General features: G+C 37.3%; 2 protein-coding genes across 4 annotated transcripts in view; one reads left to right on the forward strand and one right to left on the reverse strand.

Annotated features, from left to right (window-relative positions):
- The first annotated feature begins 25307 nt into the window (after positions 1–25307).
- On the forward strand, positions 25308–180685 carry LOC131030387 (uncharacterized). 2 transcript variants are annotated; one of them, XM_057961184.2, is made up of 8 exons: positions 25308–25972; positions 50557–50720; positions 54789–55000; positions 89947–90201; positions 90335–90421; positions 139657–139829; positions 148550–148659; positions 180166–180685. In XM_057961184.2, the coding sequence occupies exons 1-7, from the start codon at positions 25707–25709 to the stop codon at positions 148656–148658; spliced, it is 1266 nt and encodes a 421-aa protein (XP_057817167.1). In that variant the 5' UTR covers positions 25308–25706; the 3' UTR covers position 148659; positions 180166–180685. The 2 variants fall into 2 exon arrangements, with proteins under 2 accessions (XP_057817167.1, XP_057817168.1); XM_057961185.2 differs by lacking the exon at positions 180166–180685 and adding an exon at positions 175127–175539.
- Positions 180686–278095: 97410 nt separating this feature from the next.
- The window catches only part of LOC131030414 (F-box/kelch-repeat protein At5g15710), an 11272-nt gene continuing 1009 nt past the window's right edge, over positions 278096–288358 (reverse strand). Inside the window, exons 1-2 of one of the 2 annotated variants that reach the window (XR_009102898.2) lie at positions 286658–288358; positions 278096–278844 (exon numbers count right to left, since the gene is read on the reverse strand). The exon at positions 286658–288358 is cut by the window's right edge and continues 1008 nt beyond it. Coding sequence is in view for 1 of the 2 variants with exons in the window: in XM_057961244.2 (XP_057817227.1) it covers positions 287012–288316 (1305 nt within the window). In the remaining variant the exon portion in view is untranslated. Of the gene's footprint in view, positions 278845–286434 lie in introns of those variants that run through there. The other variant, XM_057961244.2, reaches the window with a different exon arrangement.

Genomic DNA, 288358 nt, shown 5'->3' on the forward strand with positions numbered 1-288358 from the left:
GGACGATTGGGGGGTTAGGGATTAAGGGTTTGCCTTTAGGTCAAACCCCGGTTTTGGAATTAACCAAGAAATGAGAATGCTGTAAATGTAAATGTTTGTAATGTAAACAAGTATTGATACCTTGTTGTAAGAATGTTTGTATTCTTACATGCGAAGGTGTAATGTATGTTGTATGTTGTATGTTGTATGTTGTATGTGATCTCCTCTTCAATGGTTGAATCGTTGTCTTGAATGCAACACTTAGCCTTGAATGGAGACTTAGAATGCTCAATTGCTTGAAGGAATACTTGAATGCTTGAATGTTTGAATGTTTGAATATCGCTTCCGCCTTTTGCTCACATATGTCCTCCTCTTTTTTGAGAGGGGAAATGTAGTTTATATACTTGTCAATTAGGGCTGATAGACTGATTTTCCCGACCTTAGGCCGACCTAGAAACAATATTTTCCAATTTGCAAACTTAAAGACCCGATGTCCAAAAGGAGACCGGGCCCAAAATAGGGCCAGGGACCAGGGCGCTGGGCGCCATGGTCCCACCTCCCGGGATAGCAGGGTGCAAGGAGGGATCATGCCAAGGTGCAGAAAAATGCAGTTTTTGGTGTCACAAGCAGGTTTCGGGGTCTCCATTCAGGTTCAATGTTGCGTCGCCATCATGAAGACCCAAATGCAGTCGAAATTGCAAGTGTCGCAATTTTAGGACACTACAGCTGTCATTCCTACATCAGATTAATTTCGTGTGAAGTTGGGACATCCTTGGCTCTCTTCCATGAAAGTGATCCCTTCTACCATTCATAAGTGTTTGAAATTCTCTTTTAACGATAACATCGTAACAATTAATCATAGCATGTACAAACACATAGTGAGGCATGGAGATGTTAATATTAATTACTTTTGGTCTAAACAATTTGAACCTCTTAAGCCTCATAGTGATGCTCATTTTCAATGCTATCAAAAGTGGAACAATGATATTATTTTATCTTTGAGTAAGCCTAGAGATCCTAAACCCATTCCTCTTCCTTGGGATATACCTATTCCTCCTCCTCGTGATGGACTTTGTCTTCTTACTACATCTTCTATTCCTCCTCTATATGTTGTGGTTCTACCTCATACATCTTACAAAGGGAAGCACCTAACTTCCCCTATCTTTCAACCTAAAAAACCTTCTCCTAATCCCCCTTCTTTAAAAGAAGAGAATAAATCATCGCTACAATCTTGACAAATCATGAGCTACTTCTGGGAACATATCCGAATACATTTACATTTCTTAGATCCAAGTTTGTGGCTTGATCCAACGACTATAGCTTACTGTTTATGCATTTTTACATCAATTTCAACACATTTACCCTAATTTTGGTATTTTTACAATTTAGCATGAAAGAGGGGCAATCAATTTCAACTCCAGTAAATCCAATATAATTCTCAGCCCTTATCCTTTCTGGTTTGTAGCTAGATCCATTGGGTTTACCGCCTCTTTTAATGTAATGGTACCTAAGTCCAAAAATTAGCGGTTTTCATATATCTAACTATGAATTCCTAATTTTCCACCATTACATGTATACACACACACACATACATATATATATATATATATACATATATACATATATATATATATACATATATACATGTATATATATATGTATATATATATGTATATATGTGTATATATGTATATATATATATATGTAGATATGTATATATATATATGTAGATATCTATATATATATATATATACATATATATATATACATATGTATATAGATATGTATATATATACATATATATATACATATGTATATATATATATGTATATATATATGTATATATATACATATGTATATACATATGTATATATATACATATATACATATATACATATATACATATATACATATATATATATATACACATATATACATATATATATACACATATATACATATATATATATACATATATATGTACATATACATATATACATATACATATATATATACATATATACATATATATACATATATGTATATATATATGTATATATGTATATATACATATATGTATATATACATATATGTATATATACATATATACATATGTATATACATATATATATGTATGTATATATGTATGTATATATATGTGTGTGTGTGTGTGTGTGTGTGTGTGTGTGTATGTATGTGTGTGTGTGTGTGTGTATGTGTGTGTGTGTGTGTGTGTGTGTGTGTGTGTGTGTGTGTGTACTTTTATTTATGTGGTCAAATTTGTCATCTATAATGTGTTGAGATCAAGACCACTTTACTAATTTGGCAAGGGGTAGTTATAATTAAACTAAGTATAAAGTGATAATATCTTCTATTAGAGGTTGTCATATGTGAGTGCAGTGCTTTGGGTAGTTGAATGACTTATCGCCATAGAATCCCTTGGAGTGCTACTTTCACTACTATGATCTCAAGTTAGTGCTCTTAGTCTTGATTGATTTCCTTCTTCCTCCTTTTATTTTTTGATTGGTTTTGTATGATCAATCTATGTTGGTTTTGTTTGTGCCTTGGTGTGTTTGTTTTCTTTTAGTGCAAGTTGTTTGGATTTTACATATTACCTCAACTTTGTATTTATTTTCTCATACTCGCTAAGATTCAAGTGGTGTCTCCTGAGCCTTATGGCTCATGGGAGGAGTAAACATGATGGGAGGGGATGAAACAAGGAATAATGAATCAATTAATAAGGCCCCTAAAATGATAGTTTAGCAAACAAAAATTGGTGACCTTTCCTTGTAGATAATTTCTTTCAAAGAAGCCCTAACTACAGATTCAAGAGAAACCTTGTGCCCTCCCTTTGTGGCCTTTCATGGAGGACTACAACTGGCCATGGATTTATCACCAGGTAGAAAATTATTTTGGAGAATGGAGTAGTGGGAAGTGGAAGTAGAAGCGTCGTTGAAGGAGGAGACGACAAAGAGAGAAAAGATGGTGAGGATTCTTCCTCTACTTTGAAAATGCTTTCTATTTCTCCTAATGAAGGAATGATTAAAGCCTTGAAAGTAGAAGAGAGTGGTTGAGAAATGTGGTTTTTTTTGTGTGCCTTGATTGTAATTTGTTGCCTTCCCTTAAATTCTTTAATGAATGGATTACATATTGTTTGGGGTAAACATATGAGAATTCATGTTAACTTCTACATGATGGTCTAGAAAGGATTCTTTGTTGTCTTTTTTAGAAACCATAACATGCAATATGGGGTTATTAAAAAGGAATTTTAAATATTGGGTAGTCAATTTTTAGGGCCTTCCCATGGACTCCAGAAGGTATTATAAAGGAAGTGGTGGCTAGGTCGACCCCTAGTTGGCTTAAAATGAAAAAAGTTCCTTTACAGTGCTGGAGGTTTATCTCACAAATTTTGAAACCTATTGGAAATGTGATGTAGATAGAGTAACAAAGAGTGACATTACCTCATTATAATGATATGGTTTTAATTGCCTTAGACCCTGAGGCTATAATTTCGAACAAGGTTTTCATGAATAGTGATAATGAGAAAATCACTTGGGATGTAGAAATGTAGGGAACTTTAATATCTTGTTTCTTTTGTTAAAATAATTAGCGTCTTAGGAAAGATTTACATGTTATCAAACAAAGACCTATTGGGGATTTTAAACCTAATGAAAGCAAGAAAGCTACTAGCAATGAGAAAAACACTGAAAAAAACCCTTGGCTAAAGAGGGGCAAAAAATAGATGATTAAAACGAGGATAGATATACGTCTAACTCAGAGTTTCCTAGTGATGTTGCGATGATTGAGAAATCAAAACCTCGTATGGAAGAAAATCAAGATACATAAGCGTTAAAGGATAAAAAGCTCATAGTGCAAAAAGTTAGAAGTTATTAATGCTAAGGGACCAGTTGCTCCCATATCCCACTCTTGCCTTCAACCAAAACAGAATGTTGACTCCACATAAATCCAAAAGAATGCACAACAACTTACCTTGGGCTAGAGCTAAATTATTTTGATAAAGTTAATCGCTCTGCAACTATCACATGCAACCCTACACACGAGGTCGGGAGGCGGTGAGACCTGCAGGATCGACGGTGGGAGCTGGAGGGTGGGCGACAGTGGCTTTGCAACCATCAACAGGGAGGCGACGAGGTTGGTAGGGTGGGTGTAAGGAGATGCAACTTCATTGCATTGTAGGTGGAGGAAAATCCATGAACAATCAGCCGACAGTGGAACCCTAATGCACGCCCGATCTCTTTGTTTGCCCTAATCTCTTTGTTTGCCCCTGCTTCATCTTCTTCCCACTCACAACTATACTACACTTTTCCTTATAGTCTGTGAATGCTTCCACACTCAACATACAACATCTACCTAGATGTTGCATTGGAAACATTATCTTTAAAATCTTCCATTGAATTCTTATTGTTCATGTCCCATAACTATCGACACAACTGGGATTTGCAGAGTGGGTGGCGACAGTAACAAGCCAAACAGTGGCCAAACGGTGGGTGGGCGGCAGCGGCTGTCTACATCTAGAGCGATTGAGTAACCTTGAGTGATGTGGCAAGCCATGCAACCAGGGTTGCTAGGGCCTGGACCCATGGGAGTTAGGCGGGCTTTGTGGTAGCTACACGATGTTATATCAGAGGATAGGCATTCTTTTGGTGGAGTCCAACAGTTTCCAGGCAGGTTGCAGGATAAGGGGAGAGAAAGAAGATTTTTGCGACATCATTTTGAACACCAACTACATCAAAAACCACAACCCCCTTTTGACATTTGTGAGGGGACACCACCACTGTCACATCATTCTCTATTCGAGTCGCAGGCTAACCCTGTTAATCTTCCAACATATGTGACCTGGCCAAACAATACCCAGTTGATAAACCCAAAATTTCTTTCAACCCCAAACAATCTTCCAATAAACAACTTGCGCCAAGGAGCACCCTTAAAACCAAAAGAGGTTACACAAAATTGGAGAAAGAAAACCCCTTGCACATCTCTTCTTGATTTGCTAGCACAAAATTCGGATGCAAAAGGTAGTGGGCAACTCTCAAATGATACAACTAAAGATGGTAGTCGGGTTCTAGTCTCGCCAAAGGTGAAGAATGCTGCTAATACCTAAGAATCAGGCAAATCAGAGGGTGTGTATAAGATTGTTTTGCCGGACCACCTTATTCAGCCTCAAATAGATCTTTTACGTGCCACAACCCTCATTGGTAAACTACATTCTACTATTTCCTTTATGCAACTTTCTTTTTGGGCTAAACAAAATTGGTTGGGCTTGAAGAATATTTTTTTGATGGATAAGCAATCTCTCTTTTTTATTGCCATTTTTTATTCCAAAGAACATAGAAATTGTGTTCATAGATATAAGGGGTGGTTTTGTAAGGGTGTTGGTATTATCACTTTAGCATGGGTTCCAAATTAGTCTGGATTCAATTCCCTCCTTTTCATGCCTTTTTGGATTACTCTCCCAGGGCTCCCACTTGAGTATCATGATCCAGATATTGTGGAAATTTTGGCTAATCAAATGGGTATTTTTATCAAGCATGACCTTATCCCATATGAACTTTCCCACTTAACCATCAGGGTATGCCTATTGCTAAAACTCACAAAGCCACTTTCCAAGTCTATTTTAATGACTTCCTCCATAGGGAAATGGAATCAAGACATTTGCATACAGGGTACCAGAGATGTTAACGACCGTATAGATAAATTGGGCCATTTTAATTCGCAGTGTCAAGGATCGGGTATTGATGCAGTTAGGGTTTGCAAGGATTTTGTGATTGATTTACATAAATGCTCTTTTTATCAGTTTGTTGCATCTCCTTCCTCTACACCAAGTGGGACAACAAGTGTAGTTGACTTATCAGAGAGTCCTGTATCTCTGAATAATGTTGATAATATTGCAAGACCTTTCCAGGGTGTTCAGCTTCAAGCAGATCCTCCTCTTTCTCTGATTCCTTCTCAATTATTTTCGGGTTGTATGACAGACATGTTACTTCCAAAAGAAAAAAGAACAAGGCCATCCAATTGAAATAATTCTCCTCAATATCAGTTTTTTATCTCTGGTTCATGTTCTCTGCAAAAATTTGTGGGTAGATACAAGAAAATATCTTTTAAGATCCACTGCTCTCCAATCCTGGTTGATTGGTTGTACAAGAACATATTTGCTTCCTCTCTCTTTAGGCAGTTCACTTCTTTTTTTTTGAGTTTAACTTCTGTGGGGCCCTCAGATTCTCAAGTCTAGGAAATCTCTATTTCACAAAATGCAAAGGATAATCTGATTCATATCTTGATGTTTGATTGCCAACCTTTCCATGTGGTTGATTGCAATATTCTCACTGCTGGATCATCATCGAATGCTCCAAATGTCGAATTAATGGCACATGATATCCTTATCTCTATTGCATCGAACTTGATTGATGAATTTGCTCTTGAGGAATTCCTAGAAATTCAGGATGTCCCTTCTGTTGATGCTATGCCTCTCACTCTTAATACTTCACCACCCATTTTGGAGTTTAGTCATGTTGATCACCTTGTGGCTGAAAATAATTCATATCAGCCTTTTCAACCTCCCACACAGGTTGACTTTGATTTTTCTCAACATCTCTCTCTTGCTCAATCAGTCTCTTCATCTCCTTTGTTATCTAAAACACCTTAAAAAAGAGGTTGGAAGCCCAAGATTCTTAAAATCCAAGAAGAGATCGCAACTGGTCTCCAGTCTACAATTGTAGACAAGTTTTCACCCCCCTCAAGACCGAGAAGAACATGTTATTCTCAAGTGTAATGAGGATCATATATTGGAATGTCAGAGGTTTGAATGTCTCTGAAAAGAGGGGATAGATCAAGTAACAACTGGATTCCTCCCAAGCAGACATCATTTTATTACAAGAAACAAAGCTTTATGATGAAGCCTCTCAAAAGATTTTTAGACTTTATGGGATTTCATACATGTTCTTGCAGTAGGGGCTTTCGGTGGTATTTTGACATTGTGGAATCCTAGGACAATCAAAGCAAAAACCTTGAACCAAGGGACAAATTGGCATCTTATTCTTATTGAAAATTTTGATTTATCCTTTCTTCTCTTTAATATTTACGGTCCAACAACTCCTCATGAGAAACATGCTCTTTAGAATACCTTATCTTATCAAATCCATCAGCAGGGAGTTCAGAAAATCATCTTAGGAGGTGATTTTAATGCCATTTTGTCTCAGGATGAGAAATAGGGAGGCAACCCTACTGCTTCTAAGGTGATTGATACCTTTAGATCTTTTGTGTCTGATAACGCCCTTTCTAACATTTCACCTTCTAATGGTCAATTTACATGGACAAACCGAAGAACTTCCCTTCAAATAGCAAGTAGATTGGATAGGTTTTTCACTTCATATGAATGGATCCTTCAAAAATATACTTTTAGCTCTAATATTCTATCGTTCTCTAAATCTGACCATTTTCCTATCTCATTATGCTTGGATAAACATGAAGCTTCTCATCAGAGACCTTCTTTTAAATTTGAAAGAATGTGGTTTTGGCACCCACACTTTCATGCTCTGCTTCATCAATGGTGGGTAAGTGCCCCCTTCTGTAGAGGAAACAAAATGTTTCAACTTTATATGAAAATGCAGTTTGTAAAAACAAATATCAAAATCCAGAATAGGGAAGTATTCAAAAACATCTTTGCAGAGAAATCAAATGTAGAGAAGGAATTAAAGGACATCAACGAACTTATATTTTCTAATGGGATTAATCCTAAAACCTTCTCAAGGCAGAAGCATTTACAAAGATACCGGGAAGAATTGTGCTCTAGAGAGGAGTATTGGAGACAAAAATCAAGGGAGCTATGGCTAAAATATGGGGATACAAATACCAAGTTCTTTCAGGCATCTGCAAAGATTAAGCAAGCTGCATCTACTATCTTTTCTATAAATGCCTCTTCTTCGGGGATAAAATTAACTAATGAACAAGAAATTAGGGAAGAGGATGAACTCTTCTTTAAAAATCTTCTTGCTCCTTCTCCTCCTTTTGTTCCTGAGGAGTCCAGTGTCGAGGTGTTGCTAGATTCCATCCCTTGTTTGATTTCACAGCGTGATAATGATTATCTGATGCAACCTTTCTCTCTTGCTGAACTTCAAGAGGTGGTAGTTTCGATGGCTCCTGACAAGTCTCCAGGTCCTGACGGTTTCACCATGCTATTCTTTCAAAAGTCTTGGGACGTTTTAAGTTTTGATCTTTTAATGGCTTTGGAGGAGTCAAGACAAAAAGCTTTTATTCTCAAGAACTTAAATTTAACCCATCTTGCTCTTATCCCCAAATCCAACAACCCTCAATCTTTTGCAGACTTTAGGCCTATCTCCTTGTGTAATACAGTTTACAAGATCTTCACAAAAGTTATTTATCTCTGGTTAAAATCCTTGATACCTAAAGTAATATCTCCTCAACAAGGAGGTTTTGTTCCTGGTAGGGAAACATCGGAAGGTGCACTTGTGGCCCATGAAGCTTTGCACTCAATTAACTCTTCACAGTCCCTTGCTTTCATAGCTAAATTAGACATGTTGAAAGCATATGATAAATTATGTTGGTCTTTTCTTTTGAGAGTGCTTAAAAAGTTTGGATTTTCGGATAAGTGGTGCAAATAGATCAAAAATTGTCTCTCTGGTGCACATTTCTCAGTTATTATTAATGGTAATCCTTTTGGTTTTTTTCGAGCCACTCAAGGAGTTCGACAAGGTGACCCATTATCACCTTTTCTCTTCATTATCATGGCAGAAGCTTTTAGCAGATTGGTCAATAAATAGTTAACTCTGGGTCTTTGGAAGGGAGTATGCAATCCTAATAATTCATTTTCCATCACCCACACTTTATTTGTAGATGATACACTTTTATTTGGTTTTCTAATATTTGGTTGCTCTAATATTCAAGAAACAAGGCATATTAAGAAAATGTTGGACATATATACTTCCGGATCTGGGCAGAAAATCAGTGCTCAGAAATCTAAATTATTCATATTTAATACTTCTGAAATGGTGTCTAACAACATTATCCAGACATTGGGCTTTCTAGTGGATTCTCTTCCATCTTTGTACTTGGGCATCCCTTTCTTTATGGGAGCAAGGAAACATTCTTTTTGGGATTATGTGATTGGCAAATTAAAAAGAAGAATTTATGTGTGGAAAGCTAGATGGTTATCTCTATCAGGTAGAATCCTTCTTGTCAAAATTGTCTTGGCTACAATCCCAAACTACTACATTTCAGTCCTTCAAGCCCCCAAATCTATTGTTTCCCATATCGAGAAAATTATTCAAAATTTTATTTGGAAAGGTAATCTTTCAGAAGATAAAAAGATTCCACTTGTGTCTCTCAACAAAATGACTCCAAGTAAATCTATGGGTGGGGTTGGTCTACACGATCTTTCAAAAGGGAATAAGGCCTTTGGGGGAAAGTTGGTTTGGAATATTTATGTAAAACCACATGCTTTGTGGTGTCAAATTATGAAAGAAAAATATTTAGATACTCCTATCCCATCACGTATTTTTACTATCCTTGATCCTCCATCAGGGTCTGCAGTTTGGAACTTCATGATGGCTTCTAGGAATGTGATTACTAGATATTTATCTTGGCAAGTACATAATGGCAAAGATGTCAACTTCTGGCATGATTCATGGAGTGTTCTCCCCCCTCTTAATCTTGAGGAATCTCTAGTAGATGCGATACCTATATGTATTACTCAATGGGGATCTTACCCTTATGATTACATAGATGATCTTGAGAAGCCTTCAAATAGTATCATTTGGAAGAATCCAACTTCACTCCCAATCTCCCCAGCTCAAAAGGTAAAATTTTCTTTGATTCTCAAGAACCGGATTATTTTTATCTCTAATAGTTTGGACAAAATGATATGGTGCCCTGCAAAGAACAAAAAGTACTCTATCAAGGAAGGGTATAAGGTAATTCATCAGATGTCGGTTCAAACCTATTCACAAAGAGCTTATAACTTCTGTTGGAATAACAATATTCTTCCCAAGGTAGGGATGTTTGCTTGCCTTGCTCTACACAAGAGAATACTTACCAGTGAGAGACTTGATAAATTGAATATTGCACCTCCATTTGCCTATGTACTTTGTGGTGAACATAATGAAACGTTAGATCATGTCCTCCTCCAATGTGATTTTGCTCATCATTGTTGGATGTTTGTGCTTGCTAAAGTTTCCTTTAGCATCCCTCTTCCAAATAATGTATGGGATTTGTTCCAGTCCTGGCCAGTCTTATACTCATCCTCTCTTTTTGCATGTATTTGGAAAGTGATCCCATCCATAGTAGTATGGTCACTTTGGTGGGAAAGAAATAAGCATATTTTTAGAAAGAAGACATCTTCTCTTTCTGACGTTTTCAATTACATTGAAAAATCAGTATCGGAATTGGTTAATGCTCATGTTTAAAATCAATTCAATCCAAATAGGGAATTTACTTCTTGAGATGGTCAAGTTATTAATTGTTGGAAGGGCATCTCTATTCCCGTATCACCTTGCTTTTCGAGAGTGAAAATTAGTAAAATTGATAGAAATAACGTGAATGGTGTCCTCTGAATTCGACACATTTTAAATTGAATTTTGATGGCTCCTCTAAAGGGAACCCGGGTGATGCAGGAGTAGGAGTATGCATAAGGGACCACATAGGGTGTGTTTTTGCTTTGAAGTATGTTTCCATTCCACCAGGTACTAATAACTACGCAGAGGCATATGCTTTGCTTGAAGGCATTCTACTAGTTAAAAAATTGAACATCTCTTATTCACATCGAAGGCAACTCAGCTATTATCATCAACACTTGCATAAAAAGATATTGACAATTGGCAGATAAGATATTTGCTTGAACAAGCATGGGCACTCATTGATACATTTGTAAACTTTACTATTTCACATGTGTATAGAGAAGGAAACCGGGATGCAAATCATTTGGCAAATATGGGAAGTTCCAAGGTGGAACTTAATATGATGGGTCTGAATTGTGATCTTGATTCTTTTCCAATCCTTAGAAAAATAATTTTGGAGGACATGGGTACAGGATAATATTGCAGATGGTTATGCAGTTGTTTTCATAATGATAAAAATTTGGTATGTGAGGTATTATAATTGCAGGGTTTCGTGGTTGTGTTGTATCTGAATGATGTGAATGGATGTTGATTTGGGTATCTATGAAGCGAGGTAGACTGTGGATTGCTATGTAAATGTGTACAACTTTCATGATGTTTTGATTCAAACTTCATCTTGGTCAACATACTCCAGGAAGCATTCGATACTTGGGGGTGATTTGTGGCATTCGGTATTCTGGACATTACACAACCTTTCTATGTAATATTGAGCAAGGATCAAAGTTTTTCTTTCTGGTTCTCTTCTCCGAGAGCTCTTTGAATCAGTTTTTGTAAAGAAATATATAAATAAAATATATTAAGTGGCACTGCCACCTTTAAAAAAAATTTAAAAAAACTTATCCTGGGCTCAATTCAAGACAAGGATGCAAGGATTAGGAAAATAATGTGCCCTCCTCCACAAGTGAGGTTAGAAGCATTATGGGTCATAGATTCTAACCTTGAACCTGGAGATGAGGATTTTGGAAAAGAGATTGTAGTGGATAATATGGGCCCTTTTATGGATGAATCTTATCTTAAAATCCCCCTTGTGGGTCAAACTGACAATAAGAAGATGAAACATAAAGATAAAACTTCTATCTAAGACTTTGGGTTTGAGAAGAAACTTACTAAAAAAGGTAAGGAGATCCTAAAGTGTTTTGATAGACTTTATGAAAATTAGAAGAACCCTCCCCTCCCAATCCTTAATGGATATTAATATTTATAGCTAGAATGTTAGAGGGTTATAGTCTGGGGATAGAAAATATGTGGTTAGGGCCTTCTATACTTCTAGGCCTAATATGGATTTTCTATCTTTGCAAGAAGTCAAAGTGGTAGGTTTCCAAGCTGAGAATGTAATGAAAAGAATTTGGAAAAATTCTAATGTCAAAATTTCAAATCATGAAAAAGGAAAGGGTGGAATTTCTATTTGAATGCATCTTCAAATGAGAGATACGGTGGAGCAAAATGGTACCTCCCTATGTAACAAGCTAGTTTAGGTTATTCTAAATAATGTAGATGACAAATTTGGTATATGTTCCTTGGATGCCTCTAATGTCTATAGGGAGAGGTCTGAACTTTGGAAATAGATGGCTACCAATATTCCAAAGATCTGATGGATATGCATTAGGGACTTTAATATGGCCTAGAATAAAGAAGACGAGAAAGGTGGTGAGGTGACCTTGTGTAAAGGAGACGAGTTGTTCTTCTAGTTAAAACTAAAGAGAACTCCAAATTTGTTTGATCTCCTTGCTATCAAGAAAGAATATTCTTGCTCCATATGGTATACCTAGTGTAAAAATCAAGCACTGAATAATAAAATCTACTATGAGCTTGATAGAGTCTATGCCAATAGGATCTTCTACTCTTTTAAAGGTCCCAAGGGAAGTAATGTTGTCTATGTTGTCCCTGCCTCAATGTTAGACCACTCACCCATAGTCACCATTGTTACTTGGAATGCTACTTTCTCTCCTACTATTGTCCTTAGACATGGTCTCTTTAAACTTAATGCCTCCCTACTCAATGATAAGGAAACTATGGGCGTTATTAAAATAGTCATAATTATTACTAAAGCCCCTAATAAGAACAAGAATCATATACACATTTGGGATTCTCTAGTTGAGGTTTAGAGAGAGTGATTCTAAATTGTTGGCAAAAAGAAAGCTCTTGATAGAAATGAGATTGATAATTTGCTACATAAAAAACTTGTATTGCTTGAAATCCAAGTATAGGACAATAAGCAGGATCAACTTTTGGAAGCCAAATTGATTAGAACTAGGACTCTTCTCAAGAAAATCCGAAACTATAAATTTCAAGGGCAAATAGTCAAAGCTAAAATGAACTAGTTAAAGGAGGGGGATAGGGTTTCAAAGTACCTCTTTAGCCTAATCAAGTATAAACAAGATAGATAACTTATTGACCCTATATTTCATGATGGTTAAAGCTCCGACCTAGACTTTTTGAAGAAATCCTTCCATGCATTATTTTAGAATCTCATTGCCTCAGACCAAAATGGAAGAACCAAGAGGCTAAGGAATTTTTCTTGAGAATGATTCCCAAAAAGGTTACGAAGGAGGATGCTAAAGTCTTGAATAGGGACATCTTTGTTCTAGAGATTGTAAATACTCTTACATCCCTTGCCAGTGCGAAGTCCCCAGGATTTGATGGACTTTTTGTATCTAGTTTTATAAGAAAAACATAGATTGGATTGGTACAAAGTTCCTTGAGCTCTTGAATGTTGGATTCTTTAATAGATCCTTGGGAGATAGTATTAACATAGGGATCATTAAACTCATCCCCGAGGAAGGGGACAAGACTCAAATAAGAAATTGGAGGTCTATAACACTTTTGAATGTTTCCTATAAAATTATGGCTAAGACCCTAGTTAGAAGGCTTACTAAGGTATTGGAAAAAGTTGTCTCTATGACTCAAAGAAGATTAATCAAAGGGAGATACATTATTGAAAACTTGAAAACTAGTTGGAAAGGTATGCATTGGGCTAAACAAGATAAACTGAATGTAGCTATGATTCTTCTAGATTTGGAGAAAGCATATGATTGGATTTAATGGTCTTTTATGTTAGACATGTTGAGAGCCTCTGGATTCCATACAAATTTTTGCATGGGTTAGTATATTGTTTTAAGGATTCATACATAGTAATTGATGTTAATGGGGACTTGTCAGAGCTTATTATTAGGCAAGGGTGTCTTATTTCTCTTGCCTTATTGAACTTGCCTTGTTTATAATTGTTGCAGACACACTTCACTACATCCTTATAGTAGACCTTATCTCCCCACCATTAAAGAGAATCATGCTTCCCAATTAGGATCAGCTTCTAAATGCACAATTTGTAGACGATACTGCTCTTTTTATTGAGCTTTTTGAAAAAAAAAATTTATAACATTGTAAATAGGTTGCAAATATTATTTGAGGCTTCCGGGTCTAAGATTGCACCACACAAATCCACGATGATTAGGTAGTTAGATGATCCACCTAGATATTTTACTACTAAAGGTGGGGTGGTCTAACCCCTACAAGGTGGTTATATATCTTGGTATCTTATTTTCAATTTCTCCCTCTCTAAAAGACACGTGGGATAGTTATTTAAGAAAATCAAAAAGAAAACATTTGAAATGGCAGACACGTATTCTCTCACTAGTTGGGAGAGCAGAAGTGGTTAAAAAGGTGTTGGCATCCCATTCTATATACCATTCTTATACGTGATTTTTTTCTAATTTTCAATTGAACAAACTCCAAAAGATAACTAAGGGAATTCCTATGGTTAGGTGGAGAGGGCAACAAGACACAATGTCTCTTGGGCATGGTGTTGCCTTCTTAAAAGTCAAGGAGGGAAAGGTTTCAAAGATCTATGAATTCAAGACATGACTTTAGCCTCAAAGTGGATCTTTAATGCTATCTAAGGAAGGGAACCTTGGAAGATCCTGGTGAGGAATAATTTGAGATTGTCTAAGCCCCAAAAGGGCAATTTGTGGTGTCCTATAAATTTGCAGGATATTCTTTTTGGCTCATTTGAGGCTAGGACCTATGACTCTGTGGTCTTCGACTCATTGTGGAAATCTTGGTCATAGGTCAGGTATCTTGTCTCTAACGGGGCAATGATGAATTGTTCTCCTCCTACTATTGTTAAAATAAAATCAATATACTGGAGTCTTATTACAAATGAAAATCCCTTAGCCTTAAACTTAGATACTCTACTAAAATATGGGATTCATTGGGGGTTAGAATTTTGTAGGAAATCTTGGGGGATGGTAAGCTTCAAACATGGGAGCAATTGTGTGACAAATTTAGGCTGTCTTTAACTCGAAAAATGACATTTGCTATGATTTCAAGGCTTTGGAGGATTAGTTTCCAAGGAGAATGATGAGTGACTCAAAACTATTTGAGAGTATTAAATGGTAAGATGCCACCAAACTTAATGATGTTTCAGTTAACAAGATATACAATATGCTTGTTGGTTCAAGAGATATTTACTTTGGCTTAATAAATTTTAGAATTTAGATTGGTTAGACTCCAAATGACTTAAAATTTGGAATCATTTATGGCACAAGCTGGTTGAACCTAAAACCTATTTTTTGTTGGATTCTCAACAAATATTTGGAGGAAAGGCAGATCACCAAAATTGATATAAAAAAAAAAAAAAAAAGGAAAGAAGATACAAGAGGCTAAACTGGTTATTGCAACTGATCCAAATATTATGCCCTCATTAGGCACCTATGAATGTGACCAAGATGATTGTAGTAATAATGTGAGAGGTTCTTGGGACTGAGATTGATCAATAGTTAGCTATCTTTGGCCCAATTTGTTTGAACTTGTAACATAATGTTTTGATTTTTTGAAATCTCGGTGATTGTTTCAATACTTGGTTTGGGCAAGAGATCCTTAAAATACAATCTATTTTGGTACACTATCTTTAATATAAAAAATATCTTCTATTAGTGAGGGTTGTATGATTATTTGAATTTAGGGGTCAATATTGTGCTTTTGTTGGATGAATTTTATTTTTTGGTCTATCGTATGACTAAAATTTGAGGAGAATATAATTATTATTCATGAGAATTTTAGCTCATCCTTGTACCATTAACTTGGAAAGAGGTAAGAATAAGTCATGGTGAGATTGAATACTAAATCATTTCAAATGACTTAATCTCTTTCCCCATATTAATAAACTTGTCCCCAAAATAGGTACTTTGTATGAATGATTTGCATGAAAAGAAAAGATTGATAGTGTCCTTAGTCTTATGGTGGTAATGTTGATTATTACACAACCCTTGTCACAAAAGACATTGAGTTCTCTCATGCTCTTTGGATCAAAATATAGGAGATGTATGGAGATCCAATTGATCCTCTATTCCTAGAAGAGGTCACCTTGAACTATCTTGTTCCTTTAGATGATTATGATAATCCATTATATGACCATAAAACAACAATGGTTCATAACTATTAGGAAAGTCATGAATGTCATGATGACATAGTGACTTGTCTTGATACCACTCCTTGTCCTCCAAGGACCCAGGGTATTGATTCATTGAATTCTATGGCTCCCAATACATATTGAAAGGATTTATGTTATTTATCTATGATTCAACATGTGGAGGTTGGCTACTCTTATGTTCTAGCATGGCAAATACATCCAATGTTTACATAAGCATTTTGTATGGAGACATAATTTAGGGATGAATAGTGTAGTCAAAACACATGCATTGATATCCTATCTCTTATACCCTTTGATGTGAGTTCCTATAGAGTTTCATTGTTTTATTTAAATGTCATAAGGGGATTAAGTGCAAGCTAATGGGTAAACTTTTAGTGAATGTGTCAATCTTGAAAAAATCCCAACATAAATGGGGTACCCATTTTGTAAAAATGAGTACTTGTTAGAATCAAGGTCTTGAAACTAAATTCACACTCATACAAAATGAGTACCCATTTTGATTTTATAAAATTTGTACTTATTTCAGTTTATATTATATTCCCAGATCTTTTTAGAACAAGTACGTGTTTGGTAAAATTTAAAATTTGAAACCTATAGTTTTGCTTTTGTTTTAGGCTTGAAAACCCAACCCTCGACCTTGGATATGCAAGTACAATGCCATGAAAATAACAAGGTAAAAAATGACTTTAACAATAAGGTTGACGACTTTTTTCAAAAAAGTCGATGATATTAAAACTTATTATAGAAGACAATGTTTAGTTTACAAATATGTAATTTTTTGTATGATTGAACTTGTTTTTCTATTTACTAACTAATTTTTGAGAAAAGTAGTCCATGAACTTGAAATGCTAGGTATTAGTATTTTTTTTACTTTTTTTATTTTTTATTTTTTATTTATTTTTTATGTCATCAATCTAGACATCATTCTTTACACAATGAAAAAAGAACAATCATTTTATGAATAGTTTAACTCAAATTATGTTTGGCGTACATGAGGGGTTTCGAAAAATAACAATTAGGGCTAATAGAAATTGATTAAAAAATATATATTTGAAAACCCTATAAAAAGTATTCTCATCAAGCTTCACTATGACACACAACTTTTTCCAAAAATAATTAAAAAGTACTTATATTTAGGCCAAATTATGCTTGTCGTACATATGCATGTTATGACACTAAATAAGTGACTTTAACAAGTCATTTTGTACATCCTATAAATATTAACTTGTATCATCTAGGTATTAGAATAAATTACACATTTGAAAACTAGACTTCAAATCCTACATCTCATATATCTATACTTTCTTAAGATTTTAAGTGTAAGTGCTTCAATATTTTTAACTATGACAAACTTTGATTTCTAGGAAAAACACTTTCACTTTTTGGTCAAAAAGTGGACCCAACTTCTTGCACTTACTTGAGGGCACAGTTAGACTCTCTTTTGTTTCTCCACCTATTCACTTGTCACAATTTGGCATTGGGTTGGAAAGCCTTGAGCAACATTTGGAGGAGTCATCTTTGACTTTGGATCATGTTCTACATCTTTTTTCAGAAGGTTTTAGATTGTCACCTTCAACAAGGCTTGTGTCATGTCCCCCTACTTGACCATTATATATATATATATATATATATATATATATATATATATATATATATATATATATATATATATATATATATATATATATATATATATATATATATATATCCTAAATAAAACAATTATAAATTAATTACCAGAGAATGATTATTTGATATTTATTTATATAATAAATATTAGTATTTAATTAATATTTATTACTAATAAAATCCTAAAATATTCAAATAAAATAAATTAATATTACATCATAAACATATTTATATATTATAAATCATAAACATAGTTTACATATTCTTAATTGTAAACAACATTTATTTATTTAAAATAATACACATATAATTTACACAATCGATAATAAATAATAACAATACTATTTACAATAGAATAGACAATGACTAATAAGAAGCCTATTTAGGCATCATGTATATTGCGATCCAAATAAGACTCCCCTTAAGAAAGAAAAACCATATTATTAAACCCAAATCATTTTGTACAGGATGTGATTTGTTTATATTTTAGGGAGATGCGATCGGTTTGGAACGATGCAGTCGTTTCTCTAGCAAGATATAATAAGTTACTAAAATCGTCCACAGCGTGGGGGGAAAACTATGATGGGATAGCTGCTGATCAGATGAGAACTAATAAGTAACAGACAGTAACATCCTTGTTTGGTAGTATACATGGGAACATGCTTAATACGTAAGCTTAATATAGAGTCCGATAATGTTTTATGCAAAATTTAAGGGTAACGTTAATATAAACTACAATACACATGACAACCACTCTTAATTTAATATATAATGGCAGACCAGATCTGACGCATGTCAGATCTGTCTGTCCTTATAGTTATTAAATATAATCAATGTTGTTAAGAAGTGATGGTATTGATAATTTATATAATAGGTAATTAATAAATAGGTAACTAATAAATAATTAAATGATTTATAATGTAATATAACTATTTTTATTTGTTTATTTTTATTTATTTATAGTTATTAAATATATATATAACAATGAGGTAATATCAATAAGGTGACATATGTATATGTATACACATATACTAATACATATATATACATATCCATATATATAAATGTATACACAATGTCTTTAATCAGACAAGTACCAATATTAGATTGTAATTGTGAAAAGATCATAGGATAATAAATGGTAAGAAGAATACATATGTATGTAGGACTAATAATGGGAATGAAGATATATATAAAATGCAGACTTTATTTATGAAATTAATGACAATGTAACGATAGTAAGGCATACTTGATATATATATGTTAACGAATACATATTAACAAATAGTTAAGAATATATGTTAATAATGTAGATTATGAAATGGAAAATAATAATAAAATTGTCAAATGCAATATAAATATGATTAAATAATGGAGGCCATAGGGAGGAAACTCCCTTAGCCTAATGGAGGGATACACGAATCCCTGGTTGGTAGTATATATATATACACTGATGGTCTATATGCATATATGAATGGCTTGGTTGACAAGTTCATCCAAGAAGAGACGGATCTGGCCGGTCCCCTCTAATGGACTTGGGTGATGAGATACATCACCCAAGGCAAGGAATTGACTTATGGTCTTCCTTGGATGGCTTGGGTGTAAGAAATTACACTCAAGACAGGGATCGAATTAACCTTCGATTTCCTGGATGGCTTGGGTGTAAGAAATTACACTCAAGACAGGGATCGAATTAACCTTCGATTTCCTGGATGGCTTGGGTGTAAGAAATTACACTCAAGACAGGGATCGAATTAACCTTCGATTTCCTAGATGGCTTGGGTGTAAGAAATTACACTCAAGACAGGGATCGAATTAACCTTCGATTTCCTGGATGGCTTGGGTGTGAGAAATTACACTCAAGACAGGGATCAAATTAACCTTCGATTTCCTGGATGGCTTGGGTGTAAGAAATTACACTCAAGACAGGAATCGAATTAAACCTTGGTTTCCTGGATGGCTTGGAACCAAGAGGGGTTCCAAGAAGGTAAGCTTCACAACCGCCTAAGGACATACCTTTGTATGGCATTCGTATCCTTTTCATAGATGAGAATTGTGATTAGTGTTAATTAAGTATTTTAAAGTAAAATTGCAAGTTGATTTAGTTAGAAGTTGATATATATGTTATATTCTAACAATTTGTTTTGCAGGACGGTGATCCCTAACTAGTAGGGACATTACAGTGGTATCGGAGCATAATCCTGCCATCCTATGGGACAAAATTACAACATTACTCTTTAAATATGTGTGTACTTTTCAAATGAGAAACACCAAATTTATCCTGCATGTATGTTCCTTACCTAGTGGGTATTTATAGGCGTATGGCTCATGTCATAAAGGTTTCACATGCTTTGAGTTCTACGTACTTATGTACATGTTTCCTGCTTTTAAGTCTATTGGCATAAATTCTTATGTTTTCACCGAGTGCCTTACTTGTATATAGGTGCTTCACATGTATACTTCATACTACATGTGTATGCATTTGAAAACTTCTTGCCCTAAGTAAATAATTGACAATATAATGACAATAGTGTCGTATTAAAGTGAAGTCGTAACCTAATGATTTCAGTGTTCTAATTCTTCACCTTTCTCTAAATGCTTGCAAAGATAGGGAGTGTGTGGGGAAGGTAGAATAAATCGGTCCATGGCAAAACTATCCCAAGATGGGTAGCGAACCCTGAGGGAGCCGCATGTAGACTGGGTCATGCGCCCTTGGCACAATAAATCTACCATCTTGTAAAATAGAGGAGAATGAGGAAGAGGAGACTCGTGCAATCTATGAGAGCTAAGCATACAACAGATTAACGACTATTCACCATATTTGATAATATTTTAAACTTTCATTATGAGTGTCTCGTATGGTTGTTTATGAGAATGCTCAAAGTTGTCATGTTTTTAGCATGTATGCCATACATCCTGAAAATGCTTCGCATTTATGAAATGTTTCCAATATGTTACTCTATGTGTATTTTATATGCCTTTCTCAAATGCTTCATATCTTAAACACAGTTACTTCAAGACTGACATGTTCACGAAATACTTATCTCGTGTGCGTTCTCTAAGTGTATGTATCATGTATGCATTACATGAATTTCACTTGTATGTGCATGCCTTAATTGTATTCACTTGTATTACACGTCTACGTCACACCTTGTGTATATTCATGTGTATGCTTAATGTATTGAGAGTTCTTACTCCATGTATGCTTCATATATATGGTTTGCACCTCCATATGACGTGTACGCTTCATATCTTACTTGTATGTGTGAATATGGCTATAGGAATTACCTTTGTCTATGCTTCAAGGCTTCCACGAATGCTTCAAACTTTGTATGTGTTTAAATGACTTCGTGTGTATTACTTCATGTCATCCATGCCTTACATACTCTTAATGCCTCATGCTTCATGTGTAGTAAATGTATTCAGGCTTCAAGCCTCATTACATTGAATGTATTGGGTGTATACTTCATGTGTGATTCATGTCGATGTATATATATGTATACCTTGTGTTTTAGGAGATGACTCAGTTTGAGAAAATTGTCAATTGCTTGAGGACAAGCAATTTCGGGAAGGGCGGATTGTCATGTCCCCCCGCTTGACCGTTATATATATATATATATCCTAAATAAAACAATTATAAATTAATTACCAAAGAATGATTATTTGATATTTATTTATATATTAAATATTAGTATTTAATTAATATTTATTACTAATAAAATCCTAAAATATTCAAATAAAATAAATTAATATTACATCATAAACATATTTATATATTATAAATCATAAACATAGTTTACATATTCTTAATTGTAAACAACATTTATTTATTTAAAATAATACACATATAATTTACACAATCGATAATGAATAATAACAATACTATTTACAATAGAATAGACAATGACTAATAAGAAGCCTATTTAGGCATCACGTATATTGCGATCCAAATAAGAGTCCCCTTAAGAAAGAAAAACCATATTATTAAACCCAAATCTTTTTGTAGAGGATGTGATTTGTTTATATTTTAGGGAGATGCGATCGGTTTGGAACGATGCAACCGTTTCTCTAGCAAGATATAATAAGTTACTGAAATCGTCCACAGCGTGGGGGGAAAACTATGATGGGATAGCCGCTGATCAGATGAGAACTAATAAGTAACAGACAGTAACATCCTTGTTTGGTAGTATGCATGGGAACATGCTTAATACGTAAGCTTAATATAGAGTCTGATAATGTTTTATGCAAAATTTAAGGGTAACATTAATATAAACTGCAATACACATGACAATCACTCTTAATTTAATATATAATGGCAGACCATGTCAGATATGTCTGTCCTTATAGTTATTAAATATAATCAATGTTGTTAAGAAGTGATGGTATTGATAATTTATACCTATATTTTTATTTGTTAATTTATGTTCAAATAATAACAATACTATTTACAATAGAATAGACAATGACTAACAAGAAGCCTATTTAGGCATCACGTATATTGCGATCCAAATAAGACTCCCCTTAAGAAAGAAAAACTATATTATTAAACCCAAATCATTTTGTAGAGGATGTGATTTGTTTATATTTTAGGGAGATGCGATCGGTTTGGAACGATGCAATCGTTTCTCTAGCAAGATATAATAAGTTACTAAAATTGTCCACATCGTGGGGGGAAAACTATGATGGGATAGCCGCTGATCAGATGAGAACTAATAAGTAATAGGCAGTAACATCCTTGTTTGGTAGTATGCATGGGAACATGCTTAATACGTAAGCTTAATATAGAGTCCGATAATGTTTTATGCAAAATTTAAGGGTAACATCAATATAAACTGCAATACACATGACAACCACTCTTAATTTAATATATAATGGTAGACCAGATCTGACGCATGTCAGATCTGTCTGTCCTTATAGTTATTAAATATAATCAATGTTGTTAAGAAGTGATGGTATTGATAATTTATACCTATATTTTTATTTGTTTATTTATGTTCAAATTAGAATATATACATACATATATATATATATATATATATATATATATATATATATATATATATATATATATATATATATATATATATATATATATATATATATATATATATATATATATATAAAACAATGAGGTAATATCAATAAGGTGACATATGTATATGTATACACATATACTAATACATATATATACATATCCATATATATAAATGTATACATAATGTCTTTAATTAGACAAGTACCAATATTAGATTGTAATTGTGAAAAGCTCATAGGATAATAAATGGTAAGAATAATATGTTTACATGTATAATCCTTGTTACTGTTGTCTAAACCTAGTAGGGGACATTACACACACATATAGAGGTAATGTATTATTATGTTATGTATATTATGGAAATATAGCATGATTATGATGTTGTATGTATGAAGTATATTCATATGTATGTAGGACTAATAATGGGAATGAAGATATATATAAAATGTAGACTTAATTTATGAAATTAATGACAATGTAACGATAGTAAGGCATACTTGATATATATATATATGTTAACGAATACATATTAACGAATAGTTAAGAATATATGTTAATAATGTAGATTATGAAATGGAAAATAATAATAAAATTGTCAAATGCAATATAAATATGATTAAATAATGGAGGCCATAGGGAGGAAACTCCCTTAGCCTAATGGAGGGATACACGAATCCCTGGTTAGTAGTATATATATATACACCGATGGTCTATATGCATATATGAATGGCTTGGTTGACAAGTTCATCCAAGAAGAGACGGATCTGGCCGGTCCCCTCTAATGGACTTGGGTGATGAGATACATCACCCAAGGCAAGGAATTGACTTATGGTCTTCCTTGGATGGCTTGGGTGTAAGAAATTACACTCAAGACAGGGATCGAATTAACCTTCGATTTCCTGGATGGCTTGGGTGTAAGAAATTACACTCAAGACAGGGATCGAATTAACCTTCGATTTCCTGGATGGCTTGGGTGTAAGAAATTACACTCAAGATAGGAATCAAATAAAACCTTGGTTTCCTGGATGGCTTGGAACCATGAGGGGTTCCAAGAAGGCGAGCTTCACAGCCGCTTAAGGACATACCTTTGTATGGCATTCGTATCCTTTTCATAGTTGAGAATTGTGATTAATGTTAATTAAATATTTTAAAGTAAAATTGCAAGTTGATTTAGTTAGAAGTTGATATATATGTTATATTCTAACAATTTGTTTTGCAGGACGGTGATCCCTAACTAGTAGGGACATTACAGCTTGAGGTTCCTAATTTGACCGTGGCACATTTTACCATTTACTTGGTGACACGTGAGCAAATTTCAAATAAATCATACACATTGATATTTATTCCCTCATATTCCTTTAAAAAATGTGAAGACATCATGCATACCTTTGATTTATTTTTTCCTAAGGGGAGAAATGTTGTTTGATAGTTTCAAGGTTCATCTTCAACATTCATTGTCAAGCATCTACTATCAAGCAAGAGATTCTAAATCAAGGGAGCGATGCATGTTCTCTCTTCTTTTCTCCTATTGGGGGAATTTTTTCTCACATGTGGTTTTATCCTTCTCATATTTTTGGAGAGCATATTGTGTTTTCTCTCTTTAAAAGAGTTCTCTTTCTTATGATTTTTTCTCATTTTCTTTATCTTTGAGAGATTTATTTTTATATGGGTACCTAACATGGCTGTTCATATCCATCAGTGTATCTTTACGTATTTTTTCATTCTCCCTAATTTGCATTTAAGGGGGGTTGTTGATGTGAACAAGGTATATTACCTAATCAATTTGGACCTATTAGGCTTGTTACTCACACTTGTAATTTATGTCTCAATTTGTAAGACTAAGACACGTCGGGCTTTCTCATCTAAATATTAGATATGAATGGTACTCATTTTAATGTTCTAACCTCACATAAACACTTGGTTGTGTAAAACAGTTTGCTAGTTGCTAGTACTATATCTGTCTTTAGTGAAATCCCTCAGAATTTTTATGTAATGACTTCATGCAAAGTTGAAAACAATTAAGTAGTCATGTAGTATGTCCTAGAATGTTGATGCCACATGAAATGCATGAATGCTCCTTGATGTGTGTGAGATATGTTCTTTAATGTGCCTTAGTGTTTGATGTTCAAATGAATTAGGGTTGGTTCTTAAATACAACTTAAAGAGTGAATGTAATTTTTTTCATTCTTTAAGTTGACACACAACAACTCAATGAGCCTAACATATAGATTTGAAATTAAAAATTCTAAGATCGTTTCCAAATATCATAATTGATTCTTCTGAATGAATGCAAATGAAAATAAATATAATTTCATATTATATACTAACTCTTAACAAAATTATAATACTCACATATTTATCATTAGGTAAAAAGATAACCAAATAAAAATAGACCTAATGCAAGAAAAATATAAAATATATAAAATTTTCCATTATTAAACAATATTACCCTAACTTTGAAAAGTAATATATATTTTAAAAGCACCAAGATTTTGAAAACATGTAAATACAGCAATATCCAAACATAATTTTTCCTTTTTGGTACAAGATTGCCTTTATCACCCAAAAATATTAATGTGCATCACATTTAAAAAAATTGCGAGTATAAAAAAGTAAAGGTTCAATCGTGCTGGTCGCAGTGTCTTTAGAGTCTGTATGCACCAAAAGTGTTCATCCGGACCTAGCATAGCTTGTTTCAGTTTTACCACCATCAGTAGCACCAATAGCAGTAGATGACCCAAAACCAGGTGACCACCCGGCAAAAGAGTAGGATCCATAACTAGTTGATTCGATTGATTCAATTGCCCGAGCTGCAGTTCCAGATCCACCAGCCATTGAATCAACGCAGACAGGAGCAACGGGAAAGCCAGCAAGATCCCTTTTGAATCTGGCATTAGACAAAACAGTTTGTTAGTGAGAACTCGGGAAAACCCGTTGAGCAGTCGCAGGCATTCAATAAAACTTTGATGAAAGTATAAGACCGATTATGAGGGAAATCGTGAAAAATGCCATGCGAGCTCTCACTCCCACTCGATTCCTCAACACGTCTAAAATATATTGCTTCTTTTATGACAATGTTTTTATCAGGCATGGTACTGGGACAAGATGCATTTCAACAGCGAGTAATGAAGGGGAAGGAGACACTGCAACTACAACCCCAACTCCACTCACGAGAAATAAACCCCTATTCACTGAGGCTGCTTCCTTTTCTGAGCTCACACGAAAAGATGCAAATACTTACATAACTATCAGGTTATTTCTTGTTCCTGTCTTTCTAACGTTTGTCTCTTCCTCTGAGTGAAATGAAATGAATTGAAAGACTTCAGTAACGTCCGTGAGACCAAAATGTCTGTGGAATCAAGCAAGCAACCCTGGAAAACAAGTGTATACCATGTGCCCCATGCCGCTTGGGCGAAGTGTACAAGGTCTGTTATGAAAAACTTGAGGCTTGTTGCTTGTTTTATGAGATTTGGTCTCCTTTTATTGATATTGGTGACAAATTCCTCTATAAACAAACTCGGAACTCTATTTTTCTACAGATAATCCATGGTTCAAATGGAGAATCTTTCTTAGTTTCACATTTTCTTTAACTTTAATGCAAAACATTAATTCGATAAGTCCAGGTGATCTTAAGGATTGCATCAAACATCATGTAGGGCAAGATGGCGCCTTATTCTTGTGTGCAGGTAAGGTTGGACCTTACTTAAATGTGCTAACCCATTTAAATCTTGACCATCACTCAAATTCATACGCCCAACATGGGCCAACCTCAAAGATACGAGTTTTTTATGCCACGTTGGTCATGTGTAATGCAGTTCTGTACCACTAATTAATATGGACCTCAATTTCACACAACAAATTTATTGATGTATATGTTTGGTAAAGCTCGAGTGTTTTTTCTTACAAAGAATAGCTAGGGTTTCTATAGGGGCCCACCCTTGAAGCTTAACATAGATTCTTACAAATTACACATTGCCATTACAGGCCAAGATTACTATTATCTATAGCTAATAATCATACTCCTTACAATAGCATACTACCAAACTTAAAAAAGGAAGTAACAGCACAATACACAACTGCCAGAATATGCTTTCAAACTTCAAAGCAATACTGAAACAGCATAATGCTGCACCACCTTCACACACCTTCACACAACGCCCCACCTCTCTTGGCCATCTGCAGCCACTTCTCAACCAACCGCATATTCCTCCACCCAGACAAGTGCTCCTAGAGGACCACACATTGGCTTATTGCTCTGGAATATGCCCGATAAAAGCAGAAATCACAGTCCCTGGTAAAGGTAGAAATTACAGTCCAAAGCACATATCTTTACAGTGTCAAGCATGATGAATTGAACTACCACATAATAATGGAGAAGTTACTCTTTACTTTCGCACAACCATTTTGATGGGTGATAAGCAAAACCTGCCATCTATAAAATCTGAAAACTATTTCTTGTAGACAATACAAAACCAAGAATTTTCTCTGTGCTAGTTAATTAATAATTAAATGACAGCTATTAATAAATAAATTATTATGCTGTGCTACTTAGAAAATAAAGTGCTGCAACATAGCATACAATATTTGAGTTGGGAAAACCCCAATGTGCAGTTAAAAACCCAGTTGCCATAATATTACTCATAAAGTGGATGATGCAACATAAAATTGTTCTTCATTATTTCTAGATGGAAAAGATACAACACACGGTTGCCCTTATAGAGGCAACTGGTCTTCTACTTGAGTATATTACTCATAAAGTGAACAAATACAAAATACTTTTTTTCTCCATTTGTTTCTGGATGGATAATATACATCACATGACTGCCCTTCCTCCATTTTTATGTGGAAACCAGGCTTACATTCCAAATGTAGGTTTTCAAAGCCTTTTGGGAAAGTGAAAAGACATATGACCTTTCATCTCCCCTTTATAAACATACTGAAACTTTGTACAACAGAGGTTTCTAGAACCTGACACGAAGTTCTACAGTCATATAAACCAAAACAGCATCTATTAGTTTCATACTTTGAGTTTGGAGGTATTGCTGTACGCCATTTTTTTCCCCCTTAGGTATGGGTACTGGTATATCTGTGTGTGTGTGTGTTCAAACTTATAAATTATAAGAATAGCGATACTTGTAAATCTGTAATTACCAATAAGTAGAATATTTAAATACATCATAATACCATATTTATAATTTGCAAAAATGATAATACTCAAGTCTCAAAATGTCATTACACAATGAAAATTCAAATTACATTCGATATTTAATATTCATATTCTTCTTCATCAAAAGCATCGAGTTGAACATTTGGTTCAACTTCATTTGAACCACAATCCATCAGATTGCCACTCCCACTAGCTGTGTCAAGTGTAGAAGCTGCCTCGTCTATAGAGACTTGGGCAAGCTGTGCAACTATAGCATCTACATCAGCACACTCAGGGGCTAGATCCCTCTTTGTCACACCCTCATTGTAGTCAGGTTTCTTATGTGACAAGAGATGAAAGCTGGAGTGTATGTAGACCAAATCCTCTGCTTTTTTTTGCACCCAAATGGTTGTGCTTGATCGAGTAGATGAATGAGTATGTATTCCATTTCTGCTCACTTGAAGAAGAACTTGCAACTTGTTGAGTTTGCACACAACATATGGTGTTTAACTTTATAATTCAAAAACCAAAATTTAAAATTTATGTAATGTCCCCAAATTATAAATACCCAAAATTTTCCCTAATTCTTAATTGAAACAAGGTAGTGTTAGATATACCTTTCACTTTGATTGAGATTTTGCAACAAGTTAGGAATCACTCATAATCATAATTCATAAATAGATCTATTAATTAGAAAGCAGCAAGTATATATATATTAAAGTATAGATCTAATCACAAGATTGCTTAAATCATTTTGAGAAGGCTCAACCATAGAAGGGCTAAGATAGGGTGACTTGATAGGGTGCCCTAGAGATCCTCTACCCTAGGCCCAAGAGCGGATCTTATCCCCCTTGGCCTCATGTGGCCCATGCCATCCATATGTGGTGGAATACCTAGCAAGGTGTCCTATAACCATTTTCCTCAATCTTGTCATCCCTATCCTACTTCTCATGTTTGAGCATTCTTAATGCATTCATTTACCATGATAGAAAGCATGAGGGGAATTCACAATAGGGTGCCTTGGAAGTCTACCCTTTCTAATCGCAGTACCCTTTGTACCCCTTTGGCCTCATGGGACTCCCCGGTCATATACCATGAGGTGGCGTGCCTAGAAGATAACTCCAACACTGTTTTCCTACTTGTAATCCTCTCTCCCTCTATCATGGCTAGAAAAACACTCAAAATATACGAAGATATACATTTTATACAAAGTAACTGTAGAGTACACTAGTCTGATTTATATTTACTATGACATATATGAATAATCATATCAGCAGTATATGGTTAACCATAAATATGCAGAAATAGATATATAGGTATTGATATGCAGAAATAGATATATATAGATATTGATATGCAGAAATAGATATATAAACATTGTCACAGCATTAATGTGTTTGCACAGAAAATCCATACCACGCTGTAATAATCAGACGGACTGCCTGAGGATTAATTTCTTTAGAAATATTAGATTTTGGATGCCTTAGATGCCTTTCTTGGATGCCGGGAGGGTTATTTATATCTCTCTCTTGGTGATGAGAGATCGTGCCTCTTCCTTGGGTTCCAATCTTTCTGTAGGAGATACGACCCTTCCTTGATTAACTGCTGCCCTTCATAACTAATCATTCATCTTGATGACCCACCGTCTTGACTTATGCCAACCACTTGATTCTTATTAATATTATTTTGGCATTGACAAATCGTGGTTAAGTGTGTGACTGCTGTCCACAAAGGTAAAGGAATGATCCGTATAGCATTTGTAGTTCGATAACAGAAGCCTTCATTCATATGATCTGTTCACCCACGATCTTCTGCTCTTGCATTGGTTCAAGGTTAGGAACAGAAAATTGTGAAGTCTTGCTGTGGTAAGACGATTTCTTCGATTGGAACTGTTGATGTGAGTTGCCGATTTGGGGTGTCAATTTGGGGGTATGACAATTTAAAACATAGATTATAAAATAAAAATATTTTAATATAGTATATAGAATGATACCATCGAATGAAAAAAATAAAAAATAAATAAGAAGTTACATACTTGGGAGAGAATTTGAATTGCAAGAGGCTGCAAAAAAATGAAGCCTTGACCATGTAGATACCACCACTCATCAGCACTTGTCCTATATTTGTTACGAAGAGCGGAAACATCGTGATTTTTTGAAGCTATGAACTGGCTAAACTTGCTCATGACAATACTTTGGATTTCTTCATTTGTATATATCTTTCTAAATGCAACCTTATAGCCAGCAACAACCTTGACATCTATATATGGTCCCACCCTCCTTGGCAATGAAAGTACCTCGTTGTTATAATACTTTGGCGACAAAGCAAATGCTAAGAGATGTAAAGGGGTGGTCATCTTGTTCCAAAGATCAAAGATATTGTTTTGCACAATTTTGAAAAACGTTTCCATTGGGTTATGTTCCTTGACCTCTATTATTACTCTTATTTTCTCCACCATGGAGTCCATGCCATCCTTAATTTCACCCAAACATGGGCAATCAATATCAACATACCTAATCATGTTCATGATGGGCTTAGTGAAATTGAAAACATATTCCACACGAGTCCACCACTCATCATTTAGGATCAATGCTTTTACATTTTGGGCTCTTTATGTGCTTGACTGCCTCCATACTCTCCACAAGCTATTGATGACCATAGAACTCAAGGCCTTTCACACCTTCACAAGTCGTCTTAAGATGATTTTGTGAGATGCAAATCATGTTTCAACAACTTAACATGGTATTAAAAAATACACTTTGCATATCAATAATAAAATAATAAAACTTAAAAAGTTAAAAAATTATATTAAAAATAAAATTTAAATTAGCTTATACAACTTCAACCTGGAGAAGGTCCTGAGTATGGTTTGTGACATATGATGATTAGTCACAAACATTTGAATCTCCTTGGTCTCTGTGTAGACTTGTTTCACCCATTCAATTTGTGTGCCAATCTTTTGCAATATATAATTGAGTAAGTGGACTGCACATGGTGTTCGAAAAATGTGTCTATATGTAGCCTCCACTATAGACCTTACTGCCCTACAATTTTTAGTGTTGTTTGTTATGACTTGGACAATGAGGATATTGGCAATGACACTTGCATCTTTTACTTGCCCCTCACAATACATTGCCTTAAAAAACATCATCCTTTAGGTGACACTGCTATAACATTCATCAATGGTCTAATTTTGAAATCTTTCCATCCATCAGAAATGATGGACACACTTGTTTCGGGCCACGTACCCTTGATCACTCTCAACGATGTATCTATTGAAGCTTTCTCCTTCACCACTAAGGTGGTTCGCACCTTACCATACTTGAGACTAACATAGTCAGGAGGTGTATTGCAAAGTGTATTTATCATATCTCGCTGATAAGGTGATCTAACTATGTTGAAAGGAAGCCCCTACAATAATCTACCTCCAAGTTATTCTAGCTTAAAATAGCGGGCCCCATTAGAATAGTAGGGGAATTTACTGATTAATAAGGGGGGCTTGATTGGGCCGTAACCTGAACGATATTAAGGTTACGGGTGGGTGGGAACCCATTGCCATAAATGCAACGAGCAATGCTCTAATTTGCAACCTCTTTAATTTCATTTTGAAGGCCTTGTCCAAGGGGCCTCTTCTTCGTGAAACCAAAACATTCTCATCTTTAGAAGATGGTGGTGTTGACATGAAAAGATGTGGGTCAGCTGGTTGTGTGAAGCCAATAGGAGGTTTCTGCGAGCTTTTCTTGGCAAGAGATGTGCAAGACCCATTGATTTATTACTTCTCATGTTAGCATCCTCTTGTTCTTTAATTTAGGCCAATATTAGATCCTTTGGCAACCCTTTTTAATTTGGCCTTGGACAAGCTTTTATTCCTTGTGAAGGGATGGAACGTAATTGAGATTTCACTCAAAACTATGAGCTGTTATACTCTATGTTACAATGCTTACACTGCCAAAGAAAACTCCCACCACCAGAAATCAGTTTAATTGTTGTCGTATATCACCAAAGAGGTGACACTGCTTCAAATTTAAAAGGAATCTCTTCCTTTCAGCCTTGGGCAATTGAACTAGAACTACCAGCCATTCTGTATAAACATAGAATGAAAAACATTATTGAAAAAACTAAAAAAATAGTATTATAACCCCTTATTATGCATCTAAAATTAAAAAAAATTCAAAACTTACTAAAACAATTAAAACAATTGAAAAATCTTGAAAAAATTGTTCAAAATTTGAAAAAAATGAAAGATTTTTTCACCTTTGATGGCCAAGTCTTCCTTGTCCAATGACTCTTAATCTTTTGGTTTGTGTCTTACTCCTCTGTAGCCTTAACCTTCAAAAAAAACAAATGAAGCAACATTAAAAACCCAACATTGGCAGCTTGGAGGATAAAATGGTTTTCTTGATGCTTTGTGTTTGTGAAATGACTGCTAAGCACCAAATAGAAGAGTTTTAGGGTGAATTGCACCTTTGGGGGGAATGTAGCAATTAAAATATATATTTTTTTTGGCTAAAAAAATTTGCTTTTTTGGCATCTCGGGCAGTGGGTACGCATTGGTTCGCTCGGGTTCATCTAGGGTACTACATCGGCACCTGGGCAGTATCCTTGGCGAACAGCACCACACTTGGACTTGGACTGCATTAGAACCCGGATCAGGCCCTCAGGGGAAGGGCCCAATGACACAGTTAAATTGTGATGGAATAAGAAGATACATGCTTAGAACACTCAATCACATCGTCCTTCTCAAGAAGTGTACATGTTTTCACAACACCCAATAACTTGTAACAGTGCTGCTCATGTTACCAAAACTTGCTAATCTTGCAAGAAGCCTCCTTTTTCGTGCAACAATGGAGATTAAATGCTTACAACACCCAAATAAACTTCCTAGTGTTGTACATGTGCTCAATCAAATATTGTACATGTCATGCAACATCTTAGAACATGAAATAATGTTGTTCATGTTACCCCCACATGCTTCATTCCTTGCTCATGTAAATGGAACAAAGCTGCACTTTTTCTCTTCCCACGGATGGTTTACGACAAGTGAAAATAAATTGTTTCAAGTTGTCCATGTTGCTTTTACATGATTATTTTATTTTCCTAGAAGAATTATGCCTTCATGCAACTATCATCTACACTACCCATGCTTGCTACCAACAACAATGGATGTATTCTTTTTATTTTATCATCAAGAAATGTAAGGGCTGAAAACTTGTATTACCTTATACATTTTGCTATCTTGTCCTTGCTTACTCTTGAGCAGTTTTGCTTACTCATACTCAATCATTAGAGGTGAAATCTACTACTTTCTTGCACAACCAATTGGAGCAAGCTTTGACTCTAAAACCAATCTGCAAGAGAAACTTGAAACGCCACCACATGGCCATACACTTGACAACAAAAACTCTCTCATCTCCTATGAAAATTAAGCAAGTACTTTATCCAAGCATCATAAGACAACCCCTTACCATACATTGGTGGTGTAGACTCATGAAAAGGCTGCTCCTTTTGTTACTGGTCCTTTGTTATGCTTCTCTTGCCAATTTGGCTGCTCTTTCTTGTTTTGGCCATGCTTTGGGTGAAGTTTGGGATGAAGCTTCCAACACTTGTCATCCCAACATTCTTTTGCAATGGGAACAATAATTGTTAGCTTTCCACACGCTCAAATCATATTTCTCATTACTTTCCTTGAGTGTGCCTTTGCCCTTCTCTTTCCTTGACTTAGGCAAGTGGCTTGTCCTTTTTCCATGTATACTATGAGATTTGTGCTCCTTGGCAGTGATTTTTAATTGGCACGTTATACCACAATGTCTATTTCTTCCAAAAACCATGCATGGAACTTGTAATTTGTAATCTTATGCACTATGCTCATTCCTCCTGCAATTTGAGGAAAAGATTGGATTATTATCCACATTCTCAATTACCTTCTTAGGCTTGGCTAATGGTGTTGTAGATGGAGTGCAATCTCTCTCTATTTCTTCTTCTCTTCTTGAAGTGGAGCTTTGCTTTCCTCTTTTTCCTCAGATTGTTGCTCTTTGTTTTGAGACATTTTGGAAGCTGTATTGTCACTGGTCTGGTTAAGACTCCTAGTAATAGCCCATGTACTGTCTGTAGGCATTGCTGCAAATGCAGTATAGTCTAGATGTTGATGCATCTCTGGAATAGCCCCTGTGTTGTATAATCCTGTAGCACTGTTAACCACTTGTTCTATATATCCTGTTAGCTGTCCTTAATTCATGTATTGAAGAACCCTTTGAGCTTTCTCCAATCTCCATTCTGCCATGACCAAGTCCCTCAAATGGCGTTCTTTCCTTCACTATGATAGGCTGGAGTATTTCTTGCCCATTTTTACCAAGTTTACTTCCATCATATCCCAATCTTGCAAGCAATCTTTATTGGTTAACTTACATCCTTCATGTGCTCGTCAAACCTACAAGTGGAAATATTTGTTTCTGAATTATTGAATTAAAATGGTTCATGGATGCCCTTGCATACTTTTCCACAGTTTATTCTTCTTGAGAAGGGATTGCTTCACTTTTCTTTGTAGATTTCTTTTTCTCCTCTAGAAGCTTTGCTAGCAGTGCATCCGTCTCTTTCAACTATTGTTGCAACTCTTCAAGTTTCTCAGTCATATTTTGAATTTTTTTTTCAAAGAGAATTGTTTTCCCCCAAAACAACCTCATGGCTTTTTTGGAGATCTTCAAGCTTCTTCTTAATGGATTTAGTCACTGTTATTGCTAATATGTTTAGCTACACAACACAAACTTACCAAAATCCTCCACATGCCTCAACGAACATGTTGCTCTAATACCAATTGATATGTATAATCTTGAGGCCTATGCTTGTAGAAAAGACAAAACCAAGAATTTGTACTATGCCACTTAATTAATAATTAAATGACGGCCATTAGTGAAAAAAATATTATGCTTCACTAATTAGAAAATAAGGTGCTGCAACATAACACAATATTCGAGTTGGGAAACCCCAATGTGGGGTGAAAATCCCAGCTGGTAGAGGCAATTGTATTTTACTCATAAAGTGTATGATGCAACATACAATTATTCTCCTTTATTTCTATATGGAGAAGATACAACACATGTAATAACCACCCTAGTTTTTTATTTTATTTTTATTTTGGGGTATTTTTTACTGATATGAAAACATCAACATACACATGCCAAATGATGGTGCACTGCTGACATAAGCATTGTTATTGATGACAGAGTTTTTTTACAAAGTGCTGATTCCATATACTGATAAAGTCACCTTCCAAGCCCAAATACCACGGATGGTGGGGACGAGGAGACGGGGGGACGGGCTTCGGGGACGGGGGGACAAAGGCAAAAAGTTTCAGGGACGGGGGCACTTGGGCCTGGGAGGGGGAACCGCGTTTCCATGGAACACTGCAAATACATGTACCCATCCCCCTACTGGAAACAACATCAAAATACCTTGATATTATGAGCTGGGATGATCAAGACAAGCCTGGAAACCATTTTGCAAGCCGATAACTCAATGTGCAGGTCTGATATAACTTAACCGAGCACTGCTATAGGTCTGATTTAACTGGGAATGACTGCTACAGGTCTGAAACAGCAGGCTATTCACTTAGAAATCTCATTTGTCTTGACACCCAACTCAACAATAAGCAATTCTGGATCATCACTAACAACTCCATGTTCCACAACTTCACCCAGCACTCCCAAAACATTCATAAAGGCACTTGCAGGTCTGATTAGGGTCTGCAACATGCTGTTAAAGTCAAATCAGCAAGGATATTTGCCCAGCAATCTTCGAAACTTACTTTTCAACACACCCCCTAAGGTCACAAATGGAACCTGTTGTGACCTTTTTCACACATCACCCCATTGAGAATGGGGACCCTCTCCTTTCTTGCTTTCTAGGGTTTTTGTTAGTGTCCCGTGGCCTTCCGCTTCAGTTTTGCTCATTTCTGTCAAGTTTTGAATGGTTTGAGTCTTAAGGATTGAAATTTAGTTTTTGCGAGCCAAGTGATAAAAGATTCTAGACATTGTCAAAGTGCCTAGAAAGGCCAAAGGACGAAAAACACAATTGATTTGAACAAATTCAGACAACTTTATATTTTTTGAAAGTTTGCTCTTTTGCTTTTTCCTATTTTTTAGGAAGTTTCGTTTTTGACATTTTCAGCTCGATCCCCAAGATAGCTTTTTTTAGAAAGTTTTCCCTATTTTTTAGGGATGTTTGCTTTTTGCCTTTTCAGAGTGGGGACCTACCTAGGGTTTGCACTGGTACCACTGACCTGCATTGATCGCAATCGAAAATTTTCAAGTTTTGACCCTAAAAGCTAAAGTTCCTACATTTTAGGGGTCATGGCGCTTCGGATGGGTCACCTGAGTATGGATTTCAAATATCATATTAATCTGGCTAAGGAAAGTCCGCCCTCCTTGGTGCAAGGAAGTGAAAAAGTCTGCCCTCCATGGTTCTTAGATTTGGTAAAGTCTGCCCCGTGATGGAGAGGGAGATTCATAAAGTCTGCCATGGAGGAGAGATGGAAAAAGTCCGCCCAAGGTGCAAGTGCAATGGTGCCTCAAGCTTCACAAAGTCCGCCCTACTCTTGATAGCATTGGAGCATGAGTGATAAAGTCCGCCCAAGGTGAAGTATAAGTATCATGCACTCCAAAAAGTCCGCCCAAGCAATGTGGCACATCAAACAAAGTCCGCTCTCCAAGGTTTCTAAACCTTATCAAAGTCCGGCCTAGGGGTGAGTCCAAGGCAAAAGCATAATCATGTTCTTCTTAAAGTCCGCCCTAAGGTGAGATAAGAAGCAAGTAAATGGTGCAGAAGTCTAACCAAGTCTGCCTTGGGGGAGATTTGAAGACCAAGTGCATAAGGAAGTGATAAAGTCCGCCTAGGACTGGTTTGCATTGATGAATGAAAGGCATAAAGTCCGCCTTTATAATTGGGAAGAGAACAAGTAAAGTCTGCCCTACAACTTATGGAAGTAACACTCAAGGAAAGTCCGCCCTCATGGTGTGTGAGCATGGTCAAGGTAACAAGCAAGTCCGCCCTCATGGTGTGTGCCAAGGGTATCAGGTATTTCCAAGTCCGCCCTGCTGCAAATGAAAGGTCTTAAAGATGACAAAGTCCGCCCTTACCTTGGTCACATGAAGAGCAAAGTCTGCCCTAGAAAGAGAGGGTATGATATGCATAAGTTTGGTGAACCCTGCTCATGAAGAAGGTGCAAGGAAGTGATAAAGTCCGCCCAATCTGCAAGGTCTGTGGTGCCTAACTTCAAGTCCGCCCTATCATTGCACATGGTGCCTAAGTCAAGTGAAGTCCACCCTTGATCAACATGAATGGTGCCCAAGTCAGACAAAGTCTGCCCTGCTGCAAGTAAAGCTCATAATGATCAATGAAGTCCGCCTTCCTCTACTTGGGAAGAGAATCAACAAAGTCTGCCCTATCTATGATGGAGGATGAAGCAAGTCAAAGAAAGTCTGCCCTGTCTTTGATAAAAGTTGAAACAAACTCTTCAAAGTCTGCCCTGCTTGTGATTGAGGTCAAAACAAGTCAAACATTTGCAGACCAAGTTTGAAAATTAGAATATTCTAAGTGATGTCAGCAAGATCTTGAACTTAGAATTGAAAATAGAAAGTTTCTTGTGAGATGAATCTTGCAGATTGAGTCGATTTTGAGACTAGAATTCAAAATAGAAAGTTGCATTTGGAAGAATTCGAAGTCAAGGATGATGACTATGCAACTATAAATGAAAATAGAAACTTCTTCGGAAGCGGATAAGACTGAAATGAGAATGGAAACAGATTTTAGAAGATAATCGCGTGTTTCTAATTACAAATAGGCCATTCTTATTTTCATTTCAACACACAAGAAAGTTCGAACTTCTAAGTGTTAAGAGCAGGTTGAAGAAGTTATCTTGCAGGTTTGAGGACATTTTCAGAAGCTTTTTGCAGGTTGGACGTAATTCTGATGAAGTTCTGAATGCTGGCACGTATTTCCAACCTTCTCCTTCAACATCACGTGCAGATTTCAAAGAAATCAGATTGATAGGAAGCAAATTTATCTAATTTTCGGAGTATCTCAATCTGATTCTGAGTTCTTTCTATCTGTTTCTCTCATTCTTCTGAGTTGGTTGGAGGTGAAATTTCATTTTCGTTGGCAAATTCTAACATCTTCCATCTTTCGAAACAAGTTTGAGTGAAGTTTTTAAATCAAAATCTGGTTTTTAGAGGTGAAATCAGAATTCAAAATCTTCTAGTGAGATTTTCACAATTTTTGCAGAATATTTGAGTGTGGAAAACCCAAATTTATGACTAAGTGTGAGAATAAAGTGAAAACTACAAGCTACTTAGTCACCAAAGCTCCAAATTTTAATCGAAATCCTGATTCTAACTTAAGTTTCAATTGTCTGTTTGCAGATTTTGGAGACTTTATGGTCAAAATGAAATTCCAAGTTGACAAAGACCACCTCCTGAATCAAGGATGAACTCAAAATGGAAGAATATCAGTGATACCAACCTCGGACATATCAATCTGAGGGAGTTTAAGAAGAGGATGTTCGGCTTGGACAGCCTTGTGCCTATTGTGACCGCACGTAGGATGATGAGGAGTGGCATCGTGCATGCTGCTGCCTTTCTCCCTACTATGCAGTGCACAAAGTTGGTAGTTGAGCGTGCTAGGCACTATAACCCTGTCAGTAGAGATGTTATAGCACCAGACGAAAGAGTGCTGGCCAATATCAGTGATGTAGCCATAAGGGAAGCCTTTAGAATTCCGGAATACCACAATGCTGTGTATGTGACCAAGGATGAGGCCACTCAAATCTATCAAGACCACATGGAGGAGTACGAGGCCATCATCAATCACTCATGGCTGGACAAACCGAGAAAGGGTGCCTCTAAGTTGTCAAAGAAGAACTTGGTGAGGGCAAATTTCAAAGAGGATATTGGAGACGTGATTGTCCCATTGAACCGAATAATGGGTAATCCCCAAGGCGCTCCATTTGAGCTTTGGATGTATTACTTCATAAATGAGATAATGAATGGAGTCAAGATGATTGTCTGGGCTCAGATGATAAGCAACAACTTGGACAACCAGCTGAGAAATTTGGAGGGGGATAGAATCTTCTACATGAGTTCATATTTGTTCTATTCCCTTGCTAGAACTTATAGATACATAGGCCTCACTTGCAGAGGAGAGGGGGGAAACAAGGAAAATCAGTTTCCTGTTTACGATTGTTACCCCCAACTGCATATGGAAGAAAAATTACATTTCAAGAGGGTGAATGATGCATTTTTGATGCATATCACACGAACACTGCAAGGTGGATTACATCAGAGACTCTCTCAAGAGTCTAGGGACCTCATAAGCAGATTCGGGTATTGGTATATCCAATACCCAACATTCACCTATATCAAAATTCAGGGATTTTCGGGATCTCCCTTACAAACTCCCAATTTATCCCACCAACCGAATCGTGCTGCTGGAAGTTGTGAGGCAACTGGAGAGCTTCATGGCAGTTCAAAGAGAGAAGCAAAAGAAGGCAGGAACATCTGTTAATTTTAGCACTCAAATATAATAGAACTCAGAAATAAAGAATTCTGGCAATCAGATTTAACATAACTTAGAAATAAAGAGATGCAAGAACACATAACACAGTTTACCTTGGGAAAACCTCCCTCTTGGAGGAAAAACCCAGCTTTAATTCTCAGATCTTATTAAGCAAATATCAAGTGTATCTTTACAATCAGAAGCAATCAGCAAACTATGCACAGTAGTGTAATGTCTGCAATGATGAACTTATCTGCAATACATAGGATGTTGCTGCCACAAGGAGAGTTGCAGTCACTGAGATGAAGGTTGCTGATCCTAGGATGAGTTTCGCTGGCCAGAGTAGTTCGCTGTCACTTAAATGATGATCACTGTCCCTCCAATGATGTTCACTGTCCTTCCAATGAAGATCGCTGTCATTGGAAACCAGTTCGCTATCCTTAAGTTATTGTTTGCTGACTCAGTGAACAGTCTGCTGAATGAAGGAGATAATTCGCTGATTGTGTATGAATATGAATAATGCCCTACAATTTACTTGTTTATATACTTGACTTGAGGTGTCAAGTTAGCAAGTCGGCTTGCTTACATATTTTATATTTTACAATTAAACCAATCAATAGGTCCTGCCTCATTTTACGTTACATTATGTTTGCTTTAACCACCCAATCTGGGTCCTGCCTTAGATTACGTTGCATTATGCTTATACGCCCAAATAGGGCCAAACTTATATGAGTTTAAGTGTGTGAAATCAAACTTTAATTGCTTTTAGCAACATTAAAGTTTGATGATCTTGGGCTAGCATAATCCGAGCTAGCTACTAATTTCAACAACATCTTCTCTCAATATTGGAAATGGATTAGAGACATGTCCATCATCACAAGTTGCCGCCACTGTTGAAAAAGAGTTGGCATGGTACCCCTTCTACCAATACAAGGCAAGAAGGAACTTTGATCCATTCCGTAAAATGAAGAAGGTAGAAGGAATTGTATTTGAACACAAAACTAATTTGGAGGATTATTGGGCTAATGTAGCCGATAGTTTCGAAATCAGAAGGAGATTTTGGTCAAGAATTCCCCTAAGTATGGTGAGAGCAACAAAAGTATTTAGGGTCGCCGATCAAATAGAAGACAGTCCCGAACTTGAACAACTAGGTTTCGAGAAGATAAGAAATGAGCCACTTGCCTTGATTGATTGGGCAGACGGAGATAGGTCAGATTTGGCTGACCTCATGAGAACGGTAGTTGAATACTCTAGATGGTGGACATCTGAGAGAATAAAGGAGCTGAAGTCAAGAGGTGTTGCTCTTATGATCTCATGGGACCGGATGACTCTATGTCTCCCAACCATGGTATTTCTTTAGGTAATGTTCTGAATCCAGAAAGTGTTGGGTCTCGGAAGAGAAAAGAACCTCCTAGAAGTTCTAGAAAGGCCAAGGGAAAGAAAATTGTTGGAGATACAAGTAGGAGACGTGAATCAAATGAAGGTCATTCGACCCTGAGTGCTGCATCTGCTGTGCCTGACCGGAATACAATTGAAGAACATGAGATGGACACAGATATAGGGGATAATGAAGTAAGAGTGCCTTCTCCTTCGGTTGAAGAGATAATGAGAGAGGCTGTCCAAAATCCAGCCAAGGAACCATTTTCACTAGAGCTATAGAGGTTGAAGAACTTGAGCCTCCAGAGGTTTTTCTTGATGGTATAGTTATTGGGCCTGGAGAAATAGATGGTGGATTTGATAAAGATACTATGGAGCAATCAACCATTCCCAGAGTTACCCCGAGTTTCCGGGACGGGGACGACAGGGGACAGCGGGAGGCGTTTCCGGGACGGCAAATTTTTTTGCCAAATTTTGGGACGACAGGGGACGGCTATATAAAATATAGGAAAAATTTAAAATATATAGGAAAATTTCAAAATTCTAAATGTTCATATGAAAACATGGATAAAGCATGCATACATACATTATATTCATATGAAAACAATAAAACATGGATATAGCATGTGTATGATACTATGAAAAGTTGAAAACATTTTAGAATGTAAATTCTGAACATACAACATTGTTAATCCTCAATAGACAATATGCAATTATGCATTCATAAATCAGAATTTCAATTCATTCACATTGTCAATATGCATATCAATAGACTCGGAGGTTAAATTTTCCCTACTTCTATCGACACAGTTCCCCCCATATTTTTCAACGGGGGTTTGGGGGCAGCGCCCCCAAGGTGGGGTCAAGGGGCAGCGCCCCTTGCGCGCTCCCTGTCATGATACAGGGCGGGGTCGAGGGGCAGCGCCCCTCGAGGCCAAAAAAACTTATTCTTTAATAAAGGCGTCGGGTGTTATTTTTCTATTGACTCGTCGAGTTTGGCGATTTTCTAATCTCTGTGTCAAAATGCCCAAAGGCTATACTGCTGCCATATAGTTTCATTGTCAAAATTATGAATTAAATTAGTAAATTTAAAATTTAATTAATGTTATCTTTTAATTTTTAATAACAATTTGAATTAATAAGGGGCCTATATTAGAATATTTAAATAAAAAATTGAAAATACAACTTTTATAATTTTTTTAATATTTTTTAAGGGCCTTAGATATGGGGGACGTCTGGCCGTCCCCGGGACGGATTGGGGACGTCCCAGCCATCCCCAGTCGTCCCGGGACGTACGGACGTCCCCCAGAGCTAGGGCAGGCGTCCCCCCGTTTCGGGGACGTCCCCTCAAAATATAGGGCAATTTGGGGACGGGGGTAAACGTCCTCTGGCTGTCCCCAAGTCCTCGAAACGTCCCCGAGACGGGGACTGGGGTTTTCGCGTCCCCGGGTAACTTTGACCATTCCAGATTGGCTGAGGGAAAGAATGAAGGCTAAGGCTCCTAAGGAAGCTCTTTCGGAGGAGAACACAACAACATTCCTGGCTATGGTGAGTAAACGGGTTGAAATAAGACAACCTAAACTAGCCAATAGATTCTCTTTAATTCAAAGAGATAGCGCAAGATTTAGATCAGTGCAGGTAGCTGTACCCAAAGAAGGCAAAACTCGGGATAACATCACTCCTGAGGATTATAAAATCACCACTATGAATTTGGGTAAGCCTACTCAGACCCAAGAGATCCAAGATTTTGATGATTCTTGCAACGGTCTCAAAGCAAGACTAGCTAAGGAAAAAGAAAAAAGAAAGAAGTTTGAAGATGAAAATGAGCAATGGAAGAGATATGTTCAACTTTTGACAAGACCTATAGATCGGGAGGAGGTACTTGTTACTCTGCCCATACCTCTTCCGCAAGAGTCATTAAGAGATTATGAAGACAACCTTAAAAGAAGTAAAAGAATGGACTGCAGATGCCTCAAAACGTGTTGACTACTCGTTGAGAACCTGATAGCAGCACGACTCTACATCTTCCTTATTTAGCAGAATTCGAGACATGGCTGAAGCTTGGGAAGATATTGAGGATATTCGAAGGAGGATTATTCCACATCTAAAGGAAATCAGAGGACTTTCTCAGCAGGATCTTGTAAACAGAAAAGTCATCCATCCTGGTGACCTATACGATTTCAGTTCTTGGTACTTTGCCTTGGTTACGAAGACATGAAGACAACCTTCAAAGAAGTAAAAGAATGGACTGCAGATGCCTCAGAGTGTGTTGACATACTCGTTGAGAACCTAATAGCAGCACATGACTCTACATCTTCCTTATTTAGCAGAATTCAGGACATGGCTGAAGCTTGGGAAGATAGTGAGGATATTCGGAGGAGGATTATTCCACATCTAAAAGAAATCAAAGGACTTTCTCAGCAGGATCTTGTAAACAGAAAAGTCATCCAGCCCGGTGACCTATACGATTTCAGTTCTTGGTACTTTACCTTGGTTACAAGGGTCGAATCTTTGAGAAAATCTGAGACCAAGTGTTCAGAAATTGAAAAGACCATCAGAGATATTCAAGACAAGGTCTTCTTTGTGACAACTGAGATATTGCAACAGGATGAGGTGCGAGAGAAGCATCCGCGTCTAGAGAATTTAAGGGCCAAAGCTCAAGGAAACTTCTTCAAAGTTTCAGGGTCAATTCTCAGGGAAGATCTCTCCAGAGTTTTGAGTTTCATGCGCATAGATGAAGACTTCTTGACGCAAGCAATTGGCTGGGAAGACACTCTCACCACCTGTTCTGATGACTTGGATATGGTCGACTTCCAAACTAGCAATTTGCCTAGTGTCACCATAGAAGAGGTTCGGCTCATTGCATCCAGATACATTGAATCTGCAAAAAAACAAACTGGACACTCATCTCAGTGATAATAGCAGCTGTGCCACGTGTCACTCTTTTGCTTGTTCTAACTGTTAGAGTTTGGGGAAACCCTAATTAGGGTTTTGTAGCTTTCAATCTGGGCCCTTGATCATTGTTTGATCTCAGCCGTTCATTGTTTTCTGGAAAACTATATGAGGTTGCCTCCTCTCATTTGGAGAGTGTGAGGTTTTTGATATATTGTTGCGTGAAGGTCATTTTTCAAATAATACATTGCATGTGCGCTCTCTCTTAAGGCTTTGTAATCTCTGTTATTTGAGTGATTAACATGGTTTCAATTTCCTCAACATATTAGTTAGAAGTTAATTTAGATTTGCTTTCAAAGTTGTTAGAGTTGAATGAAGGATTTGATAAGTATTAATTACTGGTGAATCTCCGCTCATACTTTTGGTGAATGGATGATTTCCATTTCACTATGCAAAGTTAGTCTGAGCCTATCCCTTATGGATGCCAAAACTTCGATCATAAGCACAACCCATTGAAGATTGCACCCGCTTTGTGTAGTTGTCCTTAGTGTGGCGAAGCAAAGTGTGGTTTCTCGAGAACACCTAGTTAATACCATCTCCAGAATTCGTAGGTTTAGATCAGCTTTCTTAACCCTATTCCCTTTTCCCCTTTTTGAAAGCCTAAATCTCGGAAAATCCAAAAAAAAAGAGAGAGAGCCTGAAATTGACAAATTTATCTAAGTCCAAAAGCTTGAAAGACATTTTCAAACGTAAGTCCCCCTTGAGATTTTCAGCATACACTACCCAAGTAGCTATCCCACTAAAGTTGCTTGTTCGCACATATAGACCTTGGAATCGCCATATGATAAGCGGTGATTTTTCAAGAGATGATAGAATACCTTTGGGTATCTTATTCTAATGTTCGGTATATGATAAAATGTACACCAACAGAACCAACACCAAGTAAGTACACCAAATCCACTGGAAACATGAGACATCCAACTGAAAATGTGTATCAGACAGGTACAGATCTGAAACATCCTATTTGCAGCAGGTGCAATGGCTGTATAGCCCCTTATTGCACTCAAATTGTCATCAAAACCACTCAGAACTGCTACCAGCTGCCTAACAGCCCAGCACCACCAAACAGCAATATAAAGTCAGTGGAAAGTGGGTGAATCACTCCCAGCAACTCACACCAACTCCTAGATTGGTGCAGCTTGCAAGGTACAGAAGTATGGCTTCCCAAGAATCACTTTAAACCTCCTAAGTTAAATACCAAAACCACTGAAATGTCATTTCCAGGTCTATGTGCCACAAATCCAAGTGGAAATTACTCAAAAAATGCAGCGACTAGGATTCCAAGGTCCCATGCCATGCTCTAGGTTTTCTTGATAGTGGTATGACCTCCCCTGAAATTCGTGTAATCTGCAAATAGGTCCAAAATCCTCTTAAAAGAATTGCCCACCTATGGAAATCTTCAAACACACAACTTCTGTGGATTTTCAAATCCTATCATTAACACTTCAAACAAGAAATGTATGGCATGGCCTGATCCTGGAGGGAGTTACGGCCAGCAAAAGACCAACTGAAAGCACTTTCAAACACTTTAAATAAGCTCTGAAAATCAATACTAAACATGCCCCAAAATCTGCAATCAAAAACCATGAAGATCTTCATTCCCTTAAACCCAAATTCTGCAAAACATTGTGAAAACAATGGTGACCTTTGTGGAATCACTCCAACCAGCTAGGGATTATCTTTAGATTTGAAACTAGCAACCAAAAGAGGGTTTTCATCCTCAATCAATCTTGGAAGAACTTGCAAGTTCAATCCAGCAACATCTATTAGTGTATTCTTCAACATATCCAAAATGAGAGTCCAAACCTCCTTTAATAACTTTTTTGGAGGGAATTTGTAATTAAAAATTATAATGACTCTTTTTCCTTCAAAAATGACCTTTTTGAAATAATAATAATATTTCAAGTGTAAAGGCCACCTTCATTGGGCGTCTAACTTCTAAAACACTTCATTACCTTTCCAATGAGCTACTACATTAAGTTGTCTTTTTATTATTTCTCAACATTAGAAAACATTAGTGAAATAGTATTTAATTATTCAATAACTCAGCCAAGTTGCAGAAAGCACTGAAATTGAATTGGAATCAAACTCTAATCACACTGGGATGATATTGAATTGAAGGATGATAATTGGAGCCAATTAGGTGACTTACTAAAAATGAACATGCTCTCCAAGAAGTTTGGAGAACACACCAAATGACCAAAACGTCACAATAATCAATATCATCAACTGAGCTCAATGATGCTAATAAAAACTGAACTTGGATCCTCCAAGAAGTTTGGAGGTCTCCCCAACACACTTAGAGGCTTATGGGAAAACCCAGGAGTTGGCCAAAAGCTCACAGAATAATATTGCGTAAAATGGTGACATTACAATACATGATTTCCATCTTTTATTTTCCATTTGGAAAATAGGGTTACGTTCTGCATGTAAATCTCCAAAGCCTTTTTGGAAAGTGAAGAGACATATGACCTTTCATCTCCCCTTTACAAATAGATATTGAAACTAATGTACAATAAAGCTTTTTGGAACTTGAAAAGAAGTTTTATAGGCATAGGAAACCTAAATGACATTCATTTTCTAATTACAGCTACTTATAACCTGCTAGCTTCTAACTGTCTAACCATTTACAATGGGAGAGGCATTGGCCTTTTATAGATTTTACATTTTGAATCAAGGGCCAGGATTCAATCCATTCAATGGCCCAGATCTGCCTTCTAGAAACCCTAACACCTTTCAGTTAATGGTCTCAACGACGTCCAACCACCTTTCCAGCTATTTTCAAACAGTCTTTAATTAACCCCACTAGAAGACAAAAGTTCACGGGGCATGAGGCACAAAAAGGTAAACTTGGTAGCTGGGGAATTAACTAACTTTTGGCCTCCTTTTGAATTGCATTAAATTGGGCCAACAAAGTAGTTCTCTTACAATAGGTTACTTGTTATTACAATAAATTCATTTTTCTGTCATCGCTTGGTGTTCTTTTTCTATTTTTGCATACTCCTGTAGCATTCCGGGTGTCTTGTCACTGTTTTCTAGAGTTCTGGAAATGACATCACTTTGGTCTTCTGCACTGTGAGTGGTCTCCTATCCTCGTACTCTGTATTTGGCATTGCTCTGTGATCACACCTTCAATCCTGCACGCTGCATCCTTATCCCCACTTTGGCTCCATGGATGGTCCTTATCTCTTTGATCCTTCCATCCCTCACTACCTTACCCTGCATGGACAAACTAATTCGAGGATCAACCGCATTTTCATCTAGTCATTCATTCATTATTATCACATTCATTGGAGACTTGCCCTCTGTAACATTTAGCCCTATTGAACGTCATCTTGTCCCATGAACTAGGAGTTAGAAGGTCATTTTGACCTCGGCATTTGGAAGAGTTTTGGAAGTAAAGGGCTTAGTCCAACTTGGATTGCCATCACCACACAAAGTATCTCCCTTGAAACTTGGACTTAAGACTGCTGCAAACGGAAAATTTTCTGATTCAAACTCTTAGGCTGGGAGAGGGCTGCAAATTTGGTATGGTAAAACTTACTTTGGAATAAAGCACATTCTGATTTTCAGTGAAAATACCAAGTCCGCAGCAGGGATGGTGAAATTCTGCTTCATCTTCGGTACTAGGACACCCCGTAGGAATAAGTCCTAATCGCCCTTTATGTGTTACCACCGAACTTGGAGCATTTGTGCAAAGTTCGGTCTGAACTTAGGCAAAAGGAAACTTTTTAGGATTAAGGGCTAATCTGGTTTCAGTGAGAATGCCAAGTTTCCAGCAGGGATGGTGAAATTTAGAGCTAAGTTTGGAGGTTGGAAGGCCAGAGGGATTAAGGCTTAATCCTCTTTTCACTGCAAACACCGAACTTAGTAAAGATTAGATGAACTTCGGTCTTAGGATTGACAAAATAATTAAGGTTTAATTCAACATTTTATGCAAATACCGAGTTTGTGGGTGAAAAATTCTAACTTAGGTCTGAAACTCAGTAAGAGAAAGGCCTTAAGGAAAAAGCTCTGTCCCTTTGTGACTGCAAAATCAGAATCAGGTCTAAATCTCGGTGTTAGGAAGGACATGTAGAATAGGAGATAAGTCTGATTTTTCTTGCTGACACCAAACTTCAAAGGCAAGGTCAGAACTTCGGCTAAAACCTAGGGGTTTGGAAAATCCTGATCAGATTTTGTCCTCAATCACCGAACTTTGAAGTGAAAGGATGAACTTTGGCTTTTTCTTCGGCCTTTGGAAGAGGTTTGGGAAAAGACTTATTCCAAAACTTTATGCAAAAGCTGAACTTCGGCCTAAAGTTCGGCATTGGAACACTTCTAGGAATAAGACATAATCTGACTTTTGAGCTTAAAAAACACTGAATTATGAGTTGCTTTTGTTCCAATCCGGCTTGGGATTGCCTTGGATTGGGCCCAAAATGGAACCTATTGAATAATTTTCAACACATGGAATGTCTTTAGCAACAATGCTTATTCCTTTTCCAAAGCCAACCACTGAACTTTGCAGAGTGGAGGGCACATCCTTTTCTGCCTGATAAGAATCAGTCCTTGAGCAATTCTCGAGTGGGATCCTACCTCACTTGTTTAAGCTGAGTTTGTCATGAGTCTTATTGTTTTCATTATATGGCAATCTCTAGACTTGACCCTTTCAATAATCTTTATACTCATTTTCAACACTCCTCCCTGGGCCACATCAGGATCTTTTATCACATTCAGAGTCTTTGATTATTGGCTTGAACTTGAATTCTTGATTCCCTCTTCATGCCCTTATATTCCTTTGCATATGACCAATTTTGGGGATTGATACTCTTGGATTTGGGAAAGTGTGGCATTGGGTTCCTCTACAAGAGTTTGGGAGATTGGGTGCTTTGGAGCTAATTCAGTAAAACCCCTCTATCTAGCAAACAAGCATAGCAAGGCATTCCTAACTACAAACCTGTTTCATCTTATGAACCCATGAGTTTCAACTCTCTCTCTCATGCTAGCAAGGCAAGAAAAAGGAAGGGGGTCCTTGTTGAAGACGGGGAGCGTGTGCACAGCACAACAAATGGCAACTCGGCTGGGAAATGTTCTTGAACATTTCAAAGATGACTATCCAGATCGAACCTAGAATCTCTGGTTAACACCCCACAGACCAGGCCACTTCACAAAAAGACAGATTCAAGGTAAAAATGAGGTTACAAATTGAGTCAAGTCACCAACCTTAGAAATTAAGTGTGTGCAGTGAAGTTTATTCCAGCTTAAAAAAAGTTGAGACATCATTGTTTAGTAATGATAATCTTCATAGGATGACTCTTAACTCCAAAAGCAACCTGGATATTACCTCGCTGCCAATGAGCATCCATAGCCCTGGTGAGGTTAGTGCCTGTAATCTCATGGAGATTGCCCTACTAATGGTAATTTTTTTTTTTTTTTGTACTTGTAGAGATGTCTGCACTCCCAAAGCCAAGTAGATTTGATATTTTTTGCTTTTCTATTTCTCTTCTTGATTTTTTCTTTTCTGTCTCATCATCATTTTTTCTCTTTGGCTTGTAAGCAATGAAGCTCACATGGGTTTGAGCATTACAGTGGTCGCTAAAGCAGATCTTTAGAATCATCATCATTTTTTCTCTTTGGTGTGTAAGCAATGAAGCTCACATGGGTTTGAGCATTACAGTGGTCGCTAAAGCAGAGCTTTAGATTTTTCACTTGCAATGACTTCCCTTTGATGAAACAACAAGCAACTATTAAGCTTAAGATGTGCAATAATCTCAATGTTGGTGACAAGACACAAGAAGTAACAAATTTTTTAAAATGAATAAGCTTTAACCAAATGAGCTGACTGTAATGGTAATTGTCAATTAAGTGCTTTACTGGAGTGGTCATCAATGAAACAAACTGAAATATATATTCTGTCCTTATATACCAAAGCTGGGCAAAACACAAACTCCTGCAAAATGACAGAGAGGCAGCCCCTCCGAAAGCAAACCTACTCTAAAGCAACGAAAGCAAACTACTCTAAATTGGAAAGCAGGAAATCAATGCTAAGAACCGGAAGCAAACTTCCCTAAAATAGAAAAGAAAACTAAACCAACTATATATAAGGAGAGACTGACTATAAAAAATGTGGACTATTTGTGCAAACCCCTGACCCAAGATGTCTTCTTAGAGTGTGCAGCAGTAACAGGTGAAAGGGCATAGCCCTAAGTCTAGCTGATTTGTCTTCATACTCTGGAGAAATTTTTTCAATGGGCCACTCTCAGGCTCAACCGGGACATCGGACAATATTAACAATTGGGGCAATTCATTGGGTCCATGGTTGATCCATATACAGGTTGTTTTCTCTAAACATTCGAAATTATCAATGTCAAGGAGAGAGACAACCTGGGGTGTTTCTGAGTCACGTGATGAATCCTGTTTATCATCCAACAATGCGCCACGTGGTAGGAGATCCTCAACAGGTTCAGGAGGTCGCAATTGGTGGTGCAGCGTATTGCTTGCGTTTGGCATGTGCAAATCAGCATCATATTCAGCAGTGAGCTGTACAGGCTGGAAATCTTTCATAGTTCTTACGGACCATGCTGGCTTAAAGGAAGCATAATTTGATAAGTATTATGAACGAAATCTAAAGCAATCAGATATTCACTGGGGAAAAGTTGATGAAGTATTTCATTTTAAAAATAAATATACTGGTTATAGCTGTCTCATTGTCTTCTTCTTGATTGTTCTCTTCTTAATTATTGTTATCTTGAAGCATTTTGTGACTGATATATTTGGATTAATTATTGATATTTTGAAGCATTTTTTGATGGCCATATATTGTGTTCTCCAACAGTGAGGAAGATCTGAAACGCAGCATTGGAGAAGGTTTGCCTGCCGGATTGACTAAAGAGTATGAGGAGACTAAAGGCAGCTCATTGCTTGTTAGAGCGAGCTTCTTAGAGTTGCGTGATGAGTTGAAAGCTTGTGTTGAGAAAGCAAAAAATCCAAATGCTCAAGGTACATGTTGATTATTTTATATGTCTTGTGCTTTTTTCCAAGGGACATGTGCACAGGTAGGTTTCTTTTGCCTCCAGTCTGTTGTTATTGCATTGCAAATTCTTATTAATTTCTCTATTTCAATAATCATAAACATGAGATTTGATGTAGATTATACAATACTTGTGAAAGGAGTAATTGATAAACATGGTAGTTTGAGCAATCGAAAGAGTCTATATGAATTTAACTTTTAATAATTTGATATGAATAATCATGGCGAAAGCATAAGAAAATAAATAAACATCTTGATGTAAATGCTCTTATATGAGGGACTGCTGATAAGGTGGTCCCTTCTAGGATTACCTTATCCTCTAAATTGGGTAAATGGGTGCAGTGGACAGTCTTTGAGAACTTCTTGGTTCTTTGCCATCGTTTCCTTAAAGCTGGTCATGCAAAGGTGGACACCAAACAACACGAGAATGCATTCTTTTTGGAGGAAAAATGAATATTCCCAGCCTCTTGTGAGGCCCTTGGTGATCAATATTGAGGTGGAAGCACCCCTAGTGGTGGATCAATCTAGTGATGCTTGCAATCCTCTTCCTGAGGATATACTGGATGAGGGTTGTAGGGTGAAGGATAATGATATAGGCAAGATGGTGTCAGGAGAGAGGACATGTGGTCCTTCAGGGTCTTCTGGGTTAGGAGTTGCTTTAAAAAAAGGGAGTTAAGCCTGGAAAGGTTTTTGCACCAAGGAAAAGAAAGATGAGACGCCCAATGCTTCTCAGAGTGTTTTGCTTTCAAACTGCCTGATTAAGTTCTTCTCCTTTGGTCCATTTGTTGTGTTGTTAGCCCTGTGTTTTCTGCTTTCAGCTTCTTTGCTGATTGTTTTCTGGTGTGATGCATCCTTAGTTGGTCTTTGCTGTTTCGCTGGGATTTATCTTTTTATCTTTGCCCTTTTATGTAAAACGGTTTGGGCCCTTTCAAAAACCCACCTTTACCACTAAAATAAAAATAAAAGGACTTAAATAAAATTCCAGAATGGCCATTTTGCCTTGGCATGAGCTTTTCTGTCAGATATCTTGCACACTGAATTAAATATTTAGACTGTAGAAGTTGTTAAAAACTGCTTAAACTTCCACTCTTTTCTGTCTATGCACAAATGATTCATCATATTAAAAACTAATGTGAATGATTACAAGATATGGTAATGACTGCAATTTATTAAATAAAATTGCAATGATGTTCCTCACATGATCATTACTGAAATGAAGTTTGATTACATATCATTCCTGTGATATTTCAGAGGGAAAACATATATCTTTCACACCTGAACAACAAAGAAGTTGGTATAAAGCATATCCCCAAGACGTCATGATTTAGATTCCTAGAGCTCGGATTAATAAACATTGGAAGCATCAAATTCATTTGATCTGTTGCCATTGTTTTATTTTGGGTAGAAATATGCTGCTTGTTGGGAGGAATGACCAATTTCAGAGAATGGCTCCATATGAGCTTCATTGGATTCCTTTCTTGGTTGAGGGAAGAGATTGGAAATTCCTTGTTTCTCATGTGTATAGTTTATTTTCTTCTGCTGTTTGTGTTCCCATCAACGTGGCTTTTACCTATGTTCAAAATGATCACTAAGGGCCCTTTTATTTTTTCACTATATGTGATTTGATTTTCTGCTGAGACATGACCTGTACAGTTATTTCTGCTCTGTTTCCACTCATCCTCATGTTCCTGTTGTGCTTTAAACTGTTTTGTGGCATCCTCCTCATGGTGCTTGTAGTTGCTTCTGCTGGTCAAATCATGCATTAAGAGTTACTCTTGGAACATAGGGTAAGGATAAAGCATTAGTCAAATGACTCAAATCTAGCACAATTGGAAGATAATAAAGTGTAAGTTTATTCTACAAAATTAGAATAAAGCGAATAAACACATGCAAAGGCAGAGGATACTTTATAAGAACAAAGCAAATAAAGCCATTCAAAGGTTAAAAATTCCTTTAGTTGGATAAAACAAGGATATGGTAATCTTGAGAAAGTTCATCATTAGGAGAGCGTGTAAATATTCATTGTATGGAAAGCCTTAATGTAATAAACAAGATTGTTTTAAAGTAAAATTGTTTTAACTGGCTGAACCAAGTATTCAATACTTCAAAGATTTGTTTCTCTTCATGTTGGGAATGGTTCACTTGAGCTCTTTGGCTGTTCTGTGTATTGGTGGCATTAATTTTTATTTTTAAATTGTTTCCTAGGGCGGAAAGATCATTAATAATCAGGTGTTTTATTTTTTTCTGAAATTTAAGCATTAAATTTTCCATACGACTTCTTTTCCATTATATCCAAATCTCGGTTTGCTTCATTTCATGGTATCAGAGTTGTGATTGTGCTAGTATGTGAAACTTAAACAATGTGGTCTGATCACATTCAGAATAGAGAAAATTTGAAATTCTGATCGAGCCTAAGATAGGCTATGAAAAAAGGTACAAGCTCATCATCTTGTCTGTTCAGAATATGTAAGGTAAGAGCATACATTTGAGACAAATGCAGCAACTTATTGTCAACCTGAACAATTATTTCTATTCTTCCCAGCAATCTTCATGTAGAACAAAACCATAGTTATAAACTTGAACTTGGTACTGACTCTATGGACTGATTGGACTGACTCTAGGACTTGGACTTGCACAGATTGAGCAAATTGGAAAATCCATGAAATATAGAATTTTTTTAAAAGGTCTTTTGATGCATTTTTCTTAAATTAACTTTAAAGACATAAAAAAGTAATCGATTACAAGCTACTTTGATCACATATGCAAGTATACATCAAACAGATGAGTACAAAAGTAGATCTGAGCTGAACAAGCAAGATTTATAAATATGTAAATATTCTCAAGCATATTTGGAGTGCAAAACAAGTCAACTTGATTTGTTTCTGGATGAGGTGAGCCATATCTGCAAGTCTTGTCAAGTCTAGTGACCATTGATCAAATTAAGAAAAAATCCTGGCTGTTATGCTACTATTAATGTGTTATAAATGAAGTAGATTTGTATTAAATTTGTTCTGGCAAGCCTGCTCAATTTTGTCAACAATGGGCTATTGGGCTTTTTTATTAATATTCTCAATTTGACCTATATGAGTGCAAACTTGATACCTGGATTCTTTTTTCAATAGCAATTATATAATCATGTGTGGAACACTCATTGATTGAGATTTAAATGCATTTTTGAACATGATAAGAAATAATTGCGTACTTCTTAGAATGTTGCTAGAGATAAATATGAATGGGCCTTGCCGTTGTGGTCCATAAATTCTTGATTGAATTTGGTTCATTTGGGGAGTCCTAAAAGACAAGGCTGATGAAGCTTTATCAATGTTCTGTTCAGTTTTGAATGATCATTCCATCCCTATATAATTATTAATATCTGAAGATTCTGAAGACTTTCCATATTTAATGAGCTATTTATATTTTATGTGAATGTGTACTCTCATTGCGATACATGTTAACATGTCTTCCTGTAGTGTATAGAGATGATTTCTTCCATAGTCATAGTCTATCACTAGTTTGTGATTTTCTCTTTTGCATTATGAGATTATTTTGTGATCTCTTTGTGTAGAAAGTTCAGCCTGTCAAGTTTTGCAGGCTTTAAAATCCTTTATCTACAATTTTCTATGTACAATAGCAATGCTTTTGAAAGATTTAAAGCATATTATATATTTACAAGTGAGATTGTTCACCTTCAACTTTTCAAATGGTTTTAGATTTTCAAAATTTAGGAATGAATGCCATGTTACTAATTTGATTGTCGTTTGCACATGTCAATGAATTGTTGATACTTTTGTGCTTGCAATCTTTTGGCTGATAGGCAGTTTGTATCATCCAGTGTAAATATTCTGTGAGCAAGGAAACTTAGTTGAGAATACAAGAAAATATAATTTGCTCAGTTGAAGTCGTGAGTGTTACTATGTATGTTACTCAACTTGCTTTTCTCTATACTTGCTTTCACTGGTATTTTTCCACATGGCTAGATTGTCAAAGGGTGCAAGAAAAAACTGTGAGGATCTCTTTTGACCTGACTACTTTTGCAGTGAGGAACCCTCGGAAACAATTTATCTTGGATGGTCCTGTCAGCAGTGGAAAAAGCATTACTCTAGCTATGCTTGTTCACTGGGCTCGCTCTGAGGGCTGGTTTGTTTTTTATGTTCCCAATGGCAAAGAGTGGACTCATGGTGGCTTTTATTACAAGAACCCAGTTGCTCCTACATGGGATACTCCTAAACAGGCAATAACTGTCCTTGAGGTATGTGGTTAAAGCTTGACTAAAAGCAATTGATGTTTTACTTATTTCTTTCTTTTATCAAGTATTTGGTGCATTACAGGTGGTTTTATTCTACCCTTTGAAATTGGCTTTCTTTTTCCATGGCTATATTTGTGAAAAGGAAGTCAAAGAAAACAAAAGGCCTTGAGTCAGTCTGATGCACGTAGATCCATATCCTTTGTACATATTAATTCATAACTTTTATTCACACCGTTTTTAGTGTACCCCTTTTACATAATATGACAATTATCTTTTAATTTGATATATTTCATTAGTATATGACAGATTTATTGCAAGTACTGAATTATTGAAAACGAGTATATGCCCAAAACTATTGCCATTTATAGACATTTTTTTTTCTTAAACTATAATTATCTTGTTCTTCAGACATCTGAACTTTACAATATTTTGTTTATTGTAAATGGACACTTTTTCATTTGAATTATTCTTCAAACAACGTGCATGGATGCACTCTGGGATTACTCCAGTAGTCAGACATGCTTTTTATGAAACTTTTCTCACTTGTTTCCAGCTTTGATTGCAGCCATAAATTGTTGGCCTGATTTCCAACTTTATCCTTTTAAGGCTACTTATTTCTAAGGTTATAGGATGGTGTAAGCCAATAATTCAATTGATACTTTTCTTTCATCTCTTATTTGACCAAATTGCTGCTTCATTATGTTTTATTAGCTCTAAGATAATTGTAAATTGACATTTTTTCACTCTTATCAGGTATTCATTGTGACAAGTGTAGACTAATTCTTTGTTTCTTTTGAAATCTAACCATATATCACCTTGAAGGGTTGCCTTTATGTGGATAAGTGGTGTATCATAATAAATGAACATTTTTCAATGATGCCATTCAGGTTTTGATGCAATTTTTCTATATACTTCCAATGCAACTTTCATGGCACATTTCTTGACAATTATCGGCCATTTTGTTTAGGGTGTGATAAGTTGTTCACACCTTTAGAATCAATTATAGATACAACATATAAAAATTGTGTAAAAATTGCTTTGGACTTTCATATCACAACTGATGATATTTATCATGCAAGCAAAAAATGACAAAAGTTGGGGGAACAATGTTGTTTTTCACCTTTCTGTTTTTCTCCTTGTTTGTTTAGAACACTTATTATTATTTGTTTGTTTTATGTAGCATTGCTAAACATTGGCACCAACCTTGAGCATCGTAAACAGAACAGAATTACAACCAAACCAACAATGATGCTAATGCAATCTTACATTATATCAATTCCCTGGAAGGTTGTTATCTAGATGTTGTCAAAATGGCTTGTAATTTCTTTATTTTTTTGTTAGAAAAGCACACTGGAAAAAACCTGTAAATTAGAAATTGACTATTACACTATAAAATGTATTCTATAAGCACTTAATGCCTCTGGCTCTAGGGATGACTCTTGTTGGGATCTCCCTTGCGACATTACAAAACAATACAGTCCATGTATTATAGAAGTTTTAATTTTGCTTGTGCTTCATATATTATTGTTCATCCCACCGATTCTTGCACCCAACAAGAAGATGCACAGTGAATGACTACAGCATCTTGATCTGAATTCAATGGTAAAGCCAGATAACAATACCAAGTACGCAGAAACTTGCAGTATTTTTTAACAAAAGTGGACAATAGCAATACTCATGGACAGAGTTGTGAGCTTCAAAAAGTTGACATTCATTCAATTCAAATTGAAGTTTAAGCAATTATCTGGAATGTCAGTAGTCTTTAGAATCTTATGAAGTCAAATTAAACAGTTGGCTGAATAAAACAATAAACAAAATCCTAAATTTTCAAAAAAATAGGAATTAGATACCCCAACTTGGCTGGGTCATAACTTTCTGCTCGGTGCTCAAAATCTGAAACCGTTTACATCGTTGGAAAAATCTCCAAGAGCTCTAAAATCAATGACAGTATCGATCCTAAATTCTGCTCCGAAGGCCTCAAAAACTGCAAATTACTAGAACATAGAAAATGTCGAAAAATTGGATTTTTGGTTCTTTCCATCTTTACTTGTTCTATAACCCCTGAACTGCCATGGATCACCCCCGGGTTGCTCTGGATCACACTTACATACATTAAACATAAGTTAGTATTGAAACAAGTTAGGACTAATATAAATTTAGACCATCCTTCAATTACTTACAGTAGACAAGTGTATATTTCATATTCATTTCTGTAATGCAGCTATCATCTGGGATTCCAACCAACTTGTTTCCATCACTATCTATACTTAAGAAAATCAATATTGCAAATAACTGTTGAAAATAATAGCTAGCGCGGATACCTGATCATTGAATTTTAATGTTGTCAATGACAATTAAAATTCATGTATATTATCTCTCAATTAAATGTGTTATTGGGCTGGACCCAAATGTAACGTGGAAGGCAATTAAATGTGTTATTGGGCTGGACCCAAATGTAACGTGGAAGGCAATTAAATATGTTACTGGGTTTTACCCAAATGTAACATGGAAGGCAATTACAATGACAATATAACATAATTCAATAAACATGCAAGCCGACTTGAGGATAATTAGTGCCAAAAAGTTGATATAAAACTATCAACAAATGAAGTCATTCTACAATTAACACACTACGGATATAATCTGCTCTCCTATATCAGTGAAGTCTCCTTTACTTATGCGAAATTATTTAACGATATTAGGCGAAGTTGAAGGCTCTCCTTGTGTGAAGTTGAAGGCCCTCCTTGTGCGATTCTGCTCCAGCCTATCTCAGCTGCTGATCTCCTTTAGTCATCTGCTGATTGGAGCTGCATTCTTCATTGGTCTGCCAACTTGCTGTTTGGACAGCGATCTGAGATAAGTTCGCTATATTGTAATTGCCTACATTTGAGATAATACATATCATATTTAAGGCTGAGTTTTTCACCTCCAAGAGGGAGGTTTTCCTAGGGTATTGGTGTCTTGTGTCTTATGTTTTATTGCTGTTACTGTTTATTCACAGTCTAATTATAACCTAATTGCTTAAATTAACATCTGATTGCTTAAAATTAACATGGTATCAGAGCCAGGTTCATTCAAAATAATCAGATTATTAGTTATCCTTCACTTTTAGTTTGCTGGTTTAGTTTTTGCAAGATGGTTACAGGTGTGAAAGTAGAGGATAGACTTCAAGGTGCCCTCAATTTTACGTTGTGAAAGTAGAGGATAGACTTGAAGGTGCTCTCAATTTTACGTCATGGAAGGGTTGTGTCCTCCTTGCTCTTGAAGAATTAGAGCTGTTACAGTTTGTGGAAGACATCGATCTGATTGAACCTTCAGATCCGAAAGAGTTAAAGCAATTCAAGAAGAATGCTCTCAAAGCAAAGAAGTTTCTTATTGATTCCGTAAAGGATCATCTTGTCCCAATCATCTCCAAATTGAAGACAGGCCGAGAGATGTTTAAACATCTAGAAGGGATATATGAGATCAACAACATCAGCCGAACACTTACATTCAGGAAGCAACTTCTTCAAGTCAAAATGTGCAAAGGAGATTCAATCATGTCCTTCTTCATGAAGATTTCAAAATTGAATGACCAACTCAGCGCCATTGGAAGCGAGGTGGTGGACAAGGATATTAACATGATTGCTTTGAATGGTCTTCCTGACTCTTGGGATCCTTTCATTCAAAGCATAAGTGGAAGAGTTGAATTCCCTTCCTTCGATTGCCTCCAGTCAGATTGCATTCAAGAGGAGTCACACCTTGCTGCCAGAGAAATGCATAAAGGCTCTGATGGAGGAGATCAACATGTGCTTGCATCTCAACATGTTAGAATAAAGGGAGGCCATTGGAAGAAGAACAACTTCAAAAGAGATAGAGACTTCAGACTTCTTGCTTACGATTCAAGGAAGAAGCCAAGGGATCTTTCACGTGTCCGTTGCTTCAGATGCGACAAGTTTGGACACTATGCTAAAGAATGTCAAAACCCGCCCATGTAACGAGAGGCCAACATGAATGAAGTTGCAAACTCAGAAGATAATGAAGACTACCTCTTCATTTTTGCCTTGTTCAGCACTGTGCCAACCGATGGCAACACTTGGTTGATCGACAGTGGTGCATCTAGACACATCACGGGATATCAAGAGCATCTCTTAGACTTGATGGAGAAAGAGTCCAACCTTCATGTGGTAATTGGTGATGATGCTCATTATTCGGTAAGAGGTTTTGGTAGTACTTTAAATTTAGAATCTGGCATGTCCTTGCATCTTAGTGATATCTTATTTGTCCCTGGAATTAAGAGGAATTTAATTTCTATTTCTACTCTAGAAGATAAAGGTTATCAAATAGCATTTTCTGAGGGTAAAGTAATTGCATGGCCTAGGAAATCTAGTATTAAATTTGCTCATGTTATTGGAAATAGATATGATAGTTTGTATAAGCTTTCAGCTAACCCCATTCGAGCACTCATTCATGAAGCTCCTGAATCTAGTGAGCTATGGTATAGAAGGCTCGATCATCTTCACTATCAGGCACTTCCTTCACATGAAAAGATGGTTAAAGGTATGCCTAAACTTAATCAATCTCATGATAATGCTTGCAAAGGTTGTGCATTAGGTAAGAACACTAAAAGTCCATTTCATAAAAGTGAAAGTAGAGCTAAGGAAAAATTAGCACTTGTTTATTCTGATCAATGTGGACCCATGTCTGTTCCTTCACCTAGCGGATTTCTATACTATGTTACATTTATAGATGATTTTTCTAGAAAGACTTGGATTTACTTTCTAAAATCTAAAGAATCTGATGAAGTGTTAAGTAGGTTTAAAGAATTTAAAGCTCTAGCTGAAAATATGTCTGGTAAAAGGATTAAAGTGTTAAGATCTGACAATGGAGGTGAATACACCTCAAGTAGCTTCAATGACTTTTGTGTAGAAACAAGAATTAAGAGGGAGTTTTGCGTTACCTACAATCCTCAGCAAAATGGTGTAGTTGAACGAAAGAATAGAGCCATTGCTGAAGCTGACAAAGCTATGATTCACGATGCGGACCTGCAGACCTTCTTATGGGCAGAAGCATCCAAGACTGCTGTGTACATTCAAAATAGATGTCCTCACTGTGTCTTGAAGAACATAACTCCCGAGGAAGCTTTCATAGGAATAAAACCAGATATCAACCACGTAAGGATCTTTGGAAGTCTTGTCTATGTTCATGTGCCAAAGGAAAAGAGGACTAAGTTAGAGCATTTTGGGAAGAAGGGTATCCTTGTTGGATATGGTGAATCTTCCAAGGCATTTCGCATCTACATTCCGGGTCAAAGGTACATTGAGGTAAGTAGGGATTGCACCTTTGAAGAAAATATTGCTTTCAAGAAATCTAAAGGTTCTTTTATTTATATTGATAAAGAAGTCAATGATATGGATATTGATACTAACCCTGAGATTCAGAGGGAGTCTATTGAACCTCTTGAACCCATTGAGAATGATGATCCTCCTGAGCCTCTGGTTCCAACTGATGGACGTAGAGACATTGCAGTTAGCAAGAAAAAACCACTTTGGGTTAGAAGCACAATTGAAGATGCAGAAAAATTCGCAGCTCCTAGTGGCATTTTCAGAGAAAGTAAGAGACCTCAGAAGCTCTCCAACTATGCTGCAATGATGTTGCACATCATTGAGGCTGAACCATCCAGCATAGAAGAAGCCATGAACCAACAAGCATGGAAGTTAACTATGGACGAAGAGTATCAATCCATCATCAAGAATGATGTCTGGGATATTGTGCCTAGACCTAAAGGTATGTCTTTTTGTTTCTTCCAAATGTTTGTTTAAAATTAAACATGTTGCTGATGGTAGTATAGAGAAATATAAAGCTAGATTTGCAGCTCGTGGTTTTTTTCAAAAGGAAGGCATAGATTATGAAGAAACATTTGCTCCTGTTGCTAGATATACTTCCGTTAGAACTATTAGAGCTATTGCTGCAGCCAAAGGTTGGAAATTACACCATATGGATGTAAAGATTGCCTTCCTTAATGGTGCCATTGTGGAAGAAGTTTATATCGAACAACCTGAAGGTTATGGGATTGATAATAGAGAAACTCATTTGTGCAGATTGAAGAAAGCTCTCTACGGTCTCAAGCAAGCTCCTAGAGCTTGGTATGCAAGAATTGATAAATACTTAGTTTGTTTAGGGTTTTATAAGAATGATGCTAATCCTAACATTTACTTTAAAGTATTTAATGGTGAAATACTAATTATGGTTTTATATGTGGATGATTTATTTCTAACTGGTCAAGATAGTCTCATCATTAGGTGTAAGAAAGAATTAGCTACTGAATTTGAAATGAAGGATCTAGGTCTAATGCATTACTTTCTAGGGTTAGAAGTATGGCAAAGGCCTAATGAAATTATCCTAAGTCAAGGTAAATATACTATTGATATATTGAAAAGATTTGGTATGATGGATTGTAAACCTATGTCTACTCCTATGGAAACTAACTTGAAGAAGTTAAGTATTTTTGTAGCTAGCTCTGATTTTGTAGATCCTTCAAAGTACATGTAGTTGATTGGATCCTTGATGTATCTAGTCAACACTAAACCAGATATTTGCTATGGAGTGAGTGCACTTAGCCAATTCATGAACCAGCCAAAGCATGTTCACTTGGTGGCAGCCAAGCATATCCTAAGATACTTGTGTGGAACAGTTGGCTATGGACTGAAGTATCCAATCAACACATTAATCAATTTGGAAGGCTACTCTGATTTTGATTGGGTCGGAAGTGTTACTGACAGGAAAAACATTTCAGGAATCTGTTTCAGCTTGGGTTCCGTTATGATCTCTTGGGCCAGTAGGAAACAGTCCTCAGTTGCATTAAGTACTATAGAAGCTGAATACATTGCTTCAAGTATGGCAACTAGAGAAGCAGTTTGGCTTCGCAAGCTACTTGCTGGGTTGTCTGGACAACCTTGGGAATCCACTATTATTTATTGTGATAATCAGAGTTGTATTAAAATGTCTAATAATCTCGTGTTTCATGATAGGTCAAAACATGTGGAAACTCACTATCACTATGTTCGTGATATGGCACAAAGAGGTGCCATCCAGCTAAAATATATCAGCATTGATGAACAGGTTTTAGATGTTCTCACCAAGCCTCTTGCTCGAGTGAAGTTTGCGTACTTCAGAAAGAAGCTTGGAATTGTGGAGAACACAACATTGATTGAGAGGGAGTCTCAATCTTAGTGAGGCAATTTAGTTTGCATCCTCCACCCTCTGCGGGGAATGCAAGGTGAAGTCACCCTCTGTGGGCAATGCAAAGTGACATTGTATCCTTCTCTGGGAGAAGGCTGAGGTGTAAGACCTCTTCCACCCTCTGCGGGCAATGCAAGGTGGATCCATCCTCTGCGGGCAATGCAAGATGGACATGATCAATTGAGTCCATGATATTTATGTGTTTTATTGCAGGTATACTCCATAGAGCTTATACATTCATCCTTGCAGTCAATGCAAGATGAAAGTTATTAATGGATCATGACAAGTCCCAGATATCCTCCCTAGCTAAGAGGGAGTGTTGAAAATAATAGCTAGCTCGGATACATGATCATTGAATTTTAATGTTGTCAATGACAATTAAAATTCATGTATATTATCTCTCAATTAAATGTGTTATTGGGTTGGACCCAAATGTAACGTGGAAGGCAATTAAATGTGTCATTGGGCTGGACGCAAATTCAACGTGGAAGGCAATTAAATATGTTATTGGGCTGGACCCAAATGTAACATGGAAGGCAATTACAATGACAATATAACATAATTCAATAAACATGCAAGCCGACTTGAGGATAATTAGCGCCAAAAGGTTGATATAAAACTATCAACAAATGAAGTCATTCTACAATTAAGACACTACGGATATAATCTGCTCTTCTATAGCAACGAACTCTCCTTTACTTGTATTAAATTATTTAAGGATATTAGGCGAAGTTGAAGGCTCTGCTTATGCGAACTTGAAGGCCCTCCTTGTGCGATTCTGCTCCAGCCTATCTCAGCTGCTGATCTCCTTTAGTCATTTGCTGATTAGAGCTGCATTCTTCATTGGTCTGCCAACTTGCTGTTTGGACAGTGATCTGAGATAAGTTCGCTATATTGTAATTGCCTACATTTGAGATAATACATATCATATTTAAGGCTGGGTTTTTCACCTCCAAGAGGGAGGTTTTCCCAGGGTATTGGTGTCTTGTGTCTTATGTTTTATTGCTGTTACTGTTTATTCACAGTCTGATTATAACCTAATTGCTTAAATTAACCTCTGATTGCTTAAAATTAACATGGTATCAGAGCCAGGTTCATTCAAAATAATCAGATTATTAGTTATCCTTCACTTTTAGTTTGCTGGTTTAGTTTTTACAAGATGGTTACAGGTGTGAAAGTAGAGGATAGACTTGAAGGTGCCCTCAATTTTACGTCATGGAAGGGTTGTGTCCTCCTTGCTCTTGAAGAATTAGAGCTGTTACAGTTTGTGGAAGACATCGATCTGACTGAACCTTCAGATCCGAAAGAGCTAAAGCAATTCAAGAAGAATTCTCTCAAAGCAAAGAAGTTGCTTATTGATTCCGTATGGATCATCTTGTCCCAGTCATCTCCACATTGAAGACAACCCGAGAGATGTTTAAACATCTAGAAGGGATATATGAGATCAACAACATCAACCGGACGCTTACATTGAGGCTGCAACATTGAGGCTTACATTAGGTGTAAGAAAGAATTAGCTACTAAATTTGAAATGAAGGATCTAGGTCCAATGCATTACTCTCTAGGGTTAGAAGTATGGCAAAGACCTAATGAAATTTTCCTAAATCAAGGTAAATATACTATTGATATATTGAAAAGATTTGGTATGATGGATTGTAAACCTATGTCTACTCCTATGGAAACTAACTTGAAGAAGTTAAGTATTTCTGCAGCTAACTCTGATTTTGTAGATCCTTCAGAGTACATGCAGTTGATTGGATCCTTGATGTATCTAGTCAACACTAGACCAAATATTTGCTATGCATTGAGTGCACTTAGCCAATTCATGAACTAGCCAAAGCATGTTCACTTGGTGGCAGCCAAGCACAGCCTGAGATACTTGTGTGGAACAGTTGGCTATGGACTGAAGTATCCAATTAACACATTAATCAAGTTGGAAGGCTACTCTGATTCTGATTGGGCCGGAAGTGTTACTGACAGGAAAAGCACTTCAAGAATTTGTTTGAACTCGGGTTCCGGTATGATCTCTTGGGCCAGTAGGAAACATTCCTCAGTTGTATTAAGTACTGCAGAAGTTGAATACATTGCTTCAAGTGTGGCAACTAGAGAAGCAGTTTGGCTTCGCAAGCTACTTGCTGGGTTGTTTGGACAACCTTGGGAATCCACTATTATTTATTGTGATAATCAGAGTTGTATTAAAATATCTAATAATCCCGTGTATCATGACAGGTCAAAACATGTGGAAACTCACTATCACTATGTTCGTGATATGGCACAAAGAGGTGCCATCCAGCTGAAATATATCAGCACTAATGAACGGGTTTTAGATGTTCTCACCAAGCCTCTAGCTCGAGTGTTGTTTGAGTACTTCAGAGAGAAGTTTGGAATTGTGGAGAACACAACATTGATGCAATTTTGTTTGCTTCCTCCACCCTCTGCGGGCAATGCAAGGTGAAGTCACCCTCTATGGACAATGCAAAGTGACATTGTATCCTTCTCTGGGAGAAGGCTGAGGTGTAAGACCTCTTCCACCCTCTGCGGGCAATGCAAGGTGGATCCATCCTCTGTGGGCAATGCAAGATGGACATCATGAAATGAGTTCATGATATTTATGTGTTTTATTGCAGTTATACTCTATAGAACTTATACATTCATGTTTGCGGGCAATGCAAGATGAAAGTTATGAATGGATCATGACAAGTGGCAGATATCCTCGCTAGCTAAGAGGGAGTGTGTAAAATAATAGCTAGCTCGGATACCTGATCGTAGAATTTTAATGTTGTCAATGACAATTAAAATTCATATATATTATCTCTCAATTAAATGTGTTATTGTGTTGAACCCAAATGTAACGTGGAAGGCAATTAAATGTGTTATTGGGCTGGACCCAAATGTAACGTTGAAGGCAATTAAATATGTTATTGGGTTTTACCCAAATGTAACCTGGAATGCAATTACAATGACAATATAACATAATTCAATAAACATGCAAGCCGACTTGAGGGTAATTAGCCCCAAAAAGTTGATATAAAACTATCAACAAATGAAGTCATTCTACAATTAACACACTACGGATATAATCTGCTCTCCTATATCAGCGAAGTCTCCTTATGCGAAATTATTTAATGATATTAGGTGAAGTTGAAGGCTCTCCTTGTGCAAAGTTGAAGGCCCTCCTTGTGTGATTCTGCTCCAGTCTATCTCAGCTGCTGATCTCCTTTAGTCATCTGCTGATTAGAGCTGCATTCTTCATTGGTCTGCCAACTTGCTGTTTGGACAGTGATCTGAGATAAGTTCACTATATTGTAATTGCCTACATTTGAGATAATACATATCATATTTAAGGCTGGGTTTTTCACTTCCAAGATGGAGGTTTTCCCAGGGTATTGGTGTCTTGTGTCTTATGTTTTATTGCTGTTACTGTTTATTCACTGTCTGGTTATAACCTAATTGCTTAAAGTTAACAATAACTTGACCAAGTACAATATGTAAATGTCCAATTCATTTATTTTGGTTAACTCAATCTCCCAACTATTATGATTCCTCATGGGTCCTTAGAAGTTCATCCATCATGGGTCTTCATGGGTTTTTGTTAACCAACCAATTCTCTCACTCCACACTGCATAATTCATATCTTAAATAAAATTGGTCTTCTACATATTCTAGGTCATGAATATGGTACCTTTGAGGAACAATATTCAAATTCAGCGACAAGTGAATGTCATGAGTACATGTCATGCCCCCAATGCAACATGTGATAAACAGAAAATCAGCCATTGAAATTGTCTTACAATACTTCACAATTTCAATTATTGTAATAAGCTGCATCACTACAACAGGCCAAAGGAATGAAAGCTTTTATATCCGTATGGTTCGTTCCTCCACTCCTAATATCAATGATGTCTTACACTTGGTAATAAACTATTGGTTAAGTATAAGAAATGTTGTTAAGGGTGGATTGAATTATTGTTAAGAAATGGTTTATCAAGCCAGTGATTAGTTAGGGGAAAAGCAGTGGTTAAATTAGGAAGAGGCGTCACTCTTCAAGAAGGGATGTCTGCCTAAAAGACATTGCGTCCCAGCAATAAGAGAAGGATATAATAATAAAGGACTTGGATTGTAGAAGGGCATCAAACAACATAGATCTTCATATGCAGCAAATCCGATCCGAGTAGGACATATTAAATTCTTATGGTATGCAGAAATTGTTGGCATTGTGTTGTCATTGATGTCAACCGGTATTGTTGTCATTGATGTTAACCGGTATAGCTTGCCACCGGTAAGAAGAGGATGTCAACCTGCATTGTGGTCATTGGAGTCATCGGTATACAAGTTAGTGTTGGAGAGAAGAAACCGGTACCCGGTACATAAGTTGGTGTTAACTGGTGAGTAGACATTGGAGACAATCGGCATTATGGTATGTTAACCGGTAAGTAAAGTGTTGGCAATGTGTTGTTGCCAACCAGTAAGCATGTGACTGGTAAGAAAGCAAGGTTGAGCAAATGGAGAAAGTGTAGGCAACCGGTAAGCAGTTGGATGTCATACAACATGACTCCCACTGGATGAAGATGTTATAACAGGATGAAGATATGACCGACAGAGTTTGGGCTGCTACAAGTTAGTAAGGTAGAAAAGAGGATGTCTACTGGGTTATGTACCTGATTGAAGATATGTTTGCTCAATTTCAGTAAAGTCAGGTTTAGTGCATTGGTCCATCTACTCCCACCGGTAAGTGATAATACTTTGGTATAAGACAAAGAAGTTAAAGGCAGGTGATTGAAGGCTCATACCGGATGACCAAAGTGGATCACGAGGAAGCCTCCAGCATGTGAAACCAGAGATGTTCACTGGATCAGCAAGAGAAGGCATGATGAGCTACTGGGACAAAAAAGGTAGGATAAGGAGTGATGTGTTTGCCACCTTGGCAAACCGGTTGAGAGGAGAACCGGTCAAATGAAGATGAAGCTAAGATTTAGCATTTGCAAACATGAATTTACCGGAATGCTGATATCAACATTGGTGCCTGTTGATGATTGATGTCCGTGTTGTCATGCCACCGGTATGATAGAAAGTGTCCATTGGAGACTGTTGACATGTTAATGTCAACCGGTAAGGATGTCAACCGACAAGAGACCAAAGAGGCAATGGTGAAAGGCTCTCACCGGATGAAGATGTGTATGGTGACTCACTCTGGACATGTGTCTTGTTTTAGTGACCGGGCTAATGTGATATAATTGGTAGAACATAAAATCCACATTGTATGAAGGATGACCGGTAGGGAAGTTGAACCGGTAGGTATACATCGGTTGTGTGTTTTTGGTCGGTGCCTTTGCCTGAACCGACAAAGTGGACTGAGGTGGATGTCGACAAAGATGACATGTGGCTTCTAGGTGCCAAGCATGCAGAGGTAGGTAAAGAGTGTATCAACGAGGTAGTTGGTGAGTAGGTCGACATTAATGTCGATTGCGTAAATCACGAGTCGAGAGTAGAAGGATGCGGCTCAAGACAGATCAAAGGACAGAGATCTGACTCCTTCACATCATGATCGATGCAAGATATCCAAGTGCAAATCAAATCTGGTGAAGGCAACCGCAAGATCATTTATGGTGATTGGCAAGGTCAAGGCTAACAAATAGGTTGTAGACTGCTAAGTATAGTAAACGTGCACAAGAAGGATCGAAAGATGGCGTGTTATCTGATTTGTGCAGGTTGTCAATCCCCAAGCAGATCAGATATGATTTGATACGCCTCGTGGTCGATGAAGAAACCCTAGCGCGCCAAGTTTGAAGTTATGTTATGGCGGTAAAGCACAAGGATAAATGTGCAGATCAAAGACCTTAGTGGATTGATGCTGCCAGATGCTGTGGTGCCGGATATTGAAGATCAGAGTGTGAGAGTGCAGCAGAGAGTTAATCAGTCAGAGAGTTCATCGAAGAACATTGAAGCGACTGAGTGCTTGAGAGAACTGGAAGAAGGGTTTAACTAGTAAGAGGAGCTTGACTGGTAAGAGACAGAGTCACCGTGAGCTGTCACAGAGTTATGAGAGAAGTGTACCGATAGCGTTTGAACTGGTAGGAGGCAGTAGAGGGTAAAGCAGCTACAGAGCATAACTGTCTGTTATACTGACAGAGACTGTACCGGTAAGGGACAGGGTTTAGAGGCAAAGTGAGAGAAAGAGGTTCACCGGTAAAGCAGAAACAATGAATCAGACTGTGGTGGATCTAACCAGTAAGGCAGAGTAGTGATGAGAAGCAGAGAGAAAGAGAAGAGTTGAACCGACAGGGTGAAGTGTATACAGAGGTTACAAAATTCATTTGTAACTGGGTTATAACTATTGTATTGTTTGTATCCATTGTAATCACTGAGTTGGTGCTCCTTTGGGTTGGTGCCCCTAAATAGTTAGGGGTTGGTGCCCTAAATTTTGTATTCAGTTTTATTTGTGAGGCTGGATTGGAGCAGTAGACTCCAACAACATTTCTCACCGAGGTTTTTCCCATATTGGGTTTTCCTCGTATATCCGGTGTTGTGTGATGTATCCTTGTGTGTGCTTGCATAATGTTATCTTCTCTTATCTTACCGGTATGTCTTCTTGGTCTTTGATATGTTAACCGATATTCACATTTAGGATTAAAAAGGTTAAGATTGGAAACCACTGATTCACCCTCCCTCTTAGTCGCATCTTGTGTTCTATAGAAATAGTTATGTTACTTATGCATATGTATCTATATCAGTTATATGTAGATGTGAATATATATATTATACCAGTTGTATGCAGATTGGAATGTTTGAATTTAACATAAATATCTATGCGTTTAATAGTGTGATTTTCTTCTTGCAATAATAGACCATGTTAGGATAAGGAGGCGAATGCAAGGAGGGGGAACGACTAGGGATCCCTTGCTTGGCACTCTACTCCATCAAGATAGCAGTTAGGCCATATGGGGCCAAGAGGGGTAGAGTTTTCGCTCTTGGGCCTAGGGTAGAGGGTCATTTTAAGGGCGCCCTATTGCAAATTCCCCTATGAACCCTATATTGATGAATTTGAGATGAATTAGAGGGATCCTCAAACATAAGAGGGTGAGAAAGATGGCATGGTAGAGGGAAATGATGAACAAGCCTCACTAGGTACACCACCTCATGAAGATGGCAAAATGCCACATGAGGCCAAGGGGGACATAATTATCTCTCCTGTGCCTAGGGTGGGGATATTTAGGGCACCTTATGATGTCTCCTATCTCAACCTTTGTTATGGTTGAACCCCACACGATAGTTTAGATTTATTGTGTTATAAATAATACTCTCTTAACCCTAGAAATGGATGTATCTCATGAACTATATCTTCATTGTTATCTAACTTGGCTGCAGGTTTCCATACCAGACTTATCTCATCTTATTATACTCTTTTTTTTCATTTTAGATTTGTGAATTTAGGGTAAAGTATAAATAATGATCCAAGAAAGGGACATTACAAGTGGTATCAAAGCCTGATTCTACTAGCCCGATGGACAAAAATAAATTGATGCAACTTAGTCAAAGGGCTTTGAGAGCTCTATAGAGGGAAAAGAAGGAAATTACCACAAGAAACAACCACAACCAAGACCACACAAGGGGGGAACAAATGCAACATGAATTTGAGGGCCTTTATGGAAAAAAATGAACAAACAACTCAAGCTCCTTTTCAAAAATATAAACACCACCATGAATACATTTAGACCTAATCAAAGCAGTGAAAGAGATGTCACTCCTAGTCAATCTGAAAGTGACAATAGAACTACATTAGGATCAACTCCCGAAACAACTTGGCCTCCCTTCTTAACTAAGGAAAGATCTATAAGGGAAGCTGAGGAGTTAAATACGCCCAATCCTACCTTGAATGAACTTGTCGAAGCATATGCAATGCTTGACCCAATCTTACCTTTTGGCTTTTTTGGACAAAATTTGATGCCTTTTTTAGGGATAAAGCACAAATGTGCTTTCACTCGACTATATGAGCTCTTATATGGTTCTTTGCAATGAGCACAAATGCAAAGAAAACCTCCACCTAGAAGTTGTTCTACCATTTCCACATATTTCCAAAAAGGAGAGTTTGGGTCCGTTTTAAAGCAGGGTTTGTTCCCATCAATAGAGACACTTGCCATTCTATAAACAACATGGATAGGCACAAAGACACAAACCAAAATGAAAAATAAAACAAAAGTAGAGAGTTCATTTCAATTTGTAAAATAAAAATGCAAGGAAAAATTAATTAAAAAAAAGAACAAAGAAAACCTACCTCTTTTGTTGAAATCTTCCTCTTCAACGTCTTTGAGAATAAATCTACACTTGCAACCGCGTGGAAATAGCACAAGAATCAGCTAGGAACAGGCAACAATCAATCTTCAACTCTCCTTCAGCAATGTCAAGCAAAAAACAAAGTTCACCAGTGGAGCAAAATAGTTTTGTTTTTCATTCTATTGTGCGAAAATGAAATAGGTTTTACCTATATGCTGTTTTAAAAGGTCAATTTAGGGTTGGGGGGATCAGATTTGCATTTTTGGCCAAAAAACAATTAAAAAAGTAAAAAATGAGTCATGTGGCGCGAAATTCTCCCTAGTTCATGAAAATTCTTTAAAATTTGGCCCAGGTTTGGCAGGGCCAAAGCCACAGTTTGTGGGCCAAACCTGTCCGAACCCACAAGGAATTGTACCCAAGATGAACCAGATCGGGACCCAGGGGCCCCCCTTGCAGAACCCAGTAATGTAGTGTCCCGTGAAGAAAATATGGTTAAGACTGATTTCCATCATGTAATGCCCCTTTTTTCAAATTGATACTTGAAGCCTATTGTTTATTCTTCATAGGCTGAAGGGAAGATTGTGGGGAATAATAAAATAATTTATTAAGTTGTCCAAAAGGTACCTTAAGTTATAAAGCAAAGAAATGGTGAATATTCATTTTAAAAATTATTATTTAGTATTTACCTAAAAGGTAATTAATAATTAAAGAGTTGGAAATGATGAATACTCAAAATAAAATAAAATAAGTAATTTTTAATTACTTTTAGAGTTGGATGGAAAAAGCATTAAAAAGAAGATATTGGATAAAACAATTCATATGTTCTATCTTTATCAATTTTCCAGAAATTAGGTCCAGAGCTTTGGATCAGCATCTTTCCTTGAGGACGAAAACCCTCTCGGAGTATCAGGAATTGGAGGATGAGAATCTTCCGGTTTCCAGGTTTGGCTTCATACAGAGGTTAAATTTGTGCTGAAGAGACAAATTATTTTATTTGATCAGTTGCAAGATTTGAATTTTTTATCCAATTATTTAACTCCAGATCTAAGTTTGATATTTATTTGTATTTGTTTTGTTGGCAATAAGAGGCTTGAATTTGGCTGTAACTTGCACTCACATCCACACCACCATACCATTTCATGGAGTATGTAGAGTACTGAATTGTTGTTGACTTATTCATAAAACTCTAAACTTGATATTGGAGGTTGTGTGGGGCATTGCAGGCTATAAACAAATAATAACAGATCTTGCTAAATTGTCGCTAAAATAAGCTTTTGGAAAAAGACAAACAGGGAATAAGAAGCCAACAAATTTTCAAAGTTTTGGAGGAGCTCTTCATAAAATTTTTTAATATGGGATTCTGGCCAGCTGCACTACTTTATGGATACCAAGGTTTTGAAATTCAATTAGAGACAATTGATTGGATGAAATTGCAGAAGGCAGCAATAAATAGAAGTAAGCATCGGGATTTGGTGAGGTTGTGGGACCCCAAACAGCCAGTCGCCTTGTTTTAATAGGGAATCACAACATTTAGATTCATTTATTAGTGTTGCCATTGCACAAGGGGGTTTTGGGGTGTCATAAGAAAAAATAGTAATCCGTTTTTTTCTCCAACCACACTACCATAGTGGCATAAAGTTCAATGTAGGAGTTTGAAACTGCTTCAATAGTCTAGTCATTTTAGAAGGGATCCAACTTAACATTCCAATCCAATTAGGTTCCTCTTTTATGTCCTGTAAAATGTATGAAATATTATTTAAATAATATTTTCCAATTAATTTCATGGTGAATATCTTATTTGGAGCTGTTTTAAAGTAAATTTTGCACCTAAAAACAAAAAACTAAACCAAAAATTTCAACAGTGGGAAAAACCAAAAGGGAAACTTTACTAGTAAAATTGTCAGAGATTTTAGAAAGGCATACTACAAATCAGCTTTAAATCATTTTCGAACAATAGGGTATAAACATTCCTTGGAAGGACAAGGAAATAGTGGGTCACAATAGCAGGGATGCAGATGATGTTCGATTTGAGAGACTTGTTTAGGGACAAGAATGGTTAGCTGATACGGTGATGCAATTGGTCTCTACTATACAGGTTAGAACATATCGAGGACACACCATGGTGAAGACAACTCATCCAGAGTACACATTCACTAAAATGTTTTGAGGACAATGGTTGGCCTAATTGTGAGGCCTTTCTAGCCTAACTTTATCTACAAGGAAGAAGTAATTGTTAGAGTCAGTGATCGAGACTTCCATACCAGATGACATAATGGCTAGTTGTGAGGAGCACAAACGTCTCCCAATTGTAATTTGAAATTGCTTCAACAGTTTGGTCATTTCACAAGGGATCCAACTTAACATTCCAATCCAATTAGGTTCCTTCTTTTATGACTTGTAAAATGTATGAAATATTGTTTAAAGAATATTTTCCAATTAATTTCATGGTGAATATTTTACATGCATCTTTATTAAAGTAAATTTTGTACCTAAAAACAAAAAACCAAACTAAAAAAATTCAACAGTGGGAAAAACCAAAAGGAAAAATTACTAGCAAAATTGTTGGAGATTTTAGAAAGGCATATTACAATGGTATCGGAACAAATTTCTTGCTAGCTGTGGGAAATGTTTTTTTCGAATTTTTTTTTGACTCGGCTTCATGCACAAAAGTGATAGGTAAATAAGATATCACCAAAGGGAAAGGAGAAAGGATCCGAATCAGCTTGAAATCATTTTAGAACAATAGGGTATAAAAATTCCCAGGAAGGACAAGGAAATAGTGGGTGACAGTAATAGGGATGTAGATGATGCTTGATTTGAGAGACTTGTTTAGGGACAAGAATGGTTAGCTGATACGGTGATATTGAGGACACAACATGGTGAAGACAACTCATTTGGAGCAAAAATTCACTAAAATGTTTCGAGGACGGTTGGCCTAATTGTGAGGCCTTTCTAGCCTAACTTCATCTACAAGGAAGAAGTAATTGTTAGAGTCAGAGATTGAGACATCCATAGAAGATGACATAATGGCTAGTTATGAGGAGCACAAACGTCTTCCAATTGAAATTAAGGAGGCAATATCACTCATGAACTTTATGAGCTTGAAGAAAAACAAGGGTAGTTAGAGAGTTGAAATAAGGCAACAAACAATTCCCAAGGATCTCCAACTAGGATTGGGGAAGTTGACACTTCCTACATTTGAAGGATTCAATAAGTGTACCGCACGTTCATGAATACAAAATTTGGACACATTTTTATAATTGAGACCTATGATGGAGGATTATGCCATAAAATTCATCATCCTTCATCTTGAGGTTGTAGCAAAAGTGGTGTACTTGTTGTGACCATTTCACACATCGTCCCATCATAAATGGGGACCCCTCTTTTTTGCTCTTAGTCTTAGGTTTTGCTAGGATAGTTTGTTGAGTCTGATCCTTTGAATGATTGAGTTTGAAGTTCAAAGCTCATCTAGAGGCTTTGAAGTTGGCTATTATCCTCTCTTTGATATGAATCAAGTGCAGGTTTTGCTTGGACAAGGTACTCCCCTTTGACCGATTACGCCTAGTTTGACTTGAGAGGATGATTTAAGGCATTTCATCACCCCACTCTTTGCTTGGACACATCTTTGGACAATCTGTTCCTCGACCAGGAGATCACTAAAATAAGAAGCTTTGCGTTCATCATGAATTCATTTTCTTGAAAATTTTGAAGGATAAACTCTCCTTGGTCAGGACTGATTACATCTCATTCGTCCCTTGTCCTTGCAAAAGTGCGATTTAAGCCTTCAAACTGTCCCTGCCTAAGTCAAATTAGCGACTTAAGGAATTGGACTTGTCCCTACTCAAGGTAAAAGTGCGACATAAGCATATTAATCTGTCCCTACCTTGGTGAAAATAGCGACATAAGGATGTGAAGATGTCCTTACCCTTGACGAATGTGCGATTTAAGCCTTCAAAGCGTCACTACATCTCATAGATCGGCGACTTAAGGATGTGAAAGCGTCCTTACACCAATCAAATTAGCGACTTAAGGTTTCAAAGCGTTCTTGATGAAGAGAGATACAATGTTAGAGACATCAATCCGTCCTTGGACAACCAAAATGAGCGACTTAAGAAGATAGCCCGTCCTTGGACAACCAAAATGTGCGACATAAGGATTCAATTTTCCTTAGCAAAGGAAAAGACAACGTTTTAAGTATCAAGAGCTGCGATTTGAATCATTGGAATTTATGAATGGCTCCCACCATTTAATGACCGAAACAATCATTTAAAATTTGAATTAGCATTCAAGTCGGCCTTATGAAATTAATTGCAAAACATTTAATGAAGGTGGTGAGGTCGGCCAAAGTGAGGAGGTGCGATTCTTCCTCAAGCATCTATATATTATGTTTGATGATTGATCATTTCATTTGATCAAACACAAAATCAAAAGCGCTTATTACCAAGTCCGATTCAAGACAATAAGGTACTTCAGCGATTCCAAAGATTGAGATAGAACGATTATTGATGGTGGCAAATTGATTATTGTCAACAGCAAACTCAGTTTTTCACAAGCAGATTCATCCTTAGGGCCAGCGATTCTAACCTTGGCGAGATATTGTCATTATTAAAGATCATAACCATAAAGGAGGCAATTTTTACACAAGATCACAGCAAATACACTATACAAGACAGCGATAACACACTTATTATCATTCGGCAATCTCACCATTTGTTCAAGGGTGAATCTATTTGGAGGCCAAAAGTTTCATCAAGGGAACAATAAATTGACATATCAGTTTGTTTTGAAATGGATTGCAGGTCTGATATAGGGCGCATTTCATCATTTTTGTACCAAATCAGACCTTGTTTTATGACTGATTCAGCTTCTTATTCATTGCCTTCACAAGGCCTTTGTCTAGGATACATTAAATTAACGCATTTCAGATTATCTTTGAGCATTTACAAGGAATTATCATTAGCTTAGATGAGCATATTCAGCTAGAAGTTAGAAATGCAACCTAGGGTTTAGGTGATATTAAGATATTTTGATCAATTATCATTTTAGGGTTAGGATTGTTAGCCTAGGTGATTGATTTCTACTTGCAAGCATAAATGTTATATCATAAAGACTAACTTAGACAACTCTCACAGGTAGAGAATGGCAGGAGCACGACACGCCTTCATCAAGGAGGACTCAAAAGGAAACATGATGGAGTCCAAGATTACATCACTTTGGGTTAATGTAGGAGATACCAGCTTGGGCCAAAGTGGCTTAAAGAAATTCCAAGGACCATTATACACCACCAAGCCTATCGGATATTCCAAGGTGATGATCGACAGTGGCATAGTGAAAGCGGCTGACTTCCCTCCAATAGTACAGTGCAGTGAGTTGATCGTGGAGTGTGTTAGACACTAGGATGCAAGCAAGAGGATGATAGTGGCACCTGACGGTCGAGAGCTCGCCTACCTTTCAAAGGAAGCTATTAGTGAAGCTTTCCATATACCTAAGTTAAACAACATGATCTACAAGACTAATGAAGCAACACAGGTTGTTTGTGATGATTCCGACAATTGCCTTGTTGTTCATATTTTTGTATTCACAAAAATAGACAACCCCTTTAAATTTTTGTTAAAAATGAAAATTTTACTCTAAGTCACGCTTCTCGAGGCAAAAGTTTGCTTCGCCCTTGGATTGGCTTAATCCTCAGTCCATCCTCGATCCATGTTTCAAATTTCATCGCATTCTGTGTTTGTTTGCTATGTTTTTTCTTCAATTTCGGGTTTTTTCTTCTTGACTGTAGGTGGAAAATTTTCCTTTGATTGCAAGTTTTATTTTTCTCTTGTTTTAGTGTTGTAGGGAAATTTTAAAACAATTACAAGTGCACTTTATTTAAAACTTGTCACTTGTAACTTACTTTTTATTTCCCTCTTGCTTTTTATGTCTTTTAAGTTGTTGTAGGAACTTTTTGGACAAATTACAAGTGAATTTAAAATTATAAGTTAAAAAAAACTTGTAATTTTTGTCAAAAGTTCCTACTTAAGTGATTTTGAGATGTAATAGGGATTTTATTTCCCTATTACATGTTTTAATGTTTTTAGTCTTTAAACCTTGTAAAGGGGATTTTATTTCCCTATTACAAGTTATTTTGACATGTCTTCTTGTTCTTTTCTCTTACAAACCCGATTTTGCCTGATGAGTTGAAAAGTGAAGCAAATTAAAACTTGTAAAGGGGATTTGAAAACTCGATTTCATGTCTTTTGCTTGCATTTTAAACTTGTTCTTTCTTCCCAAGAACCTGACCTGATTTTTCTCCAAGCAGTTCGAATTTTGGAGGAATTGCAAACTGATTTTTATGGAAGAATGCATTGATGAAGGAGGCGTGGTGATTCTTGTCCCTCTTTTGCTGGTTTATGTGCCACGTATTTCCCATTTTGCTAGGCGTTTTTGCTGGTTTTGAGCCATGGTTTATCTCCTTTGGAGCCATTTTTGCAGCATCAGGGAAGGCGTTTGGTTTCTCTAACCTAAACGTTTCTTCTCCTTGCTTCAACACATACCCTTGCTAGGCATTTGGACTCATTCTTCCTCCTCCTTGCATGCCGTTTTTGGTGATTATGGTTAAAATCCGAGTTTGATAAAAACGTGGCTAGGGTTTCAACGATTTCATTTTGCCTTCTATTTAAGGAGCTGATTGTTTCTTTCAAAAGTTATTCTATCTCTTTGGAGGGCATCTTGATCAAGCAAGGTATGTTTTGTTTTCAGTTTTGTCTTTATTTTATTTTTGTTGTTTTGAAGTTCCTTGATTGATCATGATAGTTGTTTGTTTTGTTTTTGTTTCTTTTCAGGTTTGAGAGAGATCTTCCCATTTCTATCCAAGTCTTGAATGTAATTTAAGGGTTGCATTGTCTTTCCCCTTCCATTTTTTCCTCTTTACTTGCATTTGGGTTTTTAAAATTCGATTGCAAGTAAGATGAAAGAGTGAGTTTTTCCCCTTTGGTTGAAGAGACTTCATCATCTTTTGCCAAAAGTTCAAGTTTCAAAGTTGTAGAAGCTTGTCTTTCCAATTTCGGTTTTTAAAAACCTGATTACAAGTGAAGGTTTTTCCCATTCGCTTGAGGTTAAAATGAAGACGATCTTCCAAAATTCTTTCCTTATTCATCTGCATTCATTACCCTTGTTCACACATTCCATTCCCATTATCGTTTCCATGACAAAATTCCATTTTTCACACATCCTTCCATTTTTCTTATTACAAGTATACTTGCATTCGGGTTTTAAAAACCCGATTGCGAATATGTCCTACCCCACTTGTATACTTGTAACACATCTCCCAAGATCCGAAATTGACCAAAAGCCAAGTTTCAAGTGTTCCTATTTATTCACCATTTTCCTCTCAAGAGGGATAGAGTTTTTCCCATTGAAAAGAAGAAATATGTTTCATTCGACTGATCTTGATGTTGCTTTGACACTTCTAGATCTTCGTCGCAGCGTGCCAGGCTCTTGTTCAATGACTGATTTACCGTTATCTTCCTCTCAAAAGAAGATGAAATACAAATATGATAAGTACCAAAATGAGATCTCTCCTTCCCAAGTTTCCACTCCCATGGAGCACATCAAAGATATGGAAATAGGGCATGTTGACATGTCAAAATGCGTTAAACGGGTGGAGGATCCCAAGAATAGCAATATGCAGCGCTTGTTGGACAGCCACATTCACCATGCTTCTTCCTTTCCAATGGCTGCCCTAGAACCTGAGTTCGTTCTTGCTTGTGCCAATCATTTTGACAAAGAAACAAGAACTATTAGTAATGATGATGGGGAAGTGATAATCCGTCTTGACACAGACACTATTGAGAAGGTTTTTAGAATACCACCAGCACTTGTGTACATAGAGATCTGTAAAGATAGTGCAGCTGAGTACTATGTTTCAGGAGAAAAAGATTGCAAATGCCATATCAATAGGTGGATCAGTGAGCCACGGGTTGCTTTTACAAGATGAGAAAAGCTGTACCGTAGTGATTTCAAGTGGGAAATCAGAGACACAATCACTCTTCTTAGCAGGATGATGGGTTTAGAACATTCTAATGTTTTTGAACTATGGATGTATAAGTTCATCATGCTCATAAGGCAGTCTCAACACATCTCTTGGGGCGAAATCATCAGTGATACCCTTTGTGAACAACTTGCAGTAGTTCCTTCCACTATGACATTCTACATGAACTCATATTTGGTGTTTATAGCAGCATCACTCAGACACTTCCCTGGTCTTTCTACCAAGGGTGATTGCTTGCTTATACTAGTGTGGGATTACTATGACCAATTGCCTTTGAGACCCAACAGATTGCACTTCAGGAGGGTCCAGGATGCCTTTTTTGGTCATTATATGTGCCTATTTGATAAGACATTGAAAAACAGAAGAGTGTCAGATGTCGCCTGGGAGAAGGTGAATGAATATGGCTACTTATTTCTTGAATTCCCAACTTTCACTTACATGAGAGTTGGATGTTATAGTGGCCAACCATATATGCTTCCTAGATATCCAACTGATAAGATCATTCTTATGGAGTTGGGAAGACAGATCATGACTTTTCATGCACGTCAATTTGTTAAGCATAAGGTTGGAATGGGAATTTCTACAAATAACCCATTGAAAATTGACCATTATTCCCTCATTACATCCACCAAAGCCAAGGCCATGGAGATCGAAATGTAGGAAATAAAACTCAAAAGGTTCAAGCCAAGAGTAGATTTTGATTACCGAGGCATGAAGGAGAAGATCATAAAGTCCTTCACGCATGTGCATGGGATAGAAGACATTTGGGTTGATCTCCCTACATTAAAGGAGGTTCGTAAGTTGGATTATTGCAGACTCACTCTTGAGCAGATTGTTGACCTGAACTTGGTAAACATTCTTGAAGGAATGATTGGTGATGGAGAGATACTTGATTCTGAATTTGTTGAAAAGAGAGTTAATGAAGCACCACTTTCATCAATTCAATGGTCGCATAAGGAATGCACTTCCATTCTTGATAGATTTCAGCCTATCTTAGCTAACACCAATACTTGGCTCTAGGGTAACGGTGTTAGACTCATCAAGATCAAGGTTGGAAAAGAATATGATTCTACTGATCTGTCGGACTCAAGTTTGAAATCAAAGTAGACAACCAGGAAGGTGCATCATCTTCAAGCACAAGAATCAAGTTGAAGGTTAGCAGAACAATGGTACTTCCTCCTGAAGAAGTGACAGTTCGAGGGAAAGAAAAGCCTCAGCTTCATATTCATGTAATTGATGCTGAAGATCCAAGGGAGGAACTACAATTAGATAATGCTCCCGAGTCACCCATTTCGGAGTCACCTCATGAAGTTCCTCCTCAGATTCCTTTAGAATTACCTATGTCTTCTCTTGATGCGAATGTGGATGCTTTTTCCACTGTTCATATTGTTCCTGTTTTAGCCGATGATTCTCCTTAGAGAGTCATTCCGATTTCAGCAGCAGAGCCATCTCTTGATCATCCTCAAGAGAATCTGATGAATATCTTTGAGGATAATCCTGCATATGCCCCTTTGTCAGAGATTGATACTTCTGCTTCTAGTTTTGATGAGTTCATGATGCAGTCATTAGGACCTTTGGTTAATGAGCAGTCTATAGTTGCTGTTGAAACAATAACTTCTCCCAGGATGACGATTGTTGTTCAAACAGAAACTGCTTCTCGCTCACTTTCAGCCGTTGCTCAAGGAGAATTGATGGTTTTACCTCCATGGCTTAGTTCTTTTACACCTAAAAGAAAGAAGCAAGAAATCTCTCCTGACATCTTTGATTTCCAGCATCTCAAGCAATCAAAACCCAAGGTTGCCAAAAGGGCTAAGACGATTTCAAGGGTAACAGTTGATAGTAACAGGATGGAGGTGGCTGAAATTGTTGAGCCAATTGTAGACAAGCCACATGAAGAGATGCAAGTTGCTGATTACAGGATCACAAGGGTGGAGTTGGGCAAACAAACGCATGAAGTGGTCAAACATGATGCTCAACATTCTGTAGCCTCATTGGTGCAGCAGTGTGATGAACTTATAGCAAAGAAGGATAAGCTAGAAGAGGAAAATGTGCAACTTGTTGCTGCAATTCAAAAGATCACCAAGTCTTCTAATGAAGGGGACGATCCTTCAACTTCGTCAAATGCAAATGAATCAGTCTAAGGAGTTGAAAGAGCTGCTCAAAAGGTACAAGCGCTGGATTCTTGGGTAAATCAGCTTCATGATTTATGTACAATATTGAGAGATGTGTACCAAATGATGATCAAGTTGGAGACCATTGAAGAAAAATTGAACTAGGCTTCTGATATTTTCAAACAGAACCTGGAAAGGGTTGAAGGCAATTTGATGGTTTGGCACAAGATGCCTCAAGAAAAGTTGAATGTTCTTCAAGGACATGATATGATTCCTTCGAGAGTCATGTACCTAGAATTTGAAGAACTTTTGGAGAACAAAGTACTTGTTCTCAAGTCACTCATTGAGGATATTGATGATGCCATGAAATTACGCACTGAAGCGTTGCGAGATGTTGTTTCTTGTTGTTAGAAAGCCTCTTGTAATGTTATGGATCAGAATGAGGAATTATTGCCAGAAAAGGAAGTTCTCTCAGATCTACATATGAAGATTCACCATGAATGGAGTAATGAACAATTTTCAGCTGTATCGATTCAAGCTTTGGTGAAATACCAAATCCTATTGCAGGAAATCCAGTCTTCTCTTGAGAAGAACATCATCACAATCCTTCATTGCAGCGATGTTGTTGTGAAAACCATGATCGTTGCGAAGAATACTCGTGAACCGAATCCTGATAAACTGCAAATGATCATCCAAAAGTTTTGAAGGGTTCATGGCCAAAATGTGTAACATAAGTGTTTTTCAACACTTAGTTGTAGTCTCAAAATTGTAATTTCAGTATTGTAGTTTCCTTGTTGACAAGCTTACTTGTAAAAGCAATTTTGTAAATTGCAAGCTAAGTCATTACTTGCATTTTTGTAATTACAAGTTGGCTGATTACAAGTCAAATTAGAATAGGACTTGTAATTTTGAATAAGTCTTAGTAGTTGAATAAGTCATGGTGGTCGAGAGAATTTCTCAAGTTAGTTGAGATCCTCCCACCTTTTTCTCAAGACTCCTCTCCTATAAATACTTGAGGGGGTCTATTGTAATTTGAGATCTTTTTGGAAAAGCAAGCAAGTAAACTCTGTTAAAATTTATAGCAAGAAAGACTTTGTGCTTTTTATATGTAAATTGAAGTTGAAAGAAATAGAAGAAAATTGCTCAAGGATTGAGATTTTGTGCTAAATATCTTGAGCTTGTGTTCAATATTATCTTTCTAGCTAGTGTTTCTATAAGAGCTTAATCAAATTTGATTTGTAGACTTTGTGTTGCAAGTATTGGAGATTAATATTAGTTAGAGTAGATATTCTGTTGAGAGAAGTTGTAGGACTTTGCATCTACACTTGTTCTTGAATGAAAGTAGAAGTAGATTTTGTGATAAGAAATAGTTGGGAGACTTTGAGCTCACACTGGTTCTTGTTGTTTTATGTAGGGAAGAATAAGATATTTCAGACTTTGTGCTGCCATACTTTGTTCTTGTTATCATTGATATAGAAAAGGGTAGATAGGATTTCACATATTCAAGACTTTGAGGTTGATATTGCTTTCCCGTCCCGAAGATCGTGACGAAAGTCTTTGTGCTTTAAGGAAACTTCATTTCCTTTCTCTCGCTTTGTTTAATAAGTTGTTACTGCTGTTATTTTCAATTGCTATCACTTTTCTGTGAAGAGGAGGATATAGTTTTTCTTGAAGGAAGAAGAAAAAACTGTTGTCTCATCCGTTTTTAGTTTAAGAGTAGTTTATAGATAGGGGGAGCCTTCCCTTAATTAGGAGAGTATCATACTCACATGCTGTTGCTGAAACCACAATTTTGTACATCCCCCAGGTGTACAAAATTTTCAACCAACATGCCTAGAGATAATTAACAAGTATTGGCTATTAAAGTGCAGGCCCAGGTTAGCCAAGATGCCCACCAAGCTTTGCAGGATTGACTTCAAGGAAGAAATCAGCGATGTGATCACATTGCTCAACCGAATCATCAGAAGTCCTCAAGCCTATCAGTTCGAGAGTTGGATGTTCTACTTCATAGAGATTATACCAAAAGAAAGAATCAACTAGGCAAGGATTATTAGCAACAACATTGATATACAACTCAAGAGGCTAGAACGAACTAAGACTTTCTACATGAGTTCATATGTCATATATTTGCTTGCTAGGGCCCATGAATATGCAGGATTGACTTATAGAGGTTCAGTCGGTACAAGATCCAAAGAATTGAGAGCATGTGAATCCTACATGCAGTTGCATTATCATAACAAGACACATTATAGAAGAGTCAATGACGCCTTCACTATGCACATCACAAGAACGTTACAAGGTGGCATTCATCAAAGACTATCCTCACAAGTGAAAGAGCTAGTAGAGAAGTTTGGTGCTTGGTTCATTCAGTTTCCCAGGTTCACCTATATACGAGTGTAGGGATGCTCTTGTTTGCCATAATGCTATCGAAGTATCCTATTGACAAGTTGATATTGCTTGAGTTGGTGAGACAGTTGATGGCATATAACAAGATACAAAAGAATCAACACAAGACAAGGATTCCATTTCCCATTTCAGTTGGACAATCAGTAGAGGTATGTCCATCCTTATAGGCAGTTGTGAAGGTAGAGATGAAGAATTAAAGTCTCTCCTAATCCTGTACTTTACTAGAGACAACTTTGATCCTTATGGCAGCATCAAGAGATCGAGTGGAAGAAGGCATAAACATAAGATACAACTAGAGGATCATTTCATGAACGCAAAAGATGATTTGGACATAAGGAAGAGGAGTACTCAAGGCTATCGATTGACATTATCAGGGCAACCAAGATTTTCAACATCCCCGATCAAGCACAAGACAATGGAAGACGTCTCCCACTCGCATATGACCAAGAGAAGAACAAAGAGATGAAATTCAATTGGATTGAAGTAGAGAGTACAAACTTGAGAGACTTGATGAAACTGATCCTATCACACACAAGATGATGGGTAGATGCTGAAATTCATATGTTAAAAGATCAAGTTATTCAAGCCACATTTGAATTAATGGGAGATATTGAGTCTTTTGATATTGAGGCGAAAAGCGAAAGTCAGGGCAGAAGCGCCACCCAATCGGCCTATTCAAAAGGATCCAAGAGGAAGGAGATCAATAAAGAAGAGCCTCCGAAGAAGCATAAGTCAAGACACTGCCCTTCCATTAGTACCTCTTTCGTTCCTGAAGTGGAAGTGAATCAAGCTGTTATTCATGAAGATTATCCATCTAGAAGAAGCATTGATCATGGAACACATGAGTCTATGGAATCCACAATTTAGAATAGCTGCATAGACAAAGGAAAGCAACCATTGAGTCAAGACAAGGCAGTCCCATCTAAGCTAGTCAATGACAAGGCAAGCGATGATACATATGTGAACATTGAAAATGAAGAACAAGAAGTTACATCTCCACCTCGATAAAATCAACAATCGAACGAAGTGCAGGTCGGAGAAGAAAGATCGGCTATTCCTGCATGGCTTAGGGAGAGATTAACAAAAGAAGTGATAGAAGAAGAAGATGATCCCATTGATCTAGGCAGCTACTTAGATAGACATCAAGAAACTGAAAAGAAGTAAGCAACCACGATGTCAAAGATGAGAAGACATGGTGAAGGATCTTGGATAATTCAGATTGCGACTCCAAGATTAGACAAACCCGAAGATGAGATTACAATTGAAGAGTATCATTTGGAGACTATCAATCTAGGTCCTCCCACCACCGATCAAGCCTTGGAAGATATGAGCGACATGGTGACGACAATTCATGACATGCTTAGGCTGGAAGTAGAGAAGAATAAGAAGCTAGAGAAGGAAAACAGTGTATTAAGGAGTCATCTCCAACAACTCAAGCAACTACTGAGGCAACATGATCCTTTGGCCATACCTCCACCATTACCTCCTCCAGACTTAGTTGATGATTTTGATAAGATGAAAGCCTCAACACAATTGATGGATACATGGATCAATAAGACTTAAAAAAGAGTAAAGGAATTCGTAAGAGAATTAGTGAAGACATTTGATAGAGTTATGGCGATCCTTGAAAGGACTGAAGCACTCAAGGTGGCATATGACACTTTTGTGTACACCAATGACTTCACCATACCCATATTGCAAGTAATGAAGCACACATCAAGGCAGACTTTGATGAACGAAGGAATATTGAAGGTGGAAAATCACTTGATTTTCAATAGTGGTGTAACCTGCTTCGCATGAGAAGACTCATATTTGAAGACATTGGTGGTGGATGTGCTCAAATGGATCAAGCGATTAATCTAATACATGACAAGATCTTAGAAGTTGCTGAGATCATTCTTGAGAAGAAGAAGAATGAAGGAATTGATATTGTTGTTGAAGAGCTAACCGAGAGAGTGAAGACTATCTTTTTGGGATAGATGGAGTACCTTTCGAGAAGTGGCTGGACGATATTCACTCATTCATCGTACTTGCTAGTAAGACAAGAGATTTCGGGCCAGATTGGGGGATAACCTTCGCCTCAAGCTTGGATGAGGTAAGCTACTTGGAAGAACACCTGAAGAACTTGCCTATAGCTCCAATAACTGAGATTGAATCAATGACGTCCAAATTCATTGAATTTGAAAAAAGAGAAAAGGATAAGGGCAATAAGATTCTAGAAGATAGTTTGTTATGATCCCATGTGGCATCAAATTTTCCTATTGGAGGATTTTTCCTCGTATTTTGTGCCAAATGGATGTCACATTCCCATTGGTTGATATTTAATATTTTGCAATACTTAGGTATTTTGGTTGTTACAAACTCTAATTAGGGTTTAGGTGGCAAAATTTGGGCCCTTGATTCTAGTTTAATCTTGGCCATTCATTGTAACTGAGAGCTCTATATAAGCTCAACTCATTTTATTTGTAAGGATCTATTAGAAGAGTTATGAAGAATTGTTGCTCGATGCTGCAAAAGTTACTTAAATCATTGAAGTGTTGGTGACTTATTTAGTTTTGGAGCATTTGCTTGTTTCTTCATCCTTTTATGAGAGAATATTGAAAAGACGAAAAAATTAGAATAGAATTTGCTTTAAGTATTTTAGATGAGTGAAAGATGCATATGCATGATTGAAAGTGAAGCTCTTTATCCATACTATGAACACCTTGCCGATGGTAAAGTGCCCTGCGTAGTCAATTGGATCCATTCTCGGCCAAAGCTTAACCTCAATTACTATTCATCATTGATATGCTTCATCTTGAAGGTGTCCATGTTTGCGATAGTGGTTTGAAAATCACCAAGCTATCCTTAGAAGATTGCACTAGTCTTGTGGAGATGTTTACTATATGTCAAAGCAAAGCTTAGTTGAGCTCACTCGAGATTGTCCATTGTCTTGTATTCCTAACATTAGTGTAGCATTCCTAAACCCTACTCCTTTTTTCATTTTTTATCAAAGATCAGTAGAAGTAGAAGAGTGCAACATTGCAATATCATTTGAAGAACATCACACCATTAAGCTTGAACTGAATTATTATGTAAGTCCCCTCATAGGTACAACAAATCACATCATACCATTGGAGCTATCCAACATGTCAAAACCTGACATCGAGAACCTTGGAGTCATCTCAAGTGATCCTTTTGCTAATCTTCAGCATTTGAGAAGTCTTTGTTCAAGAGAGGATAGAGTATTCAATACTTTATTCTGCGTTGCATAGTGCGTAAAAACACCATCAACAGTACCAAGGATTGATCACTAAGGGGCACAATATATACATGCTTATGCTAAGTTCAGTGACAAGTATTTAGAGATTTGAGAAAGTTGATCGAGAAATTCACTTTTGTGATTTATCTCAACTTAGGCAAATACATGTAGTTGATTCATATGTTACTGATTTTCAGACATTTTTATCTATGGCGCTTGATGTTTCAGAAAAGAGGATGGTAGCATTATTTATTGAAGGTTTAACTAAAGCTCTCATGGGCTTAGTAAAAGCTTTCAACCCTACTTCTCTATAGGAAACCATTAAGAAGGCCTTGGATCTTGAAATTTCAGCTAATAGATGTAGATTTCAGCGTACAAGACAACATAGATCAACATCCCATGGGCAAATCGAAATCAGCCCCTTATGGACGGCCAAGAACCTCTACTTTTGGGTAGCAAAAGAAACCATTTGAGAAGAGTTACCAAAACAAAGAATTGCCCAAAACTTCTAAGGAAATAAAACCAAGAAATGAACTTTAGAACGAGAAGTTTTTCTTTTCATGCAAAGGGCCTTAGGAACCAAGACATAGGTGTCTCCCAAAGGGACAAGTGCATTACATATAGGTAATTTTTGTTACTGAGGATGAGACAGATGAAACCAAGGTAGTATCAGAATCAAAAGAAGCAAAGGAAGAAGTACCTAAAGGGGAGAAGACTTCTAGCAACACTTTAGCTGGAGTCTCAAGTGCACGCAAGTACCACCCATTCAGAGTCCATAGAGCATTGAAGGGACACAAGTTAACAGTCCTGATTGACAGTGGGGCAACCAACTATTTTATTGACGAGGACTTGGTAGAACAGAGGAAGCTACCCACAAAAGAAATCTAGTGATTTAATGTTACAATAGCAGATGGAAATACTAAACCATGCTTCAAGAGGGTCAAGGGATTAGACATTGTACTTGGTACACACAAAATTACTGATGATTTCTTTGTGGCTGGTATAGAGGAAACACATATGGTGTTAGAGGTACAATGGCTTCATTTCCTTGGGGAAATGTCACAAAATTACAAAACCATGGAGCTGAGGTTCCATAAGGGATCAATAGAGTGGTGGCTCAATTTTTTGTGAAGGATACATTCACATCCAATGATAAGAGATATTATCCTGTTGAGATACAAACTATTTTGGATAAGCATTGTACAATTAGGGATTTACCTCATGAATTTCCTCATGATAGAGGGTTTGAGCACATCATAGAGCTTGAGACAGGTTGTAGGCCTATCATGGTTACTCTATATCATCACCTGAGAGTGTTTAAAGAGTAATTAGAAAAAGCCATTCAGGAGTTGTCGGAGATGGGATTCCTACGTCTTAGTTCTAGTCCCTTTGCCTCTTTCGCAGTACTAGTGAAAAAGGATGGTACCATGAGAATGTGTATAGACTATTGAGTATTGAATAAGCAGACCATTAAAAATAGGTACCCAATGCCTAGGATTGGTGAGTTGATTGATGAACTACATGGAGCAATTTGTTTCTCCAAAATTGACTTATATCTGGTTATTCACCAAATCAAGATAAAAGGTGAAGATGTACTCAAAACAATTTTCAGATGCCATTATGGACATTTTGTGTTTTTTGTTATGCCCTTAAAGTTAACCAATGTGTTGGCTACATTTTAGTTTTGTATGACTCATATTTTTAGTGAGCAATTGAGGAAGTTTGTTTTAGTGTTCTGTGATGACATCTTGGTGGATAGCAAAACATGGGAAGAGCACTTGAAAGATTTGGATATAGTTTTGTGAATGTTTTAAGTCAGACTGTCTTTGCAAAAAAGTCCAAGTAGAGTTGGTATGACTGAAATCCTATCCTTGCGACATATCATCAGTGCAAGGCTGCAGGGGAGTTCAGATGGTTCAAGAGAAAATTTAGGCAATAAGAGTTTGATCACTACCTGCTTCTTTGACCCAATTGAGAGGTTTCTTGGGACTTTGTAGTTATTATAGGAGGTTTGTGAAAGGATTTTTACAACTTGCCGCTTCATTGTAACGATGCATTCAAATGGTCTGAAACAACTCAAGCCACATTTCAAAGAAGTACCGAGTTCTTGCCTAGTACTTGCTTTCCTCGATTTCTCTATTCTAATTGTTCTTGATTATGATGTATCAGGGGAAGGAGTAGGGATTGTTTTAATGCAAAAGAGGCATCCCTTTGCTTTTGAGATTTGGAAATTAATAGATATAGAATTGTAGATTCTCCATTTCTAACAAAGAGATGTTGGCTATCATGTATGCCTTGGCCAAATTCTGAGAGTACTTAGTATGTGGCAGATTTGTGGTCAAGACTGATCACAACAGTTTGAGGTTTTTTCTCAACCAAAAGGACTTAAATGACAAACAACGAAAGTGGATGAGTAAGCTTCAAGCTTATGATTTTCATATAGAACATGCGAAAGTAAAAAATAATGTGGTGGTAGATGCTATAAACCCTCTTGGAGTATTAGGAATTGGAGGACGAAAATCTTTTGGTTTTAGGGTTGACTTCATATAGAGGTCAAATTTGTGCTGAAGAGATAGATTATATTATTTTATTAGTTGTAGGATTTGGATTATTTATCTAATAATTTAATTCCAGATCATTCATTTTTGTTTGTTTTGTTGGTAATAAGAGGCTTGAATCTGGCTTTACCTTTCACTCACTTCCACATTGCTGTACCATTTCATGGAGAACGTGGGGGGCTGAATTGTTGGTGGCTTATCCATAAAAGTTTAAAGTTGATAGTGGAGGTTGTGGTGTTGCAGACCATGAAAAGTTAGTGATAGATCTTGCTGAGCTGCTGCTGAAATAAGCTGTTGGAAAAGACATAAGGGGAATCAGAAGTCAACAGATTTTCAATGGTTTGAAAGGGCACTTCATCAAAAAAATTTAACATGTGATTCTGGGCAGCTGTGCTACTTTATGGGATGCCAAGGTTTTGAAAATTCAACTATGGGCAGCTGATTGAAGGAATTCGTAGGAAGCAACGGTAAATAGAAGTAGGCATTGGGATTTGGTGAGGTTGTGGGACCCTTAAACAGCCAGTTGCATTGTTTTTAAAGGGAATCACAGCATTTAGATTGATTTATTAGTGTCTACTAGACAATGGGGACATGGGGTATCCTAAGGAAAATTATTAATCTATTTTTTTCTCCAACTGCACTACTATAGGAGCATAAAGACCATTGCAGGAGTTTGAAATGGATTTCAGCAGTTTGGTCATTTCGGAAGGGATCCAGCTCAGCATCCCAATCCAATCATGTTAATCTCTTTTATGCCATGTAAAATGTATTAAATATTATTTAAACAATATTTTCCAATTAATTTCATGGTTAATATTTTACTTGCTGCTGTCAGTATTTACTTAATTAAATTTTGCATCTCAAAACAAAACAGAAACAAAAGATTTCAACAGTGGGAAAAACCAAAAGTAAAAATTTACCAGTGAAATTGCCAAATTTTTTAGAAAGGCATATTACCTGTCAGTTTCATTTAAAATTATAATTCAATCAATTGTTGAAGATTGTTTTAGTTGATCGCTTTCAATGTATACCCCTTTCTTTTAGTATGCTTTCAAAATGGTGCTCAGTTTAAGGCATATATGTACATGACTCCTATGTGTTAATTGCAGAGATTATTAAAAAGTCATGAAACTATTCTTAAGCGGTTGCCGTGCCAAATTTTTGAGCCTATAACACTAGGGGAGGGTCCTGGAATAGGAATGATGAAGGATGCAGAAGTTGTAGCAATGCCTAAGGGTTCTAGTCTATTTGACTTGGTTCAAACAGGGCTAACATGTTCCCATGCTGCTGTGGGGGTGGTGGTGCGGTTGCGAGAAGAGTTACCATTGGTGAAAGAGGTGCCGGTTCTCTTTGTAATAGATCAGGTACCTAATCCATAGTTCTTTGTGATTTTATTCACTGTGTATCTGTTTCCTCATTATATGATATGGTTCTTTGTACTTTTAGTAAAAACCAATAAGTTACTGACTTTTTATCCGTTACTTGATGACATTGTAGTTCAATAGCTGGTTTACATTTAGTCAATACAAAGAATATACGGGTCGGTTCTCGCATAGGGATATTCATGCACGGGAGCTTACTATGGTGTGCTTTCTTTCTCAAAATTATTTTATGTTATTGAAATGATTCAAAGAGGTTTTTGCTAATTGTACTTCTTATATTATATAAAAGAGAACAGAACAACTGCAAAGAAAAGCATTTGGCTAACGGTTCTCCAACAGTTAGTGGGAGAGCACATATTGCTTTAAAGTAGAAATAGTTAATTGTTAATGTTTTCGGAAGAAAGAGTTAATGCTGCTTTTGAAGACATCTATTTCTTACTTGAATTATCTTCATTCTCTTAAAAATTTGTGCATCAGTCCTGAGTTTCCCACATGGTAAAGTGAGGAAATAATTGCTATTCAATGCTGATTTGCCCATGTTCCTTTTTATGATCTTTTCTTCTTTCCATCGTTGCAAGTGTTGTTCTCTGCTTTGAGCTCTATTTCATGCCCACAACCACCGATTTTATATTTGCTGTGAATTACAGTTTTTAATAGTTGACAGTTTTGTTCAATGCTGCGATGTATCATTGGATGATAAGTTTTATTGTTTACAAAAGGATGGCCATCATATCTTTTTTATATCCGTGATAAGCTTCTAGTAAGTTGATTTGTTTGTTTCTCCTATGGAAGTCTTGACAGTCACTCTTAAAGCACCCTTCCATTCATAAAGGGGAAACAAAAGAGATCCATTTTATGTATGGATTCAATTCCAGAAAGCATTACTAAAATTACATAACAGTATTCCTATGAAGTTCAATTGCTTGCTGTATCTTTCCTTGAGCATAGGCTTTGAATAATAAGCTAAAATATGCAACTGTCATAAAATTCTGTGTTGGAAAAACACACATATGCCAGGTTGATGGGTCTTCAACTTTATGTTCAGTCCAGGAGAAGAAAACACTTGATGTATATCCCCTTCTAAAATAAACAATACTTGATGTTAGTGCTATGTAGATCACCTCATTATATCTGCTAGTGCAAGTATGGACTCATCTCTTCCATTTACTGGTCATCACTGCCTTTCCAAGTCATTGGTTCACTTTTGAGAAGCGATTAGGCATGATAAAAGTGGAACGAAAGCATGCCTCTGTACAAAGAAGCAGTTGTAAAGAAGCATATATTCTATCGATTGATTGGGACATGGATTGGTTCGCAGTTGTAGTGTGTTTGTATTGGTGATCATGTCACTAATTCAAGGAAGCATTTTATGCAAATCCATAAGCAATAAATTCATACAGTTTACTGCAATCTAATAAGGATATTGGGACGCTTATCCACTATTCTATTTGCTGTTATGCATTATTTGTTGCACTTTGGTTTTGGTTGCACTACATTTTCTCATCCAACCTGCAAGAGTGCATTAAAAAACAGATTCACTAAATAAAATATTTAGTTGGAGAATCATACCTTGCCCTTGGTACTCATCTCCTCCATAGGAAATGCATCTCGATCTCATAGATACATAAGATTAAATTTTCTTGCTCTCTATACATCTCCTAGAAATTCCCTTGAAAATTTGGTAAACTAACTATAGGAGTTTCTTATTGGTTATTTGTGCTAAGTGCTGATATTTGGCTGACAAGATATAGAAGAATTAAATAAAACACCAAGGCTTATATTTATCTATATTTTGCATAAAAAAATTCAAGTTTTTTCTAGCACAAAATTATATTGTCATATCCCAACTAGATAATAGTAAGAGAAACAATAAATAGGATTAAGATGACACTGAACTTTTATCTATTGACTGAAAATAGAATTATCTTCAAGTATCCATGTTTTAAAATAGTGACATCCTAGTCCCAATTCCCATTTTCTGTCCTTAGGTGATTAGGGTTTGAAATTTGACCGTATATGTCATGATTGTGATTGTCAACAAATATCAATAATATCAATCTCTGTTTTTGTTGACATTTATTTTAGTAATTTAAAATGTTGAATTTTTTTATTTTTGAGAATTTTACATTGTTTGAAGTTGCATAAGCATTTTGCATTTTCTTCTAAATCTAAATATTTAAGTAGTGTTTATATTTTTTTGGAAAATGGTGTATTGAAACCCCATCTTGGTCTCTGGCAACAATCTCATTCCGAATTTAACTTCTTTCACATTATGTTGAAATCCTTAGGGAAGGGAACAATAATACATATAAGAGGCCATTGAGCAACATTTGTCTACCTATCAACAACAATAGAAGCTCTAGAGTATTTCCAAAAGAGTAGAGCATATGCAACCTTACTAGTGAAGACATAAGATGAATGAAAAGACAAACATGTCATACAAAACAATCATTACCTTGAGCAATAATAAATGTGAGTGACACAAGTGTTAGTAGTTTGATTATTCAAGATCTTGGGCATATGATGATGGCTACATTTAAAGAGAAGAAACAGTAAAAACTATATCTCTGCAAAGGTAGAAAATAATATCATCAAATAGAAAAATAAAGGTTACCAATATATTCCTTACAATTATTTAATAAATTAAAAAAGAAATTGCTAAAATTTGATTTCATATGCAAAATTTATGCCATAAATTAGGGTTTTATTTTTTATTTTTCAAAAGAAATATCCTTTTCTATCATAGACCTAGAAAAAAGAAAAAGAAAAAATAGATAGATATTTTTATCAACTTGCAAAAATAGAACATGATTTCCTCACAAAGATTGTGTTGTGACCTTTTCACACATAGCCCCATTGCTAACGGGGATCCCCTCTTTTCCGGCTTTATGTGTTGTTAGGTTGGGGTTTTGGCTGCTTAGTGGGCAATTTTGTGTTTCCCGTGCCCTAGTCTCAGAGTTTTGATCATGCCTAGTGCCGTCTAGGGTTTTTGGAGTTATAGGATCAAGTTGCAAATGTTGATATTTTAATGATCCCAAGTTTTGTCTAAGTGTTGACCTTTTGAGCGTTAACGTGTTTTTAAACACGCGCATCAGTGATTTTAAAGTGCCAAGGTATTCTCAGACCTTTTGGAGTTGTTTTCTCGCTCCTAAGGTATTATTTAAGTTGATTTTGCACTTTATCCCGATAATTTCTTAGCGTTTCGCTCAATTTTTTGGAAAATTCGCCCAAGTCCAATCTAAATTTGAAGTTTCTAAGCGATTTTGAGTGGCTAAAATGATAAATTCCCAAGGGAAATCCATATTCCAAGGGTTAGAAGGTCAAATTCCATGCTAGAGGTGCTTTTCCCCTCATTCTAGATTACCCACCCTTTTCCCCCACTCAAAATCCACACTACACATGGGTTTTCCTTGAAATCCATGCTGGCTATTATTTTCCACCACTGTTTATCCATACGTGGATTGATTTCCCCTGAAAGTGCTAAAATTTGTCTGTGTCAAGATTTTTCCAGACTGCCATCGATTTTCCACCAGGAGTGCGGACTAGAGTGCAGACTATAGTGCGGACAACGTTGAGGATGATTCCATGCCTGGGTCGATTTTCCACCAGGATGTTTTGTGACAAGTTAGTGCGGATTTTTGTGCAGACTCTCAGTCCATACCCAAGTCGATTTTCCATTGAGAGCATTTTAATGAGTTTTGAGTCTGGATTTTCATCTAGACTGAGGTCTCGATTTTCCACCAGGGAGTATTTTTTGCAAGTAAAGTGAATTTGGAGTGTGAATTATGTGTCCAGACTACCATTGATTTTCCCTTAGAGTGTTTTATGTGCATTTTGATGAAATTTGAGCTTGGATTTTTGTCCAAGCTAAGATCGATTCTCCCTTATGGGGAATTTTTTTTGACACTTTAATGATTTTTAAAGGGATTTTTTAATCCCAACTTAAGTCGATTTTCCCTTGGAGGCTCAATTTGGACTTAAATCGAAATATTTAATAAGTGAGCCCCATTTTTAATTGTTTTTAAATGATGATTAACGATTATTTAAAATTTTAAAAGCAAAATTAAATAACTTGCAATAAACATTTAATATTTTAAACCTTCTAGAAGCAAGTTAGTTTTTTACCAAACAAGTATTTAAGCAAGTGTTTTATCCCACATTGCTTGTGCGGTGAAAGTGAGGTAAAAGCAAGTATAAGAGAGGAGTTTTCCAGCATTATTTTATTATTAAATCTGCCAGGTGTCTCCATGAAAAGCGATTTTTCTCCCTTATTGGCGAATTTTGGCAAAGTGCTGAAGTGAAGCGTTGGGTTGAGGATTTTTTCCTCCATTTTCTCCAGCTTGCTGTTCCATTCCCTTGCTACCATTAAAGACCATTTCCAGATTTTCAATTTTTCCAAGTTTGGTGATTTTTCCAAACTTGGTAATTTTTGGTGAAAGGTAGTGATTTTGTGTTTGGAAAACTTGGCGATTTTCTCCTCCATTTTTTGCTTCCGGTTCGACGTCCATTGTTGCAGATCCGAGCTGCCATTGATGACATTTTCAAAATTTTAAAAATGTTGCTATAGTTGGAGAAATTTCGATTTTGGTTTTGGAGGGGTTTGGTGCCACATTTTGGTGATTTTCATGCATCCTTGGTGGCTGCCATCACTCCCAGCTTGTTGATTCACTTCAAATCTGAGGTTTGTTTTCAGATTAGACCTCCATTAATGGCTGCCCATTAATTTTCAGACTTCAATTTTCATTGCCCAGACAATTCCAACTTAGGCGATTTGCATTTGGAGGTGTTTTGTGGAGTTTTTAGTGCATTTTCAGACCATTTCATCGCTGTTGCAGGTCTGAAAACTCCATTTAAGGCGGTTGTCCTCAGAAATTTTCATTTCCAGCCACCTAACCACTTTGGCGATTTTGCTTGGAGCTGATTCCTTAGCTATTTTCCATCATTTTCAGGGATTTTTAACTACTTTGCAAGGTGCTAGTAAGTCTGAAGTAATCAATTTTCAGACTTGTCCTCAGAAATTCATTTTTTTACTAGCCACACTTACATTTCTGAATATGATTGTTTTCATCATTCAAACTGATTTTTATCGAGTTTATGCACATTTTTTAAGATTACATGTTTTAAAAAGTCTGATTTTCAGGTTGTCTTCAGATTTGTTGACCTCCATTGTTGACTGCAGAAGGTGTCTTCAGACACACTTTGTGTGAAAACACAACCTTTCACACGTTTCCTTAGTCATCGTTGATTCGGTATACTCCTTTGCATTTTAGCTTGCATATTTTCTGAGCATAAGGAAGTATTAGTGAATTTTATAGAGGGTTTCCATACCCTAGTGTTGTCACACTTTGAATTTAATTGTTAAAATCTACAAAGTGTATGGATTATTCTCCTGACTTTATGTTCTAATTAGCTAAAAATCTTTAGAAAGTCAGGAATTTTATCAAGAGCATTATTTATTTTCCTAAGTGTAACTTCAAGTTTCGTACAGGTGCGATGTCAAAGTCTGGATATAAGGAAAGGAAAGAACTATTGAAGAAGCTGGAGACTGGATTTTATCCAGAACTCAAGATTTCATCCAGATGGAAGGAGATCATTGATACAAACATGCATTTCCTAGACTTCGACCAGATGCAGCAACAGATGTTCGGAGTCGGAGATCAAGTTCCTTCCCCAGCATATGCGAACATTATGAAGAGTGGTATTTTCCATGCCGCTAGATTTCCACAGTCCATACTGTGCAATGAGCTTATCCTGGAGTGTGCACGGTGTTATGATCCGCTCACGCGAATGATCAAAACTCGTAAGGGCGTTGTCATCGCCTACCTTGTTGAGGATGCTATCGCTGAGGTGTTCGGAATTCCACGCGGAATAGACATGAAGGATGTGACGAAGGATGAATATGAAGAAAGATACACGAAGAAAATGGGTGTATGCAAAAATTTGATAAACAAAGAGTGGATGATTGAGCCTAGGTCTCATCGTTCCAAGGCTCCCAAGACACTCATGTGCATAGACTTCAAGGAGTATAGTGATTTGATATTCCTACTCAATAGAGTGATGGGGATACCACAGGGGGCAATATTTGATGGATGGATGTTCTATTTCATCCAGGATTGTCTTAGAGGAACATTAGTAAATTGGTCTAAGATTATAATTGACAATCTGCACTTTCAGTTGAGAAATGTAGAGCGGTCCAAGTCATTCACCATGACTTCTTATCTGGTATACCTACTTGTACGGTTTGTTTCATACAGAGGGTTAATATGCAAAGGTGAAGTTGGGAATGGGCAAGGACTATTCAGGAGTCATGAATGCTACCCCCAACTAAGCAGGTATAGAATTGAAGACTATAAGAGAGTGAATGATGCATTCACTATGTACATCACACGGATGCTGCAAGGTGGAATCCACAGAAGATTGTCCAAGGAGGCAACAGAGTTAATAGAAAAATATGGATTGTGGTATATTCAGTTTCCCACTTTCACGTACCTTAGGATTCATGGGTTTCAATCTGAACCCTATAGACTTCCTAGGTATCCAACCGACATAATGATCTTGTTGGAATTGGTGAGACAACTTCTAGAGTTTGATGTTATTCAGAGAGAGAAGCATAGGACAAGCATGACATTCCCTATTTTAGTGGGGAAGACGTCAAAGGTTTGCCAGTCTTCCAGAGCCGCCAACACTGCGAGTGAGGAGCTTGCATTCTATCGATTTGCTACATACAAGAAAATAGAAAGATTTGATCCAGATAAGAAAGTTGGGAGGATTAGAGGAGAGAAGTTCATTCACAATGTTGACATAGAAGACTATTGGGCCAACTTGATGGACGAGCAAGCATTGAAGAGAAGAATGTGGTCCAGAATGTTAGTGGATTTTATGAGGAAGTGTGGACTTTTCCTCATTCCTGATCAAGTGTTAGGTGATAGAGATCATACACATCCACAGTATGAGAGTGAAATGAAGAAGACAATCCTATTGCCAAATTGGTCAGAGTCAGAAGAGATTGACCTGAATGTATTGATGAGAGAGGTCTTGAGTTTCTCCTGTGCATGGGTAGATATACAGATGAATAAGCTAGTTGATATGGGTGTTCCCTTCACTTATGAAAGGATGAAGCCGGAAGAGTCTACTTTCGAGGATGATTAGAGGACTATCAGTGATGACAGGATTCATGCAGACGAAGAGAGTCAAGCTCCCAAGAGAAGGAAGAAGACGCCAGGAGAAGTCAAGGCTAGAGGGAAGAAGATTGAGGAGGTGAAGAAGAAACAAATGACTATCATTCCTCCACCTATCATTCCTTCACCACCTTTCAGTGTCTCATCAATCGAAGTGATTGAAGTAACAGAGTAGAACAAGGAGACTCAACAGTGTTCCAACATAGTGATACTACCAGGGAATATTTAAGAGTTTCATGCCACAACAACATCTGCACCTCCGAATGAGAATGATGATCAACCGGGATCCCCTACTGTCCTTTTGGAAGTTAGTTCAGGAAATGAGGTATATGATTGGACTAGGAATAATCCTGACGATGATGATGATGTTATCTCAGCATTGAGAGGACTTGATCGAGAAATATGTCTCGAAGATGGTATGGAGATGGCCGCTATTCCTGAATGGCTGATGAGAAGTATGGAGAAAAGTAAACAAATGATAGAGGTACAGCCTATTGATGATATTGATGACTACCTAGCTAGGAGTGCTAAGGAGAGAGAGCCCAAGAGAGCGCAGATTTTGTCGCACATAGCTAGAGATGAGACAGGAATGCGGATTGCGCAGATTGTTGTTCCTATTGCAGGCGTGACAACGGACATTTCTACTCCTATGGATTTCCAGATCGCTTCAGTTGCCCTTGGTCGTATATCCAGAAAGCAAGAATTTCAGGAGGTTGGTGAAAACCTCAAGGCAATTGATGCAAGGTTAGACAGAGAGATTGCGGAGAAAGAAAGGTACAAAGAAGAGAATATCAGACTTAGAGAGTATATTGCAGGGATAAGGCGTGAAAATCCCACCGTTATTTCCCCTACTGCAGTTGACCATGGAATGCATTCACACTATGAGGTAGCGAGAAATACACTCTCGGAGGTGGAAAAGTGGATTGAGAATACAAGAAAGCAGGCAGATGATTTCCTTACTCAGTTTGTCCATGCATATGATAGGACAACAGGGATCGCATTTAGAATCCGGTATTTAGAGGGAGTTTGGGAAGAATTCCGGCCTATTCAAGAGAAGACTATTCCACGCCTCCAGGCTTTGAAGAAGATTCCTAATTCCACCTTGGTCAGTGAGAGCATTGTGCACAGTGGAGACAGATATGATTTCCATGGCTGATATTGTTCATTGGCCGTGAAGAAATCAACTTATGAGAACACCCAGTCGAGTTGTATGGAGATGGAAGGATTGATTCAGGACATTTAGATGAAGATCCTTGCCTCGATTGAGGAATTATTGGGCGTTGATGTTAGTGATGCTAGTGGTTTACACTTTGCCGAATTAAGAGACAAGATGAAATTTACGTATTTTTGCCAGTTGGACTCTTTGAAGAAGAGTTAGATAGACGACTTGGTCTCTTTGTCGATTCATTTTCATAGTTCGCAGAAGCTCATGCCAGAATGGGAGAACACTTTGGATGCTTGCTCGAATTCACTGGACGTGATTGATTTACATCAAAATTCCTTGCCTAGCATTTCCATGGAGTTAGATTCAGTATTGGTTAGATTCTTGGAGTATGCTAGGAGAGAGAGAGATGCAGGGAGGAATGTTCTAGAAGATTCCCTATTTGATGACTAGGTATCTTTTCATTGGGCCATATGTAGGTGGCGCCATTCTTGATGTAAACCCTAATTAGGGCAATTATAGGGTTTTGTTGGCATGATCTCGACTGTTGATCTTGGATCAATCTGGGCCATCCATTTTGTAAGAGACTCTATATATGCCTCCTTGTCTCTCATTTGTAAGAGAGGGTTTTTGTAGAATTGTTGGTATATGCTGCAACTATTTGAATCATAATCATTGTTCAATTGTTGGTGATTTTGCTCTTCAAGTGTTGTATTTGCATTCATGGTTCTCAATTCCTCCAAGTTTAGATTAGAATTTATTTTTATGTATGTTAGATTCAGTGAAAGATTTGTGGAATTCATTTGTGTGGAATCCTTAATCCATACCACTAGCCTTTTGCCGCTGGTAAGTGTGCCTTGTGTGGTCAACTGGAAATTTAAGTAAGTTTAACTTCAACTATTACGCGTTCCTTGACAAGCATCAACTTGGATGGTGTCAACGTTTGATGGTGATAGCCTGAAAATCTTTAAGTATACCTTAGACGATTGCACTAAGCTTGTGTCAAGACCTGATTGTGAGACCTTGCCTGGTTTAATTCCACTAGATCCATTCATCATTTCCTACATTCCTAGGTTTAGAATAAACTTCTTGAATCCTATTCCTTTTGCCCATTTTTTAGTAAGAAGTATAATCCAGAGCCAAATTGATAAATCTTAAGCTGTCAGCACACCTATTCCGTATCATTCATGATAATCCAAACATTTGCGTGAGTCCCCAAGTGAACACAACAATTCACATCGACCATTGAGTTACCCACTCGTCAAGACCTGACATGTAGAAACCTTGGAATCATTTTAGTTGATCTCATTCTTAGCATCTGAGGTGATTTTGTTCAAGAGAGGGTAAATTATCTTGGTAATTTATTCTGTAATGTTATGTGCCTAAAACACACATCAACAGATTGCAAGATATGATTTTATTTTTTTCAAACCTCGCACTTCAATTGTTTTTAAAAAATCAGCATCAAAGGGTCAACTTCAGATTGCCATATGAGTGGTATATGCTTCTTCCATCACATCATCATTGAGGGTGTCACCAAGAGTTCAGGTTGTGGAGGACTATTAAAGTAATATTATATTTATTCTATAATTGTCTTCTTAGTTGTCTTTTTTTGATTCGATTATTTGAGCAATTAATTTTCCATGGTATTAGAGCAGGTCGATGGTATTCGTGGATCACACAGCACAAGGAATTGAGGAATTCCATGTGTTAGGGATTTCTGTCGCGTGATTTTTTTTTTGTAGGTTCGTGGGTCTTTTCTTGACCAAAATCACAGGTATTTTTTCATTGCATCTTCTTTTTTTGTGCCTTTGTTTGCGTTTCTCCCGCATCACGTGTGTGAGTTGCTCCCGCACGATCTACGTATATTCAGTAGCGTGGTTAATTTTAATGGCGACAATTTTAGTGACGACGACGTGTTTTTCCAGTGTTGTATCTGATTTTCATGGCAGGCTTTTCTATTTTTTACCTCGATTTTCGAGGAAGCAGTGCGGTTTCTGGCGCGATTTTGTTCGTGTTGCGTTCGCGTTTTTTTCAGCACTGATTGTGCGCGACCTGTTTTTTTCGGCCCTCTGTTTGTCTATGTGACATGGTGTTCTGGGTTCGTGCTCTGCAATTTTCTATGCATTTTTTGTCTGCAATTTTTTGCATGCGACCTTTTGCTACTTGCGATGAATTTTGGCCTCTAAGTTTGCATATGTTTTCGCAATCTATATGATCGCGACCTAGGGTTTTTACGATCCTTCTTACTTTAGCCCGTAACTCAAGATCGCAATCTCTGCAAGACTCTGTAGCTGTTGATTCTGTTATTTGTAGACAACACACAATGGCAAGTTTTCTGTAGCTAGGGCTTCCATGTTTGCTCTTGGGTTTTGTTGCCATTTTACAAAATTGCTTGTCTTTTTGAGTGATGAGGGTTTTCTAATTTTTTTCCATTAAAAACGATGATTTGTAACCTTAGATTTATGGGTTTATCGATTTTGTCCTAAAAAATCGTGAATTCTCTTTTGGAGGGTTCCTGTTTTAGGGTTTGACGGTTCTTTCACAAAAATCGTGCTTTGTTGGATTCTGGTTTGGGTCGCACTTGGAGTTGTTGGGGCGAACATCTGTAATCATGGTATCTTGCAATCTGTTTTGGAGTTGCTGGAGCAAACATTGCTCAGTGCTCATCTGCAAATGTTTTTACGGTTTTTGACAAAATCGTATTTGTTGAACTTTGGAGGGTTTGCCGAGTTTTCCTCAAAATCGTGGTTTCAAGTTTTCTTCTGGCTCAGTAATTCATGTGTGACAGTTCTGTAATACACGTGTGGGCGTTACATCAAGTTGGACGACTTTTGTTACTCTTGGTCATTAATATTCTGTAGATCCTGGGAGAGTCTCAACAACAACAGAGTGTTCTAAGGATAAGGGGTAGCCTTCTTTGCGTTTGTGATCAAAAGACTTCGAGTGTCTTCTGTAGGGTATTGAGTACGATGACCATTAGGGAGGGTATTAAAACAATATTATATTTATTTTATAATGGTCATCTTAGTTGTCGTTTTAGTTGTATTTTTTAGTTCGTTTAGTGTAACTACTGCTTCTTTTATTAGAAGGCATGGTTAGCTTTTTAACTTTAGTTAAATGGTTTGTTCTTTTTAAAACACCCTCATGTAAATATCTATATATATGTTGTATGTTCATGAATAAAGTCATTCGATTATTTTTCAGTATTAGAATATATTTAGTCAGCTATTTTTTATTTGTTCTATTAATGTTCATTTAGATCATTTAGTTTATTTAGTATTTGTTTATTTATTGTTTTTTTGTAACGCTTCTTTAATTAGAACACGTAGTTAGCTTTTTAGCTTCAGTTAAACGGTTTGTTCCTTTTAAGAACACCGTCATGTAATCCTCTATATATATGTTGTATATTCATGAATAAATCATTCAATTATTTTTCATTGTATCAGAGCGAGAGCTAGTCATCTGGGTCTGACTTCCTCATGAGAGGGCTCAAGATTTTTGGGAGTTTTTTTTTCAGATTCGAGGGTTTCTAAAAATTTGACATCTTCTACCTAGAATTTATTTCCAGAATTTTTTTCCGATTTTTTAATGAAAAAATTCTTGGGCAATTATTGCTTGAAGGGTTTTTTGATTAATTTTTTTTCTTTAAGAAAAATCGAAGGTTTGTTTTGAAAGTTTTTGTTTGCAGGTACGTGGGCAGCAGATTTCGTGAGGGTTTAGCCTTGCATTTTATTTTTCGTGATTTTTTAGCAAATTCGTGGGTCAAGCTGCACTATTTTTTGGCTCTACTGGTTTGTGGGCGTATTCTTCAGCAGTACTGGTTCGTGGGTGCATTTTTCAGCTCTATGAAATCACAACTTGTTTTGTCTGCGATTTTTTGCCACGGCACAATTTTTTTTTGGCGGCGAGACTGTTATCTTTTTCCATCGCAATTCTTGGCTTTTCTGCTGTCTTCGATGCGTAATTTTGTTGCAGGATTCTAATTGTGTTTTTTTCGTACAAACGATTTTTGGGCGTTGTTTGTTTCCAGGCGACGCGAAAATAGTTTTTTTTTTGTCGTGAATGTCGCGTGATACGAAGTGATACATGCTTCATCAACAAGTACTTTGAGGACTCAAGGAGAATTTGGCCATGGCACAAAATTGAATGAAGCAACAAGTGGATCAGCGTTGTAGTGAAAGCTAAGTTATCGTGTTCATGTCTTTATGTGGGTGCACCCTAGTGGCATTGGGTTTGCTATGGGTCCTGGCAACCAGACCCACAACAAACCCAAGGCCCTTGGGGCACACCTGGATGCGAACCCAACCCCAAAAACGCCTAGTCACTTAAAAAGTGACAAAAATAATTTAAAAATACTCTTTTTTTTCTCTAAGACCCTAATTCGACCCTAAAAGGTTGATTTAGTCCAATACAAAGGTCATTTTGTTCTCTTAACTCTCTTTTCTCTTTCTCTCTAAATTTTCTTTTTTGGGGGTGTAGCCCTCGAACCGACACTTCCAGTCTGCAAGGAAATGCAAGTGCATTTACCCACACCCCTTCTATCGTTGGGTTTTTCTAACATCTAACACCTTGTGCAACTTATCATTGCTACCCCTGAAATCCATTAGTGTCCCACTCCCAAACCCCCTCTAGTTAGTGGGATCTCTTGTCATATAAGAAATTTGATTACAATGAGGGGGTCTGGGAGTGGAGAACACAATCAAGAACTTAGACAACTAAAATTATCAATTTGAAATCATTTCCCTCCAAAACCACTTTTCTTTTTGGCTCTCTCAAAAAAAACATTTAAATTTCACTTTATTTCCTTATTCCTTCTTGGCATCAACTTTTGGGAAGCATGAAATAATCTTATAAAATTGTAAACCTCCCCCTTCTTTGGCATCACAATGGGATGTCTGATTGGCCCCCTTTTCAAACGGCCCCTTTTCAAACAACTTTAAATCGTCACTTCACTAGACGTAGCACAAGGGGTCCACTTTATAACGCAACTTTATAAAATACTTAGTGATAAGAACAAATATCTCTTTGAAAATAAGTGATAAAAACAAATCTCTTTGAAAATAATTGAACTCACCAAGGCCAAAACTGGAATGTATTGCATTGAACTAAGAGAGGATAGATGCCAACACCTAGTCCTAAAAAGAGCACTTACTAAAAATAGGCTTTTCCCAAAAATAACAAGAATTGCCCAAATCTTGAAATTGAAGATGCTGCACAGTAAAGTTGAGAGGAGACTGAAGCTATAACCAATTGCAAAAAATAGTGGTTACTATAAATAGTAACAACTAAAAATAGCAACTACTAAAAATAGTAATTCAGCCAAAACTCACAACTAACCAATGAATGTCCAAACTGACACTTACTAAAAATAGTAAGTTTTGAACAAGTCCGCAATCACTCTAGAAAGTGTTGTTCATCTACATTAATCCGTTTGAATACATTAGCGACATCGAAATACCCCTCTGATCCTATTGACACCAACCTTAAAATCCAACACTAGATGCACAATAAGAGAACTAGAAAATGGGGACATGGCATTTTATCATCGTATTGTGAAGTGTGTTCCCGTTGGAGATATTTGGAGGTTCGCCCCCTCGAAGTGGCTTGTTAATTGCAAAATTTGCAGCAATATCTCATATTATCTTCCTCATTTGTGCAAGTCATTTCTTTACAATTTATTTGATCATATCAACATGTTTGCCAATCTTTAAAAAGGATGATTTTGTTTAATTAATAAAAAGAAAAATAATTTTGTGCTTCAATTGGCTTGTTTGGTTGTTTGAGAGAGTAGGCTGCTAGGTTTAGGTTGTCTTTTGCTAGACCCCCTTAACCTAGATTGCATCACCAATTAATAAGATGAGTAACCTGACTAAGTATAGTGTGGCTAAGTCTACAACATGGTTGGGCCTTACAAACTCCTTGATAATAGCACATCTGATATGGTCTAGGGTCTAATTATATTTACTAATAATTGCTTGATCTCTTGGGTCCAATTAGCACAAGTTAAAGAATGATGAAAGGTGTTGTAATGTCCCCATTTTTGTGCTTCTCTAAGCATCAATCGTTCCTAGGGGTTAGCCAATGACTTTGGTCCCTGTAGGCTGATGGAGTGTTTAAGGGACCCTTTGTGGGTGTTTTAGGGCTTTCTAGCTGACCCTTGGGTTGTTTATTTCAGTGCGCTCCATCTCTAAGATTTAGTTTTTTGGTAGTTTGCCTTGTAGAGGTCTTTGAGTCTCCATTTCAACATACTATTTTTAGTATGTCTCTTAAGTATTTTGGTCCCATACTTACTATTTATATTTAGTCTTTTGGACAATTGGAGGGTACTGGTGTCACAAAAGTTTGCACCCTTGCTGAGCTATCAATTCAACAACCTCGTGAAACATGGAAACAACCCTGAAGTGTGGGACCTTGCGCAACGGGGTCGAATCTCCGGAGAAGGTTGACTTCCTTCTCAATCCAATTGTAGGTGTTGAACTAACTCAACACTCCAAATTCTACTTTTAAACCTATCCTAACAACTTGCAGAGGAAAAGGGAAGAAGGAAATGCTAAAATGAAAGGAGGTGATGAACCAAGATAAGAGATGTTCCTCTCCCCACCGCAAAATGACACAAAGAACCTATCGAAATACCTTGGAGATGCACAACATGCATAAGTTGAAAAGAGGCAAGAATGATGATTTCAATTCATTCTCAGGCCAATGCTTACAGTTGCAGAAATGCAAGGAAACATACAGATCTTCAAGAGAAGTGAAAGAGCAAAGAGTAGCTCAAGTCAGCAGGGAGAGAACCCTTTACAATGAGGCTTGATAGCCTATATATAGCAAACTGGTTGCAGAGAAGAGACCAATGGTCAAAGAGGGGAAACCTTGACCCTAGCATGCACAGGAGGATGTCAGTCCGGACCCTTTACAATGAGGCTTAACAACCTATTTATAGTAAACTAGTCACAGAGAAGAAACCAATGGTCAAAGAGGGGAAACCTTGACCCTAGCGTGCACAGGAGGATGTCAGTCTGGGAAGGTAGGGAAGTGCATAGATCTAATATGGAGGCGTGCAAGACACCCATCCATACTCTAACAAGGCAATCCCAAGAAGGAAAGCACTTCTAGAAGGTAGATTGCTTGACATTCCAAAGTTAGAGCATACAAAATCGACATGAAGGCCATCAAGTAACCATAAATAAGCATGGCCTTGGATTCCACTTGAAGGCAATCCTGCAAAAAACATTAATTGTGCCCCCGTAGCTCCATGAATGAATGTAGACAAGTTGCAGGGATTGGTGGAGGATTGAAAGCCTTGAGTGTTGGTCACGTCATCTGGAAGTGTCGTAAGTCATTAGAAGTCGGATGTCGGGCCTTCAGGAAAACGCTGCACGGGTAGAGGTTATGGGATTTCGAGATCCAGAAGGAAGGGAGGAAAGGGAGGAAAGGAGGTCCGAAAACTCGAGATTCCGAGATTCGGAAGGAAGGGAGGAAAGGGAGGTAAGGAAACCCTAGCTTCTGAGATTTTGGGGTTTGGAAGGAAAGGAAGGAAAGAAGGTCCAGAAACTCGAGGTTCTGGGATTTTGGGGTCTGGAAGGAAGGGAGTGAAGGGAGGAAAGGAGTTCTGGAAACCCGAGGTTCTAGGATTTCGGGGTTCGGAAGGAAGGGAGGAAATGGAGGAAAAGAGGTCTGGAAATCCACGGCCCCCTTGTAGCACTTCCACTTGCTGGTGAAAAGTCCAATCAGATGACGTCCACTTCCACTTGGGGGTGAAATCCACAAACTTCTTACGATTGATAGCAAGTGGAAGTGCTACAGTGTCTTGAAGTAGGTCGGGGTTTTTGGTATCAACTGGAAGCAATGACTTCTCCTCTTATTCACCTTCATCTTCATTTGTTCATTGGCCCTAGTTTCTTTGTCTGATCAAACATTTAAATCACCTTGCCTATCTTCATGAAAGCAATCCATCTGGATTCGGTTCATGGGTATTCTTTGCCACGATCATGGTTTTCACAATAACATCATTGCAACGAAGGATTGTGGCATTATTCTTCTCAAAGGAAGACTGAATTTCTTGTAAGAAAACTTGGTATGTAACCAAAGCTTGAATATATGCAGCTGAAAATGGTTCACTCTTCCAGTCATGATGAATCTTCAACTGTAGATCTGAGAGAACCCTTTCTTCTGATAATAACTCGACCATTATGATCCATGATATTACAAGAAGCTTTCTCACAACGACAAACAATATCCTAAAATAATTCCACTCGCAATCTCATGGAATCATCAATGTCTTCAACAAGTGACTTTAGAACAAGGGCTTTGTTCTCCAAGAGCTCTTGGTGTTCTAGATACACAACCCTCGAAGGAATAACTTGATGTTCTAGAAGAATACTCAACTTTTGTTGAGGAATCTTGAGCCATGTTGTCAAGCTATCTTCCACCTTTTCCAGGTTCTGTTTGAAAGTGTCAGAAACCTGGTTCAATTGTTCTTCAATGGTTTTAAATTTGACCATCATTTCAAAAACCTCCTTCAAGACTTGTTGTGCACACAAATCATGAAGCTGATCTACCCAAGATTCTAATGCTTGTACCTTTTGAGCCGCTCTCTCAACTCCTTGAATTGATTCTTGTGGGTTGGAAGAACTTGAAGGATTGCTCCCTTCACTAGCGGATTTAATGATCTTTTGAACAGCTACAACAAGTTGCCTATTCTCCTCTTCTTGCTTGTCCTTCTTGGCTAGAAGCTCATCATATCGCTGTACTAGTGAAGCTATGGACTGCTGGGCATCATGTTTGACCAGTTCATGTGTTTTCTTACCCAACTCTACCCTTGTGACCATGTAATTAGCAGCTTGCATCTCCTCATGTGGCTTGTCTACAAGAGGTTCAACAATTTCAGCTACCTTCATCTTGTTGTTGTCAACTATTACCCTTGAGATTGTCTTGGCTCTTTTGGCAACCTTGGGCCTAGATTGCTTAAGCTACTAATAATCAAAGACATCGGGAGAAATTTCCCGCTTCTTTCTCTTGGGAGTGAAAGAACTGAGCCATGGAGGTAAAGCCATTAGCTCTCCTTCAGTAGTGGCTGAAAGCAAAGGAGAAGCATTTTTTGTTTGAACAACCGTGGTCATCCTGGGGGAAGTATCCATCTGGATGGCAACCATGGCTTGCTTGGTAACCAAAGGACATGAAGATTGTCTCATAAACTCCTCAAAGCCAGAAGTAGAGGTATCAATTTCTGACAAATGAATACATGCAGGAGTATCCTCGACGATTTCTAGCAAACTCCCTTGTTGATAATCAAGAGGTGGCTCAACTACTGAAATGGGAATGGCATTCTGAGGACTCATCCACTACTATAGGAACATCATGAATAGTGGAAGAAGCATCCACATCTGTGTCAGGAGGAGATAAAGGTGGCTCCATGGGGATTGAGGAAGGGCACTCATGAGTTGACTCCGAAGTTGGTGACTTAGGAGCATCATCAATATACTGTTCTTCCTCTGGATTTTTAGGATCAATCACATGAATATGAAGCTAGGATTTTTCCTTCCCACGAACTGTCTCCTCCTCGGGAGGAAGTACCGTTGCCTGACTCACCCACAACTTAATTCTAGTGCCTGAAGATGATGCACCTTCCTTGTTATCTATCTGAATCTCGGACCTGCGACCAAGGGGTCCTATAGAGTCATCTTCCTTACCAATTTTGATCTTGATAAGTTTAACACCATTACCTTTGAGCCAAGTGTTGGTGTTAGGTAGGATAGGCTGAAATCTCTAAAGAATGGATGTGCATTCTTTGTGTGACCACTGAATTAATGAGAGTGAGGCTTCATCAACTCTTTGTGAAACATACTCTAGATCAAGCACATTCCTATCATCAATCATTCCTTGTGGAATGTCCACTAGGTTCAAATCAATAATCTGCTCAAGGGTGAGCCTGCAATAGTTTATCTTACGAACCTCCTATTTTGTACGAAGATCCGCCCAAATGTCTTCTATCCGATGCACATGTATAAAGGATTTTTTGATCCTTTCTTTCATGCCTCGGTAGTCAAAATTTGCCTTTGATTTGAACCTTTTGAGTTTTATCTCCTGCATTTCGGTCTCCATAGCTTTGGCTTTGGTGGATGTAATGAGGGAGTACCGGCCAATCTTCAATGGGTTAGTTGTAGAAATCCCCATCCCAACCTTATGCCTGAAAGATTGATGTGCATGAACAGCCATGATCTGTCTTCCCAACTCCATAAGAATAATCTTATCAGTTGGGAATCTAGGAAGCATGTACAGCTGCCCACTGTAACATCCAACTCTCATGTATGTGAAAATCGAGAACTGAAGGAACAAACAACCATATTCATTCACCTTCTCCCATGCTTCGTTTGACACTCTTCTATTCTTTAGTGTCTTGTCAAATTGACACATAAAATGACCAAAGAATGCATCCTGAACCCTCCTGTAATGCAATCCGCTGGGTCTTAAAGGCAGCTGATCATAGTACTCCCACACAGGTATAAGCGAGCGATCACCCTTGGTAAAAACACCAGGGAAGTGTCTAAGTGATGCTACTAGATACACAAGATATGAGTTCATATAGAATGTCATGGTGATAGGGACTGCCGCAAGTTGTTCACACAAAGCATCACTGATGATTTCACCCCATGAGATGTGATGGGACTGCCTTATAAACATGATAAACTGATACATCCAGGGTTCAAAAACATTAGAATGCTCTAGACCCAAAATCCTATTGAGGAGAGTAATGATGTCTCCAATTTCCCACTTGAAGTCACAACAGTATAACTTAGCCCATCTTGTGAAAGCGGCTCATGGCTCATGGATCCACCTGTTAATGTGGCGTTTGCAATCCTTTTCCCTCTTGACATAGTAATCAGCTGCACTATCTTTGGAAATCTCCATATACACAAGTGCTGACGATATTCTAAATTTTTTTAATAGTATCCACATCAAGACGGATTATTGCCTCCCCATCATCATTTCTAATAGTTCTTGTCTCTTTATCAAAATGGTGAGCACAAGCAAGAACAAACTTGGGTTCCAGGGCAGCCACTAGAAAAGAAGAAGCATGGTGAATGTGGCTGTCCAACGATTGCTGCATATTACTATCCTGCGGATCCTCCGCCCTTTTGATGAAATCTGACATGTCAACATGGCCTATTTCCGTATCCTTGATATGATCCATAGGAGAGGAAACTTGTAAAGGGGAGACCTCATTCTGGTACTTATCAAATTTGTATTTCATCTTCTTTGGAACGGAAGATGGTGGTAAATCTGACATTGAAGAACAACCTGATATGCTGCGATGAAGACTTAAAAGTGTCAAAGCAACATCAAGATCAGCTTCAAATAGCATCTTTCTTCTTCAAATGGGAAAGATCCTATCTCTTGCACTTCACAACTTTGTGAGAGGAAGATGGGAAATAAATAGGGATGCTTGGAACTTGGCTTTAGATCAATTTCGGATCTTGGAGAAAGTTTTACAAGTGGGGAAGAACAAATGTTTAATAGGGCTTTTGAAATCCGAATGCAAGTATACTTGTAAAGTAGTGAGTGAAAAATGAAATTTTGACATGTATGAAATGGTGGGAATGGTATGTACAGATTGTCACGGGGCTAGGTTTTCCCGTGCGGCATCGACGATCTTTTAGGTACTTGTCTGTGAGATCCAAGCACTTCCAAGAACTCGGACTACGCCTGTAAGCACTCCCAAGCTCCAGAACCTGCACACACACACTTGCACAACACGTACAAACTTACACAGCGGAATCTTTACACAATAACACAATGTTGGGGCAATAAGATAGCTTTATTGATCTGAAGAATGGCCCCTGGCCCGGTCTACAAACAATTCCAACTATATCGTTGGTCACTACCCCAAGTACTCCCTCAACACTCGATTACAAGTTCCCGCCCCTGGATCAACGTCCACTCTTGAAACACCGGTACAAACACCACTGCACCTCGCCCCTGGCTGTAGCTTCTCACGTAAACTCCTGATCCACAGAGACCCTGTCTCCTTTGGAACTCAACCTGGCGCACCACTGACTCTCTCGTGAGCCCGCGACGGCTTACCCAGTACAAGACCCAGGCCCCCTCCCTAAACGGGGACTCCAAGTCACTCTGCTACTCTGCTGCTGCTCCTACTTCACCTCTGCTCTGCAATCGCTTTGAACACCTTTGCTCGCTGGAATGCTGTTTTGGTCCTCCTTGGATTTCTCCACCATGAACCTTCGCCTGTGGAAAGTAAAGCACAATGTAGATACGTTCTCTCGTGAACGGTCGGGGTACTCTGCTTCCCCCTATATAAGTTTTTCGTCCAGTTCTCACACATCTGAAGCTTGGCAATAAACATATGTCCGTCACCACAACTTCCACCTGCTGAGAATAACAAGGGACTTATAACCCCAGAAGCATACTGGTCTCCCCGAGACAGCAGCCCCTTACATCCTCCCCCACTTAAAATAGGCGACGTCCTCGACGCCGGCAACACAGTCCCAGACTTATGCTGCAGAGGCCCCCCAACTTTGTTTACACTCAGAAGGGGAGGCTGGAGTTCCTCTCCAAGAACTCCAAAACCTTGGCTTCATATTTCCAAAGGTTCTCAGCCTTCTCCCAAGTTGCCTCTTCTCGGGACTGGCCCTGCCAATGAACTAAGAACTCCTTCCACTTCCTGTTTCCAAATCCTCTCTCCTTTACAGCGATCACTTCCTCCACATCTAGTCCCGGCCTGTCCTTGACAAATGCTGGTCCTCGGGTTGGTATGTTCCTGCTGTTGTCCTCTTTATCATGATGATACGGACGGAGTTGGCTGACATGGAAAACATTGTGGACTCTAAGATGCGTCGGTAACTTCAGCTTGTATGCAACTTTCCCAATCCGCCTTGTGATTGTGAATGGTCCGTCAAACCTGCGACCAAGTGATGCACTCAACCCCTTGGGTGTCTTAAACTAAACTGGGTCCATCCTGAGAAAGACCTTGTCACCAACATTGAACTCCACATTGCTCCTCCCTGAGTCTGCATAATGCTTCATTCTTTCCGCGGCCTTGACCAAGTTATGCCTCGCATGATCCACTCGATCTTGCCACTCATTCAACCTATCTTTTGCATCTGGACAGTCCCCGACATATCCACTCAAAACAGTATGAGGAGTCAGTGGCTGCTGACCTGTAGCCAATTCAAAAGGTGAATACTGACTCGATGCACTCTTCTGCATGTTGTAGCTAAACTGCGCTGGGTCCAACAACTTTGGCCAGTTGGATTGGTCCGAGCAAACAAAGTGCCTCAGATAGTCCTCCAGGACCCCATTAATCCTTTCGGTCTGTCCATCTGTCTCCGGGTGATGACTCGTCGACATGAGCAACTTTGTCCCTATTAGCTTGAACATCTCCTTCCAGAAATTGCTGGTAAAGCGGGCATCCCTATCACTAATGATACTCAACGGAACACCCCAATACTTCACAACATTCCTGAAAAAGTAGTCGGCAACGTCCTCGGCTCTGCACAGTGCCTTGCACGGTACAAAAACAACATACTTCGAGAACCTGTCAACCACGACCATGATACTACTGTACCCGTCCACTTCTGGCAACCCCGTGATGAAATCCATACTCACGCTTGCCCATGGTCTTACTGGCACGGGTAAGGGCTGCAACAAACCTCCCGGAGATTTAGTTACCGCCTTATCCTGTTGACATATGAGACAGCTCCTGACATACTCGTCCACATCTTTCCTCATGTTCTGCCAGTAGAAGCCTCTCTCAACCAATGCAAGGGTTCTCTTCTGTCCTGGATGGCCTGCCCACAGACTATCATGACATTCGTTGAGAACTTCCCTCCTCACATTCTTCCACTTCGGAAGGTAAACTCGATCCTGTGTGAACAACAACAACCCATCCTTGATGCTGAACTTCCGAGTCCTACCCTCCTTAGCCTGTTTATACAGCTCCGCCGCTTGAAGATCCATCAGGTACCCCTCCTTGATAGATTCCAACACCTCGCTAGATAGTTCCACTCGGCTAGCCCCGGGCTGTGCCTCCTGGTCCCCTTCAATAGCAGCTAACTGTCCCTTCCTGCTTAGAGCATCCGCTACAACATTCTTCTTTCCTGGGTTGTAGAGAATCTCAAAATCAAATTCTGTTAAGAACTCTTGCCACCTGGCTTGCTTTGGAGTGAGCTTTGCCTGAGTCTTAAAATACGTTGAGGAAACATTGTCTGTCTTCGCCACAAACCGCGTTCCCAAGAGATAGTGCCTCCAAGTCCGAAGACAATGAATGATCCCGGTCATCTCCTTCTCATGGGCAGGGTAATTCCTCTCCCTATCCTGCAACTTTCTTGACTCATAAGCCACTGGATGTCCATCCTGCATCAACACCCCTCCGACTGCAAAGTTCGAAGCATCGCTTTGAACCTCGAATGGCCTCGTGAAATCAGGCAATGCCAACACTGGCGCTGACGTGAGTCTCTCCTTGAGTGTCTCAAAGGCTGTTTGACACTTGTCTGACCACTTCCACTTTCGATCCTTCTTTAGAAGTTTTGTTAAGGGCGCTGCACATCTAGAAAACCCTTCAACAAACCTCCTATAGTAATTTGCCAAACCAAGAAACGACCTCACTTCATGAATATTCTGCAAGGGTTCCCAATCCCGGATTGCTCTCAATTTCTCTGGATCTGGACGAATGAAACCTTTTCCAATGATATGCCCCAAGAAGTGCACCTCTTCCTGAGCAAACGCACATTTCTCCTTCTTGACAAAAAGCTTGTTCTCCCGGAGCAACTGAAATACTTCTGCCAAGTGTTGCTTGTGCTCCTCCATGTTCTTACTGTAGACTAGTATATCGTCCAGATACACCACCACAGACTTATCCAACAGAGGTCGGAACACATCGTTCATGAGTGTACAAAATGTTGCGGGTGCATTGCATAGCCCAAACGGCATCACCATGAACTCGTATGACCCATACCTGGTCACACATGCAACCTTCTCCTCGTCTCCCGCTGCAATCCTCACTTGATAGTAGCCCTGCTTAAGATCAAGCTTACTGAAGACCTTTGCCCCAGACAATCGGTCAAAACAATCAGCAATAAGAGGAAGGGGATACTTATTTTTGATGGTCAACTTGTTCAGGGCCCTGAAGTCGATACATAACCTCAATGTTCCATCTTTCTTCTTCTGGAACAACACGGGCGCCCCATACGGAGAACGGGATGGCCTAATGTAACCCGCCTCAAGCAGCTCCTCCAACTGCCTCTTCAGTTCTACCATCTCGGGACCAGATAACCTGTACAAAGCCTGTGCTGGTGGCTTCGCCCCTGGTACCAATTCAATCTTGTGATCTACAGTTCTCCTCTCTGGGAGTTGAGCGGGTAGCTTGACTGGCATAGTGTCCTCAAACTCCAGAATGACTTCCTCTACTTCAGGTGGAATGGGTGTCTCCTGCACATCTTCAAGTTCATCCCAACCTCCAAGTAGCGCTGCCAAAAACATCGGTTCCTTACCATGCTTCTTGGCCGCCTTTTTCATTCCCAATGCTGAAATCATCGGAGCCTTCCCAGACTGTCGCCTCTCTGTCATCTTCACCAAGCATGTCTGCTTCGGATCTAAAAACACCAACGAATCTAGGTGAGGTATCACCGCAACCTTGCCTATCTTCAAAAACTCTTGACCCAAAATCAACTCGAAATCATCCATTTCGATCACTGTCAGATCCATGCGACCTTGCCACGAGCCGACTTTCAGTGGTATGTCCCGAACAATACCATGCATCTTTTTGAACAGGGAATTCACCGCCTTGAAAGAGCATGCATCTGCTTGCACCTTCAACCCCAGATCTCTAGCTCTCCCGGCTGAGATAAAGTTGTGAGTAGCTCCTGTATCCACCATAGCCACTGTGTACTTCCCACTCAACTGGGCCTCCACATAACACAACTTATTACGGTTCTCAGGTTCGGCAGCCGTTGCCCTAGGCTGCTCGGTGGCATTGACTGCACCCAAACGCTGGATCACACCCATCGCTGCAATCTAACCATCCTGTTCTGCTGTCACCTGTGTAGAGTTCAACCTCTGTCGCTGCGGACATTCTCTCGCCCAATGATCTGAGCCTCCACAGATGAAACACCCACGCCCTCTCTTGTCAGCCTTTGACTCGGCGTCTCTCGAACCTTTGTTGGAACCTTTACCAGATGAGGACTTCCCTATCCCGCTCTGTTTGCTGCTAGAAGAGTCCCCCTTTCCCTTAGACTTTCCATCGTCCTTAGGTTGGAACTGCTTCTTGTCTTTCTTCGGTGGATAGGATCCACCCGATGCACCCGGTGCCTTCGGCAAATCCTTGTAGTCAACCAGTCGATCCGCGACTGAAATGGCCTCCTCGACATTTGGAACCTTCAGCTTCTGTAGCTCGTTCTGAGCCCACGGTGCCAGACCCTTCAAGAAGTGGTACAACTTGAAATCTTGATCCATATTTGGAAATTCCAACATAAGGACCCGGAAAGCTTTGATATAATCTCGGATCTTCCCTGTTTGCTTCAGGTCTGAAAGCTGTTTGAAGGAGGTCCAACCTGTATTCTCTGGCTTGAACTGCTCCTTGAGTGCGTCCCACAACTCATCCCATGTGTCTACCTTGACTACCGACCTACCAGCCTCCATATCCTGAAGTCTGGTCCTCCACCAAAGCTTTGCTGCTCCAGTGAGGAATCCTGTGGCCGTCTCCACCTTTTCTTCGTCCGTCAATCCCCTCATGGATTTCAGGTACCTACCCATGTCAAAGAAGAAATTCTCCATGATCTTGTCGTCTCGATCACCCTCATACTTTTCAGGTGGTGTCACTCTTGCACCCTTGGTAATCCCTGCTTGAGAAACACAACTCTTGACAAACTCGATCTCCCGAAGAGCCTTCTTCAACTCGTCTTCGAGTCTAACTCGTTCTTGCTGTTCATGTCCATACAGGACCTGGAGATCCTTGATCTCACCTTCAGCAACGTCCAGTCTTACCTCGGCGGCCTCTGCGCGCGCCGGCAGCTCCATCTCTTCCAAAGCCTCCAAACGGTTTCTCACTTCAAGAAGTCGCTCCTTTGTCTTGGACCTCTCAGTGACATGAATATGGGGCGAGCCCTGCTCCCCCTCTGACTCCCTGTCAGAATCCCCCGCTTTTGACTTCGGCATGACTGCTGTAAACTGAACTCCCTTTTAGTGTGCTAGCTTGGGGTATCAAAACCTTGTGCTCTGATACCAACTGCCACGGGGCTAGGTTTTCCCGTGCGGCACCGACGATCTTTTAGGTACTTGTCTGTGAGATCCAAGCACTTCCAAGAACTCGGACTATGCCTGTAAGCACTCCCAAGCTCCAGAACCTGCACACACACACTTGCACAACACGTACAAACTTGCACAGCGGAATCTTTACACAATAACACAATGTTGGGGCAATAAGATAGCTTTATTGATCTGAAGAATGGCCCCTGGCCCGGTCTACAAACAATTCCAACTATATCGTTGGTCACTACCTCGAGTACTCCCTCAGCACTCGATTACAAGTTCCCGCCCCTGGATCAACGTCCACTCTTGAAACACCGGTACAAACACCATTGCACCTCGCCCCTGGCTGTAGCTTCTCACGTAAACTCCTGATCCACAAAGACCCTGTCTCCTTTGGAACTCAACCTGGCGCACCACTGACTCTCTCGTGAGCCCGCGACGGCTTACCCAGTACAAGACCCAGGCCCCCTCCCTAAACGGGGACTCCAAGTCACTCTGCTACTCTGCTGCTGCTCCTACTTCACCTCTGCTCTGCAATCGCTCTGAACACCTTTGCTCGTTGGAATGTTGTTTTGGTCCTCCTTGGATTTCTCCACCATGAACCTTCGCCTGTGGAAAGTAAAGCACAATGTAGATACGTTCTCTCGTGAACGGTCGGGGTACTCTGCTTCCCCCTATATAAGTTTTTCGTCCAGTTCTCACACATCTGAAGCTTGGCAATAAACATATGTCCGTCACCACAACTTCCACCTGCTGAGAATAACAAGGGACTTATAACCCCAGAAGCATACTGGTCTCCCCAAGACAGCAGCCCCTTACACAGATGATGGCAATGAATATGAGTGAAAATGAAAAGGTTTTGGGAATATCATCTTTATAAAAATGGGGAGAACTTTCAACTTGTAATCAAGTTTTAATTACCCGATTTTGAAAAGATGAGCATTTTCCAACTTTGAAACTTGGAATTTCAACAAAAGATGGTTAAGATTTTTCAACCAAAGGGGTACATCAACTATTTTCATCTCACTTGCAATCGGGCTTTTAAATCCCGAATGCAAGCAAAGAGGGAAAATGGGAAAGACAATGCAATTTGCAAATTGCTTTGCAAACTTGGAACAAAGGGGAAAATTTCTCACAAAACCGATTTTAGGCAAGAGCAAAACAAAATATATATAACTTGATCAAGGAAACTAAAACAAACTAAACAAGAGAAAGAAAATGAAGAACAAGAAAAGAAAACATACCTTGATCAACAAAAACGACCTCCCAAGAATAAGAAGCAATCCTTGAAAGAAGAGATTGAATCTCTTAAATAGACAAAAGAAAGCAATTCAAACCTTAGCCACGTTTTTACAAAAACGCCATATGGAGCAAAACACCTATCAAATGCATGAAGAATCGGTCAAATGATGCTTCCAACCTCCACGCCTAGGTAACAGAAGCCAAAACGACTTAGGAAAATCAAGATTCGTGGCACTTCATGAAGTAAATCGTGGCATTTCATGAAACACGTGTTTGTTGTTTGAATGCCATTAAATCAGCAAAACGTCTTCCAAATGGCACAAAAAGAGTTTCAAGATGCATGAGAATAGCTAAGAAATCAAAACGCCTTCCTCCTTGAATTTCTCCACAAAAATCGTTGGAATCTTTCAACAAATCCAACTTCTATAGCTGATCGGGTTCTTGGGGAAGGGCTACAAGTTTAAAATTGCAAAAAACATATGAAATCGGGTTTCTAAAACCCATTTGCAAGTTTTAAAATGTTCAATTTTCATGCATTAAGGCAAAATTGGGTTTGTGAGAGAAAACAACAAGTTTAAAATACATGTAAAAGGGAAATAAAACTCCCCTTATAAATTTTAAACTCAACAAAAGACTAGTAAAGGGAAAATAAAATTCCTTTTACAAGTCACAAAAATAACTTGAAAATAAAACTTGTAATAGGGAAATAAAATCCCTATTACAACTTAAAGTGACTTTATAAAACTTGCAATGGAGGAGAAAAAACCCTACCATAACTTAAAATCACTTAAGTGAAATTTTTTTAAATAAATTACAAGTTTTGTTTTAACTTTAGAATTTAAAGTTCATTTGTAATATGTTCAAAAAGTTCCTACAATGACTAAAAAGCCAAAAAGCAACAAGGGGAAATAAAAAGTAAGTTAAAAATTCTATTTTTCATAAAGTTCACTTGTAATTAATTTAAAATTTCCCTACAACACTAATAAAACAAAGGAAAAATAAAACTTGCAATCCAAGGAAAATTTCCCACCTACAGTCAGGGAGAAAAAACCCGAAATTGAAAGAAAAGCAAAGCAAACGAACTCGAAACGCGATGAAATTCGAAACGCGGTTTGAGGATGGATTGAGGCATAGTCCAGTCCAGGGGTAGAGCAAAATTCTACCTTGGGAATAGTACCATAGAGTAAAATTTTCATTTTGACAAAAAATTCAATGTAATAGTCCACATTTTTTAAAACAAAAATGAGGACAACGCATTGAAAGCTAAACTGACCTCAATTCCACTTAAAGAGATAAAAGGTTAATAGCTAGAGACACTACCAGATGACAAAGCTAAGGCAACTAACCTAGAAAGCCAAAACAGAGTGGGGGTCCCCATTTGCAATGGGGTGATGTGTGAAAACGTCACAACACTAGTAAATTACTAAATAGTGAAAACATTGCAAAAATTGCATACAAGGTCAAGGGGCAAGTTTCACGCGCCCCCCTCACAAGGTTCTTGGGGCAAGACCTCAATGGGGTCGAGGGGTAAAGCCCCTAGTAGGGGTCCAAAGGTAAAGTCCCTAGCAAGGTTGAGGGGCCTTCAAGCCACACAAACCTTCATGGTGAATGCCATTTTCACAAGTTATCACTTTTTTTTTGGAACACCATGTCCTTACTATTTTTGAAGCTTAGGAGTGATTTTAAATGAGGCTTAGATTTAGATGCCTACTTATAAGTTTTTGTGAGTGCTTAAGGATTGGGTGGGGTCCATAGACTATTAGGGTCAAGGTTTGTGGCATGTAGATCAAAAACACTTTATGATTTTAAAAAAATAGACTTTATTCTTTTCCTGCCATGGAGAACACTTGAAAGTCCAAGGGACGGCTAGCAAACACTTGGGGGTCCCCTAGATGTCTCGGGACCTCCATAGTCACCAGGCCATCCCCAAACCAAGGGTAACATCCGAGAAACATCCATGGGTCTAGAACAGCAGTGTTGGGATATTGGGGGACATCCCTCCAAGTCCTCGTGTCTCGAGGACATCTACATCCCTAAAATGTAAGACCTCCCTACCAATTTCCTTAATCTTTTTCTTTCATTTTGTGAAAGTTTTGCAAGTTCATATAGTTTGCAGGATTGGTGTTCAAGTTCACTTGCAGGCTTATGTATTAACTAGATTAATGCATTCATTCAATGTGTTTGAAACTTGAAAGTTTATAAACAATAATCTCATATGAACAGTACCAAATACATATAATAAACTTGAGAAGCTCCAACAACTTTTTATATTTCCAAGGTAATGAAATTAATATTCCATAAAATAACTGTTACAACAGAAGACCTGATTACAAAGTGATTAGATGCAATTTCTTGGACCTTTTGAATGGTAAATACAAACTCTGGAAAGCTGGTTATAACAGAAAGGGACTGTGGCTCACTAATTTTTCTTCAATCCAAGCTCGCACATCTCCTTTAAGGCTTCCATTTAACTTTTATACACCTTCCTGTCTGCTGCAACACTTCGCCCACATGACTCATAAATTAGACCAGCATAAAGGTTCCAAAAACCCTGTTTTCAAACCTTGATATTATGCACCCAAGTTATGGACATCATGTCCAGCAAAGAAGAGTATTGACCAACAAGTAAACCTTCACTTGCCTCTCCAATGGTTGATTTTTGAAGTCTAAACTCTTCAAATGCCTTCTAATAATATTATTGGCGGCCAAGCATCATTCCAATCACCCAATAGTTTGCAATATATTTCATCAACCAGCAAGAAGCACACACAATCACCCAACTTGCCCAAGTATCAATGCCCAATAGAGGTATAACTATTAATCATCCTAAACTCCAATATTTATAACCAAATTTAATATTCAACGGACTGAAAACTTCTAAAATTTATCTTTGAAAAATATTTCATAAATTTCAAATCTCAAACTTTGTATCTGAAAGCAAAACCTCTTTCAGCACAAATGCAAACCCTGACTGGATTTACCTCTGAAGATGCACCACAAAAAAGGCTTCTCATCCCTGCTCAAATATTTAGCACACTATCAATCCCTGTGTAGAACCGCCCTATTGAAGAGGGTTTTCATCCTCAAATCCAATAAATGATTGGGGTTTTCGTCCCACTGGCAAGAGTTTGGCCACATGCACAAAACTTTTAATTCCGCAGAGAAATAAACAAGCTCTCAATCTTCACTATGTCACAGATGAGACCTCAACCTTCTTTTATAACCAACCCGAGAACTTTCAGAAGAGTGCAATATAAAATCACTTTATAATTTAATTAAACTTTATGTCCCCGAAAAGTGATTTATTAAAATATTTAATTATTCTGAGTACTTAACTCACTTGGTTAAGTGTCCAACACTTAATACTTTCCTTTCTCATTCCAACAAGCTATTATATGTACTAAGGTGCCCATTGAATTATTTTAACTAAAATGACAACATTAGTAAAATTAATTAAAATATAGCTCACTAATACATCTGTGTTGTGGAAATTGTCGAAATGCATCAGAACCGAAAATTGATTGCACAAAAGTGATATTGATGATGAATGATGAGAATCAGACCTGACCATGTGACTTACTAGAAATAGACACCCTCTCCAAGAATCTTGGAGAACACATCAAAATCTGAAAATAACTGCTGGAAGTGCCATCTAAGTTCACTAGTAACATCAAATCACCACTCTGACAAGGCTAATATACACCTAGAAGGTCAGAGCCAATTGTAAAGTAAGAGAACCCAGAAATAGAGACATTACAATCCTCCCTTCCCAAAGATTGCTTGTCCTCGAGCAATGCCAACTCAACCCCAAAATCACGAAACTGATCCAAACTAGAAACAAATATGATCCTAGGGTCCCAAGTAAACCTAGGAGGTCTGTAGCTCCATCCACTCAAAGCACCGTCTTGCTGGACACAGTACAAGAGATGTTTTGAAAACCAAGTGTAAGAAGAGCAATCAAATACTGCAAAAACTCGATCAACTCCTTACAGAATTGCTCTCCGTAGATTCCAATCCAAGGCACTATAGGAGTGATCTCAAAATAATCAACATTAGGTTTCTCATTCCCAACGCCTTGCACTCCCACATAATAACTATCGTTGAAATCTAATCTGTTGTTCCAAATGCAAGTGCAAGCTGAATATAAGAAATAACAATAGTTTGGTGCTCAAACGTCCACCCAACAGCAAAACTGGTCAGCCAAATCTGCCATTCTCTCCATTTGAGGCCCAAAACTAACCCTGACAATGAGCTGATTGGACTGAAATTGCTCAAATCTGCAGCTGTGAAAGTCTGATTTTTCAAGATACAACACTTGTAAAGAATAAAAATTGCTGCAATACTGAATTACCTTGCTCAAAATGAAATCTCTGATCATTTCCCTAGCTAGAAATGTCTTCCCCAAAGTCATGAACTCAGTAGAATACCAAGTTTTACTCATAATCTCTCTCCAGTCCACTTGCAGAAACTCAAATGAACTCATATGAAGAGTGAAATAAGAGGTAACAGCAACATAATTGTCACTTTTTAGATCCACAACTTCCCATGGTATGCTTCACCAATAGCCCATTAAATTGATATTGTGCAGGGATACCAACTCAAAGAGTGACTCCACCACAATGATGTTATGCTACTCTAATTTCCATGTGAACCCCGCTAAGAGTGCTTTTGATAACACTTGTAGATTCAACATCAAAGGTATCTACCCCGTCAAACTGTAGACCACAATAGTACTCCCTTGTGGTAAACCCACAAGGTCAACCGTCAACCCATGTTGTTCCAATCCATAATAATCCCAGTATGAAACAAAACATCAACAATCCTAGGTGGCCCAATAGGAAACTCAACCTGTTCCACCTCATAATCATACACCACACCTGGCTGGCTCGCACATCTCACTTTTGTTATCAAAAATAGGAGTCATCTCATCATTGAACTCAAAAAGTGGATTATCAAAAGTCACATCAGCACTCATCACAAATAGTGGGTTATCAACAAACTAGAAAGTATTCCCACTTTCTAACTTAGATCAACCATCCTACCATCCCATATTTGAACATGCCAAATTAGGCTTCTACTCTAAGTCAAAGTCTTCTTGGATTTGGTCAAGCTCTTTAGTCACGTGCTTGAGTTCTATTGCCCTTTCCCTATTTCCTTGATCCTTGAACTGTTCAACAACAACACTCTGATTTCCTGCTTCTAAAAGAGCCAATTGAGTATCTTCCAAGACATCCTTAGTATTCTTAAGCTCCAAGGTGAGCTTATCAACTTCATCCTCTTTCCATTTCAATGCATCAGCATACACTTCAACAATCTTTAAGACACGATCTCTGTCTGAAAGTAATTGCAAATAATCAGATTTCATTGACCCCAGAGCTTCTTTGACCACATACAAATCTGCAAGAGAAAATACACCTTCCATGCGCTTTTGTCTCCACTCAATCTAGGCCTTCCAGAAGAGGTATTCAATGATCTTGTGAGTGTCATCAACATGTACTAGTGCTGCCACAATCATATCCTCTGTGACCTTCAGCTGATTCTTCAAACTATGTGTCCCAAAACTAGCACCTTGAAATATATATTCTGATTGGTCCTCCAAATCAGTCTCCTTATGGTCATATCCTTTGCATAGTTTGGGCTCACAAGTTAGGACAGCCCCTTGGTCAAAAGAAAATTCATCAATTGCTGTAATAATTTCAGATTCATATGATAAATCTCCTTCCAACAACTTGTTGATTCTTCCTAATTTTGAGTTCAACAAGTAAGCATCCTCATAAAAATCAACCTCCTCATCAGATTTGGGATCTCCCAAGTTACTCACTTTGGCCTCCAAAACACAATCATGCATGTGAACTATTGCTAGAAATCACACATGATTCATCAAGTCTTTCAAGGGTGTTATCAAAGCCATCATAGGCCTCATAATCCTTGATGGATTGATCTGAATACATAGCCAAGGCTGTTGTTTGTCATCTTTGTCAAACAAATCCTCATCATATGAAGATACATGCACTTTGATTATGTCAATCAGGCACTCTATCATACATCCTTCTTGAGTTAGGCCATTTTCTTCAAGCTCTATAGCCTAAACTGTTTCTTTGTCTTCAACACCACTTGGCTCCAACAATTCACTTTCTCTATTGATCCCACATATGTGATTAGGTGTCCAAGCCTCCTGGCATGTGAAACATCATTGCTCACTTCTCATTTGGTTAGAACCTCTTGACTGTGCCATACACATTTGTAGAGGCAGTTTTTCATGTGCTGAACACAGTGGCAAGCTGGGTGTAGAGATTTGGAGAGAATCGGCAGGGTTTCTGGACTCATATTATCTGCTGCACATTACAGCTGTACCAGTCCATTAGACTGGAGCAGCGCCTGGGGCTTTCCAACACACAGTTGCTGTTTTATTGACTGGGAAACTTACATTCCAGCGAGGCCATTAAGGATTTGGAGTTTTAGAGACATAAATAACATTTCCAGAATTTTGCACTTGACATCTTGGACGCCTAGCTGGTGCTGGTCTGATTTTCTGAGTGATATTCTTCATGGTGGGAGACTATTCCAGGTCTGCTAATTAAATTAGTCATATTTTCAGAAAAAGATTGTTCATTGATATCTGATTTGTAATACTTGAACAAGCTCTATGAGGTTTTTAAAGTCATGTGTTATCAGCTTTTAATTTTCAATGATATGTTGCAAGTATCATGCCTATGTTTAACATACTATTTTGAATGCAAATCTGAAAGTGGCAATCAGCAAAAACAAAAAAATAAAAAAACACAAACAAACAAACTCAGAAACTGCAACTAAGCAAGACTTCTAGAACTCAAACAGATGCATATCTATTATCCATACTGTAAATTGATGAGCTAATATATATCCACCATGTATTTGTTTTTCCTTGGGGGCCAATAAGACTATTCCTTGGCCCTGAGATTTCTATTCCATGCATAATTTTGCAGGTGTTAGCTCTAGTGATCTTCTCATGAAATGGCAGATCTAATCTTCTTATCTTTATTGTTTGATTCCACTATAAGGAATCAACACAAATCACGAGCAACAAAGCCCCTCAAATTCAATCAAACAATCGGAATGAATAAGTTAATGGTTTGATGGAGTAAAACCAAGATTAGCTGCAGAATGAATTTTTATTATATGAAATCTAAGTACTGATTTGTGTAGCAAAAATCGTTTAGGGAAAAAATCGGATAAAATTTGGGAAAAAATTGGATTTGAAAAAAAAAACATAAAAAATTGTAGAAAAAGGGACAAACTATTTTTTTAAATAACTTCAGGGCATTTCCATAGCATAGAGATATAAAGAGCAAATAAAATAGAGTTTAACCCGTGAATTGTAGAAACTAATTTTTTGTTGTTTATATTCATATTACTGATTACATAGGCAAATAATCAGTTAACTTTTTAAGAGGGCAGTCACCAAATACACCAAATAGTTATCTATGTCAGATCAAATATTAACTAATTCTATTAAGTAACTGAGATCAAAAGTTAACAGACAAATAGTAAAAGTGAAAGCCATTTTGAAGTGATCCTAGAATTTCATTGTGATTGAGGCATGGAATTTTGTAGGGTTAATTCAATATTTTAGAAAGCTTATCAAATCATATTCCACATGTTTACCCTCTGGGTGAACAGTTTAGAACATACAGATAGAACACTCAATGCAGAATAATAATGCCATAGATATCAGATAAAACATAAGAAATGCTGTTCCATTCATAATCATGTGTGTCCGTACAAGTTACCTTCCAAGGTATATAAAGGCACTGAGGGGGTGCGAGGGCCAACCGTCGCACCCGTAACTACCATCCCTCGGTTACCGAACTAACAAAGACAAATACAAATTAACTAGTTTTATTCTCGTACAATATTGCTGCCAACATCATCCCCCCCAAAAAAGAAGGGTCGTCTCCAGACGACTTACAACAAAATGGGGAATACATTGTTACTACCAAACCAAAAATCAAAAACTAAGGGGGTGCAGAGGGCGTCCCTGATGAAGAAGGCATCGGTGGTGGTGTAGTGGTGGAAGCCAAGCGCCCACGTAGCTCGTACACCTGCTCAGTCCTCCTCTTCAGATCCCGTTCTGCCACCATCTACCTCTCCATTGCAGTCTTGACCATATAGGCTGCCTCCAACACCTCCTTATCCTTCTTGTCCACGCTCTCCAGTGCACTGACCAATTGAGTCTCTAATCGAGCTCTAGATGCCCTTTCCTCGTCCAGCTGCATAAGCAAGACAAACTTATCTGCTACCAGAATGTCCATTGTTGTTCGAGTTTGTGCCACGGTAGCCTCAACCTCCCGAAACCTGGCAGTCAGCTCCTCCGGAGCCGTCACTGCTGCTACGCGCAAGGCCTCAGTTGTGGATGCCATATGCTGTGTCCTCCGGAGCTCAAGATAGCGTTCACGGAAGGCCTGCTCAACCCCTCTCAACAAAGGATTGCATCCCGGTCTCGCCAACCCCCTCAGTGAGGCGCCAAGCCTCCACATCCCCAGGTTCTCCGTCGCAGGCCACCCAGCAGACTCAAAACACCTCCCAAACTCTTCTCTGCATCCAGTGCGGGCAAAGGTCAACAACCTCTCCATTCGCTTGACCATGGCAACATCCTCCTGGAGTCTCATAGATGTCACAAGCCGCTGTGCTCGTAGAGTCATCTTGGCAATGAACTGCTCAAACTCTCCTGCACCTTGCTGCACTCCCACAGGAACCCCCTCCTCTTTGTAAGGACTGGTTACTACCTCCGTCGGGGGTGAAGCAGCCCTCTGAAGCGCCCTACTACTGGGAGAACTCCCTTCCTCGAGGTCAATGATATCCAGGGAATGCATCTCCCTACCTGGAGATAGAGTGGCCTCCCCTACATGTGCCACCGGTGTGAGCTGGTAACGGCTCAACCAGGCACTGAGGTCATTGTGGAGAGCGCCTACTTCCATCATTACCTCCTGCATATAACCTGGCACACTCGGCACATCCTGCTCCATGGAAGCCCCTGCACTCGCCAAGATACCCAGCCCATCCTGCTGAACTGAGGCCACCCCAGAGTCGATCCCTGCTATGGTCTCGACCCTCGGTGGTGTCATAGCTATCGTCACCCAAGGCTGCCCAAAGCTAGGTACTGGCACCATGGTGACTACACTAACTGTCTCGAATGACCGTGGCACCGCCAACTGACAAGTCTCCGGTAAGCGTGCTGGTGTAAACTGGACCCGAGCTTGGTGCGATGCAAGAACAGTATTGGTTGGTGCAGACCCTTCCGTGCCTGTCGATTCCATTACCTCCTCTTCAGGCAACTGGTCACCCCCTCTACCTACCAACCGAAAACTCCCTCTGCTCACCTGGGAGGTGTTGGCAGATTCCTCCCTGCCGCTATCAACATCCTCCTCTGTGTCAGACTCTTTTATGTCGAACTCCGTTTCTGACATGGCGGACTTCTTCCTTTTAGTGCCCAGACGTGCCTCCGCACCATGTGCCAAGACATCCAAATGTGACCAGTAGAATATAGGCAGCTGGTCCGGTGCAACATGACCCTGTGGCTCCAATGGCTGTGAGCCTGGGGTGATCTGTGTGCAGACTGCATTCGAGAAATAACCCAATGGCGTGATGTGGCATGTAAAATTTCTTGTACTGGAGGGTCATGAATTCGTCCATCCTATCTGCCAGCAGTGATGCCCAATCATACACCACTCCATTGTGCAACCCATTCATCAACACAATTTGTGCAATGGCTATATCGGACGCGCGACTGGCACCTGTAAGGCGACTCTTTACTACAGACAACAAGCATCGCCATACTCGCTTCGCCAAAAATGTTTTCTTGACCCCCCTACTCTTTCTGACACTTTTGAGGCTATCCTTTTCTGTCTGTGTGAGGTTATCCTACAACATCAACTGTAGCAAGGTGGCACGGTTTTCGGGAGTGATTTTCTGCGAAGTATCGATCTTTTTTCCTTTCAACCCAAGTATGCCAAACACCTTGCTGAACTCGCTTGCTGTGAAAGAAACAGTTATCTGCTGGTGCTGATAGTCAAATACAGACTGGTGGCGGTGTCTATCATAGGTGCCAATCATGGCATGCAAAACTACCTCAAAATCTTTTATGCAGAAAATTGGCATTTGGACAGCCCAATGTACCCGTGCCTGGCGAATATTTTTCTTTGTTGGGTTGTCGTGAGGTGTCTTCGCCCACCAATTCCTGCAGTCTATTCCATTAAGACCCCAAACACAATATTGCTCGTTGTTACCTCTTCCTTGTCCTTTGTCGACTGGGTTTTTGAACGGTGCTTCCTGCTATTTTGAGTGCTGCTCATCCTGAGCCTACCTGCAATACGCACACCAGATGGCAAAACTCGCTTGCCTGTGTTTGCACTTGATTCTGAAGTTCTTCGCCCTCCCTGTAACTTGTCTTCTAGCGGCTGCAACCGTTTTCTCCAATCTGCCTTATTTTTGTTTGTGTCCATTGATCCCCGATTAATTTCCTTAATCTGCTTTTATAGCTTTAACTTTCTTGCACCTGCCACTTTCTCCTTCCAACTGCCAGCGTTTCCCTTTCAGCTCTCGCCATACTGTGTATGGCTGACGGTGTCCGTGGTACATGGTACGGTGTACGGCCTGCGAGTGTGCGGTGTATGGCATGCAATCTCCTTCCTCTACGATTTTTCCCTTACGGTTGGCGGGGTCTTGCAATCTCCTTCCTCCGCGATTTTTCCCTTATGTTTTTCGTGTCTGCTTTTGGGCGCCGTGGGTATATAGCGTGCGGGGTATTTGCCCCACCACACGGTGGATGTGTGGCCCCACCGTATGGCAAGTGCCACCGTACGACGCACTTTTTCTTTTTCTTTTTTTTTTCGGGAGGTACGGTCACCTGTCGTACGACCCTGCGGTTTTTTTTATTTAATGATTATTTCTTCAGGAGGATTTGGGATCGGTCGCCCGTCTCTGTTCGTTGTACTGTTTTAATTTCGACCTATTGACGGTGTCTGGCATCTCCTTCCCGTCGAGCGTCCACAACTTAATCGCCCCGTTGGCATTGACCTCGTGTACCTTGAAGGGGCCTAGCCATCGTACTTTAAATTTTCCTGGTTTGATTTCTTTCCCCCCATTGAATTTCAACACTAATTGCCTCGGAGTAAACTTCATTCGCCTAAGATGCTTGTCATGCCACACCTTCCGTCTTTGCTGGGCTGCCTCTATGGCCCATTGTGCCATCATTCTTTTTTCATCCAGCTTGCTCAAGGCATACAATCTCTCCCTCAGGCTCTCCATATCCCCGAGTCTGTTCTCCACTGCAATGCGAAGGCTTGGCACCATGAATTCCGCTAGCACCACAGCTTCCTGCCCGTACATGAGTTGGAACAGAGTGTGGTCGGTGGTCATCTTGTAGGTTGTGCGGTAGGCCCACAAGATCGAAGGTAATTTTTCTTCCCAGTCTTCTCCCTCCACACCGCATGACTTGTAGATTACGCCCACGAGAATCTTGTTGGTAGCCTCGGCTTGCCCATTGGCTCACGGGTAATAGGGGCTAGACAGTGAATGGAAAATCTTAAATTTCGAAGTGAGGAGTTTAATAACGTGGTTCACAAAATGTCCACCCCTGTCGCTCATCAACTGCATAGGGATCCCATACAGTGTAATAATTTGCTCATAGATGAATCTTGCTGTACTTACAGCCGAGTTGTCAGGTAGGGCCCGTGCTTCAACCCACTTGGTTAAATATTTTGTGGCTACCACAATGTAGCGACACCTCCTAGCCCGGCTCACCTTGAGTGGCCCAATAAAATCCAGCCCCCAGCGCTCAAATAGTTCTTGAGCATGCGAAGGGTTGAGGGGCATGAAATCCCTTTTCAGCGGCCTCCCCGCTCTCTGACAGGTATCACAACCTACTACCCATTCTCTCACATCATTATACAATGTGGGCCACCAGAGGCCTGCTAGAAACACCTTCCTTGCCGTAGTGTCCGGTCCCATATGGCCTCCCGCTGGCCCCTCATGTGCCTCCCTCATGATGCTTGGCACCTCTTCCTCCATCACACACTGACGTAACACCTCATCGGGCCCCATTTTGTACAATAAACCATTTATCAGCTGGAACGTGCGGCTTCTCAACACAAATTTTCTTCGTTCTCCCGGTGGCATGCCTTGGGGGAATACAGAGGTGGAGAGATATTCCCCGATGGCAGTATACCATGGTGGTAGTACTGCGATCTTGAATAGGTGGGCATCTAGAAAGTCGTCATTTACCCCCTCTAGCGGCTCTCCCGACCTGATCCGGGACAATTGGTTAGCAATAACATGGCTTTTGTCTAGTCGTACAATTATTATGAACGTGAACTCCTGAAGTAGCAGTAGCCACATGCTTATCCTGCCTTGGATGATGGGTTTGTTTACCAGGTACATCAAGGCCTGATGGTCCACATAGAAGGTGAAGGGTGTCGCCAACAAGTAGTGTTGAAATTTCTGTACGACATAGACCATTCTGAGGGCCTCCCTCTCAGTGGTATTGTAGTTCTTCTCGCCTTTCGACATCAACCTACTCGCAAAATAGATGGGGTGATCCAACCCATGTGCCCCTTCCTGAGCCAACGTAGCCCCAATGGCATAGTTCGAGGCGTCCACGTGTACGTGGAATTCCCGGTCCCAGTTTGGATAGGCCAGAATGGGTGCTGCCACTAGTCTCGTCTTGAGTTCTTGGAATGCTTCCCCTTGTGCCGATTCCCATAGGTATGGTTCGCCTTTTCAAGTTAGTTTGTCGAGTGGAAATGAAAGTTGAGAAAAGTTCTTGATGAACTTCCGGTGATATCCAATGTGTCCCAAAAGGGACTTGACTCTTGTCACATCAATGGGCGACTCCATTTCCACAATTACCCGTACTTTATACGGGTCAGTTTTTAGTCTAGCTTTACAAAGGATATGGCCCAGCAACTTCCCTTGTGGTACCATAAATTGGCATTTCCATGGATTTAAGGCGAGCCTGGCCCTTCGACATCGCTCCATGCACTCTCTCAGCGCCACCAAGTGAGTGTCTTCGCTACTGAAAATCAACCAGTCATCCAAAAAGGCTTTAAAATTTCCCACCGACACTTTGTCAAAGATGTGAAGGACTATCCTCTGGAAGGTTGCAGGAGCGTTGCACAACCCGAATGGCATCCGGTTGTATGCATAGACTCCATCTTCCACCACAAAGGTGGTCTTCAGCTTGTCCTCCTCAACTATCGAAATCTGGTTGTATCCTGAGAAGCCGTCGAGAAATGAGTATATTTCATGGCCAACCACCTCCTCCAAGATATTGTCTGTGAAGGGTATGGGAAACGGGTCCTTGATGGTGACTGTGTTGAGGCACCGAAAATCCACGCAGATGCGTCCTAACTTTTCACATACCAAAAAGGGTTGATTCGTCTCTGCAAATAATGCCTATTTTGAAGATCGCAACACCGTACCTATTTCCTGCACACAGAAAGATAAGGAAATAGGTTGGGAATAGGGGCTTGCCTAAGTCAAACCCCGGTTTAGGAATTAACCTTGATTGAAATATTGCAAATTTTAAAATAAATAATGGAAAGATATACCTCGGATCTGCAATGAATGATAATGATGCTTTGTTTCTTGAATGTGATCACATATGCTGTATGAAATAGCATGGACATGACAAGACCCTAATCACACACACATGCTTGCAAATGAATGATGTAATTATGGTCCACAATTGATGAATGAAGAATGCAACCTTGAAGACCTTTATAAATGCTTGATGATGAATGCTTGAATGCTTGATGATTATAATTCGCCCCTTTTATGATGTTCGTATATCCTCTGTCTGCAAATGAGAGGGGCAAACCTCCTTATATACTTGCCTGTCGAAAAATGTATTAATTTTCGGACATAGGTCGACACGGAGAGAGATTTCCTACTCATTTTTGAAGATGCAAGAGGGGGCCAAGATAGGGACCAATTAAGGGGGACCAGAGCGTGGCGCCCTGGTCCTAATGAGGACCAAAGCGCCACGCTCTGGTCCCTACCCTATCTTGGGGCTAGGACAAGGGGCCATGCAGTGAATAAAGTGAAGACAAGGCCAAATTTGCATGGTATAAGCATAATCAGGCCTTCACTAGGCATTGGGAGACACACACTAAGGTGAGGGCCCAAAGTGTGGACTAAATTGTAAGGGGGTACAATTTAGGACACTATAGTAGATATGACTGAAGAGAAAGATGAAGGTGCAAATTGCTAACACCATTAAGGAACTCATCAACGAATGAAGCTAGTATCAAGGTCATCAATTGATGAAAGGAGTAGATCAAACTTCACTATCGGGATGCAGCCACATAAAGGAGTGCAACATGGTGAAGATCATCACAACTGCAAAGTAACAAGAAAGACTTCAAGATTAACATTAGGATGACAGTGAATGCAAAGAACATGATGAACATGATGATACAATAGCACACCTCAATTGCAACATGTGGACAAGACATACATAGAAACATTCAACATCATGAGGAAATCAAAGATAGGGGATCAAGCATCATCACTTCGAAATCACAAATTGAAGATTGCTTCACAAAGGAAAGTGTTGGTTCTCCAAATCACCAAATGCTAAGACCTAAAAGATAGCCAAACTTTATACTTAATCTTAACATAGGATTTGGTCAATTGACAGGAAATTAACAATTTCCTCTTCACTTCAGGCTCTACAGGACCTAGGCGGGTAGACCTTGGTAATACTCTTAGATTCCTACATATTTCAGCAGATTATTACATTTAAACAGATTGCTCTCAACCTCTTTAATCAGAACATACGTGATTTAATCAAGAATTGGCTTAACTCTGATTCCTTATCATTTCCCCATCCCTGAGAGCAGATATAACTTAAAACCTATAATTAACAGCAAGAGGGTTTAGAAGGATTTTAATAATTTTGATTTGTTTCTGGAAATATCCCAAGCCCTCAATAGACCAGTGCCTGATCTAAAATCACAAAGTCAAATATGAAATCACAGTAGAAATTCTATAAACAAGTGGAAACCTATCAATGTATTTCAGATGTTAATGCCTTACATTAACAAATTCACCATTCCTGTCATTCAAATTCTTCTTACATATCCATTCTGTGCATCAAAACCCACAAACATTTACTCAAAGCATTTAATTCTTCCCTTGGAAGAAACCCATGAATAAACATTACAGTCACATGAAACACTGTGAAGACAATTCTCAAATACCCTTGATATTCAGAAAGTTGAATGGATTTAGATACAAACTTGAGACTACAATTGTTTGAACAAAGAGATTTAACTCTTTCCTTGAAAGAGACTAATGAACAAACAAAGCTGAATCAAAACCTTCTGAAGGCCTTTAATTCATATAGTCAAAAGTATACAAATTGGAGACAATTTCATGACAATAACAATACAATCCCAAACACTGATGCACCTGCTCATAAAAACTATAGAATTAACATATTAAATCTACAATTCAAGACTCAAAAAACTAACTATTTACATGCTTGAGAATGAAAATTTTCAGAACCCCTAGAAAGAAAAAGAATGGAGAATAAATAGAAAGGGAAGAAGCTTCTAGAACAATCTTGTTGCTAACAGCTGTTCCCTTCCAGATCTGATTTTCATTTGCCATCTGTCCTTCGCCTTGATCTGCACCTTTTCCCCCCTGTTCAACTGAAAATATTCCTTTAATATGTCTTTCTCGTGAATGCAGTTTTATTCATCTTGCAATTTACCTTTTCATGTCCACTTTACTCTTCAATGAAACCACTTTGCATTTTTCCCTTTTGCTTTTAACTGAAAATATTCCCCTCTCGCCACTTCTTGTGAAAGCACTTCCCTATTCATTTTCCCATGTGAAAATAATCACTCCTAGTAAAAACACTTCACCTAGTAAAAAGCCATTTTGGTCTCTTACGCATTTACTTGGGTAAGCATTTCTTTAAGCTCTGTATTTTTAGTTTTTTACTCCTCCACATATTTAGGTAATCTCATTTCCACAGTGAAGATGAATTTGATTAGCAAAAACAAATTACTTCCCCCACAAGTACAATTTTTACCCCCTGGTTTGCCTTCACATCCTACCATCTCTCCATTTACACATCTATGCTTATGTGAAATGCCCATTTTCTTTTATTTTATCCACAGCAAATAAAGCTATTACCTCATGTATTGCCTTATGGTTCCAGGAAGCACACACTTCCTTTCACTTCTTTCATCACTCCATTTGCCCTAAATTTAAATGACTACTTCAACAAATTTATCCTCTGTGTATCTCAAGCATTAATCTCAGTCTACTAAACCATATTTTGCTTATGTTGTTATCTGAGCATTCCAAATTATGACATTAAGCAAAATTCCATTTCATACATGTCACTGAACACCCATAATCTGCCAACGTTTCATTTGTTTCAAAGATTCTAAAACCATTTTATTAAATTCAGTCTCTGCACATTATGCAATCACGTGCCCTTATGATCATATCGTGAGGAGTTGCTAGCAAACAGTTCGCGTGCCTCATCTATGCTTCAGCATTCTGCATTAGCTTTGCACTGGAGATTTGCAACTATGGCACAAAATCTTTATCCTTTATGTGTTGGTGGATATACACACCCCATTCATTGTATTGCATAAATTGATGTTTCTTTGAGGCCAAAGGTTCACATATCACATTCCTGAGATAGCATTGCCCGAGGCGTTCCTTAATAGCTCATGCCTTGGTTCATGCTTCCACATTTAGCTGAAAATCAATACACCATTACAAGCCCCCATTTTGCACTTCAAAAAAAAAAAAGGCTTTGGCTTTGGCTTTACGCCTGCCAAATGAGTTTGCTTTGCAGTTTCTAAAACCTTCAATATATGTATATTTTGTGCACTTCCTTCATTCATGGCATCCCCTGAAATTGCAATTCTTTGAGGCATTCTTTTCAAACAATTCACATGCCACATCAGTGCTTCCATATATTGCGTATAGGCGTTGAGATTGCTGAGAGAGGGCGTGGACCCTGGGGTTACTCCTGCTCTAAACTTCACTGAGCTTATACGACCTCTTATCAATTGAGTTTTCTGTAAATCATGCAATCATTGTTCTTCATGAAATGGCGTCACTCTGAAGGAAACGGTTCATTTGCCTTGTTATTAAGTGTCCACGACTTAACATTTAGCATGTGTGAATGGCGGTTTTACTTTAGCATTTGACAAGATTGCTCTATGCTTTGCGCTTCGGTGGATGGATCTCGATACCCAAATCTATCGTTCCCTTACTGGTGTGGGCAGGAGGAATGAGTACAGAGAAATGGCATGGGTTTTGGCTTTTACACCCGCCAAATGCATTTGCTTGAACTTTCTAGCAGCTTCATCACAAACTAATTCGTGCTTAACATTTTACCAGTCACCGCTACAACATTCATTAAAGTTCCTCTATCGATTTGTGCTTTGGCAGGCATTCGATACGCTGTTTTACGGCTTCCATTGGATGACATTTCATTAAGGCATTCGGATCAAACATTTTACACCTGCAAAAACCCTAGCACCATAAATTTAGGGCAGAAAGCTCCTCACTCGGGGCTCGCCCAGAGACCTCTCCAATTCTCACCGAGTGTCGAGTAAAATTTCTTTTACCAATGCAATTTGTATTTCACCTCCTTTTCATGCTTATGTGGCTTCCTCCTCGGGGCTCGTTGAAACCTTCTCCCACACCTTGCAGGAGTCCCGAGCATCTTTTTTACTTTGTGAAAACAGTATGGGGCCAGTTTACAACATTCTAATAATGTTATAAAACATTATTAAAAAATGATTTAAAATAAAACTTTTAAATCTCTTTCTTCTCCAACTTGCCAACAAGGATGGGTCCCATTTGTTTTGCAACTCAAAAATATATTTAATAATGTTATAAGACATTATTAAATAATGCTTTTGAAGTCTATTCATATCTCATTTTCCTATATATTATTATTTAAATCGCTAGATTGATTTAAATAATATAACATTAATATTAATTTGTGAACACAACTTCACTGATCAATGAGGCAAGCTCGGTCCCTTGTGGGCCCGCCTTAAAAAAAATTCGTTCTCACAAAGCTGAACCTTGGAGTTGATCCAGAAACACTTCAACATGGATTTGGATCAAAATTGTGCAGGACTTAAACCACTGAAATCTGATTTTCAACCATTTGCAAAAATGGCTAAAACAAGCTCGGAGGCTCTGGAAACTATCTGTAAAAACTGGTCAAACAACCTCGTGAGGCCATGGCACTTGAGCAACATATAGACTGATATACTGAGAATCATTCTGCAAATCGGATTCACTTGACAATACTTGAGGTGAAAGATTTTAATCGCCAAAGTTGAGTACTTAGCTGTTTCTGCACATTAACCTGTCAAAACCCTCTTCAAACTTTGTTTTAAATCAATTTTGAAAAAATAGCAAATGATATCATGATGGTCCGGAACCTGGCATACAAGCTCATTTAGCTACAAATAATCACAGGAACCATTTGGTTTGACGAAGTGATCATTCAGGAGCAAGATATGAATGCTCAAAGTGAGATCTTTTGAAAAGCTTTTATTGTGCAATCTGCAAAATTTAACAAATTGCAAATGGTTTGACTTTGGCAAATAGGTCAAATGAGGTCCTCGGAATCTACAAACAGGCAGAGGGGTACACAAAATTGTAGGGAATACAGGGGAACAAACGGTTTGCCATGAATATCAACTGGGTGCAAATTGCAAGCCTCCAAAGTAGGCTACTCAGTCTTTTCTGAAAATGCACATAGTGAAGCTTTGCTGACCCCTCAAAAACTCATCCAATCTGATCATTGGAGGTTGCAACTTTCTTAATATGCTTACTGATAACTATTCAACACCTTCCCCAAGTGATTTTGCACAAAATTCATTGGGCTTCAAAATATAGCTCTTCAAAGTGAGCTACTTGGGCAGGATATGCAGTTGCTTTTTTGAGTGCTGCAAGGCAAAATTTTACGTGGGTCCTCAAAATTTAGCCAAATTTTGGAGGATCCAACAGAAAGGATGAGGTATAGCAATGAATATGGGAAGAAGTTTTATAATCTTGAATTTCCTCCAAAAATCCAAGAATAATGGTTGGTACAACAAAGAGGTAATCTCAATGAAGGACATCAAAATGAGAAGATTCAGAATCAATGCAAAGATGAAGGATGCAGTGCAACCCAAAGATGAAATTCTTAAACAGGAGGCTTCAAGTGAAGGTGATCTAGCCAAAGAGATGACGCAATTTGGAATACCTCCCACCACCACCTCAATCACCTCAGGCGCGTGGAAATGTTGAGTATCAAGAGATATTGCCTAAATCACAAACTCTTGTGATGAGTTACAAGGAGCAAGTGGCTAAGGTTGAGCCTAGTCATCACCTACCCAATCATGTCATTCCAAGTCAAGGCGTCTGAATTCAATGCACTTGACTCATCTAACGAGGTGGATAACTACCACATGTGGGCACAAAGTTCGATGTACCTAACCTCACCATTCATTGGTGCACATTCACAGAAGGACATGTGTCCTATTTATTGTAATTTTATCATTCATCAAGCATTAAATGCTATGTAATGGGTGTAACAAACCCTAATTAGGGTTTCTATCTTTCAATCTTGGTCGTTGATGTGGATTTGATCTTGGCCACTCATTGTAAAGAGCTATCTATATAAGGCTTATCTTCTTCATTGTAAAGGTTAATAGTCAATAGTTAGCAGGTAGCAAGCAATTAGCAATTAGGAGTAAAGTAGGAGGAGAAGGCAGAAATTGTTGCCAAGCTTGTAAATAAACATCTTTTTCATTGAATTTATGTGGAATGTGTTGTTTCTTGTACATAATTGCATGGTTTCTTGTTATATTCTCATGTTAGATGCTGTTGAATAAATGGTTGGAAGCTATTGTGGATGATTATGTGATGTCCCCTTCTAGCTAGAGACATCACTCTAGCTTGTGATTAGCCTATCAAAGACCCTCGTAGGCTAGTAGGATTGGATAGAGGGTCACCTTGGCGTGGAGATCTTCCGAGGACAGAGCAGAGTACACTTCTGGGTTGTCAGAGTTTGTTTATGATGAGTTTTGCTTTGAGTTTGGCTTGGCCAGGCTATTTTTAGCAGTTGGAGATGGACCCCTGCTATTTTTAGCAGACATCACGGTCATATGGGTGGTCAACTAGTGAGCTCCAGTTTCAGACGGCATAGCTAAATTCAAAATATTCGTGGAGTTAGACAAGTTTGAATGACTTAGCATTTATTATTAAGTGATTTAATAATAAAGTTATAAAGTGACTTTATATTATAATCACTTAACTTGAGGGTCAACTCATCATTAGACGGGGCCATGTTTTTAATTAAATTATCTGAGCCAGACTATTGAAATATTAAAATTAAATGCCCATTTAATGATTAAAATCATTTTGACACCCAAAGTGAAATTAAATGAAATTACAAGCAAAATTGTAATTAAGAGGATTAGGGTACGACTTGCAAAAAAGGATATATAGCGTTGAGTTTGGAAAGAAGAGGATGGCTATTTTTATTTTTGACATTGTGAAATTGAAAGGGTTTTGCTCTGGAGACTAGGGTTTTCAGCCACCATTGGAGGACGTAGTTGCTTCAATGTTCACCATCTGAGCTGATGAAATATTCAATGATATTTGGTTTCAGGAAGACTTCATTCAGAGGTCTTATTTGCATCTAATTGCGCAGAATTGAAGGATAAATTCATGAGAAATCATTGCAGATTTATTGAAGAAAATTTGGTGATTAACAAGTACGGTACGGATTGCTACAGTGCCGCCGTACAGATTGCTACAGTATCGCGTGAACAGTGCCGCCGTACGGACTGCTACAGTACCGCGTGAACAGTAAAAAAATTTAAAAATCAAAATTTGCAGTTTGCAGATTTTTTTATCTACTGGGACAGCAAAAATCAGGTTTTTATCTTACATTGTAATGACTTTGTTTTTCAGGCATATTGGCCATAACACAGAACAAACATTCCCTTGATAGTCTCGTAAATTAATTTCAGCAGTAATATATTATTGTTTCAGTATTATTTTAAGCATAGGAGTTTATTTCAGTATTGTATCATTGCTCATTATTACCAAAAAAACACAAAAAAATCCATAAACATTCAAAAACCAAACAAATTCAAATCTACTGCATTCAAAAGAAACAGTCAGCAGAGGAGAGCCAAGTTGGGCCCTTACAGATTAATGGTGAAATTCGCATATTCATGCTAGTAGTATTTTGCTGATTGTGAAACTTATCTTGCATGGTCAACTGAACTTTCTACATGAGGTTAACTTCGATTGCTACTCGCTCATTGATATGCATTACATTGATGGTGTCTATGTCGTTGGTAGTAATTTGAACATCATTTTGCTCTCCTTAGAAGATGGCACCAGCTTTGCCTAGTTGTTCCTTGCATGGCGAAACAAAGCACGGTTGAATTTCGCTAAGTTATTCATGGTCCCTTACATTCCTAGGATAAGACTTGCTTCCTAAACGCTAGCTCTTTTGCCTTTTGTTTTAAAATCAAGTAAATTTCCTACGTTCCAGCAGCATCCAAACATTCAAGTATCAACGTAAGTCCCCCTTGTGAATCCAGCAAATCACATCACAATCATTGAGTCTATCCATGTATAAAGTCAAGACTTGACTATCGGAACCTTGGAGTCGTCTCGTTTGATCACATTGTTTAGCATCCGAGAGGTCTTTGTTCAAGAGAGGATAAGATACTTAGTATTTTATTGTGTTTGAAGGCATCATAAAAAACACATCAACACCTAGTATGCCGAAGTTCAATTTGTAATTCGTATACTTATTCCTTATGCATCTTTTATAACTAATTTTCTAAGTACTATTTGTATTTGTACTGTAGCTCCCCCTTCCCCCCGCAGCCATCCCCAAACTTAGGGCCTTGGGTCCCCCATCTCTTTCACAAAAAACTATATGGAAGGTAGTAAATTTCACAATTATAGAGTAAGTGGTCAGGAGAAAGGCCTGTGTTACCTTAATCTGTGTTTTCTGTAACAGAAGTTCAATAGTTGAGTACAAACAGAAAGGAAACTTATGGCCAATTGATCATTTCGATTGCATATATTATATTAATGTCACTACTTTTAAACCACATTGATTGATTATACATATTCACCAACTCTCTATGTTTTTTGCTGTTCGCATGCCAATTTGCATTTGATGTTTGTCTCTGTTTGATCATCATGGGATTTTTCCTTTTTTGTTGTATTAAATTATTTATTCCTGCCTATTCATTTTTGGTTGGGCGCAGTAAATATCCCTTGTTCATTCTCTTTTGAAGGGTAAACTTAAGAAGGGAAAAATGAAGGCTATATATAGTTAAAATCTTTTGTTTAGAACCTCATCATATCTCTTACCTAAACTAGTTAGATTGTTGTGTAAATGGTTATAGGATTGCTTTAGTCTTGACTAATGCTTTTAAGGGTTTTTTTTTTGAAATTGGGTGATTTTTATATTCATTACTGTAGAGAACAATTTGCAGAGGGGATTTCACATAATCGAACTGTTTTATTTTCTTGTTTCAGGTTAAGCCATATCGTTCAATGTTACACAATGACATGATGGTGGCAGCATATTCTCACTCAACTGCAGTCGGAAAACTACGGAAACACTTGCCAGATACTCCTCTGCATGTTCGTTATGACTTTCCTCGATATAGTATTGATGAAGCTGAAGCAGTTATTGACTATTACTCTAGGTATAGAAATTCTCTATCAAACAATCTCATTGAGTTATATTTATTGAGGCTAATATTTGAAACAATTTAGGTGAGGCTTATGAGAATTATATTGCATGTTTTAATAGAGGTTGTAGATGTGCTATTGCATCCTCTAATTCGAATATGCAGGTTGCCTATTTTTGACTGCAACTGAGTTTCAGTTCAATGTGAGATGATTTGATTTTATGATTTCAGGACATATTATAAATGGGCATTGGATTTTTCCTCATACCTAAACTGCCATTTTTTACCTTGTGTTTAAATTAGAGAAGGTGCTACCAAAGGCAACATAATTTCTATGCTGAGTTGGTCAATGCTCTTCTATGTTATCCAGTAAATTGATGGTCTAGAAAACTATATAGACTTATGCTTATCTGAATTAGCAGGTTGAGTACTATATGTTGGAAGGCAAATGCCTAAATGATACATATATGCACAGGAGAAAGCATGCATGTCTAGCTTTAATATTCATGATAAAGGTTGTAATAAGTTGGCCATGAGATTTAAAACAGATTTTAAAAGAGTATATAATAGTGTTCCACAAGGAGATGTCCCTTGAATCTGAGTGATGTCCCACACATCCCAAGGGCTGGGTACTTGTTGATGTGTGTTTTATGCACATGCAAGCATCAAAATAAAATACCAAAGTACTTTACCCTCTCTTGAACAAAATCACCTTAGATGCTAAGGGTAAGATCAACTAAAATGATTCGAAGGTTTCTACAGTCAGGTCTTGATGAGTGGGTAACTCAATGGTCGATGTGAATTGTTGTTTTTACTTGGGGACTTACACAATTGTTCAAATCAACTTCACTTATTATGAATGTGGAATGGGTATGCTAATAACTTAGGATTTGGCAATGTAGTTCCAGACTTAATTCTAACAAGACTTTCTAAAAAAGGGAAAAAGGAATAGGGATGGGAATTCTATTCTAAACCTAGAATGCAAGAAGTGATGAACAAATTTAGTGGAACCAAACTAGGCAAGGTCTCACCATCAAGTCGAACAAATTTTGACACGAGCTTAGTGCAATCATCTAAGGTGTATCTCATAGATTTTCAAATCACTACCATCTAACATTGAAACCATCCAAGTTGATGCATAACAATGGACATATAATAATCTAAGTTAAGTTTGCATAAATTACCAGTTGACCATGCACGACACACTTACAGTCAGCAAGAGGCTAGTGGTGTGGATTAATGGATTCCACACAAATACATTCAACAATTCTTTCATTCAATCTAACAAACATTGAAAGCAAATTCTAATCTAACTTGGAAGAATTGAGAACCTTCAATGCAAAACAACACTTAAACAAAATCACCATCAAGTCGAACAATGATTTATATTTCTACCAACAATTCTCAAAAATCTCTCTTACAAATGAGAGGCAATGAGGTATATATAGAGTCTCATACAAAATGGATGGCCAAGATTATATCAAAATCAAGGGCCAAGATCATGCCAACAAAGCCCTAGAGTTGCCCTAATTAGGGTTTACATAAAAAATGGAGGCAACAACATATGGCCCAATAGAAAGATACCTAGTCATCAAATAGGGAATCTTTTAGAAGATTTCGTCCTGCATCTCTCTCTCATAGCATAACCAAGAATCTAGCTAATACAGAATCTAACTCTTCCATGGAAATGCTGGGTAAGGTATCTTGTTGTTAATCAATCACGTCCAACGCATTCGAGCAAGCATCCAAGGTGTTCTCCCAATCTGGCATGAGCTTCTGTGAATTGTGAACTTGAATCAACAAAGAGACCAAGTCATCGATCTGACTCTTCTTGAAAGAGTTCAACTGATTGAAATACATGAACTTCATCTTGTCTCTTAATTCTGCTATGTGTAAACCATTGGCTTCACTGACATCAACTCCCAATAACTCCTCAATTGAAGCAAGGATCTTCGACTGAATATCATGAATTGATCCTTCCATCTCTGCACAATTCTTTTGTGCGCTCTCATAAGTTGATTTCTTCATGGCTAAGGAACAATACCAGCCATGAAAAACGTATCTATCTCCATTATGCACAATGTTTTCCCTGATCAATGTGGATATAAGAATCTTTTTCAAAGCTTTGAGGTGTGGAATAGTCTTCTCCTGAATAGGTCGGAATTCCTCTCAAACTCCCTCCAAATACTTTATCTTGAATATGAGCCCTGTTGTCCTCTCAAAAGCCTGGACGAAATGAGTAAGGATATCGTTTCCCTGTCTCTTTGTATCTTCAATCCATTTCTCCACCTCCGAGAGTGTATCTCTCGTTGCCTCATAATGTGTATGTAGTCCATGATCAACTGCAATAGGGGAAATAAGGGTGGGATTCTCACGCCTTATCCCTGCAATGTACTCTCTAAGTCTAATATTCTCTTCTTCGCACTTTTCTCTCTTTTCAATCTCCCAGTCCAATCTCGCATTGATTGCCTTGAGGGTATCACCAACCTCCTGCAATTCCTGGTCTTTTGTAGTACGACCAAGGGCAACTGAAGTAATCTAGAAATCCATGGGAGTAGCAATGTCCGTCATCACATCTCTAATAGGAACAACCACCTGCACAATCCACATTCTTGTCTCATCTCTTGCTATGTGTGACAAAATCTCAACTTTCTTAGGTTCTTTCTCCTTGTTGCTCCTAGCTGAGTAGTCATCAATGTCATCAATAGGCCATGCCTCTACCATCTTACTTTTCTCCATACTCTTCATCAACCAATCAGGAATAGCAGCCATCTCCATACCATCATCGAGACATATCTCTCAATCAAGCTCTCTCAACGCCGAGATAACATCATCATCATCATCAGGATTATTCCTGGTCAAATCATATACATTCATCCCCAAACTAACCTCCAAAAGGACAGTAGGAGATCCCGGTTGATCATCATCCTCATTAGGTGGAGCAGATGTAGCTATGGCATGTAAATCCTAAACATTCTCTAGTAATATCACTGTGTTGGAACATTGCTCAAACTCCTTGTTTTGTTCTGGCACTTAAACTTCCTTGATTGATGAGACACTGAGGGGACGTGAAGGAATGATAGTCTTTTGTTTCTTCTTCTTAACCTCCTCAATTTTCTTCCCTCTAGCCTGACTTCTCCTGGTGTGTTCTTCCTTCGTTTGGGAGCTTGGCTCTCCTCATCCGCATGAATACCGATATCACTGATAGTTCTTTGATCATCCTCGTAAGCAAATTCTTCCAATTTCATCCTTTCATAAGTGAAGGTAACACCCATGTCAACTAACTTGTTCATCTGATGGTCTACCCATCCTCTGGAGAAACTCAAGTCCTCTCTCATCAATACACTCAGATCTGTCACTTCTTGTTTTGACCAATTAGGCAATAGAATCGCCTTCTTCATTTCATTCTCATATAGTGGATGCTTATGATCCTTGTCATCTAATATCTAATCAGGAACGAGGAAAAGTCCACACTTCCTAATGAAATCCACGGACATTATGGACCACATTCTTCTTTTCACTGCTTTCTCATCCATCAGGTTGGCCCAATAATCTTCTATGTCTACCTTGTGGATGAACCTATCTCCCCTGATCCTTCCAACTTTCTTATCCGGATCAAATCTTTCTCTTTTCTTATATGTTGCAAATTGATAGAATGCAAGTTCTTCAACTATTGTGCTAGCTGCTTCGGCGGATTGGCAAACCTCCAATGTCTTGCCTACGGGAATAGGAAATGGCATGCCCGTTCTATGTTTATCCTTCTAGATAGAATCAAACTCCAGAAGCTGTCTCACCACCTCTAGTAATATCATTCTATTTGTAGGATACCTAGGAAGCTTGTAAGGTTCGGATTGAAATCCATTAATGCTTAGGTATGTGAAAGTGGGAAACTGTATGTACCACAATCCATATTTCTCTATCAGCTTCGTTGCCTCCTTGGACAACCTCCTGTGGAGCCCGCCTTGTAACATTCATGTTATGTACATAGTGAATGCTTCATTCACTCTCTTATAATCTTCAATCCGATACATGTTCAGCTGTGGATAACATTCATAACTCCTGAACCGCCCTTGTCCATTCCCGACTTCACCTCTGTAGATCAATCATTTGTAGGTAACAAATCATGCAAGCAGGTACACCAAATAGGAAGTCATGGCGAATGACTCGTACCTCTCCACATTTTTTAGCTGAAAATCCGGATTGTCACTTATGATTTTTGACAAATTGATCAACGTTCCGTTCAGACAATCCTAGATGAAATAGAACATCCATCCATCGTATATTGCACCATGTGGCATCCCCATCACTCGGTTAAGCAGGAATACTAAATCACCATATTCATCTTTGAAGTCTGTGCACATGAGTGTCTTGGGAGCTTTGGAATGATGAGACCTAAGCTCGATCATCCACTCCTTGTTCACTACGGTCTTGCACACATCCATCTTCTTATATCTTTCTTCATATTCATCCTTGGTTCTATCTTTCATGTTTGCTCCACATGGAATTCCAAACACCTCAGCAATCGCATCCTCAGCAAGTTAGGTAATGATGGCACCCTTAGGAGCCTTGATCATTCGAGAGCAAGGATCATAACATCGTGCACACTCTAGGATTAGCTCGCTACACTGTATGGACTGCGGAAATCCAGCGGCCTGATAAATACCACTCTTCATAATGTTCATATAAGTTGGGGAAGGAATTTGGCTTCCAATTCCGAACATCCTGTGTCACATCTGGCCCATGTTCAGGAAATGCATGTTCGTGTTTTTAATCTCCTTCCATCTCGATGACATCTTGGATTCTAGATAGAATCCCGTCTCAACTATCTTCTGTTGTTCCCTCCGCATGCTAATTCCTGACTTCGACATTGCACCTGTATGAAGCTGGAAGTTAGACACTTCGGAAATTTTATCCTGATAACTATTTTCAGAATTAAATAAGTTCTGATTTCTTAATGATTAAGACAAGTTTATGGATGGAAATCGAGAATTTTATCCATATTTAAAATGAATTCTGAAAATAGAACGAAAATATGACAAGGTTAGGGTGTGAAACCCTCATGAAGTTCATTAAAGTCATGTTGCAATCGCATGCTATGCAAAATTATGATGAAAAACAACTTTCCCATGGTGAAAACAATCAATTTCGGGCTTACATGTGTGGCTGGTAAAATAAAATTTTCTGAGGACAAGTCTGAAAATGATGTGTTTCAGACTTACCGGCACCTTGCAAAGTAATAAAAACCTCGAAAATGATCACGAAAAGTCAAAGGAATGAGCTCCAAGCAAAACCGCCAAGGTAGGTAAGTGGCTGGAAATGGTATTTTTCTGAGGACAACCTGCAACAATGGCGTCTCAGACCTGCAACAGCACTTGGTAGCTCTGAAAACTCACTCAAAACTCCTCCAATCAGCCTCTCGACAAAATCGCCTTAGGTGGAAGTCAGCTGGGAATGAAAATGTATGTTTGAAAATGATGTGCCCAACCAACATTGGAGGTCAATAATCTCAGCAAAAGGTAAAAAGATCAGGTCTGAAAATGAGAGCCAACAACCTCCCAGCTATGGCATCACCACCCAAGGAGAACAATCACCAAAAATGGAGGTAAAACCTCCCCAAAATAAAATCGCCTTTCTCCCAAAAATGGCGCCACCTAGCCAAAATCGCCAAACTCTGAAAAATCTGCAAGTAATCTCCTCCAATGGCAGCCAAAATAAATCGCCTAGGCTGGGCATGAAGGAAAACAAGCAATAAAAACAATCTTCAGCCCAATGGTGTCAACTTGACACTTGAACAAATTCGCCAGCTGGAGGAAAAGATTGCCTAAGTCTGAAACACACTTGGCAAATATAATAATATTATATTGTTGGCCTCTCTCTTTTAAACTTGCTTTTGCCTTGAGCTCTCACCACACAAGCAATGTGGGATAAAACATTTGTACTTATACTTGCCTGGGGAAAATCGATTTGCTTCTAGAAGGTGAAAATCATTTAATATTTATTGCAAATCATTAATTGTTTTTTATTTTTCAAATAACCGCTGATGTTTGTAAAAACAATTAAATGTTGGGTCACTTTATTAAAAGATTTGAAATTTAGATAAAAAATGACCACTAAGGGGAAAATCGATCTAAATTGGGATAAAAATCCCAATAAAAATTAGTAAAAATAACTAAATATCCATTTGGGGGAAAATCGACCCCAATCTGGGTAGTTATCTAGACCCAAAATCATTAAAATCATCACTTGTGGAAATTCACCTAAAGTCTGGAATCACTGTCCACATAAAAATCCATGAAATCTCGTCATAAAAGTCTTGGTGGAAAATCAATAGGCATCAAGAATCATCATTTTAGTCCTCATTAAAGTCATCCGCAGTCCTGGTGGAAAATCGTGGGTTGTCAGGAAGATTTCCCACACTTAGTCAAATTTTGAGCATCCTGGTGGAAAATTGCCCCATGTCTGGATAATGAGTGGGGGAAAAATTAGGTCCATCTGGAATCCAGTGGAAATCAACCACCAATCAAGATTTTGAGTGGGGGAAAATCATGGGTCATCAGGAATATGGGGGGAAAAACACCTCCTATTGGGAATTTTGACATTTTGACCCTTAGAACATGGATTTTCATCCGGAATTTAACAATTTAACCACTCAAAATCATCTGGACACTTCAAAAAATTCAATAAAACGCATCGGGACTTAGGCAAATTTACCAAAATTTGAGCGAAACAAAAGGAAACCTATTGAGATAAAGCGCAAAATCAACTTGAATAACTTCCTAGGAGCGAGAAAACAACTCCAAAAGGCCTTAAAATACCCGAGCACTTAAAAATCACCAACAAGGACGTTCAAAACACGTTAACGCTCAAAAGGTCTACACTTAGACAAAACTAGGATCATTAAAATCTCAACTTTTCACACTTGATCCTATAACTTAAAAAACCCTAAATGACAATTAGGTATGATAAAAAATCCGAGTCTCGGGCATGGGAAATCAAAATTACCCACTATGCTACCAAAACCTTAAACTAACCAATGCAGAAAACAGGAAAGAGGGGGTTCCCGTTTGCAATGGGGCGATGTGTGAAAAGGTCACAACAGTACTTGAAGGGGACATCCTCTCCCCATCCCTCATTTTTTTGAAAGATTTGGATATGTTTCCAACACATCCACTAAGAAGGGCAACATCCTTGAGAAATCCCCCAAAAATTGCAAAAATTCACCTTCTCAGTTTGTTTATGTTATTTAATAATTTTAGGCATTTGATCTATTTGCTCTTTAAACTTCAAACACTTATTTTATATATAACTTTAATAGCTGCACCCCTGCCGTGACCAAAATCTGGAAAAATGTTGGCTGTCTGGAAACTTGGAGTAACATTGGTAAATAATGAAATGAAGGCCATCAACTTTAACCAATTAAGATGAGTATTTAAGGAGATGAAGGCAACCAGTACCAACCAATTGAAGATAAGTGAGATGCAACCTTAGTTGCTGACATGATAATACCGGGAAACAAAGATGTTGAGATCAATAAATCCAATTGGTTGGCTCTTTCATAACTATACAAAAAGGTAGAAGCTTTTCAAAACTTTCCATGATGTGTATTCCTTTGTAGAGGTTAATCTGATTTTCCTAATGACAATATGAATGAACAACTGAAACCTTAGCCTACTTATCACTGTGCCAACGGGTGTTTGTATGTAATGGATGTCTTTGCAATTAAAGTTTCTAACTATTGTTTCCTTGTCCAACATCCTTCATCTTACAAGTCTCTCCGAAAAATAGTGTTGAGATTTCCTATGTGCAATAAGACTAATGTTCTTGCACAATTTTAAATTCAGATGTGTGAGCATTGAAGTAATATTGTTTCCTTCAAGAGTGACTGCCCATAGCTTCATCTCAAAGATTTATTCAGATGAAGTTCTACTAGATAACGATGATTTCACAGGGAGAAAGTAGATCTATGACAAAGGAGTAATTTGTTTTATCATATTAGAACATGCCATTTTCTGATTTAAAAGTCAACAAAAGGAGTGCCGAATCTTCTAGAAATGCTTTTTTTGTCATTTAGTGCTGAAATAATATCATAGAAGCCTCTGGTTTCCCATTAATCTAAGTTGCTGAATCGTAGGATTTATCGGGCGATTCCAGGTACGAAACGTACCGGAATCAGATTCTGAAACGAATCTCCTGTGGGTGCGTCTGGGGTTCGTGTTTTTGGATGCCGAAATGTTTGGTGATTCTAGTTTGAACTTTTTGATATTCTTAAGACCTATGGTACTGATTAGTGAACTCAAAACTTATCTATCGTGAGATTCTAGTTTGATCTTTTTGATATTGAAAACTGAATTTAAATTATTATGTTATGTTTCAAAATTTGAAATTTGTAATGGTTTTGTTTAGCATATGTAGTGGTATATGACATTCCAATCTTAATACTATTTTTTAGCTGCATGTATATGTTTTATTTCATTTTTGTTTGAACGTACTGAAAACGTACCCAACCCCCCCCCAAAAAAATCTACCATACTGGCGTTTCATACCCAAGTACCCGTTCCCATTCCCGTACCCGATTCAGCAACCTAGCCTTTAATGTTTCATGTAAAGAGCAGTCTATTATCTGCTGTGTATGTAACAATGTAAAGAAAGATATTGTGTTTTTCTATATTATAAAATTGTTTAGTCTTCATGTGTCTGATCTTTTTTCATCATCCTTGGTTATGTGACATGCTCAGGCAAAAATTGATATCTCATGAAAGGTTTTCAGAGGACAAGTGGAAAAGGATATTCTATCTTGCAAACGGAAATGGTTCCGAGATAAGAAATTTGGTTCGCTTTATATAAGGTAAGTGGCATGCAAAGTTCTTTGTTAATTGATACATTTTACATATTCTTTTGTTCTGTATAAAAGTATGATAGCAATATAAAAATATTTACAGAGTGGCATTAGATGCAAGACAAAACCCATAGGTATAATTTACAAAACAATTTGGAACTCTGCTTGTCACAATGTATCTACCACCCAGGGTGGAAATAACTGCACAAGGTCACAAAACTTACCCCATCCTAAAAGCCAAGGCAACTACACACATAAACTGAAATGTTCTTCAATAAATGCAGTACGCTCTTGTTATAATCAAACTAAATGAATCCTAAATTCCTAATTTATATAACCAAAGAATGGACAGTACCAGTCTAAGCATACCATTCGATAAGGCTATCTCCACTGTACTCGATAGGTTATTTGGAGAGATCTGTAACAAGTCATAAGTAGTACCTATGAGGTTTTTTTAAGTCACCTAAAATCTTTTAAGACTAAGAGTCATTATATGAAGTGATATCTTCCTGAACATGGCCCACCTCAGCGTAGGGTGATATGTCAAAACACTCATCCAAAAAATCACTAATTAAAAAAGAAACAAAATACATTTATCCTTACAGTTACTTGGCATGTCACCTTGTGAAGCAAGTTAATCTACCTTGAGAATGAAAATGAAAGTGTAATTCTGAAATTGAATGAATGAAGTAAATTGTGATAACTGATAAACATTGAAATGAAATACTTACCTGACTATCCTTGTGAGTGATGAGATAAAAGATGCTCCCATGTTGTGCCCCTTATATGTTGTGTTGCTGGTTCATTGTGGTTGTGTCTATATGCTACATGTGCTGCCCTGAGGTGTCCTGATGTGTTCATTTATTTCTGACATGTGGGTGCCACCAATTTCTAGCTATCAATTACTCATAAAAATGATCAATTGCAAGGCTACCAGAAGACAAAGGTACTTGGAGATGCCAGAGACTGGTACTGGTGCTGGTATGAGTAATTTTCAAAAATACAAGACGGGTACTTGGAGATGCCAATTTATTTTAATATAATTTAATAATTTTCAGAAAATATCATGACATAGAACTTTGAAAACAAGAACAATGGTAGAGTTTAACATCAACTTTAAAATTGAACAAAATTTGAAATTTTAATTGTTTATATTGTTGGTACCATAGCCGGTCTAAAATAGGTGTTGAGCACACTAAATATTGCCAACTAAATAGTAAAGGCAATTTCTTCTTAGACCATTACAATGATGAGAAATCAGTCATAAAACTGTTTATGCCTCTCTCAAAAAGTCTACATTGTCAATAGATCCGATTGCTATAACTTTGCATGGGTTTTTTTCTTCCTGTGACATGGTTTCCTTATTTGTTATTTCCCTACAACTTTGCTTTGCTGCAGACTTATTTTATTTATTTGCCTTCCTTTTTAACCTTTTACCACGGTTGCCCTAAGTTTTATGGTGGGAGATTTCAGAGACAACAGCCAAAAGCACCCTATATGTAGGGAAGTTTTTGGGAACGTCTCTAGTACCAAAGACATGTCTCCGTCTTCCAGACGCGTCTCGGGGGGTAAGAGACAGATCTCCCGATAACCATGATCTATTGTAATGTCCCCTTTTCGCCTCTAGTTAGTTGTGCTTTGCATTAGCCTATTATTGTGTCCTATAGGCTATATAGAGTTGATTAGGGGACTCAAAGTTCTATGGAGAGCTTGAGCTTGCAGTTTCAGTGTGTTTTGACAACATTTCTATTTTTGGGATATTTTATTTAAGTGTTATTTTGGGCACTTGGTCTCAGTTTCAGTTTCCTCTTCGCCTCTATGTGAAGTGTTCTTGATTTCAGTGTCTTGGCGAAGTTTTAAGGTGATGGAAATGATGTTTATTTATTTCTCACTTGAGTGCTCGAAAAAGTAACTTTATAACTTAAGTGATGAATATTCTATAATGTATGTCTCCAAAAGGGGGACGCCTAGGCAAGGGGGCAGACACAAAGTGTTCCCAGAAGATATATTGAGGGTATTGTGAGGGGAATATAATATTTTAAATTTGAGGTAGTGTTTTGACTAAAAAACAAGGAATATTTCACTATCCAAACTGCGTGTTATGCTGTTTGATGTTTGCGTGTTATGCTGACAGAATGTCTCAGAATTTTTCAGATTGTTATGTAGGTCATCCAACACATATTTCTCATGAATGATCAACCATAAATGACTCCTAATAAATTGGACAATTACCAAAGATGCATTTGCTACTAAACTATGGAGTTCAATGCTACTTTAGACACACTTACATACACCAACGGCTTGCTGTCATTTTGACAAACAGTTAGCATGAGACCTCAGACAATAATGGAATATGAATACAATCTTATTTCTTCTCTTTCATTCAAAAAGATGTTCCAATAAGTCCTTACAAAGACAATACAATGATACAAAGTCAATCTATCTATGACTCAGAATTTTCTGAGTACAAAGACAGCCATGACTTAATACACGAACATCATCAAGACTCATTGAAATCAGTGCCAAAATGAACCTGGTTGAGACGCCTTGATGTAAGGATGAAGAAGCAATCAATATCCAATTTGTTGAGCCAACTCCATCATCAAAAATGAAGAGTTTCCAAAATCGCCCCTGCTGCTAATGGAGGTCTGATTATGAATGAAGAACAGCTACTAGTCCTCAATCTCCTCTCCAATGTGTGTTCGCCTTCATGCCCTAAGTGAGGCACTACCTTCTTTGATATGGTTCGATGCCAATATAGAGAACTATGAGCACATTAGCAAAGAGATGGGGTTTGAGACAATTTTGCTTCAGATCTGATTTACCACTGATTGTTCTTTAAATACTCCTTCAAATGCATCGCCCTTCCTGACCCAAGCTAGCGCTGACCTCAAATGTGTAACTCGATGCTTCAATGATGAACAATGAACAAAATCATGGGTTTCGGGGTAGGAACACGATTTGACCCAACCTGATTTCAAAGGCAGCTATCTTCAAAATTTCCCATCAATCATTCCTTTATTAAAATCGCCTTGAGTCCTCAGGCCTATTGCTGTCTTTTAATGATTGGAATGATGCTACAGCAAGGTAACAATGGCAAAGTCGTGGAGTGTGAGGATGAAATCTGATTTGTTTCAGACCTGCATTATAACCAGCAATTCTCCAATTTCTCCTTCAATTGATCTTCAATGAAATCACCTTCTTTCTTCAAATGAAATCGATGGGTTTAGGTCCTCCAATTGATATTCTGAAAACACCCTGAATTCCCACCACCATGAAAATCCAATAACTCGATAAGCTCTATATGGTAGACTGATTTGTCTCCCACTCTCAGCTGCAACCCCTCAGAAGGTCTTTCACTCCCTCAGTTATGCTATCTATGGGAGTTTTCATTCCCAAAGACACTCTTCTGCAGAAACCTCCTGGTTCTACAAAATCCAATCAATTCAGTTATCAACTCCTGGCTGCCTTGAAGCTCAACTTGATCTCCTTTAATACTTTTTCACCCCAACATCCAGAAGCTTAAGTGACTTTATGATATTATTTTTAATTAAGTCACTTTATTAAATTAATTAAATATAAAGTCATCTTTTAATTTTTAATTTATTTGATAATTTTATACATAATTAACTTAATATCATTAATTAAAATAATTAATTAAGCTATCCATGAAAAATAATAATATTCTGGACAACTTAACTAATTAAATTAATTAATTAATTCCTCTCCAAAAAAGGGGACATTACATTTTCCCTCCAACTCTATAAGTTGGAGTTTGGGATCTCATTCTTGCATTCTTCTTGTGCACACATTAAAGATGCTATTGAAATGAACTTGGACAGTTCTTCCTTGGATTGTTGAGGACAAACACTCTTCAGTTAGCCTGGGTACATGTTGACGTGTTTTTTATGACTATGTCGAACACAAAATAAAGTTACCAATGGTCACTTCACTCTCTCTTGATCAAAGTTTAACCGTATGCTAAGATTGCGGAAAGTTCAAATGGCTAACTCCAAGGTTCCTTCATGCAACGGACGTGACTCAGTTGGCGGATGTGATTGCTGGTAATCCAAGGGGCCTTACATTTGGATCGTTCTTTCACTTCTTTGCTGTGGCGTGGAACTTCATCATCGGATATAGCAATTTTGTGATGCTTCTGCTTCGAACGAACTAAACTGGAACTAATTGAAAATAAAGGGGAAAGGGTTTAGAAAGATCTAAATCTACTCCTAAGGGCAGTGATATCAATAGATAGTGCTCTAGTGGACGAACTCCAAATAAACCAAGCTCTGCTTCGCCAAGTTTAACTACAACTCTACAAGAACCGGTGCAATCTTTTGAGGATGTTGAAGGATTTTCATATTGAGAAAGTGCATTTGAATACCCAACATGGCACAATCCAAACGACTATTCACAATCGAACTTAGCATAAACTTGGGGGTTCAAGCTAACTTTACATTGCAACTTACAATCAACAAGATGCAAAAAGTATGAACCATGGAAATTCATCAAACACCATTACATTCTCCACTGAAATCAAAGCACTTTATCTAACAACTGAGAAACTAAAATTCTACTCTAAGTGAGGAAGGTGAAACCATGCAAGTTTTGAAAAATAACTTAAAGTGGACACCATCAGAGAACAATGTTTCACTGTTATTATTTCAAAAACTTATTGCAACAATTTCATACAAGTCTCCCTCCGTTACAAATGAGGGGGTCACCCCTTTATATAGGCTTCTGGCCTTGGCTACATGCAAACCCTAATTAAGGTTTTCCCTAGAAGATTCTCCACTCAAGATGCAACAAGGTGGGAATCAGCATTAAATACCCCATAAAGCCCTTATACAATTAATTACAATCCTGCCAAAAATGGCAGCCATAAAGCATTAATTAACCATTACATTCAAAAAGTGCCCACTATGCAATGAATATACCTTCATGCAAAAATCGCCCATGATGCCAGCACCATCATCTCCTGAACTTGACAGCTGCATGCAAAGAGATGCTCCATTAATTTAGCGTGCGTTGACCCAACTACCACTTGGTGAGAAACCCTAGGAGAGAGAAACTCCTTGGAGAGAGAAAAATTCTTGATTTGTGAAGGGTTTTCAGGAAGCTTTCAACTTTTCTGTGCTTCGGGGGAATTTTCAAAGTTTTTTTTTCAAAATTTCCTATTTTTTAGGAACTTTCCAAATTAGAATTCCGGGTCTCGACGGAGAGAGAATTATCCCACGAATCCGGATATATGCAGAAATGTTTGAATTCTGACATGTTATGAGGCCTAAAAGCGGGTTTTTAAAAAAATTTACCGAAGGGAAATTTCTTGCTTTTTTCTTCCTTGACCCCTAGATTTTCTTACCTTAGAAAAAAATTTGAATTTCTAACTTGGGTGTGGAATTTTTACCTTGATGGAGGAAATTTCATCTTGAAGCATGTATGAGGGAATTCATGGTGTGGAGGAAAATCCTCCACACCTTGGTTTTAGCGTCCTCTATCTCCTTTGGGCGTTGATTGAGCATGTCCAAGGAAAATGGGGGTGGAGGAAAATTCCTCCACACCCATGTTTTAGCACCCTTGCTCTCCTTTGAGCGCTATTTTGCATGGAGCAAGGATTTTTACCTTTTCTTCATTTCTCCATGCGTAGGTGATTCTAGCGCCCTACTCCATCATTGGGCGTTGTTTCCCTCTGGGGAGGGAAATTTCATGATTTTCACTTTTCCAAGTCAGTCTCATTCTCTTCAATCTGTCTTTTTTCTTTCTTATACTTTAAGTTATATTTCATGTATATATTGGCAGGATGTTTGAGAGAGGTTTCAGATCTCTAGGAATTATATTGGAAATTCTAGGTTTTAGAAGATCTTTTAAATTTTCAGACAGTCAAATTTCAGGCCATTTCCGGATCAGGATGCCATTTGTGGATTGATGTGAATTTCCAGACTTAGATGATTTTTCGAGCTTTCCATTCCTCGAATAGGAGTTCCATACTTAACCATTTTTTTAATCCAACTTGCTTGCCTTCTGTCTCTTCCGTATTTAGAAATGATCTTCAGGAACGTTCAATCTTCAGTGTCTTCAGAGATTAACCTGCCAAAATAGATTTTCCCAAATAATGTGTTTGAAAATGTTAGGGTTTGGACAAAACAGGTCAGGAAAGAACTTACTAAAAATAGTAAGTTTGATTATTGGCAAAATTAGACCAATCCGAGACGCAGTGAAACTTACTAAAAATAGCAAGTGCTCAGAACTCACTCAAATTTTACTGGAAGGTTCCTTGAAGGGTCCTGATTCCAATGCAATGTTCAGTTTTCCCAAAACCCTAAAAGAAACCCCTAAAATATAGGACTGAATACAGGAAACCCTAAAAGTTAAAACAGTCAAAACATACCCTAGACTTAGCCAAAATCGTTCAAACGAAAAGCAAACCTGATCACATTGACCCTACTCACTTGCAGACTCGGAGGACTAACGAGATTGCTACTCAAAAAGACCACACAACTAAAAGCCAAAAGACCGAGAGGGCCTAAAAAGTAGGGGTCCCATTTGCAATGGGGCGATGTGTGAAAACGTCACAGCAGTACAGTGTTACAAGATCCACCCTAGCTGGTTGTTTCTTTCAGTTTGAGTTTTCGATGATTTGCTCGAAGTTTGGCAAAGGGTTTGATGCAAATGAAGATTTATGAGATGTTTTTATTTGGGTTTCATTTTTTTATGTGATTTATGCTTATTCTGAGTGCAATTTGTTGTGAGGTATTCACACATCGCCCCATTGCAAATGGGGACCCCCACTTTTTCTTGCTTTCTAGGATAGTGTTAGAGTCCTTAGCTATTAGCCTTTGCATTAGAGGGGTATAGGTGGTCAAAAAGCTAGGAGTCAGGTGGATAGCTTTGTATGAGTGTGAAGTGAGTAAGTTTGTAAAGTCTAGATATCATGAGTTCAATCATGAGTGAAGAAGGATTGCTAATTAGAGGGTCACTTCAAGTGCTCCTCTTGATGAGCAAACTCCACTTCATGTGCACCCCTTATGTAGCGAACTTCTTGCATTTCCCCACAGAATGAAAACTCATCCGAAGACCTCATGTTGAGCATGTTATCATGTATTGAAGTTGAGAGAGTAAGTGAAAGCGAGAAAAGGAGAGTTTAGTCTTGATTTGAAATCCACTTCATAAGCTCAGCCTTAGGAGTAAACTTCATCTCCAAGCCCTCAAGAGGTTTACTTCATGTTTGAGCATAAGTGAGTGAACTTCATGAATTCAAGGAGGAGAGCAAATTTGTTTCATTTGCCTACAACAAGATGCAAATAATTGATCATTTCCTTGAAGCTAATTTGATGCCTCAACATGTTTGGGAGAGAATGATTTCGAATATGGGATAATGAAAGGCAAGTTTACTTCATGTTTGAGGGGAGATGAGTGAACTTCACAATTTCAGATAGATGAGCGAATTTCACCTTTAGCAACATTGAAGTGAACTTTACAAGCTAAGGAAAGAGTGGTTTCCAGAGCAAGATCGAAAGACGAAGCTCAGGAGTCGCTTCATGTGATGGATGATAGGATCTAACTTCATGGGCTTGGTGAGAGAAGCAAACTTCACAAATCAGCCCACATGAGCGAACTTCACAAATGAAGCCACATGAGTGAACTTCTCAAATAAAACGACATGGGCGAACTTCAAAAATCAGCATAGATGAGCAAACTTCAAAAATGAAGGGAGATGAGCGAACTACAAGAATGGAGGGAGATGAGCGAACTTCATGATTTGAGGTAGATGAGCAAAATTCATGATGGAAGAGCAAGGAAGGTTTGAAAGCATTTACCTTGAGTTGATTCAATTTAAAACAAACTTCACAAACTCAATGACATGAGCGAACTTCAAGAATGAAGACATATGAGCGAACTTCATGAACTCCACTACATGAGCGAACTTCGGGAATCAAGACATTTGAGCGAACTTCATGTTTTGGCATATATGAGCAAACTTCATGTTTTGGCATACATGAGCGAACTTCATGTTGAACTTCATGAACTCAAGCACATGAGCGAACTTCAGGAATTAGCCTACATGAGCGAATTTCACATTTGGAGGAGATGAGCGAATTTGCCCAAGACAAGATATAAGGCAGATAATAGATTATTTCCTAGAGCTAATTTGATTCTTTAGCATGCCTAAGAGAGAACGATTTTGAATAGTGAAAGACGAGTAAAAAGTTAACTCCATGAACTAGAAGAAATGAGCAAACTTCATGTTTTGAGGTACATGAGTGAACTTCACAACTTGAGGTAGATGAGCGAACTTCACAACTTAAGGTATATGAGCGAACTTCATGTCTTGTAGATGGAGAGTGAACTTCATGAGAATGAGTTTGAGAGAGAATTTCATGTAATGACCTCCAAGAGTGAACTTCATACGCAAAGAAATAGTGATTTTGAGTTGAAAGCGAAATTCATAAATTGAGCAGGGGGAGCGAATTTCTTCTAGTAGTCTCTTCCCTAAGGGCAATTCATCATATTTGCATCAATAAATGGTGGGAAGGCTCAACATTGGAACCCATAGAATGAAGACAAATGAAGGAGAACAAGTTCAAAGACAAGGGTAACTTCATGAACATCAGTGTTGGAGCGAAATAACAACTTCAATAACTCCTTCATGAAGGCGAATTCTCTCTAAATCCTCTTATCAAACCTGCAAAACACATAAAATCAAGAGATATATTAAGTTAGAAGAACTATCAAGGTTATGTAGTAGGTATTTGATATCATGTTTGTTTTTCATTTTGCAAATGAGGATGGTGATTGCAAAGCAAAAGGAGAAAGATTGTAAGAACGAAATCACCATGCAAGGAAGAAAACTTCGTTTACAAGCATAGAATGCCCAAGAGGAATCTCAACTCTCACAAGCACTAGGGAGTAACAATGAAGGAATTCCAAAGAAGAGAGGCAGTTGTGACATTAGGAGTTCGTTCCAAAGCAACATCAGTACTCCAAAAGTAAGATCTACACCTTGCACCTCCATAATTGAAGCTCTTCACCCAGGAGCAGCCATCAGCAACAATAGGCACATCGCAGCCCCAAGCCAACACCACGACATCATCTGGCGGTTACAGAGGTAATCGAAGGGGAGGAAGAGGCAGCAATAATAATAGCAATAATCGGAGTCGAATGCATTATGATGCCAAGGGACGACCAATGATTCAATGTCGGGCATGCAGATGGTGTGGTCCTGGAGACCACGATGAGACAAATTGCCCCAAGCCAGGGGTTAACCTCCTCAACATTGAGAAGACTGGTGAGAAAGAAGTACTGGCGATCACCTGTGTTTAGACCAAAAAGGCCACTTATCCGAACCCCCGTACGGAGGAGGAGAGATTACGGGAGGCAAAAGCCAATATTGAGCGGGAGATGACGACCGAACGACGGAACAACGAGGTGGTGAGTACATCATCCCGTACGGAAGCCAAAAATAACATAATTGGGCAAGTACTGCAGATGGAAGTTCCTATAAGGGTAAAGGACCTTCTAGTGACAATGCCACAGTTGAGAACCGCCATTTTTAGTTCCATACAAACTACTGCGTAGGCACCTTCACGTGCGGCACAGGCGGAAGTTCCGGTCAGCCCCTTAGCTGACCCAATGTTGTTGGCCTTAAATAGTGGTCGGCATCTTTCTGTAGTAGAGATGGGAATTCTCGGGGCTATCCTCAAAGACACCATCGTGGACGGAGGTTCGGGGGTGAATGTACTGCCAGAGGATACGTGGAAGAAGCTCGGGAAGCCAACACTATGGCCACCCACATTCAACTTGGTAGGTGCAGACCAGCACGACATCAAGCCACTCGACACCCTAATGGCCCAGTCGGTGACAATCGGCACACAACCCTTCCTACTAGATTTTGAGGTAATCCCACTCAAGAAGAAGGGGTACAATGCCATATTAGGGAGAGGGTGGCTGGTTACAACAAAGGTGAACCACGACTGGAAGAAGAACAACCTTTCCATGGAGAAAGGGGGGCGGAAGTACACCATTGATTTGAGGACCCAGGTTGTCGGCGAGGAACTTGCGTCATTTGACTCAGATTCAGGGGATTCAAACAGATGGGAGTGGGACTCCTATGAAGGTAAAGATGAGAGGGAACCAAACGAGGAAGGAGCGCTTGAACTTGGTGGATGTTCAGAAGATGACACTTCCTCATTGAATGGACTCTTCCACTGGCAAATGGAAGACTATGAAGTGTTTCACCCGGCTTGTCACATGCTATAGATTGAGGACGAGCCAGGCGAGGAGGAATTTCCGCCAGAATACACAGAGTACAAGGAGGGAGACGCCAAAGTAAATGATGTCCTGGCGTATGAATTTTCGAAGGATAGGCCAATGCTGTACGAAAACCCCACCGTGAAGGAGACAAACTTGGGAGAGACTGCCAATCCTCGAAATATCTGGGTAGGCGACGATTGGAGCCCGGTGCTAAAGGCTGCAACATTCAAAATCTTCTTGGAATACAAGGACGTATTTGCGTGGTCCTACAAGGATTTGAAGGGGTTCCCGCCAAAAATGTGTGTCCATCAGATACCATTGGTCCCGGGAGCCCAACCGATACGGAAGAGGCCATACCGAATGAATAAAAACTATTAAAGGAGTTCCACATCAGCATGTCTAGATGCAATGTACCTGACTCATACATCAAGGCACAAACTTCAGGGCACCTACCCTTATCATCTATTGGTCAAGCCAAAGTGTTGTAATTATTTCATTGGCCAAAATTGAGTTTGTTGTAACAAACCCTAATTAGGGTTTTCATTGTAAAATCTTGTCCATTGATCTCAAATTGATCTGAGCCATTGAATTGTATTGAGAGCATTATAAAAGGCTCAAGCTCCTCATTTGTAAAGGGTTAATAGGGAATAGTTAATAGTTAGCGAATAGTAGTAGGAAATAATAGAATAGAAGATACAATAGAAGTTAGAGTAGATTAGGAGAAGGAAGAATTTTTGTTATGACTTGTAAATGAGATACTCTTTTCATTGAAGTTGTGGTGAAATTGGTTATTTCAACAAGCCTCATGGTTCTACTTCTCACTTTGTTTTCATGTTGATTAGATTGATTGAAGGAATTTGTTGAATCCATTCATGTGGAGTCCATTTAGTCCATACCACTAGCCTCTTGCTGATTGTAAGAATGCCTTGTGTGGTCAACTGGAATGATATGAGCTTAACTTTGAATCGTTATACATCCTTTGTTTATGCATTAACTTGAATGGTGAGCAATGTTTGGTGGTATTGATTCGAATATCTTTGAAATGTCCTTAGAAGATTGCACTGAGTTTGTGTCAAATTGTTCGGTTTGATGGTGAGACCTCGCTCAGTAGGATTCCATATGATCATTCACCCATATCCTTACATTCCAAGTCTTAGAATAGACTTTCTCAACCCTTCATCTTTTGCCCTTTTTTCTAATTCGAGCTAGTCTAGGACAAAAAGCATCACCAGATTGTAACATCAAATGATCGAGTTCCAGTGATTCAAGCATTCGACAATTCAACGTAAGTCCCTTTGCGATACCAACAATCACATCAAACAATAGAGCTTATCCACACGTCAAGACCTAACATTTATAAACTTTGGAGTTGTCTCAAGTGATCCTTAAGCCAATCTTCAGCATTTGAGTAACTTTGTTCAAGAGAGGATAAGATACTTTTGGATATTTTATTCTGTGTTCGCATGTGCATAAAAAACACATCAACACAGTTCAAGTTTCAAAGGTTTTGGTGACATTTTCTAGTGCTGGCCATACCATTTTCAGAGACAAAGGGCAGCATATTTATGCTTATATCTCTTGGAGTGAATTTTATATCATTCTGGGTATTGTTGCATTGGAATCCTCCTGGCAGGGCAATAAGAATCCATTGATTTTTTGCAAGTTTTTGACAAAACTGATATTTCCTTACTGGTCACCCCAAGGATAGGGCCAAACATCATTCTTATTGGCACGTGGGAGTTTTCCATGGTATAGTCTCCTTATTGGATGCCAAAAACACCTTCCCATTGGGTGTATGGTTGCAAAGAGGTCATATTGAAAGTTTCCAACAGTTAGTAATACAAAATTGGAGTCTTGGAATTTAACAAACAAATCATCCTTGACTGATTTCAGCACCCAGATTGCTGTGGTATGTTTCCAAGGTTGTTTTGCATGGTTTGGAACCTTTGATAAGGTCGTCGATTTTCATATTTTGGGTCTGAGTTTGCTCAGAAATCAGCCTTTAGCTTTGAAGGGTCACAGGAATCATTTGGATCACTTGATGAATGCATTGGTTCAAGTCAAAAGGGAGTTTCAGTTAAGCTGATGATAATTTTCAGTGATTTGCCTTCCAGGTCTGCTCCATTTTAAACTCAATATGTTTTCAGATTTTTTGTAATATGCAATGTTGAAGAGTTGTGATGTGATTTTGAATAATGCAAATTTACTTATCAAACTTTATTATGTTTTGTGCCTTGAAAATGATCTTGAAAAGAAATGAATGAAAACTGAAAATTACTCTGATCAGCAAATTACATGTTTCTACTTGCAAGTCATCAATCATAAAAGGAGTAAATTTCAGGAAAAAATAGGGTTGCACATTACTTTGGTATCAGAGCACAATTTTAACCTGTCAGCCTGTTGGGTTGAGCTATGTGACCTATGGTTACACATCATTATCACTTGAGAAGGAACAGGTCAAACCCAAACTTGCCAATCCAACCAGCAGAGGACATAGATCCATTTTAAGGGAATCAAATAGTGCCAAAGGTCTTTGCTAATAGTAGTGACAGTTCAACAAAAAACATTCCTAATTTGTCAAATCCACCAAGTGATATGGTAGAAAGAGACAAGGGAGAGTTGGTTTTGTTAGTCCAAACACAAGGATGGAAAGAAGGTTAAATGTTATGATGGACTATCACAATCAATGGGCAAAATTGATTAGAGTATTTCACAACGGGTGCAAAACAATCCATAGAGCAATCAAACACAGTGGGGAAATTAGTTCTACCAATCAACAAGGTAACAACGAGAGACAGACTATAGCAGCAGGACTGAGTTTAGTGCCTAGGTTCCTACATCCCACTTTGATACGTAAAGATGAGGTTTAGATTGCTCATGGTGTTGTTTTTAGTAATCAGATTTAAAGTAAATAACAGAAACTGAAAATGCAACACATTATGGCACAAAACAACACAAGAACAACATAGCAGTACCCTGGGAAAACCTCCCTCTTGGAGGAAAAACCCAGCATCAAAGATCCAGATCAAATCTTTTATTCATAAGCAGATTACATGAACAGTATAGATCAGATTACTTATCTGATTGTGGTATCAACCAGGGCAGATTCACAGAGACTTGGCCCAACTCAAATCAATGTATATGCTGTTGCAGAATATCAATCTTGCTGTCTCAGAAGAGGCAGAATATCGGCGCTACTTGGAGAGGGAAATCGCAGCAGTATGAAGACACCAATTCGCCCAGCAAGATGCCTAACAAGTTCGCTCAACAATCAGATCAGATCGCAGCTGAATGGAGGCTTAGATCTCACCAACTTCGCACAATGATACCCAAGTTCGCTCAAACTAATTATCCTTGTCCTGGATCAGATTCGCTCAAGATGACAACTTGAATGATAGGAGATTTCGCATAAGGCACATGAGAAATTCGCTTAAATGAAAATGATGTGTTTGATGTATGAAATGAATCTTGTTTATAAACAAGATTCATACTCATGATTTATCCAAGTCGGCTGGGCAAGATTGCCGCCCTTTTACATAATTTTGCAATTTGCCTTTTAGCCCCCAATTTGGGGCCTACATAAATTTTACAAGTTATAATGCGTTCAATTTTGGGCCCAGCCCAATAGTACATGTAATCGCTCATGTTATTACAATATGATTAAATTTTAATTGCCACAAGGCAACATTAAAATATAATCCGAACTAGCTATCCATTTCAACACTCCCTCTTAGCTAGAGAGGATTCTATGAATAATCAAGTCACATAGTGGCTACTCCCACGGATGAAACAAATGATACGTTCACCATAGCTACTCCCAGAAGGTGAACAAACTCATCATGGAATTTCTTCCATGATACCCACCATACCTACTCGCAGAGGGTGGGACCACCATGCCTACTCGTAGAGGGTGGAATTTATTCAATGATGCCCACCATACCTACTCGTAGAGGGTGGAAAGAGGACTTTCACCTCAAACTTTTCCCAGAGAAGAATGCATCACCACCATGCCTGCTCGCAGAGGGTGGAACAAGGGCTTTCACCTCAAACTTCTCCCAAAGAAGAATGCATTACCCAAAAGATGTGGCTTCCTCTGAAGCTGAAAGAAACTGGCTCCCTCTGAGCTTGACAAGCTCCCTCTGAAGCTAAAGATGTCAAGCTCCCTCTAAAATTTCCTCCTTTTAGAAAAGGAAGTCTTCATTTGACCTTTGCTCCTCCTGAGATGTCCCTATGCCAACTTCTGCAGAAGAAGCAAGAGGAGTGGACCTGAGTTTGCAATCCCGAGCAAAATGACCATACTTGTCACACTTAAAGCACTGGATGTGAGATAAGTCCTTCTTCCTTTTTGATTTAGGGGCAGGATGTGAATCTTTGTCTCTATCCCACTTCCTTCCTTTGCCTTTAACCATATGCAAAGCAAGGACTTGATTTTCTACATCATAATGATCACACTCAATTCCTCTTGCTATCAACCATGACTCTTCTTTTATGCAATCTGCTCTCAAATGATCGAACTTGGGAAGTTCTGATCTTGCACTAATTCCTTGAATGTAAGAATCCCAAGATGTCGGAAGACCATTGAGAGCAAGCATGGTCAAGTCACTGTCATCAACAACCTTCCCAATGGATGAGAGCTGATCTCTCAAATCAGAAATCCTCATGAAGTATGCTATGACGGATTCACCTTTCATCATCTTGATGTGATGAAGTTGCTGCTTCAAAGCTAGGGCACGACTGGTGTTGTTGATTTTGTACATCTCTTCCAATGTCTTGAACATTTCGCTGGCAGTCTTCAGCTTAGAGATGATAGGTACAATTTGATCCTTCATGGAGTCAACCAGCATTCTCTGAGCTTGAAAATATTTCTTCCTCCATGAAGTCTTTTCCTCTTCTGCCTCAGGTTCAATGGATGATCTCTCCACAAAGTCTGCAAGATCACTACCATTCAATGCAAGCATGATTCAGAATCTCCATGATGTGAAGTTGGATGCACCATCCAATCTATCTTCAACCCTAAGACAGTTCAACATTTGGAATGAAGTGATAAGAGCAAATAGAAAGAGGAGGAACAACTACAATCAATCTGATTACCCCTAATTCGAACCAAGCTCTGATACCATGTTGTTTTTAGTAATCAGATTTAAAGTAAATAACAGAAACTGAAAATGTAACACATTATGGCACAAAACAACACAAGAACAACACAGCAGTACCCTTGGAAAACCTCCCTCTTGGAGGAAAAACCCAGCATCAAAGATCCAGATCAAATCTTTTATTCATAAGCAGATTACATGAACAATATAGATCAGATTACTTATCTGATTGTGGTATCAACCTAGGGCAGATTCATAGAGACTTGGCCCAACTCAAATCAATGTATATGCTGTTGCAGAATATCAATCTTGCTGTCTTAGAAGGGGCAGAATATCGGCGCTACTTGGAGAGGGAGATTGCAGCAGTATGAAGACACCAATTCGCCCAGCAAGATGCCTAACAAGTTCGCTCAATAATCAAATCAGGTCGCAGCTGAATGGAGGCTTAGATCGCTCACCAACTTTGCACAATGATACCCAAGTTCGCTCAAACTGATTATCATTGTCTTGGATCAGATTCGCTCAAGATGACAACTTAAATGATAGGAGATCTAGTTCGCATAAGGCACATGAGAAATTCGCTTAAATGAAAATGATGTGTTTGATGTATGAAATGAATCTTGTTTATATACAAGATTCATACTCATGATTCATCCAAGTCGGCTGGGCAAGATTGCCACCCTTTTACATAATTTTGCGATTTGCCTTATAATGTGTTCAATTTTGGGCCTACATAAATTTTACAAGTTATAATGTGTTCAATTTTGGGCCTAGCCCAATTGTACATGTAATCGCTCATGTTAATACAATATGATTAAATTTTAATTGCCAAAAGGCAACATTAAAATATAATCCGAACTAGCTATCCATTTCAACACATGGGACTCCACTTCCATTGGTGGATGAGTTGAGACATGCTTTTGCAGAGCATGGCACCCTCCTTGAAGTGATCAAACAACATTTGTCATTCAATGAGTTCATGAATCCGAATAAGGGAGGAGAGAGAGTTGATCATAGAGGACCAATAATACATAGAGAGCTACAATAGGGTTTGGACAAGGTTACTCTTGCTCATTTTGATGGTAGTGACAAATGCACAACTAGAGTTCGGGTTTAAAAGTTGGATAACTATTTGGCTCTTCAAGATAATTCCTTGCACAACCTAAGTATACCCTTGATATGCTCTCTAGATTTTGCTTGCCTGACTATAAACCAGCACCGACTCCATTTCTATTTGGGGTCAAACTTGAGGCTAACTTCTCTTCACCTTTGGTGGATGGCACTTTGTATTGACAGCTTGTTGGTAGTCTCATATACTTGACTCACGACAGGCATGGTCTCTCGATTCATGCAGGAGCCCCATGAGTTGCATTGGAAATTAGCTAAGAGGATTCTTCACTACATTCAAGGTACTCACAATTATGTGATTCACTATGTAGTGGGTGTGGATTTTGACTTGGTGGGATACATAGATTCAGATTGGGAAAGTGATTCATAGGATCGTAAGTCTATTGCAGGATGTTGCTTCTCTTTTGGTTCCAGTCGAGTTAGTTGGTCGAGCAAGAAGTAGTCTGCAATTGCTCTTTCATCTACGAAGGTTGAGTATAAAGTAACAATTAATGCTGCTACTGAGGCCATTTGGCTTCAAAACATTCTCACTAAGGTTGGCATTTCCTTTTGGATGCCTACAATCATCTTCTGTGACAACCAGAATGCAATATAGATCTCTCGTAATCAAGTCCATTGTAATGCCCCCTTTCTAGCATATGTAGTATGATGTTGTCATTAGCCTATTTCTCCATGGTTGCATAGGCTAACCAGGACATTTAAGAGATCTTGACGATATTTGGCCTTGAGAGTTTCAGTTTCTGGCAATTTCGAGGTGTTTTGGTGTGGTTTTGGGAGACATACTATTATAGTAAGTTAGTCTGGGTCGGGCGAATTCTTCGATGGCATTTATGTCGGTGGTAATTGTTTAATATCGACTGGAGATTTTAATAATCATTTGATATTATTTATTTAACGATAAAGTTAAGGTATGAAGTTAAATTAAAATATTTAACTTTATTGTTAAGGGGACTAAGGTTTAAAAGGGAAGTTATTAAAAAATTAAACGTTTCCCTTATTTAATTGCACTTGGGCAAAAAGAGATTTAAATTACAAAAGTAAGTGTTTCTATTTATCCCACATTGGTTGGTGAAGTGTGTGGGCTCTTTTGTGAATGTTATAAAAGACTTTTGAGAGTTCATTCCCAACATGCTTGGTTGATGAAATTGCGGAGATATTTTCTCAACGGTTTGTGAGGATGAAATCCCTCATAAGAAACAATCTCTACGCTATTGGAAGACACAGTCTAGAGATTCAGTTAGTTGCCTGCGAACAAGTAAGATCTTTGAGCAAGGTTCAGTTTCATTTTCAGTTTGGATGCAAGTAGCAGATTTATACAAGTCAAGAAGGGATGATTCAGGCTTAGGGAGAGGAATTGAGTTTAGTTGGCATAGAATGTGTATCATTGTGTTTGATAATTTTGGTTACTCGATAGTGTATTAATTAATTGTATTAAGTGGGTTGTCACTCTCGGGTAGTTATGTGTCAGTTGGTTCACGGTTGTGTACCTCTTGGCAACCGCCGGGTCCTTTAAATATGTCGTGTACCGCCAAGGAAGTAGTACGGTATAGTCGGGTCTATTGTAATCCTTGGTCGATCATCTTTGGTCTTCTTCTCTGTAATAATTGCATGTGCGAATAAAAATATATTTTACTGTTGTGTCTGGTATGCATTGACATGTACATTATTATTTCTTGTATTTAATTTACCAGTTGTAGCGGTGTAATATCCCTTGCCCAAACTGACTGATTTTGGCTCAAGGAATATTGTCAAACACTTTGTATGCTGTCTTTCTCTATTCTGATTTTTGTATTTCGGATTGTTTGATACACTTTGAAAGTTGCCAAGAAATTTAAGAAGTTCACCAATGATGTTGACAATACCTCTTACAATGAACTAGTATGCGAGTGCAGTTCTCTTTTGGTATTTTCAATGCATTTACATGAAAATTAGATATGGATTGCATGCCTACAGCCAACTGACATTTCGACAAACAACTGGCATGCAACTATTATGCTGATCATATATGCTATTAAAAGGACATTTCGTCAAACAAATGGTATGCAACATATATCTTCTTTATTGAATTCATTCCTAAGTACAATGCTGCTATGGATTTGCCAAGACTAATTGGCTTACAAAAAGACTACAGCAATGCCAAAACTGATTCTAAGTTATCACTTACAACAGCAAAATTATATGCCTAAGATTTCAATACTAGCTACTAATAGTTGCAAGAGGAACCTGATAATAGTGATGCTCGATGATGGAGATGAAAGTTGCAATCGGAATCAAGCACAAATACTGTAGCGCGGCACTGTTCATGCGCACTGTAGCAGCAAGAACAAACTTGCAATCTGCTCTTAAAACCTTGAATAATTTGTTGATAATCTCTCCCAACAAGAATGATATAACTCCATGTGCCAAAGAAGGATGATTCACAACCAATTATAAATGTTCTCCAACAATAAACTTCAAACCCTTGTAGAAAACTTCACCAATTTGCACAAATGAAAGAACTAAAGTATTCTTTCCCACAACTGCAATAATTCAGGTGTTATTTCACACCTTCAAAATTGCTATCAATAGGAAGTTTTCGTTTCCTATGATCAAAGAAGAAAATTGCGAAAGCCCTAGGCTCCACAATAAAAATCAATCAAAATACTATTCATCAACCGGATGCCGAGAATGAACTCTTGCCTTTCCTTTTATTCTTTCCTTAAGAGAGCTCAAACACCTTCCTGGCCAATGTGGGATAAAAGATTTATCCCCACATTAAATTATTCACTTAACGCACTTTATTATATTAAAGTGACTTTATTATTATAAAGTTACTTTAGAACTTTATAATAATATTAAAATATTAAATAAATCACTTAAGTCACTTAAACTTTAATATCTCTTGATGTACTTGTCTGATTGCTAAACCGTCTGAGCCAGGAGTCGACTCTCCCTGTTCTCCATGTGATTGGATGCCTGTCTAAAAATAGAAACCCTGAATAGTGACTTACTATAAATAGTAAGTATGTGGAACTGAGTCTAGAAATAGCTGCAAAGGCCCAATCAAGGTCGACACTGCCAATAAGCTCTGCTCAGGTGTCTTTCTATTAATAGGAACCCTGACTCTCCCAAAATAGTAACTTACTATAAATATTAAGTGTGCCAATCTGAGTCAAAAAACCTGTGCAAAGGCCAAAACCTGAATCCAGCTGAAGAGTAATGTCTCTAATCACCAAGTAACTGCCACACGAGGCCCTCTATCAATAATTATTAGCCTACGAGGGCCAAATGATAGGCTAATTCTTACAAACTCTGATGCTCGCAAAATGGGGACATTACAAGCGGTAAACATTTTGGCATCATTGCCTTAAAAGAAGTTGGGTCAGTCTTGAGTGATTCATGCCTGTCGAACCCAATAATAGTGAGAAGAGGCCACAGGGTGGTCAAGACCAAGCGATTAGGTGATCCACCGACCCTCAACAAGAGGAAGTCACAAGGACGAGTCAAAGCCCATAAGTACTAAGAGTGTTGGGACGCTGGAGGTGGACGTGTAGAGGTCGCGTGCGTGGCTGAGAGTGCAAGGAAAGCACCGGAACGTAGTGGTCAAAACAATCCACCCAGGTCCGGCACACCTGGAAGTACTCGGAGTGTTGGGGACGCTGAAGGTTGACGTGTAGAGTACGCCTGCGTGGATGAGACTGTCGGGAAAGCATCGAAACGTAGCGGTCGAAACAATCCACCCAGGTCTGGCACCCAAGGCGGATACACATGGTACCTTTCGAGTGAAAACAATGGTGAACACCCAGGGGAAGCAAAAACTATCGAAGTTCACGGGGGATGGATCAAAGGACCCCATACAACATTGCAAAACATGTATAACCATTTGGGAGGCAAATGGCCAAGATGACCGGGATTACTGGTTGAAGGCGTTTCCAGCCACCCTTCGGGGGATGGCAATTGATTGGTATACAGACCTCAATGCCCAATACAAAACAAGATGGAATAATCTGAAGAAGGCCTTCGAGGAGGAATTCAAACTCCTGAGGGATGATAATGAGATCATGGCTGAAATCTATAATACCAAGCAAGGGAAAAATGAAGTGTATGCGCTTACAATTGTAGGCTCAAAGAACTATTGAACAAGATGGACAACTAGCCAGTCGACGGGTTGAAGAAGAGGTGGTTTACGGAGGGATTGATACCCTCATTGCGCAAGAAGATGAAAGTAGTGCTTATGTCCTCGTACGTCAATGCATACAATCGGGCGATGGACATCGAGAGTGAAAACAAAACCTCCTCCCGAGATAAGAGGAAGACCTACGACGATGAGAGCCCTGAAGGTAGCAGTGACGAAGAATCCAAAACCATACAAGCCCTTCGACGAGACATGTTGAGAATGATGAAAGAATTGAAGGCTGAGAAAGGAACCAATAGAGAAGGTAATGAACTATGGTGTATTGAGTGCAAAAGTGAGGGGCACACAAAAAGTAATTGTCCTAGAAATATGTTTTGTGAAATTTGCCAAGTGCTGGGGCATTCAATCAAGGAGTGCCTGTACAATTTGAAGATGAGAAGTACACAAGTACTCTTCACACGGTGAGAATCCAACCCATCAAAATCACAGAATGTATCGCCAAGCGGTTCTGAAAATCCAGGAGGGCGAAACCAAATACAGTACGACCCTAGAGGACGTCCTATCATACAGTGTCGACAATGTAGTGAATGGGGACACTTTGCCAGAGATTGCCAGAACAAGAAAGACGATGTACAATTATTGTGCAAATGGTGTGAACCAGGTGACCATGAAGACACCAACTGTCCAAAGCAGGAAGGGGTAAATATGTTGGACATCAAAGAGCCAGACGAGGAGATACTCGCAATCACAAGGTTACAAAGCAAAAAAGCAGTGTACCCCGATCCCCGTACGGAGAAGGAAAGACTCCAAGAGGCAAAGGCGGATGTTGAACAGGTGATGGCGGAGGAGCGAAGGGCCTTACATGATGCTGCCAGTACTCCACCATGGTCAGAGTTTGAGAAAACTATCATAAAACAAATGTTGCAAGCTACCGTACCAGTACGAGTATCTGACCTTCTGCAGACTATGCCACAATTGAAAATGGCCCTCACAAATGTAGTTGGTGACAATATCATTGGCCAGGAATGCCACAAGCCGGCGGCAAAATCGCTTGGCACATTTGCCATGGACCAGCCAGTGGCAAAACCATCTAGCACATTGGCCGCGGACCCCATGTTGCTCACTATGAGTATTGGTTGAGAACCAGTTGTAGTAGAAATGGAGATCATGGAACGAAAGCTGACCAATACCATCGTGGACGACGGCTCTAGAGTAAATGTATTGCCGAAAGAAACATGGAGGGGTCTGGGCAAACCAACTCTCTAGCCACCAACATTCCAACCTGTAGGTGCCAACCAACATGGTATCAAACCCTTGGGAACACTTATGGCACAAATAGTTGTTATCGACACCCAACATTTCTTCCTCGACTTCATCGTTATTCCATTGGAGAAAAAGGCCTATGATGCCCTACTTGGAAGAGGTTGGTTGATCATGGCGAAGGCAAATCATAACTGGAAGAAAAACACACTCTCCATCGAGAGTGAAGGGCATAAATATGTGATTGACTTGAGGAACCAAGCGATGAGTGAAGAACTGGCATCCTTTGACTCAGAGTTTGAGGGTGGAGAGTTAGGCATGAATGAAGGGAGGAAAGATATGGAACCCAACGACGAAGGGCTGCTCGAATTGGAAGATTGCTTTGACGATGAGACAAGCTCCCCCAACAAACTCTTTCACTGGCAGATGGAGGAATATGAGGTCTTCCACCCGGGCTGTAATATGTTGGAAATTAGGGAGATCGAAGAGGTTGGCGAAGGTATGGGAGAAGTCCCTACGACCGAGGGAGTGGTAGGGGATAATGTCCCTATGGCCGAGGGAGTGGTACCACAAGTCACCACTACGACTGAGGGAGTGGTACGTCAAATTACTCCTGTGGCCGAGGGAGTGGTACGACAGATAGCTGAGGGAGTGGTACATCATGTCACCACTACAGCCAAGGGAGTAGTACACCCTGAAGGAGGTTGTTGTAACAGAAGTAGAGAGTGGTATGAGACATCCCCACGACCCAGGAGGAGGTTGTCGTGACAGAAGAAGAGGAACCGCCCAAAGGTCGAAGGGGAAGTTCAGACACGGCAGAAAGAATTACCGACACCTAGTAGAGTTATAGCCAAGGTCAAATTTGCAGCCGCAAAGTTGTCCCCTTCTGCCCACAAAATCACTTAGACTGGCGATGCGTCTCGGAAAAGCCACTCCCGTGGGCATACTATTTTAGAAGGTGCCTAAAGGACCTACGCAGACAACGCAAGTACATGTGCAAAAAGTGGCCCTGGCAATTGAAGGGGTGGTACAGAAGGAAACACCTACGGCCGAAGGTGTGGTACGTGGAAAGACCCCTACGGATGGCAGGGTGGTACGGGTGGAACTCCTATGGTCGAAGGCATGGTACATGAGAAAACACCTACGACCGAAGGTATGGTACATGAGGAAACACCTATGGCCAAAGGTATGGTATGTGAGAAAACACCTACGGCCAAAGGTATGGTACATGGAGAGACACCTACGACCGAAAGTATGGTACGTGGAGAGACACCTACGACCAAAAGTATGGTACGTGAGGAAACACCTACGGAAAGTATGGTACATGGAGAGACACCTACAGCCGAAAGTATGGTATTTGGAGAGACACCTACGGATAGAAGGGTGGTACGGGAGAAAACACCTACGGTTGAAGGCATGGTATGCGGACCGACACCTATGGATGGCAGGAGGAAACCCCTATGGCTGGAGGGGTGGTACAGGAGCCAACCAGGCTAGATACTCCCATGGAAAAGGTGGCCCGTTTGGCCCGTTTTGTTGTAGTCGTCTGGAAGATGACTCAGTGTTTGGGGGGGATGATGTAGTCGGCATAGAATGCGTATCATTATGTTTGATAATTTTGGTTACTCGACAGTATATTAATTAATTGTATTAAGTGGGTTGTCACTCTTGGGTAGTTATGTGTCGGTTGGTTGACGGTTGTGTACCTCTTGGCAACCGCCAGGTCCTTTAAATATGTCGCGTACTGCCAAGGAAGTAGTACGGTATAGTCGGGTCTATTGTAATCCTTGGCCGACCATCTTTGGTCTTCTTCTCTGTAATAATTGCATGTGCAAATAAAGATATATTTTACTGTCGTGTCTGGTATGCATTGCCATGTACATTATTATTTCCTGTATTTAATTTACCAGTTGTAGCGGTAAACACTGAGACATTTGATTGGTGGGATGGAATTACCTTTCTGGGCCATACCTGTCAAAGAGAAGCGTTGGGTTTTGTGGACAAATTTGGCTAGGATTGGGTGGTGAAATACTTCCATTTGTGGCGTCTCAGACCTGCACACTCATCAACACTCCTATTGCATGTTGGGACTCATTTTTGGAGTGGCGTGTGGATTTTTGAAGAATTCTTCATGGCTGGTCACTGGAACAGCAATTTGTCAAAGTCAAAACCTCTTTCTGGGTATGTTTTCTTTAGATAATAGGGCATATTTAATGTATTGGGTTGTTGCTATTTTGAGGAAAAAATCAATATTGAAATCTAAATAAAAATCTTGATTTTTCAGCATGTTGCATTGTAATTTGCAAGTTCATTTCAGTTAATGAAAAGTCTTCATTTTCAGTAATTAGTTGCAAGTCATTTCTATTTTCAAAGCATTGCAAAATACTAAAAAACAGCAAAAACACATTTCTAAATCACAAAAGACAAACAAGGTAAAACAGGGCAGAGTGTTACATCCATCATTAGAGGACCAAACACATTGAGACCCACATGCACTACATTCGGGAGCTTATTCATGAGCAGATCATTGATCTCAAATATTGTCCGACATCATATCAGATTGTAGACATCTTCACTGAGAACGGGGTCCTTTATTTGTGAGCTTTGCTGGGGATGCAGCAAGTGTCCACTTTGGGGAGGGGGCAGGGCTTCTTAGTCCAATTTTATCTCTCTATCTTGGTGGGGTGTTCTGTCTCTATCTTTATTTATTTTTTTGGTGGGCGCGGGGAGCTGGGGGGAGGAGGGGGGAGAGGGCAGAAGGGCTTCTTTTCTATTGTCTTGGGGGGAATTCTTTGTACATGGGTACCTAACATGGCCTCATTTGTTGGTACCTATCATCTTTTCACCCACCTAAGTTGCACTCAAGGGAGGGTGTTATTGTAAGTTTTTATTTAATTCCTAGGTTTTCCCTACACGTTAAATTAAGCTAACTTAGGATTAATAATGTGAGTATTAGTGTGAGTGGTGCAAGGTTGACGTCAGCATCTTCCATAAGAGTTACACTTGCCTATTTTAGGCTATTGAGGTGGACTCTTCCCATTGGTCATATTTGCCACCTCTCCCCTCTCTCATTTTCTATATATGTTGAACTCCTAGCTAGGTTTGGCATCGTATTGCATTGTAATTTTGCAGCTATTTTCTCTTGCTTTCTCCTAATGCTATTTTGCTTCTTTAACATTTACAATTCTCTCTTGGAGGCTAACTATGTGTTGTTATATTGTTCTTGTATCGTTTGCATTCACAGTTTTATTTATATTCATTTGCACTAGGTATTCTAGGTTATTCATCTTTTCAGATTCTAACAAAGGTTGATTTCAGTTCTCCAAGTTCAAAGGAACGAGCAAGGTTGTCAAGTTGTCCTTTGGATAGAGTGAGGACAATATTGTTGGCAAATAGAAGAATGTCAATAACCATCTCATATAAAAGAAAAAATAAAAGTTGATTTAGTTATGTTGTGCTTACATTTGTGTATTTTCACCTTCTAACAAAGGCCTGAACCATCTGATTGTCAAATTGAAATTGTTGATAGTCACAAAACCAAACAAGTATTCTCTAGAAGTCAATCAGTTTGAAACTCCATTTTTAATGCTTAATGTGAGTTATGGAACTCTTCTATGGAAAACTTATGAAGTTGAGGGTACCATATTAAGGCGTCATTAACAAAATTTTGTGTGTACAATTAATGTACCATTTGGGAAATTGAATGTACAATCTCTGTATATAGAATTGATGTATGCTATTGGGTTGCCATTGTCATCAAATATAATGCCGGGTGCTGTGAATCCTAATTATTTTAATCTATTTCCCTGGCATCAATGCTTCTTTTTGAAAAGTTCCTACAATAGAAGAATCACAATAACCATCTCATATAAAAGAAAAAAATTAAAATTGATTTAGTTATGTTGTCCTTACTTCTGTGTATTTTCATCCTCTAACGAAGGCCTGAATCATCTGATGTCAAATTTTTAATAGTTACAAAATCACACAGGTATTCCCTGGAAGTCCATCAATTTGAAACTCCATTTTGAGTGCTTAATGTGAGTCATGGAATTCTGGTATGGAAAATCTAGGAAGTCGAGGTACCATATTAAGGCATCATTGGCAAAAGTTTTGTGTGTACAATCAATGTGCCATTTGGGTATTTGAATGTACAATCTCTGTATATAGAATTGATGTATGCTATTAGGTTGCCATTGTCATCAAATATAATGCCGGGGGCTGTGAATCCTTATCATTTTAATTGATATCTTTGGTGTCAATGCTTCCTATAATAGGATCTTGAATCCATTGTCTAGATTGGGAGCAACCTTGAATTGTTGGGGGAAGGTATATGATCTGAACACCTATATAGCTGTACTATTTACTGCTACTGTTATGCATATTGCTCAGCTGTTGGAATATATGATCAGTGTTTGGTTTTGACACTTACGATTTAGTCCATGAATGTCATTGTTGTCTGCCATCAAGAGGTTTGTGGATTGGTTGCCTGATGCTACCACAATTGAATTTTTCTGTTGTGGAGAAGGTTATTCATTAGTGGTTACATTGATAACCTTAGTGACGTTTTGATTTTGAGCTACACTCATAATGGTATGTTTTTTGTTGGCATTTTCTGCTCTGTTTTGTACAGGTTTGGGTGCATGTTGGAAGGGTTTGGTCATAGACAAGTTCACTTTTATATGTAGGGGAAGCTTATTTAGTTGATCTACGTAAGTCATTGATGTAATAGAGACAATTGTTTCCAAAATCACAATTAAGCATTGTCTTAGAATAGAATTTCTAGATCTATTTTCTCAATTATTAAAGCATCAATAAAAAACAAATTTGTCTGACTTTGCTGCCAACACAGTCATGGCTATAAATGTGTTTTGGGACACTTTATCATTTATAAAGCAAATAAAGCAAGATAGATTGTAAATGACGGCATTCTTACATATGTAATGGTAATGCAAGTTTTGAAGACAATAGGAGACGTTTTTCAAACTACTCTTAAATTTTGTTGACGGATATTATCTTTTTATGATCCTCAAATGATTGACACTACTCATGCATGTACATTATGTATGGCTTTTATTTCTTAAGAACATTGTTGTCATCAGCGTTTGCTGTGGTACCTGTTGGAGCTCAAAATCATTGGTTGGTTGAACCCTAAGAATATGCCAGATTCTATGTTCAGGCTCAACGTATGACTTTGGCCAACGAACGGAATCAACCACAAGGATTGTAATTCCCTATGCTTTAGGCTCTGCAAGACCTAGGCGGGTGCACCTTCCGATTAAGCAGATTTAATCTTCCTTTAATCTATCTTCTATCTCTATCTCAGAATGGCATGAACTTCTAGAATAGATTAATTTAACTCCTAGCCCTACTCCTATCTCCTACTTGCATAGAACCGAAATTAAAATAATATGATGGTTTAATTGATGATGGATTGGAAATGACCAGTGCCTTATCCTGGGTTACAGAGTCATAATGATTCTCTTGTTCCTTCAATTTCACAATTCTAACTGCTCAGCACTATTCCCATATAGCCTTACAGAAACAGGAAGCATGTGTTTATGCTTTGCATAAACTGGCAAGTAAGTAAATCACCAAATCGAATCTCAACCTTATCCTCCTTGATCACATTATCCGTCTGAGAGACTCTAACTCTTCTTTGAAGAGGCTCAATCAGACTGAATACACGGAAGCACCTTATGCTTTGATAAATTAGATGTATCCTTGATACCCCAATTTATATGATAAAGAAAAAGTAAAACTTGGAGACGATGCTGATGATATCTTTTAATCAAATTAATGAACAGTTGAAGACATTCTTAGAACAAAATAAATTCTGCACATCTTCTTGTTGAAACCCTAAAAATATAAAACAGTCTTATGAAATATATTACGATGTTTTTGTATGATCATATTCTGTTATTTCTTCCTCTTTCTCGGTCCTGATTTCCCTTTTATAAATCAAGTGAGCATTTCAGACCGTTACAAGAAGTTATTTCAATTTTACATCTCGTAATCTTTAATTTGTAGTTTTGTGAGTCATAGTTCATAATCAAGTATTTTGTAATATATTAATCTTGATGATGATTATCATTCCTCCTTTGTCTATAGTTTCACGTTTGTACCTTTACATTCACTCATATGACATTTTATGTAAGAAACTTTTCACCATTGAATATGATTCACCATAATACATTCCCTTGGTGAAATTATTTTTACCTAGATGAAAATGAATTCTCCAATTGTACCGTGAGTATGCTCAGAAATAAAATTCCCTTTAACCCTACCTTATTCTTATGGTTGAAACAAACCCACCGCGAAGTATAAACTTCATCTGTTTTTACTTGCAACCGTATCTTTGATTTTCTTTAAAAACAATGTTCATGTTCGATGTTGGCATTCGCTCTTGTTGAATTATCTCAAATGATTCGATCATTTCCATTTTAGCCTCATAGACATCATTCTTTCCATAGTATGCTTCCTTTTATTTTATTTTTTCACATAAAAATCGTATTCTCTTTTTACCATTTTATGAAAAATATATAATCAACTTAAATTCCTCACAAAACCACTTAGGTTTCATCCTTATCAAATCCCCAATATGAAACCCTAATATAATACTTATAATTTTCAAAATTACTGTTGCATCTTGAAGTATTTATTTCCCTTTTTGCTCTCTTTATTTGTCAGCCAATTTTCCAACTTTGCATAGATCTCCTGCATCTTTTGTGGTTCCTTTCTTCAATCAATTTTCCTACTATTTGAATTCCATACACCTGCCCATTTTCTGCATAGATTTTCAGAGAAGAATACAACTTGCAACGTTTTTAGGGTCCAAAAGGTAGTTTTGGAAATACTCAGCCTGTATTGACATATGATCTTCAAGTACCAATAAAACGTATCCATATAATCACCGCAGGTCTAATGGGCATATTTGCGGGCAAGTTTCTAAAGTATTACCTTTTATTGACAGATTCATTTTGTGCAGATTTTGTGATAACTGTATCCATGTCGTGTCTACATGTTTTGCATATATGTTTCCCAAGGCTGTTGCAACTGTAACATATAGTAGTATGTTCTGCTGAGTGTTCATATTTTATTCCAAGGCTTCCAGTTTTCACAGGCATGGAGAGACGGTGGCAAGGTTGTGGAATATGGCTTTTATATATTTGAAGATTTCTTAAAGTTTTCTCAAAAAGTTCATTTCATGCATTAGCCTGCAGCAATCACTAAACCACATTCTTTCGATGCATTTTTCAAACAGTTCATGTGCTGTTTCCATGCTTCAACTTTCCGTATCCATCTATAATTGCAACGATAACATCTGACAAAAACCATTTTCATTATTGTTTTGATGGATTTCCACATCATTTGCTGAGTTCGGCTTTACACTTGCCAATCACGTTTCTTTGAGGCTGTGTTCAAACAGTTCACGTGCCTTGTCTTATGCTCCTATACTCCACAAGGTAGAACCAAAACTGCAAAATTTGACAAAGTTTGTTTATGCCTTGATGGAAGTCAATATGCTGTTTCAAGAAACTCTCATTTTTGGCATGGGCTGGAGGTTGCGAATGTGGGTTATGGAGTTTGGCCTTTCAAATTAATTGCATCTGTTTAAAATTTCTATTGTATTTTCAACAACTTGACTTTGTGCAAACCGTTCATAGGCTGGGGCGATGCTGGTAAGGTTGTGGAAATTGGCTTTACACCCGCCAATACCATTTGCTTAAATATCACTAAGGCCTCTTCAACAAGACTATTTTGAATATATCCTGCAATTATGGTGTCTCATGAATCCATACCTCCTTGATGCGTTATTGAATATGCCCTACTGGCTTTCCCATTCCACATATGTATCTACCAGAGCAGTTGCAACAGTAACATTTGAGAGTTCCTTTTATCTGTGATGGATGTCCGTATTTGTTTCAAAGCTTCCATATTTCATATTCATCTTCCAAGGAGGTTGTGGTGACAATATTTGACAAAATCCTCTATTATCATTGTTCCAAAACTGCTGTTTCAGCACTGGCAAGAAAAGATGGTGGCAACGGCTGTGGATTTTGGTTTTACACCAACTGATTTCATTCGCTTGAAAGTTTCTATTTCCTTTTCAACAAATTCGCACTCTGCATATTCTGGACGCTCATAGACAGTTCCAAAGATGCCAATTTGTCACGGGTTGGAAGTTATTGATGTAGGCTGCGAAACTTGCCTTTATACCCCACCAATCTGCTGAAAGTTCCTAAAGCCTTTCAACAACTCGAATTTGCATTCTACGAGATAACATCTCTGTGAGACTCCCATCAGCTCGCACGTTTTTATGTGGTTACACATTTTGCGGATAAGTTTATCATGGTATTCGCAATCAAAAATCCACCTCCCATTATCCTTTGGTGGATATCTATAATCTGTTCGAAGGGCTCCCATCGTGGCACGGGCATGGAGGATACTTGGCCAAAGTTGGTGGATTTGGCTTTTACAACTGTGAATTATAATTTGCTTGAAAATTTTGAAAGATTTTAATCATCACACCGAATTCTTGCTTCATTATCTGAAGTTTCCAACCCTAAATTAGATAAGGGCAACTCTCAGCCTTTTTGTTGTGACAATGGATTTCGATGAAACATTCAAACAGTATTTTCGAACATCATGATGTTGGTGAAAATGGGCTCCTTACTCCATGGTACTCACCTCCCATAGGGTTGGCATTACATCATTGGTGGGATTTTCTCCTTTCCCGATCTTGAAACTTTATTGCACGAGGGCATGCGGGACCTGCCACTTTATGAGCTAAACACATTTCATTAAATACCATCAAATGTATTTATTTATAAAATAAGTCTTCCTCGGCTGGGTGAAAGTAAACATTAGGCCCCACACTAGCATGTGTATGCATTAATAAAGCTAGTTTCTGTAAACATCATTTTAGAAAATGATTGAATAATATCAGTTCTTATTTTATCAACCAATGACCTTCCTTAGCAATGATTGATCTTCTTTTGTCTAAAATATGACTTCATTCTTCACAATTCCTTTTAACACCATATGCTGGGCTCTACCCTTGTGGGAGCCGCATTTGCCCCACATATAGTGTGGAAATTTAAAATATTAAACTCATGAATTAATGGTGGATACAATTTTAGGGTTATTGATTTTTCTTATTTAGGAAACTCTAAATTTGCAAAAATTTAGGGTTCCAACAGTACCTGTGCCTGACATTAGCGTAATTGTCTTTGCTGCGGTATCATGTATGCCCATTAGCATCTTTATTTGATTACTCTGGCATAAATGCTGCCCATCCTGACTTCTTTCTCTTGGTCTTTCCTTGATATTTTTGTTAACTAGTTTACTAAGCCATGGAAGTTTGATAAACTCGATGCTGTTTGGTTGTCTCATTAAGCTGTCAGCGGTCAGGTTTTCATATCTTAAGAGACAAAAAGTTTGTGGAGTGAGAATTTCAGGAGGTGTGGGAATTGTATTATTTTGTATCGAACATCTGATTTATGTTCATTTAGAGAGGATCTAAGGTGTTTTCATAGCTTATCTTATCCTATCAATTTTTCTTGTTTCTTTGGTAGATTAAGAATCTTCACTGCCTTTTTTCCATCCAGTAAAATTCGGGTCTTCTTTTTGCCGAATACTCTTCATGGTGAAACTTAATGTTTTATGCAGATAAATGTAGTCTGAAGCAGGCATTCCTTTTTTCATGTTGGTGGAAACCAAATTGTAATTTTGATCGTACTTGAAACTATTATTGGAAGAGCTATGAAGTCATGCAGATTGTTTGGTTCAAAAGGATGCGTCAAAATGCATACAGTACCCAGCCTTCTGCCTCAAGGGACTTATTAAGATTGTTCATTATCACCGTGCTTTCAAGAGCTTAGAATGATACAAATCCCACTTACACAAAACTAAAATGGTTTTTTTGGGTTAAAATTTTTATTACTAGAAGGGGGGATTTTTTTTCTTAATTTTGTTGCTAATAAAGAAAATGAATATCACTCCATTCTCTACATTCACAATGGGAGAAAGGAAAATGGTCTTGGCAAATCAGATGTCAGACAATGTCTTTTCATTATCAGAGGGTGGGAATTTTATTGATTAGAATGTTACACGTGAAATGTATGTTTTTAGTCCATGTCAAGTATTTATTTGAATTATATTATTTAAACTTCTACTTGAAACTCCTCAATGCTAATATTCTTGGAAATACAAAAGATAGATCTTGAATGTGGACTGCAAATAGCGGTTTTGTTAGTTTAAAAGAACTTTAATTATTCCAAGTTTAAAAGAAATCAAAACACATGCAGGAGGTATAGTGCTAGCAAACGTTTGACAGTGTGCAACTGTGCACCCTTTAGGTCGGTAGGTAAGCATTGCATCAGATTATATTTTGATCTGTATATTGCCCAACATATTTTAAGTGTGAATATACTGAAGAACATCATGAATTCATGCTGCGATATGATTTCATTTTTTTTTAAAAGGTTTGTTATTTAACAGTTTATTTTTTTATAGATTATGCCATTAAATTATTTTCTAGAAAATGAGCCACATTATATAAGAAAAGAAAATTTACCTATTCAAGTTCCAGCAAACCCCCATCTAGTTGATTGCCCCCAAGAACTATTGTACAAGAAACCATTGTTCCATGGGGACACATCTCCCCCTCCCAAAACCCAAGTGTTCAGGACGGGCACCAAGGAGATGTCTTCCACGCATCCCTCCATCGCCACTACCATTTCATGATGTTTTCCTTGGAGGGGATGTTTCCAAGATCTCCCACAAATGGGACATCTGGGGGACTCCCACACAACCTTCAAACTCATCTGAAATTCACAGGCATTCCCCACAAAAAGAGTGCTCGAGTCTTTTTTTTTAAATTAACAAAAAAAGATTATTTCTAGTGCTTGCAGCCCTAAACCTAATGGCTAATGAGCCCCACCCACAGTCCCAATGCCTCACAAAAACTTAGAGATTTAAGCCTCATTCCAAATCAGAAAAAAGTTAACTGACTGAAGCTGAAAGCTGGAAGTAGAGGCAACAAGCCAAGAGAAAGAAGTTTACAAGAGAGCATCAGGAGACGGAAAGTGAGATCAGCAAAAATTCTCAAAAGAGTGAAAGCATTCTTTACATTCAACGTATTATTGAGTCTCAATTCAATCATTTCTGATTTTTTTCACCACTCATTTCATTCTTAAATATTAATTCTTAATTTTAAAATCTTTTTTGATTTGTAGCTGTATTTTCAATTTAAAAATTACAAGCCAAATTAGGATTTCATCTTGGGCATTCTCTACTTTTGTGCTTCGTATGACCTGAAGTTAGAAAAACAAAGTGAAATTCTTGTTGAGCCGATAGGCTCTTTGTATGGGGTTTTTTTACCCGGAAAAGTGTCAGTATCTCGGTAAATTCCTGCCGGTCACATTTTTCGGCCACCTTTTTTTTTTGGTGAGCAACTTGTGTTGCGTTGGTGTACTGCGGAGGCAGAGGAAACCCATTGCTGTCAAATCCTTCGTGTCAATGGGCTTATGCAGCCCGGTTTGGGCCCACACCCCACCTCTCTCTCTCTCACCGCATTTAATAAATTTTTAATTATATTTTTTAAAATTTTTAATATATTTTTTCTATATTATTTTTTAAATATATATTTTTTTAACTGTATTTATACTTATTTTTATTATTTAATGTATTCTATTTATATTGTAATTTTTTATTTTTTTAATATATCTTAAATTTTATATATTTATTTATATTTTACTTAATAAATTTTTCAAAAATTAGTTTAATAATTTTATTTTTAATTTTTTAATTTTTCATATATTTTTATATAAATGTACAATATTTATATTATATTTTTTATTTTTCAATATATCTTTATAGTTAATATTTATGTTGAAATATTGAAGAAATATTGAATATTAATTTTAAATTTAAATTATTAACATTTTGGTTGTCATTTTATTGTCATTTATTTTAATATTAAATATATATTTAATTTTAATTTAAAAAATAGAATTAAATATAAAATATTAAACATGATGTTAATTTAAAATGTAAAATTTAATAAACTATATTAAACTTTAATATACTTTAAAGTTTAACATCATAATATAATTTAAAGTTTTTTTTTTTTTATATTAGAAATCAAGAGTTCAAATAGGAGACGAAAAGTTTATACAAAATTAGAGGGCAGAGGGCCGGGCCTCAGCCGCCAAACTGGTAAACCAAGGAGAGAGCTATATACAGTTATCTGCTAATCATATCAAAAATTTAAAAAAAAGGGATGCAGCAGAGTCGAGCACTACTGGAGAACCTCATCTTGGTCCTCCAACCAAGTGGTCCAGCCTTGAACTCCTTCCATCCAAACCACCTTCTTTCTGGCTAGGATCTGGGAGCACATCTCTATCCTGTTGAAGGGAGGGGGCCTGCTGTCCTAGAGATCCTTTATCAGCTTTTTTACTACCTTGTCAAAGGAGGTTTGATTCTGTGCAATCCTAGCCCACTCGTACCCATCTTGCATCTCATAGACAAACATGGTAGCTCTGCCATCTTTGAGAAATCGCAGGAGCTTGTTTCTCTTGATATTCATCAAGAAACAGACCTGCATAGCAATTTTGTAATGTGTGAGTTTTTTAAAAAACCCAATACGTTCCCTTGTAATACCTTGGAACTTCTCCTCATTCCTAAGTTTCCAAATAAACTAAAGAATGTAAGAAGATAGAATTTGCCAAACAAGGTTAGTATCCTTCCTCAGTCCTTGAATAAAACCAGTAACTATATCAAGAGTGTAAACATATTTTGTAATAGATATTTCAAACAACAGCCAAATTTCTCTAGCAAACGGGCAGTCAAAGAAGATGTGGCGCGCGGTCTCAGACTTTCTGCAGACAGAACAAAGATCATAAGCAGTCGATTTATTCCTTACAGGTAGTCTGTCCAATATAAGCAGCCATCTGAAGCATTTGATCTTAGGGGGGATGGGGGACCGCCAGAGCTTCTCAAAGGTTTTCTGCCAAGTTTGGGGGGTATGGTTAGTATACCACAAAGTGTTGATATATTCGATCACCGAGGTGTCACTATTGAGCAGGGTATAGATAGACTTGGCTTTGATCTTGGGGAGGGCAGAGCCATTTTTCCAAAGGAATGTAAGGTACCTATGGGCGTCAACTTGGGTGTTCCTAGGGAGATTAAGGGGAGTGCAAGCATTTTTTATCATGTTGTAGGTCTTCTTATGCGAAGCAGGGAGATCATATTTAGTGCTAAGAGTCTCCCAGCTGATAAGGTCATCATGTTCTAAAATGTCCATAATATACTCGATTCCTTTACTATTCCAGTGCTTAGCAGAACAACCTTGGGTCAAAGCCAGGGGTTTGGAGTTATGAAGAAGGTTCCACCATATTGACCTTTCACCGTGGAGGGTATTGTCACAGTTGAAGCTTGAGTTGTTGATAAGACCACGCACATGCTCCCAAGCTTTCCAGATGGATTTAAACACCCAGGTGCCTTGGACAGACACAGGGAAACCGCCTACAATTAGATCACTGAACGGGAGGGCTTTCCAGGTTTTGGTAGTTTTGGGAACACCATTTTGTATGTTGTTTCTGATGAGGATTTTCCAAGGTTCTTGACCTTCTAGTGAGTGAAAAATCCATTTGGCTACGAGGGAGATACCTTGCATCCTAAGATCCTTGAGGCCCAACCCACCAAGTTTTTTGTCTAAGTGGCACCAGGTCCATTTGACCGTGTGAGCTTTCCTTTTACCCTTGCCATCAGACCATAGGAATCGTCTGATAGCTTTTTGGATTTCAAAGATTTGGTAGTTGCTGAACATCCACACTGAGGAGTAGTAGATGTTGTAGGAAGATAGGATTTTTTGGCAGACTTGGATCCTGCCAGCAAGGGAGAGGACCCTATTGTCCCATTTGTTGAGCTTACTGTCTATTTTCCCCTTGACCCAACCCCACATGTATTTAAGAGAGGGAGAAACAGAAAAGGGGATACCAAGGTAATGGACTAATTTATTTGGTCCTCCCCAAGCATATAAACTGGTGAACCCAGTCCGGAGGTTTGTCTTTCCAGAATGGATTTTGTGCTAGACATTCGGGCTCCAAAGGCTCTACCAAAGAAGTCAAGTTTTTGATTAAGGGAATCAATATTGTGCTTTGAGATTTGTAGGAACAACGAGGTGTCATCGGCAAACTGGATGTTGATCAGATCAGAGTCGTTCGGCATAGTAATGCCATGGACACCAGGGGATTGGGTGTCATCTCTAAGGAGATAATACAGGGCATCTGATGCAATGACAGACAAAGCAGGGGCTAGGGGGCAGCCCTACCTAATTGACCTAGACAGAGGAATAGGCTGGGAGAGGATCCCATTGACTTCAACCAGGGCAGATGCGTCTTTGAGGAGGATCTGAACATAATCACAGAATTCACTAGGGAAGCCAAAGGCGGAGAGCATCATGAGGATGAAGTCCCATTCCACCCTGTCATAAGCTTTCTCAAAGTCGACAAGGAACATGGCAGCGTCTTGGTTCGAGGTTCTGGCCCATTCCATGGATTCCCAGCTCGTTACAAGATTCTCCAAGATGTATCTGCCTTTAATGAATCATGTTTGCGTAGAGCAGATGAATTTGGGGAGGATCTTCTCAAGGCGAGAGGCTAAGGCTTTGGCTAAGATTTTGTAGGAGACGTTGAGGAGGGTGATTGGCCTCCAATTCTTAATGAGGGCTTTATCCCCCTCTTTTGGAATAAGCTTAATGATGCCCCTATTTATGAATTCCCCCAGGGTGCCAGTGTCAAGGGCCTCATTGTAGATGTCATAGAGGTCATTGGAGATCCAGTCAATGTTGCTTTTGTAGAATTCAGCAGGAAGTCCATCAGGACCTGGGGCCTTGTTATCCTTGAGAGCCCTAATGGCATCCTTAATTTCTCGCATGGTTAGCTTAGTTTTGAGGAGGCTAGCTTCGTCCTCAGAGATTCTATTAGGAATAATGGTCCTACACTTGGCACGAGCATCTACCGAGGCCTCATTATCCTCTGAGGTAAACAGACTCTTGTAAAATATTTCAAAGGCTTCCTTGATATCATTGAGATCCAAGAGATCCTTATTATCTACCGTTATTCTGTCTATTCTTTCTCTGATTTGTTTTTGCTTGAGAAGATTAAAGAATATTTTGGAGCCTTTATCACCAAACTGGAGCCAATGGTTACAGGCTCTAATGAAAGCACCTCTAATTTTAACCTGCTAGTGTTTTCTGAGGATATTTCTAGCCTCGGAGACCTGTTTGGCCAAGGTAGGAGAAGAGGGTTGCAGTTGGATTTCATGATCCAGGGAGTGAAGCCGAAGGGTAAGGGTTTTTTCTATGAACCTAAAGTCCTTGGCTTTTTTCTGACCAATGGTTTGGAGAAGTTTTTGCCAGGAGGAAATATTCCTCTGCCATCTGAGAGTGTGGGATTGGGGGAGATGGGGTTGCAAATTGAAGAGTCTAATTATCTTGATGCCATTAAGAACTTCCTCATCTTGTAGCAAGGAGGTGTTAAGCAAAAACTTCTTATAGCGAGGGTGGCTAGGGGTGATGGAGTTCCTGATATTAATGATGGCTACAATGGGGAAGTGATCAGACAGGGTAGTTGGTAAGACTCCAACCACATTCCCAGATTGATTGGGGGAAAAGGAGAAGAAGTCCTTATTAGCATAGAATCTATCTAGCCTGGAGTAGATCCTATTAGTGTTTTGCTGAAAATTGCACCAGGTGTGCCATAGGTTGGGTGTATCAGGTTTAGTGCCTTCCAAGGGGTCAAACAATTGCAAATGTTGTTTACACCTGTCCCAGTGGGGTTTTTCTAAGGATTTCCATTCAAACGGAAGTCCCCCAACCTTGTCATCCTGGGATTCAGTCATATTAAAAGTCTCTAGCCATGACCCAGGGGATATTTGGGGGGGATGTTAGCCAATTCCAAAGGGATATTCTTTCCTTGTAGTCATTAGATGCATATATGGAGCATATGCCAAAGCAAGTTCCTTTAACATCTAGGGTAACCCAAGCCACTCTATTACAAGGGGAGGTTCCTTTATCCTTGAGGTAAATTGACCATTTAGGGGCAATCAGAAGACCAACACCTCCCTTTCCTCTCGGGTGGTTGGTGTAGATTTTGATTGCATCTCTCCAAATGAAGTCAAGAGTAGTGTCGAGGGACAACCCAACAGATTTAAGTTCTTGTAACATCAGACAGTCTAGGTTTTTATGACAGTCCAGAAACCTTTTAATAACAATTTTTTTGTCAGGCGACTCAAGGCCTCGAATGTTCCATGATATGTACTTCATTAAAGAGGAGGGTTTAAGGGGGGGCTGGTAGGGAGACCGTGTTGATCTCCAGGCTTCTTGTTTTTGGAGCCCACAGGCCTACCTTTCTTTTTATTTAGGGAGTAACCTTTCATAAGGTCCTCATCATCTTCATTGTTTTCGGGAGGCTCAGTTCTAATATCAGAATTTCCTCTTAGGTCGGACCCAGACAACTAGGAGCCTGGAAAGCCAGGGAGCATAGTGCTAGATCTAATTTCATCTAAACCTTTGTTTGCATAAATAACTTCTATAATATGATTATCCTCTAGCTCTTTGAGCGTAGATGCAGTCGATGGGTTGATGGTGCTAGTATCAGTAATAAGACCTGCAAGTGAAGAGGAGACCGATTGTAAGGGGATTCCAGATCTAAGGATCATTGCAGGGTTATTACAAATGTTAGCATCATCATCACTACGATTGGGGTTTTCCAGGTTTTTGACCATATTTTTAACCACAGAAATGACAGGGGATTGAGGAGGGTCCTGGGGTTTATGGTTAGAGGCCAATTGGATGGTATTTGAACGACTATGGTTTAGGGCATTGATAGGGGTAGTTTTACGCCTTCGTTTTCTCGAGGTAACAAGCTGAAAGCCCTCGAAGTGTAGTTCCACAAGGTCGAGTGGAGGGTCGAAGCCAGGGATGAGATGCTTAGGGGCCGATGGTGCGAGATCGGGCTTGCGAGGGTTAAGTTCATTAGGAGTGGGAGCAGGAACTTCGGAGACCACATTAGCAGAGTGAGGAGATGAAGAATTTAGGTCATTAATATTATTAGGGTTAACAGAGGTCCCAGCTGAGTTATGCTTTTGGTTCCTGCGACTAATAATTGGGCAGTTTTTACGAATATGCCCTTCTTTCTTGCAAAGGAAACAAGCATTCAATCCTCCAAGCATTTCAATCGGACAGATAAACGTGTCCCCATTAATATTTAGGTTTTAAAAAGGTGGGATGTCGATTCCGGGCTTGATTGAGACAAGCATTCTTGCGTCGAGGTTGGGAACCAACCGAGCAGTTTCATTGATCCGAACTATTTTACCAAAAGGTTTCATTAATTGGGGAAGAAAACGCCACAAAAAGGGAGGGACATCCTTGAGGATGACCCATCTGGGAGCGGATAATGCGAGGACTTCCTCATTAGCCGCTTCAGGAGACCAAGCTAGAGCTCGGAAGGAGGTATTTCCAACTGTCCAGTACTGTCATTTAAGAGCTTCCAACTGGGACTCATGCGAATTAAAGAAGATGAGAAACAGACCTCTTTGTATTTGTCTACAGAATGTGATTTTAAGCCCTAGTTTAAGATTCCATAGATTGTGAAACCAATCGTCTACAAATTTCCTAGGCGGGCACCTTTGAGCATCAACACAAGCAAAAAATATAGTAGTGTTACATAACCTAAGTTTTTCCGAGGCAATTTCATTCAACATTTCCATATTTGGTGAAATGCAGAAGGGGTTCGAGGTATTGCAAGGGGACTTACCGTCCTTACTGTGTCCTTCATTTGCAGGAGCCTTAAGGAAGTGCGCCGACGAGTGGACTCCATTCGCAGGCGGGGCGACGGTCTCAGCAAAGGTTTTTTTTAGGGGTGGGTTTGACTGCGGCGCGGGTTTAGGGCTATTAATTCCGTCAGACTCTGGCTCCATTGGAAACCAGGGTTAGGGTTTCGCGGGATGAGCAGATGGGTTAACCGTAATTAATAGATGCAGAGCAGAGTAATTAAAATGCAGAGAAGAGTAATTGAAAAAGCAGAGCAGGCAAAGCAAGTGGGCGAGGTAAGAAAAAACAAACCGGGTGGAGGAGTTTAAATCCTCCACGTAGACGCTGAAGTACCCCTGTCAGCGCTTGATGCCTCGAAGTTGCTTGATACAGAACAGGCAGTAATGAGAGGAGCCTCTTTGAATGGATCCTCTGTACTCACGAATAAGTCCATAGCCAAAAGTTCACAAGTCTCTCCTGATCTTAATGATAGCCTTGTCTCTTTAGGGAAAGTGAACCAGATTTCATAGACAATTCATTTAGCAGAACATGGAAAAGGCTTTCCCTCCTCCTGTTGAGCTTAGATCAAAACAACATTTCATTGGACTAGCTTTTGACTCTTCTGCCATTACCTCTAAGTCTCTGACCCAACTGGCAATCGTTTGTCGTCTCGAGTGAAGAGAACACCAAATAAATAGTAGCCAAGTGGATGATCTCAAGCCAAGAACCGGGTGTACAGTTTTTAGTTGCAAACAAATATGTCTCCAACAGGGTAAGTATTTATGTTCAAAGTCTGTATTTATATTTGGTGTAGTTATATTATAGAATTCTAAAGAAGAGGGAAGGATTTAATGAGCATGATTATATCAATGTTTTACCTCGTTTAGGGACTAAAAGGTATGATAGCACACAGAATGTCACAAATTACAGATTAGGTGTAAATTTAAGCCAAATACAATGTGACTGCATACAAAGGTACTCTTCCAAGAAACTTTCTTCAGGAATAATAACTAGAGGAGATATTCAGAAGCACATGGATGAATGCAGTTGTGTTTGAACAGGGTGCTTTTTCTAACTGTACCCATGCTATCATTACACTATAATGCTTGCCATGTATTATTGTAAGGGTTTTCTTCTCTTATGCCTAGTTCAAATTGCTTATTTCCTATTTTTATTATAGGTGTTTACTTGGGTTTAAACATTGTTTATCTCATTTCAAAACCCCAAACCCCATTTATCGAGCTTGAAGTGCTCGATACTCAGTTAAAGGCAACTCGAGTAAATGACTACAATGTGCCAATGATGCTTGCTATCAATTAAAACAATTCTTTTTACAGTTTGCTAATACTGATAGCCCGTAAGTTCTATGTTGTAACACCTTGCAATCTCCATAATTTAAAGTTTCATATTTAACATATAAAGTTATCAAACTTTATAAAATCTATCATTAGGTATGTTTATAAACTTTATAAATAATAAAACTTTATGCACTTTTAATTTATACACTTATAATTCAAAAGTGTATAAAGTTTATTATAATATAGCTTTTATATACTTAATATTATGATTCCAAAGTGAAAAACTATTACTTATAATTCAAAAGTGAATAAAGTTTCATTTATAAAGTTTATTCAAAAGTAGATAAATTTTATACACTTATAAGTGAATAAAATTTATTATAATTTAAAAGTGAATAAATTTAATAAATGAATAAGCTTTCACTTCAAGGTGAAACAAAGTTTATTATAATTCAAAAGTGAATAAACTTTAAAGTATATAAAGGTTATATTATAATAAACTTTATGCATTTTTGAATTTTGAATTATATGTGTACAAAGTTAATTATACTATAAAGTATAGAAAAAATATAATTTAAATTATAATACATAATTAAATGCAGAATATATAGTTATTTATGAATTATATAATATAATTTAAAATTTAATATATATAAAATTATATTAAATATTCAATTTTATATTATATTACATTATATAAAGATATATTATATCTCAATATTTAATATTTATGTTTATTCATTTTATAAAATAAATAAATAAAATATATTATAAATGAAATATATGACAGGGTTTAGGTAATTCTATTTTCACCTAAACCTTGCAACCAAAAATAGATGCACAAGAACAAAGAATACAAGTATCTAACTTGTTCGTTAATCCTCCATAGAATCCCCATGCCTTTCTAAAATGTAAAAAGTATGAAATCATTTAAAGGCAATTGCTCGTTAGAGTTTCACCCAAATCTTCTACACCCACATCAATAATTCCCAATTTGTTAACCTCTTCATGTCTCCTACAAGTGCTATTTAACTTATCTTAACAAATTCATTATACCGTTTTCTTTGTGCATTTGTTTATATTTTCTTTTGTAAATTTTGGTAATGTTGAATTAGTTATTTAGTTTTTTATTTTTATTTGTTATTGTATACAAGAAATTTCTTGAAAGAATTTTTTTTTTTTTTTTTTTACATAGAATTATTCATGTTGCTTAGTCTATTCTTGTCACATGAACTATGCAACAAAGATGCAAATATAACCCTATCTCATAGAAAACCTTGTGTGGACATTTTGTGTTTCAATTTGAGAACCAATTGTGATTTTTTCCTGACACAAAGACCCATGATAATTATATTATAGTTGCACAACCTTACAATCTCTATCATCATGCAAAATTGTGTTTTTTAAGGCTTTGCTAAATGTTGTTGTGTATGTTTAGGATTTGTCAAGTATCACCAATAGTGCTCTTAGAGATCAATTGTAGATAACATGTAATGATGGAAACCCCCTTATTTGAAGGGGGTGCCAAACCCTTATTAATTAAGGATTGTCTAATACACTTCTCTCTTTCACTGATTTTTTTACCAGCACTGTTTTTATTTTACCTCCGTCATGACTTTTTGTATTTCTCCCATCCACATTGGAGATCAACTTTCCCTGTTGCGTAGCTATATTTCTTTGGTCTGTTTCTATTTCAAACTATATTTTCTTTTTTGCCTTTCCACACATTTGTCACTAATTTCTTCTAACCTGAACAACTTATGTTTCCTTCACAAGTTTTCACGCTATGGGCTCCTTTTACATTTTAAGACTTTAGCATTATATTGAGTGATTGGCTGAAGCATAACAAAGCTTTTCGGTTGACACCTAATTTGGTAGATAAGGAATAAAATTTACGTTGATGAAACTATTCATTGAGATTTAGATAACAGATCAGCAATTCGGCGAAAGGATTCCAATGTTACCAAACCCAACTATTCATTGGCATTCTGAATCACAATTTCCAAAATATGGAAGCAAATTGTATTTGTTGGGTTCGAGAAAATGTGTTGGCCTCACACTCATTGAAAGTCATCATTCACACAATCAAACCACAACCAAGATTTATTAAAAAAAAAGTCTAACCAACACCATTTTTCAAACAAATTGAGATGCTTATGACCCAAACCATGTTTCAAACAAATAGATTGCAAAATCTGTCCATTTGCAATGGGTAATTCTTTGGAATTCTCAGAATTGCTTGGCTTGTGCATTCCAAATAGACATTGCACGCTTTGATATAGACAAACAAGTTATTACATTAAGAATTTTGTAGTCTACCAGCAATCAATCACAATTGTACTGTTTGAAATTTTTTCCAATAAATTCATCAAGTGATTACCATCACCAAGAGCAAACCATGTTCTTATAAATCTATTGTGCACTGATACTTTCTATGCATATCATCTGAATCTATATTAAGCAGGGAAGATGTACATACTTGAAATTTGACTGCTATCTTCTCAACAATGAATTAGATTTTGAGATATAGCAGAAGTATTGGTGACAGTAAGTCACTAAATCTCAACCTTTATGAAATATATACATACAAAATCCCACTGATGTTGGAACTGTAGTTTGAAGATCTCATTAAAAACCATTGTTGTTGAAGCACAATTCTTCATTTTTTGTTGCCCAAATCTTGTTTATGAGTGCTCACTGTTGATTAATATGCATACAATTTGGAAATATGATATTTATTTATGATTGCTTATATATATGCCAAAATATAAGACTCTAGATATGTTTTGCTTAAATGTTCAACCATATGCTACTAGATCTTGGCGACTAATTACTCTTTCCAAATATTGGAAGTTTTGATATCACATTGCCTATAAAAAACTGCATAATAATGAATGCTATATATAAATTCACTTGTGAATATCTTGCTTTTGCATTGTTAAATGATATTATGTCAATTTAACAAATCTCTTTGCAGATCACACTGTTTATCCATTTTCAACAACATATGAATTTTGAAGACTAACAAATCTAACTGTGAGTTGTGCAACTGTAGTGCATACCTATTCAAAACCCATCTGATTGTGGATGATACTTTTTAGTGTTCTACATTTTTTTATCAATGTTATTCTGTCAATAAATATACAATAATTTGACAATTGATATTTGTGTTCATTTTTTTAAAATGTTTTGTTAATGCTAATTGTAATTGTATATTTTGTTTTCGTAAAGTTCAAAAGCTTTTTATTGTATGTTACCAAATCACTTCCCATGCCCTTAGTCTTGCATACTTGACCGCCTATTGGCTTCCCATTGCACGAAAAAAAAACCGTGCAACCGCTAGTTTAACCATTTAAGCATTTAACTTTACAATTGTAAATTTATGGCAGCGGTATTTAGGTTTTTAAATTAATTTTTGTAAATTAATGTATGAATATTTGAATAAATTTTAATATCAATCATAAAATTTAATTGTTGAATTAGGATTCTAACTTTGGGTATCCCCTACTCTTGTTCATGTAACCTCATATATATATATAAGGAAGAAGAAGAAGAAAAAATGAAATACTTGTTTGATAAATGTTAAGAACAAGGATTCCTCTTTGGTTACCTTTTCACTTTTGTGCTTTGTGCAACCTGAAGTAAGAAAATTTGTGTTTTAATCCCTTGTAATATGCATGGTTTGATTTTTTTTTAAATTATAATATAATGAATTTTATTATCATTTCTTGCAATTTCACTACGAGCATGAGTTCTCATGGCATTAGTGAGAATGATGAGGGTGAGCCTCAAGAGGTAGAAGTTAAAATTTAAAATGAATTTGATTATGCACTTGTTGATCCAAGTAGAGTAGAGGGGTGAAGAAACTAGTTCCATTGGGAGTGCAAATTTTACTTGCTCTTTGAAAATGCTACAAAAATATGTTAAGGGTCCATTTGATCTTAAGTCTCTTAAAAATAAATTTGCAACTAAGGTACATGCAAAGCCCAAGATATTTGGGGGTTGTAGGTGTTGGAAGTGTCACTTTTGTAAACTTGAATTTAAGGTAGCATTATTTGAATTAATGCCAGCCTCCTTCATGTTGAGGAATAGGTGTAGATGTATGTGTTAGGTTGGCAATACACCTCAAATATAGAGTTGAGATAAGTAAATTATGGGGTGCTAGTGAACAAAATGAAACTACATCTACTACTTTGTCACTAAACTAAAGGGGAGGGGTCTTTCGAGTTCTACTTCTTTCACTTAATGAAGGCCATTGGTACATATTCAAATTCCATTTAGTTTGTGGATAGCAAAACCTAAAGGGAAATGTAGGGTGATTAGTAATGCTCCAAATCTATTGTAGAATTATTTAATGCAAAATTGAAGGATGGGACAAATAATGTCATCAACAGATTTTTCTTTGCTAACAGCATTCCAATCCTTTGGCTTGTTTTCTATATTATAAGGACACATTTCCAAATTGATAAGGGTGGGATAAGAACTACTCCAAAATCATTGTTTTAATAAAATAATGAATAATATCTAAGTCACAAGTGGATGTAGTGCATAGTCATGGATGGCTAGATGGACATCAAGTATCATACACTCATCAATGTAATGGTTACATGTATAGAGGGCCCTTATTTCCTTAGGAATATTGTTTGGTTATGGCATCACAAGGATATGATACTTTATTTTCATATCCTTAAAGATGCTTTGGAGAAGTTTGGGCCACATAATGTGTTGCAAGTAGATGAGGGAAGATAATTGGGTAACCTATGGACATTTGGTGGATTTCTTGTGTGCATGTCAGAAATAATGCATGCAAGGGCATGGGAAAAATTAATTAGATCAAAGTAGTTGCTAGTGATGATATATTTGTGGAGATATTTATCTACAAGCATCACACTTGACATGTATTCAAGGACATGGGAAAAATGAATTGGGTCAAAGCATTTAGTGTTGTTAGAGATGTGTAATATTTATCAACAAGTGTCACACTTCACATGCACTCTTCTAGGCCTTCTACAAGAAAGAATTCTAGAAATCTATAGAGATTAGATATGCATCATACTTATTCTCTTGGGGTGGATGCTTAAGTTATAAGAGGCATTGCAATTGATGGTTATGCCAATAGAACAGAATGGGTGGCCTATCTAAGACAAAGCAAGGGAAGAGGGTAAAGGAGGTGGCAAAGAGATGCTTTTTAGCTATTGCAAAACACTCCATTGTTACTTTAGTCTTTAGAGTGATCGGATATGTGGATATTAGTGCATCTAACCTCAGAGAAGTGTATGAGCGCATTGATATAATGCTTCACCAAATGAAGGCCATTATACTACAAAAAGACCCCACAGTGCCATTCTACAATAATCATATTTAGCCAATTTTTCATCATAGACCAAAGAGGCTCAACATTGTTTTACACATGAATGCTTTATGCACAACACTTGAAGTGTTACATGCAAATGTCTAACACAATTACGTGTATAAGATGTTGAGGTGGAGGTAGGGTTCATGAAGGCTACTTAGAAGATCTCTATTGATGCTAGTACCATTTGTACTCTGTAGGTAGAATGTCACACATACAAGATATTTAGACAAGGCCAAGGGGCCTAATTTTGTGGTGGACTATACATGGGTCTACTTTTTTAACTACCTCTTCAACCATTTGTTTATTGTCTTGGGTTTTGTAATACTTATGTTATTGAGAAGGTTTGGTCTACATATAGCTTCATCCACTCTATTGACAAGAATATGCTTACATTTGGGAGAGCAAAGAAGCTTGGGCTTATACATAGTGTATGTCTCCTTGATTACAACACACATATAAAGAGAGTCTAGTAGTTCTATGGGATGTAGATTCGAAGGAGCCAACATAGGTTGATTGATGATGATGCTACATAGGTAAGGTTGGTTGGTATTGGTTTGGATGAGCTTGATCTTGTGGAGTCCAATAGTTATAGTGATGAGGAGTTTGGCAAGAACATTTGAAATAATTAGAGGCATTAGACCATTATTCATTACCTCATTTGTATTTTATCATTTTGAACATTGTAATGATCATTATGAAAATTTGAATAATTTTTTTGAATTCGACGGTTTCTTTATTAATGTTTAATGAAATCATTGTGATGTGTTTATTGTCTAGTAGTCTACATCATTTTATAACTAACCTTTTAAAGTACTATATGTATTTGTCTTCCAGTCATCATCATTCCCCGCCATACCCAAACTTAGGCCCTTGGTCCTCTCGTCCAACTTGTCTCCTCATGACCCCAAAAAAAAAACTTTGTGGAAGTATGCAATAAACAAACATCAAATTATTTTACAAAGTTGTATTGCATACAAATTGAAATATTATGATCAAGATAAGGTAGGATTTACTAATCCTTTGTATGTTCATAAAATTTCAAGAATAAAAAATGGAGTTGACCCAAAAAACATCTAAAACCTTTATAATTGGAGTACGATGTCCATTTTTAATGGTTTCGTCAAGATTTATGGTAAAAAAAAATTTTAAAAATTCTACTAGTTAATTTGGGAATTTTCAACCTAGCCTGAGCTAGAGAGGTTGCTTCTCGAGGACCTCCACCTATCTTAGGCATTGTCCCCCTACATTAACATAGGTGATCCAAATTTGTGAGTGAAATGACCTAGGAAATGCACCAAGGTTGCGAGCTCAATGCCCAACAAGGGTTTGAACCTCAATAGATTTATCAGCATGTCACATGTTTAACCACCATAGCACATCCTTAACATGAGTAAAGGAGTTTTCTGCTATGGATCCCTTTACTAACGTTGTTCCCACCCAAGCAAGTTTGAAATCTTCGGTCGATCCTACCAAGGCCTTTGCAATGGGAGGTTGGGATCCCCCCTCTTGTGGGTGTCACTAGGGGTGCTTCTTGTGCTGTTGCAGCAGACGGTTTGGGTGCCCCACCTATGGATAATGGTGCTCCTGCTCAACCTGTTGCTCTGGCCTTTGTTGTTGTTGATGGTGACCATGTTGTGGGAGCTAAGATCCCTCCCATACCCCCTTTTGTTGGTAGGTGCATCTTTGCTCGTGTGGTCAAATTTGTTGCTCATCCCCCTAAGGGGATTCATCCTCTTCCTTGTGCCAAATCGTCCCCTATGGTGGTTTGTGGACAAGATGATGTGGATAATATTGGTTTCTACCAACCTTGTGCGTTAGTGTACAGATTTGTTGGGTTTTGGCCTTCTCTCCTGGACCTCCATCATTGGGTGAGTGATTCCTAGAAGCCTTTGGTTGCTCATAGCAGTGAACTTTTTCCTTGTGCTAAAGCCTTTTTTATTGCTTCCTCGCATGATCGTGACCTAGTCTTGGGCAAGTTGTGGACTTGGGGAGTCCACTCTCTCTCTATCAAGCCCTAGACAACTTCTTTTAATCCTCTTACTGAACCACTTAATGTGCATCTAATATGGGTTCGCCTTCCTAATCTTCTCCTTCATTTTTGGGAGCGTTCTTGTTGTGAGACCATTGGTAACTCTATAGGTCATTTTTTTAAGGTTGATGATGCCACATCTTCTATGGGTCATTTTACCTTTGCCTGCATTTTAATCGATATTGACATCTCTTTGCCTCTCCCTAGGGATGTGGTTCTTATGGTCGAGGATAGGCCTTGGACTCAACCATTAAATTTTTAGGTCCTCCCTTTTTGTTGTTGGAAATGCTTCTCAATAGGTCATTTAGCTTCGAATTGTTCTCTTCCATGTCACAAAGGTGTTGGTACTTAGTGGAAAGATGCTACTACTAATTAGTTGATTGTCAATGTTTTTGTTTCTTATTTTGTTGGCTCCTCTTAGGAGGATGATGTCTCCTCCAGGGATGAAGTTGTAACTCTTACTATTGCTAAAGCTTTTGTTAACCCTCTTGATACTACTATTGTGGCCTCCTTTGTCCTTGAGGCTCCCACACTTGTTGCTCTTGTTTTGTAGCTCAGATCTACTCTTGCCAAATATGCTCTTGATGTTGTTTTGCAGTAGTTCCGTGTTGTTGTTCTGCACTAGTTGCCTGTTGTTGTTCTGCAGCAGCTGCCTGTTGTTGATGATGATAGAAACTTTGTGGGGTCCTCCCCAGTTGGTTCTTCTTTTGATGGTCCCAATGACAGCATTGCATGGACTGTTTGTCAGAGGCAAAAGGGGAAGTCTTCCCCCCCTCCCAAACCCCTCATTATCAAGGCTTGGGTGTTTCTCCCCATTCTTGAGTTCGGTTTTGGGTTGTTGCAGGTTTGACAGGTTTTCTTTTGTTCATCTGTTTGACCTTGTTTTGTTCAAGGTTTGCACCCCTGTTTTGTTATCACTCTTTTGTCGCCTATGGGTTGTTGTATTAAGGGTCGTCGCCCTTATTTTGTTGCTTTATTAATCAAAAACATGAGTAAAGATATATTTTTCTAAAAACGTCTATAAAAAATATTAAAATCTCATTACTTCATGTGAAGTTTACAACATTAGTAAAGATCTTGATCTTATGTTTGACTGTTTTTATTTTTGGAACAAATATACTTCTATGTCTACTATACAACATTTTTTGTTTGCAATGTTGGAAATGTCACTCTCTCTCCTCTCCAACGGCTCTCCCGCCTCTCATTTTTGAATGTTGTTGCTGCTGTTGGGGCCAGGAATGGTGTGCGAGCCTCTAAACTGACTGCTCTCGTGCCCTCTTCCGCAGATTTCCCCCCCTTCCTAGCGTGGGGATTGTTGGTGTCCTTCCCATGCCCTCCTCCTCTGTGTCAGCTCTTCTTGGTTCTCCTGGCATTGCTTTGGCTAGCTCTGTTGCTAGTGCTTCCGTGGGTTTTCCTCCCCACAAGGTTTGTTCTGTTCTTGGGGGGGCTTACCCGTCGTGGTGGGTGTTTTCGCCTATAATGTGGATGTTTCGTGCCCACTTTCTCTTGTCGCCCTTTCGAGGGGAGTTGTTGGTGTTGACTCCCTGAATTCTGATGATGTGTCTCAACAGGATACTCTTGATGTTGTTGGTGCTAAGGTTATGCCCAAACCTTCTTTTGTTGGCAAACGCAGCTTTGCTTGTGTGGCCAGACCTATTGCCTAGCCCTCTAAGGGGGTTTGTCCTCTTCCTTGTGCCAAATCCTCCCCTGCGGTGGTTTGTGGACAAGATGTGTTGGATAACATTGGGTTCTACCAACGTTGTGCTCTAGTGTGCAGATTTTTTGGGCTTTGGCCTTCACTACTGGACCTCCATCGCTGGTTGAGTGACTCTTGGAGGCCCTTGGTGGCTCACAATATTGAGCTTTTTCCTTGTGCTAAGGGCTTTTTCGTTGCCTCTTTAACATCTTCGATTGATCGGGATTTGGTTTTGGGCAAATTATGGGCTTGGGGAGTGCACTCCTCTCTGTCAAGTCTTGGACAACCTCCTTTAACCCTCTCACTAAATTGCTTAATGTGCCTCCAGTTTGGGTCCGCCTCCCAAATCTCCCTCTTCATTTTTTAGAGCACTCCTACTTTGAGGCTATTGGTAACTCTATTAGTCGCTTCTTGAAGGTCGATGATTATATGTCTTTTATGGACCATACTACCTTTGTCTGCATCCTTGTGGACATTGACATCTCTTTGCCTCTCTCGGGTGATGTGGTTCGTATGGTGGGGGATACGCCTTGGTCACAGCTTTTGGATTTTGAGGGCCTCCCCTTTCGCTGTCGGAAATGCTTCTTTGCGAGTCATCTTGCTTCAGACTTATCTGTTCCACATCACAAGGGTGTTGCCACTTGGTGGAAGGATGCTACTGCTGACCACTTGACTGTCCATGTTGTTGATCTTGATTCAGATGGCTCCTCTCAAGAGGATGAGGTGCCCCTTTCTGTTGTTGATGCTACTATTGATTCCATGGATCCTCTGGTGGACTCTTCTTCCGCCCCTATGGTTTCTAATTCATTCACTCCAGGTTCGCTCACACGATCTACTCCTATTGAATCTACTTATGTTGTTGTTTCGCCACAGCCTGTTGTTACTCTGCAGCAGCCCCGTGTTGTTCTGCTGCAGCACTCTGTCGACACTTCTGAGTGTAGTTTTGCGGGGTCCTTCCTGTTTGATCTCTCTTTTGATGGTCCTAATGATAGCATCACCTGGACTGTTGTTTCTCGCAAACGGAAGGGGAATTCTTCTCCCCCCCACCCCACAACCCCCCCTTGGTCCGGATTTGGGTGTCTCTCCCATTCCTTGATTGGGGCTTTGGGTGTTTCCTGGTTTGATAGGGTCTTCTTTGGCCTGTCCGATTGTGTTTTGTTTTTTGCCTTCGGGTTGTAGTTCTTGTTGCCAACATCATGACTTTTGATGTTGTTTGTTTACGGTTGATAGTTTTTTACTATGTTAAGGGTCAACGCCCTAATTAACATTGCTTTACTAATCAAAAATATTTTTTGTTTGCATTGAATATTGCGGCTTAACCATATTACCAAAAATTATTTTCTATCTTACACATGAAAGAGTAATCGTATAGAAAGTTTGGTGTTAAGAGGCTGACTGAGTAGGAAACAAATCAAACCATGACAATGGGAAATGACAAGTGAAGTGTGAACGTGATTTGTTAATATTTGAATAAGACCATATGAATATGAGGTTTTACAAATAAGAGCTTTCTTTCCACAAGCACATTCATTCAAAAGTATATATTTTGTGGACTTACAAAAGTTTTCGTCTTTATCCATTTTGGTATTTTTTGTATATATAATATGCTAGACTTTCCCAAGCTATTACTATAATGCTTTGTGTTGGATTATGAGGGTCTCCCCTTTTGTTGTTGTAGATGCTTCATAAACTAGCCACTTAGCTTCGGATTGTCATCTCTCTCATTGTAAAGGTGTTGCTACTCAATGGAAAGATGTTAGTGTTGATCATTTGACTATCAAGGCTCCCAATTTTGATGACTCTTCACATGCTAATGATGACTCTCCTGAGATAAGGTTGTGCCTCTTACTGGTACTCTGGTCTCTATTGCCCCCCTAGATCCTACTGGTGTGACCTCCTTAGGCCTTGAGGCTTTTACTCCTATTGCTCATGTTCTGCAACAATAGTCTACTCCTATTACTCATGTTATGCAACAACAGTCTACTCCTATTGAATATGCTCTAGGTGTTGTTCTACAGTAACAGTCTGCTCATGGGATTTCCCTTCTTGTTCCCTCTTGCAATGATGTTCGTAATAATAGTATTGCCTAGACTGTTCTTTGTCGTAGGCGTAAAGGTAAGTCTCCCCCCGCTCCCCAAAAAAAAAAAAAAAACTCTTTCTTGTCGAGTTTTGGGTGATTCTCGGCACTCTTGAGGTGAGTTTTGCTTGTGTTGCTGGTTGGGTAGACCTTTTAACAGTGGTCTTTTGATTTGTTGTTATTGGCCTGATTCGACCCAAGTTTGTATAGGGTCAACACCCTTGCTTTGTTGCCTTTCTTTTATGCCATTTGTATAAAGGGCCAACACCCTTGTTTTGTTGCTTCTAATAATAAAAAACTATAATGCTTTGTATGCATAAATTCTACCAAATCCTTATTTTCTCATTATAAATAAGAGTATTGTCATCATAGTCAAAAGTGTGAATAAATAATACTTTCCTTTGTAATTAAATGAAATTTAATGTAATCACTTGGTCCAAATTAGTTGTTAAATCCTTGATGCCATGTACAAGAAGCTTTCTTAAATATCATGTTCATAGTATGGGCCCAACTATGGTTGATATTTAGCCTTTGGCCCCACCTTACAAGGCGTATAAAACATGGATGTCATCTCATCTTGAAATTATTATAATACACATCAAAATAATCTCGTGGTAATGAAAATATTTAATAGGTCCTTGAAGTGTTTTTTAGATTGTTTATATAAATTAAAACAAGCAATAACCGTAGAAACTAATCTAGATTGCATAGTTGTGAGTATGTATGTATATCTGTATGCATGCATGCATGCATGTATGGATGGATGGATGGATGGATGCATGCATGCATGTATGTATCCGTGATCAAATTTTTCACTTCGAATTTTGGAATTTGAGGTCAAAATCATAGGTAGTTATTGACTTCATGTATGGAAATATTCAAATAAAGGTGGATAATGAATGTATGGGGACGGATGGCATGATTGGTATAAAGAGTGACAAATTTATGGAAATAGATGTTGATACATGGTAAGAATAAGAGTTGGAGTGTGTAATACACATTTCATTGGCCTAGAAAAAATGATACAAATATTGATGATGGCATTACATGTGGAGAGTGAGGCAAGTCACGATTGAATGGAGGAGGTTCTAGCTAGATTTTAGATTTTTTACTGACTGAATAGGATAGATTGGAAAGAGAGCTAGTTCAATGGGAGGCCTAGTGGACAATGCTTGCATTGTTTAGTGATGTATTTGTCACCCACTTCACATGAGCTAAATTGTGCCCAAAGCATCATTCAAGAGCAAAATACAAACATAGGCAAGCTATGTGATAAGGTTGTGACTTCGTGGGATAAGCATCATAATACATGATAGATACCACTTGAGGTCTTGGTCATGGGGCCACATAGAGACCCATGATAGTCATTAGAGTAGGGTGGGAGAGGGATAATTTGGAGCACCTCCCTACAAAGCATGGAGGGTCTAATTATTATCATTCTTGAATTTGTTTGTCTGGTTTTTTATATACTGAACCCCACCATTTATGTTATGAGACATTAATGTTATGGCTTGTGATGGACATGCAATCTTATGTTTTTATGTTTAGATAATACATTATAGCTTGTATTAGCTTCATGCTTTTAATTTTTCTCTGTGTTTAAAGTTCATATTTATGTATGTGCATGCAAAGATAATTAAGGTAGAATCTTAAGTTCAAACTCTAAGGACACAAATATTGACATGTCTAGTAAACTCCCCCTAAATTATTAATTGGACTAGCTAATTAATACAAGTAATAAGCATACAAACTAACCAAGATAACAAAGATATTGGCACATATATAAAGAAATTATAACATTATATTTTAACTTGAGAAAGTCAATTGAATGGTTAAAGTAAATAAAAATTTGATTAATGATAGCAATAAAATCTTGAATTAAGCAATCAAATTAGAGATTTATTCAGCTATATGAAATCAATTTGTAATAAAAATGAGAAATTAAATGGTTCAACAACATACATAGAATACATAAGACACAATATTCAACCCAAGAAACTCTTTTTAGAAAAAACTTGGCATAAAAGTAGAGTACCACTTTCTAGGCTATAATATTTTGCAATTTAGGGATCAACAAGTTCATGGTGGTGCTTGTGACCCCCTTTTGAGACTTTGATTAATTTTTCTCTCTAAGTTTTAGAGTTGCATCTCACCTAGTCTTAGATGCTTTGAATAGTGTTCCCATGTCATCCTCTCATCTTGCAATTGTTTTTTTCACTACTCAACTATGATGTTCTTGGTGGTGACACTAGTTTGTCTAACCTTTGTGTTGATGTGGAGGTTTGAAGTTGAGTTTCTAGATCCAATGATTGGGGTCTCTCCTATTAGCTATGCTAACAATGGTGTGAATAGTGATGCTTCAAGGTCAAGCCGCTAGAGGTCCTATGCGACCATAGATGGTTTGGAGTTCCTACTCGCTCTTCATATTGTGGGAAAATATTACACCTTCCCTATTCATAATTCTCCCCTATGGTGGTTTGTGGATAGTATGTGATAGAAAATGAAGACCTTAATCTTTGATGGTGTTTGGTCTATAAATTTAATAAATTTTTGCCTTCTCTACTTGATTTACACAATTGGGTTTTGGAGCTATTCACTTGTCCTAGAGGCTTCTACATAGCAACTTTTTCCCATTCAAAGGAAAAGGATTCAGTGTTTGACAACAAGTTATGGGTGTGTGGAGAGCACTCCTTCTCGATTAAGCCTTGATCTATCTCCTTCAACTCCCTCTTTGAGCATCTCAATATCAAACCAATTCGGATTTTTTTTTCAAATATCCCACTCCATTTTTGGGGAGACTTGCTATGAGGCCATTGGCAATGCAATTACTTGTTTCTTAAAAGTTGATTTTGCTACTACCTACACAGGTCACTCTTATGATTGTATTCTTGTGGACTTTGAAATCTCTAAGGCTCTTCATAGAGATTTTTTTATGGTGGGGGATGTCTTGAATTCAATCACTTGGCTATGAGGGTCACTTCTTCAAATGTAGATGATGTTTTCCCATTGGGGTGTAGCTATATGGTGGAGGAATGCCCACGAATATCATTTGACTACTAATGATTCTAATGCTTTAGTTGGAGATTCCTCTTAGGATGATGAGTCTTCTTAGGATAGTGTGTCTCTTCATGTTCCCCTTAAAGTGATTCATATTCTTGAGGGGTTTCTCATTTGGTTGGTGCAACTATGGAGAGTCTCATCTCTTCAACTCCTTTGGCTCTTATAAGCGAGTCTCATCAATCTTTTGATGTATTTTCTTAGTTCTATATTCTCTCTACTCTCTCTACTCTTGTTATACCCTAAACTTAAGACATAAGATTCACCTACTCCTATGGTGGTTAATTGATTACTGGCGTCACTAGCTACATGTTCCTCTATTTGTGTAGCTCCTATGGACATGCCCTCTAAGGGGTGTCTCCCTCCTCTTAGGTCAAAGGCTTGGATGATAACATATTTCTATGAGGTTGAATCAAGTAAGGTCTATGATTATTTAGGCTAGATTTATAGGTATTCTTTTGTAATTTGCAACTTGGTTGTAGTTGTTTTGGTTTGTGCTTAGTAACTTGGTTGTACTTATTGTGGTTTTGTTCTATCTAGGATTTTGTTGTATATGCCTTAAGTATTTTTGCCTCATGTACAAGGTTTATGGTCCCTTCAGAACCAGCTTACCTTAATCAAAGAAATGACTTGGTCTATCAAAAAGACTTAATCAAAGTACAACTTTTTATCTTCTAATTTTTCCTTCCTGAATTTGTAGACATACAAGATACTTAATCTATATACACCTATTTTCTCTAATTTTATTTCTCCTCTATCTCATTTCATGTTTTGACTTAGTTAAAGTCATTTTATGGATTCTCGTTCAAGTATGGGGTACCTGCAAGAAGTTGTGTCCACTTTTTGGCCAAAAAGTGGAAGTTTTTTCCCATTTTTTTCAATTTCATCCTGTTTGACCTAAATATTTGAGGCACTTAAAGAATGAATCTTAAAAAAAAATCAGTAATAGAAAGTGTAGTGCTCGAAGTCTACTTTCCAAATATGTAATTTATTTTAATTCCCAGATCTTAAAAATGAAGTTTGAATAGGCATTACTAAAACATATAGTTTAAAAGTCACTTTTTCAGGACCATACCATGTCCGTGTACGGCAAGCATAATTTGACCTAAATGAAATTATTTTTATAAATCCTTTTGGGAAAAGATCTATAACTCACTCAACTTTGATGAGAATATTTTTTTCTGCATTTTTTTTTTTTGTTAATTTTTTATTGGGCATAATCATTGTTTTGAAAAAAATTTGTGTACGGCAAGCATAATTTGACCTAAAACATTTTTTGGTTTTTTTTTTTAAACTATATAGAATTGTCTCTAGTTTGATGCCATATAATTTTTTTTACAAAAAAGTTATTAAAAAACTAAAAAACCATGTTATTTCGAGTTTATAGACCTCTTTCATTAGTAATTATTTTAAAACTAAAAATATTGATCAATTTTTTAAAAAAAATAAATATTTCGAATCTAGATAGTCTCTACTATAATGGGTTTTCATTGTTTAAAAAAATTCTGAAAATTTGGTGTTCAAATATATTTTTGAAGTCAATATTTTATATGAAGATTGATTTGCCCTGCAAGTTGCCGGTCAAACCAGGTCCAAGTCAAAGGGTCAGCTCTCCAAGCCATTTTTCAAGCCAAAACCGAAGCTACAACCGAACCAAAGTTTGAAATTTTTAGAAACAGGATCCCATTTCGTTTTTTAAAATAATTAAAAAAACGTTTAGCAAACGGGATCGTGTTTCAAAAACAAAACGAGATCCTGCTTCCCTTTCTTTTTAATTTTTTTTTTTTTAAATTAAATTTATTTATTTTTTAAATAAACTATATATACATTTTTTTTTAAATTAAATTTTTATTTTAAAAAATAAAGTATATACACATGAAATATAACATTTAATTTTAAGTCACATTTCCATTTGTCTTTTTCCTTTCTTATACTTTAAGTTATATTTCATGTATATATTGGCAGGATGTTTGAGAGTGGTTTTAGATCTCTATGAGTTATAATACAAATTCTATATTTTAGAAGATCTTATAGATTGTGACGTAATAGGACCTATAATGTCATAATAAGTTTCATTGTGACATAATAGGTCCTATTGTGACATAATAGGTCCTATTATGACATAATACGACTTATTAAGTCATAGTAGGTCCTATTATGTCATAAGACCCCTCAAAAGGACCTATTATGACATTATACCTCTTAATAGAAACTATTATGACTTAAGACCCCTTAGTAGGACCTATTATGTCATAATAGGTCCTATAATGTCATAAGACCCCTTAAGAGGACATGTCATGTCATAATAGGTCCTATTATGTCATAAGACCCCTTAAGAGGACGTATTATGACATTATACCCCTCAGTAGGACCTATTGAAGGGTATTATGTCATAATAGGACTGATTATGACATAATAGGACCTATGATGACATAATAGGTCATATTATGTCATCATAGGTCCTATTATGACATCATAGGTCATATTATGTCATAAAATTCCTTAAGAGGACCTATTATGACTTTATACTCCTTAGTAGGACTTGTTAAGGGGTATTATGTCATAACAAGACCTATTGTGACATAATAGGACCTATAATGTAATAATACGACCTATTATGTCATAATAGGTCTCATTGTGACATAATAGGTCCTTTTGTGTCATAATACCCCTTAAGAGGACCTATTATGACATTATACCTCTTACTATGACCTATTATGACATAAGACCCCTTAGTAGGACCTATTATGACATAATAGGATTGATTATCATATAATAGGACCTATTATGTCATATAGGTCCTATAATGTCATAAGACCCCTTAAGAGAACCTGTCATGTCATAATTGGTCATATTATGTTATAAGATCCCTTAAGAGGACCTATTATAACATTATGCCCCTTAGTAGGACCTGTTAAAGGGTATTATGTCATAAAAGGACCAACTATGACATAATAGGATCTATGATGATGTAATAGGTCTTATTATGTCATCGTAGGTCCTATTAAAACATCATAGGTCATATTATGTCATAAAACCCCTTAAGAGGACCTATTATGACTTTATACCCCTTACTAGGACATGTTAAAGGGTATTATGTCATAATATGACCTATTGCGACATAATAGGGCCTATAATGTCATAATACGACCTATTATGTCATAATAGGTCCCATTGTGACATAATAGGTCCTATTATGTCATAATACGACCTATTATGTCATAATACGACCTATTATGTCATAAGAGGACCTATTATGACATAAGACCCCTTAGTAGGACCTATTATGACATAAGACCCCTTAGTAGGACCTATTATGACATATGTAGAAAAAGATAAGTTGGTTGGAAGAGAGAGATGGTATGTTTAGAGAGAGTTGAGGGGTATTATGTCATAACAGGACCTAGTGTGACATAGTATGACCTATAATGTCATAATATGACCTATTATATCATAATAGGTCCTATTGTGACATAATAGGTCTTGTTATGTCATAATAGGTCCTATTGTGACATAATACGACCTATTATGTCATAATAGGTCATATTGTGACATAATACGACCTATTATGTCATAAGACCACTTAAGAAGACCTATTATAGCATTATACCTCTTAGTAGGACCTATTATGACATAACATGATCGATTATCACATAATAGGGCCTATTATGTCATAAGACCCCTCAAGAGGACTTATTATGACATAATATGGTTGATTATCACATAATAGGACCTATTATGTCACAATAGGTCCTATAATGTCATAAAACCCCTTAAGAGGACCCGTCATGTCATAAGACCCCTTAAGAAAACCTATTATGACATTATACCCCTTACTAGGACCTGTTAAAGGGTATTATGTCATAATAGGACTAATAATGACATAATAGGATCTATGATGATGTAATAGGTCCTATTATGTCATCATAGGTCCTATTATGACATCATAGGTCATATTATGTCATAAAACCCCTTAAGAGGACCTATTATGACTTTATACCCCTTACTAGGACTTGTTAAGGGGAATTATGTCATAATAGGACCTATAATGTCATAATGTGACCTATTATGTCATAATAGGTCCCATTGTGACATAATAGGTCCTATTATGACATAATACGACCTATTATGAGATAATAGGTCCTATTATGGCATAAGACCCCTTAAGAGGATCTATCAAGGCATTATACCTCTTACTAGGACCTATTATGACATAAGACCCCTTAGTAGGACCTATTATGACATATGTAGAGAAAGATAAGTTGGTTGGGAGAGAGAGATGGTACGTTAAGAGAGAGGTAGAGATGTATATATAGAGAAATATAGGTAGGTAGGGGGTAAGGGGTGGTGTATAGAGATAGCGAAGATACAGAGTAAAGAGTTAAGGACATGAGAGAGAGGTAGGGATAGTTTTAGATTTTGGGAGAGGGGACAAAGTGAGATAGAAAGGAAAAAAAGACAAAGAGAAATGTGACTTATATATAAATTTAATATTTCATGTATATATATAGCTTGTATTTTTTATTAAAAAAAAAAATTAAAAAATTAAAAAATTAAAAAATTAAAATTAAAAAAATATTTAAAAAAAAAAAAGGAAACGGGATCCCGTTTTGTTTTCTTAGATCTAGGCTTAGGATCCTGAAGCTAAACGGGATCTCGTTTCAAATTTTGGCTCGGGATCCCGTTTCGTTTCTCATGCGCTCCGTGAGATTTGCCATTTTTTTCTAAGTGTAAAACTTCCACACTAAGTGGACACAACTTTGTGAACTTACCCTATGCATTATAATAATCTTTTGAATGTCAAATGGTGAATAACTAAATGAGGGCATTATTGTGGTGTCAACTTCACCACATGTTTCTCCCACAAGGTTTCCTCAACTACCAAAACATTGTCAATGTAGAGACTTGTAATTTTTCCAAATAATAAGTGGTTGACTATAATTCTCTGCCTTAAATAACATTGAATGAGTAGCATAGTGTTGGCTCCATAATAATCTCAAGTCTCATGGCTTGTGGTAAATATGATAACAATTTCAAGGTCTATAGTAAAATAAAATCACCTTCTAGATGTCATGGTAACTTTTGGATCATCCATTCATCTATCACAAGTGTTGCACACTCCACAACTATTGTAGAGAACTCTCTACACAAGGTCAACTTTGTGCTAACCATACAATGGGTAAAGCTTCTACAATATATACAATGGCTTCAATACGTTATGATACACCTCTAGGCTAAATCATAAAGGTTATCACATCACATTACAATACCATTCAAAAAATTGCACTTTTACAATCAAACAATGTAGTCATTGTGTTGATTAAAGTGGGACCATTTACATACCAACATCATCTTCTTGTTTGTTATTGTACTAGCCTTGTTTGTACAAACAAAAACTCTATAGATGATGAGAGATTAAAAAATTATGCCACTAGGTATCCCTGTGACCCAACCCAATGCCCATTTGGGGTGAGTTGAGATGAGACTAATCCCTAGGGATGTACTTGTTGGAATCCAAGAACACTAAGAGGGAGGGAGGGGGAGGTTGAATCAGTGTTCTACTGTAAAAGCAATTTTAACCTTATTGATAAAGTAACTCAAGTATCGGTAACCATAAAAGAATATAACAGTAAGTAGAAATGATGCCACCACAAGAACATACACCATAACACAAAGATTTATACGTGGAAAACCTCAAAGAGGAAAAACTATGATGGGATTGGTGACCCACAATATCTATCCACTGGCCAAATGAATAAATATTACAATAGGGGTCTGCACATGCAGGAAGGCCAACAACCTAGAGCGCACTACTCATCACAAAAGGAGCCTCACTGACTACAAACACCAAATACTACTTTAGAAACAAAATCCTGAACTCAAAGAATGCATCTACTATGCCGGATGAGTTCCGGTTCAGGCACTGTTTGTATCAGTTTTCACTGTGTCCTCCTTTACCGGTAACATACTTTGCATCCCAAACCTCTAAACCAATAACCAAGACCGACTACAGAATATTATATTTGCATTTAGTCAATCAACATTGCTCGCACAATATCACACTACTATATATTCCTTCTCTCTGTATGTATATCCAAAATAACTTAACCGACTTACTTAAATACCCTTCCCAAACATAAACATGAATGCCTTATGTTGGCTTACAATGATATTACAATTTATTTACATGTCGGCCTAGACAACAATAAATATATTAAACTTTGTGACCAATGCCGTTGATTGTTGTCGTGTAGACCTGCCGGATCAATCTCCTATGTCGGCCTCATATACCAGTTCCTAGTTTGGCGGTTTCCCTTGACTGTCGGATGACTTGAATGTCGGTTGCCGAATCATGAATACTGGTGAGTAACGGTTAAGTGTCCAACCCAAAATGATGTGTGTTGCCATCAATGACAACACAACTAAACCAAATGAGTGTCAATTGCCAACAGTATCAAGTGGGTCGCCTGCCAAGTGCATCAAATGAAATCCAGGCTTCAGAGTCAAACTCAATACTAATGGGGAGAAAACCCATGGCCCAAGACAACTCTGCAAGCCATGCAAGCTGACAACGAGAGATACTAAAAAGTGAAACAACCTAAGAAAAATGTTGAAAAATCCCATCATTCATATCATGTTAGTTTTTTGTTTGTTAATATTTGTTTCTTTGTTAATAATTTATTTCAAGTATGTGGTACATTTTAGCTTTCCCATAAGGTTGTTCAACACGATTTGTTATTTTATACCCACCATCTAATATAAAGAAAATCATCAAATTTATCTTGAAATATGCTAATATGCTATGTTACCCGAGGACATGTCCTTGGGCTAAAATACCTTGTCCTCGTACCAAGGATGTGGAGATGGTCAGGGGATGTCCATCGGCTGTCCCCAAAATTGCAAAATATACAGGAAACATCCCAAAAACTTGGAGATGGTAGTGATTCTCAAAAGGGACGTCCCCTCATCCCCTAGACGATTGGGGATGCTTATGACATCTCCTAACCGTCCTGGGAACAACAGTTGTCCCCCTTTTCCCAACACATTTTAAAATAAAAGACTCAAATGCTTAAAAAATATTTTTTTTATGTTTTTTTTGTGGGTCCCCACACCTTAGCAATAGTACATTTTCGGGACAATGGATTTACTGTATTTTGACAGTGAAATATTGATGGTTTCCATTTTTGTTTTGTTTGTTTCAGTAAATAAGTTATTACATATTTGAATCTATTGGTTGTCCAAATTTTGCAAGACATGTTGCATTATATTTACAAATCAGACATTTAATAAATTTTTGGGAGGTAATTTTTATTAGGTAATTTTTCTATATTGCTTCTTTAACAATAAATATTGTTAGTATAGGAAATGCTTACAATCATAGGTGTTTATTCAGATTTAAAGTTGAATTACTGCAACCTATAATCTTTGCAAATACTAATATTTCGTACTCCTTTACAACCCATACATCCTGAATGTTAGAGTGGAAAATTCATGGCAGCCTTGCAAGGCCATGGTTTTGGAGACTAATTTTATTGGAATCCTTGCATTTGTCATGATTTCAAAATATTATGTATGTTAAGGATATAGCTTCATTCGGATTGAAGCAAGTAATATATAATGACATTGAACGAAGGGTCATGACTCTACGTGGCATAAGCCACGTAGAAGTCATGCCCCTACGTGGACATGACTCTTCATCCTTTTATTTATAGGCATCGACACTTGCTGTGAACTGAAACCAATAACTGTGGCAGTTTCACGAACCAGCAAGTTGTCGATATTATCATAGAAGATTAATAGTTAGAGTTATATATATACACATTGGAGGTAAAACATATTCATTGTAGTGATCTTATTAAAGTCTATCATCACTACATATTACCAGACTATTGTATTCTCTATCTCTGACCTAAATTCCTTAACATGGTATCAGAGCCACGTTGGTAGAGAAATAATAAAATAGTGACACCTCTTTTCTAAAAAAAATTCAGACTTGCACTTAGAATCAAAGGAAAATCAATCATGGTGAACAGTGTTAGAGTGGAGGATAGACTCGAAGGTGCATCCAACTTCGTCTCATGGAGAATTCGAATAACATCAATTCTTCAAGAACTCGAACTAGATGCATACATAGAAGAAGATACTAAGATGCCCGAAGACGAGCCAAAGAAAACAACATGGAAAAGACACAATAACAAGGCTAAGAAAATCATAATTGATGTTGTTAAAGATCGCATTCTCCCAACCATCTCAAAACTAACTACTGCTTATGATATGTTCAAGACCATTCAAAACTCATATGAAATAAATAATGCAAGCAGATTGCACACTTTAAAACGGCAATTAATGCATATCTACATGAACAAAGGAGAAACAATCACATCCTATTTCATGAGGATTTCAGAATTAAAATACCAATTGTCAATTATTGGGAATAATATAGATGATATGGAGCTATCTCTAATAGTACTTAAGGGATTACCATCCAGTTGGGAATTCTTTATTCAAGGCATTAGTGCTCATCCAACACGACCAAAATTCGATCAACTCAAGAATGATTGTACTGAAGAAGAATCTCGACTAATCACAAGAGGATTGGGTCCAAACAAAGGGGGAGAAATTCAAGCACTACATGCTAACACAAGCAACAAAGGGAAGAAAAGGAAGTTCAAACAGAAGAGAGGAAATCATCACAAAAGAAAAGACTTCTCCAAGATTCAATGCTACAAGTGTCATAAATTTGGACACACTCACAGGTTCTGCCCAGAAAGAAAGAAATCTCAAGCAACCATAGCTGAAGTCAAGGAAGTAGAGAATCCTCTATTTTTCTTAAGCCTTATCAAGCGAACTAAACTCAAACAAACATATGTGGATAATCGACAGTGGAGCATCTTGACACATAACCGGTTTTAGAGATCAATTCGAAACCTTTGAAGGCCACTCAACTAAAGAAGTTACAATAGGAGACAATTCTACGTATCCAGTGAAAGGAATTGGGACCTGCTCAATTCAATTAAGAACAGGAGTTACATTACAATTGAAAGATGTTCTCTTTGTACCAGGTATCAAAAGGAATTTGGTCTCTATTTCAGGACTAGCTGATCAAGGATATCGTGTCACCTTCCATGAAGATAAAGTTCTACTCTGGCCTAAAAACTCTAACTTAAAGAATGTTATCCCTATAAGATCTAGAGATGGTAGTTTATACAAATTATGTAATACTCAAAAACAAGCACTAAATCATGAAGTATCAAACTCTAATGAAATTTGGCATAGAAGATTAGGAAAACTTCGATTTAGTGCCCTACCTTCTACAGGAAAAATTACCACAGAATTACCCAATCTAAAATCTGATTATGTTGGAACTTGTAAAGGATGTGCTCTAGGGAAGAACTCAAAAGGGTCCTTTCCCTCGAGTGAACACAAATAAAAAGTTGTACTAGAACTTGTCCACACTGATTTGTGTGGTCCAATGTCATTACCATCACTAGGGGGATTCTTGTATTTGTTGATGATTACTCTAGGAAAACTTGGATCTAATTCATAATACTCAAAGAATCAAATGAAGTGTTATTGAAATTTAAAGAATTTAAGGCCCTAGTGGAAAATCAAACTGGGAAGAAAATAAAGACTCTAAGATCAGATAATGGGGGTGAATATATATTTGAAAATTTTAAAGAATTCTGCATTTCTGTTGGGATTAAGAGGGAGTGTACTGCACCTTATAATCCTCAACAAAATGGAGTTGCGGAAAGAAAAAACAAAACCATCATCGAAGCTGCTAAAGCCATGATGCATGATCAAAATCTACATATCTCATTTTGGGTTGAAGCCTCAAATACAGTTGTGTACATTCAAAACAAATTCCCTCATTCAATCCTAGAGAATATAACACCTGAAGAAGCCTTTATAGGAAATAAACCAGATTTAAGCCATCTAAAAATCTTTGGTTGCCACGTGTATATTCACGTTCCTAAAGAAAAGAGAACCAAACTAGAACCCTCCGAGAAGAAAGGCATATTTGTTGGCTACAGTGAAACCACTAAAGGATACAGTGTCTATATTCCAGGATGAAGAGCCATTGAAATCAGTAGAGATGTCAAATTTTAAGAAGATGCTTCTTATAAAATATCTCTAAGTGCAAAAGATGATCTAACCGCAGAATCAGATGAAAATCCTACAATTGAAAATCAGAGGGAGAATAGCATAGAAAATCATGAACTTCAATCACCTAATTTCGAGAATGTTGAAAATCCTAACAACAAGAAAAGACCACTATGGGCAAGAAAGATGATTGAAGAAAGTAATGTGGAACCCGATGAAATCTTCAAAGAGAATAAGAAACAAGAAGTCAATCATGCTATGTTGCCCTTGTGACCGAACTTACAAAATCTAAACCATCAAATGTTGAAGAGGCTTTAACATGTCAAGCTTGGAAAGATGCAATGATTGAGGAATACCAATCTATCTTACAAAATGATGTATGGGACATTGTACCTAGACCAAAAGACAAATCAATTGTCTCATCAAAGTGGTTATTCAAAATCAAATATGCACCAAATTGTAGTATTGAAAAACACAAAGCTAGATTCGTTGCCAGGGGATTCTCTCAAAAGGCTGGAATTGATTACGAAGAGACATTTGCTCCAATTGTCTGATATACTTCTGTAAGAACCATCATTGCCATTGCAGCTTCCAAAGGGTGGAAGATACACCAAATGGACGTGAAGACCACATTTTTGAATGGTGTTATTGAGGAGGAAGTATATATAGAACAATCTAAAGGCTTTGCTACACATGATAGAAATCTCTATGTGTGTAGACTAAAAAAATCTCTCTATGGCCTTAAGCAAGCTCCCAGGGCATGGTACGGAAGGATAGATAGTTATCTCTCCAAACTAGGATATTCCAAAAATGAAGCAGACTCTAACATATACTTCAAAATATTGGATGGTGACATGTTAATACTTATTCTCTATGTTGATGACTTCTTGATAACAGGAGAAGATCACCTCATTGCAAAATGCAAACAAGATCTTGTGGTTGAATTCGATATGAAGGATCTAGGTCTACTGCACTATTTTCTGGGCCTAGAAGTATGGCAAAAAGAGAATTATATTTTCCTAAATCAACGAAAATACACCACTGATATCCTGACCAAATTTGGTATGATAGATTGTAAGCCTCTATCCATTCCAATGGAAACAAATCTTCATAAGCTCAAAAGTGAAGCAGTAGATTCAGAACCTCCAGATCCTACATACTATAGACAAATTATTGGATCTCTTATGTACCTGGTAAACACTCACCCTGATATTTGTTACGCTTCCAATGTGTTAAGTCATTTCGTGTACGAACCTAAGAAGATTCACCTAAAGGCACTATTGGACTTGGCCTAAAGTATAAAAATGTTGAGATACAACTCCAAGGGTATTCTGATTCCGACTAGGCAGGAAGTTCCATTGATCGTAAAAGTACAACGGGGTGTTGCTTTAGTCTTGGATCAGCTATGATATCCTGGTTTAGCATAAAACAGTCAGCAATTGCTCAGAGTTCCACTGAAGCCGAATATATGGTTGCCTCCATGGGAGCACGTGAGGCAGTATGGTTAAGGAAATTGCTAGTTGGACTATTTGGGAAGCCCCTAAACCCCAATGTGATTCACTGTGATAATCAAAGTTGCATCAAACTTTTTGTAAATCCAGTTTTTCATAATCAATCCAAGCATATAGAAATCCCATACCATTACATAAGAGATATGGCAGACAGAGATGTCATCAAATTGACCTACATCAACATTGAAGAGAAAAGTATCGACATATTCACCAAACCTCTTGCAAAGTTAAAAGTGGAGTACTTTAGAGGTAAACTTGGTATGACTAAATTATAATGGAAATTTCTGATATTAATCTTAATCATATTTAATCAATATATTCATGAATATCTTGAATGCAATATTGCATGTATGTGTTATGTCATGGAAGGTAACGATCTTTCATGTGATGTAAGTGTAAGATCGCTATTGTAAGGTGACGACTTTCACAATAGCCTGATTTGTTATCAAGATTGACTACATTAAGTTCATGTCCCGGAATGTGCTGAAAATCTTGATACTGAATTTGATATGATGAGTTATTGAATTGTTATCATTAAATGATTGTTCTAAAATATGTCAGAAATTATGATAACAATCATATCATGATTGACTACATTAATTTGTTGTCCTGGAATGTGTCGGATATCATGATACTAAAATTATTTCACCTATGATAATGACAATGTTACAATCGTCACTAGAATCAAGGTTGTAATCTGATAAGACTTCAAGTAGTTGTTGTCCCAGAGTGTTGGATATCAGATAATCCATATCTCTTTGAGATATGAAGTATTTCACTAGTAAGTGTTACTAAGTGAATGATCATGTCAAATGAATGTGTATATCTAGAATGTTGTTCCTTAAAACTTAATTATGAAATTCAATCCTCTTTTGCTAAAAGGGAGTGTTAAGGATATAGCTTCATTCGGATTGAAGCAAGTAATATATAACGACATTGAACGAAGGGTCATGTCCCCGTAGGGTCATGACTCTACGTAGTATAAGCCACGTAGAAGTCATGCCCCTACGTGGACATGACTCTTCATCCTTTTATTTATAGGCATCAACACTTGTTGTGAACTGAAACCAATAACTGTGGCAGTTTCACAAATCAGCAAGCTGTCAATATTATCATAGAAGATTAATAGTTATATATATATATACACACACATTGGAGGTAAAACATATTCATTGCAGTGATCTTATTAAAGTCTATCCTCACTACATATTACTAGACTATTGTATTCTCTATCTCTGATCTAAATTCTTTAACAATGTATATACTTTGGTTTTTGGTATTTTGAAAATGAAACTATATGGCAACAGTGTAGCCTTTGGGCATTTTGTATGTTAGTTTTTTTATATCACATGCCTATTGACATTGAACTCTAATTTCTAAATAATAAAGCATATTGTATTATTGAATATTGACAATGAATTTTGAACACAAATGTTGTATGTTAAAATTTAAGGTTTTCATATGCATGTTATTTCCATGTTTTCATATGAATATAATGTATATATGCATGCTTTATGTATCAATATTTTAAATTTTCTCATATATTTTAAAATTTTCCAATATTTTATATAGTTGTCCCCTTTGTTGTTTGAAAAAAAAACTGTTGTTCAAACCTTGTCCTCTATCCCTGAAACTCATGGTAACATAGCTAATATCGTATGAGAGTAGGCAGATACGCGCCTAAGGTGGATGCTTCTCATTTTTGTGAATACAAAACTTAGAAGTCTCGCCAAAATAATAGCGGCATGAATATCTACTATTGATAAGGTAGCGAATGATCCTGGTGATCCACAATTCGCAATAAATATTCCTGTGTGTTTCCAAGTCCTGGGTAGAGGTAACCACCACAATCTTTGGTCACCTGCTGATATGATATTTCTGCCAATGATCGCTACGGACTATAGAGTATTTAGGCTGAAGTAGTTGACACCCACAGGACCTTGTCATGCACAAAGGGAGAAGTTCGTCCCGAGGAAACGCATGGTGTGGATTCTGCAGTGTGGTGTTTAAGGCACCTGCTCTTGAGGAAAGGTCATGAATCAACAAGGCATGAAGATCTTATTTTAGTTACTCTCATGATGTACAATGTCATTGATTAAGAAGAGATCGTAATGTGATAAAAGGAGTCCAGAGCCAGGTTGAGAGTGAATTGCAGTTGGAGATGGAGAAATTAGAGACCCATAAGGTGGAAACACTTTGAAGCCTTGATAAGAAAATTGGGGAGCTCGACGAAGGGATTGAGGACGATTATGCTCGAGATTTCTTAATTTTCTTAGGGTTAATTGTAAGACAATTTGCTTTCCCACTAATGGTAATGATATGTTTTATTAGTATCTAAGTGTAGCGTCTTAAATTGTAATCCCTTACAATTTTGTCTTCATTTGAACCCTCACCTTGGCGTTCATGTTTCGAGGACTAATTGGAGCCCTGATTCTACTCACATAATACAAACTTGTCATTATTTTCACCATGCACTTCATTTCCCCTTATTTTCTGGTGCATAATTGGTCAGGACCAAGGCGTTAGCCCCCAAGACCACAGTGCCCAGTGCCCTAGTCCTCCCAATTAGGACCTACCTTAATGGTCATAACATTTTAGCGGGGACCTAGATCTCATGTAGTTTTTCAACAAGCAAGTATAAAATGAGGTCTAGCCCTCTAATTTTGATATTAATTTGAATTCACATTCACTCAAGAGAGCAAAATTGAGGTCTACATTCAAATGAGCAAGCAAACAGTCTTCTTTCAAGCATTGGAGCAAGGATAAAGTGAAGATTCAAGCATTCGAGTCGACATTCATGTTCTATGTTATTGAAGACTTCATGAAACCCTAATTATTTGTAGAGGCAAACAAAACTCCATTCTAAGCTATAGCATTGGTGTTTTCAGTCATTATTTAGCATCTTCCTTGAAATGAGAACATTTCCATTACTGAAGTTCAATTATATTTCATTTCTATTTCATGGTTAATTCCAAAGCCTTGGTTTGACCTAAGGCAAACCCTTATTCCCAACCTATTTCCTTTCTCTATTGTGTGCAAGAATGGGTACGAAGCTGTGATATTCAGAATTCGCTTTATTTACAGTGACAAACCGATCCCCCATTGGAGTGCGAAAAGTGCAAAGGACTAGAGCGGCCACCATCTCGATCCTGACAAATCAGGAGCTCCTTCTTAGAACAAGTTTGAACACTCTTACATTGCTTGAATCCAAGTTAGTGGCTCGATCCGACAACTGTAGCTCACTATTTATGCATTTTTACATCAATTCCAGCACTTTTACCCTAATTTTAGCAATTCAATTTAAAAGAGGATTAAACCAATTTTACCCAACAGCAATTCCGATAAGATTTCTCGGCCTTATCTTTACTAATTTGTGGCTAGATCTATTGGGTTTGCAATCCTCTTTTAATGTAATTGGTCCCCATGCAAAAATTAGTGGTTTCTTCCTTCTATGGTGATAACCCTAATTTTTTACCACATTACACTAAGTTATATGGATTGAGTTGTTGAAATTTTTGATTAATTGACAGTCAATTTCAATAGTTTAAGTTTTATATGTGTTCGACTCCTTTGAGAAAATTGGAAAAAGTTTATGTTTGCTAAGCATATCTAAGTCTCTTGATTGTCCAAGATTCTCCTCATTGAAGGTTCGTGGAAGTCTTGAAGGAGCAGACCGCATGATTGAAGGTTTGTAAAAACGTGGATATTGCCATTTGTAAAAGAGATCAGTAGAGAAATATGGTTGATGGCAACCCCCAAGCCAAGAAGAAATTGCTCCTATTGTTGTGAGTCATCGTTATAAGGAGATCATCTCTACCAAACGAAAGAAAATCACCTGAAGGAAATCAAATCGCAGTTGCTTTTGAGGCGCGATCTCATTTTGAATATAGGAGTCTTGTGAAGGATGGTGATCAATTTTTTCAAATTTCTGCAATTTGTGCATTATTCGATCTTATTCATATGGCTACAATTTCAATAGAAGAATCCTTGTTTGGAATCTCCAATGCAAATTCATCTTTTTGGGAATATTTGTGATTATGCCTCTTTCTCATAGCAAATTGAAGACAAGCTTAGGATAGTATATAAGGCAAAAAATCAAAATCAGATCTTGAATTTGCAAAGTTAGTTGCATAGCCTGAAAATGAAGAATGGAGAATAGTTAGAATCTTTTTTCAAAAGGATTGCTTATTTGTCAGCTTTGCTATAAACGTTGGGAGAAATAGTTGAAGATGTAGTTTTAGTGCCTATTATTCTATGAGAACTACCTTCAAAATATAGAGTGTACAAATTGTTTGTGATATATTTGTATGTCATAGAACAAAGACCCACTTTTCAAAAGCTTGTAAATATCCTTCATAATTAAGAAGAGTCTATAAGTTAGTAACATGGCGAGGAAGATCATGCCATGACCACACGTCATAAATACAAGAATCCTATGAAGCAATTTGGTGGGCCTCCCAAATCTAGTAATTCATCTAAATCTCAAAAAATTATCCAATATGCTAAATAATTGGACATGATGTGAAAATTTATTGCTACAACTCCTTGGCCAAAGGATCATCCAACAAATCACATCCAAAAAAGTCATTTTCAAATGGAAATACATGATGGGAGAAGAAGAAACAAAGAGAAACAACATGGCAATGTTGTTGAAGAAAAAGATTCTCCAGAAGAGGAAAACATGTTTTCAACACACACTTCATAAGATAGTTTACAATCAACCTCAACTTGCTATGTGGACTCAAGTTCTACAAAGCACAACTGGATAAGAGTGGTTTCTCATATTGAAACCTTATCATAGTAAAGTATATCTTGAAGATAATACCATCTATGACATCCAAAGTATTGGTGACATATCTTTGTAGTTTGGTATACATTGTTGCAAGCTCACTGAAGCTTTTTGTTAATCAATTTCTTGATCACAACTTGATAATTGAGTTTCATAAAAACTGAGATAAAAAGGTATGTTTCATCTGCAATAAGTCTAAGAATTCACATATTGTTGCAAGTGCCTTTGAAACTAGTAAAATGTTTAGGCTTGATATGACTAACAATAATCAAGCCTTAGTGACTAAGGATAGTAATCTAGCTATGTTATGCATCGTTGATTTGGTCATTTAAGCACTAATTATTTATTTACTCTTAGTAAGAAAGGTGTGGTCAAAAGGCTTCCCTCACTTATGAAGTTGAGTCCTATTCGTTCCAATTGTATTGCTGGAAAACAACATCGAACACCCTTGTATCCTAGTGAGCATCATGCAAGCGAACCTTTGTAGCTATTGGATAGGGATATGTGCGGCCCCGTGGCACCTAAGTCATAACAATTTTAGGTATTTTCAACTTTTTTTTAATGATCACACAAGGAAAATATGGGTAAGCATTTTCCCACTTCAAAGAGTTTCACTCTTGTGGAGAAAGATATGAATCATTGTATTCATGTCCTTAGTTCAAATCGAGGGGGGGAATACACCAACATAGAATTCTCCACCTACTCAGAAGATAATAAATTCGGCATCAACTAATTGCAACATACAGACCTTAGCAAAATGGAGTTTTTCAACAAAGAAATCACATCATCATGGAGATGGTTTGTAGCATATTGAAGGAATCTAACTCGAGACGTGCATATTGGGTTGAAGCTATGCGTACAATAGTTTATCTTTTGAATCGTGCACCAACCAAATAACTTGATGGCATCACAACAGATGAAGCGTGGACAAGGGTAAAACCATCTATCTCTCATCTTCGTGTATTTGGATGCACAACCTATATGCATATTCCTATTTAACAAAGAAAGAAGCTTGATGAAAAATCTATGAAATGTATTGTTCTTGGTTATAGTAATGAGTCTAAGGCATATCATCTAATCGATCCCAACACAAAGAAGACATACATTAGCAAAGATGTCATTTTTATGAGAAGAGTGAGTTAACTTCTCCCACTTCATCACCTACACCAAATAGTGCTCCTATTTTCAACTTGGATGGGAATTTTGACAGTCAATTTGATTCAACACCCACAAATGTCACAAGACCTATGCCTAAGTAATATACTAGTACCATTCATGATGCAAAGCTAGATGGATTCCTAGACACTTCCACTTTAGGACTGAGGACTCGTGACATGGTTCACAATGAGGTAAATATAGAATTCAAGGGTTAAATATTTAATAATTTTGAACCATCTAATATTCAAGAAGCACTATAATTGAAGCCTGGGAAAGAGGCTATGGATGCAGAGTATCAATCCCTAATGAAAAACAAAAAATAGGAGATTATTGATGTACCACCTGTACCAGAAGAAAGAAACTAGATGTAATTAGATATTCAAAACTAAGTATAAGATAGATGGTAGTATAGATAAATATAAGGCTATACTTGTAGCTAAAGGTTAAGGAAGAAGGGATCGACTATGAGGAAACATTTGCTCCCACAAGAAAGAAAATAAAATAGTCAAAATGGTTTTTTCTTTAGTTGCATAATTTGGATGGAACTATACCAAATGGATGTAAAAGGTGCATTTCTCAATGGATATCTTAGTCTATATGATCCAAATAGACAGATACATTGCACCAGGTAAAGAAAAAAAGGTATGCAAACTTCTTAAGCCCCTATATGGTCTCAAACATGCACCTAGAGCTTGGTATATCAAAATTAATGACCATTTACTACAACATGGATTTAATAGGCATCTATATGATCCAAATCTCTACCTCAAGGATCAAGTGGGAGATTGTGCTAATTATTTTATATGTTGGCCTAGTTATCACAAGCGGCTCAAAAACAATGGTTGAAACAACCAAAACTGATCTCAAGAAGGCATTTGACATGACTGATCTTGAGCTACTACACTATTGTCTAGGCTTAGAGGTATGGCAAACTAATCACCATATCTTTTTATCTCAAAGAAAATATGCCAAATCACTACTTGAGAAATTCATAATGATGGATTCTAAACACATGTCTATACCTATGGAATCAAGATTGCAATTATCTATTTATGATCTATCTTCTCAGGTAAATGCAGTTTTATATCAACACATGATTGGAGTTTGATCTAATTGACTTACACCAAAACAAATATTAGTTTTGTTGTTAATTAAATATCAAAATTTGTGCAAGAACCAAAAATGCCTTTGTGGAAAGCAGTAAAACAGGTACTAAGGTATATCCAAGGTATAGGGAATCATGGTTTGGAATATAAAAGGAATGATCAAATCTTTTTGGTGGGATACACTGTAATGCCCACCAAAATACCCTAGAGAAATATAACTAACTAACATGCTAATAGAGATAAATAAAAAATTAACATCATTATATAATGCAACATAATCAACTAAAATATTAAAATGCATAAAACATCCATATACCAATATGCACATAATCAACTAAAGGCATAATTCTCATGAATTCATTACGCAAACGGAAATAAACATCATCTCAAAACTCATCAATTACATTCCCTAGGGTATCTCAATACCATTACCTATCTACCATTGACTCTCAACAATTACTTCTTACATCAACATAAGATAAAACCCATTAATCTATCACATTATAATATAACCAAATACCATGAACACATTCTAACATAATTCAATTGCCATTAATCTTCATAGGTTCACTTTTAAGAGCACCAATTCATTGTTCCAAATTTCCAATACTTCCACACATTATAATTCCTTCATTATTTCATTGCTAAACATTCCTAGTCCATTTCTTAACATAACAATCTTGTACTTCACATAATACTATAGTGTCAAAAAACTGCAACCCTTGCAATTTGTGACCACATTAAGGTCTTCACGTTGGCGATTTGAATCCCCAAGCCTGATCGGAGACCTGAAACCTGCTCATCCCCAGAAACTGCACTTTTTCTGCCCTCTGCACTGCCTGAACCTGCTTCATGTCCTGAGACAAGGGCAGGATAGGGGCGTGGTGCCCCTGTCTCCCCTAAGACAAGGGTGTGGCGCCCTTGTCCCTGCCCTATTTTGGGACCCCCTATGTCCTATCTTTGCATTGGACTTTGCATAAAGCGGAAAAACTTTCCCTATGTCGACCTGTGATGAAAAATCAATCAACTAACCCTAATTGACAAGTATATAAGGCGCATTCACCCTCCCATTTGCATAAGTTGGATAAGCGATAAGGTGGGCATAAGTTCAAGCATTCAAGCATTCCTCTCCAACATTGAGCATTCTCAAGTCTCCCTTCAAGGCTAGGTGTTGCATTCAAGTCAAGGAATCAACCATTGAAGAGGAGATCCCTTTCAACATTCAATTCAATACAAGAAAATCTACCTACATTCTATCGACAACCTCCCTTGAGGTGAATTACATTTCAGTTTTTCATTTACTTGCAAGTACTTTCTTTCATCATTTGGTTAATTCTAAAACTGGGGTTTGACCTGAAGGCAAACCCCCAATCCCAACCCCTTTTCCTCTCTTTTTTGTGTTTAGGTTGCAGGTGCGTAGCTGTGTTTGCAGGTTTAGACTCCATTTGCAGAGGCGGGAAAACCCTTTTCGTTTCACGGATTTTTCGGAGGACCGTGTGCACTTTCAGCACGATCCCAACAACTTTTCCTCAAATTTGCAGGGCAACTTCGTCTCGACATGTTATAGCCAGATCCAGGTGCAGAACTTCATCTCACACTTCTATCTCGAGTTATAATCAGTTCTTTGCTACTTTTACACTTAATCTCACAACACATAAGTCAATCATTTTCCATTCTAAAAGAGGGGTTAGCTTGTCATTTTTATCTCACTATCCGCTCATTTAGTATTCAATCTCTTCCCTAAGAGATTGGATCTATTGAATTTCCGCCCTCTTTTAATGTAATGTGGATAAAGTGTTTGAAGGGAAATCCGCAGTGAAACTTTCATCTCTCCTCAGAGGGAAGAAAGGCTTTCTTCTTGATCGCTCCATCATTCACCTTTTTCACCATTTCATTTTGGTGAACCCGGCATCTTACATGCTTTATTCTAAAAATCATTGCATATTTTTCATTTACAAGTTTAATTTTTCTGCAAACTTAGTGGTTAATTCATTCAAACCCCTAGTTTTTTAAAATTGAAATTGAACTTGTGTAGTGTAAAAATTGCTTGTTATTATCTTAGATCTGAAAATTGTTGTGTTTGTCAAATTCAATTTCTTCATCAATTTGCAAATCAAATTCACAAAATTAAGAGATTAATTGTCAAAACCCTAATTTTCAAAAATCATCTTGAAATTGTGCAAAAATTGAATTCCCATTTAATTTTTGGATTTGTAACTATTTTTAGACTTATCTTTTGTCCTATAATTCAAATTTTCAATTTCCCTCCTTTTTCAAAATTTAGATTTCCAATTTCCCTCCTTTTTCAAAATTCAAAATTTCAAAAATTAAGTGGTTAGGTCCTAAAACCCTAATTTTCGTCTAAGGGGTTGAGCTTAACTGGTTAAAACACCAAGTTCTCACTGTGGAGACCCAAGTTCAATTCCCACTAGGGACATCTGAAGTGGAATTCTAAGTTGTGACTCTTGGCCTTCCATAGGATGGGGAAGGTCTTGGGGTCAATCTAATCAAACATAATAATAATAATAATAATAATAATAATAATAGTAATTCAAAGATATGTAATGGGGATGGGGCCCCATACTGTGTCCCCACTGGTTTATAGCTCCAGTCAAAAGCTATTCAAGCTTCGGCCAATTACCGATCAAAAAAAAAACCCTAGTTTTCAAATTTAATTGGATTTTGTGCAAATTTCAATCAATTTCAGTCAACTTTTGTTTTATAAACATTTTTTAAGGTGTCCCTATCCATTAGGTTTGACCCTTTTCAAATTTTCAATTCAATTCATTTTTTTCCTCAAAACCCTAATAGGGTCCTATTTTCACATTCAAACCTTCATTTCGCCTATCTAAAGATTTTAAAATCCGCTAATTTTCTAGGATTAGCTTTAAAATCATCATAACTTTCATCCCTGAAAATTTCAAAAAAAGTTGGTCGGACCATGTGCACTTTCAACACGGTCCCTAGCTTTTTTTTTGAAATTTTGGGAGACTGTTATGACCGTATTTAATAGCTTAAATCTAGAAAATTGGTTGATTTTGTCGATTTATAATCCCACTAAAATCAAAGATACCTTCACAATACAACATTTCAAATTTCAAGAAAATTTTTACAATTAAGTGGTTAATTATAATCTGCCCTGATTTTAAAATTTTAGATTTTGTCAATATTAAAATTAAGAGGTATCCCATTGGCCCTAATTTTAAATTCCAATTTCCTGTCATTTATCATAAAATTATTTTTGGAAATTGTGTCATTTTCTTCTTTCAACAAAGTTCAAATTGTTTAATCATTATTTTCCCAAATTTTGCATTATTCAATTTTTGTGCACTTTGTTCCTATAATTCACGTTCAAAATTTCAAATTTTCCTTCTAGTGCATGTGTTTCACCACTATTATTCCTACCTACACTATCCTCGTTAGACGAAGCATTAGAATTAAGGCTTCCCAAGGTTTAATTACCGAGGAGATGGAGCATAATTTGGGTGACTTCTTTAATGAGGATAATGCTAATTCTTCCCATCCTAATCATGTCCCTATCTATCCAATTGATGAATCCCATGATGAACACGAAGAAGATTTGACTAAAGTTTCCATAGATCAACTTTCAAAATTGGACAATCAATTTGATAACTTTCAACAATGGATGTCCCAAGAATACCCTAATAATGAAGCTATTACATTAATCGAATGCCTTAAACGCATGATTCAAAGTGATAAGAATGGAATTGATATATTGTGTGGCATTGCCCATATTATTGATTCTAATGCCATGCCTATAAAGCGTTGTGCTGAGAATTTACGTTATTCACAACCTTCAAATCAAATCAATTCTTCTATTCCTTTGACCACTCCAATTGCTAGTATTCCTACATTCACTTCAAATATCATGGCTACTTCAACTCAAAATGTCATTCCTACAACCATTGGTCATGGGGGCAATCCCTCTTCTTCATTTAATCCTCCAACTTTACCTATGTCTTCCATAAGTATTCATATTATCCCTCAATCAATCAATGTGACACAAGGGGGCAAATTCATTCAACATTTTTATTCATCCTTTAAGTGTCCCTTTTCCTACTCAATCATCACCTATGCCTACTTATCATAATGTCCCACCATCGTATTCTCAATCAATGCATTCCTTCAATAACATCACACCACCTTCTCAATCAACCATGTCTAACATCAATTCTTCTCCCGAAACGACCATTAGCAATCTTGCTCAAACTGTGTCTTCCTTACAACAATGAATTGCTTCCATGAGTCAATCCAAGTTTGGTGTGCCCACATTTGATGTTGCGAGCCCACTTTCTCTTGATATTGTTAAAGTTGTCCAACCTAAGCATGTTGAGGTCCCTCAATTGGAACTCTATAATGGAAAAGGTGATCCTCTCATGCATGTTAAAACATTTCAAACCTTGTGTAGTGATTTTGCTTATGATCAAAGATTGCTTGCAAAAATGTTTACAATAACACTAAGAGATAAGGCTTTACAATGGTTTTTCTATTTGCCTTCTTATTCTATCACTTCTTTTCAACAATTAGCAAATGCTTTTATTCAACAATTTCAAAACAACATTGGTCCTACAATCACTTTGAATGATTTAATGCAATGTAAACAAGGTGTTAAAGGAAAAGTGACTGATTTCATTGGTTGATATAAGCATTTGTGTGCTCAAATTTCTTTTCCTGTACCTGATAATGATATTCAAAGAATTTTCATTTCTAATTTGCAAAAAGATATTAGGGAAAAGCTTCTTTTGTTTGAGTTTACTTCCTTTCCGTAGTTGTGTGCAACACTCCACAATTATCAACTAGTTGTGAGTAAAATTGAACAATCTACTCCTATGGCTCTGAGTGATAATGGGGAGAGTGTTCAACAACCGTTTGCGAAGTTCAAACCAACAAAAAGCTTCATCAAGTTCAATGATACAATCAACAACAACAATGTGAATGCTACAACAGGTGTGCCTCCTATCTCTAAATTCTTTAAAAGAGAAAAACAATTTACTCCTTTGAATGATCTCTTTTGGCTAAGCAATTTCAATCTCTCCCACAAAGGAGCGACGCTCTTTTCCAATATGATCAAAAATGGAAGAAAAAGATGATTTTATCTTTGAGTCAACCTATATCCCCAACACTTGACATTCCTATCATTCTTGAAGATGAAGTTCCTCCCCTAACGAATAGAACTAATCTTCCTCCTAAGGAAGATCCTCAACCTATTCCTATGGATGTATCTATGTATTATCCTAACAAGACCAACAACATTCATCTTAAGGTTAGACTTGTACCACCTCCTCATGATGGACCTGGTCTCCTTCCTACACCTAATATTCCTCCTTTATATTGCGCAATTCCACCTCCTTGCTCTTATAGAGAGAAGAGGCTCGCCTCTCCTCTTGTCCAACCTAAAAGACCTCAACCGAAACCTTCAACTATCAAAGAGGATATTGTTCTTCCTTTCATAAATATTCCTCCTCCTTTTCAGTCTTCCACTAAGACTTGACAAAATCGTTGTGCGAGAGACCGCCGACGAAGGTCTCATGCTCAAGCTCATGAAGTTGTTCCTCAAACCATTCAATCTCCCAAGACTCCAACAGTTGATATGATTCCCTTTTCTCCTAAGAAAAATGTTGAACCTACATCTCCAAATCATAAGTTGCACAAAACATGTGATGGTTTTACTCCTATTCGTGTTCATGCTCCTTTGTCTATAAATCTTGATGAAGAAATGAGTGAAAATGTTATTCATGATGGCAATATAACTCCTAATGCTTCTGATAGTGACTATGAATATGTTGATGTGGACATGCATTTATCAACTGTATTTTCAAAAAACCTAATCCTAGCTCCTAGAATTGAACAAGGTGACTTAGCCCATGAGCATAGTCCTTGTTTGGATCTTGTGTTAGCTCCATCTATTGTGCTCAATGTTGCTCCTCTGGCATGTACCTTGCCTTCCCGAAATAGTGATCAGCAAGATCGGAAGGCGAATGTTGTGCTAGATTTTCAATATTAGCATTGTAGATCTTCTCCCTCTCTCCTCTCTTTCTCTTTGTGACTATTCTTCTATGTGTATCCATGTTCTTCTATTTTTCCCTTAATGTCTACTTGAGGACGATACAAAACATTGAGGTCTCTTTTGGTCTCTTTCATGTTGACTCAAAAAGACATCCTCTATTCCCTTTCTTCCAAGGTAGAGTCCTTTCCTTGGGGAATGACGATTATTATATGCACATACATATGATATACATGGGTTATCATACAACATACTAACCCCGAGGAAAGTGAAACTACCTCGTGTTTTGTGTTCATTATCCTTGGGTTTATTCCTTGTCAGGGGGCTAAATCCTTGCGATAACGTGCTCCCTCTCTTCTATCTCTCTTGAGTGCATCCTACCTTAAAGAAAATTGCTCCCAATAAGGTGTTTGTGATCGCTTTAACATGGGGGCATACACTTCGCTCATATTTTCCTTCTCGATACTTAAAGTTATTTAGTGAACTTGGCTTTGCTTCATAATTTGGTATCTTTGTTTTTCATGACTCATAGTGAGGGGAACCTTACTACTTGCAGTAATGGTTTTCCCTTCTTGATTTTCCCTTTTACTTTGTCAATCGACGTCATAAGATCATTAGTCCACTGGGGGCTTGGTGCATCTTGCCTACTTAATGTGGTAGAAGTCTTTCAATCTTGTTTCCTTGTACTTTAACGACAGTATTGGTGTATGCTTATACTCCCACTAAAGTGGGGGCTAAATGTAGTGTCATAAAATTGCAACCCTTTCAATTTGCAACCACATTAGGGTCTTCACGTTGGCGATTTGAATTCCCAAGCCAGATCGGAGACCCAAGACCTACTCATCCCCAGAAACTGCACTTTTTCTGCCCTCTGTACTACCTGAACTTACTTCCTGTCCTGAGACAAGGGCAAGACAAGGTCGTGGTGCCCCTATCCCTGCCCTATTTTAGGGCCCCCTCTATCCTATCTTTGTATTGGACTTTGCATAAAGCGGAAAAACTTTCCCTGTGTCGGCATGTGACGAAAAATCGATCAATTAACCCTAATTGACAAGCATATAAGTCGCATTCGCCCTCCCATTTTCATAAGTTGGATAAGTGATAAGGTGGCCATAAGTTCAAGCATTCAAGCATTCCTTTCCAGCATTGAGCATTCTCAAGTCTCCCTTCAAGACTAGGTGTTGCATTCAAGTCAAGGATTCAACCATTGAAGAGGAGATCCCTTTCAACATTCAATTCAATACAAGCAAATCTACCTACATTCTATCTACAACCTCCCTTGAGGTGAATTACATTTTACTCTTTCATTTACATTTACTTGCAAGTACTTTCTTTCAGCATTTGGTTAATTCCAAAACTGGGGTTTGACCTGAAGGCAAACCCCCAATCCCAACCCCTTTTCCTCTCTTTTATGTGTGTAGGTTGCAGGTGTGCAGTTGTGTTTACAGATTCAAACTCCATTTGCAGAGGTGGAAAAACCCTTTTCGTTTCACGGATTTTTCGGAGGACCATGTGCACTTTTAGCGCAGTCCCAACAACTTTTCCTCAAATTCACAAGACAGCTTTGTCTCAACATATTATAGCTAGATCTAGGTGCACAGCTTCATCTCATGCTTCTATCTCGAGTTATAATCAGTTCTTTGCTACTTTTACACTTAACCTCACAACACATAATTCAATCATTTTCCATTCTAAAAGAGGGGTTATCTTGTCATTTCTATCTCATTATCAGTTCATTTAGTATTCAATCTCTTCCCTAAGAGATTGGATCTATTGAATTTCTCCCCTCTTTTAATGTAATGTGGATAAAGTGTTTGAAGGGAAATCCGCAGTGAAACTTTCATCTCTCCTCGGAGGGAAGAAAAGCTTTCCTCTTGATCTCTCCATCATTCACCTTTTTCACCATTACAAATACTAAACATATATCCATTCCAATGATAATACAATGAGAGGATATACTCCTTTCTAATCTAGGAACATATAATCTAATTCCATTATGATCAACCCATAACATCATAACACTAACCATGATTCCAATTCCTTTAATTCTACAATGAATACTATACAAGATATAATATTTGATCTAACAAGGGAAATAGCAACACAATCTATTACAAGAATCGTGATTACAACCTATTACAACATTTCCCATTACATATGAATAACAATATCCCTGTTTACATTATGTTACATAGTATCAATTTACAAATGCTACTATCTCATGAATCATACAATATAAATGCCTCATGAAACATAATACATAAATCTGCCCAAGAATATATCCATAGTTGAAGTGGCAAAGGAATTCATATCCACACACAAGAGAATCCAATAAAGAATATCCCAATGAAAGAAAGCATCAAACCACTCGACCATGTGGAACCATAAGGAACCACCCCATGCTAGGAGATGACACAAGATCCCACACACACTCTAAGTCTAGGTTGACATCTAACAACTAAAGGATAATACATCACACATGACATGGCTAAAAGCACAAGACATGAACATAAGACTTTCAGAGGCTTCTCACAAATCAAGGCTTAAGATGCTAGGACCTACATGTAGGGAAGGAGTATCATTGCATGCTATCACCATAAAATAACAATGGCAACCTGGGCTCCTATTCCCAGATTCTATGATACTCATGCAAAGCCATCTCAATATTGAGGAAGTAAGGGAGATTAGCTTACCTAGATTACCGAGGCCTTCCCAATCCTATCCCAAATCTATATTATTACCCCTGGGCAAGGTATTGGGGTCACAATGTCCATTTCTTATCTTATAAGGTGAATTACTACTAACTAACCCACCTAGAATCAATTAATTAAGTTTTCTCTTTGATTACAAGGTAAACTTTCAATGAGATTTATGGTGGTCTAGACCCTGGGTAGCTTGGTTGTCTACCCCTCTTGACCCCAATCACTCCCTTGGAAGCCCACTCCCCCTAGCATGCACCTAGACCTTAGGGTAACAACATAACATAACACAATCAAGGGCTCTTAATCACATCTAACCTGGTTATTCAAGGTCTCCAAATCTAATAGTAATTAACAAGTAAATGCAAGACAAGTGCTAACAATAGAAACCTCACAATCAGCATAAAACCAAGTCCACTTCATCAAGAATAGATTCAGCAATAGCCCAGATGAATAACAACAAGGTATCCATCATATTGCATACATATAACAATGAAAATAGTCCATCATAATCAAAATCTCAGTCCCAGATCACCTTAGGACACTCAGACAACACAAACACAGCCTCTGGACCGCCACAGAATCCCCAACAGAAAGCTCAGAAATGACCCAGACTATCATAGAGACAAGCAAAGCAGTTTAGTGCATTCACCCAGTAGAGTAGCGCATTTGAAAACCAGAACAATGCCTTCATTAAATATTTGAGCGCATGTGACTAACAGTGTAGCGCTCCTGATACAAGAAACAATGCATATGAAGCATAAAATAACGTATATACTAAACCAAATGGCGCATATGGCAAGCATAACAGCACCTACATGAAACGATTCAACGCTTTCGCTATTTCAAACAACGCGTATACTCTCTGATTTAGCGCATTCGATCAAGGTTATAGCGCCTATAAGGGATCAACTCGGGAATACAAAAGTGGAGAATACGATCGAATTTCCAGCAATCATAAAATATACAAAATGATATGAAACTATCCTAGATAGGCACGGCAAAGAATAAATTCCAAGACAATGCACAAAGGGGCATGATAGCTAAGTTGATTCACAAAACATTCACGGAATTATCTAGACAAGGCCACATACAAACTCTTCAACAGAACACGGAGTAGGTTATACAACAGCTCAACCATCAAATCAATGACCAATATATTACACCACCAAGCACAAGGGACAATAACAACAGAGTTCCATACAGCCAAAATCTTTACCACAGAATTTCGCAACAACATAGAAAACCAATAAAAAGAACTTTCACGACACTATACGATAATTAAATACATGGAATACAATAGTTCTTTCCCCACATAACATAATAATAAAACTATACAAATATCTTAACAGCATTAACATTTTGCCCATTCCCACAAGCAATCTTTTCATAGGCCTAGAGCAAACAAACTTTTCAGAAATAAAATGCAAAGAGAATAAAACTCCAACCTGGAATTTGAAGAGAAGGTCTATGAAGTCTTGATGAAGAGCAATCCAACCAAATCTAGCCAAGCCAAGCTCCCAAACAAAATCCAAAATCCAATCTCAATCGCAGAAAATTTCCTAAGAAGGCCAACCCCCGACAAAGCTCGGGAAGCTCAATAAATATAAAATCAAATCCAAACTATAAATATGTTGACCAATGAGAATAATCTATTAAAATATATTTCATACCAACCCTCTCAAATATCAAGGCAAGAATATAAAATAATATTTAATTAACTTACCCCAATATTCTCAACCAATAGTAAAATAGGGTAGGTAGAATAAATAATTAATTAATAACCCAAAGGGTTAAAAAGGAAAATAATAATATAATCAACTAATTAAATAAATAAACCAAGGCACAATAAAATATAAAGTCCCAATTAAATAATTAAACCATAGAACCCAAATAAATATTTAAAATTATAACTATATAAATAAATAATAAGTCTCAAAAGGCTCAAATAAATAATCATAAATAAATAAAATAATATAAAATCATTAATTAAATATAAATCCATAAAATAAGCATAAATAATAATATATCATTAATATAAATATCAATGCCAACCATTAATTTAATTTATTATTATAAACTATATAAACCAGTTAATTTGTTAATAATTTAACTAACCAATAATCGCAACACCTCAAGGCAGTCCAACATAGAGTAACATAAATATCACAAGACAACTCTAATGACAATACGAAGACTAGCAGGGTACGACTTAAACCTAGAGTGTAGAATGAGATTTCATGTCACCTTCGATCAACTTGCCATTGGGATGAAGACACGCTCAGACCTGTGAAGCCAGGAAGAGTTGATGTCTAGTACCTACAAACCTGTCACCACCAATACATGTACGACAACATACAATAACATATATCGTAAATGATCAGGCAAGTGAAGAGAATCGCAACATCATATCATGCTCACAATGAGTGATATGGCATCGTCTCTATCACGAATACAGTAGTAAGATAGTCACGACAATCATTGCATTGACTCATCCAATGTAATCATGAATTGGGGTTAGTACCACACATTATATCATCAAATCACCATAAGAAAATATAATCCTCGCATATATAATAAGTGCATGTGGATCATCAAATAAGAGTCCATCATCATAATAATCCATGAGTATGATCATCCTTATGAAGTCATAATGTCAACTACAAATATGATATGTCCATCATCAACCATAGGGCATCCAAATCATAGATAAATCCATAAACATCTATCAAAACATCATAAAATAGTCTAAGCTATATCAATATAGTCTATTGATGCACAAAAAGGAAAGATGAATCAGGGAGGGGCACTACATACATAGATGCAAATTATGCAAGTTTTGTTGATGATAGGAAATCCACATTTGGAAGAAAAAAAATCTTAGTTTTATGACCTATTTCTTGGGGAAGTAAGAAACAAGCCAAAATTGCTTGTTCCTCAACAGAAGTGGAACATTCATGCAGCAAGTGCAATAGTTTGTGAAGCAATCTGGCTATGTTGTGTATTAGAAAGATTAGAGGTACCACAAAATCGACCAACAATCCTTTATTGTGATAATCAAAGTTTTCTCAAGCTTGTTCGTAATCCAATGTTTTGTGAATAGACCAAGCATATTGAAGTTGTTTGTCACTACATATGAGAGCATGCTCAAGAAAATAATATTCAACTCCAATTCTGCTCTACACAAGAACAACGTGCCGACATCTTCACAAATCCTCTTGCACGTGTGAAGTTTGAAAGTTTGTAGGATTTTCTTATTAGTAGTATAAAACAATAATGTGATAAGGGGAGAATGTTGGAATATCCCATCATTTGTATGCCATTAGTTTTTGGTTGTTTGGTATTTATTTATTTGTTAGTAATTTGTTTTAAGTATGTGGTATATTTTAGCTTCCCGGTAAGGATGTTCAACAAAATTTGTTATGATATTTGGGTATTTATACCCATCATCAGATACAAATCAAATCATCAAATTTATCTTGCAACATGCTAATAGACAAGATAAACCCATTACATACTCGCACTAGCAAATTTTTATTGCTTTCTAGATTTATACGAGTGTCAACTACATTTACCAAAGTATCAAGTTTTTCTATCTAAACCTTCTCAACATGTACTATCTCTCATATTAAATGGCATTGGACATCAATATGCCTAATATGGAGATGGTAAATCAATTTTGTATCTAATAAAATTATACTCTTACTACTGCAAGTGAGTCTCACTATCTTACTTTTAAATCAATATTAATCATTGGTCTCTATAACCAAACTACTTTGCTAGCATGTGTTATAGCATTGTACTTAGCTTTAGTAGTGGACAAAATAATTTTAATTTATTTCTTACTCATTCAAGTTACATCTCCAAACAAAGTTAACATATAGCCATTTGTAGTAAATACACAAAAATATTTGCATATGTTTGATACTTGGCATTTCCTCCTTCAAGGCCTTCTTTAAAGCCTTCTTTAAAGGCTATCTTTAGAAGATAAAACTTTTTTGAAATCTAGTAGACCATATATGGTCTAGTTTTTTTTTTGTTATTGAACCTCCTTATAGGAAGTACATACAACCTTTTTGCAATTTTTTTATTCTTCAAAGCTCAACTCTAATCTCTCTTCCAAACTTTCATCATCTTTGTTCTTGTTTTCCTATTCATGTTCTTAGTTCTTTTAATTTATAAATGTATATTCTTACTCTTGTTTGTTCTCAAGATACATCTTGTTTCTTTTTAGTACCTTTGACAATTCTTGTTTGGAGAAAACTATTAGCTTCCTAGAAACATCTCATTGATATATAATATTTAGAGTTAAAAGAATTCTAAAATGTGTATTTTCACCATATCATAGTGAAATTTACATATCATTTTTTTAAAAGGATCATAACACAAGTATGTCCTACTTTTTAAATTAAGATATGTCAATCAACATTTTTCTTTTAACTATAATAAATAATTTGAAAATAACATAAATTAATGATTTACAACTTTTTGTACAGTTTCTATTTTTAGTTTGTAATTTTAAAAAATCAAATTTATGTTTTAAATATTTATTAATTTAATATTTCTTACATTTTATAATATTTTAATAATTAATATGTTTTATATTGTGTAACTTGATCTAAAAAAACTTCATATTTTTTTTAACATGGATTACTCACATTGATATCTAAGGTATACATATTATTTGTGACAATTTAGTTCTTATTATTTTTTTTAAATAAACACCTATGAATTTAGACACATGAATGACACTTTTATTTTTTAAAATTTACTTTCTATTTTTCCATGTGTCAAATCAAGTCTTTGATTTTGTAATAAATTTGTTTATTAGAAGATAAAAAATAAATATGTTAAATTCTTTTTTTTTTTAATTTACTCTAGCACTGCATTCTTATAGAAATTTATGTCATGTCATGTAAAATGTGATTTGAATCAATAGCTTTTGTCTACAAAATCCTCTTCTAATGTGACTTCGAAGGAAAAAGAATACACATGCATGTGAGAAATGTAATCCGTGGTGAATTTAGTCAACTTTTTTTTTGTTTTTTCATGATTGAAATTGTACACTATTTTATATAAATTATTATATCAACATATGTCCTAGAAGTACGACATGGCTTTATGCTTACACTCTCAAATACCTTAAGATGTGAAACAATACGTTTTTTATTTGTCCACATTTCATATGGTGTTTAATTCTAGAAAGTAGAAGTTGGAGTTCTACTTATTAAATAGAAAGCAATACTAACAAGTTCAATCAAAAAAAAATTGTTCTAAGTTTGCATTTCCTAACATACTTTTAGCTCTATCTATTTTGGTTTTGTTTTTATTTTAAAATTTTAGCATATTTGCACAATTTTTTAATTTTTTAAGAGCAATAATCTCTTTCCTTATTTGGTCTCAAATATTTTTATTTTCTTGTCTTTTTTTTTTTGTAAGTTTCTTAAATTCCTTAAATTTGTGTAAAAAACTTGTATTCTTGCTTAAGATAATAAATCCATGTTTGTTGGTATTGGCATGACGCGAGGGTTAAGTTGTGATGTTGTTATTGCCAACACCCATAAAAAAATTTAAAATTAAATCTATGTTTGGATAGAGTAATCGTAAAGATAAAAAGACACAATATCAAGATTTATTAATAGAATTATACTCACATGACCAAACACATCATGTTGAACTGGTTATAAAATCCTTTGCTCTATTAGGATCGACAAATCTAAATTTTGTTTCCCAAACAAATTATGTTCATGAAATTTAAAATTAACATAATTTTTTTTTAAAAACAATCACCATACTTTTATTAATCAAAATTTTTAGATTTAAGTCACATTGGTTAAATTTCACAAGGTATATGCTTCTACTTTTAAGAGGGTTCCATATCAACTTTCTTTAACCAACACCAACTTTTAGTTTGTCAGCTTACAACCTTTTCGTCAAAGGTGACATGCATACCAATTTCATTCATTTTAGATACATAAATTGAACTCCTTATCAAAACATGGAATGTGCAACACATCTTAGAGAGACTTCACAAAAAGTCAATTTTATTTTTCCTTAACCAACTATTTTGAATGAGTTGTTATCATTGAGGAAAACTTGTTCTCCATTAAACTTCTTTTATTTTCATATCCACTCTTTAGGATTCATATGAAGCAAGGCACTTGACTCGATTAGATAAGAACCATCACCAACAATGTTAGTGAATAAAAGCATCACAACTAAATTAACCATTGCATAAGAATTTGTTAGGGGAACAATTAAGTATTTCTTTATTTTTATATTTATACTCTTTTATATAACTTCTTTGGTCATAACTCTTAACATTTTACTTCAAACATATTAGAAGTTAAGACTTGTCCTTTCACTAGGATAACTTTCCTTACTTTTATGTATTTTATCATTTGAGTAATCCTAAATGATAATCCCTTACAAATAATACATTTCTTAGAAATTGTTCAAATATTTTTTCTTGATCTATCCATTAACAAAAAGATCTACTATATCTTAAAGCTTAAGTGAAAAATAATTTCCATAGATTGTTTTTGATTAAAAAAGCAACTGTAACTAGGGTGCTAACCCTTAACATAGATAAAGACTATCAAAAAAAGAAAAGCCCGAAGGCAAGAAAAACAGCACATCAGAGCAAGCCTGAGACCAACAAGGTCGAACAAAGGGAACTTGTCCAACCTTAAACAACTCAAACCCAACTCAGGGAGGGGTGTGGACACCCAGTCCATGGGGGGGCGAGGAGGACTTCCCCTTCCGCCTGTGACAAACAACAGTCCAGATGATACTACTCTCGGGGCCATCAAGGGAATGACCAAGCAGAAAGGATCCCGCTTGTAAACCATCAGTAAAGCCACTGTTGTTAGGAATATTCAAAAAACAATCAGGCGGGGAAGACCCCGCAGAGACACTGCCAGACTGATGTTGCAAAACAACAGCAGAATGTTGTTGTAGAACAGCAGCAAGAGTAGAATCGCTAGGAGAAGAGCGAAGCAGAGGCGCAGGAGAAATAGATGTAGGAGCCAAGGGGGCAGAAGAGTCCACGGTAGCGGTAATATCAGCAAAGGCTTCATCAGCAGTAAGGGGAACCTCATCTCGAGAGGATCCAACTGAAATAGAGTCTGAAGCATTAATAGTCAAGTGATCTTCAGTAGTACCCTTCCACCAAGTAGCAGCACCTTTACAACGAGAGAGAGAACAGTCTGAAGCTAAGTGACCTATTGAGAAGCACCTTCGACAGTAAAAGGGGAGGCCCTCATAATCCAACGGCTGAGTCCAAGGCCTCTCCCCAACCATAAGAACCACATCCCTGAGGAGGGCCAGAGATATTTCGACATCAATTAATAGACAAGCAAAGGTAGAATGACACATGGAGAACGTGGCATCATCAACCTTCAAGAAACTGTCAATGGAATTACCAATAGCCTTGAAACAAGAAGGCTCCCAGAATTGAAGAGGGAGATTGGGGAGGCGGACCCAAACCGGACGAACAGAGAGATTCAGTAAAGGGGTTGAAGCAAGAAGTCCATGGCTTAATAGAGAGGGAGATATCCCCCCAAGTCCACAACTTTCCTAGAACCAAATCACGATCAAGAGTAGAGATAAAAGAAGCAACGAAAAAGCCTTTAGCACAAGGGAAAATGTCAATGACATGAGCAACTAAAGGCTTCCAAGAATCACTCACCCAACGATGAAGGTCCGAAAGAGAATGCCAAAACTGAGCAAATATGCAGACCAAAGCACTGCATTGATAGAAATCAACATTCTCCACAACCTCCCGGCCACAGACCACAACAGGGGAAGTCTTAGCACAAGGAAGAGGACGAACCCCCTGGAAGGATGGGCAGCAGATCCGGCCACACGAGAAAAGCTACGATTCCCAGAAAAAGGAGGTTTGGGCTTAGCACCCATAGGAGGGATAACAGGGAACTTGGCACCAGCAACACCAGCCTCAGCCTCAACAACAGAGGAAGGAGCTTCGCCAGTAATAGGAACAGAAAGATGACCCCCTGGACCATTAGCATCACCAACAAGAGTCGTAGTAAGAGGAGTTGAAGTAGTCGCAACACCAAACGAAAGGGTTTCAACAAAGAAATCGTCCACAATATGGGGAGCAGCAGCCACCCAACCCTCAGCGGGTGCATCACCCCCGTAATGGAGAATGCCCACGAAGCCAGGCGCAGGCTTAGTCGCAGGCAGGGAGGGGTCTGCAACAGACAGAATGCAAGGAGCGAGAGAATGCATTTCAAAAAATGCGGGGAGCGGGAGAAGGTAAAGAACCTTTGATTGTTATTATTAGATTTCTCATGAATTTTATAAAGAACAAAATAAAATTACGCACAAATTATCTTTTTTAAATTTTGCACCAATAGGGATTATATTGAATTCATTGAGATGATCATTACAAAATCCCCTTCCTTTGTTTTCAATGAATGTTATTTTTAGCAACATTTTATGCACTAGAATCTTAGATATAAAGATGTTCTTGTTTTTTTCAACAAATATGTTGTTTGTTCTTTTGATACAATTATTGAAAATTTAACTAAAAGGAATAAATGAACTGATATGTAATTAGATCTTGTTTGGAGATATTGTTATAAGTGTACAATTATTTCCAAAGTGTTTAGTTGAAGCACATAGTCAATGCCCACAATATGGGGAGCGGCAGTCACCCAACCCTCAGCAAGTGCATCACTCCTGTAATGGAGAATGCCCACGAAGCCAGGTGCAGGCTTAGTCACAAGCAGGAAGGGGTCTGCAACGGACAAAATGCGGGGAGCAGGAGAATGCATTTCAAAAAATGCGGGGAGCAGGAGAATGCATTTCAAAAAATGCGGGGAGCGGGAGTATGCATGTCACCTTTGATTGTTATTATTAGATTTCTCCTGAATTTTATAAAGAACAAAATAAAATTACGCACAAATTATCTTTTTTAAATTTTGCACCAATAGGGATTGGATTGAATTCATTGAGATGATCATTACAAAATCCCCTTCCTTTGTTTTCAATTAATGTTATTTTTAGCAACATTTTATGCACTAGAATCTTAGATATAAAGATGTTCTTGTTTTTTTCCTGAACAAATATGGTGTTTGTTCTTTTGATACAATCATTGAAAATTTAACTAAAAGGAATTAATGAATTGATATGTAATTAGATCTTGTTTGGAGATATTTTTATAAGTGTATAATTATTTCCAAAGTGTTTAGTTGAAGCACATAGTCAATGCCCATAATATGGGGAGCGGTAGCCACCCAACCCTTAGCAGGTGCATCACTCCTGTAATGAAGAATGCCCACGAAGCCAGTCGCAGGCAGGGAGGGGTCTGCAACGGACAAAATGCGGGGAGCGGGAGTATGCATGTCACCTTTGATTGTTATTATTAGATTTCTCATGAATTTTATAAAGAACAAAATAAAATTACGGACAAATTATCTTTTTTAAATTTTGCACCAATAGGGATTAGATTGAATTCATTGAGATGATCATTACAAAATCCCCTTCCTTTGTATTCAATGAATGTTATTTTTAGCAACATTTTATGCACTAGAGTCTTAGATATAAAGATGTTCTTATTTTTTTCCACAACAAATATGTTGTTTGTTCTTTTGATACAATAATTGAAAATTTAACTAAAAGGAATAAATGAACTGATATGTAATTAGATCTTGTTTGGAGATATTGTTATAAGTGTACAATTATTTCCAAAGTGTTTTGTTGAAGCACATAGTCAATGACAAAGTTGCACAATTATTGTCATATTTAAGTAGTTTATTGTTGAAGATCGTAGGACATATTTTCAACGTTCAAAATGAATGTTTAGGTTATTATAAAAACTTTAATAAGTGGCATAATTATTCTATGTGGAAAATAGTCGTTATATATCTACAGAAATACAAAAGTAGTCATATTAAAAATTAAAAAGCCACATTTTAAAGTTCCAAAGAATGTGGCGCTTTGGATTCTCCTCCTTTTGATGGAGAAATATTTTTCTATGTATTTAATGCCTAGAAGAGGGGGAATCCATTCTATTGGTTGTTTTAGTCCATCATAGGGCTATTGCATGTGTACGAAAACTTTCCTTCATGCAAGAGTAGATGCAAGCACCATGGAAGCTCTAAATATGAGTGAGTGCTCTATGGATTCCAAGAGGGCATATTATCTACCTATGTTTAACTTGCGTTAGGTTTATATCATTGGTAATGGAGGATGTATGAGTTCATTATTTATGAAGTTATGGTTTTTAGTACTTCTCTCCATTCTTTAGAGTTGAATATTTCGGTCATTTTATCTATTATTTATGGGTTGTATTCTTTTTTAATTGTTGTAGCATGAGTGTTACTAATTATTCTCGTCAAGGTACTTTATGGATGTATTGTAAGACTTTTGAGCTATAATAAGGTATGTACAGCTACAGATTAGGGACCATTGCTCGCTCTTACTAGAGTTTTCTAATAATTTGAGGGTTTCTCCAAGAGAATGTTTTGTGTTGCAATATTTTATTTATTAAGCATGTTTGATTTTTATGCTTTTATAACTTCTTGATTGCACTGAGATTGACATCCATCATATGTGATGTAGGTGTAGGATTGATGTTGTTTGATGGTATTTTATTGTGGCTTACGAACAATATGCCCCACTTTGCTTAAGGCAAAGCGCACTCTCACTCCCCTTCCCATTGTGCTACTATGTTTGATTGGTGTCCTCTTACTTGTTTTCTCCTTCCTTTCTTAGTTTTTTTCTTTCCATTTTTCTATTTGTTTTCTTGGTTTGTTGAGTATGTCTCCTTTCTCCAAACTTCGGAATTTTTTAGTTCCAATATGCCTTTCAAGTTATCCCTAAAGCCTCTATATAGCTTTTTGTCAAACTTTAAAACAAAAAATTATCCATGTATTCTTTCTTGATGGTCTCTTAAACTCCAACATCGATGATGTGGTGTCATCCCAACCTACCCTTTGGCTTAGTAGTAATGATGACCTACTCGCCCATGTGCCTTTTCCATTTGTTTTCTTGTTTTGTTTACTTTTTTCTTATATATTATTTTTTCTTATCACTCACATTTTGCAACACGAGCACCTACAACATCAAACAAAAAACAAGAACACCTTCTACAAACAAGGAAATTTAACAAAATTAGTGTAGAATCTAGGAAGCCACTTGCAGAATCAGATAGCCAATTGAACCAACTTTCCAACAATATCTTGTTTGCCTGATTTTGACTCCGTATGACGAAGTTATGATCAAAACACTTAAGACTGTTTTTTAGGGCTTGGAAGGCTTGAAGGGACACCTAAAATGAAAATTTTCCAAAATAGCAACTTTTTGAAAATAGAAAGTTTCTGAGAATAGAAAGTTTCCAAAAAATAGAAACTTGCTAAAAATAGAAACTTTACAAATATTAGGTTTTTTGATCCTGCAGACGAGATGGCGACGCCCATTTTGCTCCAAAATTGATATAAAAATTTACCCACCTCCAAATTCACAAAAAGTAAATATGCGACCCTATAACGCTTATGAGCAAAGAAACCCTCAACACTTGAGAAGGGGCTTGCCAAATCCACACTCTGATACCATGTTGAATTTTGCAACACAAGCACCTGCAATATCAAATGGCAAACAAGAACACCTTCCACAAACAAGAGTTGCACAAATGAATGCTATATTACTCAAAAACAAAGAATACAAAATCACGGGATGAATTACAATTATACGATGAGGTGCTTATAAAGAAAGCACAAAGCTAAAATTACGAGAACTAAAGTGCAAGCATGAGGAGCTAAATAAATCTCAACTCTCACTAAAATAGATGCATAAAATATAAACTAGGTGCACAGCTAAAATAAGCACTCCTAAGTGAACTTAAGCAAAAAAGCATAAATAGTTGTAAAAAAGAAACCAATAGCTAAATATGCTCTAATATCACAGGCTTTGTGATTTATAAAACCCCCTTTCCAAGTGTCTATGATCTTAGTCGAGGAATCTACTAGTAGTTGGGTTGGTGAATTACAATGCATGTGTGCTTGTGTGAATGTGCTTGTGAGCACATCTCATGAAATTTACCAGTTCATGTCATGCCTTTCATTTTAACAAGGTAAGGTTTTCCCTTCTCTTATTTTGTTACATCTTCAATTCTACTTGTTGGATGTTTGTTTTCCCATGTGTTTGTTTGATTTTTTATGTGATTTCCTTTTTATATTGTGCTTTACTCTTATTTATTTTCTTTCCATTTGTGTTTGTGTTTGTGTTTGTGTTTTTTTTGTAGAGGCCATTCATCACATGCACTTGTGTTTTTTTGTTCACTTCCCTTCTATAAATTTATCAAAGTTGAGAACTCTATTTTTCTTAATGACATCTTTCATCATCCTAGCATGCTTGCCTTCACATCATTGAAACATGGATGATGATGCTTTCTTAAAAAGTATTTGGGCCTAATATATTTACATACAAAGATAAATTTATCTCTTTTCATAGTTGGACTTTTGGAGATAGTGATTGCCTCAATGTCTAACCTTGATGTTTCCTAGAGTAAACTTTTTTCGGAGCTCAAGTTTTATAGTTTCTTTGTCTAAGGTAGTAAATTGTGTTCCTTCTTGAGGTCCAATTTTGACGACTATCCAATAGTGAATTCCATTTTGGAATTGGTTTTTCAAAGCTTCCTTCCCTAAGCATTCAGTTAGCTCCTTCTAAACTTTGACCTCGACATATCTTAATGTGATATCATTTCAAAGTCATTTTTTGGGATTTTCCTTTACCTTAGTACCTAGTTAGCAAACACTCTAATATTTGACCCTAAGATACTTTAGTATAATATCCTTTTGTATATAGAGTTTCAATGTTCTAATGTCTCATTTAGTAATTATAGTCATCTTGAAGCTCGATCCCAATGAGTTTTAATTTACTAGGCATATGTTATTGGTACATCATACTTCCCTAAACTGAAATACTAGTTGGAAGGCATCCTTGATACATGAGCTCTGACACTCATTGAAATGCTTATTCCTAAAAAATTAGAATGACTATGTTTACATTTTTGCTACTTTTTTATGTCATTTTGGAAGAATTGCATGAATATAATGATTTTCAATGGAATGTTATGATATTTAATTTGATTACATAATAAGTTAATTAAAACTACAAATGGATTTCCTATGTTATTGGTAGTACTCATTCAAGGAGTGCAAACTCAACTTAAAGATATAAACTTAAAGATGCAAACTTGTTGTATGGGGTTTCTGGTTCCCTTAAAACTTGTTTTCCCTTATTCAAAAACTTAAAGATATAAACTAAAAAATGGATCAGATTAAGAGAAGATTTCCTTGATCGAGAATAAAGGATAGGCAAAGATTATCAATAGTTTCTTGGTGCCATATTTGCCTCTCAGATAGTCATGGAGGATTTGAATTGCATAAAATTAAAGAAATAAACAAATACTTCATAAATAAGATAAAATAGAATCATATGGAAACTAATGAAAAATGGTACAAAATCAAGAAGGCTAAATATTTGATCAATCAAATCAGATTGTTTGTTATTTCTTTGTCTAGTCTTCTTGCTAGATCAATGATTTGGAAAAAGATTATTAAGGCTAAATAGCTAGTAAGAAAAGACCTAATGTGGAAGATGGGTGATGTGATTCTTATCTAATTATGGGAGGATTATTGGATTTCCTAGGGTCCCCTTGAATTTTATTTTCTCTATGCTCATATAAAAAAACTCTAGAAAAAAAGGAAGGCACGTTATGGATTACTAGAACTATGGCATGTAAGTTACTTCATGGAAATTTTCAAATAAATATGACATATATCACAAATACTTATGCTTTGGAAGATTTAGTCTCCAAAACAGTCACTAGACTTTGGTGCTTATATCCAACAAAATATAAGGTTATATGTATGGATCAACCAATATAAAATCAACTATTAGAAACATGTGATCAAATTGTCCAATGCTGGTTGAGATGAACAAAATACCATTTGTGGAAATCATGCAAACCCAAAGGAAGATAAAAGAAATTCTTTTTTGAAACAAACTCCTCTCTTCCACATCATATGGGAGAATTCAAAAAAATAAAAGAATCGGATCAAACCTAAGCTAGAAATAATTATCATCGTGTAGAAGAGATTCTTCAAAATAAAGCCCAAATAAATTACTCACCCAACTAAAAAGTCCTCACACCATTGTATGTAGTTATCCTCCAAATCTAACTAAGCATAAATTTTATTTTTTATATGTCCATTTTACTCTTGAACGAATATTAAATTCATCTTGTATTTTTTAATTTTTATTTGTGCTTCATTAATTTTATATAGGGATTTCATAACTTCTAAAAATGTAAGATTTGTCATGAAACCTATGGTTTGAAAGAAATTTTTTCAATAAAGATCATTTTCTTTCTCAAATTTAAAAAGAAAATAATATAGAAAAGTAGATTCAAATACTTTTATCCACTTGCAAAAAGTAGACTTTGATTTCCTCACTCAATTGCATGATATGATTTTTTCGAAAAAATTGTGTTAATTTTTTTAAGAAATTTAAATCACAAAGCCAATTTCAAATCATCAAATCTACATTGACACTAATCAAAAAAAAAAAATTGACTACTTTTTAAAAAATCTTGAAGTCCTTTTTCCAATAAATCCAAAATTATATTTTCCCATTCTGTGTGAGACATGTTGTCCTCTACAAAAGAATTCATCCCTAAATGGAAAAATCATCATATAAAACAATATTATTCCCTAAAATGAGCTCTAATACCAAATGTTAAGAACATAAATAAATATATAAATATCTAATAAATTCAAAAATAGTCAAACTCTTGAAGTAGGGCGAAACCATACAATAGTCGCTTTAAGGGGGCCAACCTACTTATGCCACAACAATTCTCCTAACAAAAAATAAATTCCAATAACAATATAGAAAATACTTTCCACTTGGTAACTCATTGCAATATAAAAAGTCTTGCTAAAGATAGCTACTATCTCGAGTATGTGGGGATAAGTGTTTTTTTCCTATTTGGTGGGATGATTTACAAAGCATATACATCCACAAATTTATTTAATATCACCTTACTATCCTAATAATTCCAAAACATCCCTAGATAAATAGCACAAACCTAACAATTCTCACATCTATCGATGAAGATTCTAAGATTTCCCATACCATTCCAAAACAACCATGACCACAAAACAAATTGGCCAATGTCTATAAATTACTATCTACATGAATTTGATGACGAACTTTACCATTAAACTCCTTGGAAACATGCTACAAGCTAAAATGGAATATCCAAATGTTAACTACATGTGAATTTTGAATGATTTATTCATATAAATAACAAACAAACTAGAGAAGTTACTAGAGTTAGGTTTTATCTAAAAACACTAACTAGAGTAGTTGAAATGAACAAAGGATAGAAGTTGTTCCTTTGATTAATAGTTGAAGTTGAATAAGGCTAGAAAAAATAAAATGAGACTAGAAACTTGATGTGTAAGTGATCCGGAATATGTTGGGATTGTGTGCAAGAAATAAATAGTATAAATCGATACAATTTGGTGGCTACCTAAACATTGTAGTAAAAACATGACGAGTGCAGAGAACTAAAATGTGACTTGTAGACTAAAATCAAGAAATTGTGGTAATGGTCATCCTTTTGCAATAGAGATCATCCTTCTATGGAGTGACTTATATAGTGCAAATAGTGACCTTGGAGATCTAGAAATTTAAACTCACAACTTGATTGTCTTCATCCATTGATTTTATAATGCTTGTCCATTTCAAATTTGATGTTTGTGCATAAATATATAGGGGTCAAATTTTGTACAAGGGACAAGAAAATTAGTTTTGTCTACTAGAATTGATTGTCATTGATGTCAATGAGTATGAGAGATTTTCAAATTGTTGTCATTGATGTCATGGATGTCAAAGTGAATAGATAAGATAGTTCAATTGAGTCATGGATGTCAAACGGATTGACCAAAAACCACCAATTGTTACTCAAATATGTTGGCCAACCTCTTTATATTAGCAGTCAAATGGAGAAATATTTCATCATTTATGAAGGGGGTGAACTCTATACTAACTCACTATTATTGATGCCTAATACTAAGATAGACACACACACATGATGTGTGAAGATATCTACAAAACTTAAACTCCTTATCAATACTAGTTGACATGTTCTTACTATACCTTCATCATATACATAACAAAGTTTCTATATTAATTGACTTCATGATTATTTACAAAGGTCAAATAAGAAAGTAAATGTTGATATTAAGTAATATATTATAGTAATATATAAAGTAAGTGTTGATATCTTTTAAGGAGGAATTAATAATCTTACAAAGATAAAACTAGAATAAAGTAAATACTTAAATTAGATTTGACCACCACAAGCCGACCACATATTTGAATATGTTCAAAGGCAAATCATATAAATGTGTTTCAGATTGCCCAAGAATTATATATATATATATATATATAAAAGTTAGAAGGATGTGTATCATTAAGAAGGAAGCAAACACATTATGACTGAATATAGTAGTGATTTAATACATGTTAAGGAGTAGAATTAGGTATCATTAAGGACCAGTGATTTGTTCATGATAATTCATTTAATACATGGAGCAATTTAAGGGAGTAGTTGGCATTGTTAAGGACAGCGATTCTATATAAGACTAAGACAAAGATATATTAAAGAACAACTATTCTATGCAATTAATACAATACTTGCCAACTTCCCTCATATTGACAATGGTCGACCCTCATGAATTTGGGCATATATTTTTTATGTTGGCCGACCACACTCCCTTTAACTTAATGCCCATGTTTATGCAAGATAAAGGCATAAGTAAATTTAAAATCGCCCAAGTTAAGTGATTTAAGGAATGTTGTTTTAAAGGAGCGACTTCAGTGTAATATGCGGCAACTGCAATTATTATTAAGGCAGGAATGTCCATTCGGAATGACATCATCTTTCATAAGGAATGCATCTCTTCGTGTATATATGAAGATATAAAAACAAATAAGAAAGATATACACTATTTAAACACAATTTGTGAAAGAAGAACTGAGATTGTGAAGGTAAGACTTACATCATTCAAAGTCAGATTTATGATTATCATTGAGTGAATACACATCAATATTTAAATCAGATTTGAGAAAGAAATATATACATTACTTAAAATAAATTTTTTGAAAGAACTTAAGATTTGTGAAAGAAAGACATGCATATCAGAATTGTGAGGGTAAGTATATTAGAGTGGACATTCACAAGAAGATAATGAAATGAATAGAACTTGTATGAAGATCTTTCAAGAAGCAAATAGATATGGAGCAATAATCATGAGATATAAATGACGCTCAACTGTTGGAGTAATATAAAACATCTCTCACTAAGTTGTTGTTTAGTTGTGGGGGTTCATGCCTCAAGCAGGTTGGTGCCTAAAAATTGAGGTGATTGGTGTCTCATGTGGGTTGGTGCCTATAAAGTTTGTTAAGGAGAATTAATATGCAATACTTTGTCATGGTTTCTCTCCATAAAGGTTTCCAAATAAATTGTGTGTTCTACTTGTGTTGCAAAATTGTTGCATCTTATGTTCATATTGTACAGTTGATATGCTTACAAACAAGAAAGCATATGCATATGTAATAAAAGTCTAATGCATTTAGTTGATCTAGGCATGTGCAATGAATATTTAACAATTAATTTAACAAAACAAAAAAAATCTTATTCATAAACAATTAGAACTAAGATGTGCAATGAATATTTCTACAAAAGTTTTTACATAATTTCCCTTTAAAAATGTATGTTTTCTTGAAAAAAAAAACACATAATTCCCAAAGTTTCCCTACAAAAACAACTCCACAATCCTTTCAAAATTGTCTATCTATCTACCTCCCCACTTCTCGTAGTTATAAAACAAAGATCCCATTCCAAATCTTTAACACCCACATTTATCATTTATCCATTCCAAAATTTGCATTTTTCCTAAAGATCCTATTGCAACTAATTTATCCGCATGGAAGCATGATTCCCAAGAGTCGCTATTATTTTCACATTGTCCCTTCTTCAACATGCAACCCCAAAATGGTGCACTCTATTTCATTGGTCACCAAGAATACAACATAAATGCTCTTATAGAACTCTCTACGGAATGATGCATTATGGATGTCACGCCAAGTAACTTCCCACTTAGTGAGGCATCATAATTACCCCCAAATTACCTCAAATGGGGTGAATCTTTTTCAGAAAATAAGAATCAAAGTCTAGAATATTTGATTGATTTTTATTTTTTTTTCTGTAATATATATCATTATTTTTATATTTTTATTGAAAGACAATTTGAATGTTAACATAGGATTCCTAGAACTAATAATAGAACAAAAAATGTTTACAATGTATTTGTTTTCTTAAATAAATTGTGTCCTTAAACATGAAAGAACTCTCTTACTTAAAAAGTGGTGGCATTAAGCATGAAACTTCTTTTATTTAAAAAATAGTGGCATTAAGCATGAAACTTCTCTTATTTAAAAAATAGTGGCATTAATTATGAAACGACTTTTTCTTATACTTGATCAAAATGGAGTAGGATAAAAATAAGGCAATTATGAAAATGGCTCAGTGTATGTTGCATACTAAAAATGTTTTAAGGTTTGGTTGGAAGTAACTCATTGTGTTGTTCCTTAAATTACAGGACATTTACTAGAAGAGTTAAGGAATAGTCAAGTAGAAATCTCGATGATGAACATTTACAGATGTTTGATTCTCTTGCCCTTGTGCCTTGAAAGAAAAAGAATCAAACATGAATATAAATTATTTAACGATTTATTTTTTTTTCATTTAAGATTCTTACCAAAGATTTAAGGAATATCACTCTTGATAAAAGATAAAGAACTAAACATTAATTAAATCTATTCCCCATACTTTTATTAGGTACAATGAGCATATTAAGGTAGTTTACAATCCTCAAACTAACAAAGTTATAATTAAACTAAATGTAGACATTGCTAAGAATGGAATTCTTGATTATTCTAAAATTATGTCAATACTATTGGAAATAACAATCCTAGTTATAATATATTTAAATGGGATCAAAATATAGCTAAAAATAATAATATATATTTAATTTAAAATACTCCAACTTTAAAGAATCAATTATTCTAATCACACGGCTTAAAAAAGTTTATGATTGATGATACTCATTCTTATCATTGACAAAAGACCAATGCACTAACATTTAATTAAACTCGAAATTTAATTTAATAAAAAAAAATTAAAAACTTTCTTACACATTTGTTTAATCCAAGGTCAATAATAATGAAATTAATAATCATAAAACAAAATTAATTCTAACATAATGAATATGGGTCCTACAACCATATGATAGATCTATTTTCTTTGTAATAAAAGATTCTTAAATTTTATTTTTTCTTTTTCTTTTGAAACATAAAACTTACCCATATTTTTATAAAATAATAAAAATCTCTATAGGAGGTAGCCGCGGATTATTATTATATATTTTATTATTATTAATTTAGAATGTAGTGAACCTATTTTGATTATTGATTTAGATTATCGTGTAACTCTTTCATTTCGCACGTGTAAACATACATATGTGATCACAGAAGCATAGTAAAGTGTGAAGGCCAATATGTAGACTAAGAAATATATGCATAGCTCTTCTTTCACCCTCTATAAAATAGATAAAAAAGTTATCCATTTTCTTTAAGGTAGTCCTCAATTATCTTGTTTTCTTAAAAGCTATTAGTATTTATGGAATTGGAAGATGTAAACATTATAAGATATTGACGGATTTCACATTGTCGTTGACATAAATAAATGTAAAATTTTCGTTTGCCAACTTGTAAATTCAAAAATATTGTTTCACCTTCATTATGACATAATTTTATTTCAATTTGTTATGTATCATTTTTTCAAATAATTAATCTTGGCATTAATTTTTTCCTCATAAAATTTAACTTTCGAGCATAACATTAAATTAAATAATAATTATAACTTAAACAATTTCCATTATAAAAACTATGTTTCAAATAATTTATTGTTCAATAATTGATCTTTGCATAATTTTTTTAGAACAAAATTTAACTCCCTCAAATATAAATATGAACTAAATAATAGTTATAACTAAAACAATTTCCATTTTAAAAAACATGTCTTTCTAATTTTTAATCCTAAAATGGCTCATTCATATTTGAATATGATGATGCTTTGGTACAGATCAGTGACGTTAAGTTGATACATCTTGCAACTTGCTAATTTGATTATTGTCGATGAAAAAAATTATTACATTAATTTGCTACTGAAGGTATCTAGAACATCATTTGGATCAGAATGTGTTCATCTGGTGTAGTCAAATTGAGGCCCAGTTGCTTAGGCAGATGGGCATCATGGCTAATATTAATTGATGCATTTGAGCATCCTCTCACTTGTATGCTACATCAATAAAATATGGGGATTTAAATTTGGGCCTCCTCTATATATGTGTGTACGCTACACATCCCCTTGAAATGCACCATTTTCACAATATAAACTGTAGTAGTATTAATTCCCAAAATAAGGCTCATCTGAATTTGCACAAAGAGCAAGCCCCCATGAAACAATGTTAGACAAGCATAAGTTACCGAGCACCGTAAGAATTGAGGCACCTATGAATAGGGATGGATCTTTACATTTGCTTGGCCAGATTATATTAATTTTAGAGTTAAGCTTATCTAACAATTTTTGGCATGCAATGTCTTGCTTTAGATGGACTCAGCTATTCTGGCTCCAAAACGGCAGTACAGTGTGCATAACACGCAAGTTAGTCGCACGTTTTACACCGTAGATTTTGCAAACAACGGCTGTGATTGATTAACATGTCAATAACAGAGTGTACGATTTGGCCATTTTGGAGCCAGAATAGCTGCGAGCGCTTTGGATATTGCACGAGGATCTCAGAAGTAAATATGAATTTTGCTAATTTCCTATCCATTGATATTTGCCTCTAATTTTTCAATATTTTGGATATTTTTTCTGGTTATAATCTTTTTTCATGAGTTCGAGGTGTGGTGTTTCAGATGCTGTTTAGTTTTTACACCATGCTTATATCCGTGGCCCAAAGAACTCAAGAGTTGCTCGGACTCCTCAATTGTCTATGCTGTCGGATTTTTCCTATTTATTTATTACTCCTTTGTAGTTTGATCTTGAGTTTAACAGATGCTGTAGCTTCGTGTGTAAGCCAGGGATTGATATCCCTGTGGCAATATGACTTGGGTTCGAAGCATAATCAGTACAACATGGAAATTCCTTGTAGAATTCTGGTCTTTCTTGACACACAATGAATCTCACTTGTTTGATGGTCACTGTCTCTTACTGAGATGCAACCATCTTCATTCTTAGACACAAGTAACCTTAGATTTTACCATGTAATTCATGTAAAACATGTAACTGCTTTCTGAGCCTCAGACTCCAGTTCACACCCTGCGCTTTCACTCCAGTAATCCTATACACTAATAATAGCTTTTACATGTAATCGGTCTGAATCTTAATTGTTTGCCTCATCTGTGACACGTATCAGGTTTCTAACTTCTTGAAGAAAGTATTGCCGCCTCTAGTTTCATGCCACTTTCAAAGTAAGTTAGGTCTCCCTCATGCTACCACTTCTCTGATACTATTGAGAAGCGAGGGCTCAATTGAAATATTCTTAATTTAAGTTTTCAAGGGATAGATGTTTGATTGATTTGGTTTTAATAATTAATATCAAACAAACACATATGTAATACCCAGAAATACTTATTACAATAAGAACAAATTCACAGAATGAGATTTTTCATATTATTGCAGCTATCATTATTTCCAAACACTATTTCCATTCATCTTCTGGTTAACATTATTCTAGACATACCACAGCAATTTATCTAATAGGAGCACTACCTCTATCTGATGCTGATTTACATATCGCCTTAACTGTGTATGGCACCCAAACCCTTATGCATGACACGATAATTATTATGGATGGAAGCTGTGATTTCTGAACACAAAATCAGACTGGTAATTTGCTGCTACAGGATGACAGAATTGTTGTCCACTGATCCAAACCCCCACACATGCTGGCTGTAGACTGGGCTTGAAGTCCTAAATCACGTGGTAGGAGTCTTTCTGTCACAGCAATAGGAATGCTGATGACCAATCAAACCTGGGGTTGCGTCCAGGCTGCAGATGACAGGGTTTTCGTCCTGTGTGTGTGCTGAATTGCAGAGCTCATAAATTAATAAGAGAAGACACAACATAATAATCCTCTCAAGCATCAACCTCCCTTTATATAATAGCTTCAGCAACAACCAAAAAGCATCGATCCATCTAGAAAACTCCTTATAAGAGACTTATAAGAGACTTAGGCACAATTTCTAATGATGTGTAAATTATTAATTTGACTCTTTCAATTATTCCATTTATTAATTATTTATTCTAGCCTAGAGAATATGGCAGGCTAGAATTTGACTCCTCGCGGCCTGTTATTTGAGAAGGGACATTACATCAATAGCCCTTCACAAGGTTCCTTTTCACAGGAAACATTCTTCCTAAGTAATTAATTATGTAATCCCATCTAAGTATATATGCTGCCAAGCCTAATGGTGAGTGGTCATACAAAATGAATCATCATTGATTTCACTTTTATTATGAAGTGAAGACTGCCATACATAACCGGAACTTTTCTTAATGTGTTGTAGACCTGGACAACAACCATCACTGTTGTCTCTTTTGAGACCCGCCCAGGAGGAAAGGACTTCCAATGATGGAAAGGACTCCTGGCTTAGCTTTTACTGTACATTTTTTGTATCAATTTTCACAGAGGTTCTCCATCAGATCCACCTGCACTTTTGAACATGATTATTTCCCTTTACTTCTATATTTTTCCAAAACATGTTGAAATCTCTATTATTTCAAATTTCATAGCTTTTGTCTTGGCATTTCACATTTTGTTCCTATTAAGCTCCTTTCCAACAAACAATGACATCACCTTTCAAATGCATAACCAAATAAATGTTAGAAATTATTGCTAGTGGGCAAAGTCATGGATTATGCTGCAACGATTGAAAACAAAACTGACATGGAGCTATACACCTCTTTCTTTCTACTTCATTTTGCCATCTCAAGGAAAGCCTATCACATTATCATGTCACTGACCCTAGATGCTATAGAACTCAACAAAAGTGAGGTTTTTTTTAATTTGAAAGAAAATATTCTATTTTAATATATATCACATGAAACTTGTGACTGCATTGGTAAATTTGACACTGACATACATTATCAAACAGACACAAAAATAAATAAGAAATGCAGCTTCATATTAGTTGCCAACTACAAACATGCGGTGTGAAAAAGCATCAAGAACAACCAGCAACAGCTTCAGTAACATATATATAATATAATGAATAGGCATAGAAGAAATGCATTTCCTCGAGACTACAACATTATATTGAGCCAAATATAGATGGAGCAATCCAGATTTGTATCACCATAAAGTCTTTGTCACTATGACAGCACAGACCCAGTAATGGGAACCCAAAGGAAGCTATAACCTCCTTTCCAGAAGGAATAGGAACCCAAAAGTTCCAAGGACCCTTATATATTGTTGCTTAGTTAAAAAGAAACAAAGAATATTATTGTCCATGAGAGACTGCAGTAGATCAATGGGGTTCGGAAGTACAGTGAAATATAATAGCAAGAGAAAGATTGACAGTAACCCCAACATCTTAAACAAACTATGGGCTATAATCTAAAGGAACAAAACAAAATATTCTAAGTTTCAAACTAGTAGGTGAATCCACAACAGGCGACCACTAAACCACTAAGAAAAAACATCATATAATACAAATATTATTGTGAAAGAAAGATGCATCAAAGAAGATAAGAATGCTAGGGGCCAAAGGAGGTAAGTCTGATGGAGGCCAGGGCTGACCTTAATCTGTGTCAGATTGCATGGTATGATAAGCATCTTTATAAACTGCCACAAAATACCCTATACAGTATATGATGATGCCCATACAAGAATGACCTGGGCTATGTAGGCCTGACTAGAGAAACCTTGGAGGACACAAGACGAAGCTGGTATGCATGTCTGTTTTAGCCACCTCAGTCCCAGGCAAGGTGCAGTTATAACAGCAGAGAGACATTGCTTTCGAAAATGATTTCATTTGAAAAATAATTGTCCACATTTACAGAGTGTACACTGATTTGAAAGTTAACAGGCATATGACTAGTGCAGAAAACATTAAAAAGTTGCACTGAATATAAATGGAAATTAAAGAGTCATCATGCTGACCAAAAAGTGGAAGAGGCTACTTTGCAGTTCAAGAAAGAGTTTGATAAAGGGCCATATTTCTCAAATGGGATGACTTTGCATGTCATAGAGCAATATTGAGTTACAACATAGGGAGACCGAGAGACTAATTTCTTTCCTTGAAATGGTTGAAAAGTAAAAATAGTCTAGTCAGAAATGCCTTGAAAATATTTGAAAGAAAGAATTAAACAGTTTGGATAGTGCATAAGTAAAATATACAGCAGTAATGAGTTGAAAAGGAACCTCAAGAGGGATAATTTGTGTACATCAGTACATATACCAGTGTCAGCATAATTTAGGGAAAAAAATTACTTCAATAGAAATGGGTTGTGGCCAAGTCTATGGATAGCTTGACATGGTACACTTCTCGCCTGGGGTACTGGAAGTTAAAGCTAAATGATGCTTTAGACAGAATAGGCCACATGGGATTTTAGACACCTCTCACGAGATAAACTTGAATTACTGATCAGCTTGGAAATAGCATTAACAATCAAATAGATTTTGAACCTCATAAGAGGAATTACAAATTATTAGAAGATGAAGGGTGGCCCTGGAGTTAGATGATGCCTCCAAATGATCATTCCTAATTTCACTTGACTGTAGAAAAAAGTTTACAGATGTCATCATATTGAATAAGGGTTATCGAATCCAGTTCACATGGAGATTAATTGGAAATGTGAGGAATTGCAGATAATACAAGTTATGCAATCATGTAAAGACAAGGAACTTTCAACTTGAGGTGCCAGACTTTGTCAAAAGCAGCAGATCTCAATTTTAATCAATTAGATTAGATTCATAACAAAAGGAGACAAGCAAATGAGTAAAGTAATTTCTTGAGTGAATTTGCAGAGCTTAAAAACAGACGAAGAACCAGAAAATTCTTGGTGGTGTTAAAGACAAACCTGAAAATTGATTTTCATGAGATTATTGAATACAAGAAAATTGCAAAAGCATGTTTTTATTATTGCTGCAGTGCTAATTCAAGACTTTTGAATGCCTCCAAGAAAAATCAAATGGCAATGAAAGAGTAGTTGAACCACCTATATCAAGAACAGTGATAAAAAGTTTCAAACATAAGGTATCATTATCAAATTTAACTGACACAATGAAGTTACAACCACTGTAACTTTCTCCCTCAATAATAGATTAAAATGCACATATATTCCAATTCATATCTCACAGAATATTTGCTCACCGATTCTTCATGCATCGATTCTTTTGCATTCAACATTTGGTATCAATGCCAATCACATGCTTCGTACATGAGGAAGAAGGTTTCATTTATGCATGGTCAAGAACAATCTGTCTGAAATCTAGACAACTGCAGAGACACATAAAGAAGGCATCACTGTCACTGCAGGATCCGGAAGCCTTGCGCAGTCGGCTGCATGACCAGAAGATAGATCATGCAAAGCAGAGGATTAATCACACAGCACAGATCAGAGCACAAAGAGTGCAGGCACAGGCAGAAGCTAGGGACGAGTGTGCAGAGCACTAACACTGTCATCTGTGGGGTTGCAGAGGGTAGAGCACAGTACAGAAAAGTAGGGCAGAATGCAGAAGGGTTGTGCAATCAACTGCAGACAATTGATGTATGTGTTCCAATTTCTTGTATTTACTATTTTCTAAACTGAAAGCATTCTTGATTTTTGATCTGCATGTTTTGACAAAGTCATTCTAAATCAAAATACTATCAAAATATTCTTAAATCTGTCTACTCCTAGCTCAGTACCTCTGTGTATCATTGCCAGCATTCAAAACCCCCTGAAGAACAGAAATTAACCAGTCAAAATGTATTGTCTGAAGTCACAAGATACTCACCATCACTAAGTATCAGGACTGTAACAAAATAAACCTCAAAACAGAAATTAGGCCTCATACAAATTTACATCATTTTGATAGCAATAACAAGTATGTTGGCAAGAGACACTTCCGGTGAAGATGGATGCATTAGAGATGCTTAGGAGTTGTCATTGATGGCAACTCAGTTCAGAAATCATATCCAGTACATGTAGATTTGATTTACCAGAAGTTGCATTATTCATTTGGCATAAGTCTGGAAGGTGGAATACAGTAACCAGCAGAGTATGAGTACAGTGTGCAGATCCTGATTTTGGTTGTGTAACTTTGGTTGTGGTAATAGAGGCAGATGATTCGAGGTTCGAGGCAGCTTATTTTGTAATCCTAACATCCGGTGTTGATTCATGAGCGAGATTGAAGGTCCGGTATCCGGTAATTCAGGAAGAACAGAGCTATTTTGGTGTAATGTGTGATCCGGAATCTTTGGGATGATTTCGGTGATTGGTTTCAAGTTCGAGGAGATTGGGCCGACATATGTGAAGCTTGTTATCATCTTGTTTAAGTCCGCATATGGATTTGTGGACGGATTGAGCCGACTTGTTGGTACACGTTTCATGTTGCGTGTTATGCAGTTTTCGGAAGCCGACATGGGAATTGATCTATTTTGTTGATGCCGATATATAAGATCAACTTGTATGATCATTTTGATATTGTAGATGTATGGTAGATGTGCGAATGTTGATATGTGATGAGCAAATGAGCATCAATATGCAGATTTGGTGCTCCGGTATATGACTGTGCAGCAAAACAGGGCAAATAAGCAGAGCAGAGGAAGACAGTCAAATTGTGCTTAACCAGAACTGCTATTTGGCATTAGTAGATGCCATTCTTCAATTTAGACACTATTGTAATCTTTTGTAATCATTTGTAGGACAATGAGTCCTCCGAGTTGTAGCCCTCTTTTGTATTTAAGCAGTGAGCTCTAGGCAGTGAGCCTGAATGCAAGTGCATTCCTCTTTTTGTAATATTATCATACTCTTGATCAAAGTATAATATTATTGTGGGTTCAAATCCCACCGTGGTTTTTCCCTTTCCGGGTTTCCACGTAAAAATTCTGGTGTTATGGTTTTGTGGTTGATTGGTTTATGTTTCTGCACTTTACTTTCATTCTTATGCATCCAGTGGTTTAGAATCAATTTAATAAGTTTGTGAATTGCAGAACACTGATTCACCCCCCCCTCTCAATGTTCATTGATTCCAACAAAGTATGCCCTTTATGCCCGCTAATGGGCTTGCTAGGGTTGATCCTAGGTCAAGAAGAGAAGGGGTGCAATGGACTAGCCTAGAGCATGGATGGGTGAAAGTGAATTTCGATGGCGCTTCTAAAGGGAATCAAGGACCCTCTGGGGCCGGATGTGTTGCTCGGGATTCAACAGGAAATATCCTTGCAATTGAATCAAAACATTTGGAATCAGGAACTAACAATGAAGCAGAAGTGAAAGCTGCTTTGCTAGCAGTGGATTTGGCAAAGAGACTCAAAGTGGATAATTTACACTTAGAAGGTGATTCTCAAATAATAATCAACGCAATTGCAAATGGAGAAGAAAAGTTATGGAAATTGAATAAAATTATTCAAATTATCAAAAAAAAACTTGGGGGATTCAAAAATTTCAAAATTTCCCATGTTTACCGAGAGGAAAATGTTTTGGCTGACTCACTGTCCAAGATGGCAGTTAATGGGGTGATGGATGTGGTGGCGATATGAGGGGGCTACATTTACTCCCGCTCATTTTTTACGGCTACCGAAGTACGAGAAGGGATGATATGTGGCTAGGTGGCGGTTGATGGTGACTTGTATTTATGTTTCGAATGATGCGAGTACGCCAACCTCTATTGCCATTTATGGATGCTGTGGGAGTTGTGTATTTTCGTCATTTGATATATTGTTGGGATGGTCTCATTTTTTATGTCTATTGAAGGGAAGGGGGTGTCTGAAGATGGAGGCAAATTTCAGTTTGAAAGCCTCTAAGCAAAAAATGTCGTTCTGGGGGAAAGTCACTCTGGAGTGTTTGAAAATTATCTTCACCACAAATGATCCCTTTTCTCTTGCAGGTGCGTTCGGTGCTCGGGTATGATTACATCATTGCAAGCTAGAAATATCGAACGAACACAGACATTTCCTCAATGTTATGTGCATGGGGGCTGGAATGTGACACCATCCAAGCGGTGAAAAGGTTATGGAGGATGTGTGAAACCTGAATGGCATCAAGGGTTGGACACACTCCTGGAATATGCAAAGCCGGGTCAAGGGTTTGTAACAGCACTCGGGGATTGGGTTGATGTGCTGAGATATCCCCCGCATGTCCATCCTTTCATAATGTGGCAAGCTCTTGAGGACAGAAACGAGAGGAGGATTGAAGTTGTGGTGGGTTGGCAAGCGGTTCACAACTATGTAAATTATTGGGAGCTGGTTCTTGCTTCGGGCCTTTCACAGGATAGGATGGACTTGACTAAGCTCAAATTCAAGTTGGTCGATTATTGGTGAGACGAACAACGGCGTGGGCATGGAAGAGGTTGAGCACAAAGGGGAATCACAGCAGGTGGTTAGAGTTTCAGAAGGACCCAGAGGCGAGATAATGGGACGCAAAAAAGCCAGGGAGGTGAAGTTCATGAATAGAAATTGGGGGGGGTTCTCTTTTGAAATTATACTGTAATTCGGATAATGTCTGCTCTTGTGTATGGTGAATCTTTTGGACTAATAGTTTTGTTTTGATAGGGATATGGGTAGAAATGATTACATGTGTGGAAAGTGTAGGGAAATAGGCAGGGTGGTATGGATTTTTTGCAGACTTTGTCGAAGATGAAATTATGTAGAAACTTTTTATAATTAATAAAATATCAAAATTTACCGACCAAAAAAAAAAACAAGTATGCCCTTTAGTTCTTAAAATTGTCCGTATCTGATAGCTTGATCCCAGAAGTCTGCAACGGTGCTGCTTCTGTTAATCTTCAGGAAATTCTAAAAAACAGATATCAAAACCCACAAAATGGAACATTGTAGTGTATCTGAAAAATCTGTTGTTTTCCACAAAGTTGAATGAAGGTAGTGTTGTGCCTTGCACACACAAACCCCATTTTTCCTTAGCAAAACAGGGACCCCCTCTTTTTGTTTCTTTTTCTTTGTTTCTTTGTTTGCTTTTAGCCGGTTTTATTTAATTTTAGCTTTACGCTTTTTGCCTTGTGTTTATTTTGGGGATTTTGCCTTCTATCAAGCTTTCAAAGTTGATCATCTCAGCATGACTGTAAAGGAAACTCCAAAACTTTGACCCTTTTGTAGACCAGACTTGTCAGGGGCCTGTTATGTCACCCTCATTGGACTTTTGGAGTTAGTCATCCAAGCATCTCCAAAAGTTAAAACCCTTATGCTTGGGATGTGATGCCACCATAGCCTACCTCTTAACTCTACATTAATGGCAATTTTTCTATGCATGTTGCTTGCCTTTTTTTCTCATTTTGGCTTATTCTTTTTTACTTTGCTTTTGTATTTGTGTATTGCTAACTCATGTGCTTGTTGTGCGAGCTTGGAGTGTTTGTCATCAGGTGTCCTCATTGTTTACTAGTTTTGGTCTCTTCCTTGGACTATTGACGGCAAGCTTGGTCTCATTTTCTTTGTTTTGGTTTTGTTTGTTTGTTGTTTGCTTGTGCTGTGTGTTGTTGTGTGCTAGGGCACACGTTTTTCTTGTTTCCTGTTTTTCTCTACTTTCATTTTCTATGATTACTCAATTTTGTGTTTTTTTTCTAGTTTTTGATTGTGCCCTAGTTGTACAAGTCTTATTCCCCTTTGATGATCCGTTTGTCAGAGTTTTGAGAATTTTTTGCCTTGTCATGCTATGATGATGTCATGACCCCATAGGCCTGATGTTAGGCATCGGACTTGTAGGCTTGGTCTTGACCATCCTCTTCCAAATGAGTTTCTTTAGACCCCTAAAGCCCGACTCTTGAACTTAGAAATTTATTTTATCTTTTTAGAGGTTGAGGTTTCAGCTGTCCTCCTATTTGGGTAAATGTTTAGTGTTTTCTCTAGAGTCTGACTCCTCTCCTTAAAATTTGCTAATGCTTTATGTAAAAATCCTAACTCGGTACTAGCTAATAATCAATTTACAAACCAGGTCACAGTAGGAGTTTGTTGGTGCAGTAAAACCAGTAGAAAAATTAATATATTAAACAGCATTCCTTGGGTGGTGTTTGTATTGATTCTTGAAATTATCATTAAGTTTTGACAACTGGATCAGACACTGCAGAAAGGAGTCAATTCATTTTTACTGTTTACACGAAGCAGAAGTAATTTTGAGGAAATAGTGCACCTGGCTTATTTGATTGACTTCACGTTGATCTGGATTTATATAGCTTTGTTATACGGGCCTGGACTCTGTCTTCCTTAGTATTTCACTATGCTCGATTCCCTCCGCATATCAAATGACATTGGACTCTGGCTTTTCTAGTATTTCACGATGCCTGTTTCCTCCCGTCGACATCCGCAACCAAATGACAAATACGGTGGTTCTGGTTATGTTATCTGTGCTGGGGATTCTCTTCCACGGTCTCGGAGTGTACAGGGTAAGGAGATGTCTTGCCTTTGGTTCTCTCCACGGTCACCCGGAGCTCTTCAAGCGCGGTGCGGAAATTACTACGAAAACTGAACACTACGAAGATTACACGTCGTCGGCCTCCACACTCCCGCTATATCCCGTGAATACTTCGATGGTTCATGCGATCGAAAAGTCCTCTGTAACACATAGGCCCGATATCGAGTTTACTCCAATGGTCAGTTACTGCTGTCGTGTTCAAGCTGCACGGGGTCTGCAAGTAATCTGTGGTTCAAACTTGACTCCACCACTACCAACCTGTAGACCATCTCACTTGGTCCAAAGACGTGTACATGAAAAGGTACACGATTCTGTAATTCTTCCGTCGATACTCCCACGATGATTCTTCTCCTTGCGTTATCTTTATGGTTCCAATAGGCCAGCAAAACTAGCGAAAGGAATGATTCAACCAAGTTGATATCACGCAGATATCCAATCTTTGTTTCAATTATGCTTTTCTGCTAATTCCCCCCCATCTCGATTCCTATCCATCCTTTTATTTCCATCGAGCAGTTAGAATACCCGTAATAGTTAACACTATTTACGGTGCTTAATCAGAAAGATAGAAAATAATGTCCTTTAAAGAAATATTAATTATTTATATAAACGATGGAAAGATTTATATAATATAATTAATATTTTAATACATTATTCGATCATTTGTTAGGAAACATGACAGTCTCCCCTGCTTCTTGTTGCTTGCCCTCAAGCAACTCCAAAACTTTTTCATTTTCCCAAGAGGCGTCATCATGAGGCAGATGTTTCCATTTGATCAAATATTCTCGGATAATTCTATTCCGCAGTTGCCTATCCCGTGTTTCCAAAATTACTTCGGGTATCATTTCGAGCTTCCCTTCATCATTCAAAGGAAGTAAATCGCTGGATACTGACACTCGCTGTCCCAGAGCTTTCTTGAGACAAGACACATGAAATACATTGTGCATCTTACTATCCTATGGTAAGTCAATTTCATAAGCAACTGCACCAACCTTTCGTATTACCTAATAGGGGCCATAGAATCATGGTTTTAATTTTTCAGACCCACTCCTTTCGAGGGAAGTTTGTCTATAATGTTGCAACCTGAGGAATACCAAATCTCCTACTTCAAAATGACGTTCAACTCGCTTTTTATCCGCATAGATTTTCTGTTGATTCTGAGCACATTGCAAAATCTCTTTAAGAGCTAACAGAATGTCTTGGTTTTCTTGAAGCCAGTCACGAGTTTTAGGTACATTGCTCTGTTCAAAAGCAAGGTCAAAAAAAGAGAGTACATCGTAACCATATAATGCTTTAAAAGGAGACATACCAATTGACATATGAAAGGTAGTATTATAACAATATTCACCCAAATATAACCAACGAACACAGGCTTTCTGATGTCCGGCTACATAGTTACGAAGATACCCTTCGATCCACTTATTCACTATTTCCGTCTGTCCATCGGTTTGCGGATGATAGCTGGTGCTATGACACAATTCTGTACCTGTCAATCTGAAAAGTTCCCCCCAAAATCTGCTATCTCTGTCACTGATTATAGTTTTCGGTAAACCATGTAAACGAAAAACCTCTCGGAAAAACACCTCTGCAATCTGAACTGCTGTAAATTCTGTAGTGATAGGAAAAAAGTGTGCAAATTTAGTTAATCTATCAACCACAACAAATATACAATCTTTACCTTGGGATTTCGGTAAACCTGTGATGAAATCCATGGATATACTCTCCCATTTCTGATCTGGTATAGGTAGTGGCTGTAATAAACCGGCAGGGTGCATTTGTTCTGCTTTATTTTGCTGGCAGGTGATGCATTCTTTGACATAGCATAGGACATAGTTTTTTAAGCCTTTCCAAGTGAACCGTTCTCGTACCTGACGATACGTTTTGTAGTATCCAGGATGCCCGGCTAGAGGAATATCATGCATAGATTGGAGAAATTTCTCTTTTAACTTCGATCCTGAAGTTAAATAAATCCTGTTTTTGTAATAAATAACATCAACAACTTTATATTTATCATCCTGTATATTACCATCTAGCAAATCACATGCAAAAGAATCCTTTGAATACTCGACCAACAATAAAGATTTCCAATCAGTTGTTACAACAGATAAGGCATTGATTTCAGGCCTTCTAGATAAAGCATCGGCAACCACATTATTTTTGCCTTTTACATATTCAATCTCAAAGTCATAAGCTTGAATTTTACTGACCCACTTCTGTTGCCTGTCATTTAAATCTTTTTGCCCCAAGAAATATCTCAGACTATTATGGTCAGTTTTCACCACAAATCTGCTGCCCACCAAATACTGTCTAAATTTTGTCAAAGCATGCATGATTGCCAACATTTCTTTATCATAGATGGAATATAATTTCTCAAGTTTATTAAGTTTCCTACTTTCATAAACTATAGGGTGTTTGTTTTGCATTAAAACTGCCCCTATTCCATCACCAGAAGCATCACATTCTAGCACAAACGGCTGATTAAAGTCTGGAAGAGCAAGTACTGGACAAGAACTCATTACCTCTTTAAGCTTCTCAAATACCTGTTGAGCTTCTTCAGTCCATTTGAATGCCCCCTTTTTGGTAAGATATGTCAAGGGTGCCCCTAGCTGTGAAAACCCTTTAACAAACCTTCTATAATAACTGCATAACCCAAAGAATCCCCTTAGCTCCATAAGGTTCTGAGGTGGTGGCCAATCCAAAATGGCTTTTATCTTCTCTTGATGAACCTGTACCCCTGTTGCACTGATCATATGCCCTAAATACAAAATTTCAGTCATTCCAAATTCACATTTAGATGCCTTTGCATACAAGGATTGTGATTCCATAATACCAAGCACTATATCAATATGTTTCAAATGCTCTTCCCAGGTTTTGCTATAAATCAATATATCATCGAAGAATACTAGCAGAAATATCCTTAACTGTTTGTTAAAAATATGATTCATACAGGACTAAAACATTGTCGGAGCATTTGTTAGACCAAACGGCATAACCAGGAATTCATAATGACCATAGTGACAACGGAAAGCAGTTTTATGAATGTCTTGTTCTCTTAACTTTATCTGATGATACCCTGATCTCAAATCAATTTTAGAAAAATAAATGGCACCATGCAATTCATCTAACAATTCATCAATTCGAGGAATTGGATACCTGTTTTTGATTGTTTTTTTGTTAAGAGCTCTGTAATCAATACACATTCGAAGAGTTCCATCCTTCTTTTTGACCAATACTACAGATGAAGCAAAAGGACTAGAACTAGGTCTGATATGTCCCATATCCAATAATTCCTTAATCACTTTTTCTATTTCATCCCTGAATGTTTTAGGGTGTCTATAAGGAGTGGTAATCACTGGTTTAGCACCTTCTTCTAATTCAATAGTATGTTCAAAACCTCTATTAGGTGGGACTCTTGGAGGAATATCATTAAAAACCAACTGATGTGAATCTAAAGCTGTTAACAATTCAGCTTGATAGGATTTAGATTCAAAACATGATACCTTGTTGGAGACTAAACATTGTGCTGACCATGCCACATCCCCATGTCTGAAAATAGCTTCCATTCTTTTTGCACTGATGATCCTGGGCCCACTGTTAGACATACCACGAAGGACTACCCTCTTATCATCAATTTTAAAAGAGAATTCCATTCTTTTAAAGCTCTGAGTATATTCATCTAACGTTTCCATCTACTGTATGCCCAAGACCACATTAGTATCAGCTAGATCAATCACATAGAAATCATCAGTAATAGTGTAATTGCCAAGAATAATATTCAACTTAGGAACTTTATGAGTGCTAGACAAATTAGTTCCACCTGCTACTCTAACATCAAATCCCTCATGTTTTTCAATCTGTAAACCACGTTTTTCTACGAGTGCTGCATCTATAAAATTGTGAGTAGAACCACTATCAAGCATAACAATTACACGCTGTCCATTCAAAACTCCATAACAATTACACGCTATCCATTCAAAACTCCTCTAACTCTGAAAATATTATAATGTGGGGTTCCTGTCATGGATGCTATTACTCCCTCTCTTTGTTTGGTACCTATTTCTGACTCAGTGCTCTGTGGTGCTCGTTCTATGTTAGGATCAACATTCTCGTCATCCTCACTGTCAGACATAACCTCAATATAATGAATTTTCCCCTTCCCTAGACATCTGTGCCCCGACTGCCATGCTTCTCTACAACTGAAACATAGTTTTTTCCTTCTGAGTTCTTCTCTTTCCTCTTTATCTAGCCTGTTTCTAGGGAAATCATCTTTGTTGTCTTTGTTGAAAGGTTGTTTGTCTTTTTCCAGTTTAGGAGGTGGTCCTTTGTTAAAAAAATTTCCTTTTGAAGATGGTTCCAATTCTCTTGCTCTTTTGATAGCTGTTTGTAAAGTAAGGGGGTTTAAGGATTTAACCCACCCTTTGAGGGAATCAGACAATCCATCTATAAATATCACAATCTTGTGTCTTTCAGAGATTTCAATAACTAAAACAGCCAATTTTTCAAATTCGGATATATATTGTTCAACAGTTCCGGTTTGCTTAAGTTGAGTCAGATCCTTAAGATGTAGTTCAGGATCTTTAGAATCAAACCTATCAATAAGTTTCTCAGTAAACTCAACATAAGTGCCTATCAAATTGTGGCCCAAAGCTATTTGCCCATGATGCCACCATTCATGTGCTATACCGTCAAGGTGTAATGCAGCATATTTAATTGCCTCCTCTTCCAACATAGGGTTTAATTGGAAGTACGTATCTAATTTTTGCACCCAAGCCCGAGCAGTTGTTTTACTTGTTCCGTCAAAATAAGGAATGGACATTTTCCCATTTTTCCTTTGCAATTCACTGTTATTCCCTCGCTGTCCTCGTGGCCTATGTTTCATTCTAACATCTAAATATTCTCTAAAGGTCATTGTTGATCGGAATTCTTCACCGGAATCTAACCAATCCTGATGTATTTCTGCCTGTATTTCTCTTATTGTTGGTTCATTTTCTGGTGGCTGGTTCCTAGCAGTAAATGTGGGCATAAATGGTCTAGCTGTCCCTGATCTCGTTGGCTGATTATTAACTGATTGTTCATCTCTATTCCCATTGTTTTGATGCTGATTATTTTGTCTTCCATTATGTTGATGCTGATTAATATTATTAGCCATAAACTGGGTCATCAAGTTGGTCATTCTATTAACATTATCCTGCATATCTTGCTGACTTCTGATCAATGCAGCTAATAAATCCCTATTGTTGTCCGGGTCTCCCATGTTGATTTCAAAAATAAATTCGTCTGTTTCTGTGTGGCTATCCTCAATTTCAAATGGAATTGATGAACTATTATGTGCTAAAGGAGAGTTTGTAAACCTGTTTTGACGGGCCCTAGTACTTCGGAAATTATAATTTCCTTGGTGCATAATCAACTGTGTAATAAATTTTCATGAAATCTCGATACCCTACAGGCTGGCAGGACACAAAAGCTCTGATACCACTGTAAAAATCCTAACTCGGTACTAGCTAATAATCAATTTACAAACCAGGTCACAGTAGGAGTTTGTTGGTGCAGTAAAACCAGTAGAAAAATTAACATATTAAACAGCATTCCTTGGGTGGTGTTTGTATTGATTCTTGAAATTATCATTAAGTTTTGACAACTGGATCAGACACTACAGAAAGAAGTCAATTCATTTCTACACGAAGCAAAAGTAATTTTGAGGAAATAGTGCACCTAGCTTATTTGATTGACTTCACGTTGATCTGGATTTATATAACTTTGTTATACGGGCCTGGACTCTGTCTTCCTTAGTATTTCACTATGCCCGATTCCCTCCGCATATCAAATGACATTGGACTCTGGCTTTTCTAGTATTTCATGACGCATGTTTCCTCCCGTCGACATCCACAACCAAATGACAAATACGGTGGTTCCGGTTATGTTATCTACGCTGGGGATTCTCTTCCACGGTCTCGAAGTGTACAGGGTAAGGAGATGTCTTGCCTTTGGTTCTCTCCGCGGTCACCCGGAGCTCTTCAAGCACGGTGCGGAAATTACTACGAAAACTGAACACTGCGAAGATTACACGCCGTCGGCCTCCACACTCCCGCTATATCCCGTGAATACTTCGATGGTTCATGCGATCGGAAAGTCCTCTGTAACACATAGGCCCAATATCGGGTTTACTCCAATGGTCAGTTACTGCTGTCATGTTCAAGTTGCACGGGGTCTGCAAGTAATCTACGGTTCAAACTTGACTCCACTGCTACCAACCTGTAGACCATCTCACTTGGTCCAAAGACGTGTACATGAAAAGGTACACGATTCTGCAATTCTTCCGTCGATACTCCCACGATGATTCTTCTCCTTGCATTATCTTTATGGTTCCAATAGGCCAGCAAAACTAGCGAAAGGAATGATTCAACCAAGTTGATATCACGCGGATATCCAATCTCTGTTTCAATTATGCTTTTCTACTAATTCCCCCCCATCTCGATTCCTATCCATCCTTTTATTTCCATCGAGCAGTTAGAAAACCCGTAATAGTTAACACTATTTACGGTGCTTAATCAGAAAGATAGAAAATAATGTCCTTTAAAGAAATATTAATTATTTATATAAATGATGGAAAGATTTATATAATATAATTAATATTTTAATACATTATTCGATCATTTGTTAGGGGACATGACACTTTATACTTTTAAAATTTGGGATTTCGGTCATCCTCTTATTTACATTCCTATTTTGTGTTATTCCCAAAAGTCCAATCCCCAACTATTCTATGTTATGTCATTATTGAGATCGCAAGTTCAAAGTTTTTTTTATCACTTGTTTGAGTACTCATTTATCAGTTCACTCAAAGTCCCCCAACTGGTTTACACAAAATTAATCTATTGAGATCATGATTACAAGAGTGTTCTTGTTCAAGTACTCCTTTATTGGTTTCCCCAAAGTCCAATTCCCAACCATTTTACACTATGTTCTCTATTGAGACCATGATTTCAGGGGTGTTCTTGTTTGAGTATCTATTTTACAGTATCCCTAGAGTCTAATACTTATTAGTTGGAATCAATTGAAAAGAACATGACTTTGAGCTCTTGATATTAATTGAAAAGAACATGAGTTCGGGCATACCTTTATTTGCATAGCTGTTAAGAGGTACTCCTAATCCCTGAACCTTGATGCTTTATGCTGCATCTCTCCTTTGGGTTATAACGTTGGTTTTTCTTTCTCAGTGTGGCTTTTAGACATAATTAAACGGTTTTAACCTGCTTAGTGCCCTATTCCCATTTATGCTTTTGAGCATCAAACTTCTACGATCCCTGATACTCTGAACATGAATCATGTTGAGAGCCCAAACTCCAATTCTCCAACACGTTTTCTTGAGAAATTTATACTTGATTTATGGCAGGCATAGTGATGTAACTTCGATAATGCTTTTAAGGCTTGCCTATTCACTATATTAATCTAAGTTCTTCCATTACATGTTGAATGTATGCCTTAGTGGGTTACAAATGAATTGATCATTATCACTAACCAGTCTAGGGAATATATATTTTTTATTCTGCTAATGGTCTCGTGTGTGCTTGGCAATACATATGCAAAGAGGCGAAGGAATAATCAGATCTTGCAATAGCAGCAATGAGTCAGAATCTCATTTTTATTCTCCTCCACTTTCCTTTACTTCATCATGATGTAATAAATCACTCTAATTCAATTGTGTATGGTTGTAATTCTTTTCTTAGGTCCACATAAAAAAATGTGTAATTTCATTTTTGGGCCTAAGTCTCCTAGAAATCAATGTAACTTGTAAATTTTGGGCCCAAGGATCGATTTGAGATCCAGGCCAACTTGCTCTAGTAGGCATAGTCTTAGGTGCCTAATATGGGGAATATATGTTATCTTTGAAAACATTGTTAGGGATAGGGACTTTTTCTAAAGAGCTATAAAAACTCAAATTTATAGCATAGTCAATCTTGCTGACATGATAATTCACCCATTGCAAATCAATATGAGGATTATGTTTGCTTCTTCTGAATGTTCTCTCCATTGATGGTGATGTATCTTGTGTTTTATGCTTTTTAAGTTGAATCACTTAGTGGAAGTACTTCAAAGTAGGATGTGAGAAACTTGCGCATGGAATATGGTGGTTTTATGCATTTAACTCAAATATTTCTTTCCTTAGAATCTTGCATCTACAGTGTGTGATAACATGAAACACTGATCACTAAATGCTAAAACTAAGTACATCACTTGCTGTTTACATTATGTTCATTTCTTTAAACCCTAACATTTTTCGATATTTTTTTTTACAATTTAATAGATTAATTATTTTCTTCAAGATCTGGAAAGATTTTTCAACTGTCTGATGAATTGTTATTTTCGATATTTTACCAACAAATCACATTGACCACATAGCTACTCCGACACTGCCATGACCTGGCACAGAGTACCTTGGAGTTGATTGATTCCCAAGGTCAATTAGCTTTCCAGGAGAAATAGAGTGATCTTCATTCTACTTGAGTTGCATGTGCCATAAGGTACATTAACAGGTAGGTCCCTGTCTGAGCAATACAAGGGTGGATGAAGAGGATCGTAGTCATCGACAGTCTGCTTGCAAAGAGTCAAACTCTTACATTTGAAAACATAAGTTAGTATATGTTATAGAAAGAACAAAGACACGCAAATGGGAGAATCCGGTTTTAGACAGTTTGAGAGTGCACTTGCTGCACAATATAAGGACAAAGAGAAGAAAACTTCGAATTCTGAATCACAATCTAAACACAAGGTCAAATGCTACTACTGTCATAACGTTGAACATGTCAAAAGAGTGCTAGAAACATATGAACTATCTGTTAATTTTGTGGATCAGAATTAAAATTTATCTTCTTCTATGTATTATCTATCACTGAATTGTTGTATAAATCTGATTGTCTTCTTTTATGTTGCAGGAGAGGAGGAGCATTTTTATTTCAATGTACATTCTCACACATTTCATTTGGTATATGTAGTGGGCTGGGTACGGTCAAGCGATGCCTTGACCGGCCATGTCTTTTGGACATGGCCGATCAAGACATCACTTGATCGTGCCCCCTCATGATAATAAATGTTTGAATGAGAGACTTCATTTATCTCTCATTCAATCATTATCTTACCAAGGCTATCATGCATTAACACTCCCTCTTAGCTAGGTAAGATAAATGTAAAAGGTATTGGGAGCAATATTCATAAATCGTATGATGCTTATCTTGGGACCATGGTTTCAAGATGTGAATTGCCTCTGTCGGCGATTCTATCCACAAACTCGAGTGGATTGCCTCTGTCGGCGATTCTATCCATAAGCTCACGTGTGGATTGCCTCAGTCGGCGATTCTATCCATGAGCTCTCACGTGGAATGCCTCAGTCGGCGATTCTATCCACAAGCTCTTACTTGGATTGCCTCAGTGCGATTCTATCCATGAGCTCTTGTGTGGATTGCCTCTGTCGGCAATTCTATCCACAAGCTTTTACGTGGATTGCCTCAGTCAGCGATTCTATCCACAATCTTGAGTTATTGTAAGATCGTCACCTTCCAATAACCTCAAAACTACAAGTGGAAATCATTTGGAAGTCGTCACTTCCTTATGATTTACACAGGGCCCATAAAATAATTATTAGTAATAATAATAATAATCAATATTTACAATTTTTACCTCAGAAGTGCTTAATCTTGATTAGTAAGCTCCCTCTCAATCACAAGTTATCTTGAGTTTCTTCTAGAGAACATATTTTTCTGAACATACATCTGAATTTCTGACTTCAGCAAGGGACGCTTGTAGTTTAAGTTTGAGAGGACAAGTTCTTGCAATGTGGCCATATTCGAGACTTTTAAGGAGATATCAATCTGATCTTAAACGGATCTTCCTTCAGGCGGTTAGGCTTTATAGAAGGAAACCTTGCTCTAATACCATGTTAATTTTGTGGATCAGAATTAAAATTTATCTTCTTCTATGTATTATCTATCACTGAATTGTTGTATAAATCTGATTGTCTTCTTTTATGTTGCAGGAGAGGAGGAGCATTTTTATTTCAATGTACATTCTCACACATTTCATTTGGTGTATGTAGTGGGCTGGGTACGGTCAAGCAATGCCTTGACCGGCCATGTCTTTTGGACATGGCCGATCAAGACATCACTTGATCGTGCTCCCTCACAATAATAAATGTTTGAATGAGAGACTTCATTTATCTCTCTTTCAATCATTTATCTTACCGAGGCTATCATGCATTAACACTATCACATAACAAGAAGAAAACAGTCTCAAGCTAATGTAGCAGTGGTTGAGGCAAAATAAGACTCCAAGGAAAGGAGGGTGCATTCACGGCATTTTCTTAAGACGATGGTGATGCAAACAATTGTTGGGTTTTTAACTCCAATGCATCCCCATCATACCACCAGCTGCAAAGACTGGTATGTTATACTTTCAATTCGAATTACGTTGATTTATTTCTCTAGGTGATGATAGATCACATGAAGTAGAAGGGATTGAGGATTTTAAGCAAGTGTTATATGTGATGCTACAAAATTCATGGTCAAGGATGTTAAGTTTGTTTGAAAACTAACAAGAGCTTGTTATCGAGTCCCAGCTTACATATAATCAATGTTTGATGGACTTCCAAAACAGCAGGATGTGAGGACAGGTTCCAGTGATCTTTTGGGGGTGTAAGTGGCCAGTCGGCAACACAAATAATATATTTGAAGATTTAATTATAAAAAAATAGAAAAAGGAATTGCAATTTGTCATTAATAAATATATTTAAATATATTAACAATAAATTTAATATACACTGTAAAATAAATTAATAATAATAAATATTTGTTAATCCTCATATACCCAATAAAATAGGTAACCATTCATGACATGTTATAATTTGGAAGGATGCACCAAGGACATCTTATTTAGGGAAAACATTATCATCAATTGTGAGATTAGTTTGGCTTGAAGTGCAATGATTGCACTCGTGGCTTTTTATATGCAAATGTCAGTTGGCAAGGGTGTAGCAATTCATTTGCAAAAACTGGCTTCAGCTCTCTGTATACACTAGTTATCTTGGAACAACCTGATGATTACAGAAATGGCCTCCACTGTCGGGCAGGCCAAAGGCTAGGGTGGTGTGGCAAGACTACAGGAAAGTTGGAGTGTAGCAAACCTTGAAGTCCATGGGTGAGTGGCAAGAAGAAAATTGAGGACTTACACCATACATTGAGATTAAAATCTCCATTCTGGACTTAAGGGACTGGGTCAGCGAGATATGGGAACTTATGAAGCAGATGGATAGTGCCCATGTGTTGGCATTAGAAAAGCAATGACCAACTTGTTACTAGACCAGGACAATATTCAAGACAATGAAATGACTTTTGATGCAATGCAATCTCTTAGTTGCACCACCATTCTTTCGTTGGCAATAGGTACATATCTTTTGCATGATGATAATAAAAGAATTAGAAATCAATTTGAGATCTTTTTGATTGCTATCTGGAACATTTTCATGAGGTTATGGCAAAGCCACACAGGATTCACAGGGAAGTTGAAGCAATAGCAAAAGCTATGAAGCTCCAAAGATGTATGTCTATAAAATGTAAGGATTGTGAAAGGGTGACTCTAGGGCCTATTTGTCCCCCATTTTGTCTATGATGCCAACAACTATATGTTTCCTTTTGGTTGGGATCTAATATGCTACTTAGTTGTGGTTCTATGAAAAAACTGTAACATGGGTGGGGCTGATGTAATTTGCTCCACCCCATCATATAACTATATATGGTAGTTTGTGGTTTGAGTGGTTGACAAGATCAATTTTGGCAAGTATATTTTGCGAAAAAGGGTATAATGTAAATCCAAACAATGTTGAAAAACTAACCAACTGCTCGCAAAACTCGTGATTTTCCAAAATAAGTTTAAATAACACATTATTTTTGCAAGAAACACACCAATCAGCTATAAATTGTTCTTTTCATCCATTGTAAAAAAAATAGTCATGCCCAAATGAGTATTATTTCCTTTTTTTCACCTAATGTTATCAATTTTATAATATTTTTAAAACATTTTTATAAACAAAAAAGTGCCAAATACTTATGCTCTTAAGGATAAAACTGTGAAAATGGTGTGCACTATGAAGGTCTGTGGTTTTGAAGGTCTTCATTTGGGCTTGGTGGCGAGGGTCCACCCCTCAACCATGCCCCAGATTGCAATAGGGAACATGCCAAGGGCGTTAGCCATGAACCCCATTGGGATCTCTTGTCTCATAAGAAACCTGATTACAATGAGAGATTGACAAGGAATTGAGATATAGCTCAAGCACGCTAACTTAGACATTATTATCGCCAAAAATCTCTTTAGATCAGGCAACTTGTACATATGATATGGCTAGTGGAAGTGGCATTGTTACTCATTATGAGGTTGAACTTGTTTTTTTGTCTATGATATGTATTAAACTCTATTTTTTATTTATATATGCTTTTTAAGAGTATTTTTTAAATTTATATATTTTCAAATGTTCAATAAATTTGCCAAGTTATGTCTAGTTTGCCCTCGATTATTGCTGAGCACTGAATTTTTAAAAAAATTGGACCAAGTAATTGTTGAGTCCAAGTTTTACAACTATGAACCCAACTATCTTTGGTAGCATATAACATATGGCTTTGGCAATAGATTGAGGCTTCTATTTTGGACTATATTTGTTTGGCTCCCACCTCACAATCTAGGTAATTATGGTCTAAATTGGCAAGCCTACAGTTTTTTTAAGGAAATCAAGAAAGATAGACATATTTTTTGAGATGGATATAGTAAGCTTCCTATTGCCAAAATCCAAGTGACCACTTATTTTTTGGGCTCTCGGTACCTTACCCAAGTTTATGAGCAAAAACAATTATTATATATTTATTAATTATTATTGGAAACATTATAATGCTCCAATAACTCCTAACGCTTGCACTCACAACTATGTGAACTCCAAGGTTTTGTCCTCCATTCCCAATGGCATCATTCTTCAATCCCATCTGGCACAGAGGTAGGTTATCAAGGGTTTGATGAATAGATTCTCTATTGTTTTAACCAATCCACATCCTTTAGATCCTTGATTTGATCTTGATTCTAGGAGTGCCAACCAAGATTATCTCAAGCCCAAACTAGTACTTCAAGCTATCTACCCTATTTGAGTCTATCAAAATGCAATAGCAAAAAGAGTGAAATCTCTAAATTGCAATTCTGCTCCAAAATCAAAGCCTTTTGTAGCAGCACTTCTCACACCCGTTCTAGGTTTCTTGAGTAGGGCAACCACTAGTCTTCCATTTCCTCAAAATCACAAAAGCTCTATTAGGGCTCCATTGGCAAAGATCAAAGGATTCAAACATTCACTCCTCCTTTGCACTATCAAATGCGGCCATATCCCTAAGTGTTAGTCATTTGATCAAGATTTTTCTACTAATGAGACTCTTCATTACAAGTTCATGGAGGCTCCTTCAATCCAAACAACTAATCCAGAAATCATAAATCTTGGCAAAGAAGCTATGAAAGATGAAGCAAGCATAAGGAAAATACATTAATTTGCCACTTCCAAAATTGGTGGCCAAACATGGTGGAACTAAACAAGCAGATCCTTGACACCTAACAGCCCATCCTATAAGGTGAGATATGCATTGGCCCCTGTGCTAAAGGATTCTTCTACGTGATTTGTCAATTATCAGAAGACAAGAATTTCTTGCTTCAAAAAGGACCATGGGCTTAGGGAAAACCTATCTATACATGAAGCCATGGTATCCTGATTTCAATCATATCATCAAGGTCTTCACTACCATTCCAATCTAGGTAAGATTACCCAAACTACTGCTACATTTTGCCTAAATTCAATAGGAAACTCCATTAAAAAATTATTTATAGGTTTAGCTTCATCTTAATCTTCTCACTCCTCATTCTCCCTTTACCTTTGCTTGAATCCTATTGGAAGTAGACCTATCCAAAAATGTACTAAAATTGGCATCAAGGTTGGGGGCAATGTTTGGAATCAATTGTGGATTATGAGGGATTGGAACTTGGGTGCAAACAATGCTATTATACAAGTCATAAGGCGAATGAGTGTCCAAGAGCTTCAATAAAAAAGGCAAAAACTACAACCTAGTAGAAAGGTGTAGATCTAAACCATCAACATATTTTTCATGTTGAAAGAGAAGATGCCAAAGACGCAACAACACTAAGTCCTATTGAGAAAGAAGGTACTAAGGAAGTGGTTGCACCATGTCTTGAATTGCCAAGCACCTCTCCTTAAAGAGGCGTGACCTATGAAAGAGTCGATCCTCTCCCTCTAGAAAAAAGCTAGTAACAAAGTGAATCATCAAATACGACTCCCTCACAAATTCCCAAAAGTGACATCCCATCAAAAGAATGCACTAATCAATGGACAATGGTCAAATGAAAGAAGACTCCAAGCACAACAAGAAAGGGCAAGTGTATGATGACTCTAGATTCCCAAAATTAGATCAGCAACCAAGGCTCTTACCCAATTGGTTTTGTTTGTACCAGTTGCTCTCCTAGCTTTTTAGCAGGGTGGTTTTGTAGATGTAGTTTGTCCCCACCTTGTCTGGATTGAGCTTTGATGTTTCCTCCATACACCCCTATTCGCAAGGTCAATGCAAAAACTTTTATTTATTCATTTAATTTTAATTTATGACAATGGCCCCTAAGCCACAATTCACCAACCCAGAAAATAATTATTAGTTATTAGTAGTTGTAATATTTCAATAATCATTACATATATTAACAATAAAATAAATTCAATAAAAATTTATAAATGATAAACACATACATTAAATATACTTAATTAAATATATCTAAATATATTTATCCCTTAAATTAATTAGTGTATAATAAGTTTAAGGTTTTTTGTTTCTTTAAATTTAAATTTATAATGGAATGAAGAGGATAAATAATATCATCTTTTTTTAAATTAAAATGAGAGGTTAAAAGCTAAAAGGAATGGCTGAATGTGAGCATTGCACAATTAAATTGGAATATCATCATTCAGTTTATTTATTTTCTTCTCTATTTTTCACTCAACAACTTCAGAGAAAATGGTAACGAAGATTCAAAAACTCAAACATTTATGATAATTAAATTTGTAAAGCTTAACTACAAGTCAAAATAAAAGCATATTTTATTAAGGTTCACAAAGTCCCATAGCCATCCACGACTGAACTAGAATCTATTGACATCCATACAAGCAAAAACATCATTGTGTACCCCAAAATATCCTTTACCTTTGTACTTCTTGAGACAAACCGCATCCTATTATGCTTGCCAAACACACAAAGTTCACAAAATTCAAATCCAACAAAACAATTAGAATTACCATCCACATCAGAATCAAATGAAACGTGTAGATAAACAATGAAGCATGCCAAGTAGTTGGCCCAAAAAACATCCTCCAATGCACAAAACTCAATGTAGATCTACACACACCACGGTGAGACTCATATCATCATCCAAACTCAACCACCAAAGCATATCCAGATCAAAAAGACATAATCTAGATAGAATACACCACCTCAATCAATCGGAAACACTGAACTCGAAGCAACATAAATTCACTTGCCAATCAGACAATCACTAGAAAACTAAACTGGAACACTGCACTAACCAAATAAAAAAGTCCTCTAAGCCACAACATTGAAAACAACATATCAAAGAACCACCAAGCCTTCTCCGGACCAATTCTAACTAACAACCCACTATCAAAAACAGCAACAACTAACTCTACCATATGAGCAACAAAAGACCACATTGTATCCAGGAACCGCACTCCACAATCTTCACGTACTGGAGGAATGCAAAGCATTCTTCCACTAGGACACTAAAAACTTTTTCCTGCATAAATATTGTTTCTGTAGATTGAAACTTCCACTACACCAACCTTCTGGAAACACCTCAAGCTTGCTCAATATCACTACCAAACCATACAACAACATCAAAACATCACTTTTGAACCATCTACAACACATAATGACATCAATGACAACACAACACAACTCAAGTTTTCAACAGAAACTTCATACAAATGTTCACCATATCTTCAATGAAAATTATGTATTTATTCCAACATAATCTCACCAACAATTTCTAATCTCCTCTTTATACAATTGAAAAGGCCAAGCCTTTTATAGACTTCCAATTACAAATCAAGGGCCTAGATTGATCCTAATTCACAACCAAGATTAAACAATACAACCCTAAGGTGGGGAAAGGTATACCTACCACCACTTACAACATTTTTGACCAATGAGAAAAGTATACAATTTTCGTATACACATCCTTTTTGGAAAGGACCAATGAGAAAAAGGAGTTGTAATATTTCATTTTTGACCAATGAGAAAATTATACAATTTTTGTATACACGTCCTTTTTGGAAAGGACCAATGAGAAAAAGGAGTTGTAATATTTCATTCAATGCCTTTTACACGTCCATTTCTTCTTCTTTCATGAATTAGGGTTCAACAAATTTGGACATGTTGACTTTGAATTCTTTGATTGGTGGAGATGAGTAGGCACCACCTAAGCTTGCACACCTTGCAAGTTTTTTCTTCAATTCAATTTGTCTTCTTCAAAATGTTTTCCTTGATCATCATTCCACATCTCCATTTTTCATCTTTTGCCATCCTTTTCAAGAGTCCTTGATCTTTAGACATCCTTGACCTCGACCTCCTTGTCATAGTTGTATCCTTATTGTGATGTCCCTCTTTGTCATCTTCTTGAATATCTTGATCTATCTTCCCTCACATTCTTGCCTCTTCATCCTTCTCCATCATTCCATGCAATCATTCCTGAAAAGACAGAAAGGATTCCTAGATTGAAGTTATGGATAAATAATTCTTATCAATTCCAAACATGGGCAATTCATCCTTTAATCGCCTATAGAAAATTTAAAAGATGTTCCTACAACAACACTCTTTCAAAACTTTGGATTTTCATTTGAAATTGTCACTAATTCCTAATCCAATAATTCATATGCAAAAACATTCCAAAACTTCTTCAATTAACTTTTCAAAACTTTGACCCACTTCCTATATGCAATTCCAGAAAATTTATAAAATTTCAGTCCATAAGCAATTTGAAGTGCAAATTATTAACAAATCTAGAAATGAATTGCAATTTCAATTATCTTATGAGTCCTTTCTTTTTCCACCCAATGAATCCTCCAAACACTACTCCTGATGTCAACTCCAGATTTTGATATCATTTTCCTTCTTTCCAGGTCTGGATCTTTGTCTCATTCGTCGATCTCAGTTCTTGACTATCTGATCCACCTTACTTCTTGCCCTTAGTTCGCTGGCTTCTCTACTCCTTAAACTTGTTACAGGTCTGATCTTAAGTTCCAATTCGCTCACTTCAGATCCTGATTCACCCTTTTCTGGATTTGATTCACCTTTCTTCAGGTCTGATTTGCTTTAAAGTCAAGCACTTTTGCTTATAAATCTTAGAAAAGAAATTTCAGACTTGATCCTTGTTTCGAATTCGTCTTCCTCCTTATTTCTACCTTCGATTTGCATTGAAGTCTGTTATAATTCGCTTTGCTCTGCTGGGAGTTGTTTTTGGATTTGTCTTGAAAAAAAAGATTCAATTCATCTTAAATTAATAGGTGCCTCACGTGAAGGGTTGTTTTCTCTGCAAAAGGGGTCGGCTAAGCTTCATCCACTTCTAGTTCGTCCCTCTCTTGATTTTTCTTTTTCCAAAATTTTGAATAAACATTTTTGAAGGGAACTCCTCTTGTTTCTTTGTCTCAAGTCGCCTGTCTATGTTTAGCATTACATTGTTTCCTGAGCAGAGATTGGTGTGTCCATGGATTCCTAGGCAGAAATCCAAGGTGCGCATATTCTTAAAATCCATTTCAGTTTCACCAAGTCCGTGAAACCATTTATAGCCTAATATCACACCATCACTGCCCAAAGGTATTCTAAAATAATAAAATGCAACCCATCCGAGCTTCACACGCTCAACATACTCCTTCCAATTCATATTGATAACATCTTTAATACATATTACAAACCCTAGAGGGAGGACATGCACAAATGTAAACCAAGTGCTAAAGCGAGTTTAGAATTAAATTACTCATGCTTCCAAGTCAATCAGCACTATGACTAGTCTACTGTAATCCATCTTTCTGCCTTCAGGGAAGTGTATGAAGGTGCCCCTCTAATAGAAGCTAAAGATCTAGTGGACTGGTCAATTACCTTTCCTAATGATGTATCCTATAGAGGTTGCATATCTGTGTCAAACTGAGCATGTTCATCTATGTTAATACCTGACTCATCCAGCACTTCAGCCAAATGACTATATCCCTTGGCCATGCACCTATGCCCCAGAACTCACTTTTCCTTGCATGTGAAGCAACGGCCTTGCTTCCCTATATCTTACCCAGCTTCTTTATAAGCATCCATTTCAACACCAGGTGACCACTTTGTATCGATATTGTGTGTTGTTCTATTTGAGGCAGGCTGGTAGTAATGTTTATAATTTTATTTAGTTAGGGTCTTATGTTTGAGCAATTTTTCATGTGATTAGGCTTGCATAATAAATCCATCCAAGTCAGCTGGTTTAGGAGCCTCATCATATCCCTTTAACTCATTATTTGAACCAACAACAAACATGCAGGTTCATCTGGATGTTTCAATACCACAAACCTGCATTCATCGTCTTCCAAAATCTATATCATAACTACCAACAAACTCTTGCATGTTCTGAAGCAAAATTTATCAACTCTATGTAGTGGTCATCACTAGTCTTTTTATCAATCATGTCAAAGTAAAGAGGAGTAATCATTCCAGTTCAGAATATCATCCTTGAGACCATCTTGAACATCCAAATCATGATGATGCCTCTAATCATATGCGATTCACTCCCAATGTAGGGATGCAAACTGAATTTGCTCCAATTCAATCATCGGACATGTTAAAATAAACCTCAAGTTTGTGGACCCACACATGTGGGTTAATTTACCCTAGTCCATCAAATCTAGGGATGCTAATTTTGGCATCTGAGGTTGGGCTCCAACTTTTAAGATGGCTATTTCTTTCTTCAGGCCCATGATCATCAGCTCTTCTCATATCAAAGTATGTCTATAAGTCATATTTTTCTCTAAATTCATCACCATTGGCCCTACTCGCTTTTCATAGCCTTTCTTGATCTATGAACTAGGATGGATAGTCCATATTGTAGTCTTCAACATACAAATTTCAAGAGGGGCATAAAGTTCACGTTCTTTAAGCAATATTAAACCCAAAATACGTAAGGGAATGAAAGCAAAACATCACCATAAAAATAAAAACATGGATTTACCCTAAAGAAATCCATGTGTGAGAGAAAACACCAGTACCATGTGAGCTACGACTTAATTAAATCCACAACTCCAGTGGCAATATATATGTTAAGCCTCTTGAACCTTCTGAGTTCTAACAGCTTGAATCTCCCTCAATCCAATCTCTACAATCCCAAAAAAATTCTAAAACACCTCACTTTTTTCTTCTTACCACAATCTATTTTGAAACTCAGAAACTTACTCAAAATTCCCTTATAATCCCAATTACATGCCCTCTAGATACCCAGTATGGATTTACAACAGTTATTTAATGCTTTACAATAGAAAACAGAAGATCAACAGTTAAAAGAAGTTGAACAATTAAGGAAAGCGGAACACCACAAGTTGTTTTCTATCATATAACAAAACCGCCACTTGTCATCAAAGGCATTTATGAAACCACCACTCTTATGAGGAAACTACTACTGACAATTGCACAACTGATGCTGAACAAAACCATTGTTTCTTTTTTACCAAACCGTTGCTCTTCTAGACAAAACGCCTGATGGAAACCAATAGTTTCACCCAAAACAATTTTCTCTTCTGCCAAAGCCCACTCTGAGATGTCCCATATCATCCTGAACATTATCCAACATCCAAATAACTGAATCTGTTTTGAAACCTCTTCTTCCATGTTGCCATGGAGGCTTTTGGGGACTCAAAACAAGAGGGATGCTTCTCTACTTATTTTTTAAATTTTTTCTTCTGCCATACCCTGCTGTAAGATATCTCACATCATCCTGACATTCTTAAGCACCCAAGTAACTGACTCGATTTTGAAACCTCTTCTTCCTTCTTGCCATGAAGTCAAACCAATCCTTTTACAGATCCCATAAACCTAATACAGAGGCTTTTAGTCCCCAAAATCTATAGAATCACAAAATGAGAGATGCTTCTCTTGATAGATGACATGACTGCCATCTCACCTTACACCACTCCAACCACAATCCTGGAAACCTTTGTGAGCTACCATGTGAATGATTTGCTAATGCCATACAGCTTGAACATGAAGGAACTTAATCAACATTTGTTCTCTCCTCAAAGCAAAAGATCCTTGTGCTTCTACTCAATATCCTTCCTCCATGAAGATTCAAGAGCCCTGTAATCCACATTTAGTAATGCCATACTTCTTCTTGTCTTTGTATACGAACAGCACAAAACTTTTACCACCCTTGATCAAGCAATACTTGTTTGCCCTTTGATAATAGACATTTTTTCTATCAAGCATGTAGGGGCTGCCAACCATAACTCCATACACATCTAAAGGAACAACATCTACAAACATTTCATCAACAAAACTGGAGTTAATAGCAAACTTCAATCTACATTATCTACTCATAAGCAAACTAGCATCTTCTTTGATCCAACCCAAAGCCAAAGTCTTGGGGTGTGACTAAGTTTCTAGACCAAGTTTTCCAACCAAATCTTAAGATATGAATTTATCTTGTGAACAAGAATCAAAAAGTGCATTAATTACAACACCCTTGACTTGAATCTTGAAGTTAAACAATGCTTTTAGTGCCAAAAAACTAATTTTCCTTGTAGTTCAAGAAAGTTAAAAATCCAACTCTAAGCTACAATAAATCTCCTCCCCCTTTTTAATTACTACAGTTGCTTCTTGAATAATGTGCATAGAGTTTTTCTTACCCTTTTCATCTTTTCTAACATGAGCATTTCCCTAGACGTAGCTTAAAACAAGATGATTCAATATGACTATCTCCTCTTGGTCCTTGTGGAATTTGCCTTCTTTGTCTTGGCTTTGGCTCCATTTATCCTTGGAGAGGATTGGAATATTATCTATCCACCTCAAGATAGTAGTATATGCACGTGTTTCATCTATGTCCACCAGTTTTGATAGCAATACAAACCTCCAAAAATAGCTAGGAAGGTCCCCAAAGTACGTCAAGACCTCCTCATCTTACACATCAGTCCCCATTTGAATAACCATTCCACAAAAATTCACTAGCGTACTCTTATAACACTTTGTCCGTCTTCTGTTTCAAAAAATGTCATTTCATACATTTTTCCTATCATAAGATAAATTGATCCCATGAACTAATATGAGGTTGCTTTCTTAAAGTCAAAGAATACAAGAGACTTTCAAATTAAGTCAAAGCATGCTTGGCTAATTTCAATCAAGCAAAGAAGATTTTTGTTCCATATTAAGAAAATGCATGTTAAAATATATGTCCAATAAAGCCACCTACTGGTCAAGTTTATTAGCATTCACTTTTCTTTCAAATGACAGAATCCCATCTTTGCCTCAGCCTTAAATAGAGGTTTATTTGTAAGACTTGCCTTACCGTGTGAAGATCATGGGTGTTCCTCTTGCTCTTGATACCTTCTAAAGAGCAGATTTTCACCACGAGAGCCTCCATGATGCCCTTCACTATCTCCACTGAAACAGAAATATTTGCCTATAATGTCCCCTTTTGTAAATGCCCTAGTTTTTGCCCTAAAATCACAATCCCAAGTAAGGAAGGAATGAAATAGAGACATCATTTACCAATTAGATCCTGATTGAGACCCCTTAATCATGTTAAAAATAAAATTGATCTTTCCTACTAAGGTTAGTAGCATTATCTTAATAATCATTGTAAATTACATAATGTGCATGTGGGATCCAATAACACTTTCCCTAAAAACCTATCCCCATTATGGAATCCCCAAGAACTTATCCATCAAACCCAGGAGCACAGAATGACACCCGCCATTCGGACTCACAGCCCCACACAGGGTTGCTCTACTTGAATGGAACCTTGTGCTACTTGCATCCATTATATGTATTCTATATTCAAGTATTGACCAACAATACATCCACATTATGGAGACCCTTGGGAGATCATACAAGGCGCCTCGAGCCTATCCATCAAGCCCAGGAGCACGGAATGACACCCGTCATTCGGCCTCCCAGCCCCACTCGGGGTTGCTCTACTTGAATGGAACCTCGTGCTACTTGTATTCCTTACATGTACATTCTCCCCTCCATAATGGGACGGCAGATTGGATGAAGGCTTTAAAGGAATCTCCATCATAATTAATTGTTCATATATATATACTAACAATAATAGTAGGAATGACAACATTAATTACTAAGCATTATTATATGAGGACTCAATATGATCAAGATTATGTAGCATCATACACAGCACTTGGTAATTAACAAAGTCTGCTGATATCTCTGCAATTATATGTCTTTTCTTTATTTGATTGTCTTTCTATTGTCTGCTGTTCAATGCCTTTTTCTCCAAATGAATCTTCTTCTTAAATATCCTTCAAGGAAGATGAATAGACACCTCCCTTACCCTTTCACCAAACAATGTGTCTTCTCAAGGTAGTCGCTGCTTAAAACATAATTACTGCTTTTAATACAAATCACTGCCTTTTCTGTTTTTCACCTTCCTGCTCTAAACTTGGACGATTAACCATTTTTTATGTCTTTGAATTGGGCATTTAAACATATGGGTTGACTCAAATATTAATCTAATTTTATTCTTTCTGAGTCAGCCACAAATTTAAATAATAATAAGTCGGCTAGAAATATAAAATTTATTCTTTTAATGTAAGGCATTTGACAACTTGGAGGTCAGCCTGGCATAATTAATTGCCTATGTGATTATTATTTAAGGCTGCGATTAGGAATTCAGGAGGGAATATTGGGGATATGATATTGCCACATCAGCCTCTAACTTGAGGAACCTTCATTTTTCAACAAGAATTTCAACATCTCTCTCCATGCATCCTAGTTCTCTTTTTCACCTACAGTAGTCAATGTCACTTTGCAAAGATAATAAATCTCCTTCACTTCATCTTGTGGGTATGATGCTGCAAAACACTCACAGCTGCTTCCACAAAGAATAGAAACCACTCTGATACCACTTGATCTGCAAACTGGGATGGATAATCCATAAACTAATCTTCAACATCCAGATTTAATGAAGGGCATAAAGACAGGATTTCTTCAAACAATATTAAACTCAGAATATGTTAAGAAATTAGAGCAAACATTGCCACAAAATTGAGGTCACGAATTTATCCTAGAAAAACCCATGTGTGGAAGAAAACTCCAGTGGCAATAGAATGATCTGATAAAAGTGCAGTAGGTGTTGCAGAGTCTAGGTCATTTCTATAACATCCCTTCTTGTTTTGTTTATGTTTTCAACCAAAAGCTGGTTACTTTCTTCTATTATCAATTTCAACTAATGTCTATCTCATTCTTCCTCAGACAACATTCTTGTTATGATGTGACAGCTTCACAAAAATTGTTGCATAACTATATTTGTTCTAATTCTCTCAAAATATCTAAACTATTATCTCTTAGGAATGCAAAGAACTTAACTAGAATACATTTTATTTTTTATACTACATTTTCTGTCTCTAATATCTGTTATTCTTTTCCCTTTTCCCTTTTTAACCATTTTTTGTTTTTCCTTTTAAATGTTCTCATAAGATATGTCCACCTCATTACAATGAGGTAACTTTGCAACAATTGGTAAATGACATATCCTTTTTATGACTCAAAAAAATCAAGTGATCATAAACGTTGAAGATGGCAAATCAGCTTTAGCATTAGAAACGTTTAGTTTTGGTAAAGGATACGGAAATCACCAGAGTAAATATTGCAGAGATACATGCTCATTGGACTACTAGTGGATAAACAGTCATTGTTTTGATTAGTATGCCCCAATCTGAATAAATAGCATTTGAATTTTAGCAATCTTTTTGGATTTCAGGGATTTCTATGTTCTAATGTCTAACTATTTGACCCTGTCTCAATCTGATGCAGTACCCATGAATGGCACACACTTATAATGTTCTGTATCCATCTATCAGAAACTTAAGGTTGGAGGACGACTGACAAGCCTAAATAGCATGCTTATCAGGGACTGTCGATAAGGAAGCATGGTGAGATTTCCAGTTTTGTCTAGCTTGGAAAAGAAAATATGGTAAATAAATAATATCTCAAAGACCAGAAGGAAAGAAACAACATAAATATTAAAGCAATCTTTTCAATTTTAATGAAAATATATATTTGACACCACAGATGTTGGTCAGAAGAAAAAACCAAGTGGACCACATCTCTGCTCCTTCTCAACAAAGCTTCAATGACATAAAGTTCTCATGTGATTGTAAGATTTCCAAAAATATTATTGTTCGAAATTACTGTATTAACTGTAATCAGAAATTAAAAAATAAATGTCAAAAATGGCTGACTGAACTTTGTGAAGCCAACATTAGTACAAAAAGGACGGACTAGTGCTCCATTTTAGAATTTAACTTACAATATCATTTTGGCCATTCAAAATCACTGTTCCAGAACCCTATCTTCCCAATATGCTACATAAATTCGTTTTCTTTGATCCAATCCTGATGAACGCTGCCAAGTGGTTTCTATCATTTTACCATGTAAAAATTCTTCAACATTGCTTAGCTGTGATGCACTTCAAAATATCCAATCCGGTCACAATAAATCAGACCATTCTGTTGACTTCCAGGTAACTTTACTTGTTGCAGATTTCACCAATCTCATAAACAGGTTGTACCAAAAAAGCATTTCAAGATACACACAGAGTGTATATTAAAAGGTTTCCTGCAACCTTGCATATAACTGTTGCCAAAACATCAAGATATAAATGTTAATAGATAGATGCATCAAACCTCGGTTCATAAAAGGTCACCTGGCTGTTCCATGACTGAAGGGGGCAGCCAATTATCCATGACCACATTTTCTTGTCCACGTCATAGAGCAGGCCCTTACCTTGATTCCATGATGTGAAACAGATCAAATTATCCTGCCCAAAGCACTCAAACCGCTCTGCAGATAACCTCAATAATATTCTAAAAAATCTCTGAGGCATTCTCCCTATCTCTATCCATGATGTTCTTACATGATCTAATTCCCAAATCCTCATGCTTTGGTGCGTACTGTACAATCCTATTCTTCCTACCAAAAAAAGGCGATTCCGGGCTCCACCTACAAGGTAACCATCCAGCAAAGATCTGGGAAACTTGGCCGGTATATGCTCCCAATAACCTGCGTCCATTTTGTACATCATTAACCCAAGTGGGGACAGAGTCTCCAGATAGATCTTGGAGTCACAAAATGCCATTTTTGATGAGCAAAGATTCACAGCAGGCATGCTCTGATGAACAGACCAAGTATTTAGCTTTGAATCGTAAACCTCTGTAGGCAAAGTTCTGTCTCCAAATATGTCACTCGCTGCAATAACCTTGAATGATTTATTTTGCCTGTCCACAACCATGATGAGCTGTCTCTGTTGATTATGATGCATGCTGGGCAGTATCCTCCATTCTTGCGTTAGGGGATTGCAAACCATTGTTTTGAAACAAGGTCCATCCAGACCTGAAAAACATACGAGACCCCCAGAAGAACCAACCAACCAGAATGCCCAATCAGGAAGAAATCCAAAAGGAAGCTTATGCCAACTTTTCAAGGGAAAACTGAATACCGAGCACTGAGGAGTCTGCAAATTTTTCCAAAATGTAAGAAGACAAGGTCCATGCGAGGGTACCTGAGAATGGAATTTCAGAAAACTACTGTCCTGCAAAATTGAATTCCATCTCCTGCACACAGACCTTAATCTGAAGAGATAAAAGGGAGGCACCCTAGCAAGGACTTCGCTAATTAGATCCTCTGGCAAATGCCCCCATATTGTTTCTTCCATTTGAATGTCAAGCTGAAAACATCGACCAAAAGAGGCAACGGTTTCTTCATCAAAGCCTCGGGGTTTTGTTTTAAGAACCTTCTGTCGAAATGTATTGCTGCTGCTCTCGCTCAAAGGGACCTGTTGCTTTTGTGGCTCTTCATCGCATAACAACTCTGTTTTGGGACGTTCTGTGGTAACAGTATCAACTTTGGCGGATGCCATATCAAGTCTATCCACGCTCGTTTTGCATTCAACCAGGAACGTTTCATCCATGATCCTTAAAAGTCAAGGCAAATCCAACTTGTGTTGCAACAA

Source organism: Cryptomeria japonica, chromosome 7 (assembly GCF_030272615.1).
Source record: "Cryptomeria japonica chromosome 7, Sugi_1.0, whole genome shotgun sequence".
Classification (NCBI taxonomy): domain Eukaryota; kingdom Viridiplantae; phylum Streptophyta; class Pinopsida; order Cupressales; family Cupressaceae; genus Cryptomeria; species Cryptomeria japonica.

Bases quoted from the DNA above. Each gene is read 5' to 3' on its own strand.
- LOC131030387 (XM_057961184.2), top strand. From the start codon at position 25,707: ATGAGGGAAATCGTGAAAAATGCCATGCGAGCTCTCACTCCCACTCGA. The intron at 25,973-50,556 runs GTTATTTCTTGT...GTTCTCCAACAG, and splicing joins AATACTTACATAACTATCAG to TGAGGAAGATCTGAAACGCA. The intron at 50,721-54,788 runs GTACATGTTGAT...CTACTTTTGCAG, and splicing joins AAAAAATCCAAATGCTCAAG to TGAGGAACCCTCGGAAACAA.